The sequence below is a fragment of the Melanotaenia boesemani genome, chromosome 24, assembly GCF_017639745.1.
Source record: "Melanotaenia boesemani isolate fMelBoe1 chromosome 24, fMelBoe1.pri, whole genome shotgun sequence".
Classification (NCBI taxonomy): Eukaryota; Metazoa; Chordata; class Actinopteri; order Atheriniformes; family Melanotaeniidae; genus Melanotaenia; species Melanotaenia boesemani.
The window spans coordinates 11,689,464-11,903,512 of record NC_055705.1 but is presented as its reverse complement, the minus strand read 5'-3'; the positions used below and the strand labels follow the sequence as shown (position 1 = coordinate 11,903,512).

At 39.6% G+C, this 214,049-nt stretch overlaps 4 protein-coding genes across 7 annotated transcripts; all 4 read left to right on the top strand.

The window, feature by feature from the left end:
• The first annotated feature begins 3,977 nt into the window (after positions 1-3,977).
• On the top strand, positions 3,978-158,049 carry LOC121635657 (nck-associated protein 5-like). Of its 4 annotated transcripts, none has more exons than XM_041978927.1 (20): positions 3,978-4,102; positions 20,456-20,558; positions 59,948-60,021; positions 87,876-87,939; positions 99,780-99,913; positions 113,797-113,887; positions 116,945-117,115; positions 120,634-120,702; positions 123,473-123,511; positions 123,655-123,774; positions 131,416-131,520; positions 132,308-132,496; positions 132,767-136,320; positions 136,780-136,885; positions 140,505-140,592; positions 144,839-145,162; positions 146,268-146,389; positions 147,466-147,595; positions 147,676-147,851; positions 155,077-158,049. In XM_041978927.1, exons 1-20 carry the CDS (start codon positions 3,984-3,986, stop codon positions 155,377-155,379), a joined length of 6,081 nt encoding a protein of 2,026 aa, XP_041834861.1. In that variant the 5' UTR covers positions 3,978-3,983; the 3' UTR covers positions 155,380-158,049. The 4 variants fall into 4 exon arrangements, with proteins under 4 accessions (XP_041834861.1, XP_041834860.1, XP_041834863.1 ...); XM_041978926.1 differs by having other exon boundaries at positions 147,463-147,595; XM_041978928.1 differs by lacking the exons at positions 3,978-4,102; positions 20,456-20,558; positions 59,948-60,021 and adding an exon at positions 73,484-73,787 and having other exon boundaries at positions 147,463-147,595.
• An 803-nt stretch (positions 158,050-158,852) lies between these two features.
• Positions 158,853-170,221, top strand: LOC121635658 (ly6/PLAUR domain-containing protein 1-like). The gene is made up of 4 exons (XM_041978930.1): positions 158,853-159,096; positions 162,127-162,261; positions 166,487-166,731; positions 168,973-170,221. Exons 1-3 carry the CDS (start codon positions 159,048-159,050, stop codon positions 166,708-166,710), a joined length of 408 nt encoding a protein of 135 aa, XP_041834864.1. The 5' UTR covers positions 158,853-159,047; the 3' UTR covers positions 166,711-166,731; positions 168,973-170,221.
• Positions 170,222-177,204: 6,983 nt separating this feature from the next.
• LOC121635811 (actin-related protein 3) lies at positions 177,205-185,855 on the top strand. Its single transcript, XM_041979154.1, has 12 exons — positions 177,205-177,400; positions 177,832-177,887; positions 179,038-179,162; positions 179,245-179,355; positions 180,390-180,485; positions 182,084-182,191; positions 182,274-182,417; positions 182,621-182,794; positions 182,875-182,967; positions 184,850-184,975; positions 185,062-185,145; positions 185,229-185,855. Exons 1-12 carry the CDS (start codon positions 177,357-177,359, stop codon positions 185,322-185,324), a joined length of 1,257 nt encoding a protein of 418 aa, XP_041835088.1. The 5' UTR covers positions 177,205-177,356; the 3' UTR covers positions 185,325-185,855.
• Positions 185,856-186,318: 463 nt separating this feature from the next.
• Positions 186,319-190,978, top strand: LOC121635776 (transmembrane protein 182-like). The gene is made up of 5 exons (XM_041979101.1): positions 186,319-186,595; positions 188,274-188,370; positions 188,455-188,577; positions 188,640-188,777; positions 190,198-190,978. The coding sequence occupies exons 1-5, from the start codon at positions 186,431-186,433 to the stop codon at positions 190,464-190,466; spliced, it is 792 nt and encodes a 263-aa protein (XP_041835035.1). The 5' UTR covers positions 186,319-186,430; the 3' UTR covers positions 190,467-190,978.
• The last annotated feature ends 23,071 nt before the right edge of the window (positions 190,979-214,049 follow it).

Sequence of the window (214,049 nt, the reverse complement as noted above, 5' to 3'; positions counted from 1 at the left end):
GACAGAAGGCTTTTCTGTCTACATTTGCAGGTGCTATCTGGTTGAGAACATCATATCTTTCTATACTGTTGTAATTTCCAAACTATTAAATGCTGTTCTGTAAAGTTTGTAGCATCTTAGAGATAAAAGGGTTCTTTGGCATCTGCATTGAGGAGGTAAGAGGGCTTGTGACTTGGCTCTGACCATTTTTATTATTATTTTTGACTTATTCCTGTGTAATATGCTGTACATCTAGTTGAGTATATGTCAACAGAGACTGCATGACTGCATGGAGTTGATTAGTAGTGCACATGTATAGAGCTCCTCTTCTAATTATGGCTATCTTTATGGCATATATGGATCCTGGTTGGATATGTAGAATCAAAGCGGGTGCTATATTAAGAACATTTCCTCTAATGTGCCTGCAGTTTTCTGTGTGGGCGTCAAAATCAAGTACAATTGGGCCCTTAAAATAAAACAAAATATACTCTTTTTTTTAAAAGTTAATCCCTTGTACTGAAAAACATTGCAAAGGCCAATGGGCACTTTCAGAGTGAAGAAACTTTATTGTTGTTCATGCTGTGGAACTGAGGACCATTGTAATTCTAACATTGAGTTTATTCTTCCCATCCTTAGCCTTGCGGACAGCAGCATGAACCAAAACTGATGTCAAGATTAATTTCAGACAAAAGTACACTCCTGATTTTTGTAACCTGGCACAAGCTGTGCAAGGGATAGCTGCAAGAAAGAGTGTGTAAGCAGGACCATCCATGCATTTCTGTACGACCCATCAAGACACTACAAAGGTACAACTATCGAAGAACAACTTACAAGTAAAGCTAAGAAATTGAAACTGGGAGGTTATGTTTCAGAATACACAATGAACTTCCTTTGACTACTTCTAGGGCTGTTCCTTTATTTTTTTCAGTAGCGACACCTACCATATGGGATAAAGGCTGCAGTCTTCAAGCACTGGTGTAACTGATGGCAGCACTGTGTTGTTGTGTTGAATTTAGCACTTGGGAGCTCCAAGTGACAAGTGCCACCACAAAATACGTGTGTTTAGCTGTTGAGACAACTAATTCTGACCTTATAAAATAGAAGAGAACACAGTTAATTGAAGTATTTTTGGGTTGCAGGGAAATTTGAAACAAAACAGCTTGCCATTCCACAAAAAACATTTGCGTAAACACTGGTAAAAGTTTGATACAAAATAAATAAATATTGAGTAAATAGCCTAGAAGTTCAATGCAAATGCAGCCAAAGAAAAATTCCTTGGAGGTATGTTGTCCTTCAGGGAGCTTCTCAGTCTTCATAACCCTCAGCGAGCCCCCTCTTTTCCATGGAATGGATTAAAATGCAACACTATTCTGATTCATCTGCCTAGATCTTATCAATAGCAAATGCAAACATGAAAAGGCATTTCAAGCTATTTAATTCTCAGGGGAGCCCCCCAAGTTTCCATGTACCCTCACGGACAGCCCAGAAATGTTTGGTTCAAAAGCTCTTGGTGTTTCAAATACAAAGGGATGCCAACAAAACAGACACACTGAGCATGAGATAGGCCTCATCTGACAGCAAAAGCGTCTTTTGTGCTTTTTTTAAGGTATGGTAAAAGACCTCCATCAGAGTACATCAAGACAAAATAATTATTCAGACAGGGATAAATTTGCAACCTTTTGGACAAAAATATTCAGTCATATGTTGTGTATCATAAACCAAAATGAGTCTTAGTGTTTTAAAAACTGTTGGCCATGTTTAGACACTTTAAAAAAAAAAAAAAACTCTCTCTAGAGACAGTTTCTTCCAACAAGTGAAAGCATGGTTGCAAAGCAAAGGTCCAGCACTTCCTTAAGTCACTGCATGCATATTAAAAGCTCTGACCCATTTCCTTGCACCCTCGCATGTATATATGACTTTGTGCTTCTCCACGCCAATCGTTTCCTTAGTGCTCCTGTGGTGCTTTGACCTCTGACATGAAAGAGTTGGTACCTCTTGTCTTCAAATGGATCCGGATGTGCCCTAGGTCAAGATCCATGTTGGAGACTCATTAGCCATTACCTTCCTGCTGCACTATCAGGACACAAACACATGTGCATCAATGTATATGAGAATAGACATGATTTCTTCTCTTACTTCTACAGTAGATAAAAGTCAAGAGTGAATAAAGGAGGTAGATGACCCCCCCCCCCCCAAAAAAAAAAAAACAAAAAAAACAAAACAAAGATTAAACGAATGAAAAGGTAGTTTTAAACCATGTTCTTTGAAGAAAAGTGAACACACATGGTCATTCTCATACAGTTAAAGGTAACAAACGGAATCAGGGGATCAGATTTCATCAGCAACCTGTAAAAATTCAAAGAAAAGCAATGACATTTACAGTAAATAACTGTCTTTTGGTAGATTTTTTCCTTCAGTATATGACAAATCTACCTCATTAACAGTGCAAATAAAAGGTCAGGTATCCTTTGATTCAAGGCATGTCCTCTTTACTATTAGATTAAAAGCATAAATTACAAGCCTCCAATTACACAATCAAAGAATTCCATTAAGAAAGGCTGATCAATCCCATTGTGGTTTTACTTTTCTTCATAACATTTGATTGCAATCAGTCTAATACAATGCTGCTTTTTATCCAATTAGCTTCTGACATTTATGTATAATTTAATGCTTTTGATGGAAAGATGACCAATGTTCAAGATGCTTCATAGCTTCAAAAGGTTTTTTTTTTTTTCTTTTTTTGTTGTCTGTCAGATATTTCCATCATTTATCTTTCAGCTCGCCTCTACCCAGCATCTTTCAGGCCTAATTCAGTCTCTGTGGGCGAACAATGTTTCAGTGCTGTGAGCTTATAGGAGAAGAATGCAACGACTGAATGGAATTACGAGAAAAACGACTGCATTTGCAAACCCAGGAATGCAGCAGCCATGGGCTGATGCGAACCATTTGTTCATCGTGGTTGTAGATGACAAACAGTGGGTGCTTGATGTTGAAGCTGAAGGGCTTTTCACCCAAGCAGCATGCTTTAATCTAATGCATTCTGCAAAAAAACACAAACATGACAAATTAACTAAACAATGCATGAGTAAAATGGTTGATTTGACTGATTAGGTTGGTCCTTAAGTCTTGGATGGGTGGTGGCAAGGAATGCAGCCAAAAGAGAGTCCTGCAGAGAGGCCAATGAAAAGCAGAGTGCTGGTGGCTCCTGGCCGGCATAAAGAAGTCTTCTTGGCAGTAAAGCTGAGAGTCATGTGCCTCCATTTAAATGAGAAGGCAAGAAAGGAAAGAGAGACAGAGAAGGGGAGAGAGAGAGAAATGCAGGCTGAGCTAAGAGGCTGGGGACTCTGCCAAGCCAAGACACTTGAGGAATGTAGCAGCAGCAGCAGCTCTTTCTTTGCAGTAATACCATTACAGTCACTGCTATCTGAGTCAGGAAAACAGCTCAGTGTAGTCAGCACGTCTCATGATCAGTGTAAACAGAGGACAGGTAACTCAACACTAATAAAGGGGATATATATATAGGGAAATATATATATATATATATATATATATATATATATATACACATACCAATATGTAGCAGTATTTTTTATTTTTTTTACTTTGTTTACTAGAAGCTGCACCACATGCCTGCAAATTGTGCATATCTGTCAGCTTGGTGTTTTAGGGCAAGTAAGCATTGTCTTGTTTTGTCAGTGTTTTTAGAGCTGTGTAAGTGCAAACCATGTGGTTTGACTCCTCTGGCCCTGGCAGATAGTTAATAAACACAGGCCTGTCAACAGCTGCTGGTGATGTAATGGGGAACTTCTCCTCACTCTCCTTATCCCCCCGCCCCACCACGCCTCCCTAGCTCCCTCCTGCACACCGTTACCACCTCCCTCCCTCCTATTTACAAGTTTTACTGGGTGTTTCTGCAGACTTCCAGCAGTGGCAACGCAAATAGTGGCTTTAAGTGTGTGTGTTTGTGCGTAGCTTCCTTCCCCTCCACAACACTTTACAATAGCATGTTTTCAACTGCCATCAAAGGAGAGTCCACATCATCACGTTGTCTTCCTAACCAAAACACCAATGACTGTCTGGGAGCTGCAGAGCTGTTTAGTGGAGAGGATCTGGCCGGTACTGAGTAAGTTTCAATTCCTGCTTGTCTGTCTTCTGATATTATAAGAAATTAGTTTCTTTTCATTCATAGCCTGGGAGTAGTGAGCAGAAGGTGATTCACACCATGGTGACATAGTGTATAACAATGTGTTAAGCAAAATTTGAAATGATTAAATTAACATAATGATGATTTGCATACTTAAGCCCTAACTTCTGAATTTTGAGTGTTTCAACAAAGCATTCAACAAGGCCTCTATTTCAGCCGTAACTGTAGGAGTGATTTAGCACACATTACTTTTGGGTTATTTTAAGCTGAGATCCAAAACCTCTAATGTTTTAAATTTTGTATAAAAAAAAACAAAACAAAACAAAACAAAACAAAACAAAAAAAGAAGAAAAAAAAAGAAAAACCTGACAAGATAAATAGAATAAAGAGCCCAAACACTTTGACACCTGTGTGTTATGCAGCAACTAATGTTACTCTTATCATCAAATGATGCCTGCAGTTATATAATTCTCATTATATATGAGACCCTTTAAAGCATATGTGTACAATACATTTTAGTTTTATCTGTTAAGTAAGCTATTTTACTAACTTCCTCTTTTACAAGTTTGTGACAGGAAGTCAAGGTGCCAGGTCATGCGATCATAACATTTAGAGCACACAGCCTATCCTTTTATTTAAAAACTTGCATTAGCTGCCCAAAGCTAAAACAACAGTTTTAGAGCTCACAGAAGATAAAGAAAGTGACTGACTACTACTTGCTGGTGGGGTAAAATGGGTTAATTGCCTCTCACATTTTAAATTTGTGGTCTCTGAATTAGCTGGTTAGATACGTTCAACAGTGCAAAGTCAACAACACTGAGCAGATTTACTGTCACATCACACTTAAACATGCCTACTATTAGCTAATTGCAGTCAAACAAAACCAAGTAAATAAGACTATTTGTTTAATAATGTTCTTTCACAGAAAGTATTTTCACTTGTAACAGCATGAAAATAAAAAGTGAAATGATTGTCATAATGAATGAGTTCTTTTAGCTGCACAGAAAACCTTAATGGATCAGCATGCACAGTAGCAAAACATTCTTCCAGGTGTGATTAAACATTAAACATCATTAATTTATCTGTAAATTTACTGCCAAGATATGTCAAAGTGCCCTATACGAAAAGGTTTTAGGTTAGGAATTTCTGTGCCAAACTCCTGTTTTCACATCAAAACCTGTTGTAGCACTGCTAAGCTAGCATCAGTTAGCGCATGCCAAGAAAGAATTTAAAAAATGGGTGAAATTAATGTTTTTCAACATTCCTTATTATCTCCCTATGCCCTAAAATGTGTTGCCAATTGCTGATTAGCCATTTCAATTCCCTTCAAAGTTGAAAAAAATGGTGTGGAAAAAAGTAAACTTAAAAACAATATATGGGTTAGCTAGCTGTGCTGGCTATTCCTACAATGGATGGACCACATGGCTTGCTTAAGGTTACAAATTGCTATATTGAAAGCACAAATACGAACATTTTTAATTCACTAACATTGTTATTTAGTTAACAAGCTGGGACATTTTCTGCAGTCAATTCAGACAATAGTTTAGTTTTTGTTTAAATATGTAAATTAAGTGTCTATGATTCTGTAAGCACCAATAAAATACAGATATTGGTGGCTTAGAGTGTGAGGAAAAGAAATGTTTTTTTTTAAAGAAGTTTGAGAAAATACTAGTTTAAAATTTTAAACATCAAACAAACATTCACCTTGTCCTTGTAAAAGAGACGCAATATGTTTAGAGTGGCACTGCATGCACCAAAATCAGGATATTTGTATGGAGGAGTAAAAGTGCCACAATGAATTAATTAAATATATCATTAAACAATAACTTAAATGTGTCATTAATTAATTAAAATGATAATTAAATACATTCATGTGTTATGAAATGTATCATTATTGCATTAAAATACACATGAATGTATGTAAAAACATATATAATTATTTCACTATTTAATTAATTATTTCATGGTCCTGTGTTGCAGTGCATTATGAATTTTTTTTATCTGTCAGGGGGCGGATCCTGACTCCTGATTGGTTACCCTTTACACAAGTCCAGTCAAATGCACTCCAGATAATGGATCGATGCAGAGCTAGTAAACACATTCCAGTACACTGTGTGGCGTTATTCCTCTACGTTGGTTTAGATACTCTATTAAACAAACCCATAGAACAAGCTTTTATTAACGGCTGCAAAATATCAGGCAGTGTGCGAGGTGAAGGAGCTGCAGAGAGAAGCAATGGATTTGATTGTGGAAGCTCTAAACAGAACTCCTACTTGGTGCTCCAGAACTGCAGAACTCCAAACACGCCAGTCCCTGTGTGTGTTCTGCTTGTTGTGCCCTGGTACCAGAGAAGTGGTGGAGTACTTCTTCTAAACTGGCAGTCACTCTAAGGTCAATATTTTGGTCGAAAAGTGACGAAAAAGGTCCAGCAACTTCAATGAATTCTCTGCTTTCCTTGCTACATGCTCTGGGTAGGCAGGTCCTGCTTCCACATCATCTTCTAGCTCTAAAATGTCTCTCACCATCTCCCTGAAAAGTTCACAAAACTCATCCATCATCTCTTTCCAGCCTCTCAGTTAAGGACCAAAGTAATGGATCATACTGTATTAGCATTAGCCCTGCCCACTGACTTTGATGGACTAGTCTGACAGATAAAATAAATGAATGATGCAGTGCAACACAGGACCATGAATTAATAAATTAAATAGTGAAATGATTATATATGTTTTTACATACATTAATTGGTATTTTAATGAATTAGTGATACATTTAATAGCATATTAATGTATTTGATTATCATTTTAATTATTTAATGACACATTTAAATAGTTATTTAATGATATATTTAATTATTTCATTGTGGCACTTTTACTCCTCCATAGTTTTGCTTGTTGATTTGGATATTAAAAATCCCAAACATAAACAAAAATTCTGCTATATATAATGATGTTAGCTTATCCCAGTGAGTCGTTCACAAGTTGTACCCATATATGAGCCAATTAGTGAATCAGCATGTAACCATTTTAAGGTTTGTTTAGAGAAAAAAGGACCATCCAAGTTCATCAGTTCACTTATACAAAAACCCATCTGTAACTTTGGAACTCAATCATTTGTAAAGCCATTAAAGATTAATTTTCTCTGCAGTTCTTTTCTTGGAGAATGCACAATGGAGAACATTCACATGCACAAACACACTGTTGTTTCTCAAGCTGTCAGTAGCCTGCTGATGAAATGCATGTGTTCTGTTTTCTAGTGAGCTGCCCATCGCATGATGCTCACATACCAAACTGTGAAGGGGGTGCAGTTGTGTATTTTGATAACAGTTGGAAAATTTCTCTGCCCTCTCTTTGCTTGCAGCATCACCCTTGGGCCTTCTCAGTATATTTTTCTGACTATTTCTTTTTTTTCCAACTTGAAGTGCCATCATCAGTTCAGCAGAGAGTCATGATGCCGACTGAAGCTTACTGGGTTACAGTTGCCGGTCCCATAACAGGAAGCTCAGTTCATTCTTTTCCAGGATGTATATTAAAGCATCCTACGCATCTGTTGGAATAAGCGCAGGGAATAGCAGGGACTCCCCTTATGAGCAGGATGACGACATTGTAGTCATTGTTTTTCTTTTCTTTTTTCCACCCGACCTCCAACCCATTCCTCCTCTTTAAGTTAGCATTAAATTCCCCACTAAACACTGCTGACTAAACAAGATTTAAAGCCACTGAGACAAGTTCAGGCAGAATCTTTATCACTGAAGGCGTCAGAAAAAGGCTTTCTCATGTTAGCAGTTTAATTCTCTTCATCTTGTTTGACACAGTTTTGATTAAGACGTAATTGATGTGTTTGCTTTGTATTGCATCAAAGAACAAATCTTTTCAATCTTCTCACCTTGACTGGATGAATCATCAGTCATGTTTGACTGGCTGTCTATGGAACAATTCAGCCAAGTTAAATATTGATAGCTCACTCTTCGAGTGGCAGCTCATTTGAAAAAAAAATCCTGTAAAATTTATCACAAGATGAATAAATAAAATTAAAACTTTAAGGGCGCACTTGGGAGGACAGAACTGGAGCATTTGGAGATTAAGTGAGAATATAAAAACTGGTGATTAAAAATGCAGAACTGGGTGTCAAATGTCTTTCTGGTTATTACAAGCACGAGTCAAATCAAAAGATTTACCACTCATTGTCCTCTAGCATGTCTCACAGATTTGTGACTATAAAACCATGATGAGCAGCTCCATTTGTTCCATACTAATTTAATATGCAGGCTCATCTTTACTCCTTCCACTTTTTTGTTGCGTAAACTGAGTACTTTGGGGTAATTTTCCAGCATTAATGTAGATGTTTGACATTTGTGATTAGCCTCATAGGAACCAGTGTTGGTGAATAATCAGTTAAACAAGCTAGGCTGATTTATAGTGAAATGATTGGTTGTTTGCCATATCTATTTTTTAAGTAAGCCTCAACAGCACTACCTTTCTGATGGTGTTCAAGGGACATTCAGCAAAGGATAAACTTCTCAATTCTCTTGCATACTAAAGACATAAGCAAAGAGTCATGTATTTTGTCCCACTTTTATTTAGTCAAAGCTTCTTCTTTTGGCTGTTTGGTCAGTATTTGAAACATTGTGGATTTGAAAAGTCTCTTCAAAGCTGTTCTCATTCCCATGGTGACAAATTTGGCAGTTTTGTCTGAGAATTTGATGCCAAGAGCAATTACTGGCTTGTGAACATGCAAACACAGCTGCAAGCTCCTTGGAAACAAAGCTAGTCATGTTTTTGCTACTTTTTGATTCTTATAGTTTGTATATGTACTATTGTGTAAGATTTCAGTAAGATCTATGTGACAAATCTTTGCATATTATCTGCATATGTCTGCATGTTTACCAGTTTGTTGCGTTTCATGAAATAGATGAGTCTGTACATCGATCAGTTGTGATCCTCCTTGTGGATACTATAATTAAAATAGCTATGCACCAATGCTGCCTACACAAGTATGTCTTAGCCTTTGCCACAGAGCAATGCAAAGTGACCACACATTCTTAATATTGTGTAGGTGGAAGGTAAATTGCTAAATTTCTTAGTGGTATGGGGTAAAATAGTGAGCTTTTTGTCCCGTGACCATTAAGAATTAATGCTCATTGCTCAATGTGTCTTGATTCAAAATCCTTTCTTCCATCTCACTTCCGTCCTCCAACCCCCTCAGATCAATTTTACAAGATCATCATTGTACACTCATGAGCCATTTTATTAGGACAACCTTACTAGTACCAGGTTGGACCCCCTTTTGCTTTCAGAACTGCCTTAATTCTTTATGGCATAGATTCAACAAGATGCTGGAAACATGCCTCAAAGATTTTGCTCCATATTGACATGATGGCACAGTTACTGCAGATTTGTCAGCTGTACATCCATGATGAGAATCTCCTATTCCACCACATCCCAAAGCTGCTCTACTAGATTGAGATCTGGTGACTGTGGAGGCCGTTGGAGTCCAGAGAACTCAATGTCATGTTCAAGAAACCAGTTGGAGATGATTTGAGCTTTGCAACATGTTGCATTATCCTGTTGGAAGTAGCCATCAAATGATGCTACACTGTGGTCATTACAGGATGGACATGGTCAGCAAGAATACTCAGGTAGGCTGTGGTGGTTAAAGTATCCCCAGCTGGTACTAAAAGGCCCAAATTATGCCAAGAAAATATCCATTACATCACTACACCAGATCAGCAGCCTGATGTTTTGATACAAGAAAAGGACTGATCCATGCTTTCATATTATTTAGACCAAATTCTCACCCTACCATCTGATGATGAGTTAAAAGCAACACAGAAGAGCAGTTATTGCAATGATCCCCACCTATTGTAGACACAAAGCTGTGTGGGACTTGAGGAATTATTTAAAGATCGTAGTGAAATCTGACAAGAACTTTTCTGGGCTGTCTTCCCTTAAATTATTGCCACATGAAGGGATGAAATGCTATGTTCAGTGCACCAAAACGATCATGTGGACAGCTGTTTTGTGTCATCTGTCTGGACATGCAACTTTGTTACCTAAATAAAACTCACTAGTGGAAGGAGTTGCTTCTTCTATCTCTAGATCTGTTGGTCTCTTTCTCCACATCCATCTAACTTTCTCTGTATCTGGATCTCTATGCTCTCTTTAATGGACAGGTTAACATCATTTTAGCTGTTTACTTGAATATAGTAACAGAACACCATATTTTTGAGGGCCAGACGTCCTGTCTAATCCTTCAGACTCAAGTCTTCAGCAGATGTTTCTGTCCTCTTTGTCCCTGTCCTGTCTCAGTCTGTATACAGGTGAGAGAAGTGATATTTATTAAGACTTTTTTCTTTTCATTGATGATAACAGATAGAGAACAAACTGGTCTCTACTTTCAAAGCCAGCCCAACAACAACAGAAAACAACATCATACGAAGATTTTAACCAAACAGAGCTACATTATAGGGTGGTTCCAGACTGACTAAAATAGACCTAACAACACCCATGATGGCAGCTGAAGTTGAGACCCATCAGACCAGTAAACTTTTTTTCTTCTATTGTCCAGTTTTGGTGAGTCTGTGTGAATTGTAGCTTTTGTTTTCTGACAGGAGTTGCCTCTGGTCTGGTATTCTGCATATACTGATTGTAACCAGTGGTTATATGAGTTACTACTACATTTCTATCATTTCAAATCAGTCTGCCCATTTTCCTCTGGCCTCTGACATCAACAAAGCATTTTGGTCCAGACAACTGCTGCCCACTGGATATTTTCTCTTCTTCAGACCATTCTCTGTAAACGGTTGTGTGCGTAAATCCCAGTTCTAAAAAATTCAGAACAGCCCTTCTGGCACCAACAACCATGCCACATTCAAAGTCACTTTATTTCTGATTGTGATACTCAGTTTGAACTTCACCAATTCATCCTAACCATGTTTACATGACTAAATGCCAAATGATTAGAAAATTGTGTTACAAGCGTTTGAACAGGTGTACCTAATAAAGTGACCGGTGTGTGTGTGTAATCAGGCTTTTCTGTCTTGTATTATGTCTTCCATGCATGGACAGTTGATTGGTAGAGGTATGATACACATCCACTAAAAATCCTGTTTTTGGAGAATTTTAAGGATTTGCAACAAACAGTTGGGACACAGATGTGCTCATAGAGCCTTAAATACACCCCCTGAAAATGTCATATACATCACATGGTGTCATCACCTCTGGCTTCCTTCTTGTGCTGGCTTGAATTTCCTCTTTTAAGTTTCACATTACTGTGCTTTTTTAACTTCTCTGTGATTGTGAAATGTTAATTCCAGTGTTAATTCCAGTTAGCTTTGCTTGTTGTCTTACTTGTTTCTCACCTGGTTTTACTTTATTGCTGCCACCTGTTGTTTATCATGAGTTTGTTATACTGCTGGATTTTCTTTGTCCTGCCTGTTTTTGTTTGTAAGTGCTCCTCTGCCTGTTTTAATGCTGTTTAGTTTTTTTTCTTGTGGATATCTTGATCTGTAGGGGGAGTTTAATTCTTGAGTTGCTTGACTGCAAGATCATTGTGGGTTAAGGTAGTTTCACGTTTGGTAACTGATTTGAGTTTGTGGTTTAGTTTTGTTCTTACTGACAGCTCAGTTGCGTAGTAAAACTCCTTGGTTAGTTTTTTGAGGAAAACTTGTGGATTTGCTTAAAACACATTAACCCCACATGCTAAAAATAAAAATAACTGTGAAAAATAGGTGGCATATTGTAATTTCATGCCAAAGGGACCTGATAAATCATTTGTATATGGCATGGGGGTGAGATCAAGCTTGACTAAACCTGTTTTCTGAACTAAAACCACAAGTTCGTACTTCTCTTATTATCTTTTAATGGTTGCACATGACACACGGATTCTAGCAGCATGATCTTTGTATTGCTACAAATGCATGCATGCTGTCACAAGTACGCTGTGCCTTTCCAGAGGTGGTAAATTGACCAGGTAGCCTTGGCAACAAGTATGATAATTTGTGAAAGCTTCCAAGAGCTGACTGGTAATTATTACCAGCATAGTTTAAACACTGACACACTGTGGCAGCAACTGTGTTTGCTTGTAGTTTGCATACAATATAACAGATCAGTGTGGAATATGATTCATTGTTTGAGGCTTTCAAATGCTGTAATGCCATGTTAGGCTCAGCCCGGCTGGAGGCGGTGGTGCCAACTGTACCGGGACATATGCAGAAGCAGGATCTGACAAGCTGGCCAGCAGAGGGACTCAAAACATCCGATCAGCATAGACCATCTGTGCTGCTTGAATACAGATGGACCTCTCTGTCCACACATTAAATCCCACATCAGACACTTGCATGCTTCAATTTTCTCCTCAATGAATGGAAAGTAATAGCAGCAGCCCCCCCCCCCCCCCCCCACACACACACACACACACTTTAGTATCCCCTCCCACTTCCCTCCAAGCAGCAGATGAATTAAAAGCGAGACACAAACCTATAATCTGCCCAGTCATTCATTCTTTTTCCAGGACATGGCAACATGGATGAATCATTCAGAGGTGAAATAAAGAGAGAACTGGGTCCTGTATTGGGGGGGTCTGCGTCTGCGTTGACCTCGTTTCAGCCTCCCTCTCATTCAAGCCAGGCACAGGGCATGGAGACAAAATGAATTGGGTCCTAGGGCAAAGGGGGAGCGCCAATCAATGTTCAATCTCCCCTGCCATCCATTTTTCAGGACCTGGCACTTCCTGGCATGCTTTCTTTTTTTTAGGGGATATTGATCATTGAAACCATCATTGGCTTAGAGACTTTTGTTTCTCAGAGCACTGATTTCAAATGATTTAAGACAGAACATAAGCAGTAACTGAAAACTAATGAAAACACACACCCTTCTACGTTCTTTGACTTGCCCTCCTGCATTATTTTTCTCCAGGCAGCAATTCAAGCATTTGTTTAAATATATTTGCTGCATTATTTCTAATACAGTTTAATGTATAACCCATGACTAAATCAATTTACAATGATTAGTCATAGAAGGTCTTTCATTCCTATTTCCATTGCTCCCATTTGAGAAGGGCCAAAGTTCAAGGCACCCCCTGGATATCTCTGTTTGATCTAACCATGATAAGAATTTCTGACTTGTGCCGACTTGCATGTATGTGAGAATAACTGACTATATTAGGTACAAAGGGTGTTATTGTCATTTGTGAGCAGACCTTTACTGTAGGCTTATTTGATCCATGGCTCTTGAAAAAGTTAAAAGGGCCAGTAAATGGCCAGTGATTGCAAATAATGCCCAGCTGCTTAGATCATCCCACCTTACAAAGGAACAGTATCAAATCTGAGCCATGACGATCCATATTCATGGACAATCTGGGCTTATTATCACCGTTTATCCATGAGGCTCACAGTCTGTTTTCAGAACAGTGATCTCTCAATGGCTTTAAGTGTTATCATTAAGCTGTTATCCTCCTCACATTATCCCTGTGATAGTTTGGAGCAGTCTGGGGTTCTGTGACCTCAGCTGGGTCCTCCCTTGTTTCTGGAGCAGATGTTAAAAAAGAGAGTCCCCCCCCCCAACCTCCTTTTCCCACCTCAAACAACTCCCCACCCCCGTATTCCACACACACACCATCCTGCCTTGCCTCCTCCCTACACCCTGGCATCTAATTAGGCCTACAACACAAAGACTCCCAGATGTCAGCGTCCTCCTGGCCTCCTTTGATTATATCCTTTCCACCCTGCTGGCTGGCTCGATGACTCGATGGCTGGCTGGGGGCCGTGCAGCCTATAGGCACCGACGCGTGTCACTTTGCCGAACACCAGACTGGTTTAACATATCAGTAATTGCTTTTGGTGTAAATCACCGCGAATCAGGAGGGAGGGAGGACAGTCTGAATGGGTCTCAGTTGCAAGCATTTTATCACTCTTCATTTAAACTCAAAAGGGAGTTTTTTTTTCTTTTCTTTATAACTAAATGCAACAAAAGGTTGCATATTTAGATGTTATATCAAAAACAGTGCATTTTGTCAATGGAGAGTGTCACTGCATGTTTAAAACACCATTCACCATTGCCAGCAGCCTCTAAGTGTTTCATTTCCTTCAAAACCAAGCAACCAAGAACTATCAATGGCCTGTGAATAGTCAACAAGTTTGTCATCTGAGGAAAATTGGCCGTGGCGCTGCTTTTTACACACAGCAGCCATGGTCATAACTTTCAGCAGCCAGTCACAGTTCTGCCCAGTGAATACTTAAATGATGAGATACTGTAAAACATATTGCACAGTCTTGAATGCTGTGTACCATCAATCTTTGAAGAACTATTGCAAGTGCAGACCGGGCCAGTGTAATAGCAGCACAGCTAATTCAGAAACCACAAGCCGAGGCTGTAATCTGTTATGTTCTGTCAGAATCTAAGATCTTTATTAAAGTCCCTCTTTGCTAATATTCAAGTTTTTAATCTAGCTAATATGTCCATAATTGTTTTGTTATGTGTTTCAAGAGTTATCATGACTAAAATCAGTCATCAGTGCTATGGCTAGGAATTTCTGTTTTGAATCTAGTACCACCTACAGTCTGCCATACAGTTCATATATTTATATTTGACAAGCGTATCCTAACTGCTTAGTCACTCTAAGAAGTAAGTTACTCTGATTGGAGTTGGGACTGATGCTGCATGAGGACCAAGACTCTTGTGCTTTTGGACTGGGGAGGGGCCTGCAGCAGCACCCGCTACTCACTGAGAAAAAGCAAACTATACATTCTTTCATGCCAGTCTCTAAAAGTCTCCAATGACACCAGAAAAAGTCGCTAGATTTGTCGCTAGTCACTTAAGTTGCTAAAGAGGTCTGAAAACTTGCTAAATATAGGCAGGGCTCCAACTCCCTGGAGTGAGATTTGGTGAAACCAACCAAAAGTTTGTCACATACACGGTAGCAAGACATAAGACTGATTTTGACTAATTTTGAGCAGGTTTAATAATAAAATATAGCACTCAGAGAAACAAAATGTAAAAAAAGGTTACAATTAGGTCTTCAAAGTACCAACAGAAACAAAATAAAACACTAAGATAAGGCACAGGGAATTTCACAATAATAATAATTTCTCAAAATCTATGTGCCATGTGGCCCATGATGTTAACCTTTGCCAATACTGATGGTGCAATTTTAAAGTGGTGCTGAAAGGTTCAGTATATATGATTGTTATGCAATAACCCATTTGCTAGTGTCCAACAACGAACACACGAGTCATGTTTTGTATTTTGCCTCCTGTTGTACTGTGAACTTATTCTTCTCTGTATCTTCGGAGATGCAGGCTGGTCAGCTCTATGATTCATCCATCCATCTATTTTCTATACTGCTTAGTCCAGTTCAGGGTTGAGGGGAAGCTGGAGCTTATCCCAGCAATTAGCAGGCAAGAGGCAGGTGCATCCTGAACAGGTCCCCAGTCCATCGCAGGGCCACTTTCTGATTCATAACATGCCCTTATTTTTAATGCACTGCATGAAGTGAGTCAGTAATAATTATAAAACGGTCCTTTCAACCCTTTTTCCAGGTTAGATATTTTATAAGGTATTAAATCTGATTCAAAAGCACCAACAGTAGGTGATATAATAATTAGACTGATGTATTGATCAGTCACTGTGGCTTTAAAGTTGGAAAATTCTTTCCTGTTTGTTTTGTAAATTTAAAGAATTATGGTAGGTCATTTGTTATTAACATTACAGACTTCAGGGTCTGGTGCATTCAGTTTATCAGATAACACAATGTCAGGAGAATCTTCACAAACTTGAAATTAAAAGGAATCAGTTGATACCAAACATGTCATGATTAAACTCAAACTGATTTAGTTCAGGTGCTGCTCATCTCTCTTCTCTAAGAAATTAATAAGAAGCTGCCCCTCACTTCATTTTCTTATCCTATGTTTTTGTTCTTTCTCTCCCTTTTCTGGCATCCAGACTTCACTTTCTTTGGGAAATTGGTGACTTTCTCCTCTGGCTGTCTGGCTGCGCGCTGTGTACAACTTGGTTTTACCGACCTTTGCTGGTGTACCATTTGGCACAATTTTAGAGGGATAATTGGGCAATTGGGAAAATTCAGTCTGTCTGCACCTTCATTCAGGCAAGCTGACTTTGATTATCGGAAACAGACGTTTTAAAATGGAACACAAATAAACTTTTTTAATCCAGGATTTTCAAGGGTCCCCAACCCACAGTGGCCTGTCTCCACTGCATTTAAGAACAACACCGATTAATTACGATCAGAAATTAGGGCTGTCAAATGATTAAAATGTTTAATCAGATAAATCACAGCTTTCAAATGAATTAATCATGATTAATCACCATTCGAGTGCCTATTTGCCCATTTTTACTGTATTGTATCAAAAAGAAGAGCCGATGCTACAAATATTTACTGTTAACTGACTTTCTCTTGGCTAAACGTCTGATGTCCAATGGTCAGTAAATGCAGCATGTAATGTACTTCTACATGCTGTTCTAAAACATATCTACCATGTTCTACATCATAATTCTGAATTAAAACATTTTTTTTATTAATTAGCTGATGTGGCGACTGAAGTTAAACAGCCAACATTGATGAAGAAACTCTGATAAAAACTGATGATCTGGATAAAAACAGGTTTTTTGTTTTTATTATTGAAGTGTGAGTGTTTGTGCAGCAGTGATAAATGTCCTACAGCAGCATTACCCAAAGTAAACACCTGCTGATAGATGATCACCTTAGCTGTAATAATCTGTACAATATTTCATAAAATCTAAACCTAAAAAAAGTCTAATTTGCCTTTAATTTGCCCCAATTTGCAGATTTACTGGTTGGCCAAGCCATAGTTGCTATCCACCTATCATCTATGCTGGGCCAACCTAGCTATGGATGGTAGCAATAATCTATCAGCAATGGCAGCTAGCAGCTTACAGCTAGTATATTTCTGATATTCAGGGCTCTCAACTCATTGAGTGTAGGACCTAAGCATTTCTATGCTGCATGTAGTATTTCTCACGCTGAGAAATCATAAGACAATGGCTTAAAAGTTAAGCTCTGAAGTTACTGATATATTTTCCTGGGGAGTTTTAGTATTAGCATACAGCTACCTAACAGCTAGTGATGTGCCATGCATGAAAGAGCCGGCTCTGAGAGCCGATGCTTGATAGTGAATCAGAAGAACCGGCTCCCATCGAGTGAGAGCCGGCTTCCAGTTTTTTTTTTTTCCTTTTGCTGGGGTAGATTCGTTACACTGTGAGTGAGACAGCAGACAGCCATGAGGAGAATATGGGGGTGAGTGCATCATGTCATCAAACCCTACTCACAGAGGGGGGAAACTGGATAAGCCCATCCAAGATGAGGCATCTTATTTTTCTGAATGCCAACCTGAACTGAGGACATTAATGCTGCTTTCTTGAGTTTGATTCTTGTTCTGTTTTGGGGATTTGTTTGCTGTTTTTGTTCATTTGTGCAATATAAGATTTTTCTTGAAATAATTAAACAAAAGTAAGTGGTTTTGTATCAGAATAAATGCACAAAATGAGGCAAAAACAAAGCTTCTCATAAAAATGCTAAACACAAAAGGGTTTTCAGAACACAATTCATTATTTTTTGAGAAGTTAAGGTAAATTATGGGCTCTTCTTTGGGAGCCGAGCCAAAAGAGCCGGCTCTCTGAAAAGCACCGAACATCCCATCACTACTAAGAGCCTATCAAGAAAGAATTGTATCTGGGTGGGATGTGAGTCATTCTGCAAGGGGTTGCTAACTCCAAAAGGAGGCATGTCACCTCCACTGAGTTGGCGCACTGGTTAGCTCCACATTCACTACTAGTACAACAAATCCCACAATGCACTGCATCGGTACATAAATCAAAGGTCTGCGACGTATCCGCAGCTGTTATGTAAGTTGAGCACCCTAAAGATACAGGAGGAAAATAATGCAGGTGAGCTGACAAACTTCTCATTGAATTTTACACCTGGAATCATTGTGTGGAAAAGCCTGGAAAATGAAACATGTAATAAGCACCAGAACGAGTCAAATGTTTAAATCTAATCACCACCAGTTAAAGTTAAATTTTCAAAGCACTGTAAAAAAAAAAAAAAAAAAACTTGATACACATTGAGCACTGCTGTTAATGTCATTACAAAGTGGAGATTTTGTTTGATGTTGATAGACCAAGTAAAATGTGAGATACAGACATGGACATAATTATTGGCATCCTTCTGTTAACAAAAGAAAAAATCTGATAATAAAAAAAAAGTAAAAAAAAAAATAAATAAATAATAAAAAAAAAATATATATATATATATATATATATACATCTGTATATATATACTGAATATACATTGAAAATCAGACGTTGCTTTTGAATTGTTCAACAGAATAAGCAGAATGAAAATAGACCTGGACAAACATGATATAATTATAATGAATAATTTGACCACTGGGACATGTTAAACTAAGGTGTGTCCTATAACTAGCATTTCAGGTCTCTTCAGACTTGTAACCAGTCAGTCTGCCTATTTACAGGCTGTCACTGTGCTGTTTGGTGACATGGTGTGTACCACGCTGAACATGGACCCCATAGCAAAAGAGAGAGTTGTCTCAGGAGATTGGAAAGAAAACCATAGACAAGCATGTTAAACATAAAGGCTATAAGTCTGTCTCCAGGCAGATTGATGTTTCTGTGACTACAGTTGCACATACTGAGGAGGAAGGAACACCAGTTAGTAATTTTCTGTATTTCCATTTGGAAACAAATGTCATCGTTTTATTACAGGGGGAAAGAAAGAAATGAAGTCTTTCAACAGCTTTAACATCTTTATTATTAAAAAGGTCTCACATGTAAACTTGCTACTGACAACAAAAATACAAATCATCATTTGGTTTATTGAAATGTGAAAAGAGTGTGTTTTATCTGATTGCCCCTGACATTTGACCTACGAGGTGTTTGCCTTATCTTTATAGCTTCCAGTTGATCCACTACCTCCTACATTGTACATACCCCCAAGGAAAATGGTGTCAGAGTTTCTCCAAGCTGGGTTTCTGCAATTAGTGTCAATGCTATAATCCATTTTAATCATTTACTCTCAATTTCCTATACAGCCCCCTCCCCCTCTTTGAATTCAAGAGGATCTGAGGGTTCAACTTCCTCTCCTCATCTCAGTCGGAAAGGGACTAAACTGAAATCAATCCTTAACATAGACCAGCATTTCATCAGTTGCAGCACACTTGCTTAATTAGTCATTTCAAAACCAGAGCCAGGCAGGCAGGATTCTGATATTTCTGTCTCATTAAAGGCACTGCCTCCCACATCCTGTTCACTGATTAGGCAACTTCCTTCCATGGATTGCCCCGAGCTACCCAGAAATGGGGCAGAGAGAGGCTGTGTCATGTATGAAAACTCAGCGGCTGAACCTGCTTCCAGCTTTGTGTCAATGAGTTCGGACCCACCAGATTGGCAGTGGATTGAACATGACATTTTGACATGTGGGCATGTTTGACATGTTCAGTCATGCCGATGAACCCTCAGACAGGGCGTAATGGATACAGCCTACAGCAAGGCAAATAGGGCTGTTTGGAAGTGTGGCTGCATAAATAGGTTTGTGAGGCAAATAACTGACGTAAAGAGTCAGGCAGATATAATTGCACCTTATTTTGAGCAGAACCAATAATAACACTGAGGAGCTGCACTATTTAGCACATTAATTTAAGCTTTTTTATGTCCAGTCTAATCCAAGTTGTCAGATCTAAATTACAAGTTCTAACTTTCTGCATTCAGGATTTTTTCATGCATGTGGAAATTGAGGTTATACTGCACTGGCAGGGTCTCTAACCCTGAGGCGTCCAACACCTGACCCCTAACCTCATTCTCACCCATGAGGAAGTGTTGTGCTTACTCTGATTCTGAAAACCCTGGCTTCTTTGTAAAGGAGTAGTATGCGTGAAGTAAAGTGTTTATTTTCTGCTGCGGTTGCACTCAGGCCAGGTCGGACTGGTTCCCAGCTCTGTTTGGAGAAGGCTAGAAAAACAAAGGGCTGAAGCTCGGAGTTTGGGGTTGCGTTGGAGGGCGGGAAGCCTGGGTGACACTGAGAGAGAGCAGCAAGAGTACTGTCAGACCTGAGGAGAAGTCTGCTCCCTTACTTGTACTTTTGGAGAATAGATACTGCAGCAGAAGTCTCAGATCAAGGAAGTAGAAGGGATAATTGTGAAACTGTATCTGTGGCTACCTGTTAAGTTGGACTCTGATCTCATGTACGAGGCGAAAGCCCTGCTGACAGCGGAAATGTGACCTGCCGGACGTGATGTATTCCTTGTTGACTTTCTCTACTCCTTCCCCTTTTCCCTCCCTCCAGGGCTTCCCAGGTGTGTGGATCACTGCAAGGCAGAGGAGCCATGAACAGACACCTGGAGAGGAGAGAACAATTAAAAAGATTGTCTCTTGAAAGCAGCCTCCCGGTAAGTCAATTCTCATGTCAGTGTAAGTGGCTTTTCTTTGGGTTTGAACTTTATGCTTCAGTTACATGAAACATGCTTTTTTGTCTACATCTCAGCTTTTAAATGAATCTTTTTGTTGTGTTTTGGGATCATGCTGTCACAGCTGTGGTTTGTTTGGACTGCATTTCTCACAAAGCAACCTTTGCTAACAGTCTGCAAGTGTCTTCTCTTAGCTAGTGGCTAACATATACCCACTTTATTTGTTTTATCTTCTGTAAGTATCTGTATCTTCTATGTAAGTTCAAATATAACTTTACTAGGAAAGAGCTGCTTGTATGAACTGTTTAGGTAGAAAAAAACCTCTTATAAGAAACAGAAAGGTCACAGATACCATAAGATTCAAACACAAGGGCACTAAAATGAAACTGCACACATAAACACAGCAATGTGTGAAGCAGTAGAGAAGGGACAGCCTGCCATGCTTGCCTTGCCCGTACTATGGCCGCCTGTAATTGACAGCCTTATCTGGACGCCAGGCTGCTCTTGCAAATCACAGGAGTGGAAATTTGTTTTGGCTCAGGGTTAACCGAAGGTGAATCTGCTCGTGAGTGCCTCTTTGGAATGTCAAGTGCAGTCTTTTCACTGACTGCTGTGTTGTGTCTGTATGGGAGTTTGAAGAACACACACACAAAAAAAGACAGCTTAACCCCCTCCCCTTCAGTTCATACAGTTCGGTCACTGCACAGGAAACAATAAATCAAGAACCTTAAAATAGCATCATGATGACGTGACTGAGGATTCGCTTGAACATTAAATGGTAAATGTTCAAAAGGGCGAAAAATACTTTGAAAATGGTAAAAACATTAACCAATAGATGCTGATTAGGTCACATTTTTTCTTTTTATGGTGTACTTTGCTGCTCACGATCAGGTTTTCATAGAGCCAACACAGGTCAGCTAACTTTATTGACTTGACCTGACTGTGTGCTGACCCATATTGACCTACTGTTGACATGCAACAGTATATTTTTTTAAAGGAAAACCCTGTGCCAACTTGGTGTAAGCTTTTTCTACTTCTGTTGATTTGCAGCCATTCAATAACTGTAAATTCCTCTATCTGAAAGAAGGTCAGGCCCACGAAGTTGCAGCTTCCTTAACATGTCGATACCCCACATCTTTCTAAATATTCCAACTAGACAATGCCCACTTTCCACATCTTCTTTTGGCTAACTTGGCTAAAAATGCTTATAACAGAAAAAGTGGGCTTAACATGTAACACTGAATGCTAAAACAGTACTTTTTAACTTCCTTCTCATTCATGATTCTTTACATTTCTGCTTTATTTTCTTTACGGAGCCTGAATGTACTAAATGTTCTCATGTATTGCAATTCCCACCATGTCACATAAGCGCTGGGTTTCAGAAACCAGCCTTAGGATTTGTTAGGATCTCACACTTAACAGCCATGGCTTGTGAACAGTTTTTTGTAATTCATATTTTACACATCATCTCATTTTATACTTCAAACTAAACTAAAACAACACAAAACGGCATCTCTAATTTTCACTATCAAATATTCATTGAGTCGTACAAAAGAGTTTTGATATCATTAGTTTTTGGAGTTGGAACATAAAACCGATGAATCTGTCAGTCATTTTCTTCCTAAACTGAGACATGAGAGTGAATCTGGAAGGAGTTTGTAGTTGGTGAAACGAGGCACGTCCTGATTTATAATTCATTCTCTGCAGTGCTTCGTCTTTGTGAATGTGTAATTTCCTTTAACACATGACGGCTTGATGGTGTGGTTTACAGGAAGGCTTTCTCAGTGTTGCCACTTTGCAGCGGTTATTGGTCGGAGCTGTAGCTTTAATTGCTTTAATTGAAGACAGTGTGACCTGATTTACTGTGAGACTGAAACTGGGTCATGTTTGTGATATGGGTTTATGATTCAGCACCCTCACGTTTGTCCACTCAACTATCCATGCATGCATTTTTTTCTATTTCTTTCCTTCTTTTCATCTCATGCGCTGCTTCCTTCTCTTTTTCTTCTCCACGTTTGCTCTAGTCTGCGTCTTTGCAAATTCTATACCCATTCTTTTTCCTTTTTACCCGCAGTAGGAGCAGCAGGAGCATGGGGGTGCTGGCTTATTTTAATAGTGGGACACGGAGGAGCCTGGAGCCTTTTGGTAAAGGTCCAGCTTAGATCTGGTGGAACTGTGCAGATGGGTAAACACAGAAAGTGGAAGCTGCTTCAGTTGGTGCAGCAAATCTAAAGCTGAAAATGAATAAACTGCTTTTTAAAAGCAAAACTGAATTAACTGAGCATTCATTTATAGGTTCTATATTATTTGTGATGCTTCTATGATATAATTTCTGCCGTCAGCTGAACTTTTGTTCAACTTAAAATTGCTCAGTTTAAGGCCACAGAGTTTAATCTGGTAGCGTCAGCCATTATTCTATGGATGATGTTTCTGGTCCTGGCACAGATAAACCCTCTAAGTCCTGTAAACAGTCCTTTTCCTGAGAGGATATGAGCCCCCGATACATTTATTTTTTCAGGCATCTGAGAAAACACAAGAGGCGCTTTTTCTGAAATTCCGACAGGCGACAGACATGAGCTTTCGTGTTCTGGTTTTCCTTCAGTGTCACCTGAAAACTGGTTCAGTTCCAGATTAATTTACTTTGAACAGATGACCCAGATGAGTGATCCATTGTTGCTCGCTCAGTTTTGTCACAAGGTTGTCACTCCTTTCGTGGATGATCATGCTCATGTTCCATCTGGAAAATCAGTTTAGTTTCTTTCACACTTTTGAGGTGTTCCACGTGTTTCACGGCCTGTTAGGATGGGAGATTTTCCACCGGGGACGCCCCCTTGATAGATTTTCAGCTCAAACTAGTTCACAAAGCTTGAGACAAAATCCCATTTGTCAGCTGTGGGATGGGTAAAATATTTATGTCTGCTCTTCTCTGGATGAATTGCAGCTTCACATTAAGCCTATATCAATCATCTATGGGTAATTTGGAGAATATAATTCGGAACCAGCACCTGACACATTTATGATGCACTGAACCGACATATGCTTGCTCACTGCATTCAGGTTGGGTTTAAAATAATGTGTAAAGTGTGCTTTATTTAAAAATGAATCAACTTGAAGTCTTTGTGTCCATGTCTTTTTGTGTGTAAAGGAAGCAGATACATATCATCATCAGCATTTAGATATTTTGTTTCATTATAGATCTCTTTAAAGAGAAACTGGGCTGTCTAATCTGGATCATGGTATGTAGCTCAAAGCAGCAGCAGATACAGCAGTGCTGCTGAATAACTAGGGCACCGTTTGTATTACATAACAGCCGTGTTGCTGGGTTGATTCTGTGCCTCTATTTATTTTTATCGTTTGATGCCCGCCTGCAGATGAGACTCTCTTCGTCATGCTGGGACGCACACGGCGAGCCCAACAGCCGTAGACGAACTGTGAGCTGATGCTATATGCTGCCAGCCAGCTCTAAGTAGGTCACCTCAGTAGCTCTGTTAGGAGTCCGTACTACACCGAATAGGCTGTTGCAGGAGTGTAGTTCATCCTTAAATCTAAAGTGATAAAATTGCATACAAAAATGGAAAAATTTAGATGTAAAAAATAATATTATGTTGGAAAATAAGCTTTTTATTCGGGACAAAGTTTTAGTTCCAGATGTTTGGATGACTTTAGTATCATAATGGTTTTCTACCACACTGCCTTGTGGTAACCTTTGATGTTTTTTTTTTTGTCATGAAGATGGAAAAACAGCAATATGAAGTCATATTGGTGTCTTTCAGAAGAGGTTCAGTCTACAAAAGTAAACTGCAGAGGACAAAGACCCAGAAAAACCTGGGTTATTTTCTGTGTGGTACCATTTGTTTTACTCTTTCCCAGGTAACCAAAAAGAATTAAATGCCCAAGTTCAGAGATTCAGATAAAATGTTTCAGCTCAGGTATGAGTTGAAAAGTCTGGAAACTGATACTAAATGTTGGGAGATTCAGCCAGAACTGCATTATTTATACTTTGGGGCAGCTGTGAACACTGTATCACACGGATGTACGGTAAGACACTGGAGTTCCCAGAAGGACGATAGAGAGAAGAGAGAGCATGCAAAGCTAAAACATTGTGAAAGGAAAATATGGTAAAGAGCAAAGAAGTTCTGTTCAGTTATGTGCAAAAACTAGAACGGGAACTTTGGCTTTATTCTTCAACACAGTCTGAACCCTCTTAAACCAGCCTTCTTGTTTCATCTGATGAGGCTTCGTTGGATCAACCGAAGGTCCAGATGCATTTCTCAGGTCCTGTGTCTGTTCTTTGCTGGATTTGTTTCTGTTTCTTAATACACATCACTTTCAGATCCTGTTCAAGTGCTGTAGATAGTTTTTCAGGCATGACACTTCTTTTATCCTCCACTCATTGAGCTTCCTCAAATAGCTGAGATATGCCAAGTTTTTAGCTGATAGTGTTTTGAGAATATACTTGTTTTCTATGTAAACGCTCTCCTTGGCCTTCTGTAGATGGCAGCGTGCTCAGCTCTTCCCTACTTGTCTCCCAGAGAGACACACACAAGTGCATGCACACTCATAGCAAAAGTAAACACAGCAGCTAGCATGGAGGAGTGTTCCCAAGGAGGTACAGTGTTATCAGTTATTAGGAGCTGTTTTTTTTTTTTTTTTTTTGGTGGTCTTAGACTGGGAACAAGTAATAACATGTTGCAGAATTGGTTTAAAGGCTGTTTATACCAAAGATGGCAGAACAGCCTGTTTATTTCATCACCTCAGCAGAAATGCTGAGCAGACATATATATGCATTTTGCATGCAAAAGCATTAAGTTTGATGATGTTTTTAATAAGTTAAATATGTTTTTAAGAAAAGAAAAAAAAGGAAAACTTTGATTACAATTCTAAATCAGATGTGATTTGAAAACAGTAGAAGATTTTTATCTTTTGGCTGAATCCTCCAGCACTTTTTCAGTACTGTGCATAAACTAAACCAAGATACTGAAGATGAAGTATGTGGAGGCTGATTTTAGTTTTTCTCCATTATCACACTTTTTTCACCCAACCCACAAGTCAGATTGTAATTTATGAAAAGATTTACTCAACACTGACCATGGACATTCACTCTGAGATCAGCAGTTTCAAACATAATAACAATGCACTTATGAATAAGTATATAATAATGTTAGCATAAATTTAGCTGTTAGAATGGAAACAATTAATGTCCTTGACATACCCAGACCATGCTAAAGATACTCTTTACTTCCATAGGTGCTCTTTACTATCAGAGTCTTTAAATCCATGTCTGTCTCAAAGGCTAAGAGCCCATATTTCACATCTATCAAATAAAACAGCCCCAAATACTTTTATCTAAAGACGTGGTGTCTAATGCATTTCCTAAAGCCGTGACGTTCTACTCATCAACCCAAAGAAGCCTAAATTGGCATGAGCATGTCGCTGTTTACTCTTCCACACCCTTTTCCTTGCCAGCATTTATATGTGCAATCATGCTCAGAGATAATTGATAACAAAAGGCCAAATTGAAAACACAAGTGCTCCACATTAGTGATTAAATGCTTGCTGAACAGTTGTAAGTTCCATTGAATAAACAGCATGTGGTAGTGTTTTCCTGTTTATCTTCAAAGTATTTAGGTTCAGCTAAATCCCCCTGGTTTTTGTCAAGCTGCCTCCTTGTATAAAGTTTTTTATGTGCTGATCTGCTGCCATGCTCTTGTATCTAGCATGTTTCATTGGCTTGCTCACTAGTGGTAAGTGGAAGGCAATAAAACTGCCCCAAAACAAACAAATTAGTTTGGTTTATGCTAAATTTGAGTGCAAATGAATGAGATTGTATTCCAGCATAAAGTTTGTTTGGCAAGAGCTGATTTCCTCCTCCTCCTCTCCCCCCACATCTCATTACAACTTGATGCAGAATGGGACAATAAAAACTAAGCAAGGAAGCAAACCTTGTTGCTTGGATGGGAAAAAAAAAAAAATCTTAGTTTAATCTCATTGGCTCCTAAATTGTCAGGAAGACAAATGGAGAAGTTTGATATTATTACTGAGCTGCTCAAACTAATTGAGTGTAATAATACAGTAGAAATCCAGCAACAATGCCGCCCCCAACACAGGCCTCTTTCTCACGACATTACAGGATGCCAAGCTCAGGGGACGAATGCTGCCTCACTGCTCACTAAGTGTGTCAGGGTGATTCTTTAGTAAGTGCTGTAAAGTGTGGAACCGAGACCGACACTGATTGGACGATTTGGGTGGCAGCCAGTTACATAAAGAGATTTAAACTCCTCTTGGAGCAAGCAGCTCCTTTCTCTGAGCGCTCAGTCTCTCACACTTCATTGTGACTGCTTAAATGAAAATTCTCAGCAGGAGTGTACCAGCCTCTGGTCGGGCCTCTGACAACTCCCTCAGTATGCAGGTGACATACCACACATACCTGGACCCATTATGTGGGTAGCTACGGGGCTGCAGGGTGTGGGAACCCACCAAATTCGGAAGTCCTGGCTGACTTTGAGAAGCAGAAAAAGTTACGTTTTCCTCCTGTTGTCTCATGGGAACGTCTCATCTCTCACGAGCCTCAGTGTGAGCTATAATAACCTTGTTATTTTTCCCTAGACACCAGCCTAAAACCCGGCATCCCCCATATTCAGTCTCGCTCTGTGGGACTACACTGCCACCACTGGCTTTTAAAATGATTTAATAATCATTGAAGCTGTTTTGAAATGAGCACCAACCCTCTTTTTCCAACCTCCAAATAGCAAGTCTGTTACTGTTGATGCTTAAGTTATTTTATTTGAGCAATCGAACAACATTTTATGGATCTACTTCATGAGTTGTAATGTTAAATGCCAGTCATTTATCCATTTAGTTAAAATTGACATCTTGGAGGCAAACATATAAAATGTTTAAGAAAACACAACAAAGAGACAGTTTTTATGTTTTTCTTTTTAAATTATTCAAGGCCCAGTTAAATTTTGAGGAACATTTAAAGATTCGTATCATGAATCAAAGTAAAAAAAAAACTTCTGATAACTAGTCAAACACTTTAACTGATCTGCTTGTTCTCAGCTTGTAAGTGAACCATCTCTGTCACAGTATTGTGCACAAATGTGTACAGAAACCTCTGAACTGTAGTACAAGGTGCTTCTGTTTGCCTGCTGAACATAGGTGGAGGTCACACACACAGTTATCCTCAGTGACTAAAGGTTTATCTCTCGATCAAAAACAATTTAACAATCAGTGGGAACATAAAAGAAGAGGCTTCTGGGTTTGTTCCAAACTGTTTTCTTCTCTGTGTGTGTCCTCTCTTGCTCAGGGCTTTCTGCCAGTTTTTATAATTGGATGTCCATTTTCCCTCGTCCAACGAGGCCATCTTTTGTGTCCTTTGAGTTGATGGGCCAATTATGGACTTGGTTCTTCCAATCATGATGGAGATCAAAGTTGATACTGGAGCTGCGTGCGTTCGGAGTCACATGCATTGTTCCTCAAACATGAGCGCTCTGCACCAAACTCCATTCACCCTTTGGTTTCCCTTCAAAGTGCTCCTGCCAGGAACACAGAGACCCTTTAAGAGGCCCAAAGTCCACATGGACAAGGAGACAACAGTCCTCTTCTCTATAGCAAGTGTTATCTCCCCAAGGGATCAAACAGTTATTCATTGTGTCTTTATACTCACTCGAGGCGCAAATGGAGGTTTATCAAGACAAGAGAGTCCCACAGCTGAGAAGGAAGTCGGTTGTTTGGCTCCATTAAAAGAAAACTGATAAAAGAATAAGGCTTTGATTATTCCATTTTGGTGCTTCACACCGCATAAAAAAGTGTGATCTGATCATATGTTCGCAGTTATCCAGAAGTATTTCTTTTTGATTGCAATTTACATTTATATTCACATTCCCCCTCAGACTAATGTCCCTTAATATAGCAAATGTATATAGAGTATATGCTAAAGCCAGATTTTAAATCATCATTAATGACAGCTTTAATTTTTTTTTTAAGTTAAAAAACAATGTGTGGACACTTGAAATATCAGTACAGCAATACACTAAATACGCATGAGCATGTGGGATATGTTGGTGCATATTCAGAGAGCTTGCAGATGCATAGTTTAGTGGAATAATTGGAGCAGTACCACTGGAAACCACGGGGGCAGTGTTGCACAGTACAGCTGCCATGTGACCAATGAAAGGAACAAAGAAGAATCGGCCACACATACCACTGCTATCTACTGTGCTGCCTCTTTCTGAGACTTTTACCATGTCGTAATGTTTGCTAATGGTTTGCTAATCTTAAACTAACATGGGACCTCAGAGGTAAACTCTGCACTGCCCTCTAGTGGATGAATTTTGTAATAACCGTGCTGATGTCAAGGAAGCTAATGTTGCCAAGATTATGTTAACTATGTAGCTATAAAAATGGCCCAAAGAGGAAAACCACAGTAAATAATATGAGAAGTTTGTTTTAAGAAATATTTATATATTTTGTCTGTAAATGGCATATTAGTGAACAAAGATTGCTGGTGACTTTGCATGAAACCACTGTCTTAGGATTGGACATATCTCTGCATAGTGCTTCTCAACAAACTATTTGCTACCTGTTATAGCTTTCCACTGCTAAATGGAGGCAAAATATGGATCAGGTTTAAGCAAAGATGCTGCTTAGGTCAGTTTTTTCCTTTTTTTTTTCCTTTTTTTTTTTTTAGCTAATTTAGTTTAATAGAAAAAGTACACATTGTAAAATTTAAGTACTTAAAAGTACTGGTTGCCACTAAAATACATCAGAGGTGATGCTTTTGTACTCACGAGGATGCCATTTCTGGTGTTTTAATCCTGTTTGTAATAAAATCAGTTGTTGTTGGCCAGAACAGGGCCTTCCTGGCTCTAGGAAACTTTCAGCCCATCAACATTTTAATATGCACTAAGCATAAAAACAAAACAAAGTCTCTTTTCAATTTACTGCGTTGAAATAGAGGCTTGAATCAGCAAGAGACTTGAAACGTGATCCAGACGTGCTGTTGTTCGGCTTATCCCAGGGTGTTAACCCCGTCCACCTGGCATCAAAGCCACATCTCCAGGGATGTTTGTTTGGGGTATGCAGCTATGGTGCCATCTTTGTTTCCAACACTGGCACAGCAGGTTTAAGTTTAAATAGGGCGAAACTGGCAGCGGGCAGCTAACTGGATTGACTGTGCAGATTAACACCCCGAGGCTGAGGAGGGGCTACATCTGTCAGCAAGAGGAAGCCTACCTCCTCACCTTTCAGCTAGAGCAGGACAGGCACCCACTATGGCCCCCTGGCAGACTGGGTGTAGGTGCGGGAGGCAGAAGGTGGTGCAGGAGTGTGGGGCAGTAAGCACGAACTGCCTATTCTTCTGCACAGAGGTCGCCCTGTGATCACATCCTCCTCATCAGGCGCAGAGCCAAACCCTCAGCTGGGATTTGAGAGACCTCTTTTGTGCTCTGTTTTCTGTGACCAGAGCTATAAATGTGGGGTTTATTGATAAGGATGTTTGTCTTAAAAAAAAAAAAAACACACACAATTTACAGTATTGGGTTCAATTTGAGTGCCATGATTGTTTTCAGGGAGTTTAATTTAATTAGTGCATACGAGGGTTTTTGAACCATGTTTAAGGCTATGAAAACTATAGTGACATGTTTCACAAAACATGGCACAAAAAATAAGTTATCAACAAAAATGAGTGTGGAAAAAACTGAAAATCGTTAAACATCAGAACTTCTGTAGAAAAACCTGTGAATTTCGGTTTTAGCTGAAGCGTCGGTGTAGCTCTCTGTGTGTGTTATTACTTCCCGTGTAGTCCTCAGAAATATTTACATTTCCACATCAACTCCAGCCACTAAGTGAATACATCCAGAACCTACTTTAATCTTGATGTTCGACCCATGTAAGAGTTCAAAGCTGTGCTTGTTTGTTTTGTTATGTTAGCACCACGTGAATATACATGCATGTGCTTACATGTGTCTATGCAAATGAGCTTGGGTTTGTATGTCAGTCTTAAAAACAAGATAATTATGCTCCCATATAAGGCTGAGAACAAGTTGAGGCACATTACTGGGGCCTAAGAGATGCTTTCCAAGGTAAGTGACATACCTTTGTCAGCAGAGAGTGTACGGATCGGGCTTGTCAGACAAGTTCTTAACAGGTGTTAAGATGGAGATGTTTTTGTTATAATTGAGTTGTAGTTTGAAACTAAAATTTGAGGATAAGGACCTATGATGCTCTTTTTAGCTGACATCATTTAGTTGGCATTTCAAAGCCTCACAATTTCAGAATAGTTTTTGACTAGATGAATGATGTAAATGATTTAGTAATTCTTACCTCTCAGCTATTTCAAACCACAATATCTGCCCTTAATTTATATTATTAGATTTGTTATTTTTCCATTAATCTCGATGAAGCTTTGACAAATGGGCAGTCTCATTTGCAAAAGAAAAATTACCCAAACAGTCTGTCATTCTTGTCCAGATTCAATTTTCTGGCCACTATGGTTTGAAATCATTATATGGGCATTAGTGTCATGATCCCTCTTCATTGACAAATGAAGCATCCTTTAATTTCTAGAAGATGCATTATTAAAATCTCAGTCATTATTATCTGGACTTGGTTTCTCATTTCAGTGATAAAATGTTCACTATGTGTTTTGCATAAATTGTTTGGTTTGGGTGTTATTGTGTAATGGTTTACGCTGGCTTGCCACACCCAAGTTTTGTTTCATCAATCCAGTTACTCACCTTTAAAACAGCAAGGAAATTTGACTGTGGTTAGATTTCAGTTATTTTCTATTTAGCAAAAGTGTCATGATGAAGGCTTTGATGAAAAACAATTAGTCATAAACAGGAATGCATTTGGGAAGGGCAGCGATGTCACACTCGCATCACCTCGTCTTTCTTCACACAGTTCAGCGCTTGAGAAGCTGCTGGTTGATCTCATAAATTCCTCACTGAGGCTTGGCCAGACGCTTGCTGAATGACGAGTTTGTAATCTCTGTTTAAGCAGGAGCAACACCTGCAACTCAGCTCCCATCAATCACTCCAATAGCTGCATATTATCTGCTTGATTCTCTGCTGGAATGACCAATGAGGTTTGCTGTTGTTCCAATTGTAGACCAAAACCTGCAACTGTAATTTAAGGGATGGCTGTCAAAAAGTAGCATTTTAAATAAAAAGCAAAGGGTAAAAAGTGACCAGTACAGCTTTTTTTTTTTTTTACAGGCTAACCCAGTTACAAAATCCCTGCTGCTAATTCATATCATGAAGTTGATCTTATCTTGCAGGCTCTATTATTGGTTATTATCATCCATTACTGGCCCAAGTCTGGAAATCTCACTAGTGAATCATTTCTGTCTGGTTAGATTTCAGCAAGACTAATCAAGGAACATTTAGATGAGGAAACCAGTTACTGCAAGGACAGTGGCTATTTCAGTTTTAAAGAAAATGGTCAGGATTCATATTGAACTTCATCCACCTCTCCACCAAATGTCAGAAAATTTGACTTGACATATTTTTGTGGTCTTGTTTGCATACTGTGCCTCCACCCTGGATGTCCTTTTTGGTAGCATAACTTAATACATCCAACAACAAGAACAAAACTATATGCTGCTATATAATCTTGTCTTAACAACACTGGGAGAGTAATGGAGCTTGATGGTAAAATCTTCTTCCAGCTGATAATCAATCCAGTCCCACGTGGCTGGATGAACTCTTCCCCCAGTCATGGTTTATTATGGTGAAGATTTTAATGTATGGATTTGTTTTTGGATCATGACCTAAACTTGTCAAAGATTCAGACCTGATTCAGTTTTAGTGCCAGGCTTGAAGCTATGTAGATGACCCAGGGGCCATTCATAACAAATCTGGGACAAATTCTTTCTGCTGGCTTTTATAGAGTCTATTTTGTCCTCTTAAATCCAGTCTTTAGTTGTTGCAAGTTACCCTGAAAACGTGGTAGTTTTCAGTACATGAAAGGAGTTTGGGAAGCATCCACTGAGGAATTATTTCTGCCCCGCCACAGAGGAACTACACCAATCAAGCAGACAAAAATAAACCTTGATTGGTGGATTGTTTAGAGAGAAACATAGCAAAGTTTCCATAACAGCTTCCACATTTTCCAATCCAACTGAGAAAACTGTCATAATCTATTGTGTAGCCTTGACCAGACCACTGTGAGAAAAACAAAACCTGCAATCTGAGATTTATAGTTTATTCTTCTGGTGTCAGTCAGGAAACTGGTTAGCAGAGGTGGTTGGCATGGTTTCATCTTGGAAACAACGTTCAGGAAAACAGTCAACGGTTGATATAGGAGCTGTTGTGGATTTTTTTTTATCATATGGCAAGATCCCCTTAGCAAATACAGGTTTCCACTGCCACGTTTCTGCCCCCTTTTTAAAAGAATTTGAAATATTTTTGCATCAAGTAAATGCTGAATGTTTAGAAAGAAGATTTTAGTACAATCCTAATTACAAAAAGGGACACTGAGCAAAATGGAAATGAAATGTTCAAATCTCGTAAAACCATATTTTATTCCCAGTAGACCATAAACAATATATCAGATGTTGAAACTATGACATTTTTACTATTTCATGGAAAATATCATCTCATTTTGAATTTGATAGCAGCAACACATCTTTAAAATATTGGAATAGGGTGATGTTCATTAACTCTTCTTTTAACAACTATCTGTAAACGTCTGGGAAGTGAGGAGACCAGTTGCTGGACTTCTAGGAAAGGAATGTTGTTCCATTTTGGTCTGATGCAGGATTTTAGCTTCAATATTGGATTCTTCATGTCATGATGCAACAGATGTTTTGTACTGGTGAAAGGTCTGGACTGCAGGCAGGTCAGTTCAGCAGCCGGACTCTTCTCCTGTGAAGCCGGGTTGTTGTGATGGATGCAGGATATGGTTCAGCACTGTCTTGCTAAAATCTGCAAGGCCTTCTCTGAAAGAGACGTTGTCTGGATGGGAGCAGATGTTGCTCTTAAACCTCCATATAGTTTTCATCAGGAGCTTTATAGATGTAGAAGCTGCCCACAACATAGTACGGTGGCTGGGAAGTGCAAAACAATATTACATCCAGTGAAACCCTTTTCCATGTTTACTCAAATAGTGTACATTTCTCTGCATGTACGTCTTAGAACATAAGCAAAGTCTTGAACACTTTTATTGAAAACACATTTTTGATAGCTATAAGAATGTGTTACTTTACTGTACCTGCATTATAATGAACTCAGACTTCAATAAAAGTGTTTTCAAGACTTTGCTCATCTTCTAAGACGTATGTGCAGAGGGCTCCCTGAATATCCGATTATTTGAGGTTTGCTTGTGTTAGGTAACTGGTTCATCCTGAGTATTTTGCTTGCTCAGAACCCTTTCAAATGATGACTTTCCAGAGGCTTCAGTAGAACAAACCACTTGGCAGACAGGTTACAAGGTTTCATCAAATTAGACAGTCAATACTTGCTTGTTAGTGTAAGTCACAGCTTATTGAAGCAAATCTGTTTTACTAATACTAGAGCTTCCAACTGACCTGAACCCATCTGTCTTTAGTGAAAACTGCACAGACAAGTTGAAGATGGTTGGATCGAGATCCTGCCTTTACTGCCAGAGCTCCTGAGTCATACGTCGAACTGAGGCACTGTGCTCATGGGAAAACACATTTTATAGTGATGCTGGAAACCCATACACATTTTCTCTTGCATCTCAACAACAGTAGTAGTTCCAGTGATGCAGCAAGTGTTCATGAGGGATTGTGGACTAAAGTTAAAGTCCCATATAAAGGAAAAAACACCAACCTCGAGACTGGATCAGACTCTCCTGCTGACATATGTTAATATTTTATGTCCTAACATGCAGACAAACCTGACAGCCATTCTCAGCTCTGCACACAAACATGCAAAAAGACACACGTACACACATATTCTCATGGGCAGCAAACCACTGTTGGTCTCACCCAGGTGATTTAATCCAGCTCGACTTGGTGGTTAAATATTGACAAGAGCTGATGTGGCCTCACTGAATAGAGACAGTAGAGAATTCAGACGAGCCACTTTGCTGCCAAGGCTGCACCACTGTCTGCTGCATCATCGTTCCAACACACACACACACACACACACACACACACACACATACACACACACACACACTGCCGAATGCAAACACACACATATGCACAGTGCCAGGCAGCAGCTGAGACTCAGCAAGGCAGCTGGGGCAGAAGTGGGGAACGAAGCGGAAGAAGAGCAGAAAGGCGAGCAAAGGGGGAAAACGCAGATTCAGGATGAGCCAGTTTGTGGACCACAGTGTTGTGGCGGTCAGCAGGAGGATTCAAAACATACCGCTGCTTGAGCTGCTGGCGGTGAGTATTTGACCATTCGTGTTGCCCCTCCATCGATCCATCCTTCCATCCATCCCTCCCAGCGTTTTGTCAGCCACTGAGGTATCTGGGGCAGGAGGCAGGCAGTCTGGAACTGGAAGTAGGTCTGAGTGGGTGATAATCAGGCTATCCCTCCAGTGAGTCCAAATTCAGGACTAACTATGTTGCTCCTGGCCCAAACAGGAGGCAAGAATGGCTCTGGGATTAGTGACGGGAAAGTTGCAAATTAAAGGAGAGCCAGTCGTATTTGCTTGCATGACAATGCACGTGATGATTTGGCATGTTAATATATCTTAAGTTGAAATTGTGGAATTAATTTCATTTAAAAAAACAGTAATAAAGAAAAATATAATTTTTGACCCTTTGCTTCCTTACCATGTTCCATATGTAGGTCACTTGCAGACAAGCTGTGACTGCCACTAATTAGAAGCAAGAATTGAATGTGTTTCACGTTTCCGATACATCTCCAGAAGGTCTGAATCAAGGGACACTGGCTGCCATCTGTACATATTTACCCCATGTGGTTATGATGGATCTTGACATATGACAGTTTATTACTCGGCTCCCACGCTGTGCATTTTGCATGTGCATTGGGGAGACGAACGAGTGTAAGAAGAAAGTGTTGCTACAGCCAGATCTATAAATAAAACACCTATGTCTTAGGGGGAAGGGGAGGTTCAATGGTAAGATTCTGGTTTTGTTCTGCTTTTTTAGGCAGAATGCACATAGTGGTTTAAGTACTACAACTTTTGGATTGGTAAGAAGAAGGAAGATTACTTCAGGGAGGAGTAATCTTTTGTTTTAGTTTCTGGTTTAAATCCTCAAAATGTCTCCCCTTGTCCGTCTTTCACTCTTCCTCATACTTTTTCTGTGTAAGTAAGCCAGAGGTGTTTTCTGGATATCCAGAATATCTTAGCCTTTGCCCCTGCATGGATGCAATTATGCAGACAAATGTCTCCGCTGAGCTCCAAGACTCCATATATCCTTTATCTAATTACATTAACAGAAGCAGGATAGTGACTAATGGCTTGTAGAGGAGAAGGAGGGGCATAAAACACACGATGAGGAACTGGAGAGGGCCTGAATGCATGATTACATTTTTCCATCCTGTTTCACCCTCTCAGTCATCCTCATGCCCAGATTTCTCCCTGCGCTCCGTTTAGAAATCCCCCTCTAGCAACCCCAAACCTCCACACATTCAAACATACACTTTTTTTCCCCAAAATGAAGGACTTAGTGTCTTTCTTTTCAGCTGTAATGCAATGTGGCATGAATGTTTGCATTGTTGTTTGGCAGTACTGAAACTTCACTCAAAGCTTTGATTGAGACACAGCTTTTCATGGCCACAAAAGACTTTCCTCTTAAAATCACTTATGGTACCAAATGAATGAAAGCAGTACATACACTGAGGCCAGAAGCAAATCCTGATGTGTTTTTTTCAGTTATATTTGGTTTTTGTTTGGAGTGCAAACCACATCAAAGCTCCAAATGTGCTGCTCTATCTTTATCATCCTTTGCTGCCTGAGCCTTTGCTGCAAAATTAAATGCTTGAATAGCCTATGGCCATCATGAGATGCATATCTATGTTAAGGAAGGTTAAAACAAAGTCTTGTCATGTTGTAGTCTTTTGCATAGTTTCACCCATTAGAATGAAATCAGAACCACGTCATAATATGCTTACACTGTTGTAGTTCTTTTACTGGTTTCCATTTAGTGTGTGAATCCACTGGGATTCCCAGGATATGCTACGATCGCTCCGGAGCTCAGGAGCCTGCTACAATGGTTTTAAAGATGGAGGGTACCTCAAAGCATCACTTTTAATGTACAGGGTTTCCTAAGCTGATAATGTAACCATTATTGAATGCATATTGATGCAAAGGTGAACAATTTTGGTGAAGCTTTCTGCAATAAAAATGTATTTTTATTTTATTCAGCATTTAACCATGAAGATTTTTTAACCTTAGCTAAGAATTTTTCATCTGAGACAAATTATAGTGTCGTAGAAGATTAACAACAGGCTCTAAGTTGAACTCAAACATGATTCCTGTGCTTGGGAGTCAATGTATATCCACCCCTTCCTGATGACCTCCTTACAAACTCTGTTAATTAAGTAAACATTAAACTCGTTTTCTCCTTTGTCACACCATTTATGTAGCCAGTGGAATTGAAGGAAAACTGACAAAGTATGTGAATATTGGAATTGTCATTCAGGTCGATAATGGTTTAGAACCTACATTGAGTCAAGTCAACTGGACTGGGTTTAGTTTGAAGAGGTTTTGCTCTCAACCAGAAGAGCTTCTTCAGTTCTTATGGAGATGGTGGAAGAATCTTCCAAAGTAGTCTGTAAAACTACTAGTGTTTTAGAGTCTACTATCATTATTGAGTGATCAAGGCTGGCGGTGAGTCATGACTCTCAATGAAAGTTGTAGACTCTAAGGACACATTCCCAACAGGAAAGTTCAGTGAACTTGGTTCGGTTGGGCAGATACCATCTCCACCAGGAGTGAAGAAGCTCTTCTGGATGAGAATGAAACATCTTTAAGAAACTAAACCCTGTCCAGCTGACTCGTCTCAACTTATGTTGGATAACTAAGAATATGCAAATGTAGAGTATCCCCTGTGTATTACACTCACTCCTAGGGAGAATTTTAAAGTGACCAATTAACCTAACATGCATGTCTTTGGATGGTGGGAGGAAGCCGGGGAACCTACACATACACATGTAGAACCTGCAAACTCCACACAGAAAGGCCTCCTCCCCTGGTTTTAACCTCCCCCCAGCATAAGCTTGAACCAGCAACCTTCTTGCTGTGAGGCTGCGGTGCTAACCACCACACCACCACCCGTGTTGACGAACAGCGTTAACATAATTGTGTGGCATGGTGGAGTGACCATCATGGTTTGGGGTTATTTTTGCATTACATTATCAATAAACTGCAACAGTCTTGCTGGGAAGAGGCCTCAAAAATATCAGTTTGCCATTGAGCAGCTTAGAAGCACCAGCAGGAAGATTTCTAGTGGAGTTTTTGCCATTATTGTGACTTCGATTAAGATCAGGATAAATTTCATGTGTAATAAAAGCTTGCTCTTATATGCATGTAGATAACACAATCAAATGTGTGTTAAAAGTGAACTCCAACAGCTGGGCTCGTATATATGAATAACTCCTTTAGCATAGAGTGTGAATAGGTTCTGAACAAATCTGGCATGATCAAATGTGATGTAAATAACATAATACCAACAATGGAATGAAAAATAGAGTCTTCATGTTGTGGATGTCTACTAACAAGAACATGTGAGACGTCTAAAAAGTGCTTATGTGACAGTACACCTGTGTCCAATTACTGCTCACAATAGAACAACAGTCTGAGTGGATGAGTGAAGGAGGCTGAGTTTGGATGCAGTCATTGTGTTTTGCTCGTGCTCTGGTGCCACATTGCATTGCTCAGAAAGGAGATGAGCGACTCACAGCTGCTGAACATTAACACTAATTTTGGATGCTGGTGAGGCAATACATGGAAGAGCTTTTAAAGTGAAGAAAACTATGAAATGTTTTGAAAAATATTTGGCTTTTTGCATGTGAGGTTTAACGGCAGTGGCATCCAAAGTCACAGTTTGATTGATGGCAACATTTCTTACTTTACAAAACAAAAAGTGCATTGATTTCTTTGATATTTTCTCCAAATGTGTGGTGCTGTGACAGTTAAACTACATTAGTAATGTACTGCAGGTTAGATTCCTACATCAAAGTTTAGATATTCCTCTTTGTGCGTTCTGTTTAAAGATAAACATACATGATGGAAGTACCTCAATATCCATTGTTTGTTACAGCCACTTAAGTTGCTGTGGGCCAGTCTGTCAGTGGCTTATGAGGACAGGAATGTACTGAGGCTACAAGCTGTGGTCAGTTTGACACGTTTCATGTGGATGTTTTGTCAGATATATGCACCAAAAAATAATTGTTTTATTGTACACAGTATATTTCACAGCACTTTATGCATTTTAAATCACATTAAAATAAATTATGCAAGATGTTGCATATTTAAAGTAGGCTTGAGAATATTTGTGGACTGTTTTTTGTGCAGTTAATCACCTGAATGAGTATCAGAATGATTTTAATTGAGCTTAATCAAGTGGTACTTTGTCAGTCCTCAAAGGAATGTTATATTGCTGCAGGATAAATTATTGAAAATAGATTTTTGAAGATTTTTTATTTTTATTTTTTAATCTAACCAGCCAACACTTAAGCTAAAGACTTAAAATGTGCCATTGGCCAGTTGAAAAATTGAATGTGAAACTATGTTTTATGTAGATTAAATAATACTTTTTAATAATTAAAAAAATGTAACTAGTGGGTCATGGCTATGTTTTTCAGAAATGTTATATATATTTTAAAACAATGCATGTCCAACATTTAATAAAACAAGTTGAAAAATAATAGAAAAGATTATATGAAATGGTAAAATATTGATGACAAATGTAAAAAATGTATATACAACTTTAATCATTTAAATATTTTTACACCCAATTTTTTCATCATAGTATTTTTTTTATTTAATGATTCATTTATTTGAAAAAAAAAAATCCAATTAAAGTAATAAAAGATGTATAAATTCATTCTCTTAAATAATTAATGAACAGCTCATTTTCCCTTATTTTCTTCCATTTATAAGAAAACATTTGATATTCTTCTGTGTGTTTTGACCCACTTCTGAATATCTGAGAAAAACAAACACAAATTTAACAACAATCTGCACCAAGATATAATGTGACCTATTTAGCCAAAACTCCAATACTCTCTATGTTTTAATTTAATGAGTTTTTGCAGTTATTCTTAAAACAGATAAACAGACAAACCAACAGAGGAACCAACATAACCAGTTCGGAAAATTAAATTAAGCTAATTTAGCATCTACTGTATTTTCATTGTCTCTTTTAATTAATGTCCGGTCATTGAATAAAGCAGGTGTCAGTAGTTTCCTGTTTGTTCCTTAGAGGTTTGCAGTGAACTTACAGGAGCTCAGCAGCCTACTGGCTCATATTACAATATTCTAATAACCCCCCCAGCTGCAACCTGCACCACCCTCCTGCTCCCTTCTATTGCTTTCTCCATCTTTCACACACACAAGCACTCAGATGCAAAGAAGCACACTCCCACAAGCCCCCGGGAGAATCATGGGAGGGCTGTGAAAAGGAAGCCGAGATGATTAATTAACTCTGCCCTCATTTTGATACGGCCTTATTGGCTTTCGACACCCCAAAATCAGCTTCAGAGCTTTGCATAGATTATCTTCCTACATCCACAACAGCAAGCCTCCCAAAACTGACACACACAAACACACTTCCCAAAAAATATTGAGGTCATGTTATTACTCATGCTGCGGCAAATGTGCAGTGTTGGTTTCTGGGCCAAATATGTTGCTCAGCAAATAGTGAGGTTTTATGCTGTTTTGTGGTTAAGACCCTTTTTTTTTAAATGCAGGGATCTTAAGGAGCAGTCCAGTGTGAATATACGCCTTCCTGTATGTGGCACATGTGCACTCATGTGTACTCAAACTATCATTGCTTGCTCATGTGTAAGCAAATATGTGCTTCCACGTAGTCATCGTGTACAAGCTGTGGTTTAGTTCAGTGCATGATCGTTTGTGTGCGGACTCCAGGTGCTTCAGTCTGCAGTGGGACAGCTCTGACCAACTGTCCTCTGCTTCCTGGTGCTTTTGTGTTGGTGGCGGCTTTTGAGAACAGCTCTGCAGCTTTAAAGTGCCTGTCAGGCCTCATAAGCACAGCTAGACAATACATCCGGCAGCACTCCTGCATTCTGCCTCTTTTTTTTAATTTTAAACCCTCATTCACTTGTTCTCTTCCGTTCTGCACTGGATGTATTTGTTTCTTTGGGAGTGTGTGTGTACTTATGTTTCATCATCCTCTTCCTCCCAAACAAAAGATCACCTGCCTGGCTGTGTGATGTGTCACATGGTGGGAGCCCTGAGGGGAAAGCCTGCGGCCACATGGAAGTCTGTAACCTCTGTGTCATAATGGGCTGCCATTATCTCGCAGAATGAGCTCATGTTTAGCTTCACTCCTGGCTTGTGTTGCTCGTCATAAGCAATTCATTTGAATTCAGTGTGACATATTTTACAGGAAAATGGCCAGTTGTTATTTTTCTAGCGTAAGCTGCACCCTGCAGGGTTTCTCCACAATATCCTGCACTGGGACCAGCTCATATGCAAACAAGGCGTTGGAGCGGATGCAACAAAAGCGGACTGGTCTGTCCTGCATCAAACTGCCTCATTACAATAAGGTGTTGTTTGCAGGGAACCTATTTTTCTCCATTGTGGCTAATGTGTTCTGTCAGAAGTGGTTTTGCTTGATGCTTGCCTTGTCTCTGAGAGCGGTAAAGCTGAGCTTACCGCATTCACCTGCTAGCTACAACTCACGCGCTGGAGACAGTGACCTTCATGCCAGTAAAGTCAGGTGCTATTAGGGCTGATAGGTATCAGTCATTCCCCCTGCTTGCTGATCTACACCTTAAAGTTCTGTATTCACAATTTCAAAGCAATCTTTATTTCCACACTGTGCTTAATTGTATTTTGTCAGCCCTCATCATAACACAGCAAAATGTCAAGCATCAATATGAGGTGCAGAGCAGAGTTATTGCTGCGATTAGAAGGAAATTTATATTGGGGGGGGGCTCCATTAGACAGAGCAGGGGGATAGGAGATTAAACATTTCTGCCCAACCATTTATACACTATAAAAGGTCTCAGTGCTTGCATGTGTTCCATCCTTCCAAGAGACTACATCTATATCTTCATCCACAGAGAAGTCATTTTATTCCCAGAAAGAAATAATTATTATTAGACTTACTTTAATAGGCTGGGTCATGTGATGTAACCCCATGTAATGTTTGGAAGTCTGTTTACACATGACATAACAGCAACTCAACTCAACCTCCCAGCTGGGCAGAAGGTTTCCACTTGGATAGTTTTCATCACACTATAAAAATACTGGGTGTATCTGTCATAGAAAACTTCCTGAATCTCCCTAATTTCTGTAGTGACAGTGAATGCAACAGCTGTGGGTGCAGTACCAAACCTTTGGGGTTCTCCTGCAAGTTCTCTTTCCACCCAATTTTTTAAAGCCAAGCTAGGTGTATTTCTCTCCTATTGCTTGGTAGTGCTTCTTCTTTTTTCCTTTTTTCTTTTTCTTTTTTTACTTGTGTGTTCAGACTCACCCAGAAAGAAAACTGTGGAGTTTTAAAACCTGAGAACTTGAGATTGAGCTGTCCATCAATGAATCAGAACACCTGTTAATGCAGATGTAACAGAGAACAGAAGCAGTTTGCAATGTTTATTAAAAATCACATATATTGAATTGATTACTTTTTTTCTACCTTAATTCATTACATTTGGCATGTTTCTGTTAAGGACGTTAAGCACATCCTATACGTACATAATTGTGTTCCGGTCTTCCAAACCTGAAGGCTGTAAAATTTTGGGATTTGATGATGTAAACGTAGTGAAAATAAAAGAAAAACAAAGCTGTGTACATTGTGTTCCTTTAGCTTTGCAGCCAGTTTCACAGCCTGAACATGAACCAATTTATTGGCACTTTTGCCTTTTAGGAGCGTCCGAAGCTGCAGGCCCCGCACCACCCCGACCCCTACGCTGTACTGTGTCAAACACTTCTTTCTTTATCTTTATTTAAGAGACAATGCACATTACATGCATTGTACGAGTTTTGCAATGAACCTTTTAATCATGTGTAGTGTTTGGGTAGAGGTCAGAATAAAAGATAGCAGTCAGTTGTTGTAACACCTGCACCATTTTATTCCAAAGCATTGAAATATTCTTTATTTTGTCACAGCTGCAAATTGAGAGTGAAGTGTAACAAAGAGCTTTGTGTGTAGCTTCGGGTTATAATCAATACTGCAGAAACCTTAAGCAAGCTCGGATCTGTATGTTTTGCCACCAAGGAACAAGATTTTTTGTAATCTGTTAATGTTCATTTTCTCTTTTCATTTTCAGTCCACCTGTCTATTTTGAGTGGAAATAGTTTTTATTTGTTAAGCCACTTAACTCTGACTCTGATTCAAGCATAAAAAAGGTACCTAACTTATGAGTTGACACATAACTTGGTAAATAACCTGCTTTAAATAAGATCTTTAAGACACTTCGTTACTAGCAGCCTGTTGCTAAGACACATAATTTGTTCCCACTTGAGCTGCAGATAACACTATATGACAGGCATGAAATTATATTTCTGCACCAACAAGTTGATTCCCAAAGAGCTATTAGCTGAAAACTTGGCGTATCTCAGCATGGTGTGAAGTGTGTCATTTAAACATCTGAGGAAACTGGATAAGTTGAGGACAAAACTTGTGTGTCTCTCTGGGAGACGAGCAGGGAAGAGCTGTGCCCGCTGCCATCTACAAAAGCCCAAGGAGAGCGTTTATGTAGAAAACAAGTAGATTTTTAAAACACTATCAGCTAAAAACTTGGCATATCTCAGTTATTTGAGGAAGCTTGATGAGTGGAGGATAAAATAAGTGCCAGGCTTGAAAAACTATCTACAGCAGTTGAACAGGATCTGAAAGTGATGTCCTTTAGAAATAAGAACAAATCCCGCAAAGACCTTTCAAAATACCTGAAGGATGCATCTGGACCTTCAGTTGATCCTGTTACTGTTGGCCAAAGCCTCATTAGAAATGGTCTCCATTGAAGGGTGGCTGCATATAAGTCATTCTAAAGGAAAGGAACTGGAAAGAAAAGGTGGAGACTTGCCTAATAACACAAGAACTGGACTGAAAATCAGTGGTCTTGTGGAGACATTGAATACTCAGAGCCTGGAAATCAACATTATTGAATCTGTGTGGGATCATCCGGACAAAGAACAAAACAAAATTTGCCAACATCCATCTTTATTTAAAATAAAGATGTTCATTCTAAATTTTGACTTTCAAGCCTGTTAGAAATTTACTATTTTTTCCTTATATACTGTATTTCTATCTAATTTTGAAGCTTTGGTTTGCCAGACCCGTGATCTTTCAGTAACAACAAACACCACACATGTGGTATAAATGTTTGTGCAGGGTTCCTTTAATATCAGTCACTGATTCTTGAGAAGAAGTCATTTGCATTCTTGTGTCGTTAAAAGAGGTTCATCGCAGAGATCAATATGATCTGCATGTAGTAACAACAGTCTACATGCGAGTCATTCGGCAAGCTGGAGCCATTCACATTATTGAGTTTCAGTTGCTTTCTAAAGAGATCATATAATCTTTGTGCCTTTCATGAGTCCATAACTCAACTTTATGGTGGTGTAATTGTGGCACTCAATGATTTTCAGGGATCCTCTCGCCGTGGCCAGACACCAGATCAGTGATTGAGGTTTTATGAGGCGGACAGAGCCTCAGGTGAACTGGATTGAATGAGGGATGATCCTCGGGCCTGACTGTATGGCGTGTCAACGGTCAACGATTGCCTTTGTGCGCGGTCACTGAGGGGCTATTGTGTGAGCCTGTGGCAGCCAGAGGGCTATCGAACTACAACCCAGCATCCATCTGGCATTACAGCTGGAGGAGCCAAGAGGATCCCATTCAGGAAATTATGCAGTACAAACAAGACTCCTATAATTACTTCATTACCTTCATTTCTTTCAGATTTTCATCAGTTTGGAGGAAATGGCTCAGATGTGATAACAGCCCAACAAAGCAGTGTGTATTTACCATTTGTTTAATAATGCAAATAGGTTATATTTTGGAGGAATTTCCTGATTGGATTTTCTGTCTCCTTCTCATCTCTTCTGTCATCTTCCTGCCTGAGAATGGGGCTATGAGACTCGAGTTGAACCATCTGAATTAGTGCATGATTAAGCTTTTCTCCCCTTGACTCCCTCCCCCTACTGCTGTCCAGCATCAGGGTCTGTGTACACAGGGAACATGGAAAACACTTGAAGGTTTCAGGATATGTTTCACTGTAAAATGGACCTCTTATGTGCAAAAATGCTGAAATAGGGTGATGCTGAAAGCTTTCAGAAAGACCCTTTCAGGCCTCAATGCACACACAGTGTGATCTGTCTTCATCTTCTGATTTGCAACACAGCGATTCAGAAAGTGACAATTTCCTCCCCATAAACTGTGGTGAAAGATCAGTGATCACAGAATCATCTCTCGGCATAGCTATTTCTCACTTTAGTAGGGAAAATACACAGCACTCAGATCTTCTGCTCCTTAGCATAAATATTCTCTCCACTTACTTCTGCAAACCAGTTCCTAAACCAATAGGAGTATGTGTAAATGTAAATAAGACCCTAAAACGGTGTGTCCTATGGAGTGATGAATCATTATCTCCCATACCTTCTAGAAACTGTGCATGCTGCACCTTTTGAGCTATAGCAAACTGGGTCTGTTCTGCTTGTTGATCAGTACTCAGTTCAAAAGGCAGCATCAATAATCAGGATTGCTTCAGTGCACATGACATGGGTAAGTTTTATGTCTGTGAAGGCTGCAGTAAGGCTAAAAAATACAGATTCTGAATCAACATGCGCTGACATCTGTTGATGGAAATGTCTTGCTTATTTTAGCAAAACAACATTCTGTATGAATTATGGCAGCATGGTTGACAATTACATCAAACCTCCAAATATTACCTCTGAAGTATGATTTAATCATTTTATGACCATTTGACTTTTATACACTAAGCCAACCATTGGCTCTTGGGCAGCATCTATCTTTCTTGTGGTTTTGGAATCTGCTCTTTGTTGCTATTTTCCGACTGAACTTTATTTATTTTATTTGAGCCAATAATAAGTTAATGGCTAACTTGACTTGTCACACACAATCTCTTTTTTTATTTGCCATATTCCTAAAACAAGCAGCAGTTTATCACCATAATGATGCTAAGGTGACTGATAAATCTGAACGCCAGCGGATTATGAGATGCCTGTTCCAGAAAGGAGGTTCAACTAACTCTGAGTCTAGTCAGAAACTCTGGGTGAACTTACAAGATTTTGGCTCCAGAACAGCTGCTGTGAGTTTGTTCAATCATCTCTGAGTATCTTTAACTTGAGTTGAGAGCTACAACAATAATCCATCATCAATGGAGCACCGATACCTGGATTCACCATAGCAACAGCTGACACAAAGGACTGTGTGAGGACTTTACTTATGACTCAATATACTGCTGTCTTTCTAAAGTGTTGTGTGTTACCAACATTATAAAGTAAGGTCACATTCACAAAAGAAAATTTTAAAGGTATTGCAACTAAGGGTTAACATACTCAGAGTTTCAGCATAACTCGCTTTCTGGAACAGGCCCCAAGTCCTAAATGAGACCTCCTTTGTTTGACATGATGAGGATACACAAAGCACATGCTGCTATATTTACATTTTTATGTATTTACTTTTTAGTTTTATCACATTCTTCTTGTGGAGAAACAGATTTGTTGTCTTGTTGGTGTGTTTCAATGCTCTTTTTTTCAGACATTTGCTACTTTAGGAGATGTTGGCTTTGTGTATAACGGAGCATTCACACTAGCCCTTTGTAACTGAATCCTAGTTTGTTTGAGAATCTAGTTAATTTTGGGAGGTGTGAATGCGCAACCAGACTTGGTTCCACCTAAAAAAAAAACATAGGTCTTGGTTCGTTTCAAGTGAACCAAATACGGGAAGCAGACTTAACCTTAAGTGGCACAAATTAAAGTTGTTCTGCATCGACCAAAATATGAGCAAGTTTTCTTGTTCACCGTTTTGTCTTCTCCTTCATTATTTCTTTATGCAGCACTGCTTTGAGTAGGAAGGAAAATTTGTTGTTCAAAAGGTTAAATTCTTTTAAGTGCAGTGTGAAAGCAAACTTGGACTGGCTGAATGTTGCAACCCCGAACTTCAACCGAGTCCCAAGTCATACTGAGTTTTGCAGAGGAAGTCTGTTTCAGCACTTAATATATTGTACTTTTTTTGTAGTACTGAAAATGTTTCAACCAATTTTGAGGGAAAAAAATATATAGATTAAACTAATTAAGTTTTTCAAATGATTTTAATATTTATTTGACTTGTTTCATTTATTTATTTTGTATTTTTATTAGTATTTTTCTTTATTTCTTTCAGTTTTTCCAGAGTTTTTAGTAAACTACAATTGCTTCATCTTATTGTAAATAATAAACAAAAAGTAAAAATTAAGACCAGTACTTATTTTAATTTTGATCCAAACATAATAATAATAATGATAATAGTCATCATCATCATTAATGTGATTTATAATTATAGAAAAAAAAACACATAACATTAGAATTTACCTTTGAATTTTTAATTGAATTAGATTTCATATCTTTTCTGCTTCCTTCCATAAATGGAGCATCCAGTGGGGTCAATACAACTTCTGACCTACAAGGGGAACAAAGCAGAAAGCTCCAGCATTATCTGTATAATACTGTTCATGCTGAAGGTAATGCTTTCATGGTTAGGGGGCATCGGAGGGGTGGGCTATTGTGACCCATCTGAGTGAAGCGGCTACCAGTCAGCCCAAAGGAAGGGTTCCCATTGAGAAATGGCTTCCAGAGGGTTCAGAGAATTCAAGAGCATTGGCTAAAAGGGGGTAGGGGGGCTGCCCCAGATAAAGAGGGTTAGCTGAGATAACAAATAATAACGATAGAACAGTGTTGTTATTGTAAGAGCAAATAGCTTGCCTTAGCAAAGGAAATTCAGGCCCTTGCTTTGCCTGATTTTCCCACAGTGGCAGAACTATCACATTCTGACTTAAAACACATCTGAACCCATCTCAGGATATGAAATCCAGAAAGTGACATTAGAACACAAACAAATAGTGATCCACTGCAGGTTCCTGTTTGGAAAGCCAGTTATGGTAGCAGCGAGAGTTTAATTTATTTATCAGATAGACCTTTGACACGTATTTGACGAGTTCAACGCGTTTCCATCCCACTACAGGCAAGTGTTTAAGCTCGTTGATGTCACCTCGTCTGAGAGCCTTAATGAGAAACAGCACTGATGTCAGATTCTTCCCCAGCTCCCATCTGGATGAAATAAAACAAGTATGGCTGCTAAAAATAAGACTCCACTTGAGATGATAACAAGGATTTAGTGCCATTAACTGTGTAAATATAGAGAGTGGTTAGCCTCAAATTCATATTGAAATCCTTTCCAACCTGGATGAGCTCCCACTGTAAAAATGAATATATATATATATATATATATATATATATATAAGGCAGCAATGGTACATTTCAAAAGTCCATGATGGTTAATTTAAATATTTTGTGCCATTGGGTTATTGAAGTTTCAGATCACATGACAAAGTGGGGTGAGGTGCTGCACAGAGAGCCTGATGCTCACATTAACCCATAAAATAGATGCGTGATCTCTTCAAGCAAAATCATGCACTGACATGGAAACTGAAATACAAAAAACTGATAACTTTCTGTTAGTATCACAGACTATTTACTCTATCAGGCTCTGTTTTGCAAAAACGGTGGAGATGACAAAATCAAGTTACATAAATGAATCACTGGCAATTTGCATTCCCAATAAATTCAGCTCTTTTATACTCATGTAGTCTCCTATTAAGCTAAAAGTGCTGCACTTTGGTCAACTTTGTTTAAAGTCTGTATCAATAAAGTTGCAGTGAAACAGCTCTTAGGTCATGGAAAATGGCCAAGTTTTTAGGTTACAGTTATATGTATTAAATTTAGATTTTCTCTCCGGAACAATGGTCACACCAAACCACATGATGTAGTTTGACCTTTTAATTGTTGTTTTTATGTAAAAGGAGGCCAGAGGGGAGAAATATATTGACGTGTCTTACAATTCTGTTCCTATTGTGGCAGTTAATTAGTTTTTATTTATTTATTTATTTATTTTTTTTTATTACAGTCCTTTCTCTAAAAAGTTTATTCTCAGCAAATTTGTGTTTTAGTGGGCATTTAAAGTTAGAAAATGTAAGAAAAAAACTCACAGATTGCAATGAGTTGATCATAATCATGGAGCATCTGTCACCTAAATATCAAGATATGTTTCATTGCATTTGCAAGAGTGGAAATCTCAGAGGCTGCATAAATATTATTCAGTCCCTGTAGGTAAATTTTGATCCTGCAGTTTCAGATCCATTTCCAAACATATATTATTTAACAACCTAAGTTCACTAAGGACAGTTTTAGTTATAGAAAATTCCCAGAGGCTAGGGTTTTCCTAGATTTACACCACCCACGCCAGAACTGCTGAGGTCTTGCTGGCTACTGATCACCCCCATCGGGTCACTGTTTAGGAAAATATGTGCATTTTGCTTTTGAGTTAGCCTTCACATTCCAGTAGTCTTCCGCTTGACCGTGAGTCTTTTTCACAAACCCCGAGGCTGCGTCTACCCCCACAACCTATCTGGAAAGATGCGCTGAAGAAAAACAAGGTAATCACATCTGAGAAATAATGCATGACTAGAAGAATAATCATTACAAAGAGTCCTGCAGTGGAGGTCAAAAGTCACCACAACCCATCTCTTTCCACATTTTTTTTTATTTTTCATCAAATAAGTATACCACCCCTCCCCCATTTAAAAAAGAAAACACCACACTGTATCTTCACACTGTCTCTGTCAGGATAGATTGGAAATGTGGATCTGATAAGCATGAATGGCACAGGTGGGTTTGTGGATGACAGGATCAGCAACAAAAAGCCTGCTCTTGTCACATTACCATTTTACCAGTTATGGTTTCTCGCATGCCTCCGGGGCAATCTCAGTTCCCCGTCCCAAGACGGGGAGAAAAAAATCACAAGCTGACATTACTCCTTTCTCAAGCAGGAATGCAACATCTGCCCCGCACCTGGGTTGGCCAAGTCAGAGCAAAGACAGGGCCATGTCAATAAATCAGCCTCTGGATTAAACAGAATAGAAGCCGTGATAAAGCTGAGACCTGAAGCTAATGCACATGAACTGTCAGGGAATCTGACAAAGTGTCCCAGGCAAGAAATATCTCAACAGAAACACACGCTTGGAAGATATTTTAAGGTGTTTTTGCGGGCTTGATTTGTTACCTGAGATGTTATTTTCTCATGTCAGTTGAACTTTTATAGACTAGGTAATGTTTTCTAGGTCATAAAACAAAGTAAGCACTGGCCAACATGATGACAAAAGAAGAACTGTGACGAGAAAAGACGAGCTGTTAAGTGGAGATAATGCTGAATGGATCCTCTTGAGGACTTCTGCTCAGTCTATAATGTGCCCAATTTCCCGTGAAGGAACAATCATTGCTCCTTTTTTAAACCGTCTGTGCTCCTGTAAATGCTTGAGCTGCAGTGTTGCTCAGTTAGGTGTGGTGCCTGTCTGTTAAAACCTGCACAAACAGAAGCCTGCAGCTTCAAATCCAACATCTGTTTAGAATCAGCCTTCTGCTCCGATCCACACGTACTACTATTGCCTTCCAAAGGGTGTCTTCTGTTTGCTTTTTTTCCCCCTTACTATAACTTAAATCAGTATTTTACATGCACTATTAACACAATCAAGTTGCTTAGTTTGAGTCCTCAGAGAAAATGACTTTAAAGTCCATCTGAATGCTTCAATTTCATCATGAAAATGGAGCCTTGGCGCTGTCTTAATTCATCTTAACCCACAAATACCTGATTTTCTCATGTATATTTTTCTGTTTTTGACATCTGATTAAAACCTACAAAGATTATGTTAAAAGTGAGAAACCATATTAGTTATTTATTGATTTTTTTAGATATAAGCTCACATTGAGAACTCGTTTCCACAGCTATTGCTTGAAGATTTCAGCAGCTTAACAGTAAAGGGTCTTTTTTTTAGTATTTTATATTTAATAACACACCAAATGATTTCACTGTGACAGCTCTGGGGATGGGCAATTCAGTCTGGCACCTGAACTCTTTTTCCTATGGAGTCATGCGTGGATTCACACTATTGCAATTTATGTAAAATTTGGATTGTCTTGCTGAATTCCTCAAAACCTTCTTTCAAAATGAAGGTTTGATGTTATGTATTCCAACTTTGTATAAATACTATATCTCCAAACTATCACTTTTGGACATAAAGGGTTTACCAGGCTGATAATATGACAGTGTTTTCCTGTGTTGCCATGGCAATTTGGAAATGTTTGTTCTATTTTATATGATAAAACCTATTATGTACATTTTAGACCCTAATCATGTTGTTTAGCCTTAACCAGGCCTGTTTAATTTCACGATGCATGTGTCATATGTTCAAAGTCCAATCTTTTTTTTGGTTCCTTTGTTTCTCCTTTTGTCTTTTTTCTTTTCTTTTTTTATTTAAATAAGAACATGCTGGGCAGTAATGGCGTGTATTTGACAGTAGCTTGACAAGAGAGAGAGTAGGGAGGGTAATGCTGAAAAGGGGCTCAAACCTGAGCTGCCGTCATTGAAGAACTTCATTATTTTAACATGGGGCTCCCCTCTCAGCTTTTTTGAAAGTTGCTGCAGGTTTCAAATGAATAATTTTTATACATTTTTTTTAAATTGTTACATTTTCATAATTTAACAAATTAAAATTGGGCTTTAAATCAATCCAGTTTTCCCTCTTTAAAAAAAAAAATCAGTTGTTTTTGTCTTTCTGACTCTTACTGGCTTTCTTTCTCCGACAGCAGCCTCTCTATTTTCCCTGCGCGCCTGTGGGGCTGTCAGTTCCAGGTTTCCCTTTTCATTTCTGTCATCGCCACTCTCCCTCCTGCTCCAAGTACACCTGGCTGAATATTGGCCCCTGGATGATAATAAAACCAAGGCTTGGAAAAATTTGGGCACTGTCGCACAACATATCTCCACCCTCCTCTGTGCCGATTCCCGTTTCCTAGATTCCCATCCTGTCTGGAACCAACATGGACATGTATATTTGTTTTTATTTCTAAAAGCAACATTCCTCAATGGCTCCTCCCTGTTGGGTGATTTTGCTCCCTTGAAACGTCGGCTGAACTCTAAAGGAAATAGGTTAAAGTTGTTTTGGATTTGTGCTTACTAGTGGATGCCCACTAAATCATTTAAACAAACTGCATGTGTTGCAGATTTTATATGCTATTTTTAGCGACTAAGAGTTCACAACTTTAGTGACATTCCTGCTGTTTCCTGTCTAATGTGTAATTTCTTAGGGCTCTCATTTAAAGAAATAAGCCACTGTCAATCAAATTGGTCTGCTTTGGATGATAAAGAACACGACTTCCCTTGTTTAGAAATATTCAGTGAAAACACAAAATTTCTAAAAGTGCACACACAGGCACTTACATGTGATGCTCTAACCTGCTCTTTCACACTGGCAGCTCTGTGGAAATGATCGAATAGCAATGTCAGATACGATACATTTCATTCCTCGGCTACTTTTTCAACTCTCCCCCTGTGAGATTTGACTCGTGAACAGCTTTGCTACTGTTCCCAACAGGCATGAATGGCCCGCTCTGTCAAACTCAAAGAGCAGAGGAGGAGCCTCAACAAACAGGGAGGGTTATTTGAGTGTTAGACCTATCTTGATGTTTGGAAAGATAATCTGCAGGGATTTGGATTCCTGACGGTAGTGAGGTGTTGATGTTTGAGCTGGTCTAGGCTGTAGTTGCTGCTGGAGGAGGAACATCAGATAACCCAAACTGTTGAAACTCACCCTAAATGATGAACAGGCTCCTTTATGTATTTCAAGTAATCCATAGTCTCAGACACTCCTCCATTTGGGCCAGGTAGGGCTCATGAAGAATATCCTGCTCACTGGAAGCATTTGTTACATGAATGTCAACTCAATGAGGCCACTGTGTAAGCCTCCACTGCTTAACAGTCTCTGATTCATTAGTGGTACAGTTTTTATTATATTTCCTTGTTTGATAATAACACATTTTCTCATAGTTTAAGGGTTTGTTATACATCAACAGCCAAACAATCAAAGGTGGAGACTCTAGCTCCTGTGTACATTGACAGTCCATTCTCACTCCTAACCATCTGTATGTTTTTACATGACATTTTACATGAAAAATGTTGAAAATATTAATGTTTTAACATCATATCTTTACTGCTTAAAGTAGTAGTAAAGTAAAGGATGTCAAAATGAAGAACAAAAGTCAAAGCAGTGACACCAAAAGAACTGAAAAACCCTCCAACCTCCTTATGTGGTCCTTGTTACTTGTTCATATGGCAGAATGGTAGACATCTTGGGGCAGGGATGAGAGGTGAATAGGAAGAAAGAGAAGAGGCAGGCAGATATTGGGACAAAATTTTTTTTTTTTTAAATGAACAAAAAACGGTGCAAAGGCAAAGATGCTCTGGAAATTAAACTAATAATAATAATAATAATAATAATAATAATAAAATCTCAGCCTTTTTGTCAGTCAGGCAGGCAGACTGACTGACAAATTGGGAAAGGAATGATGAGGATCTGGTCAGGAGCAAAGGAAAAACCAAAGGAGTATTCCTTACAAATATGGAGCAGGTATGACAACCAACTGAAGACCAGGTGTGACATGAACAGGATGTAAACTAACTGATTATACAAGGTCATCCTTCTCCATACCAATTAAAACAGAAATAAGATGGACAAAGACACACAAAACTTAAAGGAAATAAACCAAAAACCCACTGACCATGACAGTAGAATGATATTTTCCTGATGCTGCATAAACTGATTTTTAAAAAAAAAAAAAGAAAAAAAGGACACTAATGGTAAAATGTTAAAGTTATGGAGCTTCTCTTTGTCAGCAAAATGTAACAGTGGAAACAACAGTTTCTGTGTAAATATTTTTCTTTTCATTGGAGAATAGCTTCACATAGGAGTTTAAATCATTACAACAGGACAGCAGTTCAGTGATTGATTCCATCCATCACCCCTTCTACCTCCTGATGCACATGACCCCTGCTGTATATGAGACTGCATTGGACAGCTTTTGCTGGATCCGTTTTCAGAAGGAATTGTTATTCAATGAATCACAAAGCACCTGCCTTTACTTTAAGTGCCATTTTGTCAAAGCTAAATCGAGCATGACGGAAACTCTTGCCCTTTATAAAAGTTTCTGTATAGTCAGGATTAGGACATTAAGACACCCTTACATTGCACAATGTAACACAAGAACACACCATTATCTGAGTTGACATTGAAGGTTTGCATTGGATGTCAACAATGAAGCGTGTTATTTAATGTGGATTTACTGTAATTCCCATGGATTTCTAGCTTGGACAAAAACCAATAGTAAGCAAAAATTAGATAAGGCACAAAGAGTTAAGTTTTACATAAAGATTTTTATTTGTTGCAGAATCAGCTACTTTCTCTGACTTAATCTTTTTCTTATGATGCTGGAACTGGTTGTTTTATAACAGCTGGAGCTTGATGAAGATGTCCAGGATCACGCCCGTCACTGACACCAAATCCTCTCGTAGATCAAACTGACAGTACGCAGATCTCAGTATCTTTCCCCAACATGAAGAATAACATGCATTAACCCGAGTGGCTGCCCTTTGCACTGATAAACACTGCGGCTATCTGTGGAGTTATCAGGGTCTGAGGATATGAGAGCCTGATGGCTTTGTTGATATTACGAGACCAGGTCATTTGGGGTGTGAGTAAAGACCTGTGAGTGAAAGATCACCAGCTTAGAGCCCCAGAACATGCAGATAAGACTAATGAATTTAACCAAGGCTGAATGATATGTATGGACCTGATATGAGCAGAGACAGGTTTCTAGACATCTGCACACAAAGACAATTAGTCATACAGATTAGTTCATGGCCTTTTTTTTAATAAGATCGCAGTCATGAATTATACTGGCACATTTGTTTTTGCTGATGCTAATTAAATTTGCAGTGTTTTCATCTTTGCCAGTGATGTCTGCATAAACCTGGGAGTATCTGATTATTGTGTTCTTGGCAAGAGACCAAGACTAACACTCATATCAGATGTGGTGTATCCATCTCCCACACCTTCAATAGTCACTGTCCTAAGTCATCCTCAAGTGGGCCATAAAAATACACCCAGAAAGAAGGGTTACAGTCTATTGGCATAACCTTTGACTTCTAGAAGTCCATGTGGGAGCTTTGCTTTCTATCAAACCTGCAGCAAAGAGTTTTCAGTTACAGTCCCAGAGGTCACGCTGGCATGTCATCAGCATGCAAAATATCTCACGGGACGAAGAGAGAGAGGCTGGTGAGGCAGGTCCGGTGCAGGGTTTGGGAGGACCAAGGTCCTGACCTTGTCTTTGGCAGGGTCTAATTCCCAAGGGCTGCAGACCTCTACAAGGTGCCTTATCAGTAACGGCAGACTGAGCTTCTGATCTGCAGGCACATCAAGGTGGTGAAGGGACTTCAAGAAGTGGATCCTGACCTCTGCAGCAGCTAGGTCAGAGTTTCATCGAGCTAAAAGTTTATTATTTTTTTCCCATTTAACCCCAAAGAAGCTTATATCTGAACCAGGCGTTTGTCACAGATGTGATTTCACCTCTAATCTTCAAAAAAATGTGTGAAAGAAAGAACGAAGCGTGCTGGTGAGAATTGCATGAATGAATAATACATGTGATGTTTTATGACTCTCTTTGCATGTTTGTTTAGCTTTGCCTGCCATAAATTTTGGTTTTAATTAAAAATGCTTCTCAGCTTTGTTGCTTTAAAGAAATGAGGGGGGGTTGGTGGTGCTTATTTTTAAAATTTCATAAAGGCGTAGAATCAGTTGGGGGGGGCCTTCGATGTGGGACTTGAACCATGACACCAGGCAGGGAGGATCTCCCCTCCTTATCAAACACACACACACATGAGTAAACATGGCTGGATAAACATTACTGAGAACCTGCGGTCATGGACAAGGAACATCAGCAAACATATTACCCGTCAGATTAACGCGAGCTTAGCCGCTGCTCTCATCATAGCAGTAAACGTCTAAACTATGTCCAGAGCTGGATTCAATCAAATACTAAAACCCACCTTTAATCTAATATTTCGTGGCCAAGAGGTCACCTCAAAACAGAAAGCACTTTAAAAAATCCCCTCCAAAAAAATGCTTTTTGGAGGAAAGGGATACACATCTCTTTGCTGTCCAGTGAAGTTAATTACTAATGCAAATTTTTCTAAAAGCATTTTTTTTTATAATTTAGTATAGGATGTTATTACATCCTTAGTTCATAACTCTTAGCTCACTTGTAAAGAATTGCTGGACTGCACTGCGGTCGTGAGACCACTGGTCCAGAGAAATATGCTTTAGATAAAGTCTCAGGTCACTGAATTCAGTTCTTTTTAGTCTACATGTGAGTACCTGGGCCTCATGGGAACGGTGCAGCTTTCACTCATGCAGTAAAACCGTCAGGAATAATGCCAAGCTGAAGATATAACATGCAGCATTACATACATGAGTCATGCTTTAAATCTCCTCTTTAAATGGCTTCCCATTTCACATGACAACAAGCACGCAGCATTCCCTGCATTCCTTCATGTGCACTGAGGATTATTTCCGTGCCCTCTCATTAGGAGAGGTCTACGTGATGACAACACAGACTAAGGCACCTTTTCTTCTCTTTGATGTGGTCTGTAAATATTTCCCCTGACGTTGGGCTTTCACGATATAGGTTGACTTTTGTTAAGCGCTCCAAGTCATCGTAGGATTGCGCCACATTTCAGTTGATAGGTGTTGGTGCCTTGGGTGTTTGTGCTTTGTAATTTTCAGACTTTCTTGTTTCTTACGAACATGCGTTATATTTTACTGCGGAACAACTTCCAGCTTTTTTCCTTCCACCCACTCTCAGGGGACCAATTGTGAGAGACCACGGTTGCGACCATTTGGCTTTGGCAATTAATGTTGGAGCCAGAAGTGACTACTTTCCTTCAACTCACCCACAGAGGACGAATTATGAGAGCACCACGGTTGCAACCATTTGGCTTCAGCTATTTATGTGGAAGCCAGAAGTGACTATAACTTTGGAAACTTAGCTAATGGTGCTTCAGCTTTCATTCAATTGGCATTTTGGCACTTCAAGACTAACAGATGGGTTTGGGGCACCGTTGTTAACTCCTAACATGGGTGATTTGTCATGCTGATTAAGTCTAAATTAATCATATTAGCGACAAGAAATGATGGACGGAATATGAGTTAACGTTATTTTCTGGTCATTTTTTAAAATCTATGGACAGAAATTGGAAAATTCCACACCATGCTGTGAGGCATCAATCTGTTGGCCAGCTTCGGTGAATTCGCCTAATGGTCACTGAAAGTGCTCTTGACTCTGCAGGAAACGCGGGCCTTTGCCTTGTTCTTCTGGCATCGGGTCGAGCTGCTGGTGATAACTGCTTTTTGAGTGGCAGTCTCAAATGTGCTGTAAGTGCTTTAGAAGCAGCAGTGGGAGTACGGCACCACAGGAGGAGACAAAACAACTGCACTTACTGTATTTAGAACAGCAGCTTGTGTGCCTGAACATCTGGCCTGTTGAGATTTTGTTGTCAAGGCCACAGGTTAAAAAAAGCCCATGCAGCGATAACAGACGTACTTTAAGTCTAGTCAGGCCTCAGAGGCAGTTCATGGCGAGGTCAGAGTCAGTCCAAATATAGCTCCAGGCAAATTATTAAGTGAGTCATGGCATGTATTTCACATTGGAAAAATAAATAAATAAATAAATAAAATTAAGTGAAAATTAATTTAATATGTAGCCCAGAGCCAGCAGATTCATGGGGTTGATTTAAATAATAAAATTAGAGAGAAATGGAAGATTTTTACAGCAAAAGCATAATTAATAGTAAAACAGTTGTATTGGATCTCTGTCTTTGGGTAGATTTCACAGTTGTCATTTATTTATAATCAATACAAAAAGGAACAGATGTCTTTCGTTTTTTAGAGTTCAGGAAAGGAAGCAAAAGTGTATTCTTTCACAGTGTTAAAATAAACAATAAATTATATGTTAACACAAGAATTACAAGCTTACCTTTATCATATGGTGATCTTGAGAAAACAAAACTGTGACTATTTACAATAGGTGGTTTGTCTTAAGAAACGAGATAACAACGTAAATATAATCACATTCATATAATTTTGTAATCTCCAAACAACAGCGTCAAGGTAAATAATCAGCCTCACTGGACTACCATTAAAAATGACTTTTTACCGTAAGTCAGAGACTTTATATCCATATTCGTTTATGATGGCATAGATTTATGTACACCTCATTTGATTTGCTGAAATTTTAGTAAGAAATCCCTTATTTTCCTCCTTTTGTCATCCATCCATCTATCCATCCATCCATCCATCGCCCACTTCTTGTGAACAACATCACAATATACTTAAAGTCTTCCGCTTGAGGCAATGACTCTTTACCGACCCGGAGGGAGCAATCAACCCTGTTCTAATTGAAAATCATGGCCTCAGACTTGGAGGGACTGACTTTCATCCTGACCTCTCCATGCTTGGCTCATTACATGCTAAAGATCTTTTGTTGAGGCTCACAACAAATACATCAGACATGTACAGCTTTTTTGTGCAGGTGTACCTTATAAAGCAGCTTTGTACTACCTTCTTATAGAATAGAACTACTACATTCAATATCACAGCAATGGGTTGAGTTATAGTGCAATTTTAAAGATGCAATCCTTAAATTTGGCTTGATAGGTTGTGTGTAATTCTGCAAACAAACATATATTTGATCAGATCTATATTAGCTTTTTATGCAGGAGCAAACACAGTCAGGTCCTTAGGGTTTGAAGCATATTCAGCTTAAATTTCAAACCAGTCTAGGTAAAAACTGATAGGAGAGGCTGCATTGAAAGAAACACACAAATGGACAAATGAAGGCAAAGAAAGCTAAAAGTAAAAAAACTGTAACTTAAAGTATGTGGAGCAGGGCTGCAGGATTTTCCACAGTCACATAAACCCAATGGATGTTTTCATGCAAGCCTTTTAAGAAAAATCCATGATTTGAACTGTGAGGCTTGGCTCCATTTTTCAAGTCAATGTAGTCAATGTGGGGTTGTAAATCGATTGGAGACTGAGGCCATTGCATAGGCTGTTGTTTTCAGCTACATTACACAGTCTGAGATTAGGTTTCACAATGTTGTTATTCAGAAATCTGTGTTATGATATAGTGTGTCACCACAATCATCCCATTTCCACTTGGACTAAAATTTATCTACCACATCGTATCACAACGGGGCTCAAAATCTGCAGTTCCAGCGTTTGTTTTTCCTTTCCCTGTTGATTCTTTTGGAAATGAATGAAGCAGACAGAGGTTTCTTATTGAGGAGATTCATTTTTTGACTAATGAGAGAGCTGACAAGAAAAGTGGAGCAGGCAAGGGAGCTTCAGTCGCAGTAAATGTAAAAATGAAAGACACAGACGTACATTATGATGGGTCACAGCACAGTTACTGCTACTTTTCATTCTTCTAGACTGATATTCCTGGCTAAAGGGAATCCCCATTATTCAATCCTGCTTCATAAGCACATGAGTAGAAATCAATGGAGAGCATCTGTTCCACTGAGATAACCATTTACCCAGGAGATCTGTCATGAGCTGTCAAGCAAACATCTAATTAATTAGTCTTAAACCTGGACCACACTGATCTGACAGCATCAAGTCACAACTGGCCCGGTGTGAGAAAACACAGATGTTTGAAGTATGGTGGCCTATTTCTTACATTAACAACCGCCCGTCTGCTATATGTAGTCAGACCACTATGAGGCAAATCATTAGAGCAAAGCCAAGAAATCCTAACATCTGTTTTCTCCATTCTATTCTCAGCCTTAGCTCATTTCTGTAACTCAGTAGTGTACATTTAGTGAGTGTGGACTATTCCCAGCTGACATTACACAGCTGGGCTCGCTTTTGGGCCGGCCGTTAGAAGTTACCCAGAGGTGCTTCTGGAGTTACACACACACAGAAAGAGACCTAACTGATTTATCTCACCTTTTGAAAAGCGCTTGACTGCAAAGTGTGGATGCACTGTCTGAAATTTGTGCATCATCTGCACATATTTGGTACAGACTATCATTTGGCTGATTTAGGTCTAAGTAAACATTTTCTTCCTTCTTGCAGGAGTACATGGATGCCAACAAATGTATCAATGAGCTTCTCAAACAGCTTGAGGAGGAGCGGCGGAACGTCAGAAGGTAGGAGGTTTCACAATATTTGTGGGCAGATGTTTTATTGCCTGAGGATATCAGCAGCTGCCTGTAATCCATTCCCAGGGAAAGGCAGCAGAACAATGTTTTTTGGCTCTGAGAGGGAGACAAGCTTTGTACACTGTTCTTGAATAATGCTTTTTGTGTTGGAAACACACTGAAAGTGGCAGACAAAGGAGAGACTCTGAGCCCAGTGTGGGGTTGACTGGGGACATTTCTCATGGAGGTCCTTTGGAGCAGATTTGCCCAGACAATGGGAATGAAGAGCTTATGGAGATGCCAATCTAATGACCTTGTCCCCTCCATGCTCCTATCATCCTACCCTTTCTAATGATGCACAGCGCCAATAGAAGAAAGAAACAATTTTTTAAACTTCACCCTCTTTTGTACAAACCTCTCTCCATGTCAATGGAGCTGTATTCCCCCAGCTCGAAGTAATTTTCCCCCTGAGTGAGCAGAGAGGGTCTGGGGGTTGGACAGAGAGGGATAAAGGTCTCCAAGTGGGTGGCAGGGGGGATGAATGACCACTGACCAAACCTTTTACTAGGCCAGGGCAGAACCTTAATAAGGGAAGCGATGTGTAAAGGAATGACCCTTATGTCATCCCCACCCTTCTTTATAAGACACCTTCTGTGACAGCCATACTGACCTAATAGCCACTTAGAGTGACCAGAATGTCCCAGTATGAGCTGACCTGTGGTTGCACCACAGGGCAAAATGCTTGAGCCATGAACTTGTACCAGCTCCATGCCGTTGTCAGTTTGGTTAGGTTTAGGCACTTAAACTTCCTTCTGTCTTTGGAAAAAAACATTATTATTTTGTTTAAAAGAGACACCTTTTAGATGTTGCCTATGCAATTTAAAAATATGATAATTTATCCATCAAACGCATCTAATCAAAGTCTTTATTCCTGGTAAAGATGAATAGTTATTTCACATAGGAAAAAAAGTCATACCTACAAAGGACTACTGTAAAAGAAAGTACAAAGTAGTTTTTAGTAAGCTATCAGCTGCATGGGTGTATGAGATGCACATCAGGAGCAAACACTGTTTTTTGGGGCACGTTTGCAAAGCGTTAAGCATTAAGAGGTAGGAGGGCTGGTGGTGGAATAAGTCACTAAAAATTCTGCTCTCTCTCCCAAATTACAATTTGGCATCAATTGAATCATATTAGGCACCAAAACTATTCCTATAGATTAGGAAGATCTCATTGCTTAGATCAAAAAGAAATTATTCCATAGCTTTTAACCCTTGCAAATAAAAAAAGACATGATAGTGCATGTCTGATGCCAGAGGAGGTCCAACAATGCACTGGTATGTGATGCATTAGAATCAAGGCTGAGCTAGTTTGTCTGAAAGGAAGTGCCATTTACAAAGATCCTTTTGTTTAGCACAAGGGTAGTGACAGATACCCTTGGAAGAAGTTCTGCACATCTGAGATGTAATCATCTCAATGTGTAAACAAACCAATTCATATTGCTTTGAAAGCTTCATATCTTTGAAGTAGAGTTTGGGAAAACAACACACCACCAAGAAGGATTTGTTCCCATTTCTTCTCTGGTGTTGTTTGATTCACAGTGGCGACAAGAATGAATGACTTCACAAAAGCTTTTGTTCAGCTAAAACACAGACCTTGAGTTTAAAAAAAAAAACACCTCCTTCCCTTTCTAGGCAGCATCTCACAACTCTGTAGATGTCTCCCTCCACCCCTAAGAATACGGGGCCCATCAATCCATCAAGAGGTGAAAGGGAAGCCCTCACATTCCTTTAGTTCTCTGCATCCTTTCTTCGTGACCTACTGACCTACTGCATTCATGTCTCTCATTGTGCCATATTATTGGGCAGTTTCACACTGCTGCAGAACACATATTAGACAATTATGGCTTGTTGTGGTTGCAGAAATGAAGACTTTCCAATACACTGCTATATGTATTGGCTACTTTTAGAGCCAACTTTCCAGTCTATAGGTGGTCAGTGCCTATAAATTAAAATTGATAGATATTTGATTATATGAATCTAATCAAAGACAATTCTCAGCTTGTTTTTGACACATCCAAAACATCTGCTGTATGCTCACCCCCATACGCACTGTCTCTTGCACTCAGTCGCAGCATCGTTGCTCGACGAAGCACAAAACCCCAGTGGGACGCTGGCTGGGCTTTCCTGCTCGCTCTATTCAATGTGACCACGTCCTTGACAGACGGAAACAAAAGCTCCACAGCACAGTGTCAACATCACATGGAGCAAATCCAAATTTGGCCACATCAGATGCAATGTACAGTTGGTAGCTGACCCAGGGTTTCCAGTTATTCATCATTTTGTTTGCAGTGCAGTCTCATTAAATATGGTGAAATGTCTTTTCAGTGAATCTTATCAGCCTTGAAATGCTGCTGACGCACAGTCATGTTTGGGTATGTTGGATGTGTTCAGGAAAATAAAGTTTATGAGAGACTTCTGCTGAGTGACAGATATGTGTGGGAGGAACATATGGATGCTCCACAACGTTAAAAGGCATGACGGGTGGGGATGAGCTTGCATGACCTCTTTCTGGCAAGCTGCTGTGTCAAGGCACCGTGACTGCGTAATCTTCCCAGTGGATTAAAACAATGCAGATTAGATATTTTTCTCTATCTCTGCTGTCCTGCTTTTGATTTGCCACTGTGCAGATCTTATCTTTGTTGTTTCTGTTCTTTGTTTTTTCCATGAATCTTCATTTTACATTTTTTTTTCTTCTTTTTAGTGGGTCAGATGCACCATAGCTGGCTGCTAACTGGTCACAGAGCCCAAAGCGGGCTTCAACTGCCATTTACTCCTTGCTGGAGCAGATGGTGCTCATCTGTGACCCCTTTCCACACCTTTAAGGACAGGCAGGGGGTTACGGGGTGGACTCAGCTGGAGGTGCACAGGGCTTAGAACAGGTTGTGTTAAAGCAGGAGGCTGCAGCTGCAGCTCAAGCTGAAGGGACATAAGCGGTGACATCTGCTGATCAATAATCTATTTGTCATGTTCGTAGTGGCTTCAAAGACAGCAGAGATAGAAAGTGGAGGTGAAATCAGCTGAGGGATTAGAGGCAACGAGACTTGCTTTGAGTAAGTAAATTTACTTGTGGGTAGAATAGAAAAATGGACGTCTTGTCCACATTGTGGCCCATTTGTCAATGGATGGAGATTTCAGATTTGAAAGCCACAATTGGATAAACTGATGGGATGTGTTACTTCTTTAGCAGTGGGATCTAAGTTTTTAAAAATGTTTTCAAATGTTAAGAGTTTTTCATTTTAATCAACAAAAACAGCAGTAGTTGAAGACTTGAAATGAATGAGTTAGTATATACCCGCAGGAGAATGAAAAGACCACAGGAGTGCAAAGCTGGGAAACAGCTTTACCAATCTGGACCTTGCTGATGTTACTACAAGGCATATCTAGCCTCAAAGACGCCTGTGTGCTGCCGGCGGTCTGAGCCAGATGAAAGGCTGTAATCCTCAGCTAAAGTATGCAGCCAGGCCTGTTCTGTCGATGAAGAGGTGGATAGGGTTCAGCCTCCCGCAAACCCTCCAACGCCCCAAGGATCTGCTGTCTCGCTTGGGCAAGAACCATGCATTTTACAACTTTAATTGGATAAGTTGACCGGTGTAATGCAATAATTTGATCACGCTAAGCTCAAAAGAGATCTAATATGCTCTCAAAGTGTATTTGTCTGGTCTCTGAAGTGAATGACTGGGTCTAATCCATCTATTAGAGGTCACTTTACGGCCCCAGAGTCCAGACTCCAAAATATCTTCAAGGAGCAGTTAGTGGGTAAATAAAGACATTGGAACCTTGAAGCACTGATGGAATTTCTTTTCCTTAACCTTTAGTTTTCTTCTAATAAAAAGCATGATTAAAGCTTGTGGGTACAAACCATGAGGCTTAAACGAGGTAATCATCTTCAGAATGCTCCTCTCTCATTGCTGCTACCTGTAATTCCCAACATCTGTGCATTTGAATGTTTGCAGGACTTGACATGGCAATGCATCTTGCTAAACTTTACCACACTCATCCAGTGAGGAGGTCAGTGCAAACCTGATAATGAACTTTCTGAAGCAATTAGAGAATGAGTGACAATGTGGGTGCACTGTGACACTACAGTAAGCACTCGCTGGCTGATCTAAGAGGCTTCACAAACTCTCTCCCGTTCCTACAGCCCTCCCCACCAGTCTTGTAAATGCCAAACGCTGCAGATCTGATTCATGTGAAGATCCCGGGCACGGTGAAAGTGCATGCGTCGGTTTTATGGAGCTTATGAGAGGAAGAGGTTAATCGAATGGTTTAATGAAGCCTTTTACTGATGCTCCCTCAAGGTCATTTTCATAGCCAAAGCAGACTGCTCCCTCCCCCAGCACACATCATTCACTATAAAACCTGATGTTTCTATTTCTTTTTCAAAATTTTACATAAAACTGCATTTACCTTTAGTAATATATGACTTATGTGCTTACCACATAACCATAAAAAGGCCCACAATCTTTACTTTAAAGCAAAAATAAAAAAAAATAACGCTTTCCATATGCTTGCAATAGTGTGTTACTCTCTAATGAGAAGCTCTATCCACTTTTAACAAACAGGAACATCAACTGCAAGACACTCACCCTCCACTTTATTATGTACACCTTGCTAGTACCAGGTTGGACCCCCTTTTACCTTCAGAACTGCCTTAATTCTTCATGGCAAAGATTCAACAAGTTGTTGGAATCGTTCATTTTGCTTCATATTTGCTTCATATTGACAGCGTCACACAGTTGCTGCAGATTTATCAGCTGCACATCCATGATGACAATCCACTGCATCCCAAAGCTGCTCAATTGGATTGAGATCTGGTGACTGTGGAGGCCATTGGAGTACAGTGAACACATTGTCATGTTCCAGAAAGCAGTTGGAGAAGATTTGAGCTCTGTGACATGGTGCATTATCCTGTTGGAAGTAGCCATCAGGAGATACTACACTGTGGTCATAAAGGGATGAACATGGTCAGCAACAATACTCAGGTGGGTGTGGGGTTTAAACCATCCCCTGCTGGTCCTAGGGATTCAAATTATGACAAAAAAATATCCGACCACACCATTACACCACCAGCACCAACCTGAACTTTTAATACCAGGAAGGATTATTCCATGTTTACATGTTGTTTCCACTAAATTTCTGAACCTAACATCAAAAAATCGCAGCTGAAATGGAGACTCATCAGACCAGGCAACATTTTTCCATCTTCTCTGTGTGAACTGTAGCCTCAGTTTCCTTTTTTTAGCTGACTGGAGAGGCAACCGGTGTGGTCTTCTGCTGCTGTAGCATCTCTGTTTGTAAGGTAGGACGTGTTGTATGATCGAATACCTTGATTGTAGTGGTTATTTTCTCTCATCTCCAACCAGTCTGCCCATTCTCCTCTCACCTCTGACATTAACAAGGCATTTTGGTTTAGACAGCTGCTGCTCACTGAATATTTTCTCTATTTCAGACCATTCTCTTTAAACCCTAGAGATGGCCATGTGTGAAAATCCCAGTAGATCAGCAGTTTCTGAAATACTCAGACCAGCCTGTCTGGCAGCAACAACCGTGCTGCGTCCAAAGTCCCTTAAATCTCCTTTCTTCCTTATTCTGATGCTCAGTTTGAACTTCAGTAAGTCGTCCTAACCATGTCTACATGTCCAAATGCAATGAGCTGCCATGTGATTGGATGATTAGATATTTGTGTTATCCTGTAATTGAACAGATGGACTTGTTGTAAGTTGGTGCACAAGAGAGTCATGAGCATGTTGTCTTGATGAGCCAAAGATGAAGCTTAGCAGCTGTCTCTTTTGTTCATTCTGGAAAAAAAATCTATGTGAATCTTGTATGGGGTTTTACAGTCAACATATTTGGGAATTTGGTGGTTTCACAACATGCATATGCTTTGTTTTATATGACTTGTAGGTTTAGGGACAGAAAAGGGCATTGTCTGCATTCCTGGAGGCAATTAGCTGTGTTTAAGAGTTGTTTTGTTTTTAGCGGGGTCTCGCTTAATGCCTCATTACAGCTGTTGCTTTTCTCAGAGTGAGTTCTAATTTGATGCCGTAGCATGGAACAAAAAGCACTTTAATCATGCATTGTTTTAGAAAATAAATCTCTTTTCCCTCTGATTTTAGAGACACTGCTATTGTCTGTGAAATGAGTAGATTTTATAATCAATATCAGCTTTGGAAGGGGTGAGGTTGTTTTAAGTCCTTCTGTTCTCATCAACGTTTGCAGTTATTTTGACTAAAGGGTTGGTGGTAAAAGAAAACTCAGTCTGAGATAAAACAGGAAGATCCAGACTGTGTGGTTTTATTGCTGATAGACGCTGTGTGGTTATGGCTGGTGGATGTCACAGTGGCTGCATCCACGCTATTCACCCCCCACTCAGCTAAGGGCTCATTGGAAAACTTCCCCTCAGCTCTTTGAAGAAACAGGAAGGGGTGATAATGTGTGAAAAGAATAACATGGTTGTCATACATGTGAGCATCATGTGAGGCTCGGAAAGGATGGTGATAAAAGGTTGTTCTGTTTTCTTTTTTTCTGAAATGCTGTTTTTCTTGAATTCATTGAAATGTTTTAGTTTTTTGTTGTTGTTTTTAACCTCTCGATCATTGTAGTGATGTTGTATAAGCCATTGCATTTAGTATTTAAATAATTTAAAAAACACTAACAGAAGATTTTTTTTTTTTTTTTTACTGTACCTGCTTTATATTATGATGAGCGATTCATGTAAAACCACTAACATTCATCTACAATCACAATTTTTGTCAACCGTAATCACTTCTGGAATTAAATTTTGCAGATTTCTGTCAGTTTAATTAAAGATTAACTCGATCAGTTCTTAATCCCACTCCTTCCATCCTTGATAACTTGAAATATTTAACAAGATCCACGCAGGGGAAGAAAAAGTCTCACTGGACCACCACCATCCTGCGCCTCGTTCCGCCCCCATCACCCTGCTTAATGAAACATGACTAAAGTGCATTATCATTTTCATTGTACTACACACTTCATCTTGCCACAAAGAAGTTAAATGACACACATTCAGACGCACACTAACACACATTCTCATGCTCTCTGGAGGGGCTCTTCCAGCCATCATGTGATCATCAGTCTGGATGTTTTTGGGCAGACTTGTGTTGGGTAAACAAACATGCTGCCTCTCCAGAGTTTGGCATTTCCTTTACATGTCTCAATGCAGAAACCCCCCAACCCCTCCTTTTCCTATGAGAGTAGCCATGTTTACAGCTAAATATCTCCTGGATGGAAGGAAACCACCCATGCTACCTCTGTTTTTCAGATGACGTTACTTTTATATCAGACTGTAGAAGAAACATGTCTGAGCTTAGGGTGCTGAGGAGGAGAAGTCCCCCCTCTTTGCTCCTGTGTGGTTAATGTCTGACTCACAACACACACCTTGATGGAGAAATTGACTGGTGTGGTAATGAGCTCAAGTGATGCATGCTGGCCTCCCCTGACCCCCTCTGGTCACTCATCTGTAATCAAGCTGCAGGAGATTAATGTCATGGAGGGGAAAGTATGGCTGAAGGCTGGAACTCCACTCATATAAACGTCCACTCATAGGATGTTTATACATTTATACAAATTTGTGAGATCTTCAGGCTGGTGTTGGAGATTTTACATGCAGGCACCTTATTAAATATGACAAATTGCAAAAAATTAAACTGCTCAGCTGCATAACATGTTTCAGTTTAACTCTATCTGGACCAGCTAGGACATGCTGACATTGATTATAACAGCCAGGAAGGAATCAGATTGCTTTCAGGATTGAAGATATCACTGTGATGAAATGTAAACAATATCCAGTTTAAAGCAGAGCTAGTTTCACATTCATTTTATGACTATTTGACTGGACAATCATAACACTTATGGATGGGAATGTTGCAGCAAAAGTGAGGATAGTTATACGTTTCAAAAACAGAAGTCTAAGAGCACTTTTCCGGGAATGTAAACAAATTGGATTCAACTCCAATTCGATGCAGTCTGATCCAGACAAATGATGATCCACTCTAGTTTATTCCAACAATCAAAAATCAGTCATATTTATGTAAGGCAATTCTGTCAGGCTAAGAAAACCAACAAGGAAAGCTTTTAAGCCTGATCTTGAATGTGGAGAGGTAGAGAGCCTGATAACTGAAGGCTTTGCCTCCCATTCTACTTTTAGAAACTCTTGGGACCACAAATAAACCTGCAGTCTGAAAGTGAAGAGCTTTGCTGGGAAAATATGAAACTGTGAGCTCTTAAAGATACTATAGGCTGGTTAAAAAGTTCATATCTGGATTGTTCAGGTAGCCAATGAACAGATGAGCCTACATTGTAACCTTCATCTACAACAAAGCAGTCTCTTCTCTTCAATCAAATTAGTAAAGAGGATCTTTCTTCACCACCTGACCGTTATTTCAGTGGTAAAAGATCTGTAGTTCAGGCAGGTCTGTCAAGTACTTCCACATCTGCATTCCTCTCAGCAACAAAAACAGTCTTAAAGTTTATGTTTCAAACCTTTTGTGCTATTTAGATAGTTACGATTCTTTAAAGATTTTTTACATGTTATATTATTTTGCATCTTTACTTCTAAGAGCCTCAGCCTCTCAGGGGTGCTCTTTCATTTTACTGAACACTTGACAGCTATTCCACAACTTTTTTCAAAACTTTTTCAAAGAAATGACTCTCATATTTCTCCAAAAAACCAAACATTCAACATCTTTTTGGAGTCCACGGTTTTGTAGATCCACATTTTATTGTCAGTATTGTGTGTTTTCTGGTTAAAGATTGTCTTTAACCAGACTTGTCAAATGCAGTTTACATAAACTAACATGGTTTGTACTCATAATCGAGCAATTCTACGTGGTTGACTTTCTATTTTTACTTTAGTGGAGTGTTTAAATGTTTCTTCTACCACTGCACACATACTACCACAACGACTTGCTTCCCTGTAACCCAGGCTGGTCTCCACTGTGGTTCGAAGGTGCTGACACTCACACGTTTCTTTTTGTGCGTGCACGAACACACTCTCCACACAGCCACAACCAACATCCCTTTACCTCAGACCACCCTGCACCCCATTACAAATCCATATCGACCCACCGGCCCTCCAGCCGCTGTCCCAGCTCCGTCCTGTCTCCTTCCCTGCAACCCCCTCCTCTCTGTGGAATGCTACCCTATGTGTGTGTGTGACAGTGGTGGAGCCAGGCTGGCTGTGTGGGCGGCTGTGTGTTTCCAAACAGTGGAATCTGTCACTGACACCCCTGGCAGAGCAATAAGCAGCGCCTTAATGAGCTCAGCAGATCACTCAGCACACACGGCGACCCACACACATACACTTTCATGTGCATGCAGCCATGAATTTTACAGATACAGACACACACATAATAGATGCTGAAGAACACGCATGGATAATCAAGTGTGCATATTGTCTGAAAGCACAAATGTTGGCTAAACATAACCATAACCTGCACACCAGTTTTAATACAGCTAATGCACAAACTTTAGCATTGCATGCATGCACAAACCCACTCATTACATACGCAATTATGGTTTTAAACACATTTTCAAGCTCCTAAACACACTCGTTATGAATTTAAAATGGCAGAAAATGTAGTTAAACAAACAAACCTTGTGTTTCTTTAATGCTAACTTACGTTGCTAAACTTGGATGCTGTTGCAGGCAAGAGCCATCGCTCAGCAAGTCACCACTTGCTCTTGATCAAATTAGAATAAAACACCAGTCTCAATATTTCTTGATTATAATGCATTTGTATGTGTTAGTGCTGACTCAGTCCTTCATTTGTCTCTCTTACCCAAACAGGACAATAGTGTCTAACTGGTGACCACCTGCTCTTAAAATCAAATCACGTTCGCCCCATATTCAGATTTTCTCGACCAAACAGCTGTGCTTATGAGAAATGTGATTACCCCTCTGTGACAGTGTGCTTATATTTGCAATAATCAGGCATCATGCATCCTTCTCAGTTAAATGATGACAAATTTGAATGCGGCTGCCAGCTTTTGAATGACATCTGATATCAGGAAGTGACAGCGCTTTTCTTTTTTTTTTTTTCTTTCCTGAAAGCAGAAGATATCATCTCAACTCATTCCTGCAAGTTTACTTCTAGCCTTTACTTCTACATCCCCCTCTACCCTTATGTGCTCTTGCAGTCTCCTGCAAACTAGTTTTCTCACATGGTTAGTGTCATTGTTCATTTAGGACATCAGTGACAGTGAATGTGGCGCAAAGTGGCAGTGACGGCCCCAGCTCTAAGTCAGCCCCGTCCTTTCTTTACCCTCTTTAACCGAGCGCTCCTGTCACCGAGACCCTTTTAATTCCCCCTTTCACCCGTCCGGTGCCCGCCCCCTCTCGCTCTGGTCCTATTGGGGAGCAGACAATAGAGGATGCCCCCCACCTCTGCTTTATTCCTTTCCTTCCCTGCCTCCTCCCTACCTCTCCATGTCCCTTGGCCCTTGTACACGTCCTGCCTGGTTGAGGCTGCAAGCTCGAGGCTGCAGTTTGTCACAGCCATTCAGCTGAGACTGATTGTGATTGCGGCAGATGGGCTGGAGCTACTCAGCCCAGGCAGACCCTAACACTTCTCTTTTTCTTTCCATTCTGTTTTCTTCTTTGGCCTTCGCTCTGATGATCTCAGTCTCTTCCTCGGTTGTCCCTCGTCAGTACCTCCTTATTGTGTTGTGTTGTTTCGGTATGCTTCAAACGAGATGCTTGTCAGATCATTTAACATCTTCAACCCCACACCTGTGTAATATATGAATCAGAAAAACTGAGTTTGATCATTTTTACAATGTTTAGAAACATCAACCAAGCATGAACACCTTGTCTAAGACAAGTAGCGTAGCTCCATGTCTGGCTTCAGAATTGGTTTTAAGTTGGTTCTTTTTCTTATGATAAATGATCAGACCAGCAAAAAGTAGTTTCGGATTGACACATACTCTCTCTTTGCATGTTTATCCAACAGAACATTTTAAATGACTCCACCCAGGATGCAGCCACTAAACTTTTAGGTTTAAAGAAAAACAAAATAGTAAACACAATGTTAAAGCAAAGCAGTCTTTGCAAAAATAGGTCAGCGTGGCACATAGGGACATTTTCACCACTGCAGACTTGTTGTTTTCCACAATATTTAACTTGTACTTACAAAAGAAAATCAATTGAACAGCCACAAATTTCTCTACCTAAACTTGAAGTTTTGGTAGGTTTATGTATTTAGCGTTTGATTGAAGTGTTGCTTGTGAACATACTGTGAAATTAACAATAAGCCTGGTACACACATAACAATTTTTTTTTATCTGGTTGAGACCTCACACGTGAAGATAAAAGAATCAGTTTTGATCGTACTGTGTGTGGTGTGCTCTGAAAATGTAATCACAAAACAACACACACATAACGATGCTGTCCCGCAACTCATGTACAATCTAGTCCTCCGAGCCAGACAAACGTCGAAACATAGAAGAACCATAGCAACAACCAGCAAAAATCGAAGAAGAAGAAACATAGCAACAACCGGAAAACACAACACACAGCATGGAAGAGGATATATAGGATGAGGGAATGATGGTGGTCTTGGGACTATTGTTAACAGAAAAAGCCAGAACTGAAAAAAAACATAACAGGCTGGAGACAGCGTGAACACAGACTTTATTTACATCCTTGTTCGCCAGCCAGCTCGCTCTCTGATTGGCTACATTCCGTACCACGTCACCATCCACACAGTCAGAATGCACGAGTCGTCGGCATTCCTCAGAAATTGGCTCTGAAATATTGAACATGTTCAATATTCCTAACTGTCAGCTCCAACCTGTTTCAGAGCGGATTGTTGAGACAAATTGGCTTGTAACACACCACAGACCAAATGATGACTGGACAGGGAAATCTCACGATGATCGGGTGTTTGCTGTCCGAGGTCGGGAAGAGGCAAAATCGGGACAAAAACAGCCCAAAAATTGTTATGTATGTACCAGGCCTTAGTTTTAGAAAGCTGCAATTTGCAAGTAACCACTAGGGGCAGTGTAGAGCCCACTTTCACCAGATAAGGCCTGAGGATTGACAGTGGTAAAAATAACGCAAAGCTTCAAAGTCAAGACATTGTTTGATTGTTTTGGGGGCCCTATATATCATCTACAATACTGCTGCTGCTGTTTTGTTTTTGTTTTTTTTTTTTTTTTGTTTTTCTGTCATGATTGCAAACAAATGAAAAACTAACCATGTCACCATGTTTATCATTTTGTTTACACCCTTCAAATTTGGCAACTCTGTCTGGTCTGAGATTCGTAATTCGCCCCCTAGTGGAATGTGAAAATGTATAGAACACAAACATTTGCGCTCACAATGGAGCCAGCTGAATGCAAAGACAAAAAGTAATTATTTTAGTTTAAGCCCATTAACAGTCTTTAAATAGAAGTTTACAAGAGAAATATGAATCTGCTAACTCCTTAAATCTACAAATTTTTATCCAAAATGGGTTTTTATGAATAAAAGACCAGCTGTGTTACTGGACTACTTTTACTGGACTCTTGCTGATGTAACAGGACCGTTTTTGTCGCACTCTCATCTGCCACTGGAGTACAATATGGCTTCAAAAATAAATTGCATTTGCTACTTGTTGGAAGTGTTTACTGAGTCTGTAGTTATGACTGTAGCCTGGAATGGTATACATTATTCAAATCTCAAAATCTTTAGCTTTCCAGTGGTGCATAACATGTAGGTACTTGGAAGGAAGACTGAGTGAAATACATATTATTTGTCATGTCCCGCCTATGGGATGTTTAGTACCAAGATGGTAATTTACTGTTTCCATTGGTTTAAAAACTGTTTACAATCAATTCTGCTATTTTTTCTGTGTAAAGCTGAGTGTAAAGTCGTAATGAAGTTCATGCAACATTTTCTAATAGTCTTCCTTTCTTGTTCTTCTAATCTCTTCAGATGTCCCTGTGTCCTTTTTCTCTCCCTTTTTTTGCTTTTCCTTCTCTAAAAAAAAACCCACTTAGTGGAACATCACAGACCGGCTGCTTCTTGCCTCCTCTCATCCCCTTGTTGGAGTGAAACCCCCCCCTTAACATTGCTGTCACTCCCCCCACCCCAAAAAAAACTCCACCTTCTCTATGAAAACCCCCACCCCAACCTCGCTTCTCCTCCCCTGAGGAAAAAGCCACCTTCAGAGGAGCAGCAGCCGTCTCCCAGAACACATGTTAAACGTCCCGTAAGCCCGAGGAGGAGGGACGCAGTCAGAGACGCTCAGAGGCAGAGACAGAATGAGAGAGAATGAGATAGAAGCAGAGGCAGAGTGAGGAGAGAGAAAAATTCTGAGGAGAGATAAAGCCAGGAGGCTGGATGGGCGGGTGGTGGTGGGGGGGACGGCACACAAACACTGCAAAGAGAAGCCTCCGAGCGTGTGTGTTAGTGAGAGAGCGCAGAAGGAGTGTGTATGTAGTGTGAGGGAAGAGGAGCGGAGAGGAAAGCAGTGTCGGCAGAGTCGATGTTGCCAGATCGAGAGAGACAATCAGGGCAGAGGACAGAAGCAACGTTAGAGAAGAGAGAAAAGGAGAGGAGAGGCAGCGTAGAGCCCGGCAGTGCTGCGTTGTGGATGTAAACTTTATCATCTGCGAGATCACTGGGTAGCAGCTGCAGAGCAGGAGGAAAACGTGCTGGTGGATTACCATGCGTGTCCTCTGAATGCACCAGGATGCTGCATCTCCATCAGGGTAAGAAGCAGACTGTCATCACTTTACATAGAGAGAGAAATACTTTCTTTTTTTGTTGTTGCTGTGCATGTTTAATATTTTTTATGCTGCAGGTAAGGGAAATGTTTCACATAACTGCATTTTGCACACGTGCAGAGGATGAGATCTATTAGCCATTTAAAAAGGGGAATCGCGTGTCCTGTTGCTAGTGGCAACAGCTTGTGGCTGGGCAAAACTACTTTGTTTCTGAATGATAACTGAATGCAAACAAATTTTTAAAGCAAATCAGCTGATCGCTGCTGAGGATTTTTATCTGTAAGGATGCATATTTCTCTTCCATCTGCTTCTTTTCTTTCCCATTCCCTCTCTCTCTCCAAGGCAGATTAAAATTTTCAATCCGTCCCCCTAATCCCAAACTAAAATGACTGGTGTTGGACTGGGTGTGGATACTGTCAAATGGTGGGGAATGTGGATTATGGGGATGTGGTCTCTCTGTTTTGGTTCAGCTTCTTACTACTGTGTTGTAAAAGGCTTCAGTGTTGCTGCCCATATGTCAAAGTCACCACAGTTCAGAGGTCTCCCCTCATAGTCAGCTGTATTTACCCTGGACTAACAGAAGATAGGAGGTATACAACTAGCACTGCACACGATGCCAAATATAAAATTAAGGACACAGGCTTGATATTTTTGGCTGGTTTTGTTAACGCTAAAAACAGAACTGCCAGGGAGTTTTAGAAATGAGAGCATGGGAGAGTATGGGAGGTATCATGACTCTAACTGGTGTTGTCAACACACCAGAGAGAAATGCCATTCTGTCTCTTTTTGTAACGATAGTAGTTTTTTTTTAACCCTGGGAACTGGCGCTTCCCATCACAAGAGCTAAATATAGTGACTGCCATGTAGTGGATACTTTATAAGTAAAAATGCCAAGTGAAGTACAAAAAATCTGCTTACTGGGGTCCTGGTTTTCACATTTTGTAGAAACCAGGGTTTCACGTCATCTTAATGTTTCACAGTTATAGATATATATAACATGGACATATCCCAACAAAAAATGGTATTTTAGGCTGTAACTATGAGTTTCCCTAAACCCTAACCAAGTAGTTTTGTTTCCTAAACTTAACCAAACAGTAGACAGTATTTCACTGATGTTTTAGAAGATATGAATAAGGAATGGTAAAAATGGGGAGGGCCTACAAAGAATGCAATAAACTTGCCGATTTGTATCTCACCTGGAAAAAATGAAGACATGTTGAAACTCACCAGCTATGAAAATAATAATCTCATCTCTTCAGATTTTAGATAAGATCCCAAACATTCCCAGAGATTATAGCAAATCTTGAAGAAGAGCTCTCTGTTTTTCTTTTGTGGATTACCATAATGTCTTTGTTTGTTTTTTGGGGGGGTTTTCGGTTAGTAACTTTTACAACTACTTCTTCTACTGAAATGCAACCACTAGTAATGTAGTCTATACTGCCACCATCTGGTGACGCCACAAAGCTTACTTTCTTACTTTAAACATGTAACTAGACACATTTCTAATGCTTGTATTTCTTTTGCGGGCATTTTAAAAGTGGTGCTTCAGATTTACTTCCTTAATGAATGTGTGAATAAGACAAAAAAAGAAATAAAACTGGAACCAGTTAAACTTGGCTGCTTCTGTTCAAAAGTTGTTGCATGGCTTTCATTGTGAAAAATACTAGGGAACCTAGTCTGTAGAAATGTAAAATGACATTTATCTTTGGTAGCAGGTATATTCCATGAATTTTTTTAGACACTTGATTAAATTTAGTGAAAAAAAGGTTTGCAATCTATTGATGAAATTGCCTGATGTGGGTTGGATAGGTTTTGGTCTAACTACTAAACGAGCCGATATATAACTTGTTTGACTGGTCGTTTGAGTCATTTTAGAAACAAAAGAAACATGGGCTGTATTAACAGACATGAAATTGATTACAACACACACAGCTGATAAAAATCATGAATAACTTGACATTTTCCTTTCTTATGTGGCCAAAGAAGCTGGTTATGTTGGTTCCCTCCATTAACAACATTTAAACCTTGTATTCTCGTTATTACAGTCATGTGTAACACCCCCAACCTTCTACCTTATAACCTAATTTATTGGCTTCAAACCAGGTAATGGAAGCTTGCCTAATGCAGGTTTTCATTTTGGGATATTTAATTATTTCATGGAGAATGGCTTTAGTTTGGTAATCTTTAACCTAAAATGTTGAAATTTGTGTGGTGTATCACAAGGCATTAAGTTACTTTGCTTTAAAACCACACAAAATACCTTCAACTTCCTCCAGATTCTGCTCTTAGATACGTAGAAGTTTGTAATCTATCTGAGCATCAGCAATCTACATTTGAGACTTTGTGACTCATGTAACAGAAGCAATCCAAGGCTACAGTTTAGCTGTTTGGTCCAGTTTCTGCTCAGACAGTGTCCAGTTAAAGCCCTTTCATAGAGCAGAGCAGTAGGGCGGTGATATCATCCGGTCACTAGGGCAGATGTGTTGGAGCGCTGGGCAGTTTGAGCCTGCTGCCGTTCGAAACCTACCTGGGGATTACTGAGTAAGAGGATTGCCAAGTGGAGGGATTTGATTTTATAGAATTAAAACTGTAATTCTCTCCAACCCAACCATGTTGCAGTGCAACTCTGTTTCCACGGTATTATTTTCTCCCTACTGCTTTGCTTTGCTTTTGTATGAACAGCATGCTCCATTACAACATCATGTGTGCTGCACAAGAGTCACAAGACTGAGATGTTTGCTGCATGTCTGGGTGGAAGTCAGCAGACGTCTATTGTAACCTCTCTGAATGATAAAACATTGTATAAATGGGCCATTTCATCTTTACTTAAAAGGTACGGTCATTGTTTTTTAATTGGACAAAACCCAAGCTGCTTGCACATTTCCTGTTTCTTGTGCAGTTCCCTTAAACTAAGAACATTTGCAACTTTCCTTGAGATGTTATCACCACTGTGCACTATATATTGGCATGGTGCTAAAGTTAGAATTTTGTCTGATTTGGATTTTAAGGGAAAAGATAGAAAAGATCCATTACTTAGATTGGTCAAATCTGGATGAGATTATCACTCAGACAGTATGGACTCATTTGAAACCCTTTATGATTTATGAATCTCATAATCGGACTGGTCTTATTGTTATGTTTTTAACTGGACCTGGACTTTCAGTGGTACACACCAGAAACAGGAAATGAAAGCTGACTGTTGCAATAGATTTGAATATTGTTTAATTATAAGAAATATATATTTTGACCCCTATATATTCTGTAAAAGTCAAATTCTTTCATGTTTTATCTGTTGTCTCATTTAGTTGTTTTGAACTTTAGGGTCACCGTACACAATCATTGCATCATACTGTCAAGACTGCTTTGAGAGAATCTGTCAGACGAGTCCTTAATGAGTCCTTAGTGAGCAATTTAAATAATTGTTCATTGTTTGGTCATCAGTGTTTGATGACCAAAGTTGAGGATGGCTGGGAAGTGTTCTGCAGCATTGGCTGCTGCGTGAGCTGGCATAACTCACGTGTTGATTGTCATCCAAAACATTTGCCTGGAGGAGAACCCAAATTACAGCTTCTCCTGCACATCATGTGTGCTATTGTATTCTCTTCCACCCCTCTAACTCTTGTCCGTCACTTTGCTTCTCACTCCTCCACATCCGATTTTCCCAACTTTTCCTCCTCCCGTTCTGTCCCCTCCCTCTATGCGGTGCTCTGTATCTGGTGACCCTCAGCCAGCATATTCAGTTCAGGTCAAACAGAATTACTGAGGAATGTTCCCTTGTTCAATGGCTGGCCCAGTGGGCCTCAGCATGGGAGCATTTCCCCTTCATTGACAGCCTGAAGACTTTCATTTTGGAAGTGGGAGGGGGGGAACTCCTTCCAGACAACTTTCCCATATAATTCCCTCTGTCTCTGCAACCTTCATCAGCACTGCGGAGCTGTAAGCTAGCATAATGATGTGTATGTGTGAGGCACATCTCAGCCTTGTTGAGATGCTCTGCTTGTGTGACTGCAGGCCATTAAGCTCAATTAAAGTTGCTTTGAATGTGTTACTCTCCTCAGCCTGCTCTGCATTTTCTTTCCTCAACAACTGCTCATGGGAACTTGAGAATCAGCCTGAATTCTGCAGATCTGCGTGGGCCTGTTTTTTGCAAATACAGCTTCTGAAGATAAAGCTTGAAAAAGAACTCTTGATATATATATTTATTTTTTTTCTAACAGTCTGAAGATGTTGTAGTCCAGATCAAGTCTCATGTTTTGTGTCTTACCAACTGTTAACAAGGTGGAAAAGCAGAAAAAAATTGGACTATCAGGTGACTTTTCTCAGTGTTTCCTGCTGGCTGAATTTAGAGTAATGTCACATAGGAAAGATATAAAGTTTAATGATCCAACACAATTTATAACCAATAAAATCCTTTTATTAGCTTGCTATCAATGGCTTACTGCATGCACTGACTGCTTTGCCTGGAGACAAAGCTTTGCCCAGACACCCTCCTGACAGTTAAATGATGTCATTAGAGTTGGAGCATTCTTGTGGTTTCTAACTAGATGAACCCGCTCCATGTGAGTTCACTAAGGTGCGACTCGTGGGCTCGCTGCACTTTAAACTGCCTGTTTTTCAGTCAGAACAGGCACATAATATTCCCTCATTTTTACAAGCCTTTGACCATCTTGGCTTGCAGACATAAACTTTTGTTTTCCCTTCATAAAAGCTTTTATTGATATGTCTCATGGTGTTTCAGCTCTTGGAAAAAAAATAATCCCCAAATTGGATTTGGTTTTTGGGTCATAGCCCTGCATGCCAAAACTTTACAGGATAATATGGTGTTGCCCTTGTTTACTACACATAGTCTACCAACTGACACACTTTACCATTTGCAGGGAAGTTTTTGGATCAAACAACCCCTCCGCCTTGTGAGACTATTTTTTTTTTTAACAGAGCGAGCCATTTATGAGGTCGAAAAAGGGGTCAGTGTCAGATTTGAGGTTGTATGGGGCAGGCAATGTCAACAAGCCTCACCTCCCCTATATCTTTGCCATAAATTTTTGGATAATAGTTAGAGAAACACGCAGGAGCACATCCAGTGGCTGGGGGTGTTGGTGCAGCTGGAAAGGAAATGGATAGAGGTCTGCTGGAGAAGCTCACCTTGAAGCTGTAAAACTCTTTTCCAAACACCTACCTTGTTGTGTTTGAGCTCTTTTTGCCTTTTGGTGTCAGTCTTTCCTGAGAATAAATTACGAGGGCAGAAACTGTTAACTGCTCAACTCCCAGCATGCCAGTGATCCAGAACTAATCTAAAAGACCACAGAAGACAGGATTACTGGAATCTGCGTATCTCTCAAATCATTCTTAATAAATGAGATGATGCAACTTAGATAATTAATCCCTAAGAAGGAGCTGTCTGCAGGAGCATTGCAGAGCAGATATGAATACATAAACGCAGGAGTGGGTAATAGTAGAAATTGTAGCCCTTTGGCTCTAGTGCTTCTGTGTACCATACCTTTGTCTGTATTTCACGTGAAGCGGTTGTTTGTCTGCCTCTGTAAAGAGCTACTGTTTGCCCCTTCTCTAAAAGTGGCTGCTTGAAAAGCCCATAGCATTTGCAGAGTCTGCATGAGTCAGCAGAACCTTCCAGCAATATGCTACAGTAGTAAATATGGGTCCCTGTTTCCCAGTTACTCTAATACAGGCCAGCCAGGTGGTCAAATGCAAAACAATTGGAAGAACATGTGACTCATACATAGTACGTAGGTGCTGCTTTGCTGCTGAACACGTGCAGGCTGCTGAACTGTTGATAAGTGAGAGCTGTTGCAGCTGTTTTGTCACTGATGCAGGATTTAGCTGATGCAGATTTTTGAGGACCTGAGGCAGTAATTTGTCCATTTGTTTGACTCTTAATCTGGTTTGTGTAACAAAACTTTAACTTTTACTCAGGTCTGAGTAGAAAAGTATAAGAATTGGAAAGGTTGAGTTTCTATGTGTAACTTGTGTGAAAACCTTTGAGTTTTGTGGTAACTTATAAGCCTTGTTTAGATTGCCAAGGATTTAAGAAGAAGTTGGAAATGCAATTTCAACTTGATTTCTGCAGCTTAATCCAAGCATTAAGTCATAATGTCAGCATAATGTGGGAACTTTATTTTGGGGTTTGGTTCATGTGGGGGTATTGATTACAAATAAAAGAACTGAAATGAATTTCCTCCAAAGGGTGGCTGGCCTCACCCAGAAATCCAGAAAGGTCTCAAAGTACAGTTGCGAGTCCTCTGAATGGAGAGGAGTCATTTGAGGTGGTTCGGGCTTCTGGCCAGTGGAGGTGTTTTTGGACATGTCTCAAAGGAGGCCCATAAGTAGGACATTGAGAATAGTCCCGGGGATCCAGTTTGGTACTGAAAAACCTAGCACCTCCCAGGAGTTTTGCTTTCACACTGTGCATTACTAAAGTGCACCAAACCACATGTCCATCATGCAGCTACAACTGCTTGCCAAGGGTGGTATTCCCTGAAAGAAAAAAAAAAGAGAATCCAGGTCATTGATTGGCCAAAAACTGCTTGTTCTCCAAAAGTTAACAATGGGGCAACAGTTTATGCAGTCTTGGGGTTTTTGTTTTTACTTTGATGTTCAAACCTAATGTGGTTTTCATAAGGATCTGTCCAGTATGAGCAGCAGGAGAGGCAGAGGGATATGCACCATGTTGCGCTATGTCACATCCTCGTTTTGATTCATTGGATGGTCTGTTTACTTTCACACTCCAAACAAAGTCGCACCAGGGTTCACTTGCAAGTGGACCAGAGCTCGCCTCCTTGATCCACACCAGCATTTTTATGAGTACTCACAGTGCTCTAAACTAACCGTACTATCCATAGAAGCGGCCCCGGGTTCGTTTAAAGGTGATCAAACAACACCAGCTTTGAGAGATGGCGGGGACCTGGGAAAATCTAGAGTTTTTGGCTAAAGATTGGTCTCAGATAAGTGTTTGAAAATAGGCAGATGGAAATCTAAAATCTGATCAATCAAATCTCAAACAGACGGGCCTTGAAGTGTATAACCACTGATTGGGCACATACTCTGAAACATCACAGGCTCCTGTTATCTCATGAAACACTAAGTCAATAAATGTTTCCCACAGGTCATTATTGTGTCATTAGCCTAATTCACTTCTTATGATCAGTGTACTGGTGGCCATTTTCAAAATGGCACCATAATTAGATACACATCAGAAGTGAAAGAGAGGCATTTTTATTCATTTAGGCTACAAACATTGCCCTCCAACCCCAGCATCTTATCCATATATGGTCTAAAACAGCTGGACAAAATATCTGAAAAATTTCATGTGTCAATTGAGATCTGCTAAGTGAGTTTTATGGTTTAAAGCCAACATCCTTCCTTTCATCACCCTTTAAATGAAAATGTACTCTTCTACATTTTTGTCATTTCTAACGCAGACCACAACGCCATGAAAGGTAGTGAATTAAGGCATTCCCACTTGCAGAATTCATTTAATCAAGTTGCTTCCTTTAAGCGCAGCGGCTTGCCCCCGGTTCAGACATTTTTGCCTTCAGACGTGGCTCACTGTCACATCTTATGAGTTACTTTGCTTTGGGCGTACAGCTGCGTTTCTACACAGATCTGCAGAGACGTGAACATCTACTGCGTGTTGGCAGAAGAATGCTGACAGGTTTTTTTGTTTCTTCCGATTGCAACACTGGAAACGCAGGTAAAGTCTTAAATCATGTGGTAATTGTAGCCCAGAACGAAGGGTGTTTTACTTAAACTCAATTATGTGTCATAGTGTGTGACAGTGACAAATGCTGCTGGAGTGTTATGTGTCTGTGGCTGAGAATAGTTCAAGTGTTTTCTTGTCTCTCTTTTGTTGGGATGAGGGTCGCAACAGCTTTTTATCACCACCAAATAATCGTTTCTTTTCATATCTGTGTTTAAGTTCCAGGACCAGTGCAGCGTTTCAGCTCAGAGACATCTCTCTTTTATAGGCATAAAAGATTCAAAGTTGTGTGACCGTGCGTGTGCATGTTTCTGTATATCTTCATTGTGTTTGTACATGTGTCCTCATCCGTGTGTTTAAAAGCACCCCTCTTTCGTGTGATCTTGTCTGGCAAGTAGACCAGCCTGTTGGCTGACAGTCAGGAGGGGGCGGGTGCTGCGGCCATTTTTAAAGCACATCTGCTCATCCGCAAAGTTTCGTTTCGGCTGGACAGGAATGCGTCTGTGGCGTGGAAACAATTGAGGTCAGGCCCTTCTCGGAGAGTAAGAAAACATTTAGGGAGACAGACAGTCAGGCAGGGGTAAACCACGCTTGGCGAGTGCATTCCTGTGAGCTCAGGAGTCGCCTCAGAGGACTCCTTGTGTTTGATTTTTGCTGTTTCAGAAATTCTGGAGCTGCATCTGTTCTGACTGTGACCCACTAAATGATGCATTTTAACTGCTGCCTTGAGAGATGATCAAATTTCACATGGATTTGTTATTGCATCCATCAATTTTTGAGCTTCTGTCACTACACATATTGAAAAACCACAACAAAAATGTGTCGCCCTTACATGTTGCAATGAAGCCATCCGGCGCCGCATTTACGGACCAAGAGCTAGATGTTATCATGGAGGCAAAGCATAAACAATTCAAAACTCTCAACATGTTGTTGACTTTGGATAAATCTTCCTAATCGCAATGATCTCAGCTTGTATAACTGCATTGTGGTGCCCACATGTCCAAACACAACTCCTTAAATCAAGAGTGATTAAGAGAGAAGTTATGTTTGACTGTTAAGATGACCCAGATTTTTTGGGTGTTTGTCAGGCATAAATGCAGGAAAACAGCCTTTTTTTTATGCAATTTATGTGCATATAAATGTGATCAGACATGCATGATAGTTTTCTACAAAAAAAAAAAAAAAAAGCATGATAAAAAATGGGTAAAATCATTATTTCTCCACATGGCAACATGCCCTTTGTGTGCTTTCAGCAGAACCTCATCACATTTCACCTCGTCAATAATTGATGCTCTGCCGTGGTGAGGTAAGGCTCATTGTGCGGGGCTGGGTGTGTTGAGGTGCTGACATGTGGCTCCTGTTTTGCAGCTAACCTTCCACTGCAGACGGGGTCTGTGGCTGGAGACGGAGGGTCAAGAACCAGCTGCGCATGAGTTGGAAGGTCAAACCGCTGCCGGCACCCACAGTGGCGCTTCTTGGTGATTAATTGTACTCGCCTAATGTGCTGGAGCCAATTGAACTCTTACAGATGTAAAAGCCCCACCCATCAGATGTGAATTAGTTGCCTTTCATTTTTCCACAGGATGACAAACTAATTTTCAGCTCGTACTGGCTTTGACCCTCTTGGCAGCTGTAACTTAGTTTTTCCTGTAAGCTAGGGTTGGATGCTCGGGCATCCATAAGCTCACTGTCCCACACTGAGGGCTGGGGTGAAATTTTGACCGGCTGCAGAGGGTTACATAACACAGATGCAGGAGGATTAAGGATAGGAATGACCAGTCCAGTCCAGAGACAAAGTGTAGCCTCTAAACACGATGCCCAATGTGAGCCATGGGGATTGCGTGCATGTCAGTGCTCTTAACCCAGCAGGAGTGCAGACGCTAATACATAAATGCATGGCAGCTCTGCTTTCATCCAAATATTTATTCATCCTTTCCGGCCATTCTGTGCAGTCGTGGCTCAGAGCGATTGAAACATTTAGCTTTACATAAGCGTCAATAACAATGCTGCAAAGATGGTTTATGTTTGTGCAGCTTTTTTACATCAGCAAGTGTGTGTTCATGCTTGTATGAGTAAATCCTGCAGTGAAAAGGCTGAAGCAGAAAGTAGTGTTTAATCTGTTAACATATATATGAGCAGAAGGGAAATTAACCACACTTGATAATAGGATGGTGCACAGAGGAAACCAAAAACACCAGACAGCACTTTTTTTTCTCTCTTTCAGTATGTGCTTAACAGAAAACAATGTATAATGGATTAAAGCACCTGTATGGAAAACCTGTGATAACTGTGATGAAAACACGGCTAAACGTCTGCCTCCCACAAAGCAGTTCAAAGGTCTGGCATGTCGGCTCAAGTTGGTAAATGCTCTCACTGTGATTGATCCTCCCTCCACCCTGACAGATCGTGTCTTTGCATGCTGCGAAGCAAATGGCTAGAACGCTGCCTTGACGTGGGCTGCGGGAAAAGGTGTGAGGAGGGTTTACACAGTGTCTAGGCAGGGATAAATGAGCAGGAAGCAAGGCTGATCTGCTGTGAATTCAACTAGGCAGGTGTTGTGTGTCTTATCTCAAAGAAAGGGATGTTTTTTTTTTACTGCAGGCACTGTCAGCCCTGTTATTCAAGAAGCTTTAGTTTTATGTTTAGACTATTTTCTTTTTACCAAACGAATACCATTAGTTATTTCACTGCCCAGACGGAACTTGACAGAGAAATATTGAACAGTAAGGACACTTCCATGACAAAAATACACCTGCTTTTGATATGCATGTAGCTGCACCAGTCTCCTTAATGTCCAACATAGTGGAATGTAACAGGATCATGATGTGAGTGTAAGCCTTGTAAGCATGTTTCCCTTTGTGCAGTAACATGGTTGGCTTGTTTTCGTGATCTGAGAAGACAAAGAAAATAAGTCAGAATAAAGTGTGATCCAGTTCCATTGTATTTTAGAGGAAAAAAATGTGTACGGCTTAGATTTACAAAGTTCTCCAGCTAATAGAGCTAATAAGCTGCCGTTACGTGTACATTTGACTTAAAATGAATGAGAATGTGTAAGGGAAACTGCCATTTTCTTTGCAGTTTTTCTTAAACTCTCAGTTCAAACCTATAAAACAAAAATAGCTTCAATATCCAGAAACCCCCCTTTTCTGTACATTTTACTTTAAAATTACTCAAATCTCTCAAAGTATGTTCCCATCATGACCTCTGGTTTAATAATTCTATTGTTACTTGTAACTTTAAACTTTAAACACCATCGTCTTGACCGGATTTTCACCTTACAACAGATGTTCTCTCTACATCTGCCTGCTGCTGCAACGTAACAGTAAACTTGACAGTTGTTGCATTTGCAGCAGGGCTTGTCAGATGCATTGGCCTGCTCCAGTGAAGCTTGGTGGGATTCCCTTCTCCGGTGAGGCCTCCTGTGCCGTCAGGTGATTCCAGGTCACTGAGAGCTGCTGGAGGTCCACGTCCAGGCTGCTCACGATTAGCTGCTGGAATTTCTTCAGTTATAATTTCTAATGGGGACTCACAGAGGTAGAAGAACTGAGAAGGATGAATATATTCATTAGTCAACTGTCAGCTTCAGGCTTTTATCACATGCTCAGATGCACGGGTCATGGGGTGTAAAACATATAGAGCATGCATGCTCATTTTTTCCAAAGATTTCCTGTTGTAATTTCCTGTTGTAGACATTGAGAAAGCATCACATTCAAGCAGATAAAGAAACAGATTAGCCACTATTATTCAGAAAAATAAGTGACCTGTTGTACTTTCTGTGCAGCTGAGGATAATACTGTATGGTTTCTTTAACATTTAGATACACTTTCTGTCTGCTACTGCATCTCAGCCATTTAATTCAGTGTCCATACCAACACAAATAAGACCCACATTATAATAAACTAGAATTATCCTTTAAAATGAGGCATTTAGTGACTCTGTGCCTGTGCTCCAACCCTTCTGGACATTTATGAGAATGTGTTTTCTTTTTTTTTTTTTTTTTCTTTTCAGGGGAAAATGAAAACATCTCATTTAATATACACCACGCTAACAGCCTTCTACATCAGAGATGGCTTGAGATAAACCTCTTGACATAACAGCCTTCAAGCTGCTACATCTGACTATTTTGCAGTCAGTTTACACAGCTGGTGAAAGTTTACAAAGTAAGTGATTGGCAAAAAAAAAAAAAGAGTCAAACATGGATTGAGATTGAAATCCATACGGCAAATTTAGACTGAAATCTGTTTCATGCATAAACACGTGTGGAAAACAGCAGATTAGAGCTTCACATGCTTGAAGATCATTCGTCACCATCAACTATAGGATGTCAGCAGTGAGCGTTTTTGCAGCAGATTACTGTTTTGACTACTTCTGGTGCCAATTACTATAATTATGTTTTACACAGAATGTCAAATTGCTCTATATTTGGCGATGATTTTCTTGGGGCGCAGTTGGCTCATGCTCCGTTGCTCCTGGAACATGCCTGTTCATAAGTGGCCTGAAACTTAACCCCTTACAGGGCTGACGCTCAGCCATAACACAGACTGGAAGAATGCCAGGCGCAGTCCTATTTAACAAAACAATATCTGCTGTGAGAAGTTCCAGACCCCCACCTCCCTCCTCCTTCTCAAGGTAGTGTAATGCTGTGTACAGTATGCTGTAATAAAAAGAGACACATTGTGTAACTTGAACAGGAGTGTGTGAGTCAGTCTCAGGTGTGGAGCGAGCTTTCAGACACTTCAACACACACAGCTTTGTGCATTTACGAACTGTTTCACACACCTAGCTGATTTGTATGAATCTGAATACTCAAACTTCTCAAATACTTTCACACCCCAAACATACACCCCCTTGTCTCATTGCCATGGTACTTTACTCTGCTTCCTCCCGGATTCGCCACCACTGCAGTGTGGTGTTTCACAAGCAGGTTTGCTTAATTCAGTCTGGTGCCATTAGTGGGAACCATCAAAAAGCAGCAGCAACAAGAGTCTTAGTCTGCGGCACAGTTTTTTAGTCCAGACACTCGACTCATCCATCAGACATGCATCCCCAGCCGTCTCAAAATCACTAGGTGGGGGGGTTCCCAACAGGTAAGCTGCTTCGAAACAATGACGTCTCCTTGTCAGAGGAGGGATGAAGACGTTAGTCATGAGCTATTTTTGGGGTTGGGGATGTCAGAGAGGGGGGTTTGGGTGTCTGCTTTTCTGAAGAAATGTGAACAATGTGCAGGTGATTACTTGTGGCTGTCTGATGAATAAAGAGCTTTATTAGGTCCTGTATTAGGTGTAGATGGGATTCTTGTGACAAGTCAGGACCATTAACTGGCAGAAACTTTACCTCCACAATTCTGACTTCTGATATAATGCATGATTCATTTCAGAAACGTTTGACAGTAGGAGATCCAGTATTTTTTTTTCTAATTTTATTATCTTATTTTACTATAAATTGGCATTTTTGTATATCCTTGAAAACAAAGAAAAGAAAAAAAATCCCTTTGTGCTGCTGTTTTAAATATTTTTTGAGTAAAAAATGTCTGTATCCATGCTAATGATAACTGGTGGATTTCAGGTCATGCAGTTCTTCTGTTCATGAAGTTTCTTTGCTGTAGAATTATATTTATGTACCACAGCATATTTGCAGTATTTGGCATAAAAATGCCAAACCTTCTGTCTCCTGCACACACTACAGCGCCAGAGGAGGTGTTTTCATCCATAAACCAGTTGTTGTTTTCCCAGAACTGTGGATAAAAGCACTTCCAGAATGACAAGCTTGTCTTGGAGCAACGTTTGTGTTGTTGTGATCCCTCTGGAGGGGCTCTAAAACAAGGCTCTTTATTATCCGTGTTAGTGTGCCAAGATTTATCCCATTAAAGTCTGGAATGCCCTCACGTGGGAAATGAATTGGACGTGCACAGTCCATTTCTTTGTTCCTCCTTGTTCATGTGTGAGTATTTGTGTGTAAGGGGGGGGGGTTGTTATGAATGTGTGTAAAGTCTGGTGCGAGGATGCCCTGCTTTTTGTTTCCTCTGAGCTATTTTTGTCTGGACAGGACTGGGAGCTCTGTTTTGTGCGTTTACTGGACAACCTCATCTCCTCTGTATGTGTGTCTGTTGATTCACTGGCAGGCTTGTGTGGTTCCTACTCATCAGAAAACAGTGAAAAATGGAAATAAAAGGTGTCTTTCTAATAGAGAAAGCTGATACAATCTTTTGTATAGAGAAGAAATTAGTAAAAAACTTGGTTTGTGTATGATATTTCTCATATTTCTTGCTAATTTGCTGCCATAAAGTTCTACAGTGATTCATTTCCTTAAGAGCTACAGAGTGATCACACACTGACTCACCCATATGTTTGTTTGTTTAGGGAAAAGCTGGCTGTGGCTCGTCTGCAGAGGGAAGTCGCACGGAGCAAGAGCGAAGGAACAATGGTAAAGTAGAGTTTCTTCTTTAAAGCCTCATCTGCAAAGCCAAAAAGAAAACCCCATAAGATTCATGCACACACACTCTCAAACTCTGTATGTTGTAAAGGAGACACGTTCCTGTAGGAGACAAATTGGAAGGAATTAAATATTACTTTCAATCTATTAAATATCTTGAAATGTTTGATTTGATTGAAGACATAAGATGTTTATATTTAAATATAAAGTCTAGCTTTTCCACAGGAAAACAGCTAGTTTGGTCAGGTTTTGTAGGATTACAAAGCTGGAGGTGGAACTCAATCTGCTCACTGCCTCTGTTTGATCCTAATCTGATAGTAAAAGTGCTGATGTTGTGCTTTCACTTCTTTCAAAGAAAGCTTGTAAAAGCAGACAATGGGGCTCAGGAGGTGAAGATAGGTGCTTATCTTCCTCTGTTTCCACATTTTTGTCAGAGCAGAGGCGGGTCAGCAAGTGCAAAGTTGAAACCCGTGACGAACTAGAGCTCAGCTGATTGCAGCCTCTGAGCTGATGCTCTAACCACAGGCACAGGTGAAGTCCCCTATTCCCTTTATGGCAGCCGGCCTACAGCAACAGCACACACGGGATGATAAAATCCCAAGATTTTCACACTGCTTTGTGGGATTCTCTATTGATTCTTGGAGTGAAATGCTTCTTTTTTTTCCCCGCTCCTCTCCCCTCAGTTGAGGTCAAATCATTGGGTTGGATACTGAAGCTGGTCCAGGGTTCCAGGGTGTTTTCTTGCAGGCACTTAAGCTAGCAGATTCTTTCCATCATTACCAGAGATGATGTATGTGTAATTGTGTATCATGCTTATCGCTCTGTTTTCTAGGAAATTTAACATGCATTTGTTTAAGCTTCATTTCATTAATGTGCACACTGAAACTGTGAATTTCATCTTGACTAACTGGGTTTAAAAGAAGATAAGTGCAGACAGACATGAGCATTGTTTTCACGCTGACCTTTACCGAGCAGCAGAGTAAGTCACAATCCTTCTGACCTCGGACTGACTTTTGTCCTCTCGGTCATGCATGTCAAACAACAAGCTTTGGTCTCAATGGGGAGAAGTTTGGAATGCTTGCATTAAAGGTCATTTAGCTCACTTTGACAACTGTAATGCAATCAATTTGCTCTAAACAAGGAAAATAAATCCAGTCATGAAGTCATCTGAACTAACAGTGTTGTAACAAACTCACAAGAACTGGACCTGACCCCAGAGCTAACCAACTTGAATTCTCCTCATTATGATGTTTTGTAGAGTTATGGAGTGCTATGAAGTACTGCAACATGTTCCCTACGGAAGCATTCCCATCTCTGCATGCATATCTGCACTGATGATACTGTAGAAGATAAAAAAGTTATTTTCACATAATGTGCTTTAGATTGGCTTGAATGACGTGATTCTCCTTATCCATGTGTAGATGAGGCTTGACAGAAAGATACTGGAACAACTTCCTTGCAAGAGTCATTTGATAAAGTCATAGAATTGACAAAGCTACTAACAGAAAGCGTATGTTGGGAAGTTACTCAGTTAAACTCTAACAATTGGTTTTAATATTGTCATTCTTTCATAAGAGCGGAAAACTTATGGAAATGTTTGCAGGAATGTTGATTTAGTTTTTTTTACTAACAAGCAATTTGGTAGACGATATATTCATAATGCATTTTGTTTCTTATGCATAGCGTAAATTGTTAGCAACAAAAAACTGCTGCCAGTTATCTTTCTCAAGCACTTATTGATGCACTGCCTGTGCCAGCTGTTAGTGCCCACAGGGAAAAGTCATACTAGGATGGCTTCTCAACAAGTAAGGGCAAGTAAAGACAATGTAAAGACAAGTTTGTCTCTCTTGTCTTTCCTGTTTGCTTTTGGGTCCGTCAGTCTAAGAGATCATTGTAATTGTCTGTTCAGGGTCGTTGGAAGAGTGTAGTTTCTCCTGATTCTTCTCCTGTCTTCCTATATTCTTCTACACCTAACAGTCTAAGAGTTGCCAAAGCCAGCTTCCTTTGCTGGGTACTATAAATAGACTACAGCTTGCTTCTGTGCTGATGATTTATGCCCTCTTACGTACCTGTAGATGGAATGTTCCAGATGGAAGTTCTCAAAACATCAGCTGATCAGCAGAACTTTTTTCTCGTGTGACGTCTGAGAAAAGTTGTGTTATTGGTTGGAAATTTGAAGTGAGTTTGGTTAATGCGCAAAAGCGTGAAGCGGAAACTGATAGGAAAGATTCAACAAGTTTGAACGGATAGTTTGGAGGAACAGCTGGTTGAAGTGGTAAGAAAGTACAAAAATCTATTCTACACTTGACATGTAAAGACATGGACACCGCTGCGTGTGCAATCCCACCATGCCACAGTATGAAATAACCAGGCCAACTGTACATTGCACATATTAGTTTAAGCCTTGGACATATATTCAAGACCACTGAGAGTTATAGTGATAACTCCCTGAAATATAGATTAACTGAATGGAAAGAAAATGTTGCTATGTATTGTACCATCACAGATGTAGAAGTCCCCCGTGAAATAAAAGCAAGAATTATGGATAAAATGTACTTGTTACCTTGTTTTTGTATTATCCTCAATTAACTACTCCCTGCTGTCTTGGTAACAGGATTATAAAGAGTCATTTAGCTTAAATGGCATTAACAGTTCTGCATCATAACAGTGAAAAGAAGATCTAGTTCTACTCTGTTCTCTCTTTCAGGGAACACAGGTTAGTTTTTTCTACTCAGCTGTATCCTTACTTCAAGGTGACACCTGTGTGTGTGTGTGTCAGCACCTCATCTTGTAACACTAACCCGACCTCAACACAGCCCAAGAAAAGTAAACCCCTTCAGCATGCCGCAAGACTCCACTGAAGACTTGCACGAGTGGATGACATGCTAATTATGACTTTAGAGGGTATGTTACTGGCTGTCTGCGCATGCACATGGTTGAGAGACGGATGAGTTATCTGTGCCAGACAGGAGGAGGGTGAGGAGGGGGAGGATCGAGAAAGAAAGGGAGGAGGGGGGATATCACTAAGCTCCATTTGAAATTGGGATTATCCCCGTTGGACTCCCCTTGCACTCTCTCTGGCATTCCTGGGAGACTTCAGAGCTCAGGCAAGACTCCTCGACACAAATGAAAAAGAGACTGCTGCATCGTGCAGATAATTGTCAAAGTGCTGCCAGTTTAAAGTAGAAACTGCAAACAAGACATATCCTGTGCCCAGCGAAGACCCCCACAAGCTCAACGCCCACTTCCATGCCCACTTTCTCTCCCAACCCCCACCCTTCCCTGCCAAAGTGAGACAGATTAAAACAGCACAGACTTCTTAAGTGGAGCTACCCCCTCCTTTGTATCTGCTAGCTCTCTGTTCCCTGCCTTCAACTTCCCTCTCTACATCCATTACCGTCTTCTGTGTAATGTGATCAGAGAAGCACCCATTGGTGTCATGTGCTGGATATTTCTGCTGAGTAGCTCCTCAGGGACGCACTCTGCAGCACTATTACCAGCTCATTGTGCTGGAAAAGAATGCAAGTGGCATTTTTACGATCGTGCAAGGCGCTTGAACACACAATCGTAAAATTCAGGCTCCCGTTGCAGGGTTCTGCTGCCGTCAGTGTAAATGAAACTGTATTAACAGCACAGTTTACTGAGGAGCGTGTGTTTTAATTAGCTCTCCTGGTGTTTAACGCAATGGCTACTGGCAGTGTAACACCACTGTTATGGATCATTTGGGAAAATCACTTGAAATCTTTTAAATAATTTGCTGGGCAATCAGTAATTAGGCTTGCAGTATTTCACCACAAATGTGGCCACACAGGAGGCATTGTTGCAAGTCTTGGAAAAACAGTGGATTTCCCTTCAGCTGTTTGAAAAGCGCATTCCCATTCCAACAAACCCTGCTCTGTCACAGCCACGTCGTCGCTGTAGGTTTCCTCTGGAATTCTTCACACCCTGACATAGAGGTGTGGTGCAGGGCAGGGCCACTCTCTGTCTCCCACTTGCCTTTTGATGCCACTTAGAAGTGCAATCTAAGTCCATCAGGGGCAGGATGCAGGGTTTCCTGACTCTGCATGCTGGCTTGTAAAGGCAGCGCCGCCTGCTCTGGCTAAAGGGGCCGGACTCCCCATTTAAAGGGCATTTAAGATTACGACCACTGGAAACGGCTGTCTAAACAACATGTGAAAATAAACATTCTGGCTTTGAGGAAAAACTGTCTTATTTTGTTTTGAGTTTTTTTTTTTTTTTTTGTGAATTCTCTGATATCACACAACAGTAGATCCACACATGGTTATTCCTCTGGATGCTTGGTGTGATTGCAGCGTTTTGTTCATTCACGGTTGAGTGAATTGTTCATGTTGAAGATTAAATTAAGTGCTTTTGCATCATCTTGCCTTAATTGTGTAACTGATTTAAAAATCAGATTTCTATGCAGGATTTTGTGTAAAGTATGAGCTACTGCTTTTGTGAATATAAAGTAAAAATAAGCACAAGATGAAGAAGCCAAGATGAAAAATGGCTGTTTCCATGCATGGAAGCAGATTTCTTATGTCCAGCAGTGTCCCGGCTCATTTGAGAATGGAGTTTGAAAAGAAGCTGGCACCACATTTGGTTATTACCTAAAGTTCAAAAGTCACGGCAGTCAGCTTTTTACTGACTTTTAAAGGTTTAAAGGTTAAAATGTGCTCTTCTCCTCAGATGGGTCAGATTTTTACAAGAAATGTTTGGGATTCCTGCAGAACTCCAAAGAGACTAATGGTTTTCCTGTGCAATCTGACCCACAGTTGGACAAGCAAAGAGGCCACACAGGAAGAGCTACTGATTAATGTCCCTTTAATGAGACCAAGGTATGACAGTTATTTATTAGTGCTGAAGAGCATGATAAAAAGCACCTTCAAAGGAGATATCTTGTCATGTAGTGTGCATTCAGCAGATAAAGAAAGAACTTGAAGGGCTCTCAGAAAGGCCTCAGGCCTCGCAGAGCTCCTACGCTGAGGGACTCTGTGTTTCTGACAGTTGTTTTTAGGATGGGTGACAGCGTGGAGATTTGGGGAACTGGAGGGAGGTGGAGGGTGGAATGACTCAGGTGTTGTCTCTGCAGATTGGCTTTATCAGCCATGGACAGGGCCGAGGGTCGAGATGGGGTCTCCCCCTCAAGCGTTCGGCACATTCACAGGAGTGACGAACGCTGACAGGCAGGCCCAAATCGCATTGGACTCTCTGCTGCAGATCTGAATGCGTGGGTGGGGTGGAGGAGCTCCCTTGGCATTGATAAATGGGCCACTCATATGATTTAGCATATTCCGGGGGTGTGTGTATTATTTGCTATAGTGCCTGTGGGTGAGTGAGAGAGAAGCGGTTCGCTCTAATGTAGTGGCTCTTCATGATAATTGAATTGATGGAGCCTTGTGGGACACAGCGCCTAGACTTTTAGTGAATAAAACACCACTCTGACTCATTTCTGCAAGTCAGTCTCATGTTTACATTTTTCCATTGTGTTCAGACATCAAGAGGCAGCAAACGGTGTTGTATACACTGTCAGCATCATTGGATTGCATTTTCTTTACCATCTTTACAACACCAGTGTCACTGTTTGCTAACCATTGTACAAACCAGTACCTCCTTTTCAGTTCCCATCATTCCTTGAAACAGAAGCTGGACGGACATCACCGCCACTGCAAAAGCCCAGGAAACACCTGAAGGCAGCTCTTAAAGATTGCAGCTGCCCAGACTGACTCCACATTCTCAAAAATACAAGCCTGTGTAGGATTGCAATGAGCCCTGCACCTAGGAACCCAAAAACTTCTAAATAGATGGATGGCTCAACACATGAGAGCCAACTCATCAGGCCTGACAGCTCTTCTTGTCATCCTAATAACAAATTACACACTTTTGAGAAATGTTAAGTTAAAAACTTGGATACAGAGGACAATTGGTTTAAATGATGTCAAAGTAAAGAGTAAAGGAGAGGGAGGACTGAGACAGGGCATCCTTTAAGGAGACTGACACCACCTTTTCACACTTTAGCCTCTAGTGAAACTATGACCAGTCACTCTTACAAGATTTAGGGTGGGCCACAACTCAAATACACCACTGGTTTCACAGGCTACTTAAGTCAAATCTCCCAATTTCTCCATCAGAAGTGAAGAAGCTCATCTGAATTAAAGCAAAAGTCTCCAAAAAAACAAACCATGTCCAGCTGACTTGACTCAATCTATGTTGGATTTCATAATCTGAAAGAATGAGAATTTTTACAAACATTCACTAAAACAACCACAAAATCAGAAGCACTACAAAAACAAAAAAACAAAAGAAAACAGAAAAGTTTATAGAACATTTTACAGCATTGCAAAGAACACAGCAAGATGCTTGTAATTTTTTCTTTTGTGAATATCTTTTTTGTGTGAAATGCTTTTGTTTACTCCTCTTTTTTTTAAGTGTTGTTTTTTTCTGTCTTCATGTTGCGTGTTATTGTTGTCCTTTTTCTAACATTGCGTTTGGCCCTGAAAAAAGCAACTTCAAACATAACGTTTCAGAAAAACAACCATAAAACGTCTCATGTAAGCCTTCAAAACTAAGGACATAAAATAGCAATACAAAGCATGACTAAAGATATTTAGCAAAGCTTATTTATTTTAGTATTTTGTTTAATTTTGCACGTCTGCCATTGTACTTTCGCCCTAATGATAATCGTTGATTTGTCTTTATCGTATCCAAGCTCATATATCACACTGTGTTCCAGCCGGGAGGCCAAATCCTCCTCATGTTACACTTTCATGTGAATTCTGTCTTGCTGATGAGTGAGACACACACACACACACATACACACACACAGAGCCTTGTGGCATGTTTTATTTATGAATGAAGAACCTGCACGCTGCATTGTGTCCCCGATGTTTGCTTTAGCAGCGGGCCCCAGATCCGCTCCCGGCCCTTTGATTAGGCAAAGAGCTCCAACTGAGGGGGGTTTCTGTGTAATGAAGAGATTATTGAGCCCCACAAACTGTACCCCAAACAGAAACACAACACATGTACAGTTACAGATGGACATCCCATGGAATCAGAGACACACTCATGGCCATGCACACTGCACACATGCACTTAACCTGATAAAGCTTGCCTTTTATAGGGGACAGCATTGCAGGCACAACAAGAAAAGGCAGAGGGCTCTAATTAATTTAGAGTCCTTGGTGGATGTTAGAGGGCACCAGGAGGCTTGGAGTCTTCTAGTAATTCAGCTTGGATGAATAACATTACCATCTAATACTGTCCAATTACAAAGGCAAACTTCATTCTGGACTCCATTGCAGCTAATATCATTTTATCCATATGACTGTTTTTTGGAAACATAGGGAAGTAGCCCTTTGTGGTGTACACGTTCAGTACAACACATTTACTGTATGCTTCTCATTTATCCCACTGCATACAGTGTATTGGAAAAATAGCATCTCACCATCCATTCAATTTAAAAGAAACCCCATGTGTTGATGGTGATAAATTCGGTTATATCTAGATGGAAACATTTTTTATCAGCCAGGAAATGAAGCCAGCCTTGACAGTGACCGAGGTCAGCTTTAATCCAGAAACACCCAATCCGGGCTTGTTTCAGATATATGGCTGAGCATACCAGTATAAAATCCTGCCTGGGCCATTTTATAGATTACTCTCTATTCCATTTGCCTTTTTTTCCCCTTTTCTAGCTGCTGTATTGTTTGACATAGCCTCAGCTCCAGCTCTATTCCAGGAGCATGTTGCCTCCTACAGGACAAAACTGGCATTACATCTTACCAACGGCGAGTCAAGAGAGAGGATTATCTTCCTCAGTGGTTGGATTAACTAAAACAAATGTTCTCACAGAGAGTTACCAAGCATGTTTTTGATTCATCCCATTTGTGTTGACTTTGAGATGTCTTCCCGTGGCATTTCTTAAGTCGTGTTGTATTCATAGCTGCAGTAGGGCTGATTACAGAATGTGCTTTTAATTAGCCACAGGAAAAAAAAAAAAAAAAGCAAAAGTTGCTGTAGACCATAAACATTTCAACCAAGAAAAACTGGCCACATAAAGATATGGTAATGTTTGATTTAATGGCCTCTACCCTTGTAAAATAGCTGAAATTATATATTGAACAAAAGCAATAGAGGGCTTTTACTACTATGTAGACCATAAATCCTGTTTTCTTATTGAGGTTGTTGGCATGAGTGTGTCAGCAGACACACAGGGGTCGGTGGTTTATGCCTTGGGCGTTCATTTGGGCTACAAACAATCAGGACTGAAGCTACTACACTTTTTGTGCAAATCCAGGCCAACCTGCAGAACAATACTCTGCACATTAATGCATACAGCAGTGCCCATAAAAGACCTCTGCTTGTTTGCACTAAAGTGAAATTCAACTAAACCTCTGGATGCTGGAGGGTGCAACTGAAATTAATGACTATTGTTTTTGTTTTCTTTTTTTGTTTGTTTTGTTTTGTTTTTCTGCTATTAAAACATGTTTCCATCTGTCCAACTTACTGGAAGTTTATTTGCTCTTAGTCATCATTGTGTGTTACTTTTTTTTTTTTTTTTTTTTTTGCAAATGTCTTACCATTTTCCTGAAAGAAAAAGCAGAAGAAGAGCCAAAGAGTCGTTGGTTTCTGCTTTTGGCAGGGGGAGGTACTTTATGCCTCAGTATAACAGGATTTACAGCAGCCATAACCCCTGACAGGAGGAGCCTCACAGTTGTGTAAAGAGCTTCTCCAAAGAGTAGCCATGAATTTATGGCCACAGCGAGGAGCAGAACTGGTTTTAATGGTGACATGGATTTAATATTCTGTCTCACTGGCCGTTAAAATCTGCTGTTGTGACAAAAGCAGCAATTCAATGAAATTTGGCTGTTTGTTGATTGCATTCAAGACGGTATGTAATTAACAGAAATGCTTTCCAGTTGTTTTGATATTTGTAGCAGTTTGGTTTTATGGTGCAGCTTTTCAGACAGCCAAACCTCATGTTGTGGATGTTTTTTCTTTGTGTGTGTGTGTCTGAATCCATTATCTAGATACCACCTTTACACCACTAGATGGCCTCATAGAGCTTGTCCGTGGAAAGCAATTCAGCCTCTTTGAAGTCATGGCACTCAGCAAATGAGTGGTGCTTAGGATGGAGAGGAAGGGCTTAAGATGGGATCTAGAGTGGGAGAGATGACTGTCAGTTGTAAGGGATCAGGTTTTCTGTAACATTTTGGTGCATTTATTCATAGACATGCAACATGATATGAAGATTCATGTGAATTGAGCACTGTTTTTCTAATCTTGGAGCCAATAATATGTGCAGTAAAAGGATGGGTCATTTTTTCCCCTCAGAGTATACCATATCAAATTTCCAAGTTTCTTATATCTCTGAATAGATGAACCAAACACCAGCTCTAGAAAGGGTCTTTAGTGTAGGTTATGGTCATCATATGTTCAAGTAATCAAGTATCAAACACCACTTTGTCTCATGCCATGATCCTCATTTAAAAAGTCCACTTTAGGGTGGGCAGTCTACCATCTACAGAGTTTAATTATCTCATCTAGGAGGCTCAAAGGAATAGCTGCTTCTCCTTCTTGGAAGGATCCAGTTGAAGTTGTATATGGGCATCTGGTCAGGATGCCTTCCAGAACACTCCCAAGAGTGTTGTTTTGGACATGACCCTGTAGGAGAAGGCCTAAGGTCAGACCTAGGGCCTGCTGGAGAGATTACATGTCTTGACTTGTTTGTGAATGACTTGGTGTGCCCCTCAGGAGAACTGGAGGAGGTGTCTGGGGAAAGGAAGGTTTAGGGATCTCTGTTTAGACTGCTGCCTTTATGACCCACTCCCAGATAATTGGTGGAAAATAGTGGGATGTATTGATGGAATGTATGGAAGTCAAGTATCAGAAGAAACTGGGATTCAACCTTTGACTATTTAATCCTAACCACTTTAAATTAATTAGTTTAAATCTTGAATTTAAGAGGCACTGGAAGTCAGTTTTACCGATTTCCTCCAGGGGTTAGGTGAGATAGCGCATGTTCTTGAATTCATTCTCCATTTGGTTGGGTAGTTGATGCAAATGTCTTAGATTAATACAATAGATGAATTCATGTTTTACTTGTTTGCTCAGTTTCACTTGATCCTTGTCAAATATTAAAAAAAGATCACAGCTTAGTTTGAAACACATGCCAATGAGTTGGAAATGCACTGAATTACTATGTTTACTCAAGATGTTGAAAACTAAAGCCAAAGGCTTCCTTTTCTAATTGTTTTGTGATGTTGCAGTGACAGTCAGAACTATGATATCAGATAAATTACTAAGTCCAACTCTGTTCAAGAATAGTTTAACTTAGAGTCAAAATATTGAACATTCAATAGGTAATCCTGTAGTATTTGAGTATTCACTTGGTTGTAATCTGGCACTTTGCCACTAGATGTCACTAAATACTTTGTACTGGGCCTTTAATACCTTTTAAAGAAAAATAACTTCTTTGTCAATCACATATTCAACCAAATAAGCAACTTTTCCCCACCATTCAGTCATTTTGCCCTCAGATCAGTTTACAATCTTGTATTCTTTAGCTGATATTCTTGATGAGATTATGACAGATAATTAATCACTTAAGTCTTTAGTTGTGCAATAGGAGCCAACTGCTTTGTCATAAGCCCTCAGTAACAGTGGATGCCAGACTTTTGCAGAAGCTGAAAGACTAAAACAATAATCCTTGCTCATTTTCTCTGTCAGCTAAAATCCTTGGCCTCTCTGGCAGCAGTTGCTCCAAGCTCCTCTGCAACTTTGTAAAAAAAAAAAAAAAACACAAAAAACTCACTTGCTGTGCCAAACATCCCTTGTTCAGGAGAGGGAGCTTTCCAGCACAGTGCCAGTCTTTGAAGTTTGGGTTTTAGGCAAAGACAGTTTGGTCCTTTGGGAGTCGGTGGCTGAAGCCATCCGAAAGAGAGAAATCCAATTAAGTGGAAAAAGGGGCTATCATTTTGGGATTGTCTGGTGGAAAAAGAGCAAATAAAGCTATGATGTGTGAGAGCTTGTGGTACAGCTCCAAAGAGGGGCAACAGGGTTATCCCACACCATTAGGGCTGCAGAAAACCCAATAGCACTTTGCTTAAAAGTCCCCAGATAATAGCACAGAAGTATGGGGTGAGTAAATATTAAGATATTGAACTTTAATTTCAAAGCTTAACTGCAGTGAAGTATAAATTGATCCTCTCAAACTGCCTCTTACTGATGGACTCTTGCTCCTCAATTTGAAGTCCATCAATAACTGAATCACATGAGATCATATTTAACCATAAATAACATTCTTTGCAAAGTTACTAAGCAACAGCACAGTAAAGATAAATGAAACATGCAGAGGATGTACGATGACAGGAAAGAACAGAAAGAAACAGCTAGGCTCAGTGATGCTGTTTGACATTTTATATGAACTTTCTCTCACACAGGTCGAGTCAAAGGATGCTTCATTCAAAGCATTCCAAGGTAACAACAAGCTACTGCAAGTAAAGCCTCTCTAGTAGCTTAAATGTCATTTGGTCCTTACACTCTCATTTTCTTTCACACCTAAGGTGTGAAACAAAGGCCAGAAACACTAGAAAGATGTCTAGTGAACCTCATCACAGATGCTTTGGTGATCATGACTCTGAAACATCCTGTTTCCACTTACACTTTTTTTTCCAAGAAGGGTCAGAGATCAGGCCTGGTCCATAGTGAGAAATCCCATCCCTGGAACGGTTGAGGGCCATAAATATGGCAGATGACTTGAGAATGATCTTTATAGCCTTTAGGCTGCACGTCGCCAAGGCTTAAACATCCTTCTTGTGTTTCTGTGTCCACAGCGAGAAAAGCTGATCCACGAACTAGAGGAAGAGCGACGCCTGCGACTGGAGAGTGAGAAGCGTCTCCGGGAAGTGACAGAGGAGTCAGAGCTGGGACGAGCGCAGATGGTTTCACTTCAGCAGCAATTTTCCAGGTAAAATGAACCTTCATACAAAAGTGACTGTTAAAAATAGTTTTTCACAGTTTGGAGATGAGATTTGGATCCCCTAAAAAAGCAAGTCACACCATAAATAGGGTTTTTTTCAGAGTAAGTTGATAATGTATTGTCCAAATTTAAACAAATTTCAAATTATTTGGGTTGCTTTTTATTATATCTAGCAGGTATAAGTCATAATAGAATATACACTGATGTAAGAAGACAATAGTGAGTCTGTAAGCCGGTGACCTCGGGTTCTTCATTCCTGCTACTAAAGTGGAAAACATCAAAGTACTCCACTAGCCATCTGCAAGAAATTGTAATCAGCAAAGAAATTAGCTTAATCACTCAGTCATAGCTTGCTTAATTTAGACTCCTACACATTACATAGCTTTTAAAAAAATTGCTGTAATGTCTCCATCATCAAGAGCAATCTATTGACTGATGCAAAAGCGGAGGAATTTAAATCGATTTTCTTTGGACTACAAAGCTTATACATGACACATAAAACCTTTCAGTTGAATGATTTTTCTCTTCTTTGAACTTGGAGACACAGAGTAACTTCAGACATGCAACATTTTCAGCTTTTAGGTAGTGACAGAGTGCAGATTATTTACATTCCAGATCCATTCAAATAATTTCAACATTTTGAAAACCAATTTAAAGACAACACTTGGCTATTGATAAGAACAAAAATCCATCAAAGTTTGATTCATTCAACATGTTTGTGGAAGTGCATCATGGCACAAACAAAAGCGACCTTTAAGAAGCTCATAAAGAGAGTTGTTGATTCTCACAAGGTTGCTAAAGGTTATAAAACCATCCCCAATGAGTTTGGACTTTGCAGTCCACAGTGAGCCAGTGTGTAGAAATGGAGAAAGTTCAAGACCATTGTTGCCCTCCCTAGGAGTGATTGAACAATAAAGATCAGTTCAACAGCAGTTGATGAAGTCACAAAGGAACTAAATTAAGGCAACAAAAGCTTTTCTTACAGTTTTCTTTTAAATGAAAATTGATTGTAGAAGCAAAACACTGCATCCCATGATAAACATCTCATCGCATCTGTGAAACACGAAGGTGGTAGTGTCATAATTTGGGTCTGTTTTTGGTGCATCTGGACGAGGACAGCATGTCATTGCTCATAGAGAAGTAAATGTTCAAATATAAAAAAAAGAAGTCCCTGGATTTTTCTTTTCAATTTTTCTAAAGGAAAAGATTAGTTGACTCATATAATGAGGCGGCAGCACAAAGCTTGCAATTTGTTCAGCCAGAAGTGATTAAAAAAGAGTCAAGGTAATGTGTTGGAAGTCTAACTCCTGACAAAAATCCAACAGAAATGTTGGGGAAAGTGCTAAAGTGAGATGTTGATATGAGGAAACTTACCTTCAATTTAAGTTTAAGCGTAAGAAGTAAACTAAAATGAATCCAAGCTGATGTTAAACGCTGACCACCAGATAACAGATACAAGCAAATTTTCCTCTACTTACATCACATGTTGGATCGACTTCTTGGATTTGTGTGAAAATATGCAGAAATTATGTCTTCCAAACAGTATGCTTACTTTTTTTCTTCATATTATTTGCTCTTGCCTTTTTCTTTTTGACTAATTCAAAGATTTTTCTCTTGATAACTCGACCTTGTCATCAACTAAAAGGATTGGTTGATTCATTAGTTTTGCTTTGAGAGCGTTTATAAGCCAGGAAATGCTCAAACAATGCTCTTGTCATAACTTTGGTGGCCTGTGCCTCACCAACATGTCCTCTGCAGTGCAGCTGCTGAAGTGTGACAGTAAATCAAAAGTTGGAGCCAAGTTGATGCTATAATTAAGCGATAGGCATGCAGCGCTTTGCTTGTGCAGGATTTCACATTGAATGCTTATCTTCTCATTAAGTTGGTGGAGAAAATCCTGTACATTTTAATGGTCCCAGTGTTACAGTGCAGATGAGGGCAGAGTCACCGCCAGAGGGAGGGAATGAAATATTTAAAAGCCGTTACAAAGATTTATTACATATTAAAAATGTTCCATTGATGCCTCTGAATGGTATTCAGCTTCCTGCAGCACATTCGGTTTAAGCTTGAGAGCGGTTAGAGACAGCTGAGCTCTTCATGCCTTGCTCAAAGGTCTTGTAGCAGCATTTTTTGAGGGGAATCATAATATTTTCAGTTAACTCTCCATTGTACGGCGTGTCAGTAGTGGGCCATACAGAATGTGACCTATGATATGATTGTTTATGCGCCGTTTCCAGCTGCTGAAGCTATTCAGTCACAGGTGTGTAAATCATAATGGAGCCATGTGTAAACCTGTCTGAACTTCTATTTTACTGCCAACATAGCTGGCTGCACCTGCATACATCCTATAGTTGGGTTGGTTGATGATCCGGCAAAAAAACTCAGTATCTGACACTGTATTTATTAATATTGTATTCCCTGCCAAGGTTGCCATGAAAATGCAGTAATATTTGTGCAGATACAGTACACTCTTTGGATTTTAAAATGAGAAAGTAATACAAAAGAAAATTATAAAACAACGGAGCAGCAATATGAGAGCTGATGTGTTGAAGCCAGAGCAACAGTCTCCACAGAGTTTGATGGATTTGTGGAGCCTAGCAGAGCTTGCCCAGATGGATGGTTTTCATTGGGAGTCCGAGAATGTGGCTTAGTGATATAGACTAAGAATTCTATTATGTCCTTAAATAAAAACAACACTTATCGGAGTAGAGGTGTTCAGCCATCCCCCCACTGTCATCATGCTGGATTGTTGTAATTTCTGTGCACTCGTCCAGTTTTCTTTGGCACTCCTGAGGGAACAACTCGAGCTGCTTTCCTTCCACAAGTTGCAAAGATACATCTCCTTCCTCTGCGCTGACAAGCTAACAGGATTTCAGCCCCACTGTCAACATCTTAATCTTTGTTTGGATGATGCTGAGCATTTATGGGGAGTGCAAGCGAGAGCTAAGGGAGTGTAGACTGTGTTTACTGCTACCTGGCCCCCAGTGGATTAACATACTTACATGGCAGCCAATAATCTGTAGCGTCAGGCTCTGCTGGCAGATGGGACGTCAGTGTGGTCACTTTAATTAGCAACTTACAAGCCAGCAAAAAGAAAAAAAGAAGGAAGAAGACGGCTCTGTCACCAGACTGCTTACTGGCAAGTGTCTTTCCTTGAACCTTTGCCCCACTTGTTCCTGCTGCTTGCTCTGCTGTTTCAGTTATTGGCTTATGCATAAACCTCCCACACATCCATGTACACTGTCCTTAAATGCTTATCAACTAGCAAGTATTTGCATCTTGCTTAGAAAAACCTATGTCCGTATCTCCTTGATTGATTTAGGCATCTTCTTTGTTGTGCATTAGGGGAATAAAAACCTCAGTTCATCAGTGTGTCTTTTTGAGATAACACCTGTAAATCATGTTACGCTGACATCTAATCTTTTAAATAGAGTGGGATCTGTTTGACCTCAGGGTACTGATTGATTTGCGTATTGCTAATTAATTGGAGCTGTGCTGTGAATCATGAGGATGGGAAAATCAGGCCAGCCCAGTTTTAACGGTAAAATCCTGCTAAATATTGCAGTGAAATATATCCAATGGATTTTTTTTTAACTTGGCAAAAAGCAGAGGCTGCTCAGATTTTTTCAAATTTCTTAATTTTAGCTTACTGCTTTGCTCCATGAAAATATGAGACAAAGACAAAAGAGACACAGATCAGAAAAGATCAGTTTTTTCCCTAAACTGGATTTTTTTTTCTACTTTCACACGACCTGCCACTTAGCTCCAGACATATAGGTGTACACACACTTCATCCAGCCTTCCTCATACATCCACCCTCCCCCAACCAGTTGGGCTCTTATCCTGTTGTGGGTCACATGCCCAACCCCTCCTGACTTTGGTCAACCCACACCCCCCACACTAAGGTTTCCCCACCACTAGCAAAGCTTGCTATCGTTAAACTCCAGCGGATTAGTTAGAGACTCAGCAGCCTCCACGGCCCACCCTGGACGTCCCACTACTCAGACGTTTAAGAGCCAGAACAGGACAGGACAAGGGAGACTGCTGGAGAGAAAAGATGGGGACACGACCACAACCTTCAGCAGATGAGAATATCAAATAAATTGTAGAGGCAGAAATACAATCAAGTCAAAGTCTCTCTAGCAAAGAGCAGTTTAAAAGCCTCATCCACATTATTTCCAACGCTCAGACAGGATGACCAGTGAGCAGACGAGAACATGGGGGCCACCGGGGGCCCTGCATCTGGGCTGAAGATGTGGGAGGCAGTTTTAAGGTAAAAAGCAGCAGAGGACACATCTTTTTTTAGCCTTTGGTGGCAGCTATTTGATTTCTCTTTGCTGCACTTTGTTTATCCTCTTAAAGACATGATTGTCATCTTTTTTTATCCTTTTGTGAAGATTAGGCTGTTTTTAGAAAGGGAAAAGTAAAAACAAAGACATATAAGAGCTCAGGCCAAATCATTGTCCTCAAAGTTAGATGGAAAATAGCTATCTTTTGACTTCATTTTACTTGCCCTTTAGTTAAGAGTCATTGTCACCCAGACCACATCGTCAGCTCATCGTCAAAACCGAGGCGTTTACAGCCGACCCGCTCCACTTGACTTTGAATCATTGCCGTCTTGAAGGGCCCTCTTCACGGCAGGATATGGGAGACTTACAGCTAGACTAACAACAACAGCAGACGATGACGGCTGCCTGCAGATTTATACCTCAGCATTCTGTCTGCACATTACTCAGTATGTGTAAGCATGTGCACATGCATCCATATTCAGTGTGTGTGTGTGTATAAGTAAGGCCCAGATGATGTAAACAGGCAGGAATGGCTTTTCAAGTCTGGACGTGTTGTTTGGATGGTCACGCTCAGGTTGATCCCTCCATGGTCCGCGGGGTAAAGTTTTAGAGCTGTGTACTGTAAGCATTCATATGCTACTCTCATTACCACTGCAGTGGACTGAACAGCTGGACCAAAACAGGCTCGCACTCCCCGAGAGGAAGCTGTTTGCAGATCAATGTCCTCTTGTCTAATCACTGAAGCATCCAGCCACCCCTGGACCCAGTGTTTTAGTTTGGCGCATTTGAAATGCCCCCTCCTCTAGATGCCTTGGCAGCTGCAGGATTTGCCCAGATGAATCAGACCCTTGTTTAAGACGGCACATCTGGGGTCATTAACAGGATGGAAGGGAGTCAGGCTTTTGAAGTTACATCCTTGTGGAAGAGAGGGCTGTTAAACAGATAATAGGTGTCTGCACTATTTTGGGAGAATTATTGGTCTATTTCAGGCTTGCCTTTTAACTTCCAAATTTGAACAGGGAACTGTACCTGATTGAACTTTAATTTGGGTTATTCTGCTCCATCACTTGCACTTATTAGCTCATTAAGAACTACACTAGGTTTGTGTGTCAAACCTGTTTTCTTGTTATTGCTTGTAATTGTGTCAGGAAATTGCAAATACTTGCGTGCCCACTCCATCCAACCAGCATTGGATTAAACATGCTGGTTATGATGTCCGTAGGCTGTTGAAAGAGGTCAGATTACAAGCTTCTGCGGAAGTAGGGCATCCATCCTTACTTCAGGGCAGCATGCCTGCTTTATCTGGCTTGTGTCGCTGGTGCTTGCAGATTGTAGCCTAAAGCCAAACAATGTGTAACTGACCTAATGGTCCCCATATAGATTTGATTCTCAAACAGCTGTTTGACTTGACACATATATTATTTTGGAGCCAAAAAAGAAGAAAAGTAAAGATCTTACAGTAGAAAATGCTAAAATAAACAATAGTGCTTTTGTTTTTTTGTAAAAACATTTTACCATATCTTTTAACCAAAGAATGAATAGATTACTTTTTTGAATATATGAGTCCTGGTACCTTTATTCAACATTACATGAGCTTGTATGAAGTCAGTGTCAATTAACTGTGACCTGAAGTCTCCAATAAACATTGAGTAAGGGTCATTCATTATAAAATAATTAATAGGTGGCTGCAGCAGCCAGGTATTTTGTCTAAATGTCACCTGGAAAATCAGCTATGAGCCTACAGGAGTTGTTTGGTATTTTGATATTGTGAGGTAATCCTTTGGGTTCTGTTGGCTGTGTGGTAGGCATCAATGATTGGCCTGGTTAGTTTACTCATTTTCTTGGCTTGTTCATGAGATTTTAGGTGGATGTCGAAATAAAATCCATGTAAAGGCCACTGTTTTCTAGCAGAGCGCTGCTTTTTAACAAGATGGTCAATGTTATTCATTAAGGTTGACTGATAAGGTTGCATTTTCGCTTAACTAATCATCTCATTGACAACCTGTTTTAGCTCTCTTCGACTCAGTTGAGTTTCACCCACCATCGTCTCCCCACTACCCACCCCCTCTAAGTTCCCAAATGACCCTGTTTGGGAGACATTGAGGCTCCTGCTGTCATCATGACTAAGGTCTCCCACTGGGATGTCTGTATGTCTGTTTCTGTCCCACATGTGGACAACACATGGCTGGAACTCATTGAGGAGATGCTTACAGACTCTGGAGGATCAATGCCTTCCTCATCGCTAACTGCTTCCTTTGGCCAGTGGTGAACACATGGGACAGCCAACATGAATTTGCACTCTAAATCCTTCCAAATGCAGGGAAACTCCTGGAGGGATGAATCAAGAACTTACAGTAAATCAGGTCTCCTCCATGTGTCCCTTTAATACGCACTCTTTGTAGACTGGTCCTCAGAAGACTTGACTGATTCTGGTGTTGCCGTTTCAAGGCATTTCTAGTATTTAAATGGTATTGCAGATAAAATAGGCAATTTCACATTAATTTGACACAAACCTCTGATATTAAAGGAGCATCCTGTGTAACAAGAAGCATTTTGTTACCACAGCTGCTCAGTAAATATTAGGAAGAAATATGATTGTCAATGCACATAAAACAATTCTACCGCTTGATCTCCTGCATGTGTGTCTTGTTAAGGTTAAAGGTCGCCAGTGAGAGTCAGTGGTCAAGAGGGCATTGACCTTTGTAATGCTACTCCGCTGCAACATGAATGACTGATGTGCTTGACTTTTACAGATCAAAAATGGACCAAACCTTCAATCAAAACTTTCCTACTCACTCCCACAGAGTTTGTTTCTATTGTTCATTTAGGTCACGTCCAAGACAGGGTCTCCTTGCATGTTTTCTGCAAAACAAGTCTAAGAGGATAAGAGTGGCTTAGCACTGGGTTAAGCTAGGCAATCGCCTGGTGGGCGTACAAAAGTGATTTGCTGGAACGGAGACTGAGAAGAAGAATGGAATATTTCTGCTCTAAAACAGACAGTTTTGCAGGGGTTTGTTGAGTTCAGATAAGGCGATTGAGGCTGTTGATGAAGCAGTCACGAGAGGTCCCTGATGGCCTCAATTAAGCTGCACAACCAGGGTGATTGTTCTACCTATCACTTCCCCAGCTTTAGCATACACAATTGTTACCAGTCAAATCTGATTAGAAGATTTCAGTCAACCTGAGCCTCTGACAGCGGTGCTAAAGTGAGAGTGTTGGAGAAATGCTAAGAGTGTTTTTCATCATTTGGCATATTAAAGCCTCGTTTGGGATTTCCTGTGGAATACTCACGATGTACTCTGGGGTTTGAACCTTTAACAAGCATGTTTTGTTAAATGAATTAAATATTCATTACTTTAAAAATTCACATGCTTGCAATTTCTAAATAAGCTGCAGCCAAGGAGCTGCTGCAATGGGAACCAGCTACTCCTGCTTGTTCTGAGCTGTGAAACATGCAAACATGCCACTAAATTTAACAAACAAGTGTTAAAAAGCTGTGTTATTGAAAATGGACACATTAAGAATGGCGAGAAATTTGAGACGGCCTGCAGAGATCCCTGATCACACAACTGGTTTCCCTGGCATGCAGCCTTAGTGTTGGCTTTCCTTGCACAGAAAGTGTTGATTTTAATGAAATCAAAGCCTCTTAATCACCAGTAAAGACCCACACAACTATGTGCACATACACACATGATCTGACAAAACAGGGGGATCCCTGTCCTTAGTTGTGCCTTATCCTCGCAAGTCCATCCCCATTTCCCGTCTGATCCAAGACTACCAGCTTGCTTGTCTCCCAACAGGGGCCCTTCTTCTTAAGAGAGGGCTTAAAATGTGACATATGGGAAAGTCTTTGCCTGCCAGATCGCTGTCTTTGCACAGGAACAGTGTCGGATAATGACACATTGGAGACTAAGCAAAATGAGAACAAGGGATGTGATGTCGGGCTGACGCGATAACCCGGTCATAGGACTGACCATGCTGTCTGTCAATTGAGCGAAAAAGCTCTCAGGCTTATATGATGACTGCATGGCCTATTTTAGCCTAGAGACCCACATTTCAGCAGTTGTGTCTAGGTCAGTTTATGGTGCTGTGAGAGCAGAGTGCTGGATGTCTCTGCACATGGAGCTCAGGGATGTCTGCGCTGTGTTTCTGGCTCTTTTTAGAAGAAATAGTGGAGTTAAAACTGGAGAAAAACTCAAGATGGGGTAAGTTGTGCTCATGTTGTCAGGTTTTCAGAGAAGTTTAGCTTACTTTGATCCTTTGCAGGTCTGTGAAGGAATTTGTCATGAAGCTGCTGCACTTTCAGCTGCTTGAAAAAAACATGACGTTGTTTGAAGTCTTGATTTCATTGTGACTTGTGACAGCTGAATTGTCAGAGGGAGAAGATGGGAAGTTTCTCATTTGTGAGCAGCAGGTTTTTCCTTTTTTTTTTTTTGAAGACTGCTCTGGTCTCACCTCTAACTACTCTGGTGTATTTCAGCGATGCATTGCTTTGTTCACTTACAAGGAACGCTGTCTCATGGCAGCAGAGGGGTGTGTTTCTCAAAGGATCATCGGAGCTCGTAGCTAAGAATTGATTGGACCCTTAATTGTATTTCCTGGACTGCTGACGAACGTTTGAAATGCAGCTTGTGTGGCTCAAGGGTCAGAAGAGTCAAAATTGGCTTTTGCCGCCCCCCCCTTTTAAAAACACACAGTCATTTGTCCTTTCTTTGCTCTCTCCTTCCCTGAGTGATACATTCAGTAGGTTGTTGGCAAGCACTTTCAGATTAATCACATTATCACACTGAGCAAGTCTGTCTTTCTTATGTTAAGTAATGTGCCGTCACCTGAGAATTATATTCTATCAATCATAAGCATTTAGGACGCTGCCCCTTACATGTAAATAGCTTTGAGCTTGCTAGTTAGCGTTAGTAATGACAAATTACTGTTTCTTGAAAGGATGTTTTCCTGGGAGCTTGTCCAGCTGTGCACTTAGATATGGATTTGTTGCTTTTGAAACAAAACAGAAAGAATTATGATAAATTGACAACTTAATGCACATTGAAGTTCATACCTGGCATCTCCATCAAGCCAAATTCAAATGGCTTTTACATAATGCATTTTGTACTATACAAAAGAGACATGTTTTTGGCTAACAGCTGCAAAATATGCTGGTATTGTAGGTTTTCTACAATTGTTTCTGACTCATTTGTACTTAATTTTACATCCAGTGCTATGTTTTCTATCTTGAATGTAGGCAGAGCTAGCATCCTGCCATGTCCTTTACAAGAACCTGAATGTAGCTGGTTTGTCAAGAGCAATAAACATCTGTAATTTGTTTGTACCATATATCACTACAACTTTTCCACTGTGGGCATGTTCAGGAATTTCAGGCTTTATGAATCAAATTTATGAACATAAACTAAAATATTTAGCATTTTTTGTGACAGTGGTTGGGTTTTGGACAGGTTAGCCAATTAGCCCTTTGATTTGAATCAAATCGTTCCAATGAGCTCAATCTACATGTAACAACTATACACATTTTCACTTTTCTCTTACTACAACTTTTCCTGTACACACATCTAAAACAGCAGGTTTGTTCCCTTATGTTTCCTGTTCAGTTTTAAAGTTCATTTTTATTTACAATCCTGTTAAATCAACAAAAAAAACCTCAGAAGCAGTAGGTTGTTGGACTGATGGTCTGGAGGAAAAACCTGCAGATTTTTATGACCATGGTTAAATTTAAAATACAGTAAGTCCCTTTACGTGTTATTTCTAAGGCTAGTTTTGCGTTTCAGAATTTGTTACTCTATATTTAAATTTAATGCACAATTTGCACATTTAAAATATGCCTTTATATACAATTGGTAACACTAGTTAATAATAATATATATATATATATATATATATATATATATATATATATATATATATATAATACATAGTTATCTGGTGTTTGCAGTACTACACTTTTACTGTGTTACTTTATATAAATTTATGCGTATATTAACTCATTTATATGCACTTTGGGTACTTTTTAAATCCTGATTGCTTCACAATAAGTTCTCTAATTAGAAATTAGAAACTTTTGCTTATCTATATTTCTGCAGTGAATTTGTGTCCATGCAGTTATTTGAGGAAACAGAGTGAAAATAATTCAGAGTTTATGGTTTTTTTATATTGTTTTTTTGCCAGAAACTATAAACATTTCCTCAAGATTTATACAGTATTTCCGCCCACAATACACAGTATATTTTAAATTGCTCACAACCACCTTTAAACTTATAAGTCACTCAATGTTCCCTACCCTCCCGTTGAATGGACCAGAATCTGTCCGGTGAGATGCCTTCAGCAACAGAATGAAAAATTAGGCAGGTCTGTTCAGAAACACAAAGGAGCTTTTCAGGTGTGCAGGAATGCTGCAAATCCCTAAAATAGGACCACAATATAAAAGGAAGCCGACAGGCTGAGGTATTAAAGTGTTTCTTCCTACTGTGCCACTTAATAATTTGACCTACTCTGGATGGTTTGTCTACAAGTGTGACTGTGTGGAGCCACACCTGCAAGAAAAAGCAATGCTGATTTCAGTTTTACATTCATTGCTTTTTCGACTTATTAGGTGCACAATAAGACTTGTTTTGAATCTCTGTTGGTTGGCTAATAGATATATAATATTTCCAATTTATCTTATCATAGTTTAATTTTAAAAGCTCCTCTTCCACACATTTATTTCACATTGCTCCTGGTAATTTTTTCTTTAATTTTAATTAATCAAATTATGAAGAAATTAAGTGTCCTTGGAAATGAGCTCAGAGATGCAACACATTACTTTAGGTTATGTAAATTTCTAGGAAAAGCCACAGAGTTGTGTGTTAGGACCTTTAACAACCAACCTTGTGGGTGTCTTTTATCTGTGTGACTTGTGTCGTGCTGCTTCACATAAAGGAACAAACTGTGGCTATATTTGTAGGTCATCCCCTGCCCAAATCCCCACAGTCCAGTTTGCATCCTGCTTTCAATATTGATCATACCTGTCCAAGTAGTCCTTGACCTGGGGTCAGCTTCTCCAGGCTTAAAAGCTACGTACAAGTATGTCCTCTTGCTCTATAGGTTGTGCTGATTAAGGCCAGCATTTAAAGCAGGAAATAGAGCAATTTACAACCATCGCTGCATGCCTGCCCCTTTGACAGTTAAGTCAGCAGCTAGCATCCTGATTACAGCTGGTTTTATAGCTCAGCCTGAACAGATGGTCTGCACATAGCATTGTTCTTCCCTGTACTGCCTCTCCACCTGCACATATTTTCACCCACTTCTGTAAAGCAGTCATAACAAAACATGTAAAACACAGACAGATCAGTTTGGTAAATATATATATATATATATATATTTTACATTCAAAATCTTGCTTTGAAAATGCTAAAATATATGCTAACCTCAGCAGAACTTGCGGCATTGCTAACATTTTACTCTCTTCCTGCAGCAAGTAAAATTACATGTTAAATAGTTTATTTTGGATTAAAGACTATGTTGGAACTAAAATAGCAAGATTCATGTTAATGGAGATGCTTTAATGTAATTTAGTTTGTAAATTCTTTGCTACATTCATGAAGTAGTTTCCATCTGTTGCCAAGCACTAAGCTAGGCTAGGTTTGGTTTAGCCAAGCCTAATTGGCTACTTGTGGGTCATTGATGTGACAGTGTGTGTTTTTTTTTTTTTTTTTTATTTATTTTAAACAATCATATGGAAATTTATATTGTTAATTGAACCTTTAAATGCCACATGGCACTGATCAAAATATAGCTTAATATTTCAAGTGCAGCTCTCTGGATTATAACATGCCTTAGTTTAAAAATGATAAAATCTCTTATAAACTCTTCCTGATACAGACCTGGTCGTCCACACTAACATTTTCTGTATATTATATGTTCTTTTATGTACCAGAAAATGCTTCCTTGCTCTGATGACAGTGACTGTGCATGTGTGAATGAGTTTGTGAAACTTTTTGCATGATTCATGAACATTTTTCTTGGCCTGACAACAGTACAAGGTCTTCTGTCGCACTCACAAACACATGAGTCATGGTAACAGATGGACAAGGCGGTGATATTCTTTGCAAATGCAAATGATGTGCAACTGCTTCACATGGATGTCTACTTTTTCTTTAATTTTAGTTTTGTCTTGCAAGTCTTTTTAGTTAACAAATCAAACCACAGAGGTCAAAGAACAGCAGGGCAGTGTCATTAAAGTCAGATCATTTCCACCTGACAATGCTGAAGCTCTTCCTTTTGTCAAGATGCATCTTCAGTAAAGAGGCTGCTTAATCCGCTGTAGCTCTTTAATGTCAGTTTTCTCTTCAGCTGGGTTCAGTGTTATCACTCATAGCAAGTCTGGTGCGGTAGATGGTTCGTGACCCTTATTCAGATGGAAATCAGTAGCTGAAACATTTTCACAAGCACCCTTTTTCTTCTGCTTTGTATGCATTGTAAGCAGCAGAACACAGACACACAAATTGTTTTGAACAGAGTGGTCCTTGATGCTGAAGGTTTCTCAGGTGCTGTGTATTACTGCATTTAATTCAGTTCATTATCAAGCTTGCATGCAGTGGACACACGTATGAAATGTTGTACAATAAGCAAGACAATAATGTGTTTGCACATTTTGTACTAGGAAGTATTCCCTACAGACAGAAGAGAGCAAATATTGGGATGCATCCAAAAACATTACAACTCTTCCACCTTGCATTCCTGGCACAGACTCAGCCTTTTTCGCTTTCCATTCATACCGTAGGACAATTTGTGTTTTTTTTTTTGTGTGGGCACACTTATGAAATTTATTAAAAGCAATCCCAATTGAGGGATGCATTGATTCATATCAAAAAATTAATTTCTTATAAGGTTTGAAGATCCCATTTCAAATGATATCACCAGGACCGCAGAGTCTAATCATCACTTAGAAGCTGCTTATGTCTCTGGCATTGCATCATTTCAAGCATTTTAACTGAATATAACTTCAATTTGGAGTTTGGCAACTTTTTGCCAAACTTTTTAATTGTCTTTCGATCCTAAACTTGCTCGTTAGGTTAATTAAATATCATCTTTATTTAAAATAAGTACTCTAAAGTCAAAAACTATAGTTTGGATTGATGATTTGTCGGACATAAAGTACAGACCTAACAGGCCCATTTTCTCAAAACATTTGGTCTCTATTTCAAAATAGACAAGCAAATGAACACAACTAGACAAAAATAATTAAAGACAGTTGGTTAATGAGGATAAAAAGATGTAGACTCCAAATGAGATACATAAGAGCCAATCACAAACTTAATATTGTTTGTAGTCCATCAGTACCACTGTCACTCTTGGTGTCTTAGGTAGGGTACTGGAAAGATCCCAGTGCTGTCTTCATCTTTTGCGCCCATCTCAAAAATCAGTTGCTATGGGAAATGGTTTTTGAAAGATCTCATAGGTGGTGCACACCTCACACAAAATAATATAAATGAGCCGTGATGCAGAATAAATAATCTCAAGTATGTCAATATTTCACTCACATGAAAGTAGTACTTGTCAGGTTATTCCTGATGATGGTTTGTCTGTGTGCAGGATGGAAGAGACGGTGCGGTCGCTGCTGCAGAATCAGGGTGTCCTGGAGCAGACTGCTGTGGACACAGTGGACATCATGAAGGCCTATAAGGTAAACAAAGAGTCAGTAGTAGTACAGCAGTGATCATTTTGTAAAAAGAGGCATCTTTGTGTACCTCTTACTCCCCAGTTTTTTCAGCTCAGAGATTCACAATTTTGAACAAAAACTAGATCAAACATGTTACATAAACAAAACTGCTGTAGGGATTGACCAGGGCAGCAGAAAGAATCTGAGCATGTCTATTTGCTTAAAGCTATGTGTGATGTATTTATTTGACTTGAAAAACCTGGGACCATCTTAAACTATATCTTTATGAAGCTACTATAAACCAGAAAGTGATTATATCTCCTGTGATGACTGTGATTAAAAGTGAGATTAAATGTCTGCTGCTTAATAACTTATAAATTGCATTGAGTGGGATTAGCAGCCCTGAGGATATAAAGATGTCTATGAGATTTCCATAAGTGCAGCAAGTATCATATTTTAATTAAATATCAAAATCTCTTTGCAAAAAATGATCATATTGAGAAACAGTCTGAAAATAGTTATTGGAAGTGCAATTTAAAGTGCTACGTGGGTGCATGTACCTGGGATTTATAATTGAGCACCTCCGAATCAGGTTTCTCTCAACTGTTGAACATTTATTAAGAGGATAAACTCTTGATATCTGCACTGATGTGCAGAATAAACTACATGTAGATATTCTTTAATCCTGTGATCTGACTGTCAAAGAAAATAAACATGGATTTATCATTAGATTCCAAGCCACTATATGACTGAGCCCCTTTACACACACTCCTGCTGCAGCTGCATGCTGTGTATTCAACAGCCAAACTCAATTACTTGAAAGGGCAGTGTGAAGAACAAGGTTCCCTCCCGCTCTCCCAACAACACACTCGCTCTCTGCGGAGATTATTACAGAGCCCTTTCACGATGTCTGATGGGCTGTCTCTCTAACCAAACCAGACTTCACAAGCAAACAATAAGAAAATAAACAGCCACTATAATTTATTGCTTTAAACAAAAATTGTGTGATAGAATCAAACAAGATTGAAAACCTAATATAGGAAACAAAGTGATCTGAAGGATTCACATTAGGTAGGAGAAGCAGCTTCTCCTGAGCTGCATTTGGAGACTAAAACCTGAGCTGCAGACATCCATCAAAGCAGCAAACCTGAAGTTTCTCCAGCACATTATTTATCTTCAGCTTTGACAGTCATCTGTTAGAGCCCAGCTAGGGATAAAGAATTAAATGCATGTGCACAGTGATATATGGCACTCAGGTAGAGGGGTATGAAAACACTGAAAAAAGGCAGCATTTAATGAGTTTACATGAGAGGATGAGACATGCAAGCACAAATGTTTTGTTTTAGTCACACTTTTAATTAAGGTTTGCAGCTAAGTTGCAGCTTTGTTTCATTTACTCATGTAGTTCCTAATTTGAAGGCTCATTTAATACTTAAAGGCATTGCTTCACATAATGAATTCAAATGCTGTTAAAGTTAGAGCTAAATTACCTCATTTTGAGTCACAGATCTCCAGCAACGGACATGTTGTAGTAACTAGCTAACCACAATCCCTTTTAATACAAACTCTGCTTTATCAACACTGTGTGCTAATATTTATATATTAAAAACAGCCCCAAAGTATTAAAAGTGAAATAAAAGAGTGGAAATATATTAACCCCTTAAACCAAAGGGTACATCCTAAAATTTAGTGAGTAACAGCCCCACAACTGTGAAGCCAAGCTGGACCACCCTGGGCTATAATAGACACATATTCAGTAAAACAATACATTTCAGTATTTCTATCTTCAGGCCAGAGTTAGAGTTGAAAAATTCAAAGAAAATCCAATATTACTACTTCCTCCTAACCATACAAACAACATGGTCATAATTCAGTTTTATTTTATTGAAAAAAGTAAATAAATAAAAAGAAATCTGCAGATTTCCCAAATTAGTTTTTTTAAAAAAAAATATAGTACAACAAACGCTTACATCTGTTTTAGACAGTAATTTTCTTCAATGTGCCAAGCTTACACACAAGATTCTGCCCAGAAAGCTTTTTAAAAAGAAATTTTGAGGTTATTTGTAAATTTAAATCTGAGCTGTCATACAATGCTTTTTGCAAAATTTTGTAACCTGCAAATGATGCAAAAAGTACAATTCACCATCCCTCTCTGCTGTGCTTCAGCCCTCCCAGACCCTGACTGGTTGTTCTCACTCAAGTTAATTAGGCATTTCTCAAGACACATTGCTATTTTGAAGGGTCATTCCTGGGCAAATGTCATACAAGGAAAGTATCCATCAAAATACAAGTACCTGAAGCGACACCAGGCTGATCTCCACTTGAAAGTCCAACAAACTAATCTGAATATGTCTAATCTAAAACACATTTTACTGTTCTTGGGTTTTAAAAATGTAGAAAACTGCTGAAGCAGAAAAGAAAATGTGTCTATATGTAGTTTGAAATGATTCCAAATGACTTGTTTTATGGTGAATCAATAAGCACAAGAGATTCGTTAGAAAAACAGAATAATCTGTTGAGTCGCACTGTGTCCTCCTAGCTGATTTCTTTCTACAGTTTGGTGCTCACCAATCATTCATTGCTTAATTAGCAGCTAATTACCACCAGTAATTAAGATCACAGATGCAAGGAAGCTGAACAAACAAACATATGAGACAGAGGGGGAAAATAGGAAGGAAAAGCGAGGTTGTTGGATCCCTCGATTATAGACAAAAAGAGCCCTGAAGGTCACTGCCTCCCTTTAGAAAACTCGTGAAACATGATTAAGGATGAGGGGATGTTTCAGAGTTCTGTTGTGGAGGCTGTTGTTCCATCTGCCCATCTGATCCTCTCCACTTTCTTTTTCTCACTTCCCTCCAATTCCTGCCTTTTACAGCTCCTTCCCTGCTTTTCATCTTTTCATGAAACATTCACTTCTACTTTGGATACTCTCCTTCCATCTGCTTTGGTTTCTTCTTGCCAAATTCCTCTTCTTTCTTTTTTTAATTTTTTATTGTCTCCCCCCCCCCCCCCCCCCCCCCCCCCCCCCCCCCTATGTCCCCACTATACATTTCTAACCTCAAATTGTTTACTCTGCCTCAGGACAAACTGTCCGAGGAAGTGCAGAAACAGTGTGATGGCCCAGAGGAGAATGGCTCCCAGGCGGGAACCGAGGCAGACCCGAAGCTGATGCAAGATGCTGAGAACAATACCGGCCTAGCAGAAGACGACAAAGACAAAACCGGACTCCTGGGCCGTCTGAAGACTCTAGAGGTAGCAACCTTGCCACCTTCTCTTTTTTCTACATAAATATGTCTCTTCACTTCCCTACCTTCTTCCTTTATTGCTATCACTCTTGCCTCTTTTCATTGACACTCTCAGCCAACCCTGACTATCCTATGTGGCCAGACAGTCTGCCAGTTGTCAGGCTCCTTGCTAAGTTGTGTCTAAAAGCGTGACAGCTCATCAAATCCTCCAGTTCTCTCCGTTCGGAGAGCAAAGTCATCCTGTGGGAGTCACTGCTGGGGCCGCGAGCTGCACTCCAGCTTTGGTTTGTTTATCTCTGCGTTCGGGGATTTGCGTTGCACTCTGCCTTGAGCTCTGAAGAGGGAGTGCAAGCCACAGCAATCCAAGTTGATTGTTTGTGCTAAAGCCACTGGACACACTTCCTCGAAAATCTCCCCAGCAATTAAAGGACTCAGACTTAATTAAATTAGGCCTCCAGTCATACTTGTCGAATAATTTATTCCTATGTGGCTCCACGTTGCATCCTCTGACATTAAAAAGTATTAATTAAGGTCAGAAATAAAGGTGTCTTAGTAAAGAATGATTATGAAAGACCACTATAAAAAAGGTTTGCCAGTGCAGCACTGAGGAATCCCAGATAAAAAATAGACCCTAATTACTGTAAAGTGGATGATAATTTACCTGACATGGTAAGACGTTTGGTCAATTTATCCTGGTGATCCATTTGCACAGCACATTCCTTAAACTTTACATCTTAAATGGCTTTATTAAAACTCGTCTGCCATCTTTATTCCATGCGCCTGTGCAGGTGATGGATGCACCTCCATTAAAGCAGGAAGGAAAAAAAAACATGCAATGCATCACTGCTCCACATTGTGCATAAACTCCACTGACACTAAGTAAGTAGTGACTGGCTTCTATTCCTGCAGCACAACTGATACCGTTCATTAGCTTGGCAGAAACGCACTGCAGACTACAAATGGAGCTAAAATAAAGACGCCCAGATTTGGGGAGAAATGATTGTCCGCCACGTGTGACGTGAAAAGGACAGGAATGCTCAAATTACTTATGAGATCATGAAAAGTGGTTTACAAATGTACTCCATTTAAACCTGTTAAAGGAGCTAAATCTGCTACTGAGCTACTGAGAGAGCTAGACCCAGGAGTAGGCTGACGTGCCTTTTCACCATTACACGCCCTATAATGATCGAATGTCCACTCTATTTCTTCATGATGTAGGTTCAGCAATATTTATTCCTTGATTGTGGATAAAGTAACTGTACCAACAACAAACAAACAAACAAGCAAGTGTAGCCTCACACCAGTGCGGTGAAAAACCCTTTGTCCTTCCAGGCCAAACATCTAATGACCCCAGTCATGTCTTCCCCTTATATACACGCTTAACCTTCTCAGGTAACAATACAGTGCCCTCCTAATAGGTGTAAGGTGAACTACAATCGCATGCATTTGACTCCTATAAAATCTTTTGTATATTGTCAGTTTTTAAGATCTTGCAACAAAGTTCAAAATTATGTACTCGGGATTATCTTTTTAAGGTACCTCAAGGGTTCATGTTGGGCCTATTGCTGTTTTCTACATGTAAATTGTTAAGAAAAAGAAACTTTTTGTTGTTATGCAGATGATGTCCGCCTATATATGTGTATTAATACTAGAAGGTCTGATTCACTGTGGCCCTTGATAAAGTGGCTGGTTGGACCTAAACTTTCTGAATCTAAATAAATAATTACAGAGGTTGCTAGATTTCTGTTTCACTACTTTTATTATATTTTATTAATTTTAATTGTTTTATGTTGTTTTTTTTTTGGGGGGGGGGGGTGTTATGCTTTTATTTAATCTAACTTAGATGTATAGCACTTTGCTCAGCTGTGGCTGGTGTTTAAACGCTTTATAAATAAATTAATAATGATGATTATGATTCAAATTTGACAAACAGATTAGTTCTGGTATCAAAATTAGCTTTTTCCAGTTACAAATGTTGGCTAAAGTGAAGCCATTCATTTCCTATAATGACTTCAAAACAGTTGTACATGCTTGTATAACCACATGACTGGATTATTGTAATTCCTTATATGTTGGTTTGCATCAGTCGTCTTTCACTGATTTTAGTTATGGAAAAGTGCTAAACCTGTTGCTACATTTACAAGTAGCTGGCTTGAAGTTCAGGATGCCATTTTGTCATTATATATTACATTTTTTTGTTGAATGTGTTTATTCTGTTGTAAAAAGATTTACTCATGTTTTCAATTTTTGTAAAATTAGATTGAAAGATTTCCCAATTAGCAGTTTAATATCATTACCTTGTCCATTGTGATCATTTTTTTTGTCATCTTACCTTTTTGTTTTCCACCGCAGACTCACCTGTTTCAGTTTTCAGTACAGTTTGTTTTATGTTCTGATCTCAGGACTGAGACAATTGCCGTTTGGACCAGTTGCCAAGGATTCGCCTCTGCTCATATATACCTTGAGGCTGTCAGATCACTACCTCTCATTCTTTAACAACCTACTCCTTCCACAAGCCCGTTAGAAGGACTAAATGCCTCTCAGTAAACATGTGAACAGAAAAAATACCACTTTTATGCCATTTATTTCATATTAAAATATATTTTTTTGTGTGTACCAAAAATGTAATGTAATACTGTAACAAGTTGAAGAAGCCATGGTGAAAGACAATAAAAGAAGGTCCAAATGAGCCTTTTGTGCAGTTAGCAAAAAAGATTTACAACATTTAAAGGTTAAATTTGTGTTGCATTTAACAATAAAACAGTCAGAGCTGAAGAGAGAAGTTTGACACATCAGTTATGTGTCAAACTTCTCTTTACGTTGATGCTTGCATAAGAAAAAATCACTCTTGTGTAGGCGCACGTCTGACTAATTCATCACACATTAAAAGGTCTTTTTTTTTGCCTTCTGTTGTGTAAGAAAATGTTTATTTAATGCAGGTTATGGCCCAAATGATAAGATGTCAAGAGAGTTCCCTCCTACAGGTACCTCCTAAAAATAGACCTAAGTTCTGTAATTACTGAAATCATTTGGACCCATAACAATTCCCCATGGCTTTGAAGCTTTAATTAGTCAATGTTTCATCAAATATGGAATCACTGGAATGTTTTAGGTTGTAATTATGTTTCCCATGTTTTCATCAAGGGTTTGTTAGTTTCTACTAAAGGGCAGAGGGTGAGAGAAGCGAAGAGGCTGACAGCTTCTAATACGCAGCGCATTGCTGACAAATTGGAATCTCCCAAAGATCAATAGAGCACCGCCTCAACGCTTGGCAAGTGGAGGATATATTCTTATTAGGTCCAAACTCCTGCTGCCCAAAAGTTCAGCATCATAACTTCCATCCCCTTGACCTTTTTTTTCCGTTACACTTGGTAATTTTTTATTGGCCATCCTGGTTTAAGTTGACATATGACCTTTTGTGGGGGAAGCCTCCTCTTTGCTACCGCTCCACTTGTTTGTTTTTTCCTGTCTCCTTCTCTATTGCTGTGTTGCTTCACATGTAACCAAAGCTTGTGCTCTTTGCAGGAGGAGAACTCTGCATTGGCCTTGGAGAATGAGAGCCAGAGGGAGCAGTATGAACGATGTTTAGATGAGGTGAGTGCAGAATGCGTCATGCCTCATTTCATGTCACATTCAAAAGCAGCATAAGACTCCACAATTTTTTTGTGTACCTTGAAAAGTCCATTTGTTCATCGGATTTGACACAATAGCATTAACTTTACTGTGGAGGTAAAGTTTAGAAGTCGAGTAAAGCTCATTCTATATCCCACAGTTTGGCCTCATAATGTAGCCACAGCCTGAAAAAGGAGGAGCGAATACTAACCATTATTTTAGGGAAAGGGACAGTCTCCCTTTTTCAAACTAACTCTTATTTATATAAAACACTAAAGATGCTGAGCTAAGAATGAAGCACATGGAAACCATTTAAACCCTATACTCAATACAAAAATGATGCAAAGAGAAAATCTGAACTGTTGAAACAGAATAATTTTCTTCAAGAATCTAGACCAGTTCCTGTTATTTTCAAACTGAAATGTTCCATTAAAAAGACACCTGGATGGCTGTATATATAGCACCATTTGGAGCTTTAGGACCACAGGAACCTTTCCTTTTGATGTATGTGATTACAAGCTAGATGGCTCTTCACATTTGGACAAAAGAAGCAGCATTCATGATTGGAAAAAAAAGCTCATGAGAAAATTTACCACTTGAGGACATAAGGTGTGCACAATATAGTAAAGTCTGCAGGGGAGTTCCTACTGAATGGTGTACCATCTCCATTTATTGTTTTGTCACAAACGATTACGTTAGATGAACCAAATAAAGCTTGGTGACAGCAGTGGGATCTTCACACAGTGAGTTTGGCTTATTTGTGGAAGTTTAAACGCTTTGTTTTTCCCCTTTAGCCATTTCAGTTAGTTATTGGCTACTGCTTGGCTAGCACTTTAAAGTTTGTGATAACTGCATTATTGACATGTGGTGTGGAGATAAGACACCATATACACCAATGAGTGATGACTTAACGGTTTTATTAAATTCCCAGAACTAAAAATTCCACAAACATGGGGAACAGTATTGCTACTATATGGTAATCCTTGGGTAACCTGGGAGTGGCAACCCTATGAAAATAAGATAATCTGTTACAGTCAACCAACATGTTATAAGGGGAGATAAGAGGGTTATTATTTTAAGACAACACACAAATCTTTACTTCTATGCCATGCTTAACAATATATATATATATATATTCCTTTTGCCAATAGATAGCCCTAAAAGTTAGACACAGAACCTTAATTAAGCTTTGTGTTACAAAAACAGCAGGGGTTCCAAAACTCATGCAGTGATTTCCACTACAGAGTTGTGTCTCTTTATATTGCAATGGCAGTAGTGTTATCAGATGTTGTCCTTTTTCTTAAATGGATTTTTTGCTAATATAAATCATAATCATTGGAGAAGTACGATGCATTTTCCTGTTCAGGCTTCAAAACTTTGGATTGCTAACAGAATTGAGCTGTTAACAAAAGCTCAAAACTTCTTGCAGCGATTATTCACATGTATATTTATTTTGTAATAAACAGATGAAAGTGCAAGCATTTAAATCGCTGCAACCTGATGTGAGCTGGTATTACTGAAGTAATAATTTACATTAGAATGGCACTTATGTGCCCTCAGGTTATTTGTGAGAGCTTGAGAAGGGCTGTTTAGTGATTTGCATGAAGAGGATGAAGCTAACTAGCTCTCAGCAGTGCATCTGAGTCACTTCAGGATGAAGGCAGACAGGAAGGGGAGCACTGTCACAGGGAAGCATGTCCAGAAGGGACAAGTTTCCCCAATTTGTCCCTGAATTGAGGAGCTCTGCTGATTGAGCAGATTTCCTGCAGGATGGAAAAGACTAGGGACTGAAAAGAAGAAAGAATGATAACTGAAAGTGTGTTTATTTTGATGCAGAGATGCATCCTCTATGGACTGTGTTTATGACAAACTTGGCCCCAGTGTCTGTTCTGCATCCTTGCCCTCACTAAAATGGCTCTGCTCAGCTTTGTTGTGTTTGTTTGCCAACAGTTTTTCTTTGTGGTTGACTTTTGTGGGGGAAAGGTTTGGTAATGACCCTGCTTGAATGATGGAGAGATTGTGTGTGCAGCCTTCTAACTACTGCACTAAACAACAGTGGGAAACATTGAGCTTGCCCTCTAACAAGGATGGGTTTTTTTTTCTATGCAGGACAGCCCGCCTGTCTAAATTTTTGTGTGTGGCCAAGCTTATTTGTCATTAAACTGCTTGCATCCAAATCATACAGTGTCTGTCGTTGAGTTCAAAGCCTGTTAACTCAAATTTGTTTGATCACCTGGCGATTTTACAGGAGGCAAATCTGTAGCTAGGAGCAGAGCTCATTTCACAATGTTTACCCTCATTCAATAACCCGGAGTGGGAGCACTCAAAAGAGCCGTTGTGGCTTCACACACTATTAATGAGCAATCAATGCGCAGTAATCGGAGCTGCTTCTTCATCTGCCTTGTGGTCTGGAGTGCAGGAGGGTGTGAGCCGCAGTGAGACCAAAGCTAAGGCACAACAGCACTTAAGCCAGACATACTTCTGCTCCTACATCAACCTGCTGATGTCAATACAACCATTAGGAAATGAGAGTTGTAGAAGACATATATTGTACAAGTCTATAAGAGACGCAAATATAAGAAACCAGAAGAAAACCACTCAAGTATATTGTACCACTGTCTTTGTTTTATGGTTATAGTAACTCACCTTAAGTACAAATTGGCAGTGCAAACTCTTATATGTACTATGAGGATCATCAGATGTCAAAGCTTCATGAAATGAAACATGATTTCTTTTTCTATCTTTTTTAAAGGTTGCCAATCAAGTTGTGCAGGCACTTCTCACCCAGAAGGTTTGTTTCCCTTTTATTTCTGAGGATTTTGTTCTTGATGATCAGTTTAACACATGTGGATGTCACATTTGTGATATTTCCACCTGAATACTTAAACTAAATCATGCAGCATTTTTATTGATTCTGTGTTGCTTATGTATCAGGATCTGAGAGAGGAGTGTCTGAAGCTTCGAACAAGAGTTTTTGACCTGGAGCAGCAGAATCGAGCGCTGAGCATTTTGTTCCAGCAGAGGATCAAACCTGCTTCAGACTTACTGCTACAGGTAAACATTTCATATTATAACTTGTATATAAAATATGTATGTAGTCCTATTTCCTTGGTCATCATTCTGGAGGATAGAGTTGGGTCCAAGATTCTGGAGATGTGGGATCACCCCTGCCTCCAGAATCTTATTTTTGATTTGTCAGTTAGATGTCAGTCAGGGTCCAGTCATACACCTGTGACTGACACACACATTGCAGCACTTTAACCTCAAACATACTGAATACCAACAGGATTTATTGACCAACAGTATATCATGATTTTGGCAGGCTTTTGGGGGGGGCACTACCCACACATTTAGCTGTGTTGTTCATTCCACAGTAGCATTACCCTAATAAGATATACCTCACTGTAAGGTCATCTAATCAGACTTTCCAGCAATGTATAATATGGCACCAACTGATTTTTATTTTTTTTTATTAATATTCAAGTAGAAAGTAAATCAGATAGCATAATTATACATTTTCTATTTATTGGGAAAGCTTCATTTTATAAATGTGTACATTTATTACTTAAAAAATGTTCACTTGTGTAACAGCTTAAGTGAACACTTGTTCCATTTCCCCAAAAACTTCCTTATATTCTTCATTTTACTACCAAAGCAGTCGCCCCCTGCTGCCTATTTAAGAGAATGCAGTTTAGGATGCCTTTGCATTTGCTTCATTTCTCAGACTCAGAGCCTTTTTCCATCTTCTATACACTGTTTAAGGAGAAATTATGAATAATTTACCTCTGACTTATATTATTATCAACTAAAAACGTATTTTAAGCAATACAAAATATAGTATCTGCATCTGTTCCCTACAAAAGTATATTTGAGCTGAACAGCAGCAAACTGCCTGAACCATGGATAGCCACCCACAATCTCTGTTTTCATTTAGTTTACTATTTTAAAAGCTATTTTTGCTGTTTTTCACTTTTGAATGAAAAAAATAAAAGAAAATATCCTGTTTTCATTTAATTATCATTCTTAATGGTCCCCTACAAGGTAGCAAAGTCCAGTTCAGTCTTATTGTGCTTTTGAGGAATCACATGTGCATTGTAAGGACTCTGGTGTGCAGGGATCCAATTTAAATAGCAAAACCATCTAAAAAGGTTTGGATTTTACTGTACCCTGGCAGCACAACAACTACGAATAACAATATGCTACTTTTGTGGCCATCAAACATTCATCCTTATGCTTTTTTTCCACACTAACTGTAGATTCTTCAGCTGAAAATTGCCTTGGTCATCCTTTTGGTCCCTTGGAAAGCACTAATTTACTGAAAAGTGTCCATCTGAGCCTTCCAGCTGGTTCTTTAAGGTGTAATTGTGAGCAAGACGGACCTGCCGCTGTTAGCTGTACCCATCTCATGTACAATGTGCTATAGTATCGCAGTATGAAGTTTGAAAAGGAGGATTTCACATAATTGAGCAAAATACCGCAGGGTTCTTTGCTGCCAAGCTAGCAAGATGTCAAAGGAAAAAAGCAAGGGACAATGAGCTTGTCAGTCTACCCAGACAAGAACAGTAAGCCAAAAGAGATGAGCAAGAAGAGAAGAAGAGTAGGTAAGAGATGAAGGACAGGAAGGTGAAAATGGAAATAGAGGAAAAAAAAGAGCAGAAAAGCGGGGATGCCAAGAAGATAAGTAGGTAGAGGTGAGAAACTGAGGGCAATATAAGAAGAGGCAAAAAAAAAACAGAGAAAAGAAAGTAGGAAAAGACAATATAGCTATGAATGCATTGAAAACCAGTCACTTTCTAGCTGCCACTTATTGTCCCCCCCCCCCCCCCCCCCCCCCCCAATCTTAACGGGATTCAGCTGAAAATATACTAATAGAAGGCTGAGAAGGGCATCAATTGTTTAATGTGTGCAGATGAGTGTGAGAGCAACAAGTTAATTTAGTGTCGGCGCAATTTTTATGACAGATGCAAAATTAGCTGCAGCCTTTGACTGTGTACTGTAAGCAGATTCACCCATCCGGTCATTATTTTTGACAGCTTTTTCTCTACTAAATGGGTGATTCAATGTAAGAATTAATCATAATGTGATCACTCCGGATGTTTGGTGCATTTATGATGAGTTCTGCAGTCATGTGTGGGAGAGCTGTTAAAAACAGCTATATTTATTAACGTCACGGAGAATGGGGACATCCCACTGAAAATCTATTTATGGTATCTACTTTAAAAGTATTTGCTTTCTCAGAAAGTTAGATGAGAAGATCAATATTACTTTCTTTATTCGTCTTTTGAGGCTACAACCATCAGACATTATGGCTAGCCATTGAGTATGCCTTACAAAATGGATCCATACATACCCAAAAGAAACATTTAACTCTTAATGCCTTATAATTTATGGTGTGTGCCACAAAAACAAAGTGCATTTACATGAATATGATTATTTTACCAGATTTCCTGATTATTTCAGAATATACTTTGAAAGTAGGCTTCAGTTAAACAAATTTTCTTGTGCACTCTGGAAACAGCCTAAAAGGATAGATAGATAGATAGATAGATAGATAGATAGATAGATAGATAGATAGATAGATAGATAGATAGATAGATAGATAGATAGATAATACTAAATTTATAGTCTTTTGAAGCAGTTTTGTTTTATTGGAGAGTTTATTAAAAATAATGGCTGTGTGGTGAGTTGATGAGGAGATTGTCACCACTCTTGTCTTAAAGCAAGTAGCTTCAGGAAATTTTTGCACAATATGCTGCTGCATTTTTGTAGCATTCTTTACGTACGTCTTTGCAAAATATTTACACACATACAAAGACTTTCTTTCAACATGAGTTTGTGTGAAATGCCTCTACATCGGATGGTAAACGTGTCATTTTTCTGTAAACACTAATACAACAGCATGAACAGATATATAGTTAACAGCATGAGTAGGCCTGTCGCGATAAGCAATAAGTCAATTAATTGAACGATAAGAAAATAAGAGCACGATAAGTTTGCCGGCCGCGATAATTTTTTTTCGTCCCCCCTTTACCATAGACTGTGTATGACAATAGGTTTCACTATGGAGTATTTCGACTAAACGCTCTGGTTTCTTGCGGAGTGATCTCTCTAGTGTCACACTTGACTGCAGCATGTTGCAGCACGAGCCGGTAAGCCGCATTTGTTTTGCACGGCTGCCAACACGCAATGGCCGTGAGACTTGCGTATTTAAGTGGCTTCTCACGCTCTCGCGCTAAACCTCCGATTCTCATGCTGAAATATGTAAATAATAGATGCAAGCATCTCCTCTTTTATTGTTTCGCTGCTTCCCACATGTAAGCAGAACACACACATTCTAGCTTACGACGTCAGTACAAAGCCCCCACTTCCTGGTCTACCGTAATAACCCCGGTAATCCGCAGGCACATTACGCAAATAGAATCAGCCTATATACTACCGTATATGACAAAATACACATTAAGAGCAATGCCGGCTAATCGAGAGGTTTGGGAGGATTCCCAGTGGGCCGCATAACTTTTGGGCCGGTGTCCCGGCGTATGTGAATGTGGTATCCCAGCTAACTGCTGGGTTGTAGTTACTTATAAGGCCAACAGAGGGCAGAATGACTTTGTTTCACAAGCAGTAGATTTTGAAGAGCAGAAGAAGAACACGGGTTTTTGTTCGATGTAAAGTGCTGAAGTTTGGTTCGTCATTAAAACCGGCATGCTTGTCTACTTGTCTGGAGTTTATTTGAAGATGCAACAGTGAAAAAGGCGCTTTTATTTATTTAGTTTATTGACCTTTGAAAATGTGTACTTGCATTATTACGGCATATGTCACTATATTAGTTGAGAATGGTCTCAAAATGACACATTAGCGCTCTGCGCAATATTATCGTTTATCGCGATAATTTCTGAGAAAATTTATCGTACAGCTAAATTTGTTATCGTGACAGGCCTAAGCATGAGTTTTCTTCTATTTTACAGCCGATGTATAAAATAAATTTACCCCATAATATTATGAAAAACTTACTTGACTTCATGTAGTTGCAAGCTCGAGTGTGGTCTCAGTACTCCAGGGTTGAAGAAATTGCCAGTTCGTGTAAAGGAGGAATGCCAGTGCTTGTAGGGGGTGTGGCCTCAAAAACCCTGCAGTAAGCAGTGTACTGTGTGCACGTGATTAAATGGCAGACATATTAAACTGTGCTTACATTAAATCTGGTTGTTTTAGATTTAAGTACCCTGTCAAGTGAATCAATTAGTAATTTTCTGGTTAATTTCCAGATATTCCCGGTAACTCCCATGGAAAGTTTCCAACTTTGAAAATTCACGGAATTTTGCAACCCTACTAATAATGTATCATATGTTTGTATCTGTGTGAATTAAAACATTTAAATCTTGTTAACTTCTGAAAAGCTAATAGGATTATTATTGTTTTTCATTTCGATTGAATGAAAGCTGTATTTTTCTTTAAAGTTTTGATGCTAAGCGAAGTTAACTAAGGCGAAGTAACTAAGCTAGGCTAACTATATAGAGAGAGACTTCTTGTTGTAGGAAAACTCGCAGGAGGTATCAAATTTATTGTCACTGTGTGTTTGTATTTCTGTGGATAAAAATATTTTATCTTTGTTGTGAACTTTTGATTTTCTATGAGGATATTCTTCCCTCTCTGTTGGATAAAAGCTATATTTCCCCTTATTTAAAGTCTTGATGCTAGGCTAACTAGCCACAGCCATAAATAGCCATGTTTATTTAAGGAATTTTTTCTTGTTTTCTGTGAGAAAATAGCTTAGAGAAGTTTTTTAGTACTGTAATCATTTGTCATTTTGAAAAGACTTTCTTTTTAAATGGCTAAACCATTGCAACAGAGTTTTTAATGAGGATATGAAATAATCAGGGGGATTTTCATTTCTCTCCCTTTTTTTTATTTATTTTTCTCAAGCCTTAAGCAGAGGGAGACTTAATCAACCTTATGAGTGTTCAGTTTCCCATCCAGCTCTGGACCTTTTAGCTTATCAGTAATTAAATGTTCCCTAGTTCCCTTTGGGCTTCTCGAGTTCCTCTGATAAAGAACCATAATGCTTTCAATAGGAACTGTACCAGATGTGCACCTCGACTGGCTGCAGCTGAATTAGTTTCTTTAAAATACCAAACATTTATTCTGGAAAATTCTAAAATCAAGGAAAAAAAAAAAAGGGCTGTTATTCAAACCATGCACTATGCCAGGTAAGGTGTACACTATCAGCCAGTAATGCTGCTCATTAAATATGACAGGCAAGTGCACGAGTCACCCATTATGGGGACAAATGCTTGTTTTTTTTGTATTTTTTCTTTTTTTTCTTACTAACTCACAGCCACAGAACACACTGTGAATGCCATGACTTCATTACTGCTCATTCAATTTCACAGGTTGTAGGCACACATTGTTGACATTGTTGAAAAAAATGTAAAGAAAATTAAGAATTTTACAGAAATAAAAACATTTCTTGCAACAGTAAAATATTTGTAGTTATTGTAGCAAAGCAGTTTATTCCAACCTAACACAACTAAACAATCGAGTACAATACAGAGAATATATAATTTGTGATGATTACCAATTGCATGAGCTCTGTGAAAATAACTATCTAGAAAACTGTTCATCATGTCACAAAAAATCCTGCTATTTAATTTAACATACTGAAAAAAAGCAGGCAGGAACAGAAAACTGAGTAACGAAAATCCAAAAACCTGAGCACAAAAAACTAAAGATCCATATCAAACAAAAAAAAGAAACCTACAACGATGACAAAAAAAAGCTGCAAAAGCTGAACGAAGTTGAAATGTAGATCGTATGATGCAGGTGAGCATTGTGCACAGAAAGAGGTTTCTGTCTTTTCTCTTTTCTGTGGCTGCTGTTATGTGTGGGTGTATTGCTGGATGGCTCCACCAATGTGTTTTTGACAGCTGGTGCCAATACTGAATGATTTGCTTGGAAGCTCCCTATTGCTGCTATTCTAGGCTGCCATCATTATCTTGAAATATGACCGTTGTCAAAACAAAAGCAAAAAAAAAAGAAAGAACAAAAGAAAGAAGACCTTGTTTTCTTCCTCAATATTGCTCACAAAAGTTTCCTATTGGCTTCCAGACTAATGTAATTATTAAAAAGGTTAAAAGTCCAGTATTTGCATGATATATTACAGTATCCCCCACATTAACAGAAGCTTCACAATTAACATATTTGACTTTGATCTCGGCCTTCAACCTCAAAAAACTGGTCTTGTCATCTACCGTTTCCTTCGACTATCTTCCCCCGTGACCCTGTGTCATTATCGACTGAATCCTTGATGAGGATGCTGAGGAGGTGAAATCCTGCACCCCACGATAAGATCAGAGGCTCCTGCTACACCGCAGCCACTCCCCATCCTGCGTGGACAGCAGGGAGACCTACTGATGCGGCATGAGCGCTTAACAAATTATAACTGGGATAAAAGACTTTCAGGTTCACTGAATGTGAAATAATAATCTTAAATCAACATATATTTATAATATTCCATAAAAGACATTTTCTTATTATACATCAAACATAGATTTTTTTAAAATCAAATTCTTAAAGAACAGAAAAATGTCTTTTTCTTTCTTATGTCTGAGTTTGCAAGTGTGCATCGATCTGTTTGCTGACTGAAAAGCTTCTTTGTGAGCTTATTCGCCGTCTTGCACTAATACAAAAAGAAGCTTTTCTTTTGGGTCTTTGGCAAAAAGTTGGAGAGGACAAAAAAATAAAAAAAAAATGCAATGGTTGTGTTTTGGCTGCAGGCAAAGTAATGCAGGTTGTTTGTTCTTAAGAGACCAAAGAAGCAGTAAAGGTTTTGATGTCATTGGGAGCTGCTTTGTTTTGGAATTTATTTTCCCCTCAAAAGTATTCACAACATGCTTTTTACAAAACATAAAAAGTCAATAAACTGTAAGAACAGTTGACTTTTTTTATATTTATGGGATTAAAAGGGAAGGTGACTTGTATTTTATAACACATTATTTACATGATATTGATATTTTTTCCTCTACAAATGTACGATATGAACTTTTAGTTTAATAAAAAATACTGAAGATTGAAGTAAATACTATGAAACAATCCCTAAGTGAGCATTAGTGTTACTGTGGTGGGAAATGCTGCCTTAGATCAAGTGTTCTTCTCTTCTATATTTCCATTTTAAGTTCATTTGAGTCATCTGAGCAGAGGGAATCCAGTGTAATTAAGTTCTAAGATTAATATGTGGAAATGTATTTGGTTTCGTATCTTTCCCTTCTTAGGCATGAGAGTTAGCTAACAAAAGAGGCTTGCGCACAAATGAAGGGAAAAAAAAAAAAAAAAAAAAGAAAATCAAAGGAATCCCATACTCCCCAATGCAATTATTTCCTATTCACGTTATTTTTTTTCTTTTTTCTAGCTGAGGACATTAATGACTTTGAGGGAGAGTAGTATAAATCAGTTTACGATGGGAGGGAATCTGATGGGTAAATTACTGCTCGGCTGACTGTGTAGATGGTTGGAAATTTAGGAAAAAGAAAATACAAATGATCATTTTATTTTCTATTCATGATTTAAGTTCATAGCAAGTGTTGATAAAAACCTTTATAGGAATCTCCTGCATCTTGGATCTTATAATGAGGCCCATTTCTATCTCTTGATCTCCCCAAAGTCAGATTTCACTGTTGCATGTCCTCCCTTTTTGACTTTCAGAAACTCCACTCTCGGATAATGGATCTGTCTGCGGCAGATTTGCTCCTAGAGCCAGAGAGAAGCAAGGCTTTCCTTCTTTCCAGGAATACAGACTCTCCTTCCAATGTAAGCATAATGGGAAAAATATGCAGAAGGCAGTGTATCTTTTTCCTCATTTCATATTGCTCTGTGCCATAATCACTCCCTTCAAGAAATCATTGCGAGATATTAAAATACAGGCCTGACAATATGAAGCTGTGACCCCTCCTGTGCTCTCAGCAGGAAGAGCTAGCAGTATCACTTGGCATTAAGAGGAATAAATCCTTGTCATATTACCAGAAAACCATCGATTGAGACTCGTAGTCAGTAAAAATGACTCTATAGGACACTGTGATACATTAGTCATCTTATGTATTATGCATTAAAGCCTGAAAATGAGTTTGGTCTACTCTTACCCCTCTGAGAATGCCACCTGATAAACTGTAATGTGTGTTATCAGAGCAGAGGAAGGCCAAGTGAATAAAGTAATAATGCCCACAGAGTGAATTATGAATCACCCAAATATGTACATATCCTTAAATAGGCTGTTAGGTGATACACACAAGTGACACTTCTATGAGATCAGTGAAATCTCATTTCCTATCTTTCTATCTCTGCAATGAGATTGTAATTAGATAAACATCTGCCATGCTGTGGTGAATGCACATGCAAATATTATTTTTTTCCCCCAAGTTTGCAAGCAAGAGTAATTGACTGGTCAAAGCTTTGTTAAGTATTGTTCATCACAAAATTAACAGCAAGATGGCAATTAGACATGCAGCAGTCATTGTCAGAAAAACTGCACGTTACCGTTCCTTATCTCAACACTGCCTGCACAAGTTATTCCTTTACGATTCTTTCTTCTTTCTCACAGGAGATTCAGCTGAATGGAAAGGCAAGTCTCCCCGTGGCCAAGTGTCTGAGCCAGCTGAGTCTGACAGTACCTGCTCCCCTCTACCCACGCAGCAGCTGCAGCAGTAGTGAATTATCCCTGTCAAGCGCTTGTAGTGAATTCTCTAGCGGCTCCTACACCTGGAATGATGGCCGCTCCTGTGGGAAAATGGTAAACCTTCTCACTCCAAAAAAACCCAGACATCAGTTCCGCAAAACGATCATATGTGGCAGCTCATCAAGAGACACCTCTTTTCAGACCCTAATTAATCCCTTATCTTCTTGTTAGAGCTTGATGATGTGAGGTTTAAAAAAAAAAACAAAAAGAAAATACCAAAACAACTCAAAATCATCATCATCTTATACTGAAAAAAGTCTCATGAAATGTAAATTGTTCAACCTTTAACAAAAACATAAAGCTTTTTCCTTTTTTGTCTTATAGTCATCTTTGACATGGGAGAAGAGGCTGAGTTTGGGCTCATCAGCCCCGAGTAATATCTGTGCCCCTCCAGAGGAGCAGCCGCCCACAAGGCGCAAGGAGAGTCACATACTGGAGGGACTAAGAAAGCTCCAGAGGAGGAGACACAGGAGCTCCTCCTGTTCATCCAAGGTCTCCAAATCTGGTTACAAAGACTGTATGAACTCCAACGAGGGCATCTACTCGCTGGGAATCAAGAGCAGCAGTAAGGGAGTGACCAAGCCAACTCATGTTGGCAGAGCTTTAGCTGCTCGGGGCAAGCAATTCTCCTATGATTCTGACGATGCTGATGATGAATTAGCACATTCCGGTTGCAGAGATAACATCCCCACCAAGGACAGCTGGTTTCATTGTAAGAAGCTCTCCCATAGCATCTCAGACAGTTTATGTAGCTGGGAGGGGACACAGGAAAGTGGAGCTGCAGAAGATGATACCTCAGGTCCTATGGAGGCAAAACCCTGCCCTGGCTATGACTCAAAAGAGCGTCCAGAGAAGCTTATGAGTTTTATTAACAGTTTTCTCCCAGAAGGACGGAAATCAGCTTTTACTAAACCATCCCGGCTGCAATTCAATCCTCCAGACTCAGAGGGTCCTAATCGCATCTCTGACGTGGATGATCCACGGGAACGTAATTCAGAGTCCAGTGATGTCCGGACATCCTGTAGCCAGACATCAGAGCAAGTAGAGAGGGACTTCAAGAGGCTGTCAAGAGATGCTGCCAAGATCCTCAAACAGCAATACTTAAGAAGAGAGCAGGGACGCACGCAGTCTGCAGATGGGAGGCCCAGGCCTTTCAGCCTAATGAAGGAGCCCAAAGGAGGAAAATGCACCCAATCTGAGGAGAGCATATTGGCAATATTTGATGCTGAAGGAGAGCCTATTGAGCTCTGTGCTGAAAGGCTTGAAGCAGGTACAGGTGGCATGCAAAGTAGGAAAATTGTTGCTAATTACACAGAGCTAGTACCCCAACAAAGACCAACCAGGCAAATGTCGGCAGTTTCAAGAAATTACACTGTTCTTGAATCTCCAGAAAAGCCTTCAGAATATCAGACCAGAGCCAGCAAAGCAAGCAACAGTAGAGAGGGAAGTGCAGAGAGAACGTCAATGCAGTTGACTCCACAGAGAAAACTTATCAAACCACCAAGCAGCCGAGGAAATAAAGGTCATTCTGTCCCTCCTGTGAATGATGCAGCTGGTTCCAAGTCCAGTGGTTCAAAGATTCCTGGTCGTAACAAACCTTCTGCATCCCCACTGAGACCATCTAAAGGCTCAACCGCTGAACCAAGTAACAGCGGAAACTCAGGACTTACCATTCAGGAGAAATCCCCATCTTCTCCTACAGTTAAAATGTCCAAATTCATCAAGACACAAGGAACTTCTTCACAGAGTCCAAAGGTTGTTAACTCCAAGCTTCCCAGCAGGGCCGAATGGAGCAAGGGCTCCTTATCCAGTTCTCCCCAACTCTCAAGGAGGCACCTGGAGTATGCTGACAATACTGAGCAACCAACCAGAGACAAATACTGTGACACCAGCAAAAATAAACTCAGGTCTCCTTCTCCTCCTCCTCCCCCTGGCCGAACCACCTCCTTACTGATCAGACCAAATTACGAAGGGTCGCCTCAAGCACATAAACCAGGGGTGGCTCAGCCATCCATACCAACTACTGTGAGGGGCCCTCCCCCAAGTTATCACACCTCACTTGCACCAAATATGCAATCCACGCTGCCCATCAAGGACAAAGACTGTTTAGATTTGGATGCAGGCTATGGAACTGCACTTGCACCTCAAAGGCTGGCAGACAAAGCCAGTCAGCACCTTCAGAAGTCCTCTGCCATGACTCAGACTCCTACTAAAGGCACTTCCAAACGGACGAAAGACTACCTCCCTTCTGCAATCTCAGGGTGTGCTCGAGAACCTGAAAATGCACACAGAAGCTCAAAGAATGTCCCTCCTCCCTATAGTGCCCTCAGGGGGTCCTCATTTCAGAACTCATTTGCAAATAAGAAAGGACCTGCTTATGAAAATCTCCACCCATCAGTGCAGAAGACCTCAGTTAGTTTACCCTTGTCTCTTGAGGACACCCCTCAGTGTCAGACAGAGCCACACAATGGTAAAGCTGTCAACAGCCCTCCCAGCTCAGCTGTTATGTCACCTAATCCAGTGGAGAAAACCTCAAAAACTCGCATCCCAATGGGGTTTAAAGCCTTTTTAAAATCTCCTCCGAGCCATAAAAGTAGCCCCAGTGTACCTGGCAAACAGGAGAAAGACCATATCAACTCTGTCTCTAAGGAGACTGTGACTTCAAATGTTTCCACCCAGTGTGATGGCTTGCAAGCAGCGTACAACACTGATGCATCACCCAAAATGTCTGTTACAGATGGGAAAGGTGAAGTGCAGAGTAGGCAGCAGGAAGAGGATGTGCATGGCCCTGATCTGTTGGAGGAGGCGGATGTTTGCGAAAAGGGGAAAAGGAACAGTCAACTTTTTGGTAGATCCATATCTGTTACTACTAAACCTCATCTAAAGCCAGCTTTGGGGATGAACGGGGCGAAAGCTCGCAGCCAGAGTTTTAGCACCAGCTACATTGAGAAGCCAAGTGTCAATGTGTTAGAAGGACCGGGAAGAATAAGAACTCAGATCATCACTAACTCAGGTGAAAGGGGGAACTCCCTGTCAAGGCAGAGCTCTTCAGAGGCACCCAGTGTTATGTTAGCTGAGAGCCCTGTCCATTCCCCTAGGATGAGGCTTAGCCATTATGGAGGCATGACAGGATCAAATGGTCACAGTGGCCTGAAAACTTCTAAATCAGACTCCAAAGAAGAGGGAGGGAAAGAGGAGGGAGTCAGCTCACCTTCTCAAAAAGAAGTACGTAGCTTGTCCGTTACTGAAAGGACTGGTTTAAACAACATACGTAAACCAGCAAAAGTAGCCTCTCATCCACAGTTCAAGCCTCCGACCTCTTGTGGCTATAACTCGGAAAATGTTGTAAGAGAGACAGAAAGTGTAGCAACCACCCTTAATGAGCCAGTCAAAACACAGATGGACTCGCCAATCAAACCCCCAGACATAGAGGAGAAAAAACTCAGCCCGACAGTGTGCACCATCGAAGAGAAAGTCATGATGGGAATTGAAGAAAATTTACAAAAATGTCAAGAACAGGAGAAAGTAGCTGCCAGCGAGGCCAAACAGAGGACAGGCCCCTCTTTGGCAAACTGGTTCGGCCTACGTAAGAGCAAACTTCCAGCTCTAAGCGGCAAAAAGGGGGACTCTCCTAAGGGGAAAGAGGAGAAGAAAGAACTGAGGATTGGATCTGTCCTTGGAGGCAAACAGATGAAGTCCGACAAGAAGAAGGATAAGAAGAAAGAGAGTCAGGAGGTGCAGAATCTGTCAGAAATGAACAACAAACTGAGCTCCATCATGGACCACTGCAACAATCAGATGGGCCAGATTGCCAATCAGATCCAGTGTACCACAGCGTTTATTGGCAAAGATCAGTTTGTTAAAGAGCTTCTTGGCAGGTGGGTAAAGCAGCGTCTTTGTCACTAAAAATATTAAGCATGAATTATCTTCAGCTGGTTGGATTACTTCCTGTCACTTCTCAGACATCTGTCTATCAAGACAAATGACAATTGAAAATAAATCTATTAAATAAAACATGAGCAATCCACAGTGTTTGCAAAGATGCTGATAAATAGCACAAATGACAGCTGTCTGTTTGAGATGTGACTCTGCTCTAGCGAGCATGAACAGTTCTTGGACAAGCAGTCAAGGTAAAATATGTTTAAGCTAAGAAAAGCTCTGTATGTCATGATTCTCACTTCATTGATTTTCCATTTCAAATCCCAGCTGACAGATTGTTCTCCATCAAAGGAGGCTGTTAAGCATTCGGTGACATTTCTGTGTGTGATATGTTTCTTTTTTTTTTTTTGCCAATCATGAAGTAAAAGAGTTGGTTGCTTATATCTTGTTCATTGCAGGACCGCCGTGAAGGGCAACTCTGTGGCCGCATCACCACCTGCAACCTCCACCCCCAAGAAGCAAAGCGAAATAAAGGGGGATGTGCAGATCTGTGCCGATACAGCTGTAAGCAAAGAACTCCTCTGACTTCATTACAGCAGTGTGTTTGTTTTTGGACAGGCAAATTCCCACAGGTTTTCACACTTGCACAGAATGTACATGTTCACAAACACATCCACAACCCTGCCGCCTCTTCAGCATTATATCCCCGCAAGGCTCGCTATTGATTCACATTGTGTTCTGACTCAGCCTACAGTACAAGTCATCTCCTGCTTTTAGTTATTAGCAACTCGGGATGATGTTTCCACGAGGATAAAGGCTTTCAAGCTTTATCTGATCCCTCATGCATGTAATACAAACTTAAATTAGTCTCCTCTTGCAGTTGGATTGCCCTTAGTAAGCAAAATGCTAAAATCATAACCCTATATTTTATAATCTGTCCATCAGAAAACAGTAGAATGATGGAGAAGCTGAGAGAAAAAAAGCCAGACAGCAGGAATAAAACAAAATTAAAGCTGCAAGCAGCGATGAAGGCCCTCGCACCTACGGCACAGCTCCGGCATATTGCACCACCCCATCATCAGCCGGCAACCTCCCTCCTGCAGCACGGCCGCTCTCGCTCGCAGCCGTATGCCCATTCTTCCAGAGCTTTTCTGCATTAAGGGGTGATTTCCCTCATAAGAGGATCAACTTGCAATTCAATCTGACCACTGATGATATCTATCTAACTATTCATGACCTTGTTTCTTACAAACTGTGTTGAATTGTTACAAATCGGAGCATGATTTCATCAAGAGGAAAATTCCACGTGGTCACTGGGTGGCACTGTAGTAGTTTTTCATGTAGAAATATGTTCAGGTTGGAACTCTAATGAGAACAGGTAAATATCACCTCCTTTGGTCAACTGACGGCAGGGTTAGAGCCACTTCCTGTTTCATGGTGAATGATATAACCATCACAGGAAGCCATTTTAATCATGATGCTGCAAGAAGTCAGTCCTATTTTCAACCATTAGTTCATGAAGGATGATATTAATGAGTTTGAATTGGTTTTACAGGTATTAAAGGGTTCAAATGGTGGGACTTCCTGTTCCCAGGGGGCGGGGCTATGACATTGACAACATCAGGACATGAAAAGGCATTTTTGAATTTCCTGGCATGTTATATAATATGCCACATTTCATCAATGTCAGTCAAAGCAGTAGTTGGAGCTGATAGATTAAATAGTTATAGGGGGCGCTATAGAGCCATATTACCAGCATATGTCTTTTTGAATCAGTTCCAGCCTGACCACTGTCCTCCCTGCCGAGTTTGGTGGAGATCAGGAGTACATTGGGTCAGTTACAAGTGCTTCCTGTTTCATGGCGGTGGACCCCATTTGCCATGGTTATGCTTGACGAAGGAACTTGAGATTTTTTTTCTGTAGTATCATGAAAGAGTTTGACCTGATCTGAAGCACTTTTGTGTATGTGAGTTTCATTCCTGAGAAGGGGGACCCCGGTGTCTGAAAAAGTCACTTCCTGTTTCAAGTGGGCGGAGCTTAGGCCAAGACCAGAAGTAGTTATATGTATCTGTTCAGAAGCAGACCCTGATTAATCACTGTAAGTGTGATGGTGAGATGGACACCGGTGTCTGAAAAAAAAGCACTTCCTGTTGAAAGTGGGCAGGGCTTAGGCCTAGACTGGTACGATGAAATCTCTAGGAGGAGATAGACTTTGAACGTCAGTAAAACGCCAAAATGGCGACTTTGACGCAAAATGGCCGACTTCCTGTTGGTTTTAGACCCATACTCCAAGAGGATTTTTTGTTCGCCTGAGCATTTAGAATATGTGTACCGAATTTCATAAAGATTGATGACGTGCAGTGGCGGGGCATCATAAATAGGTAGCACTCTAGCTCAATTTTTCCCGAACAGTCATGAGAACCCCAAAATACGTAAATTTTCGCATTCCTTTGGGGGGGGGGGGTAGGCAAAATTTGGTGACTTTTCGAGCATGTTCAGGTCCCCTAAAATGCAATTTACTTTTGAGAAGAAAAATAAGAATACGGAAAAAACGCTACAATTACGATAGGCCTTCGCACCGCCTTTAGCGCTCGGGCCTAATAAAAGGAGCCTTCTAAACTGAGGAGAGTGACAGTCTTACTGCATAATGTCTGAAATTTAATACAGATGATGTGGGATTTTGATAACATAGAGGAGCCTCTTATCACAAGCACTCTATTTGACAAAAGGGCTATTTAATACCATCCTCCAAGCTCTCCGTCTAGCTTTTCCCAGCAGAAAAGCAACAATAGAGCCACACTTCATGACGTACAAGCTTCTCTTGAACCACTCTCCCCACCAAAATAAAGCTAATTGGAATGATTCAAACAAGTACAATTAGTTTCAACATAAAGCCAAATGATGTTATATTTTTCAGAAGTCTTATAAAATACATGAATCTATGTGGATATCTGTCATTCTAAGCTTTTAAAATCTTTGGTTATTATGTTTTAGGAATAAGAAAAACTAAACCAAAACCCAATACCTCTATAAAAAGCATGTGTTTTGGCAGTTTACTTATCTGTGGGATTCAGGTGTGTGTTTACACGATGAAGGAAAGAAGCAAAGATGTCATCATTGTCATTGTATTAGTAAAAATGACTCCACACTCCTTCGTCAGTGACAAAGACTATTTACAAGGAGAAAACATTCAAGACACTTGTCAATCTTCCAAGGAGTGAATGTCCCAACAAATTCAGCCAAAGATCAGGCCGAAAAATATTTAGAGAAACTGCAGAAAGAAAGTTAGCATAATAAATGTTAGCAGTACAATTAGAAAAAGAATGAACAAGTATAGTCTGTTTGGAAGGGTTGTATAAGAAAGCCTGTGATCTCTGAAAAGAACATGGCAGCACAGCTGCAGTCTAGACCAAAATAGAGATACCTGGTCATAATACACAGCACCACATATGGAGAAAAACAAACACAACATATCAGCAACAACATCTTATAACTGTCAAGCACAGTGGTGGAGGGCTAATGATTTAGGCTTGTTTTGCAGACACAGGACCTGGACACCTTGCATTGAGTGAACTCTGTATACCAAAGCATTCTGGGTTGAAATGTCAGTTGCAGTGTGATTAAAACTGGCTCATGCAACAGGACAATGATCCTAAACACAACAGATAATCTGTAACCAAATGACCAAAGGAAAAAAAAAAAGAATATCAATATGTTGCAATGGTCCAGTTGAAGTCCAGACCTCAACCCAAATTAAATACTGTAGTGGGACCTTTAGAGAGCTTCCACAATGCCACGAGAGTCTGATGTCATACAAAAACAATTACTGCAAGTTATTGCTACAAGAAAGGATGGGGTGGACATAGTTTTTAACACTGCTTCTGCATTTTGGATCAGATGTTCTTAAATAAATAATGACATAAGGTAATATATTTTATTGTTGTTTTTCTGAAGTTGTATTTACCTCATTTTAAGATCACATAAGGACCAAATTATTGTTCTTTTGTTCTTTGTTGTAAAGGAACAGTTTGTTGACGAAGCTACATTTGGACTGTAGACAACATTTTCTTTCTTTCCATTGCAGTTTTCTATTTTATGAATTGGATTAAGAAGCTATCAAAAATAAATGCCTGATTTTATGAATTTTTGTTTATAAAAAATTCAAAATATGTTCAAATTGTAGACCCTTATAGTGACGCAGAAGATCAACCTGAAGGCTGAAAATGAGGACGGACACATCGCAGACACATCTTGTCAAGAACATATGATAGGTAAGCTAACATGTTACCTTAAAGGATAATAAAAAAAAAAATAAAAAAAAACTGAAAATGACTACCTACAAGTTTCTACCTAACTCTGTGCAGATTTTACGTGCAGAATAATTTCTGTGAAGGGTCAACATATTTTACTGCTGTGATTTCCCTGCATGATTGACAGTTCCTTCAGCATTACTGTAGAAAAACAATAGCATGTCGGTACTCGACTCAGGTGACTGAGTGACTGAATGCCTGAGTGGCTACATGAGTGAAAAATAGATACATTAAAATACATGAGATTGGATGATGACTGTATTTAGATTGTAGGTTGTAATTTAGTGTAAAGAAAGGAGGATACAACTCATCTTAAAAGTTGTTCGGGCAGATTTCCTGTGATAAAGGTCCATCAATAAAAATATCTTTATTTATTATTTGTTTTTTGATCAAATAAATTACATTTTGTTTTATATTATGATGTCCGTTTGCCTAATTTATAGAATTTTTTCAACCAAAATGATATACTTTAAGAAACAGCTTTAAACCACTGATGTACTTAAAAGATGTGGATAGGTCATATACATAGTGGCCCTTAAGAGGTGGCTATACTGTTCATTTCCTGTCCAGAAAAGGATGAATAATTAAAGAAATGCCATAAAAAATTGCATGTATGGAGTGCTTTCTCAGATCTAGCTGGTCTAAAAATTGGCCCGTTTCATTTGCTTATTGTTATGTTGTCTGTTTCTTAACATTAAAGAGCATCAATATGAAAGTGTTTCAGTAAATCTTCCACTTTAACCAATGAGAGGCAGAGACGGGGCCTGTCAAGCTTTGCCTTCCTAGAAAATAAATGAGGAGGAACTCTAGAAGTGGATAAACAATGTTGCCACTTACACCATAGGAATTGTCACAATTTAATGTTATAAGTCATGCAGCCACTAAACATTCATTTAACCAAATAATCCAAGACAGGTACACAGATTAGATTTGAATCTTAAATGGGAGGGACAGAGCAGAAGAGTGAAAGGACTTTAGAAAAGGTGCAGGATAGAAATTCAAACTAACAATCTTTTGCATGGAAGTCCAGATCAAACCCATCCTACCTCCTTAAATGCATTTTTGTGAACAGGTGTTGAGAATTGCAAATAAGAAATTCTGTTTTCTGCATTTTTGTGGGTTATTTTTTTTCTTTTTTTGAAAGATATAAAATTAACTAGAAAAAAAAATATCAAAAATACATCACATATCTAATATTCCTGCAATCAGTGACTTAGTGCAGGGAAGAATCCAGTTGTCCAAAGTATTTAAATTTGTATAAATAAAGCACCAATTAGCTGTGAGTTGGACATGCATAATGATTTATGCGAGGTAATGTTGCAGCCAAGCTTCATACTGATGTACCTCCTTGCTGACCAGTGGAGGGGTGACTCTGGTGTACCAACCTTGCAATGTGAAGCAGCAGGATTGCTCTCTAAACAGCCACCCATCCCATGCAGATCTTAGTTAACTGGATGTAAAAGTTGTTATTTGAAATGTGGGGTTTGAATAAATTTCTTAACTCTAAAATAAGTTCTTTGACAAAATTATGGAGTGTTGATGGCAGTAATCTCTGCAGAGCAACAGATGGAACGAAAGGTCGAATTCAGTTTGTAATCACATTTTCTCCAAGCCTTCATGTAAAAACCTGTTGTTTCTGTATCCCAGCTTCTTTATATTCTGCCAGCTAAGCACTTCCAAACAGTACGAGTTAAAATTTAAAATAAAGTTGCAGCTGTGGCTCCTCATCTCTGCTTACAGGATTAATGCCAAGTAAACAGATCAATCACATAAAGAATTTACATCAGATAGTTTGTGATGCAAGCAGCTTGAGCAGAGTCCAAGCTCAGTTTATGAATGTGGGCCTTGAAGTTCAATCCATGTTGGTCTATTATTGTATATTAGAGGAGTTTCCCTCTGAGCTGGAACAGTAAATAACATTTTGACCAACCCAGAGGACAAAAGGACCCTAATACATCTTCATGGCTTTCATGACATTGTAGATCAATACCTCTACTACCTCTACTGGTTTTCCAAACTTCCTTTATACCGCTAATGGCAATATTTGGGTGTTTAGGACGACTTAAAGCAAGCAGCAACAAAATAAGAAGCAGAGTGTGCTGCTGGACTTATATAATGACTCAGAATACTTGTCTCTTTTGTAGAAATGTGACTTCACCGTTTGTGTCAATTTGCAGCTGCATTTTCATCTGATTGCTGTGTCCAAGATTATAATTATGGTAGTTTGTGATGACTCTGTTTTCCCTCTCACGCCTGTCCATTGCATAAAGCCAATTTCACACAGTGAAGAAATCAACTAACCAGCTTTCTCCCCTCAAGCCCTGTAGGTTGTATACAGAAGTGATAGGGAGCTCATGAAAAACTAGATTATGTCCAGGCGTTGCTGCCGCTGGGTGGAATTACTGTGGACCTTGTTATAGTTTGGATATAGAGGGCATTTTGAACTGCCAGGCTTGGCATTCAATTACACAGCTGTGTAATCTATGGCTCCCTCCGCCTTCCTCTTTTGTACACACACAAGTTCATGTGTGTTTATTATTTCTGTGAACACATGCACATAGATGCATTTTTTTGTTTTTATTCTAGTATGCAAAATTGTTCCCAAGTGGTCCGACAGTCCATCTGCTTGATGATGAACATGCTGTAGCTGTATATCTCATCTTCACAGATTCTGTATGTACAGATCGCTACTAAGTGTCAGAAGAAAACCTACAACCATTTGAAACTCAGAAAGCTGCAAACCAGTAATGATAAGCAGATGTAATTGATGCTTGCTATGGTTCACAGTTACAAAGACCTGGGCCAAGCTGAGTGGCTGTCCATCTGTTCCAGTCTGAATCCAGGCTCTGTGTTTTTGAAACCATCTGTTCCTACTGGCAGCCATGTTTCCTAAATGCAGCCCAACATGCAGTTAAACCAGTCTTAGCTCAGCTAGTTTAGTTAAGGAGCTCTATCTCCATCTTCAGTAATTCCTACTTGTCGAATACAATTCATGGCTGTACAACTCAATTAAAACTAAATTTAGGCTGCTGTGTAAAATGTTAATAAAATCAGAATTCTCATAAACCCATATTTCATTTACAATAAAATACAGAAAACACAAATTGTTGAAAGTGAGACAATTTATTACTCTTGAAGATATTAGCTAATTTTGAATTTGCCAAAACCTGCACCTAAATAGTGGACCTCAAATGATCTCCAGGCCCTCAGGTATCACTGTGTTAAATACAGACGCGATTCTGCCTTGGAAATCTGTGCATAAGCTCAGGAACACTTCCAGAAACCATCATCTGTGAACACAGTTCACCAAATTAGCCACAAATGTAGGTTATAACTATCATACAAAGAAGTAAAGAGGTCATATGTGAGCGTGATTCAGAAAAACTCCCATCTTCTCTGGGCCACAGCTTCTTTAAAATGGTTTGAGGCAAAGTTGAAAACTTCTGGGGTCAGGCAAATCAAAATTTTAAAACTATTTATGGAAATCATGGACACTGCTTCCTCTGGACTAAAGAGGAAAGAGACCACTCAGCTAGTTGGTAGCACTCAGTTTAAAAGCCTGCATCATTAATGATACGGGCATGCACCGGTGCCTGTGGAAATGCAATCTTGTAGATCTGGAAAAGCACCATCAACTCTGAAAGGTCCATACAGCTGTTCCAGCATCATATACTCCCATCTAGATAACATCTTTTTCAGTGAAAGCTTTGCATATTGCAGCAAGGCAATACTAAACCACATACTTTGTACTGAGTTGGCTGGCTTGCAGTCCTGAACTTTTACGAGATAAAAGCACACCCATCACGAAAGTTGCACCAAAGAAAATACTGCACCAACTTTAGAGATTTTGCTGCCATATACATTTTAACTCCCAACCGTAACCATTAGCAAGTGACTGTTGAGAACATGCAGAACAAGTCTTGAACCGTTATATTTTGCATTAAATGCATTGTGTTTTTCCCATCATCCTTGAGAATTGCTGGCTGCAGGTGCTTTCTTCTCTGGTATTTCTTGGGTACTTTTATATGTATAACAGAGTTTCCATCAGTTGTTTACAAATGTTTTTTTCTCTCTTTTCCAACTGAACCTGCTACAGATTCCCTGTTTACTCACAACCCCTTCCGCTGCATGTAAATCCAAGCCCTCCTTTCTTTTCTTTCCCTTTGTTGTATCCCAGATGTTACACTCCTTTCCCCTTTCACTCTAGGCTCTGGATGTCAGATGAGAACCCTGGACAGTGGCATCGGCACCTTCCCCCTTCCCGATTCTGTTACCCGGGCCAGCGGTCGCCACATCCCTAAATCTGAATCCAGCCCTGGTGCGATGACCGTCGGCTCCTCTGAGCTTGATCGGGAGCCTCCCTCTGCTCACCCAAACCCCTTACAATCCAATGTGAAAGTGCCTTCCCTTCCAAAAACCTGCTTGCACGCCCCTAACAGCAGCATGGGTCACTCCCTGTCTGAGCCTGCTGTGACCTGCAGCAGAAACGCCCAGGACACCCAGAGCCGACTGCCCAAATTGGCATCCTCAGGTCAGTTATCTTTCTCTTAGAAGATGGATGCTTTAGTCTTTTAATTGGTTCTACCATTCAAGGACAAAGAAGAGGATAAATTGTTGTGTCTGTAAAATTTACTATTAACATGTTAAATGGCTAAAAGCTGAGCCTTGAAAGCCCAGACAGCTTGTTTACCTTTCAGGAGTTAAATGAAATATTGAATGTCACTGTATTTTACGCATTCTCCTCCAGAGTGCTCCAGACACGCAGACAAGAGGAAGTAGTTTGCTTTATTAAACTCTGATTAAATGAAGAACCTTGTTTGTTCAGCTAATTCAGAGGCTAATGCATCAACACTGACATCTGATACTCAGAAAAGAACGTAGAAACTCGTACGCCCGTGTGCCCGGAGGAAAACCAACAAATGCAATTAGATAAGCGTGTCAGCACAGCCATAGATCATAAAAGTACTCTGTGCCTCGGCCTCGAAAGAGGGTGGGTAGAATGCAATCTGATGGCTGATTAAAGCTACAATAACACATGGGAATGAGCGATCACAGCCAGAGATTTATGCTTACAGGACATTAAGCTGCATCTATTTCACATCGGTGGCAGTGCAGAGGCAGAAGTTTGACTCACTGCTCTGGAAAAAGCTAATTAAGGGAGCCTGTAAATCTTTATCATATGTTTATACCTCCATCCTTTCTATCATATTAAAATAGAAGGGTGCCTTTAAAAACACTGTATTGAAATTTTGAGACAAAAGGTGAAAGATTTTTCAGATGAGAACAAGAGCAGTCTTATTTTAATGCAGCTGGATTAAAGTGTGGCTTCTGAATGTGAGACAATTAAACTGGTGCCTGTTTGAGCCTTGGGTAGAACAGTCGTGGGCCAGACACTATTACGTTAAAAGAGTCAGGATCTTTTTAGGCTCCTTATATAAATGGAGAGAAAAGGACTTGTAACCAGTTGGATGGTTCTGGGTTGAATGAATGTGCTCATCAGCCTGTCAGCTGAATGAAACATGGTAGCAAGAATTCATCTTTCTGCTGCCTGTTCGCTTTACAACGAGCGGAAGGTATTTCTTGTAATTACCGTCCACCTTGCAATTCATTTCCCTTCAATCTCTTTGGACTTACAGATGCAATCAGGACAAAAAGGTTGAGTCTTTGTGGCCAACGCAGCAACTTCTCAAGCTCCACTGAGGACAAAGAGAAAGAAATGGAGAGAAAAATGAAAAACAAGGACCACGATTTGCCTACTGTAAGTCACATTTACATAGAGATGCAAAAATCTGTAATAAATTATTCAAAATTAGCATATTGGTGATTGTTAATTAAATATTCATGGTTTCTGACCAGGGTGTCCATCTGTTTCCTGCATCTACATTCTCTTATTCAATCTTGTGCTGGGGTTGGATTCTTTCCATCACAGGGCCATTGACTAGCAAGACAAACAACCATGCATGCTACGACTTTGAGGGTCTGTTTGGCATCCAGATATGCACATTTTTGGACTTTGGGGAAGGAAAGAGGGCTCAAGAAGCACTAGAAGTCTATGTTAGGGATACCTGCTGAAAGGACGTCCCCAAAAAGCTTTGCCCCATAGCAGCAACAAACAGGCTAATTTATCATCACCTGAACCTTCCCATTTTAGGTTCTTTTCTGAAGCCATAATTGAAGAAATATGATCACTTCTGATAGCTCTTATGTTTACTTCTATGTTTTGGATCAACTGGAAGCTTTTCAAAGAATTTTTGAGGCAGACAATAATATGAAATTACATTACTTGCATCGTAAAGAAATGCTTGGATTAGATTTTCTGCAGAGACAGCTGTAAAGACAGTCATCTGGTGGGAATCATAAGCATTGTTAAGAATAGAGATGAACTTCAATGTTGGAGACTGAACACAAGGTTAGGTTCTGTAAGCATATTTGAGGAGGAGTCCCTTGGCGACTGGAACATATGATGAAATTTAGCCCACTGACTCATCCATGCAACTTGAAATCATGAACTGAGCACTGCATTATTGTAATAGATCAGCTGTATTTGAGTGTATTGACTACATTTGACTTTCACAGCAAGTGCTGGTGATAAAGCAAGTTCAGATTCAGTCTGTCACAATAAGCGTTGATCCTCAAAATCAAAAAGATTTCCCTCCATGAATCAAATGCCTGAATTCCTGTTTTTAAATGCCAGGCCTCGCTAGTTAAAACATTCTGTTATTTTTGTGACCATAAGACAGAAATCAGACCACATACTGCTTATTTTTCTTCTTTTATTTAATGGTTCCCTGGCTGCATTCCTTACTTCTATTGCTGATGCTTCTTTGTTAGCAGGAGAAAGCTTTGCGAGCGTGCACATACTCTGGCAGCAGCAGTGACACCGAGATCGAACTCGAGGGAACCGGAAGCACTTTGACCTCGCCACAACGAACCCTTATCAACAGAACCAAGAGGGCTGACTCTGGTTGGTTTAACTACCAAATGATTTCTAAAATTCCATCAGTTTCTATACTTTCTGGTTCAAACTTCTTCCTCTGTTTACAGTGGAGCAGAACGAAGACACCCTGAAGAGACGGAGCGTAGAGAAATCCTTGTCAATCATGGACTACTACCAGCACGATATGTTCTCGCACCTGGAGAAGGAGAGCAGGCGGATTTCCCAGTACAACTTGTTGCACAGAGAGTCATCCCTCGATGTCAAAGCAGGAGACAGGCTCAGCGTGAGTATTAAAATGCCTCATTATTCACAGTTAATTGGCTTGGCTCATTAAGGGTGGCTTTGCAGGCATGCTGTAATATCTGTAAAGCTCTTTATTGGTCATTATTTCCTCCTTTGACACCCATAATGATGCTGCACTTAAACATTTTTTGGGGGAATTTGTAAGGTTTAAGTCTGATTTTACAACAAGAAATCAGTTTCCATTGATTGCAGCTCAAAGGAGGCCCTTTAAAGTGATGAAAAGCAATGCAGCTCTACACAGTATGAAGAGAATCAGTGCTGTCAAAGAGAAAAAAAAGCTCTTGCCCTCAGTGAAACTTTCTGCATTATTTTCCTTTGCTTGCAGCAGAGACATGAAGAAATTGAATTTTCACCATTCTTTTATGTCATGGAATTTGGCAAGGAGACTTTCCACATGGTCAGAGCAAGTCCTGTTGAGTTTCAAAGTCGACTTTACCTCTGAAATAGTTCCTGAAGCGTGAACAAATTCACTAAGGTTTTCTTTTCTGCTGCTGACATTGTTTACACTCCAAGGTTTTCTCCTGTTTTTTTTTTGCTGGTGAAATTGCTTGCAGATTTTCATAGAGAAAGCCGACTAATTGCTTTCGATCGCCTCGGCCTCTCTTGTCAGTGGCTATTTGCCTACAAGTATTTAACGCAGCTGAATGACAAATGAGGATCAGGGACCATGAAATGGCCTCCAGACTATGTAGACACTGCTGCTGCCCCAACACCTGCAGCCGAACATAAAAATCCATAATCTGGATGAAAAAGCTCTGACTCAGCAAAACTTTAAAACATGATCATTTGTGATTCTTAACCTCTGGTGTCCTTTGGAATTTAACACAAGATTAGACTGAAACGCATCTACATCCACATGTTAGCGGCTTTAGGTAAGCTTTTTAATTTGGTGCTGCAACGGCAGATTTTCTACATGACTGAGTATTTAGACCACTGTTAGATTGAAGAAATAAAAATGAATAAAGTTGGGTTGAAGCATAATAATCGAAGTAAAATATTAAGTTTGTACATGAATTCTTCTATTTTTTTGTCAGTACAATTATTTGAGATTCTACTAATAAACGTCTAGGAGGAAAATGTGATGCAAAGCATTACTTAAAATGTATTTAAGTCCCATATCTTTGGGAAAACTTTGATTTTTCTTACTTTTTTTTGTGATATTTACTAAATCTTGTAGTAGCTTTCTTTTTTCAAGGTCCCTTCCATTCTGTACAAATCTCCAGTTTTACTACCTCCAAATCACTCCCAGACCATCATACTGCCTCCACCGTGTTTGGCTGAAGGAATTAAGCACTGTTCTTGTATCTTTTCATTTGTTCTGCATTTCATAAATGTTCTTCTGTTTGATCCAAACACCTGAAACGTAGACTCATCTATCTACAACACCTTCTTCCAGTCTTCCAGTGTTTGTCTGTGCTCTTTTGCCCACCTCAATACTTGCACTGCTGTTTGATGGGTACTGTTTAGTGCAGCTGCCAGTTGAGGACCTGTAAGGCATCTTTGTCTTAAACTACACATTCACAGATATTTGTTTTCTTGCACAGTTGTGCATCAGGGCCTCCCACTCCTTTTTCTTTCCTTGTTAGAGCAAGTTTGTGCCACTCTCTGAAGGGAGTAACTGCATGGTAAGAGATTTTCAGTTTCATTGCAATATCTCGCAATGAATAGCCTTCCTTTCTAAGCACAACAATAGACTGGCAGGCAGGTAAGAAAGTTCATTCTTCTGTTGATAAAATACAGTAAAAACGGGCAAATTTTAGGCATATAAAAACTCACAGATTTTGGTGATTAATCATTTTGAAATGATTTGAAATTTGTGATTAATTTAAAATCTGCGATTAATCGTGATTAATTCATTTGAAAGCTGTGATTAATCTGATTTAATTTAGAAAGTTTTTTATTCTCATAAATTTGTAAAACTCTTCTTGTATATTTAAAAAGTTGTATTGTAAATTTACAACTTCTTATACAGAGAAAGTTTCTGAATTTGAAGTTCCCAACTATGTCAGAGAAAACTTTTTTTTCACTTTTTTTCCAGCATATATTGACTTTTAACAAGTCGACAAAAACATTGTTATTGTAGGAGGAAAGCCTCCTCTTCTGTTTTAATCAACAACATATATTGCATGTTTGTAACAAAATAAAGTCTATAAATGGAAATCAAGCTGCTAACCACTTATTGACTGAATGATCAGTTTCTCAGAAAAGCATGATAAATTTAATTAGACCTGTCAGCACACAAACATCTTGCAAGATTCTGACCATTACTCATGAGGATCTTTCTACAGTAAACAACTCTAAGCTTCTGAATCTGTTTCCAGCCTCTGCAATTTGAAAAAAAAGAGAGAGAATTTCATCAAACTAAAAGCGCATGAAGCTGAGTCTTTATTTAACAAAGCAAAGTTCAGAGTTGGTACTTAAACTCTTGGAAACTGAAAGAGGAGTTTCTTTTGATTTTGATCCCAGCAGAGAGAGACGGGATGCCACACTGTGCAGCCAAGCTGCAAACACAACTCCATTAACTGACATGCAAGAGACAAATTCCCAACAAACAAAGCTGCTGTTTGTCTCCTCCTCAAACCTGTCTGCAACTTAATTGGACGCGGTAGGATTCATTTTGGAGGTTATCGTACACCAAACTTTCTGCATTTGAGCATTTTGTTCTCAAGCCTGTAAATCAAGATTTGTAACCTGCATGCAGCTGAAATAAACTTCCACCTGCACAGGGCAGGCTTGTCTCCAGTAGTTAGAAAACATTTCCAGTTATTTTTACTTGGTAATTAAATGCAGCAAGTACAGGAAGAGTTTTAAGTTCCCTGCTTGCCTGAAGTTGGTATTCAGACAATAACCCCTCTCCAAAGCTGTTAACCAACTATAATGATGGATGACTGCTTCTGAACCCATTTACCCTACATTATTCTTCAGAGAAAGACAATCCATCTGAGTGTCATCACCTCCTCACCCCTTGCTGCGCACATCCATACCTGTGCGGCGGACTTCCCTTTGTTGTGGCTGGAGACGCTGTCATTGGCTGTAGTTTGGGGAAGTTTGGTGGCTGCTAGCAGGCCTGTGTCGGAGCACTGTGATTTAAGCAGCTTTAATAACCTTTCACAAACACTCAGGAGAGTGATGTAAAGCTCAGCGGCTCCCATCAGAGCCCTCACAGCCCGCGCTGGCCTCCCATTCATCATCCTGACAGCACCTGACAGCGCCGCTAACGGTAGCCCCTGCCCCCTTCTTCTTCTTCTGTCCACCCCTTCCTCATAGTCTCGCTTTCTTCCATCTGTCTTACTTTTAGTTTTGCTTCTCCATTTTGTCTTCCATACTTTGTCTTTCTTTTCATTGGAAGTAGATTTTATATCTACTTCCATTTTTTTTTCCAAAGCTAACTTTTCTAATTTTTTTTTTCCTGCTTCCTACTTTTGTTTCCATCTTTCCTTCCTTTGTTTGCAGGATGGAGAAAGATATTGCTGCAGGGAAGTAAAATAAGAGGTGAAGCTGTGGTGATAGCTCGGTGTGGAACAGCTTGTTACCTTGAGCTATGATTCTGAGGGAAAGGAAACATTTCAGCTGACATGCAATTTGATGCAATTTGAAGTTGGGTTATTGGATAACCAAAACCATATCTGTGCACAAATAAATATCAGCAGTGGGAATATCTGACCTCTTTTGTTGCTCCTATACCCCATAATACCCCCATAATAATGGAAAGCAGCAGAAACAGTTGTCAGACTTCCTCATGTTTGACAAACGGTTACCTCAGTGAAGACATACATGTGACACAACTCTTCCTTTTTTGTCCTCCCACTATCCCTAATATATATTGGTGACTCAGGCTGTACTGTGCCTTGCAATGGTGATTCAGAAAACCAATCTTGCTAACAGAAAGTGAGTTTTCAAGTTTTTGTCTCCTCCAAAAAACAAAAGTGGCCAAACCATTTATTTTTTATGCAAGTCATTTAAAACAAACACAGTTGTTGGATGTTTCTTTCTGCAACTTTTAACATTTTTTGAAAGAAAACAAAGACTTTCTAAAGTTTTTATTTTAGGTTTGACAAAAAAATATGACGTAACTGATTAAGATGAGATCCCCCAGTTTCTGTCTTCTGTATGAGCTTTAGTGTATTTTTCTTTGTTTTATGCATTTTAGTTTTAACATTGGCCTTAATGCCACCATAAACATTTATTAATATAGACTTTTCCTTGGAAAAACTGCACAAATAACCACTTAACTGAGTTATTTAATTGGTTATTGAGAATATTAAAGTGCTAATCTCAATATATAAATGTGCATTCAGTGTACTCTAAGAACTAAATAAACGTCTCTTTTCAATAACAAGACAGCCTGCATATCACACCAAAAGCCTTCCTGTAGATACCAGTGCAACGTTCTTATTCATGATGATGGATTCTCTTGTGAGTTTGAGCTCATGGAACTTGTCGGAATCCTGCAGTCTTGCAAGATTAAACATGTTGAGCTGGTTTTATAAGAAAAGGTAGCAGAAGAGGTTTATCTGCGTACAGTGCAACCAACCAAATCCTGTACATCATAACACAATTGAAAGCCTCAAGATTCCCCAGAAAACAACTTGTTTTTCTTCAGGTAGGCCTAAATGTCTACGAAAAATTCACTTTTACACCAAATTTCACTGTTTTTAGCTTAATAGATAACTTTTATCCAATAAATAGCCAGATTTAGAAAAGTTTTGGTTGAGCAAGCTTAATATAACTAACCATCTTACCTCATAAAAACCAGGCTGTGCTTTTCCTAGAAATCACTGTTGAATAATTAGCTATAATTGCTAAATTTACAAGGGTATGAGGAGTAAAATATATATACTAAAAAAAATGATTTCATCAGAGGCTTTAAGAATTATAACTTGCGAGCAAACCAGGAGGAGAATACGTGAGAACAGAGAAAAGTTACTCATTTTACAATAAAAAATTGTTCTTTCCCTGAACTTTTGTCCTGTACAAGTCTGCCGAATTCAAGTTAGAGATCCCATTACTGGTATCTAATGCAGAACCAATTGTGGATTTGGCTGCTCATGTTTTCAGCTGGAAGCTCTCGCCGCCTGCAGCCTCGGTTAGCATGTGTCCAGCCATCATCCTGACTGTACCTGCAGGTGGTACACAAACCCGTGGCTGGAAGCTTCAATCTGCTGGCAAATTGTGCTTCTCCACAGTCAAATTAGTGAATGTACAGCTATTACCTTTTGTTTCTTTGCTCTTGTCTTTGACCCCAAAAAAACAAAAAAAAAAACAAAGAGCAGCTCTTTACTGTGACACAGATCCTCTGAAAATCACTGATTCCAATCACGTCACACACTTTCTCCTCTCCATAGGCTGTATCATTTTCACAGCTACACTGATCTGACATAAAAGTAGAAATGCCACGAGGAGCAATGTGTGGGTGTTGAATTAAAACCCAGAAAGGCTAATCTGCTTTCAACACCTATGTTTAAATTGGGCTCACCCTCCACACCTTCTAGTGATTAAAAGGTCAACATAAGGCACATTTTCCTCTGACATTTTCTTTTAATTTACCTCTTGGCAAATTTATGATTTTTTTCTGTTGACAATAACATATGGAAAGTAAACTTCCTCTATTCTTACTGTACAGCTCAGTCAGAGGTTTCATTCGAGCCCCCTTAATTACATGGTAGTTCACACCTGGGTTGGCAGATGAATGCACTTCCTAGGCTGGCAGGGGAGGAAACCAACAAGATTTCAGGACTGCTACAACTCTATTGTTTTCGCTCTCTACACCTACAATCAGACAGCTGCAAAGATTTAATGTCAGCTGAGCTGTGTTTCTGTTTTCTTTCTTTCTCAGTTTTCACAGGTTCAGAGAGGCTAGCAATGTTTTTTTAGTGCCTTAACCCCAACACAAAAAATACACGATTAAACCCCAATTTAAACAGTGGTTTTACACAGTTCTTCAATAAGGCGTGCAGTTGTGAACGTGGCTGAAGCATTTGCTGAGAAACATTAAGAAAACTATTTTTAGAAATGTCTAAAGAGCATCGTACTCTAGCCTCAGGGTTTATAAGTGTCAATATACCTCTGGAACAATCTCTCAGGCCTCACATCAAACCTTAGATGAGGCTTCTTGTAAATATTTTTGGCGACATAAGAGCCTTGGTGAAATCAAAGAACACCTCAAGCCTCTATTACCAGCACAAGGAAGTTTTTTTTTTTGTTTTGTTTTGTTTTTTTTTTTAAATAACCCTCATGGTTCTCTGAGCTGCATTACAGATGCAGACATGTTTGTGTGTTGATGCTATCACCCCTGCAGCAAAATGCTAAATGGTCCAAAGTTGCACCATCCCCAGAGGACCCTCCTACCCTGTGGCAGCTCATCCTCTGTATACCTACCCCCTGCAAAAACACCTGTGTTGGTAGCTGCTGTGATATCTCCCGGGCTTAATTTTACTGAAGAAAACAAGCAGTTGTGAATTTTGTTTATTGCCTTCTGTAAGGGGTGAAGCTGAGAGACACAGTGACTAGCTTGTTAAAGTGCCACTTGAGAAATACATTAGGACACTCATAGTTGCCACATTGTGGAAAAAAAAACAAAAAAAAAAAACAACTATTTTTAGGTTTATGTGCTGTTTTGTTTTCCTCTGATGTGTTGGACTTGCAGCAGCTGCTTAATGCAAGGCTTTTACACTTTTGTTGCTAAGTTTAATCACCAGTGAGCTGCTGGAAAGGACCAATGGTCTTAGCTGTGATGACACAATCCACAATCCTGGTGGTAACACTTTATGTTCAAATGTGCATAGTTTCTAATAATTACCACCCTCAAGATAAAGCTGTCATTTCCCAAAGGTTTCATATTCCTATATGTGACTCTATAGAGCTGTTAAATAAAAGAAATAATAGATTACACAACAGAGTTGTTGTAGCAGGGAGAGTTGGGGAGCCCACATTAACATTGATGGATGTCTTCCAGCACCCAAGACATACATTTGGTTGTTGAGTGTGATAAAAATCTCAGTATAGATCGCTGTCAAGCTCTCAAGCTTATTAGTCTTATTGCTTTGAAGGACAATTCTGCAACTTTAGATTTATCTCACTGCTTGCTATTTGCATTTTGCATCTCGTTCTTACGTATGATAAATTGAAATACTTTGAACTCTCTGTTGATATATATATATATATATATAATTTATTTTATTTATTTATATTTTTTTTTTTTGCAGAAGGAGATTCCCATGGAGAAGATGCCTGTAAGTCCCAGCCAACCAGCATCTTTCGACATCTCTTTGGAGTCTTTAAACAAGTTGAATCACAGCGGCTCCAGCAGCTTGTATCCGGACACCGGCTTGACCGGGCTCAGAGGTGAAGAAGCAGGGAAGAGTGGGAGCTATTGCTGTAAGGTGGACGAGCCTACCTCCTCCTCCAGCTTCGTAAGCAGGCCCGGGACGGATCCCGCGGGCTCTCTCAGTGACTCACTCTATGACAGTTTCTCCTCCTGCACCAGTCAGGGCTCCAATGACGTCTGAGGGGGCAAGGCTGTAGCGACAATGTCTCGCTGAATATGAGTTTTTGAGGCCACTTCCTGTGTTATTGACCATTATTGCCTTTTTTTTTTAACTGATGCATTAATGGTTTGAATGTTGAGGGGTATAGTTAGCCTGTGAGGTGGATTTTTTGGTAGATTTCCATCTCTCATGGCCCTAAGACACCATCTTTTCTGGTTATTTTTGTGGAGAAACATAATTTTTTCATACCAGTTCTGTCAGCCCACTCATCAAGGTTGTTTCTTGCATCTGGTTATACTAATGAGCTCAATATTTCTCAACTAAAAGAGCCCAATTTAACAGATATATTGGGAGAAACCTTTAGGGTTTTAAAGACTGTTTTTTTGCCAAACCATTTAACTCTAGCCAAGATTTTTGGTACTTAAACATAAACAGTTTTAAACCAAAAGTGTGTAGGAGTCAAAGTGATGAAGTGACTGTGGTGACCAATTCCACCACCGCCTCTCCAACCTCCCAATGTGTAGCAACATTATTTTAGGCTAAATCTCTTGGGACAATTTGCTAACGCATTTAGAGAAACATTTACTTGTATGTATCGGTGCTTTCTAAAAACAGGAAATGATGTTTAAATTAGGCAACTGGGTTGGCTCTGAACTTGTTTTTTGGTCTCAATCCCCTGTTTGGGTCATCTCTTGACTTAGCTTGGCTAGTCCTGGAAAATACTAACAGCCCTTAGTACAACACCCGGAACCCTTTACTTGCTACATACAACACAGAGCACTTATTAAAGCTGGAGATGCGAGGATGAAACTTAAATCCAAACCAGGACTTTTAATAGTATGGCTCTGGGTGTAATGGACCGATCAGTAATACATTTGTTTCCTTGCAATTCTTTGCTTATCCTGCCCCTTCATGCTGGGGTTCTTCTTATCATTGCACTGTAAAAAGAAATACTGTACAAAGTTTGTAAGGAGTGTAAAGTGAATGATTATTCAAACAGTGATTAGCAGAGGTGACACTGATGGGCAAAAACAGTAGACCGTTCGGAAACCTCAATTTAAACCCAAAGTGTCAGCTCCTAAATTGCTGCTAGGTATAATGCCTGTTGAAGGTGCCCAAAAGCTGCCCATATGGAATCACATTTATTAACACCTGGTTCATGTTTTTATACTTACTTACTGAAGCAATATTGAAAGAAATGTCTTTAATTCTGGTTTATTTTCCATTATTTTTAAGTTTGGTAATGTGTGTTGAGCAGTTCATGGTGAATAAAAAAGAAAATTAAGGAAATCTTAGAACAATATGAAAATGGTCAAGCTTCAGCTACACACGGGGACATAATGATAATTAATTTTGCTGTGTGGTATATTATCTAAAAGTTTGATTTTTCTGAAAGTTATACATCACTTTGTGAAATATTATTAAATGATAAATTATATTTATCTATTTGTGTTGTTGGACACAACCACTTTTTTTATTTTTGTGGACATGGAAATAATAAAAAAAAGAAAAACTACAGGTGTTTCAAGTTTTAACAACTGGCACATTTGTATTAGGAAGCTGGAGGGGCGGTGGTGGAATAACTTGGCGAGAGTTTTTCACCTTTTTCTTTCTTTTTTGTTTTCTTTTTTTTTTACAACTTGTTAGAAAATTCAGTTTAATTTTAAAGTTTTTCCAAGTCCCAAGAAAAAGTTGACAAGTTGTGTCCAACTACATGAATAAAATCTTTTGTTTGTAACTATTTCATGAGATCGGGTTGGGTTTTTTAGTGGTACAACAAACGACCTACTCTTTGTCTTGAATGCTCTTGTTGTTGGTAGCTCAGGGAACATACTGGACTCATGAAGATTGTAAGAATTAAAGCGCATCCATCAGGACACATTCATTTTCACACTTAATCTTTTTTTTTTTTTTTTTTTTTTTTTTTTTAGTTCCTGTTAAAAAGCCCCAGAATCCAAACAGTCTTTTCAGTGTCATGTAGCATCGCAGCAAACCTGACCTCTCCAAACCTCACTTTTCCTCACATTACTGTGTATTATGTTGTATATAAAAATTCCTATAAGTTAATATCAGAATGGGCATTGCTGATCGATATATGCAAATAAGGAGAAAAAGAAATAAAGAAAAGCTGGAAATTGTTTGCCAATCATTCAACCAAGGTTTTAAGTCTACTGTTTATAAATAGCATGTATCTTATGTAATTCTGTAGGGGTTCATTGTTTGAATTTGAAAAAAATAAAACTTTATTTTGATCAGTAAGAGCTTAAATACTTTATCACTTTATTTTAAAGACATATTTGAACTTTAGGTGAATTATGCCAAATTTCTATCTGGAATTTGACCAGCTGGTGCTAATCAACAGAGCCGACTGTGTGTTTCAATTTTTCTATGAAACTGTTAATATTGTATGGAAAAAGTGTGAAAAGGACTTGTGTATTTTTTTAGATGTCCAGTATTTATACCCACATTTTGTACTGTCAGACTGTAGTGTGATTGCCATGCTCACCTCTTTCCTTAAATGTTCCTTTGTAAAGAGAAACGGTTACCAGCAGTGTTACTTTGGTAATTAATATTATTGTTATTATTATCATTATTATTATTACTGTGTGCAATGTTGTCTGTTACACTAGACTTTAATGCTATATTTTATGTAACTATTTCCTAAATAAATATGAGAAATTATTTCCTACTTCAAACTAAGCCACAGACTGTCCGTGTTCCATACACCAGGGTGCCCGCGTGCATTTATCCTTTTCTTCGTTCTGTGTGTGTGCGTGCGTGTGTGTGTAAATCCAGATTTGGAAGAAGAAAAAAAAACAACTTTTCCACATTCTAAAGGCGCGCGTAATCACCGAGTCCCACTCACCAATCTGTCTACCGGGGGGCGCCGCAGCGGGATATGTAACTATTATTAGTCCCTTGATGGGCAATTATGCGCGCGTTTAAATGAACGCAGTTAAGTTTCCGCACTCTTTCCTCATTATGAGCTGGATTTGTTGCAGACTATTGATCATAAATGCGCGTGCACAGAAGCTGATTGAGTTGAAAGAGGTTAAGTACAGTTCGTAGTGGTTTTAAAAGTGTCTTTTGATACGTGAAAAATTAATGTGCACGTTGATTAACTGTAAGAGGTAAATCAAACAGCAGCTCAATGGAGGCAAGAACAGAGAGGACAAAATTAGAAGACATAAATTGTTGTGAAAATAAAAATTTAATGCACCAAGTGCTGATGCATTGTGGTGAAGCCTGCATGGAACTATTAACCTTTGGAGAATTACAGGGTTTTTCTAGCTATGTGTGAATGTGCAGTGGAGTCCTGGAACTTGGTGTTAAAAGTGAAATATTCGCCTGCTACATGGGAGAAATAAAAACAACCCATCATCGATGACTAATTCGGTTTATTATCAGTCTATGAGGGTAGTATGAGATATGAACATGCCAGCTGCCGTCACGTGGTGCGCTTTTATGATTTCTGCGCTCGTGGTTTGCTCGTCCTCCAGTCGCGTCGGAGCGCAGGCTCCTGGCACTTTGCGGAGCTTTCATCTCAGCGCAGCCGAGAAGATGAACGGATCCATGTCTGGGTTTCTTCAGCGGCGGGTCCTACTCCACCTCCTCCGAGCAGCCTCCTTCTGAATTTTCCTTTTTACTTTTGGTCTGATGTTTCTCCTCCGAGCATCATCTGGGAGAGGATGCTTCTGCTCGTTTTTGTGACTTTATTTGGAGTCTTGCTCGACACAGGTACGTGCAACTTGTGGAGACTGCAGCCCTGCAAATACACTTTTAATTCTAGATGGATATGTAGAAAGAACACGATTATTTCATCTGTCCATTGCACAATAAACACACCTTTAACTCTTGTGCGCTATTCCAAAATAGATTAAACTTAATTTCCATGCCGTTAAATCTGAAAGCATCAGAATTTCCCTTCGGCATGTCGTTCTTTCTTCGTACCCTTAGAGTATCCTTTCAGAAAAAGCAGACTCTGTTAAGGATTACAAGAAGCAAAAAAATAAATAAAAAAAAGGGGTGGGGGGGACAAATGTTATGTTTCGGGTTTAGCGCTAGTTTTGCGCGCTGCTCACTTGTCCTGATTTTGGAGCGCAGACACCAATTTATGTCTAGCTGAAAAGTTCTTGCTCGTATATCTCTGCTATCAGCTAATATTTTCTTTGCCTGTAATTGTTAGGGAAAGAGGACGAAGATACCTAATATCCGGGTATTTTTTGTTCTTGAAGCATACGTTAATAGGATCCTCTTTAGAAAAACTGATTACTTAGATGATGTACAAACTAATTACAGGATTGTGGAATGGTTTTGATTTGAAGATATATACCTGGATGGGGGATGTGAAAGATTTGTGTTATTTCTCCCAGTTATTCCTTTTTGAATTCAATGATTTAGAGCAATTTTCTAAAACTGAGTCTATAAGCTTGAGGTTACTCCAACCAAAACAAGACTTTGTGATTCCCTTGCGCCTCCTCTCAGATGATGAATGGAGGTTTCAGACATAGCTTGGTTTAAATTAATTATGCGGAAAGTGTGGTATTATGTAGACCTTTATCAGTTGCATTTGATGGTGCTGTCTTCGTTTAGATTCATGAGTCTTGCCATTTCAACACTTGCGCCAGTAATATTGGTCAGGAGGCTGATAGCTTGAGTGGATATTTGGGTATGAAAAAGGTCGGTTTTGCAAGATAATGTTAAATCTAATTTTCATCGATTTAGTCATGAGTTAGAAAAACCTGCACCACCTTTTTGGTATTTGTGAAAACATGGTTTTCTTTGGTGCAGATTTGACTTTGCTTTCTGTGTGGAAGCATTAAAATAAATAGATTAAAACACTTTTTAAATGTTATATGTAAAGATGCAGATGCAGGCAGGACACATTTTTACTCCTTTGAGTATGAGCATGCACATGAGTCATTTAGTTATTTGTAGTGTAAATGGAGTTTTATCACCGATAAAAATCCATGGGTTAAAAACTAATTTAAAGTAACTGCTCTGTGCTTTGCTGATATGTGTTTTAATGGCTTATCTTTAATTCAGTTAGTGAATTTATGACCTCGTTGTTGATACTCAAGTGTAAGCCAAGCTGAAAATCTGCAAAGACTATGTGCTCTGTAAAAATCAGGAAGCCTTGGCTTTGTCCCCCTGCTTGCAGGCGTAATGTCACAACACTGCAGAAGATAAAAGATGACATTGCACTCTTGTGGAGAGCGCCATCAGTCATATGTGGAGCTTATGTACCATTAGGGGAGCTCCCAACCAAAAGCTAAATAAAAATATCCATTGCCAAGCTCAGAAAACAAAGAAAAAATCACACAAAAGCAGAACAGAGGATACTCAATGTTTTTGTGCAGAAAAGAAAAGACTTGGCTTCCCCCTAAAATCCGGATTAAACATCATCAGTCTTCTGTTGGTATTTTTCAGCCGACATGAACTGCCTATTAATTTCATTTTTGCTCAAGCTAAGATAAAATAAACTCACATACAAACTTCCAATTAGGTAAAATTAGGTTTCTCAAATATGGTTACTATTCATTAAAAACATTATGTAAAAAGGTGGGCTTGAAAATATGAATAAGTACAACTTGCAGCTTTCTCCCTCTCTGCTGTGCTTCAGCTCTACCGCCAAATGCCCTCATAAAAGAAAAGACCGTCCTCCACAAAACGTTATGTGTGATCACGGACAAATGTGGCCTGTAATTGAACTCAAAGAATATGCGACCTCTAGTGGTCATGAGAGTAACTGCAAGAGAAGCGTGAAAATGGTGTCCATTAAAGTGATGGTTACAATTTAAAAATAATGTATTTTAGCCCTAACCAAATTATGTTAAGAGTCTAAAACAAATCAGGAAATGACATAGCTTCATCATTTTGTTGTGTTGGCGTATAACTATGGCAACCTTTAAAATGGCGTCTGTGACGGTGATGGTAACATAGCAAAAAGAAAGTATTTTAGTCTTAAGCAAATGATGGAGTCTAAAGAGAGCAAAGGTCAATCCTAAATAGTTCAATTTACATACAATCATGTTTTTATGGTTAATTCTACTAAAATAATTTTTTTGTCTAAACCCAAACAAAAACAGAGAAAAGCTTTTGGTAACATGCTGCCACGTTGTTGATCAAAGTATGTTTATCTCCATTTTACTTTATTCAAATGCTCATGTTTGGAGCATTTAGGTGTTCTTTCTAAGTCTCCATCCTTCCTCCTATGTGGATGCTATGGCTTGACAGACTCTATGTTTATTTGAATGGGAAAAAGGGGAAATGCCTCAAGTAACTATGCTGTTGTTATTCAAATTAGCAAGTTTTTTTTTCTTAGATGTTTTAGGTTTGTGCAGATAAAAATAATGTCTGATATCATGTTTAGGGTTTAAAAAATTTGAGAATTCTAACTTTTTAACGTTTTGAATAGGGAAGTGCAGTCTAAGATGACATATTTTTGTTTGAGAAAAACTTAGATATCCATGATACTTAATAAACTGTTGTATAAATATTTTATTCTTCTTGGACTGATGTTTGATGGCAGTTTGTATCTAATAGGAAAATATATCTATTTCAGCATAGATTTAAATAGCAACAATCAAAATATTTTAAGCAACTGAAACCTTAATAAACTTTATAGCTTAAATATAAAAGAATTTCTTTATCTTTCAACTAATAAACTTTGAACTAATGTGTCTTCACAGCTTGCACGAAGCTCAACATCATGCAGAAAGTATGACCGTGTATGTTTAATAGCTTTTTTTTTTCTCTGTGGGACAGGGGATGCCCTTCAGATCCAGTGTTACCAGTGTGAGGAGATGAATCAAAATGATTGCTCCACGCCGGAGTATATCGTCAACTGCACGGTCAACGTACAGGACATGTGCCAGAAGGAAGTCCTGGTCAAACCTGACGGTCAGACACTGATTTTTCTGTTAGCGTCATGGAGACTGTTAGCTTAAAAAAACATTATTCTTTCCTTTGGAGCATTTTGATTGTGAAAATTATAGTTTTTGTTTTAGCGTAGCAGTTTTTGAGACATGCTTGACTGGTGGAGGTATGGGCGTTATGTGTGTGGATGCAGGATATTTCAAACTGAAAAATGCATAAGCCAGCCAAAAGTATTTGGTCAGACTCTTTATTTACCTATAGAGGACAAGTAACCATCTGCAACTCTTTATTTGAACTTCAGGCATTAGTAGGCAACAAAATCAAGCCATTTTAAGCATGTTTCATTTATATATTAAAAACAACTAACATTCACAATTGGTTTCAGGGATGAGCGGAGATGAGATTTTTTGCTGTAATGGTGCAATTATTTCATGCAAATTAATTAATTAAGTCATGCAAGCAAATCCACATATACAGCTCACTAAATCACTCGTTATGCTCGCACCTTTGACAGTTTCTCTTTAAAAGGTGAAATGACAAATAACGCCCTCCCACCCTCCTCACGAATAAAAAATTAATCTAGTCATCACTTATTTTCCCCCTTCATGTTTAACGACCCAACAAAAGAAAGAAGCAAAATAAACATTTAGTGAAACAGACATTTTTATCTGTTGTTTTGATCATTTGCTGGGCTCCATAGAATGATAATATATTATGTAGACTTTTTGTTTTACAGCAATCACAATCTCCCAGGGAAAATACCACCAACATGGCATGGTAAAGAGATATTTCTGAACCACCTCATTCAACTCATTTGACAAATTTAAGAGGATTCAGCTGACATCAACTGTTTACTTGCAGAAATGAAAATGTTCCTGTAGAGTGCACAATTTAGTGCAGAGGATGGGCTGTTGGGTCTTTTTTTTTTTTTTTTTTTTTTTGCCTTAAATCTAAAAACTAAAGAGTCGCCATGTGGTTATGTGGTGCAAAACACATATTTAAATGATAATTTCTTGGGACAGATCAATAAATATTGTATATACATGAAAAAAAAAAAAATTCTTAACACTTAAAACAATGATTAGTGAAAAATGGTAAAGGTTTAAAGTAGGCTGCATAAACTACAGCAAAAGTTTATTGTCTTAATGTGGTCAACTTTTTTTACTACCATATCCTTTGTCTTTGCTTTACACTGTGTATGTGCCTACTCATGGCAAGTTTAGCTCTGCTACAGCTATACTCTTTGTGCTCTTTATTCGTGGTTTTTCAAGGAAAAAGAGAAATCTGTTGATTTATCTGATGTATTAGCATCTTTGGCTAGCTAACCTGTTAGCTAAAGATTGTTAGCATGATATTACTTTCATTGTCACGGCATTAACTATGAAATAAATTTGTGGTCTAACCTAAAAATTTCACAGCCTATCTAGTTTTGAGTTTTTTGAGCTTTAAAAAGAAAAAGGAAGTCAATACATGTCTATAACATGTATTTTAAAGTATGCACAGAGGTTGTTCTAAATGCTATTAGCAAGTATGGCATATTTTTACAAAAGCATCAGATTTTAGCCTCACTGGTTACATGACCTGAAATATGCTGCATATCTCAAACAAATGCCCCCTTTTTCCATGAAAAACACGTGAAAATCGCATATATATATCCATCCATCTATCCATTTTCTGCCGCTTATCTGGAGTTGGGTTGCGGGGGCAGCTGCCTAAGCATGGAAACCCAGACTTCCCTCTCCCCGGCCACATTCACATCAAATCATCCCTATCATGAGGAGAAAGCAAGGACCAAGGTTTCCCTTGCCCGGACGTGGGTCACTGGGGCCCCCCTCTGGAGCCAGGCCTGGAGGTGGGGCACGGAGGCGAGCGCTTGGTGGCCGGGCCTTTGCCCATGGGGCCCGGTTGGGCTCAGCCCGAAAGGGTGACATGGGCCTCCCCTCCCATGGGCTCACCACCTGCAGGAGGGGCCATACATATATATATATATGTATAACAATTATTGTTCCCTTAGATGATCAAATTTGGTTTCTCAATTAGTTTAAGGAACAATTTTCTGTTTCTTTATTAAATATTCACAATTTGACTTTATTTCTTTGAGAAAAATTACCAGAAAGTGTGACTAGCCCATCACCTAACCCACTGAGCTAAGCAGCTGATTCACAAAATAACCTTTTGAAATGATTACAAGGTCATTTTGTTGACACACGAAAGGACAGAGGTGATCCTCTAACATACCTCATGCTAAACAAATATTTAGGAGCATTAAAGCAAAGGCAGAATATCTTTTTTGACATTGATATCATTTCCATTAAGATTGAAATTTTTGTTGGCAGCACATCGTATATTTTGCACATCTAAATGTTTGCTTCAATCAATAACCTTTGATCCTTCTGTCAAACTACAAGGTAATCACAAAATGATTAAATGTGTTTAAAACAGTTAAAAAATCTTTTAGTTGTCTGAAATTAGATAAATAAAACCCTTTTGGACCATATAATTTATAGAGCTTTAATACAGCATCAAATTTATAATGTCCATGTGCATATTCCTCTTTTAAAACTTTGCCACCCACCACAATTCCCAAATAATTATTTTTTAGTAGAACGTGTGATTTGTTTCTCTAACATGTTTTATGTATTTAGCAGATGGGTTTGAGTCTGCAGCCAGTAATCAAGAAAAAAAAAGATATTTTGACACCATGTTTTCAGTGTCCATTTTAATGGATGTTTTCCATGTTTAACCAAGTATTAGATAGGTGGAGATATAACATTTAGGAGACCGAGGTGGTGAAACATCTCATTCTCCTGTATCATTTGTTAGATATGGCACAAGAGTGTTTGTGGTCAAAATGTGTTCCTCTGTGGATTTATTTTTGCTACCATTAGCATAAGACAAACAGCAAAAATTGTGTCTATAACAAAAAAATATATATATATATTGTTTAAGACAAAATTTTGCCACAAAACATTTAATTAGGCTGAAGTTTTCATGACTTGGGTCTTTATGACAGTTAACTTGGGTTTGTCTTGGACTTCTTTTCAGAAATTATTGACTTATTATTGAGGAGGATTCTTTTATGCTTTTATTGGTTTGTTTTCTGTCACTCATTTATTTAGTTTTAGGTAACAATTCTACTTCGTTAGATTAAGATTTAAAGTATGCCCTCCTCACCATAAGAGCAATAGGAGTAATTGCTTATAGCAATTTTATGAATGAAGCCCATAAATCTCAGATCTTTTCAGACATATTGGAATGGTTGCCTGGGTAACCATTACTATAGAAGAGAAGCCTGTTCCTTTCCATGTCCATTTAACAAATGATGCAGCATTGAGAGTTTGCGGTCTCTTCATGTCAGAAAATGCTGTTTAAATGTTGCTCTAAAATCTGCCCCAAGAACAGTATACATTTAAATTTAAGCTATTTAGACATCTTGGTGCAGTTAAGGTTTTCAGCATGGCGAGGTGACCCTGTTAAATAATGTGTTGTGATGTATATCTGACAACACATAGCTTGATGGTTAGTCACTCTGTTTTAATTGAAATCTTGCAGGTTTTGTTCCTGGAACAGCTTTGTGTGGTGTCCTTGAGAAAGGCGCTGATTCAGCGCATCCATGCTTTGACATGACAAATAGAGAAGCAAAGTACTTTTTTTTTTTTCTCTGTAGACATCCTTATACATAACAGATACTATCAAAAAGGACAATGCTTCAGCTGTATGTATTTCTCTCTCTCAAACTTGGACAGATCACTGAAGGTTCAGCTAAAAAGATTAAGTTTATTTGAATGTGAATTCATCAGAACTTTTTCTTTTTGTCTGGAGAGGGGATATTTAATTTGTAGATAAAAGAAATCACAAGACACAAAACACAATAAGGATGTCACATAAAAGATAAAGAGCCTGCTATATTGTAGGAACCCTGAGCAAATAATGTAAAAAAAACCACTTGAAAACATTGCAAGTGACTCTAAAGTGCAATACGATGCTAGTTTTTCATACAAATTGTATACAGTATCTCACTGACAAATATTAGTTAATAAGAGCAGACTGGAAGTCAATAACTCTATAACTCAAAGACTGCTAAAAAATGCTGCCGCAAGGCAAAACAAAGGACTCTTAAAAGTTACATGTTCAATCTTAACAATCTAATTACAGCAGGGAAAATGAATCAGCAGTTCTGTGGGGCTTTTGTTAAGCTGTGCAACTGCTCAGAAGTCACTTTAGTCTCTGCATTCTGTCTTTCCTGCAGGGATACATTATCGGAAGTCCTGCGCGTCCTCTGGGGCCTGCCTCATTGCCTCCTCTGGCTACCAGCAGTTCTGCACAGGCAAGCTAAACTCAGTCTGCATCACCTGCTGCAGCACCCCGCTCTGCAACGGCCCCAAGAGGAAGCGTCCTGTACCCTCAGCGGCAACATGGAACCGGCCTCCTCTTCTTTTCCTGGTGGCGCTGAAGCTCCTTCTGCTGGTGTAGATGTTCCAACCACAAACCCCAGTTTGTTGCTTCTTTTTTGAATCATTTTAAGTTAGCAGCCAGAAAAATGAGCTTTTTCTCCAAGTTTCCAGTGTTTCTGTCAGACTGCAGATATGTGAGTGATATCAAAGCAAATTAATGAATGAATGATATTAAATTAAACATACTTTATTAATCCCAGAGGGAAGTTACAATGTTGTTGCATGTGTTGTCAAAGAACATGATCATCATAGTGCTGTCTGATTGGTCCAGATGAGAGTGGAATCTCTAAATCAGGTAGATGTTAGGGCAACTGGTCTGTAGTTCAGATGGTTGGGATTTTTTAGGCAGGGTGTTTTCCACAGCACTGGAACTCCACCATCTGTACATGCAGCTTTGTTCCTGTATAGTTTCTCTAGATGCTACTTCACCTGACTGCAGGAGACATACAGGCTAGAGGTAGAGGCCGAGGAGGTCTCAGTATGTTAATATGTGGCGGGAGATGAGGCTGTGTTTAGGACCATGACTGAGCTGCAGGGTGACAGAGTGGAGGTGTGACAGGAAAGCGGTGGGCTTGTGGTGGGTGTGTGGTCTGTTGGGCTGGAAGCACAGAGGGATATTGCTGAACGTTGTTCTGAACTGAACCTATTGAAGAGCATGTTCAGCTCATTAGCTCTGCGCAGACTTCCATGTAATACACTGCCTGGCCAAAATAAAAGTCACCACCAAAATAAAAAAAAAAACAGGCCTGACTGATATTTTGGTGGACCGCCTTTAGCTTTAAATCTGACAACATTTACTTTTCACTGTGGCATTTTTTCGATAAACTTCTGCAATGTCACAAGATTTATTTCCACCCAGTGTTGCATCTATTTTTCACAAAGATCTTGTGGTGATGATGGGAGAGCCCGAACACTGAACACTGTGTAAAGCCTTCTCCGGTTCAGGTCTGGACTCTGTGGAGGTCAATCCATGTGTGAAAATGATGTCTCCTGTTTGCTGAACCACACTTTCACAATTTAAGCTCCATGAATCCCAGCATTGTCATCTCGGAATATACACATGCTGTCAGGGAAAAAAAAAAATTATTGAAGGAATAATCTGGTCATTCATTATGTCCAGGTAGTCAGCTGACCTCATTCTTTAAGAACATCATGTTGCTGAACCTAAACCTGACTGCAGAAACCCCAGATCATAGACTGCCTGCATAGGCTTGTACAGTAGACACTAGACATGATGGCTGCATCACTTCATCCTCCTCTCTTCTTACCCTGATGCTCCCATCACTCTGGAACAGGATAAATCTGGACTCATCAGACCACATGACCTTCTTTCATTGCTTCAGAGTCCGATCTTTTTGCTCCCTAGGAAATTAAACCCTTTTCCTCTGGTTAGCCTCACTGATTGCTGGTTTTCTTAAGGCTACACAGCTGTTTAGTCCCAATCTTTCCACATCCCTTCACACTGTGCATGTGGAAATGCTCTTACTTTTATTATTAAACATAACCCTGAATTCTACTGGTGTTTTTCACGAACTTTGATTTCAGTGATTGATTATTCAGGATGTTTTCCAACCACATTTATTTCTGGAAAACAAGGGTTCCCTACTATCCTTCCAGTTTTTAATAATGTGTGAGACAGTTCTTAGTAGTTCTAGTAGTTTCTGCGACCTCCTTAGATGTTTTCTCTGCTTGATGACAATGATTTGATCATTCTTCTTAAATAGACTAACATCTTTTCCACACCCACGGGATGCGTTTCCACATTTGTTTAAGAAACAAGAACCTACTCATTGCATCATTTGGGGTTATATAACTTGTTGCCAGCGGAAAGATAATCATCCATCCAGTAATTATCAAATAGGCAGCTCAAACCTATTTGCTTAGTTAAATCCATGTGATATTTTTTTTTTTTTTTTGGCCAGGCAGTGTATTTATTTATTGTAATCTAATGTGACTAATATAAAATAATCATATTGGAAGACCACACTGATGCTACACTGAGGCTTCAGGCAATGAAGCATTATTGTTGGACCTCATGAATGCCCTAACAGCTTTATCAATGCTCACCTTTGCACCAGGCTCCAAAATCTGATAGAAAGCCTGAAACCATATGAGTGGAAGATGTCAGTGCAAAAAAATATATGATGGGTTTTATATGTTTAACACTCATACAAGGGTCTCCAGTGAAACTACATTTCTTTATAAACAGATCAAATAATCAGAAATATGCTCCACACGCACGTCATTATACTTAAACTTAAATGTTCCCATTTTGCTGCAGGTCCATCCTGGAGCTCGGAGCTGTGATCACACCTGTGAGGAATGGGCGGATTTAAACACCATGTCAGAAAAAACTGTTCATCAAACTGACACAACTGCACAGCTAGTTAGAAGGAAGCTGGAAGCATACAGACCTGTCTGAACCATTTTCTGCTCTTTTTATGCTGAAGCATCTTATTTCTTTACATTTTTGTGGCGTGTTTTGGGGGTAACCTGCTCTGAAGTTCATTGTCATGCTGTAAAAGGTGCTGGTAGAAGTTCCGCTATTTTAAAGCTTTCATTTGTGGTCTTTTAATAGATTTTTGGTCTGAAACAGCACTGATGGTTTTATTTCTTGTTCAATGTGAAGCTTTCTTTTCTTATTTTAATTACAGGCATTTTAAAGCAAAGCTCTTTGTAAGTTAAATTGGCATCACTTGGATTTAAGCAAAATATTGGGTTGCTTACAACACATTATTCCATTACTTTTATGATTATTATCCACTGCCATAATGTATTAGTTGACATTTTACAGGGAATATAAAAGATGCTGAAATAGTTTAAGAAGGCCCATTTCATTTATTGCTTATTCATCCTTGTACATAAAAACCAAGCCAGTTCTGTTATATGAAAAGCTTATTATTGTCATTACATTCTTATGTTACTTATATTTCCTTTGTGAAATGAGAAACTAAGCAGTCTCAGAGCTAAATAGCAGTAATTGATAATAATTATATTACATAGCAGGGTATAAGAACAAGCTAGAAACAAAGATAAAGTTGCACTAGAAAGCTTCATCAAGAGATCAGACATGTTTCCCTTTAAGTTAAATTGCTGATAAGAGAATTAAACATTCTAAATCACAGCTAAACCTGCGTGTAGCTCCTCCTTCTGTCCAAATACACTGTTTGGACATAAAAATCTGAGTTCAACGTGATTTTGCAATGTTCAGAAGAACATTTTGGGATTCATTTGCACCCTAAGGTTTGATTTCATTGCTTTTCATTTGATTTATTTTCAGTGTTGAATGTATAATCTTGTAAATATTTTGTGCAAAGCAATGCAGATGTTCATGCGCTGTATTTTAACCCTGCGCGGGAACAGTTTAGAGCAAAGCAAAAAACAAGACGGTTTTCAGATGCAGATGGACTGTCCGATCAACGTTAATGGCAATTTAATTGTTTTGTTTGTTTTGTTTTAATGGTCTTCTGTGAAGAGTAATGCTGTATTCTGCTGATATGTAATGTAAATAAATGTTACATAAAAACTGAGCTCATCATGCATCGTGCAGCAGAACAGCAACCAGTTTCTAACTTATATTTGCTGAGGAGTTTAATTTAGTGCCGATTACAGAAGTGTGGTGTGAACTTTTACATTAAAAGCAATGGATGTGTGTTTGTGTGTATATGATCACTGCCAGAGCTGAAAGATTGATCACAGAAGGGCCTGTCCGGCTCAGGTTCAGGGAATTGGTGGTCCCCAATCTCATTCAAGAAATATAAGACACAGAGGAAATATAAAACGAGTCCAAAAAATAGTCATGGTTGATGTACTTTTGTTGTATTTTTTGTTTCCTTGTTTTAGTATTGACCTTTCCATGTTCTATATTTGAGTTAACTCTGACTTTGTTCTTGGTTTTCTTCTACTTTAATTATTTCTGTGAACGTTGTGTTTTATGTGTAGTTAGTATTCGTGTCACTTTTGTTTTTTCTATCCCTTTGTTTGGCTTCCTGCTAATGTTCACACACCTGACGTACACTCAGTCACTTTTTAAGTTCTACCTTTACTTCCACTGGGTTTGGACCCCCTTTTATCTTCAGAACTGCCTTAATTATGTATGTTATGGATTCAACAAGATGTTGGAAACATTATTCAGATATTTTGCTTCATATTGACATGATAGCATCACATAGTTGCTGCAGATTTATTGGCTGCATCCATGATGAGAATCTCCTGTTCCACCACACACCAAAGCTGCTCTATTGGATAGAGATTTGGTGTCTGTGGAGGCCACAGGAGTCCAGTGAACTCATTGTCATGTTCTAGAAAGCAGGTGGAGATAATCTGAGCTTTGTGACATGGTGCATTATCCTGCTCGAAGTAGCCATCATAAGATGCTACACCGTGGTCATAAAGGGATGGACATGGTCAGCAACATTACTCAGGTAGGCTGTGGTATTTAAATGATGCTAAATTGGTAATAAGGAACTAAAAATGTGCCAAGAAAATATCCTCCATACCATGACATCACTACCACTAGCCTTAACTGTTAATAAAGGTAAAGGTGGATCAATGCTTTCATTCTGTTTACACTAATTTCTGACCCTACCATCTGAATGCTGCAGGTGTGATGGAGACTCATCAGAGCAGGTAACATTTCTCCATCTTATATTGCCCCATTTTGGTGATTCTGTGTAAACTGTAACTTCAGTTTCCTGTTCCCAACTGACAGGAGTGACACCAGATGTGGATTTCTGCTGCTGTAGTCAATATGGTTCAAGGTTGAATATTTTGTACATTCTGATGCTCATTTTAAACTTTGGCAAGCTGTCTTGGCCACGTCTATATAAGTAAATACATGGAGTTGCTGCCATGTGATTGGCTGATGAGCTTTGTGTTAACAAACAATTAAATAGGCTAATAAATTGGCCAGTGAAAGTATATTACTTACTTCAGCATAAAGATATTCTTTGTTTGCCATAGTTCATTGAAAATATTTTGTTATCCACCCCTTTCTGTTAAAGCTCTGCACTTACTGTATTTCTGGATCAGCCTTCGGGGTCTATGTCTCAGATTTTGATTTTTTTCCATCAGTGGTGTATTTTCTGTTTATAAGTTTTATAACTTTTTATTTAATCCATCCTGTGTTCTGCATGTGACATAAAATATAATGACTCAAAGGAGAAATAAATGTTTTTTTTTTTCTTTATATTTTTTAAGAGTCAGAAAATAACCAAAACTGTACCAGTTGTGAGACACAACATGATCAAAGTAGGGCAAAGTATGAGAGACAAACTTGTTAGTTTGAGGCACAAACCAAAGTCTGACAGGGGAAAGATAAATTGGCTAAAGATACAAAATGACCCACGTTTAACCTCAAATAGACAGGACAAAGAGAGACAGCAAAAGGGAAAATTTAGAGATGTAAAACAATCTAAATAACAAACAAAAGGACCCAAAAGTGACAAAAACTGGCCTAGAATATGCCATGAAGAAATAGTGAATTAAAATGAAAAGGATAAATAAATGACCACAAAGTGAAATGAACTAATGCAAAACATCACAATGTGGATTGTGTTCAATCTGACTTTGACTCTTATGGCAAGAAGTCAGATTTTAACATATGCAATATGAGAAAAGTACTGCAAAGTCAGGCTTGTTTTGTGGGATTAAACTTTTTTCTGTCACTATATGCTGCAGCTCTTTCTAAGAATTTTACAAAATGAGGCAGAAATACAGTCCAGCAGTGACTGATGAGTGTCACTAGTAATGAATGGTTGATTTGTAAGTGCAGAGCATCATTGAAGATACAACACAGAGGAGTTCTTACTGAGTAAATCTTGATAAGAAAAAAATAAATTAACAAAGTTGTTGCTGTTGTGACATGATCATGTTAACAGTAGTCAACTCTGTGTTGCAGATTAAACGCTGAAGCAGGAAGAGCATCCTGCAGCGTAAGGCCGTGCCTGTATGACCGAGCCTCATTAAGTCTGAAGGCTGAGGAGGAGGTGGAGGTGGAGCGGAGTCAGGACTGGCGATCACAGTTGGGGAAGTGCCGACTGCAGATCTCCTGGGGTTAAGAAGCAGCAAAAACAGGAGATTATTAAAAATAATAAGGCCCTCCTCTGCCTTGCTCTAATGATGTGTGTACAAACAGTCAAACAGGGGCTCTGGCAGTGGTAATACTTAAGCGGATGAGGGACCTCAGCTCATCCACTTTGTTTACTGAAGAATAAGTGTATTGGAAATGAGGGGGAATGATCCATTTGTGTGTAGGTGGGAAGTTTTTCAGGTACAAATCACAGTACTAAAAGGGGAAGATCAGAAACCCCCAAAGAGTCAATTACCCTCAGTCCAGCTGTACAGACATGTATAGCAATTTAGCATAGCTTGCCAACTTAGGGCCTCTGAAGTCATTTATTTCTATTAGCTGTTACTCATGAATCAAATCCCAATTCTATACATTCTAGACTGCATTTTCCAGCAGTGAAATCAAGCCTCACACATCACAATCCACTTTAGTCCAGGCATCTTCATTCCACTGAGGAGGTCTTATAAAGACAAGTAAAAATAACTGAACGTGCAGCAGCATGAAAGGGAAACTTGTGCCAAATACTCTGCACCTCAGCAAGAACAGCCACAGCAAAATATCAAAGCGTAGTTGTAAAAATCCATTGCTTTGATTGTTTCATCTCAACAAATATGTTTTACAGATGTGATTAAAAGACACACACACAAAGAGGTGGGCTTATGTTGTTTCTTACAGTGAGTGCAGGATCATGATGATGCTGAGCTGCTTCTCGGAAATGAGGGTTTTGGTGCCCTCTAGTGTTCAAAGCAGTGGCATGCAGAAATATGCAGCATTGTTGCATCTGAATCAAAGTTCAATTATCCATCCATATTCCTAATAGCATGGGGAGAGGCAGAGTACAACCTGGACAGGTCACCAATCTATCGTGAGGCCAGCAAAAATCAAATAAAGTAATTTTATCTGAGAGGGGGTGCATTTTTTTCCAAAAGCTGTGAACATTGTCTCAAAGGTAGATAACTAAAAATGACATCTAAGAGGGATAAATACTTGCTAGAACAATCAGTATTTTTTTTATTTAATTTGAATATATACCAAAACATACTTTTAATTTCTGAGTTTAAAAGTGACAAACTTTGTCCAAGTTTAAGTCACTGCATGCCTGTTCTTCCTCCACCGGTGCACTCAGCATTGCCAGCCTACTGATTACCGATTTCTCCCAGGATTCCTCTGCTCACGCCATCATGGACTGCAGCTGTGTCCTGACATTACCCTCATGTGTTACACCTGTTTATCCCTCTATTCATACTCTGTGTTAGTACAACGTTGTTGTGTAGTTCACACTGAGTCTTGAGTTTCTGAGTGCATCTCTATGCGCTGTATACCTTTGGTGATCTTTAGATGACATTTACCTGCATTTGTCTCTGCCTTCTCGCTGGTTCAGTCTGACGTAAGACTATAGCACCATGGACACAGCAGGAAACCCTCCTGATGATGAGGGTTCTTCTTCTACCTCGCAGTCAGTCCCTGAGCAGTCATCGCTCAGCTCGCTGCAGTTGTCACCGCCTTAGAGCAACAAGTAGGATGACAGGAGTCTACAATGTTGGAGCTGAAAATTAATATCATCCACAATCTTCTTCTCTAACAGCAGCTGGCGATCTTCCTACCCCCTCCACAATGGCTCGTCTTGTAGCCATCAATCGATTCGACTTTTCTCTTGTAAGGCTCCCTGAAGTTTTCTATGGAGATTCATCTCGTTCCTCATTTACCACCTGGAACTGCAGGATGGAGAGAAACTAGTCATCTCTCTCCTTGGAGGATGAGTGCAGGAATGGACTACAGCGGTCTGTTCAGTTTATGAGCATCCCCCAGAAGGCAGCGTGGGAGGAGAGTGGCTCCTCCATCCATCTCAATCAGAAACTGACTACGCTTTGGACTTCTGCACTGTGGCGGCTGCGAGAGGTTGGAATGAACCAGCGTTAATCTCCATCTTACAGCAGGGGCTGAGGTTGGAGGTTAAGACTAAGCTAGCCTATCAGGATGATACTCTTTCTCTCTCCATGCTGTTATTTCTTTTGTAATACATCTTGACAACCTCCACCGTTAGAGACATAGAACCACCAGCCAACTGTCAGCGAGACATGAACCCGATGGGGAGCCTATGCAGTTGGAACATGCTAGGCTTTCTGCAATGGAGCCACGGCACTAGAAGGAAAAGGGCTTGTGCATGTACCGTGGAGAGGGGACCTCTCCAGAAACCTCATCTCTCCGAAACTGGCCTGTCGATTCAACATGCCTTTTCATTGGCCACCCCAACTGCTGTCCAGGCCACTAATGGGAGACCTATCAGTGTGGGTTCTGTTACCCACTTCATCTGCCCCATCCTTCACCCCTCACACCGCCGCCATACTCGTTCACAGTCTTGTCACCTCCCGTCTTGACTACTGTAACTCCCTTCTGTTCGGTCTTCCCCAAAAAACACTTCATAGACTTCAACTGGTTCAGAATGCAGCACCCCGGGTCATCACAAGAACCGCCTCCACCCATCACATTACCCCTGTTCTGCAGCAGCTCCACTGGCTCCCCATCACCTATCGCATCCACTACAAAATCCTGCTGTTCACCTACAAGGCCATCCATCACCTCGCTCCTCCCTACCTTTCTGATCTCCTCCATGTCTCCATACCAGTCCGTTCCCTCAGATCCTCCTCCTCCATCCACCTCATCGTCCCCCCAGCCCGCCTTGTTACCATGGGGAGCAGAGCTTTCAGCTGCTCTGCTCCTCATCTCTGGAACTCCCTCCCCCCAGACCTCCATAACTCTGATTCAATACAAATGTTCAAATCCAAACTCAAAACACATCTGTTTAAACTGGCATACTCACTGTGATATTTCACACTGCTTTTATTATTGTTTTATATATCCGTTAATTTATGAATGTATTTATTGATTTGTTTTACTCTTGTGTTTTATCCTGTAAGGTGACCTTGAGTGTCAAGAAAGGCGGCAACAAATAAAATGTATTATTATTATTATTATTAATGGAGAATCATTATAAGCATCTCTCCTAGGGATTATCAAGACCTGGTGGCAGGGTTCAGCAAGGTCCAAGCTACTTGCTTGCCACCTCGCCATCCATGGGATTGTGCCATCCATCTCCTGGCGGGTACCTCACCCCCCTGGAGTCAAAACTATCCTATCAACCAGGTGGGACATTAAGCAATGGAGGCTTACATCGAGGAAGCTCTCAAACAGGGATTCATCTGTCTATCCCCCTTTCCTGCAGCCACGGGCATCTTCTTCGTGGCTAAGAAGGGTGGGGACCTTTGACAATGCATTGACTACTGGGGACTTAATAACATCATTGTGAAGGATCACTACCCTCTTCCTCTGGTACCTAGTGCCCCAGACCAGCTACATGGGGTTACCATATTTACTTAGTTGGATCTCCGTAGTGCCTATAACCTAATGTGCATCTGGGAAGGAGATGAGTGGAAGACCACATTCAGCACCCACACTGGCCACTTCGAGTACTGCGTCCTGCCATATGGCTTGGCTAATGCTCCTTCAGTTTTTGTTTTTGTTTTTTTTATCACCGGCTGGCATTTTTAAACATTGTTTCAAACAGCAGTCAGCAAATGCCAGTTATTCTCGGTTACTATTTTTTATTTTAGCTTTATTTCTTAGAGGAAACACATAAAGGAAATTAAAGATGCCAACATGGTGGTGGAAAGTTTTAATGTAAAGCACTGAAGAGTCAAAAGAGGAGAAAAAAAAAACTGTTTACATTCAGGCGAGCATCATCAAGAAATGCTGTTTTATTGCTTTTTTTTTTAAGGTCATTATCCTCTCAGCAAAGGGGAACAGGCTACACCCAGATGCATAAAGCTTTCAGGAGACTTCAGCAGTGTCTTTCTAACCAGGGTCCACATTCATAAAACTGACTAATTTCATGATTTAAGGGTAGAAATGCATGTACACATTCTCTTGTCAAAGTTACTGAAGTCGCTTCTCTTTCGTAAGTCTAAGTTGTTATAAGATAAACTCCCATGCCTTAACCTGATTTTCTACTTCACTGATATATGAAGGAAACAGAGAAAGTTCATTTGTTTTATGTGGTGATTTTATTTTGGTGTCACAAATAGAACAAAAACTGATGTTTTGTTGTTTTTTTTTTGTTTGTTTTTTTTATGAAAAAAGTAATCAGTTCTGTAAATTCAGTACAAAAAGTTGATGAGATTTAACAGAAGTAGTTGGATTACTAACTAAGGCCATAAATAAGAACTGTCTCGCACATCACGTGTATGCCTATAAAATGTACTTTGCTGTGGAGTGTACCTTGATAAGGTCCGATTTTTTTTATTTGGGTGACAGCTCCACGCTTTCGTACTTCCGTACCTTTCTTCTTCAACCTTTAACTTTTTTTTTTTTTTTTTTGTATCGCAATTACAGACTTTGTCCACTCGTGGGCGCTGTTTCTTGTTCAAACCTGCTGACTGCTTGAAAATGAATGCCACGGAACCCGGAAGCGTTCTCGAAGCAGCAGGGATTTTTGTTCATTCAGGCTTCAGCGGTGTAACTCAGTTCCTGATAACACACCCCTCTGGATATCGGACGCCTGATATTTCCTCTTTTACGTTGAATCAAAGAGCGCAAAAATGGCTGGTCGACTACCGGCTTGTGTTGTTGACTGTGGAACAGGGTAAGTACCCCCAATTAGATGCTAGTTAGCGTTAGCCTGTCTTTCATTGACCACATAAGCCGCTGTCAAACTTCCAGCTAACGCCCTACAGTGTTGCTCTTTAGCTTGTAAGCTAGCATTACAGACAACAGTTGTTTACATTTTTAGTATTACACAACCTGTTAATGCCACGGTTGATTGTGCAGATGAGTCTACTACGGTGTTACATGAATTGTTTTAATTTTTTAAAATTCTGTATATATTAGTTCAATGAAGCTTCTAGGTACTAGCGCTAATGTTACTTCCTGGAGACTTCGCAGCACCGAACATACTACATGGTTTATTTTACTGATTTAAAATGACTGTGGGTCGTTGACAGCAAACATTTCAATTATATAAAAGAAAATAAACAAATTTATGTTAATTTATGTTGATATTTTTCTCGTGTTTAGGTACACAAAGCTTGGCTATGCAGGAAACACAGAGCCCCAGTTCATCATGCCTTCATGTGAGTGCACAGAAAAAATACATAAATTAAGTTGTACTGGACTTGTCTCGGCACAAACTACATTTCAATACAGAGACACAAGTAAAGGTCATCATACTAGAAATAAATATTTTAGATAATAGTTATTTTCTCTATAAACTTGCACAATGATGATGTATTCCATGACAATTCTTCCCTTTTTAGGCATCAGACTGACAATTTTAGTTCTTTTTATAGCACAACCTGGAAAAATATACACAAGCAAAGTGACTAAAAAGGCTTGCAACATATTATTAACACATCTTCCCTCAGGGGAAGGAAAAGTAGAGCAGCAGTGGATGTCAAGGAAGCTTTTAATTAAAGACCTCCACTTGCACACTTACATTAGCAAAGATAAAAGGGTCATTTTATGCTAATTTATTTAACCATCAGAGTTCATGACTTAAGTAGGTCTGATTAACTTATATATAGTGTATGCCTACTAATAACATTAGCATAATACTAAATGAAAGAAGCTAATTTGACATGAGTACAGGAACATAAATGAAATATAACATCTCGGTTTGCCTTTTAGTCTCATGTTGTACAAGGCAGATATGAAAAATGCAGTCAGATGATGCTGATTAAAAAACTTTTTCAGTTCTGTGAGATGGTGGTTAATAATGTGGAAGTATATATTTTTCAGTTTAATCCAGCTACTTTCATAGAGATGAATGTAAAAGATTTTGCTGTTAAGATCACTACTATAGATAATCATGATTTATGAGTAATTCTGAATCGTGAAAAGCCAAGCCATGAATTTATAAAATTTTATTTAGCTGAGCTGAAATTAAGTAGCTTTTTCTTTCTTTCTTTTGTCGCTAGAATCAGCTAAAATTTCTGCTAATTAGTTCAGTTTTGAAGATAATTTGTAACTTTTTTTCTTTCTTTTTACTGTTATACAGATTATCATATATTAAATTATTTCTACCTGAATGCAGAACTTGTAGCCATTTAAAGAAAATTATATATCTCTATGAGGTTTCAGTTGAAAATATCAGCTATCTGTAATACCAAAAGCAGTCAAAAGGAAGATTATCTTATTTGTGCACAAAAGGAATCTAGATTTGTCCATGATAAAGCAGTATTAGTTTCCAACTTAACACTCGTCCCTGCTGCTGGTCATCTCCAGGCATTGCAATCAAAGAGTCAGCGAAAGTTGGAGACCAGGCGCAGCGCAGGATGATGAAGGGAGTTGATGATCTGGACTTTTACATTGGAGATGAAGCCATTGACAAACCATCATATGCAACCAAGGTGAATGCACAGGGCACAGACAAGAGCCTGTTCTCTGTTTGACAAGAAGCTGAGTGTTAACACCTTTTGTTTTTCCTCCCAGTGGCCGATCCGTCATGGGATAGTGGAGGACTGGGATCTGATGGAAAGATTTATGGAGCAGATCATCTTCAAGTATCTGCGGGCAGAACCTGAAGATCATTATTTCCTGCTGGTAAGACCTGATGTATACGCAGGGATCCAACTCCAAATTAGGCATATTTGATTTCTTTAATTCAGTAGATGCCTTTTGTTAAAGGTGAATATTACTGCGTAAAAAAACACCTACTCCAATTTATTGATATAATCTCATATTTCCACTGTTTGCTTTATTTGCTTTATTATTGGACTACATTTTTTGGTAAAAAATCTCATGGCTGCAGGAACATATCCCAGACTCTCATTTTTATGCTCTGCTTTAAAAACCATACAAACAGAGACATCAAAGTGAGCAGGAAAAGTAAAAGTGGAGGTATTGCAGTGCTTGTCAACAGATGGATCCATCATGCACATGCCAATGTATAGGAGAGGCTCTGCATCTAGGTTAGCTTTTAGTTTTTGTTTTAATACCTACTCATAAAGTGTTTCCGAGTGATTCTGGTAGCGGTTTATTTCATACGCAATACCTCTGTGGATGCATCCTGTGATGTAACAAGCTGAGTCGTTGCTAAGCTGCTAACACATTCAGGGAAGCAGATTTTAATGTCTCCGTCTCTGCTACACTTCCAACGTTTTTGACAATTTGTCAGCTGCTCCACCGGAGAAGATAAGATGGATTTATTTTATGCTTCTCTGCTCTGCCTCCTGTAGGAAGAGCAGAGCATTATATGAGTCTAACCTCCAACTACAAGCCCATTAAGCTCATTCAGCAGCAACTATTAAAACTTGGTCTAATGATGTTGAAGATTTTCTGTAAGGGTGCTTTGAGGGCCCAAACTGGAATGTCCTCTTTAACAGGTTCAGTTCAGAACAATTTTCAGTGTTAGGCCCTCTTTAAATAGACCACACACCCTTCATGAACCCGCATATTTCCTGCCAAACTTTCACCTTTTCAATATAGGCTTGAGTCAGGAAAAAGTCCCTGTGCTGTGGAAAACATCCTGCCTACAGAGTGTGTTCAGTCAGAGGCTTCTTCAGGTCTGGTGTACCACAAAGGAGCATGAGCTCATTGCTTCCTTTCAGCTTTTGTCTTTTTTTTTTTGTCTTCAGACAGAGCCTCCCCTTAACACACCTGAGAACAGAGAGTACACCGCAGAGATCATGTTCGAGTCCTTCAATGTCCCAGGCCTCTACATTGCTGTTCAGGTGAGTTTACACATCCAGTCAGTCATGCAGTCAATATTTCCTGATCTGACTGGTAGGCTGTGGGTAAAATTAGGTTTAGCTCTTAGACCCAGATTGTAAAGCAGTAAAGGGGAAGTTTCTTATTTTCACTTCTTCTTTTTAGGTTTCACAGCTTCTTTAATTCTTCAGACTTTATTTATATGTGTTCAGTGTCGTCATCAAGCACTAATCCTTTCTAAATATGACCACAAAGTTTATAAGTCATTCGAATTTAGTGCTCGACAGTAAAGCTTTCTCACTTTGCCTGTGGCTGCGATTATTTATTTTAAATAAATAACAACCTCTTCTTAAAGTAAACCAATTTCCCCACATGCTTCAAACAGATCACCATAGTTCATGTCCCCGAAACATTCCCCATCGTCTGCCTAAATGACTACTGCCACATCGCATTGACATCCACCATCAGGAAGTGCTTTGAGCGGCTGGTCAAGACCCACATATGTTCCCTCCTCCCCCAGCCACCGGACCCCTCCCATTTGCTTACCAGCCAAGCAGATCCCCTGATGACCCATCTCGCTGCTGCTGCACTCTGCCCTCTCCCACTATGAGAACACCTATGTGAGAATGCTGTTTGTTGACTACAGCACAGCATTCGATACAATAGTTCCCATTAAGGACATCATGAAGCTCGGGATCCTGGAACTAACGGCCCCAGTTTGTAACTGGATCTTGAAGTTCCTGACAGATAGACCTCAGGTGGTAAAGATAGGCAACGTCTCCTCCTCCACCCTGACTCTGAGCACAGGAGCTCCACAGGGCTGCATTCTCTGCCCCCTCCTCTATGCCCTGATGACCTTTGACTGCGTGGCTACACATAGCTCTTAACGCCATTCTGAAGTTTGACATCACCATCATGAGCCTCATCTCCAATAATGATGAGAATGCTTACAGGGAAGGGTTCTGTGCCCTGGAAACGTGTTGCCAGGACAATAAACTCTCCCTTAACGTCTGCAAAACCAAAGAAATAGTCATAGACTTCAGGAAATGCAGAGTGAGAAGTTCCCGCCCATTATACATCAGGGGATTAGAAGTGGAGATGGCTGCTTGGTGTGCACATCAGTGAGGACCTCACATGGACCACCCACATCACTACAGCTGTCAAAGCTGCCCATAAAAAACTGTTTTCCTGAGGAGACTTAAGATGTTTGGCCTGTCCACCACCACTCTCTGCACCTTCTACAGAAGCACTATTGAGAGTGCCCTGACTGGCTTCATCATCTCCTGGTTCAGCTGCTGCTCTTCTGCTGAAAGAAAGTCCCTCCAGTGGGTGGCAAAGAATGCTGAGCATATCACTGGCTGTAAGCTGCCATCTCTGCAGAGCATCTTTGAGTCCAGGTGCTGCAAAAAAAAGCAGAGAAAATTCTGAGACTCCTTCCTATCCTACACATTTATATCTATTCATGCTCTTTTCTTTTTTTATTGTTTGGAGTTTAGTTTTAGTTTACTCTGAACGCCTGCATTGTCAAAAAATTTTTCATTGTTCAGTACAAACCCTGTTTTGCTGCTGAGCACATGACAATAAACTTCTTGAACTTGAACTTTAAACCCATCTGTGTCAGGCTGTCCTGGCGCTGGCTGCCTCCTGGACATCCAGACAGGTTGGAGAGCGGACGCTGACAGGAACCGTGATTGACAGTGGAGACGGGGTCACGCATGTCATCCCGGTGGTGAGTGTCACTTTCACCTGATTAAAAATTCTTGGCTGCATCCTCGACCGCCACGTTAAACACTGACATGTTCGTCCTCCAGGCTGAAGGCTACGTCATCGGCAGCTGCATTAAGCACATCCCCATCGCTGGGAGAGACATCACTTACTTCACCCAGCAGCTGCTGAGGGAGCGAGAGGTGGGGATACCTCCTGAGCAGTCGCTGGAGACGGCTAAAGCTGTAAAGGTGAGTGTGTCTGAGGGCGGTTTAGAGACAATGCATTTTTCATATTTCACATTTTTCTGTTGTGGAATCTGCAAAAAGATGCCATGAAAGGAAGGGCTTCTGTCATGTATTCATTTAGCCACTAGAGGTCAGTGCAGCGGCATTTGATCATCAGTGGTCGACACACTTGGATTTTAACCACATCGGCTGTGTTTTGTTTTCAGGAGCGGTTCAGTTACGTTTGCCCCGACCTGGTCAAGGAGTTCAACAAGTACGACACAGATGGCTCCAAGTGGCTCAAACAATACACGGGCATCAATGCCATCAGCAAGAAGGAGTTCACCATTGATGTTGGATACGAGCGCTTCCTCGGGCCTGAGATCTTTTTCCACCCAGAGGTACAGAAGCTGCTGCTTGTGTTTTTACTGCTGAGCTTTTCACTGTATCACAAACCCTCAAAGAATTTTCCCTCATCCAGTTTGCCAACCCAGACTTCACCCAGCCGATCTCAGAGGTGGTGGATGAAGTGATCCAGAACTGCCCCATTGATGTCAGGCGTCCACTTTATAAGGTAAAAAAAATACACTTGCCTTCCTCCACTGATGATGGCTCCAGTGCAGTGGAATCTAATATCTGGAGCATGCAGAGTTTAACTTTGGTTATTGCTGTTAAAACCTGACCCATCCAGGGATAGTAGGAAGTAGCATTAGAGGCAAAACCTCTCAAGACTCAACCACACAAAACAAGTACAGTCCAGCGGTGTGAAATGAGGAAGTTGCAATCTAAAAGCAGACTTGATAAACCTAAAGTCCACACCCAGGCATCTGGTATAGTTCAGAAAATGCAGAATCTATTACTAGTAAAACATCATGGCCTGCACAGACAGGTCTCCAAACAGTACAAGGTACCCAGGTATCTGTGTTGGAGGACTGGTGAGACAGAAGACTACACCAAACAAAGTTTAATCGCAATATGACAAAGCCATGGTGGCAAGCCCCTCTAATTAAATGACAGCTGCTCAGATCAGCACATTTATTGCACTATTATAGCAGCAGGGTGCTGGTTATTGGTGTGGTTTCAGCAGGCCTTATCAATCATCAGGTCTGCTGTAGGTGGGAGAGACAAGCAGGAAAAGAAGGCTTTTTGAAGGACAGAGTTGGATATTGCTGATGAAAATTTCAACTCCCTTCATAGGATTGCTAACTGAAACTTTTAGCAATATTTATCAAACTCTACTGTAGAAGCACACGACTGTGTAGCAGCATCTGCACCGGCATTTATGGAATCATAAAAAGAAAACATGTATTTGAAGCTCATCAATTATCATTTAAAGAAGCCTGAGACATTCAAGAACCAACTTCTGTAGACTGAAGTTAAACCAACTTAATCAGTGCAGTGAGCAAAAATATACGTGTTAAGAAAAAGACCTAATATTTCATGAAAAGAACACTGCTCCAGTTATTTACCACAGAAGTGGTAACCATAGTTCATGTCCCCGAAACAGCAAGTCATTTAAGATTTTAAGGTTTCTACCAATAAGAAATCTGTCTGATACAACTAATCACTTGAAGTTATGATGTAGATTTTTGCAGAAGCACAGCATCCACATCATCACAACCACAGTTGAAGGATCTGCTCTTTTTTTAACCTGACTTCTGGCACTTTTCAGGTATCACTCATTGACAATTTTGGCATTTTCACACAGTTCAGAATCTTCATAATAGCTACTTTACAGAATTAAAGAAGTAGGAGTGATAAAGAGTTCTGATGCTGTGGTCCTGAAGTAGCAGCCTGCAACACTGCACACACCCCCTTCTCATCATTGTGGACATCCTTGCACATAATTACAGAGCTTGGAAGTGAAAAAAATCAGAAGAAACAAAAAAAAGTGAATGCAGCATGCTCCCATAGAAACACACTTCTACAACAAAAAAATAATAATATAATAATAATAATAAATTTTATTTCTTGGTGCCTTTCTACACCCAAGGTCACCGTACACAAAAGGAAAAATAAATAAAAGTAAATTAGATAAGAGTTTAAAATAGATTAAAAGACATTGATATAAAAATTACATACCATTCAGTTACATGATTTATAGGGAGCTGGCCAGTTTAAACAGGTGGGTTTAGAATGCAGATGTGAATGATGGAAGAGATTTGATGTTCCGAATCTCGGATGGGAGTGAATGAGATGGTAGAGAGACGGGCCAGGGGAACAGTAAGGTGAACGGACCCCAACCAACTTGAAATTGAAACTTTTTTAAGAGCTGCGAACTAAAAGTTTTGCCATGACTGTCGCACACCTCTGACATAAACATGGAAAATCGAAGTCGGCACAATTCTCTGAGAACTCTACTCGCATTTCTATTTACAGTATTTTCAGTGATAATAAGTTTTACTCCAGCCTACAACATTGTTTGTTGTCTCCATTTTTTTTTTGACATTCTGCAGAATGTTGTGCTCTCCGGCGGCTCCACCATGTTCAGGGACTTTGGCAGACGCCTGCAGAGGGACCTCAAGAGGACTGTGGACGCACGACTGAAAATAAGCGAGGAGCTGAGCGGCGGCAAGTTGAAGGTAAAGCGTAAGGAAAGTAGAACTGGAGTTGGCACGTCTTTTCCTGTATGTCCTCATTGTTGAGTGCACTTGCTCTTTAATTGCAGCCAAAGCCCATTGATGTGCAAGTCATCACTCATCACATGCAGAGGTACGCCGTGTGGTTCGGAGGATCAATGCTGGCATCTACTGTGAGTATTTAAATAATTATTTTTGCTTCGTTTTTCTTCTACGCTTTTCTGATATCACACAATCAAACCCAATGTCTCTGCAGCCGGAGTTCTACCAGGTGTGCCACACCAAGAAGGACTACGAGGAGATCGGGCCGAGCATCTGCCGCCACAACCCCGTGTTCGGAGTCATGTCTTAGGCGTCACCTGATTGCATTCAGCATAGGCCCGAGGGAAGAAAAAAAAACAAAAAAACGAAAAAAGTAAGATGAAAGAACCGCAAGACCTCACATTGCTGCGGAAGTCCCATGAGCCTTTGCAAGGATGCTCCAACAGGCCTGAACAAAGCAACAATGGACCAAACCAGAAGATGGAAGAGCAGCTGTGTCCTCACATATTAGAGGAAATTATTAGAGGTGACTCATCCCAAAGGATCCTCAGATAAAATGTTTACTGCAAGTAGGTTAATAATAGGTGATGAATCTTTTCATTTCTGCGTGCCTCATATATGAACTTGTATATCCTCACAGGGTTGTAATTAATCAACATGAGTCCTGTATAAATGCATCTCTGTGTAAATGGGGTGGGTTCTTTCTATGTGTTATGTAGGAGTTACATTAAATCATGTGTTTGATCATTAAGCCATCAAACAGGTGCAAACATAAAGACATCAGAAATGCTGAAATTCACTCTAATCTTTAAACGATATCACCCTCATTACCTGGAGGAAATAAATGAATAAAGAGTGCTCAGATAACGTTCCCCACGTTGTCTTCTCCTGCAACGTTGTGACTAACTGCTTTCCTTTTTTTTTCTTTTTATTTGTATTAATCGTCTTCTGAACAACCCATCTTGGGAAGAAAATGTGGTTTTAATATATGAACAAGCAATTTGAGTGACTGTTTTTGGACCATCACTGTTGTTGCCTAGATCTCAGTAATACTGGAAAGCCTTGTACTGTACCAAATCTGGATTTCAATGCTGGCATTCCAATAAATGCCAAGGATGTATTTCTACAGTTGTGATGTCTGTTTTTCTTGCTGATTTTTTTGTCAGTATTAAACTCAGGCTGGAAGAAATGCCTTTGCATCTATTCTTACTGCTGCACGGCTATTTTCGTGTGACCGAACCCCCCTTCTTGTAACTGTATCCCTGCAAACATGATGCAAACGTTTATTTTCACTCAACCCTTCATCCACCTGACTGCTCGGCACCTGGAAACATGCAGATTTGAAGCAGTTTATAATTTTTCTACAGCAAATCTAAAAACTGAGAATTGTCTGGTTAAAAGGAGCAGCAGGGTGAGATGTCTCCTCTTGAGAGGCTTAAAGTGCTCCTCTTCTTGGCTTTGTTCTTTGGAGCAACAGGATTTCTGTTTATGCTGCTGTCCTGCGGGACGGAATACTGGCTGCTGGCTGCAGAGTCCTGCGATGAAGGAAGTGGGCTGAGCAAGACAAGAGGCAACTTAAAGGTATTTGAACTGTGCATTTCACTTCCTGGAAACCCATGCAACTTGACTAAAAAATTATATTTAAAAACCTATAGTCAGTTGAACAAATCACACCTTTTTATGCTGTATTTAATAGTTATGCTTCATGGACATGTAGCTAAATAGTTTCAATGTTTACAAAGTAGTTTAGAACACGTGTATTACCACAAAATATGCTATACTTTGTGGAGTATATTTTCTGGCTATATGCTGGAAGCAACCATCTGGGTTTTCCTAAATACTTACAAGTTTTTCCTGCCTTCTTTTCCGTTGATTGAAATGTAATTCTATAGACTTTATTAGGTATGTTCAATGGTTTGCTAACACATAGCTAATCGCTTATCACATGGCAGCAACTCGGTGCATGTAGGCATGTTCAAGATGATCCCATTCTGATGCATCAAACCAGGCAGTGCCTTGGCACACTTTACACCCCCACTTATAGTTTGTGTGGTTTAAACACTACTGTCTACCTGAGAATTAGTGTAAAGCTTTTAAACGTTTTCAAATTTGATCAAATGTGACAAGTTGCTCTATATATTTCATTAAACACCTCAGCCATTAGTCAATAAACAGATTAGAATGGAAAGATAACACAAATGGCATCAGTTTATTTAATTTTAGTCTTTTTTTAAAAATCTCTACATGAAAATCATAATATTCACAGAAAATAATTTAATTTAACTTCCATTTCTTTATTTTAACACATTTCTATTATTTCTCTTCAAATATTAATGAATCATTTTTAATTTTTTTTTTAACTTGCACATTTATGATTTTTCCCTATTTATTTTTTATCAAAAGGTGAGAAAGTTTAAAGACTTTAGTAAAAAAATTCCATAAAAAAAAGTTTTTTTTAAATGGAGCCATTTGCTGGGGAAGTTTCATGATGACAGCAGGGATGCTGCTCATTGTTTTTCCTGGTGATGTAAAGTCCGTCTGGTGGATGCAGCGAGCCATCGTCGTGTCTTAGAATCCGTCACTGCTCTTGTCGATGAGCTTTCCATCTTTGAAGACTCTCCCAGGTTTTTCATGTCTCCACACTTGCTGCTCACTGATGGAGAAACAGTCTTACTGACTTTCCTTCCCAGTCGTCTCTGCCAGCATGCTGTGATATGGAAACCTGAACTCCCCCCTCCTGAGGCTGGAGTTGGATCACAGTGGATCTCTTTAAGGATTTCATCATCTTCTGCAGATGACTCCTGATTTGATGACTGGTCTTCAGAGACTGGCTCAAATTCTGATCTGAGGAAGCACACCTGACATCCATCGGGTGTGCTTTTTTTCTTTTTTTCAGTGTGACATCCAACCTCAACGGCATCCAGAAACGCAGCCACCTTTAAGTCTAAGTTTAATCCAGGGGTGAATAAAAGCACAGTCTTTGGAAAACATTGACTTTATCATCTGAGTTTCAGAGAGGAGGGACCCTACAGCTTGTTATCAGCACTAAAGGACTGCATGTGCCCATCTTTATTAATGCGGAGGCATTTAAAGGTTGTAATGCAAATATATGGCCATCCAGACAATGCCTTTTTTCAGGGAAGGCCTCACTTACATCAGCAAGACAAACTACATTCTTCTAAATCTTAATACGATTAGTTAATGTTGTTGCTAAATTTTCTCACACAAATTTTTCACTTTTTTTTTGTGGATCCTGCAGACTGTGGATAATGTGAGGATGTTCCATGAGGGTCTGTTCTGGCGCTGCTCCTTCCAAGCCGTTTCTAGCGACTTCTCCATCTGGGACCTTTGGATCTGTGAGATCATTCATTATGTGGTTGCTGCAACATAAATGACGCAAAACATTAAAACCTCATAACAACTGCTTTTGTCCCTGTTAGCAAATCAGCCCCTCTCGAAGGTCTGCCAAGCTGCTTTTCTCTTCCCGTTTCCTGTTAATGAGCCAGTGCAGGTGGATCTGCAAGGTTTCCCCTCAGAGCCCTATGAACATCCATCTGCCATTGGTTGGTATTATGTGATGTATTGTAGTGTTATATAAATATAATACTAATCGGGAGTCTCTCAGTTTTTAGGACCTTCTGGAGCATCTTCTTCATCACAGGTGTGATGGCTATCATTATTGGTGGATTCCTTGGCATCTGTGCTGCTCCACTGACCAAACACAAACTCTACAAAGTGGGTGGAGCTCTTCAGCTTTGTGGAGGTAATGACTCAGCATATATACACTCACCAGCCACTTGATTCGTTACCAGATCTGCCTTATTTCTTGGTGGCATTGATCCAACAAGGTTATGGAAACATTCCTGAGATTTTGCTCTGTTTAAACCATGCTCAGTTAGTACTAAGGTGTACCATGAAAATATCCTTCACATCATTACCACCTCACCAGCCTGAGCCATTGATACGAAGCAGGATGGATTCACACCTGTGTGTAAGCCTGTGTGAATTGTGGCCTAGGTTTTTTTGTCCTTAGCTCACAATTTTAAACAATATTTCTCCATTTAACCATTAGATATTCAATATTAAAGTGGCATCATGCCTTTTCTAATATCTAATATTATAATCAGCTTAAATAGCAACAAAGGCAGTAAAATTGTATTTTTCTGGTGATGCTACATTTAAAAAATGTTGTACATCTCTGGTGAAGCATCCGTCAGCTTGGGTGAAGGTTTTAAAAGGATTCTAGTTGCATCAGTTTGCAAAAATTTCTCTGGTTGCACAAAAGTGTTGCTAGTTGATTGAAGCACTTGGCTGAACTATCATCTCTTACACCCCAAAAAACCTTCCTTTCCAGTCAAGAATGCCATTTGGAAAGGTCTTCCAGTACTTCCACGAGATCCAGCTGACCTCAAACATTGCCAACCCCGTCACCCATCATCAGTATGCTGAGACTTAAAACATCCACTCCTCTGCTGTGCCAAACCCTCTGCATAAATATCCAAAACAGAGGAAACTTTGTTTGTGAGCCAACATTTCCTTCTGTGTTTTTTTAGATGTAGGGGATATTGCAAAAATAACAAGGTCCAGATGTGAGTTTTGAAGGCACGCCTTTGTAAAAACTGACAAATCTTTGACAAAAAAAATGGTTAAAATGCAAATACAATCCAGAAATGAAAAGGTAATGTCAGCCATTTTTGGAGCTTTGCAATCGCTGCACAAAGTTCCTTTTTCTTATTTAATACAAACAAAACAGCTTTGAACATCAATAGCTGCTTCATTCTAACTAATAATAGTCTCAATTTATTCTTTCTTCTTTGAGCAGTTAGGATAGGACAGAAAAGATTACCCGCGGAGCCACAATAAAGTCCTGCAGGTTTCCAGCTGTCCCACAGAGCTAGGACAAAAGACTTAATGTGGCATCCTGACAGAACAAGACAAACAGATAAGGCTAAATTAAAGAAGGGAATGGCAGATGTTGTTTATAACGTGTCTGAAAAGAGAGTCTATTCATGACAAAAGAAAAAAAAAAACCTTTTGAGTTCTTTGATTTTCTGATAAAAATCAAGTTTAACTTTTCTGTTACTGTTGGTTCCCATTCTGGTGAGAGTTTTATGAAAAACGGATGCAGATCAGCTTTTTTTTTGTTTGTTTTTCTTTCCTTCTTATGTCTGTGTGCCGATCAGGATTGTGTCTGCTGGCTGTGGTGGTGATGTATCTGATCTGGGTCCAGGTCTTGGATACTCTAGAGCAGTTTGCCCTCTACAAAAGGGTCTCCAGCTGCCCTTCTTTCCAGATCAGCATCCAGCATGGTCCCTCATTCCTCCTGGCTCCAGTGGCCATATTTTTCCACCTGCTGGCCGGCCTTCTGTTTGTCCTTCTGAGTCGAAGTCTAGAGAGGATGAAGTCGGACAGGATGGACAGATTACACGATTCCTCGGCAACTGAGCTGTGAGTTGAGGATCCATCAAGTATCTGGAGAATCTCTCCCTGCTGCTGCAGTCCTGCTAATGTTAGCGCCTACAAACTTTGTGATCAGCAGCTTTGCTTTTTCTGCACCTGGTGCTGTATTGTTCCAAAAAGGCATAAAATTGTCTTTATTAAGTTAAAGTTTCGTTTATAGCCATCGAAGTGACAAAAAAGCCAAGGTTTAGGCACTGCATTAAGCAAGAATCAAAACCCATTTGCTTTTGCTTTGCTCAGTGCAGCCAAAACGTTTGAATTGAAAATCTTTACACCACAGAATTTGTTTCCAAAATCCAAAAGATGTTGATTTGACTTCCAAAAATCTTGCTGTGATTTTCAACTAACAACTAAGGATATTTTTGTGGGATCATTTTAATGTTCTAACAGCTGCTTGAAGGAGCCCATGATGGCTGGATATAGAGACAAGGAGTTAAAGACGACAATAATCTGATGAAGGTCTGAGACCTGAGGATGTTCTTCTTATTTATTTATTAAGTTCTGAAAAGGGGACACACACACACACACACACACACACACACACACACACACACACACACACACACACACACACACACACACACACACACACACACACAGAAATGTATTTCAGTTTAAAATAAATTTTTTTGGGGAGATTACTTAATGAACAACAATAAGTTTACTTAAATAACATCTTATTAAATGTGTGCTTTTGATTCTTTTCTTCTTTGCTGCCTATTAGACAATAATTTCTATTTCAAATCAAATGTGTTTAGACTTTTTGTGTTGTGGTTAGCAGGTCTATTCTTGCACAAATCTCCATCCAGCTTCTCTGTTGCTGTTTGGGGATTTTTTGAGTGGTTTGAGACATTGATTTATTCAAGGCATGCAGAATCAGAGGAGCTGCATCTGATTAGCAGACCGTTTGCTTCCTGATCAGTTTTCATTGAAGTGAAATCTCCCATAAGACTGGGACATGCATATTAGTTAGTTTTCAATGTATTTGAAAGTATTTAAAGACAATTCTGCATGGCCAACAGTCTTTGATGTGGGTATTTTGGATAATATCCCTGGATTTATGTTTAAAAAATAAAAAAACAGATGTTAACATTAAATTCATAATGGATCCTGGTGATTTCTTTGCAAGCAGGCCATACCAATATGTAGACTTTACTTAAAACATGTTTACTTAAAGCATGTTTAGAGGAAAATAGAGGAAAATAGACTTGAGATGAGCACATTATTTTGTGGCTCTGTGATCTAGGAGAAAATGCTGGACATGGAATTGTATGGAAACTATTTTGTACTTCATAATTGAACATAATATAGATGCATATGCACTCAATGTTTCAACTAGAAACCCTTAAAATAAAAAAAAATCTTACAAAAAAAAAAAAAAAGTTTTTCCCCCCAAAAAGACCATCCACATAAAAAAAGAAATATCACTATGCTTGATAAGTTGTGAATCAAAGATCAAAATCAAAACAAAAGAAAGAAAGAAAGAAGAAGAAGAAGAAGAAGAAAACCAATCCAGTAGATATGATAATTGGAGATTTTCTTTCAAATATGGCCTTTACAAATTATATTTTTTTATCTATTTAACAGATCCCATTTTGATTAATACCAGAACTCTCTCACTCTGTCTTTATCATACTGGATGAATTAGTTTTGACAAAAGGGGAGAGAAGGAGCTGGTGTGGACACTGCTGCTGAGTCTGGTTGTAGGATTGAGTAGATTGAGTGTGACCGTGGTTGCGTGTCATTAGGACATCAGGATGAAGCTCTCATATACTGGGTCAAAGGAACGGAGATAATAATAAATTAGACTGTCATAATCCATTTTCTGACAGGATTGACACTTTTATGTATGTGCAAGAAACCAACAGCCACTAGAGGGCAGTGCTGGCTCAGTTTGGATTGTTCGAATTGCAAAACTATTAATTCTCAACGACGTCTGATGACTTTACTTCAGGGTAAAATTTGTAAGTGATAATTAAGTCAAATTTCATCATTTTCTGACAAACAAAACAAAATGATTAATCCTCCTTAAACTTAAATGCAGTTATGATTTTATTAAAAAGAGGGGGGTGTGGAAGCCCAGAATCACACCTTTATAATTGGAAAAGGCAAACAGAAGTGAGACTCTGAAATGATACAGTGATTAAAAAATGGAGGGGAGACATTGCAGAGCAACGAGTATTTCTATACTCTTTCATGTCTTGTGCTCCTTTCCTTATCCATTTCTTTGGCTTTTAATCTCCCCTGCGAACTAGGTGAGTATAATTACACTTGAGCAAGTCACATTTATTTCTCTCGGCCCTTTCTGTGTTTAAAACGTCTCTGTCACCTCCTCTTTCTCACCACCAACAGTCAATATCGCTGAGTTAGTCTTTACTTTCTAATGAACTCGAGGAAATCCAGTCATATCGAGGTGTTTCAGTCTCTGAGGTTGTGGCAGATTCATTACTTGGCCCTGGAGTGTGTCTCTGAGTGTGTGTGTCACACTGGTGGAGCTGTCATCCATGCAACACTTTATTCAGCACCATCAGTACCTCTGTACGCCACATCATCATGGTGGGCTTTTGTCCTCAGTAGATAGAGCTGTCTGCAGCAATTACCACAAGAAATTTAGAGAGGACTATTTTTCTTTTGTTGCTTTTCTAGATAACAGTTTATTTCATAGCCTAATTCCCAACAAAAAATGGTTTAAACAATGTAGGGCTATTTAATTAATCCCAAAAGTGAAAGTCTACATTTGATATTTTATAATTTAATGTAAAAAGTCGGTTATAAAGTCATGAAAACTTTAAGGTTTCATTTTTATTCTGATGCCAAAAGCTACATTTCTCCTGTTTTAGCATTTTGTAAGTTTGAAACGTCCTGTTAGAATTGTGCCATCCTCTTTGGATATTAACTAAAATACCATGACTTCCATTATGAAAATTAGTGGTGCAATTCACTTAATTCCGAATACATGGGATTACGTTGCAATCCAGCTGTCCTCAAAACTCGGAAATCTGAGGGATTTTTGCCAGAAATGACAAAGGGATCTTGTTTTTCTGAACAGCAAACTTATAACTTTCAAAAGACCCCGAGATTCCGGATTTAAAGATGGCTGCACCAGTACTACTTGTACTCCATTGTTGTTTTTATTAAAATTCTTATATTTTGTGTCCGTTATGTTTCTAGTGTAAACAGAAGTAGGTTGTTGTTATTGATTATTACGTTGTTACAGCAGGCTTGTTCGTGAAAAATTGCGTCTTTCTTCTTTACAGTGGTTGCCTACCTGTTGCTGCTAGCACAACATCGCTTGAAGATCATTGCTGCTACTGTGGTCAGAAAACTTCTTTCTGAGTCCTGACAGCCTAGATTCTACTTGTCTCTGCCTCTGTAAAGTGCACCAGGGGAACTTTGTTGCATCCATTGTCATCGCTGCTGCAAAGTTGGAACTCTGTTTAGCATCTTGGCTAGCAGCCATCCGGCTAAAAACAACCTGCAGTGTATTTTATACGTTGCCATTGGTTCCACTATGCTGAGTTTCTCCATCAACCAGCTGAGGAATTTCAACAGTTTTTTCACTCCACCGTACGTTGGAGTGATTAAACAACTTGGACTTCTCTGCCGTTACACTACATCCATTGAAGTTCCAGAAGAAAGTTCCTCTACTTACGGGCAAACACCACCATTCTGGGTCTCTGGTCAGCCACGCAAGCTGTCACTCCTCACACACATCAACATCTCCTACTGGATAGGTAGCTTGGGCGTCTCTATGGCAACACTTCTACAGGAACCAGATGGAAAGTGCGGAGTGGATTTAAGTCTGCTACGTCCTCTGTGAAGACCGTTACTCCATCCCACAGCAAAATTGAACTTTTAAATGCACATTCAATTACATACAAGTCCTGCCTCCTACAGAATAAATGTCTGGATTTTATGTGCCTTGCTGAGACCAGGCACCATCCAGACACCCTTTTCTTTTTGAATGAGAGCTTTCCCCAGGATATAGAAAGACCAAAGTACAGGTCGCGGTGGCGGTCTGTCAGTCATTTACAGCAGCAAGCTAGAGCTATCTCTGCAGCCACTACCTAAACTCTCATCTTTTGAATGTCTTGCATTTAAAAAATAACCAGTCATAATTCCACAAATTTTCTGTTTTCAGAAGAAATTCTATAATGTATAAAAAAAATAAGTAAATAAATAAATTACAGACAAGCAACACAACAAAAACATTCACCTGAAGCTGGTTTTCTCATGTCTTTTAGACCAATCAAAGTTCATCTTCGTCAAGTGTAGCAGTAGTGACAGTACAAGCATAGCCTGCTAAAGCTTGCTAAATGAGTAGTTATTCTCTGCTTAAATGTGAAAATACACCAGAAGAACAAAGCACATGTGGACATAAAGATGGAGAAGTCTTTTCACTATTCTTCTGGAGACAGTTTTAATAAAGGAGTAAAGGAAAAGAAAGGCACATGGACCTCTTTGGTGAGTCAAAAAGGTTGTCCTGCATTATGCTCGCAATGGGTTTTTTCCTTCTAATGCATTTATTTACTTATTTATTTCCACATGTTCAGACTGAAATGGTAGCTTCAGTAACTTGTTTTGGGGTTTTTATTGTTTGGATTTTGATGTAGGTTAGGTTTGACTTTCATCAGGAGTATTTTGGTGGGAGAACAGACTGAGTTATGATACTTAACTCCTGACTTTTCCTGGCTGTCGATTTGTGGATTCGGATTTTGACTGCTATTGTCATAACTTGGCTTTGACCCCTGGATTTGAGCTCATTCTTTGAGTACTCTGTTATTTGGATCTGTCTTTTTTTTTTTTTTTTAACCTCTCCTGTCCAGCATCATAGCAAGCAAAATGATAATCTGGTTGCTGTATCGTGCTAAACAAATTTGCTCTTCCAAGGGGAGACTTATGGGTCTAAGGCTCCTCTTGATAATCTGATTTATTTATTTATTTTTTTACTTTGAATCATTGATTCTATGTAATCTTGCTGGACCTAGAGGGGACAGAAAAAGAAGGAAAATAGCAAAAAGAAGCAAAAGGAAAAGAAGGAAGGAGACAAAAATACCACCGACAGAATGCAACAACCCCTCAGTCCACACTATCACCAGAGAACAAACTGTTACACCTGTACATAAACACACCAGACAATTTCCTCCAACTTTTACAGAAAAAACAGTGCTGCTAGTCATTAAGAGTTCTTAAATAATAACCAAATCAAAAAGACTTATCACAAAAGTAGGGCAATGACAAGATACTAACTCACAGGGGAAAAAAAAAAGAAAAATTACCTTTTTTCTTTTTTTTTTTTTGTTACTTAGATCTAGATCATCTGTTTCTATCTGCTCTGGCTTCTGGACCTGGCTAGGTTTTAAGGATTAAAGATCTGGATCTTCTCTTGGATTTTGACCTCTGTTCTAACTACTTGGATACTGTTGACTTTAAACTCTTTGCCTATCAGTCACCTTGTCTAACCTTTGCTAGCTTATTTCCCTCAGTTCTCCTTGCCATCTGACTAAACTTTACCCATCATTTCATGTGCCTGCTCGCCTCCGGACTCTGGCTCATAATTTCCTGCTTTACCTGCTCTGGCTACAAATACCATTGCCCCCATTGCTACAGCATCCTCTAACATATACCTAGTCCTTTACAACACATCTCTACATGTGAGTCCCTACAGAATTTTGATGGAAATAAAAAAAAAAACCTGAAGACGTCACCAATTTGCCTCTCTGTTTTTAGACTCTTTCAAGTATCATCTTCCAGCTTATACTGCCTGCATTCTCAATTCCTGATTGTCAGCCCTGCGCATCTGTTAAACCAATTAAAACCTTATTATTTTATTCTGTCACTGGCCCTTTGAGTACATCAGACACAAGTTTTTACAGTTTTGGAGTAGAATTTCTTACTGAAACTGATTTGCTCAATGTTGTTTTTTTAATAAAAATGAAAAGGGCATCATGAATGTTATAAGAGGTGTTCCCATAAGTTGATCTGCATCGTTTTAGTTTTTTAATCTGCAAGCAAAATAAATTCTAATATGTTAATTTTTGTTTACTGTGCTGTCCCCATGGATGAAAATAAAAAATAATTGCAGCTTGGCATCTGGATTAGCCTGCTACTGATGCTGCTTGAACGTAGTCCTAATAAACAGAAACACATGCTTAGATTACTGAATGTACATGTCACCAAAGCAAGTGTTCTCTGCAGTGTAAAGTCCAAATAATGATTAAGGAGGTTGCTGCTTTCATAGCAAACACATTTAATGAGAATCTGTTAAAAGCTGTACACTGGCTTTTCTGTGATCTTGTTGCCTTTCCAAAACCTCCCCCATTTGCTCCCCACACTGGTAGACTCTGCTCTACCTTCACTTTACCCAGAGGCCAGCCCAAGGGGTGCAATTATTCAGGCCTTTGCTCAGCCAAGTAGAAGAAATTAGCCTCTTCTCTCGAACCAAGACCTTCCAACCTGCACCAGGACCTCAGGCTGCCTCTCTGACTACCATGACCCCCTGTGACTACCCTTTCCAGACCTTGTGTTTTCCATACATATGAGCCCGAGCTGGCCGGAGCCATGCTTGACTGCCATATGGGCTCTTCTCTTCCCTATAGCTGGGGAGCTGCAGGTTATAAAACCGAACACCCCCACACCTCGACTATCACTGCACACACCTCCTGGGACAATGCCAGTGTCCTCAGGCCAATGATGCTCCTGAACAATTGAACAGAATGTCTAATATCTGAACAGCTGGGGCTGAGATGTGTCATTCACTGTTCTCACTGCAAAAAAAGCTATATAAGGCAATAAAACTTGAAGCTGTGTAATCTATAGTCATAGAGTTGTAAAAAGTACTGCAGGTCAATATCTAAAAGGGTAGTTAAGGAGAAAAAAAATGATTACATGAACTCTATGATTCTCCAGCCTCACATTTTTTATTACTTTTCTGTACTTTTTCTTTTCATTAAAATCATTTTGAGTCACAGGTGATTCCTTTCCTTACACCTGTGCTGCCAGATTCCCTCTCTTACCTTTCCTTTTCCCTCGTCTCCTCCTGTCTGTCTTCCATTTCATTTATTCCGGTCAGTCTGCAGTGGATAATGAGGACTGTGGCCTGGCACCATGCTGCATGGCTCTCCAGGCACGCGAAGAAGCTTTTGCAGTTAAGTCACAAGATATTTCAGCAACCTTGCCGCTGTTATAGGGTGTCCACTGAAGAAAAGAGAGGGCCAGTAATGGAGAACAACCAGGGTAGAATTAGTGTGGTCCACAGTAAAGATACAACTGTCACGATCATGGGCTGTGTGGGGGTCATGTTCGGCATTTTAGTTTGGGATTTTGGTTTTTGTTAGTTTTTTCCTTGTGTGCTCTGTGGTTTCTGTTCCTGCCTCGTTAGAACACCTGGTCTAATTACTCATCCACTTCACCTATTCCCCATTACTCCCTCCGTCTATATATGTCCTTGGTTTTCAGTCACTCCTTGTCAGATCCTCTTATGTGGTCATATGCGGTACATGTTGTATGCCTTATCCCTGTCTTGTGTGGTTCCCTGTCTTGAGTTTTGGGAAATAAACCTTTCACCTGCACCGATTCTGCCTCCTGCCCTGACTGCCTGCAATTGGGTCCTCTCAGTCCGTGACAATAACACATAGTATTTCTGAAGCACACACAGACAAATGGACTAAATCAGCCTAAGTGTGCCAAGAGAATGTAATCAACACAATTATACCATCACCAACAACTGGAACTGCTGACACAAAGCATCATCAGCCTAGGCAACAGTTTTTCCATCTTCTTTCGTCCAGTTTCGGTGAGTCTGTATGAATTTCAGTCTCTCTTTCCTGTTCTCAACTGACAGGAGTGGCACCCAGTGTGGTCGTCTTCTGCTGTAGCCCATCTGCTCTAAAGTTAGATGTGTTGTGTGTTCAGAGATACTAGTCTGCATATACTGGTTGGAACCAGTGGTTACAAGACTTACTGTTGCCTTTCTATCATCTCTAACAACTAAGCCACGTTCAAAGTTGCTTAAATCCCCTTTCTTCCCCATTGGGATGTTCGGTTTGAACTTAGGCAAGTCTTTATGTCCATGTCTAAATGTACTGATTTGCTGACATATGATTGGCTGATTTTATAGTTATGTTAACAAGCAATTGAACTGGTGGACCTAATAAAGTGGCTGCTGAGAGTATGTGATGGCAAACTTCTGGTTCAGCCCCATTTCTTGTTGGACTAAATAGATTTTGATCTTTGGCCTTTCCTTTTCTCACTGATGTCTGGCAGACATCAGAATACTTAATTAATATACTTTGTTCTTTTCCCTATAACAACCTGTATTGACTCTTCTTCTCTGTCAAAGCTCTTCATATGCCTCGCTATTCCTTATGACAGGCCTCTTACCTTGTGCCTACAGATACCCGAGTCTTATCACAGCAAAGTCCAAATGAAACACAGGATGAAAAGATGACTGTTTTTTATCTGCAACCTCTCTTCTTCTTCAGTCCACTCTTTCATTAGACCAGTGTGTACTTTGTGGAGGGTAAACTGAATCTTCTGAACTGGCCCACAACCTTTCCTCGCCTCCTCTGGGCCTCTCCGGTCCTCTCTGGTCCTATTAGGTTTACCTATTTGTTTATATTTTCTCTGTTCATTCACTTCTATTTATTCCTCCCAGTTCCATTTCCTCCTTTCCTCACTCTTTTACCAATAAAGCGTTCAATAACCTTCATGGCAAGAGGAAGTAAAAGACTGTGAGAAAGATTTAATCCAAGTTTCTCTCATCCATGAACACTTTCATCTTGGCTTTTTTTTTTGTCTTTAGCAAACAGAGGGAATTATCAACACCACTACTGACAGTCTTTGTCAAGGGTGAAGGGTTGGGGGCAGATTGAAGAAAGAGCGAGGTGGGAAGTTAGACAGTTGCCAATCAGAAAGGGAATCCACTTCCCATGTAACCCTAGTTTTTTTCAGTTTTCTGTCTTTATTTTTAGCAAGCCTGGGGAGCAGCTCTGTTTTTTTTTTCCAATTTCTTACCTTAAGAGCATTTTGAAGTGATATCAAGGTCTACGGAGTCTTCCGTATCTCAATTCAACTTTTAGCTTGCGTGCAAAAAACACGCTAGAAAGAAGTAGGCTAAGAGACCTCGGTAGAAAAATTAGCACTAAAGCAGCAGGGCGAATCCATCTTTCCAAATATGTAACCAAAGCTAAACTGATGTTTTATTTTTCTTCCCTCAGTCTATCCTGTCTAATTTCCACTGTTCTGAGTGTTTTTTCATTAAATTTGTGTCAAGACTAATTTTGAGGAGAATGAATGCAGATGTCAGAGCGCCATCGAATCCCATCGCGAGGCCTTTAATGAGATAACAGGCTTTAGTCAAAGAATTAGCACTATTGAGAAGAGAGAGGGGGAGAATGAGATTAGTTCAGTGTGATGTGGATGCAGAGTGGAACGAGGACTCTGGCTGTGATAGAGGAGAGGGGAGACCAGGCTCATATCAGACCTGCCCTGCCAAATCACAAATCTATTTCCGACACTGGTATTAATTATCAAACTAAAGCTGCTGTTGCATATTGATTCATCAGGGTGCGAACTTGTATTATCTCCTATTAAACAGGAAAAAAGGAGAGATTATATGAAGCCTTCGGGGGCGTTTTTATAGATCCTGTGAGACTATTAAAGCATGTCACGGACTCCAGAGCAACAAGACAGTCTTGCTGTGTTTGTGTCTCTGTGCTCCAATGTGGTCTTAAGCTTTAAATTTGATTATTTTAGGGGAACATTTTTCAATTAACCCTACAATTATAGCGACAAATATATTACAGTCTACAGAAATGCTTCTGTGTGCAGACTCAGAGGAAAGCATTGAGCCTGGCAAGGGCTATTTGTGATTCAGACAAGAAGGATTGGGTTGATGTAACCTTTGTCATTTTTTTTTTATAGCCGTTTAGTTGTTACACAATCTTTAAATTCAGTGATGCTGCAGCTCTGTGAATAAACAAATCACGTGGCTGCAAAGTGATGCTGAAGATTGGGTGGTCAGACAGGATTTCCCATCTTGGTCTTTTGACTTGTTATAAGTAGACTCTATCAGGATCTGTTACAGTGGCCTTAATGTTCAGTGTATGGGGATAACTTGATTAAATGTGTCATTTAAATATAATTGTGATATTTTTCTAACCCAAGGGCCTCAGGCGTAGAGTTGTGCTGGGTGCTAGGGCTGGGCGGATCAATCCAAATATCGATACCAAAGCTTGTATCAGTACTGTTCAGTACCGGTGTGATGAGATGGGGAAAAAAGCCAAAGGTTTTACTTTTGTTTAGCTAATTTGCACTGTTCACTTTATTTGTCTCAAACCACTGGTCTAAACTAACTTTCACCTCAAAAAACTGCCCCTAGAATAAGACAATAGCCTAAACTAACTCTGAAACTTAACCTTGGCTTTGCTGCTTAACATTGCACCAACATGAAGTTAAATCTATATGAAAATGATCAAAATGTAAATTAGGCCGCTGGATTAATTTAGTCTCTAATGACCAATGCCTTTCTCATGGAAAGAGGGCTCAGTTTCACACCTTACATCTCATAAGGATTGCTAGAAACACAATCCGAGATACAGTATGCCAAAGGTCTGCTTGCAAATATTAAAGCAAGCATATAACATCATTACTATGACCAGTGTGGGTGGTCACACTCACACTTCACAATAATGAGACCTCCAATAGTGTGACACCCATTTCACACATGGATGACATCTGTGATTCGGAAAACATATGTTTGCATTGATGTATAATTATGGGCATCGAGTTCCTCTACTTCCTCATAGTTGGTGAAAATGGCTCAGTGGTGTGTATGATTGAATGCGTGTGATGGAAAGACAAAGAGCAAGGAAGAGAAAGTGTGATGGAGAAAGAGCATCAACACCCCGCTGACTGCACTCCATCACTTTCTTAATTATACAGCGTGAACACAAGTCGCTGTCTGTCCTGAACCAAAGTCACAAATTCCTTGAGATATCATCTTCTTCTGTATCACCTCGTCTGTTTCCACCGTCTACCGTTCAGGTGTTACACAGGTAGTGAAGCTGGAAACGCACTGATTATTCAAGAGGTGTGAAAGTCAATGTTCACCCTGCGGTTGTGATTGGATGTGTGTGACACAGAGACTGTGGGTGTCCCTCTTTTGCCGGCAGGAGATGATGCAAGAGAAACAAAAAAAAAAAAGGAGGAGCAGAGCAGGAAACCTCAGAGATTAACAAATTTAAGGTTAAAGTGGGATGGAAATGGGATGAGAGACAGGCAGATTGGAAAGGGGGAAGGGTAGAGGCTGTTATAGGGGAACGCAGTGAGGTAACGGAGCAGTGGGGGGAGGCGTTGGGGACGGCGAAATGAGACCAAATTTTCTTTGGCAATCTCCGTGTTCCTGCTGCAGGTGCTGGGGCCATTTCACTAAAGCAGGGCCAGACGCGAATGTCATTAGTTCCCGAGCCCCAGGTGAATTTGCCACAGTTCCACATGATTAACCCAGATAATTGTGTGTTGATAGCGAGCATGGTCGATGGAATACAATTTTCAGGCCCAGATTCCTAAACAAACAGCTCAGCAGCAGCAGCCGCTGCAGTGAGCCAGAGAGACGGGATAACGGCAGGTTACCCGCACGTACTGAGGTTTACAAAAAGACAGAAAAGGATGGAGGGAAGAGGGGCACAGAGGGAGGAGGATTCTTCTAGAGGTGATGGAAATAAAGCCAGATCAGCCATGGATGTCCAAGAGGAAGTGACTAGAAACTACATAATTTCTTTCAGTTTTAGTCATTTTAGACATCAAAAGTGACTCTTCAGAATCCTGGTTGGTCCTGCAGAATGAGATTAATTAGTATTTAATTCTTCAAAATGAGGATTATGTACAAAAAAAATCCAAAAGGGGCAAGTGAAAATATTGGGACTGTAAAAACAAGACTTTTTGATCAGTATGTGAAGGAAGAGCAGCTGTCTGACAACCGGAAAGTCAGTGGGTTGGTTCCAGACTTTCCCTGACTACATGCCGACACCGAATCCATGAATTAATGGTGAAAATAACATACAGTGCTTTGAGTGGTCAACATGACTAGAAAAGTGCTATATAATTACAGTTTATTTACTGTTTTGGGGATATGTCAATGTTTTGAAATCTCTAAAACACTTATTAAACCTTGAATTCAACATGATCACACTTAAAAACACACAAGTGGGATTTAAGTAAACTTTGTTAAAAGGGAAAATCATAATGTAGTTAAGTTTAGCAAACTTTAATTTTAAACCAGGAATCTGTACTCATAAACTTTCAACAAAAAAAACAATGTTTGCCCTACCATTATTTTTGAAGGGTGCCCTGACGCCTAATAGCACCCCTTGAAAATCAAGTTAATTTTTATTTAGTCATTTTTCTATTATTTTATTTTATTTTATTTTATTTTATTATTCTAGCTTTTTTAAAATTTTGTGCCAGATCACAAAAGATGCAATTTCAGGTTGCATTTACTTTAGAAGAGGTTTATGTGTTCTTTTATGTTATTTATCCTATTTACTCAATCACATGTCATTTTGTCACGTCAAGTCTTTTAAAGTTGTGCCACACACACACACACACACGCACACACACACACACACACACACACACACACACACACACACACACACACACACACACACACACACAAGTGAGCTACACTACACTAGTGGACAGAGTAAATGTCAGAAACTGTTATCTGAAAAACAGATAATATCTACATTTTAAAACCAGTTTAAAATGAAAACCAGTTCAGACTGTTTAAATTTTTGCCCATTATATACTGTATTTTTTTTTTTTGTTGTTGTTTTTTTTTGACAATCTGTTGGTAACTTGATCTTTGCGATATTTCCATTTTATGTATCTTGCGTCAAACAACTCATCGAGTTGATTCAACACGTTGAGTCGAGTATATTTGATATATTGCCCAACTCTAATTTCAGGTGCTTTTGCAAGGAAAAAAAGACACTAATCCGAATCCCTAACCCTAAACCTCACAACTCTCATTGCAACTGTTTAACAAAGTTACTGCAAACCATTTTATTTCATCAACAACAATCACAAAACAAGAAAAAAACACTACAAAATGTTGGAGGGACAGTTGTGACATTCAGATGGTCAGAATTAATAGCCAACTGCTCTTCTACTAAGTACTGTGGGGAAAGACAGATTTAGATCAATGACCAAGACACTGTGGACATTAAAATGCTTATTTGTTTTTGTTCATGGTGAAAGTTTTATGACAGTAGAGCAGACTTATCTTATCTTAACCTTCTGCAGTAATGGAAACAATATGGATAACACATAGTCATGGATGGAGCAAAAATACCATCAAATACAGTAAAACCTGTGCAATTTTGATATATAATTTTAGTCCAGCACTATAGTTGATACATTGTTATTATTGATAATATTTATGGTGTGAACCTAACATTTCACTCCATATTTGATCTTCAGCAAAACTCTCGTCAACCGACTTCCAACTCTAAATCGATGCATCATTGTGGTGCTTTTAGGGGTCGGTGTACTATTGTAATTGCATTAAAATTGAAACTGTAACAGTTACTTTGTACTTGAACAAATAAAAATTCCCAGATGCAGTTAGAAGCTTATTAAATATGTATATAATATATGTTTTGCCTAATCTGTAACAAATCTGTAAACTAAACTTGCTGAGCGACCAAAAGCCTCCCTGTATTTATTCTCTGGCTAATGTGATTTATGGCCTCCTGTGCAGCACTGTGGAATTCATCAGCAGGGTGTGAGAATTAGCCAGAGGTGAGAGACTAGTTTGATGTGCTGAGTGCACGCATAAAAGATGCATACATCTGGAAAATGGAGAAAAGACAAAACCTCAGTCATAAAGACATAAGGTATCATGTAATTCCAAACCTCAATGTACCAATACTCTACCTGAGCTAGTATTAAGCTGACATCAGCTCTTTATGGATTTCTCCATGATAACAAAGTTATACCACGTTTGTCTTGAAAAAAAAAAAAATCATCAGGAACATTTATTTATTCTTTTATTAAAATAGGGACAATAATAAACACCTTTGTGTAAATTTGTTAGCTTTTAGCCATTGGCTAATTTTGATCTGTTGTCCTTGGGCAGGTTAATGCAATTTAAAACAGTAGTCTTAAATAATACAACATAAATATGTGGAGGAACTCAGTAAAAGTTCTGAAATATGGTCAACCCAAAACCACAAGGATCTGATGCATCTCCATGTTTTGCATTCTCTGATTCTTATGTTGTCCTGTGTTAACCAACAGATGGCAAGTTTTCTTCTTCGTTGTGTGTCTCATCTTCTCCTCCAGTAATTCTTGAAGCCGCGAGGAGTGGAATATGTTATTTAAAAGATCTGATTTGTTTGAGTAGTGCAGTGTGAATGCAAACCTGGTCCAGAAAAATATTGTAGTCGGGCTGGAGCAGCCCCCAGCTGAGTCTAGCAGAGTATTGTGGTTTGAATGCACTCTATGTCTGTCTAGTGAGGAGACCAGTTGCTGTAGTTTTATGAGAGGTAAGTTCTCCCATTCCTGTCTGTTGCAGGATTTTAACTACTCAACAATTCTGGACCTTTGTTGCAGACTGTCTATTGCGTGCACATAACAGACACGATGGCCATGTGTGAAATCTCAGCATTAACAGCAAGCACTTCATCTTCTATCAGCTTTCTTTTGGAAAGTCTGGTTTGTTTTGTGCAAACAAGCTCTGATGTGGATCAACGAACTGAACTCTGGAGTATAAACGTAACTCTTGGCTTGCTTCAAGTGAACCAAATACATAAAGTGGACTACAATTTAAAGGGCATTGTGGGTTCAAAGCAAGGCATTGTGGGTAAACACAACCAATACAGGATGTTAGCTGGGAAGCAGTATGTGTTTAGCATTGTCTTGCTGAAACCTGGGTCTTTCCTGAAAGAGATGTTGTCTGGATGGGAGCAGATGTTGCTCTAAAACCTTGTTGTAGTTTTCGGTATTGATGAAGCTTCACAGTTGTGGTAGCTGCCCGAGCCATAGGCACTGATGCAACTCCATACCATCAGAGATGCAGGCTTTTGAACAGTCTGCTAATAACAAGCTACAGAATCTCAAATTTGGATTAATCTGAGCACAGAACAGTTTTCCACATTGCCTCAGACCATTTTAATGAGCTTTGGTCTAGCACTGATTTCTGGAAGTGTTCCTGAGCCCACACTGTGATTTCCAGTAGAGAATCATGACTGGTTTTAATGCAGTGCTACCTGAGGCCCCAAAGATCATGAGCATCTAGTTTAGACTTTTGGCCTGGTCCCCCGCGCACAGAGATTTCTGAATCTAATATTATACACTGTCACTGGTGGTATCTTTAAAGTCTTTACTGAAATAACTTAGAACTACTGCAAATAAGTGTAATGAAGTAAATAACTGAAAAGTTTATATATTTCAAAGTTGCAAGTGTGATACTCTAAAGTCACTTAACATGCTTGCTTCTGCAAGTGTGCTGTAACCAATAAAATAAGGTAAATTTCCATGTTTCTGCTTCCTTCAATAGCAGCAAAAGTTCAGCAGGTAAGTTTAAAAACTCAGACCTCAGCATCTGACACAGGCTTATAAAAATATTAGACATTTTCTTGTCCTGAATAAAGCCAAATGTCTCTGTGAACAAAGCTCACTGCTCAATCTCATCAGTGCTGAATTCAAGAACGTGCTCTTGCATCAGGTGAGAAAAAAAGAAATCTGAACCTGTTAGATGCTGACAACACAGCCTGTTTTATGAGACGTAAGTACCTTAATCTTGTTTTTGGCACATGTGTGAAGACTCGATCCCCAGGAATATGGTACCGTAGCTTCCGTGTGATTGGTTAAACATCATCAAAGAAGACGATGAGGAAAAAGAAACACAGGGGTTTGTGTTCCCAAAAGTAGAGAGATAAAAACAAGTCAGGGAGCCAGGTGTGGAGGGGAGGAGGAGACGTAGAAACATGAGCGAGGGCGAGGAGAAAGAAAGAAGAGGCAGAGGCAGCCAATCTCCCTGCTGCATTCTGGGAGCTGAACCTAGCAGGAGAAATTAGTGGCGTTCGCACTAAGTGAAAGAGATAATCCCTCTCTGATGGAGGGGAGGGGTTCACAGCACTGCGCTGCAATGATCCCTCCTGTGTTCTTCTGATTTTTAGGTTCCAGCCAGGTTTATTTATTAAGAGGATAAGCCCTTCTTCTGTATGCAAACCTCAGAGGCAAGAGGGTCGCTGTCACTCTGATGCCAAGACAGTACTGACTTTTAGGTCTACTGTGATGCTGGCTGAAAGCCCAGACTACAAATTAACATGATCTGAGTGTGGTTACAGGTTGGTTAGATCTAAAAGAAGAAAAAAAGACTTAATGGAAATAGAACAGAGATAGCTACTACATACTGTGATATAGTGGTGATCTGAATCTGTTGTGAACCTCAACCCCATCCAACACCTTTTGATTCATTCTAATATGCTCCAAAGTCCCTGTCTGCATGCTTTTGTTCCTTACCTACAGAAATGTTAAAAAATAAAAAAATACAGCAGTTGATTTTTATTTCTTTAACTAAAATGATCCTTCTTAATCCACCAAAATCTTTCTGAATGCAATCATAGTGGGAGTACGGATCTTAAATCTCCTCCACCCCTATGTAATCTGCTTTATTTTCTACTGAAATAAGAAGTCATAACACAAAGCGTTGTATCAAGATGAGTATCGGTAAGATGCATGGGGCCACCAGCTGTTCTGTACCCAAACAAATGTCAGATTTGGACAGACTTTAAAGATAAGACACCCTCTCCCCCTTTTTTCTTGTTTTTTTTTTCTTATAAATGTGCAACCCACTTCTTAGGTTATGACTGAATGATATCAAAGACTAAATACTCCTACACGCACTTGATAAACAGATTTTGCTCTCAAAGTGTTGTTTTTTTTTATAAATATTTTAATAAATGAAACATTGGAAGCCACTGTATGTGACAAAAAAAATGTAGTAATGAAAAATGATAAATTGCTGGGCAAATACAATCTGCTGAAATCAAAGGAATCCAATCTATGCTATGAAAATATAAAGAAATCAACAAAGAAATGAATGGATGGCGGAGTGTTTGTGATTTAGTGGTTACAGTGAATCGGCAGTCTTGAACAGGTGGGTTTTGAGTATTTTTTTGAAGATGGGAAGACTGTCAGAGCTCCGGATGTCATGGTGCTGAAGCAGGCAGGGGACACAGTGAGGTGTATGGAGATGGAGGATCTTATGGGATGGGGTGGTGATGTGGAGGAGGTCAGACAGATATGGAGGGACGAGGTTAGGGATGGCCTTGAATGAGTTTGAACTGAATTTGATAGAACACCAGGAGCCAGTGGAGTTGCTGTAGGATGGGGGTAATAAGGTGATAGGAGGGGTTTTAGCAGCTGAATTCTGAACCAGTTGGAGCTTATGGAGGGAATTTTGAGGAATGCTAAAGAGGAGAGGGTTGGAATAATCAATACAGGAGGTGACGAGACTGTGGACATATAGCGGCAGAATGGGGGTGATGGAAGGCCAGAGGCGATTAAGGTGGAAATATGCAAACCAGTTAATGTTATTGATGTGACACTAGAATGACAAATTGTTCTGTTGAGGATGACACCCAGATTAACCTGAGGTGACGGGGGAGACTGAGAAACTGTCAGTCAGGAAAAAAAACCTTTGGTAATATATTGCTTTTGTTCCAACCAGAAGAATTTCCATTTTATCACTGTTTAATTTCAAGAAGTTTGAGGTGAACCAAGTTGTTTTTTTTTTAGATAAACATGAGGTTTTGGAGGAGGGTGTTAGAGGTAGAGCCTGATTTCATTTGCAAAACAATAAAAATGAATGTTAAATTTGTGGAAGATATGGCCAAGGGGGAGGAGGAAAGTGATAAAGATAAGAGGCCCAGGACAGAGCCCTGGTGAACTAAGAACATCCTGAGAGATTAGAGTGAAACCAGTTGAGGGGAGTGTGAGTGATGCCAAAGGAGAAGAGTCTACTGAGGAGGATAAAGTGAAAGATGGGATCAGAAGGCAGGACTCAGATCAAGGAAAATGAGCATGAAGAGTAAACCAAACATTAGCCGGTGGCCAAATCTGGTACAATGCATCTTTTCTCATCTGGGTTTTATGATTTTTGTGCATGAACACAACAAATAAAAATAAATAGAAACACACAAAGTTCCTGCTGCAAATCAGGATAAAGAAAAATGTAAAGAAATCAACTCATCTAAGGAAGGCGAATTTTGAAATCATCATATGTATTATAAATTTTGTGAAGCATAACCTCTATTTTACACAAATTTTACCCATCAAGTTTCTTGTGCAACCTCATGTACTTACATTTGTCAAGTTATTTTTAGTTTTAAAAACTAAATTGTTCAAGTTTACTCAAGTTTTAAAATCTTTTTTTTTATTTTTGAGGTAACGAGTTTCCAAGCCTTTTCACTAAAGCCAACTTATTAGTGTTGTTGCAGATGCTTTGAGTAATAAAGGGTTTGCATTATTTCAGCCCATGATTACTATATTATACATTATCATGAATTATCCAGACTTAAAAGAGAAATTGTCATAAATTTGGATCAGCCAACAAGGAGTAATGTTTGGATGAGGTCAGGTTGCACCTCCTGATGAAATATCCTTTGGTGCATATCCTTTTTTGTTGATGTTTAGCTTTTTACACCTTCTCTAGACTCAGTATTTGTATTTAATATTTTCAGCTACAAATGTTGTAAATATATAGCTGCACTATAGCTGCTTTTTTTTAAAACAAGCACTCTCCGCTGAACATCGTTGTGCTACCGAGCACCTTATTGATTGTTCAGGACAAAGGGAAAAGAGAACAGAGAGTTTGAGAGGCGATAGCTGGGGAGAGGAAGAGAGAAGAACAGTAGGAAACAGGAGCTGGGAGAATCTACACCTTTATGAAGCTGTTTAAAAGGTCCTCGATTCGCTGCACCCTAAAAACACCTCCGCAGGAGATCTGAATGAAACACCTTATATGTTAAATGTCAGGGCTGGATTATTAACGGGTTGCTCACTTGTTTAACTTAACAGAGATTCACTCGGCTGGAACCGTTCCCGGTGACACCAAAATGTGTTGTTCATGTCACATTACCTCTATACCTGTGAGGAGCATTCATGCTGCTGATAAGTTCTCAACGATATCATCTCTCTTTTCTTCTGCAGGGGAGCTTCTTGTTAACTGTGTGCTAAAACACTATCTGACTAAGTGACAAACCTTTTCAGACTGTGAGCACTTTGTCACATGGTTTGTCGAAGTGAAATACAATAGAAGGCAGGCTGAACTTTAGATTTTTCTGCATTTAGGATTTCCATGAGCTTCAGCTAACAGAAAATTGGTCAAAAAGTGAACATAGACGGATCAAAGTCAATATTTCTCATTATTTTAATAATTTATGTGCTCTAAAAATGTTCTTTTACCTCCACCTGCAGAATTTAATATGTATGATTTGCTTAAAACGAACTATAAAGAAAAACTCTGGCTTTTAACACCTAGCATGCTAGTATTTTACATGATCTCTCTTTCCCAACTGGAATTTAAAATCTGTATTTCACTAGGAATTTTCACACATATTCTATTGGATGAATCAAGCTGAAATGGTTAAGATAATAGAAGTATATATACCTGCTGCACCTCCATCCTCTTACTAATTATCCTCTTGATGGTTTTAATGCATTTTCATGCTAATTTGCCCATAAAAAATATATCCCTGTTAACTTTTGGCTGCAGATTTGTGCATGTACTTTGTAAGAGGGAAAAAAAAAAACATCACAGACATTTGCTTATCATGATCTCTGGGTAAATATAAACAGTTTTATATCATAACCGGCTGATTACTACTCATTTAAATAATCTACAATGTTATTGTTTCAACAGCCAGTTAGAACTTTTTAACCTTTTCTTGTGACAGTGAAAGTAAATACAGAGTTAATTCATGTATGTACTATAAAATGAAGCCCTTTGCAGCCACTGATGTAGTGCATTGGATTATGCACAATCATATTATGAGGTTATACAATCATTTAATTATGGTTATGCCGAGTTTGACAGATGCAATCATTTAAAGAGACTGGATGCAAAGAATCACAACAGAAAAGAAACAAGAGAATTTGAATTGTGGATCTTTATGAATTACCTTAAGTAGAACAGGTGTATGACCCAGTTTTTTCCCCCCACCTTTTTACCTGTATTTCTTACATTTAACATCCAGCAGCAGAACACATTTTCAACAGTCTTAATATGATGGATAATTTGATGGCTGTTGCAGCTAATAACTGTCTTCTCTGTGTTAGACGTACATTTGACTCGTACAACTACAGAATGCCTACCTGCACGAGTTAAACATGGAGGGAGGCATTCTGCCTTATACAGGTGACAGTAGCAGCAATGAACTGATCAGAACAAATGACAGGGAACCGACGGTTTGATATCTTAATCCATCACTCACAGCACAACAAAACGGCTCAATTTCTTTGCCCTCAATTTCCAAGTTTCTACACTTACTATATTCAGTAGAGTCAGTGTGAGAGCATCTTTTAACTAATATGGATAGTTTCCTAATACAAGCCAACCTTAGTGCATAGTTATCTTCTGTCTTACAGCTTTTTTAGGTATGTAAAACCACAATTGGTTCTGCAGTCCTTTCCCTACGTGCAAGATTTCTTTTTTACCTGAAAACATTGGAAACACTGAGGTGTTTCCATAGCTGTGGTTGCTCGCTCTTCATTTATGGTAAAATGCTTTGCTTCTGGTGCACCAGAATTTTGAAGAGGCATACAACCTAGTACCAAGAAAGCTTTAAAGATGTTTTGGCCTAAACGTTTTGCCTTTAAACTTTTAGCAGGTCACAATCTGCTTCCTGTTGGAACACTGTTATTGGCATGTAATCATTGTTTGTGGCTAAACTCAATTAAATCTAAAGTTAGGCAACAAAATGGTTCAAACTAAAAGTCCTCTGTGGATTTATGTTGGTCCTTTTTCCCCCCAATTTTTTGTAGATGGAAAATTAAAATTTTATTCATCTAGTTTTGAGCATGTAAAACACAATCCTTCCACGATGCCACCCACACCCACACAAGGGAATTAAACCCTTTGTAAATATCAAGCTAAGACCTCCCAGTCACAACAAGGACTCTCCTTGATGGCTGTCTCACAAGCACAAGCTATCGAATGAGGTGGGTTGCTTGTTTGGGGAGGGGTTGGTGAAAGGAATGACTAGGATGAGAGCCAATTTTTCTTAGTGTCAGCGATAAAAATCCATCTGATTGAAATTGCAGGCCATTATGATATGAGAAGTAGAGTGCTAGAGCGATGGGGAGAGATGAGGAGAAGGAGAGAGTGGCAGCACAATTGCTGAGCTGCTCCTTTCTTTTCATTTTCAGATGAAAGCTAATTACGCGGTATGGCGAGAAGACAGAGCGGCGTGCACGTTGCAGGAAACGGAGAGCCGAGGTGGTTAATTGGGGTGTGTGATTACACAGAGCTGTAGTTAGAGGGAATTAGGCAACAACACACTCGGCAGCACAGCTCATCACGGAGAGAGTGAAAGGAGCAGGCGATAACTGGCTGATATCCTCTGCACTCAGCCGACCTTACCCTCACCAGATACTCTGAGGCTCCGAGGCTTATAGGCTCAGATTGGGCTGAATTTGAAGTAAAATGACAAGCCTTCAAGTGTGGGGTTGGCCTGTTTTGGAAACTGCATTGTTGTTATTAGAGGTAACTTAATTTGAAAAGGTTTGGATACTTTTAGATCAGGTTTCTGTAAATGATTGACTTTTATATATGCTAATTTTTATCCATCATTCAATCAGTTCTGATCAGTTTCCTCATTCTTGCTGATGAAAAACATCCCTCAGCATGATGCTGCTACCGCCATGCTTCACTGTAGGGATGGTGGTGAGTTGTTTACAGTATCACTGGGTGGTGTAGCCAAAGTCATAGTATCAAAAGTATACTGATTTTACTGCATTTGATGATTTAGTTTTTTTTTTTTTTTTTCCTCCATGCATGCTTTGGTGTTAACCACATTTTTCCCTGACTGGGAGAAGAATTACTGTACTACTATAATAGCATAGAATAGCCCATTTTATTGTCATAACTGTACATTATGCAGACAAAGAAGATTTGTTGGGAACCATATATTTGGTTGAAGTACATATGGATTATATTATTTTTGATTATCTTAACCAACCTTTTTTTAAAATATATTTTTTTATACCATAGGCATTATCTCTCACAAATCGATCTCAAGTGACATCTGACTCGAATGTTCTCCAGGTTTTTAGTGATGGTAAAGTGGTGAAGCAAATTGCATGGGTTTCCCCCCTACTTCTACTGTCCCTAGTAAATAGTTGTTTGGTCCATCCCAGACCTTTGAAAACTTAAAGCCAGATTTATGCTCGTGTGACGTCTGAGTGCGGTCGTTTATGGCGTAGCTGATGCTGGTGAGTTTGCTTTTGCGCTCGAGCATAGGAGGTACAAGGAGTTTTGGCGTTGTGTGTTGCAGTTTCTCCTCCTAATCTGAAGGTGGCAGCAGGGGTGGAATCGGCCAGTAAACTCACCAGGTCGGAGTTCTTTTGATGGTTCACTTCAGTTCGGTAGGTATTTTCTGTTTTAAAACAACAATGGTGTCCAGTATGGTTCAGTGTCTTTATTAGCTTGTGGAAGATAATGAAGAAATAATTTGATCAGCCTCTCATCAACACTGGTTATTGTTTTTAAAAACAGTGGTTACCGCACAAATTCAGTGAGAAGATCCAGGTATCCGGCAGTACGTGATCCCAAACTGACCAATCACAAGGGAGTATCTCCGCGTAACCGTCTGCGAAGCAGTGGCGCACGTCAGGTCTGGAAGAGGTGTGCGTCGAGCCTCTGCGGGGCTTCGTCAAGCCTACGGTGGTTATGCAGACAAAAACGCCGCACAACCACTTTAATTTAACAATTATGGTACCTTTTTTTGACAAAAAATATTTTGTGTTATCATAACTTTAATGTTTACTTCCTGAACTTCAGTATCTCCACTAACACATGTGCTCTGCTGTATGTGTCCTCAAACAGTTTCCACAGTAAATGTTTTTAAGGCTATTTATCTCAGTGTTTGTGGTATTAGATAAATTCCCGTCATAACAAAAATAAGAACTGTTTTTATTCATCCCACCCAACAATAGATGAGAGCTCCTGGGTTTGTGTCATACATAGCATTTTCACTGATGGCCAAATAATTCAGTTTTGGCCTTCTCCACTAATTTGGTGAGTCTCATCATGCCCTTTTTCTGGTGAGCAATGGCCAGTCTTCCAGAAAACTACCATCTCGACAGAGTTTACAGCTGAGAATGGTCCAGTGGACTGGTATATCAGTCTCTGCTGTGGAGTTTTCTACCTCCTCAGGGTTACCGTTGGTGTCTCGCTGATTAATGCTCTTCTTTTATAGTTTGTAAGTTTAGGTGGACAACCATCTCTTGTCAGGTTTGCTATGGTGTTATAATCTTTGCATCAATTGATAATGGATTTAAT

Bases quoted from the DNA above. Each gene is read 5' to 3' on its own strand.
- LOC121635657 (XM_041978926.1), top strand. From the start codon at position 3,984: ATGTTTTCAACTGCCATCAAAGGAGAGTCCACATCATCACGTTGTCTT. The intron at 99,914-113,796 runs GTAAAATGAACC...GTCTGTGTGCAG, and splicing joins CTTCAGCAGCAATTTTCCAG to GATGGAAGAGACGGTGCGGT. The intron at 132,497-132,766 runs GTAAACCTTCTC...TTTGTCTTATAG, and splicing joins GCCGCTCCTGTGGGAAAATG to TCATCTTTGACATGGGAGAA.
- LOC121635658 (XM_041978930.1), top strand. From the start codon at position 159,048: ATGCTTCTGCTCGTTTTTGTGACTTTATTTGGAGTCTTGCTCGACACA. The intron at 159,097-162,126 runs GTACGTGCAACT...TCTGTGGGACAG, and splicing joins TGGAGTCTTGCTCGACACAG to GGGATGCCCTTCAGATCCAG. The intron at 162,262-166,486 runs GTCAGACACTGA...TCTTTCCTGCAG, and splicing joins AGTCCTGGTCAAACCTGACG to GGATACATTATCGGAAGTCC.
- LOC121635811 (XM_041979154.1), top strand. From the start codon at position 177,357: ATGGCTGGTCGACTACCGGCTTGTGTTGTTGACTGTGGAACAGG. The intron at 182,192-182,273 runs GTGAGTGTCACT...TTCGTCCTCCAG, and splicing joins TCACGCATGTCATCCCGGTG to GCTGAAGGCTACGTCATCGG. The intron at 184,976-185,061 runs GTAAAGCGTAAG...CTTTAATTGCAG, and splicing joins TGAGCGGCGGCAAGTTGAAG to CCAAAGCCCATTGATGTGCA.
- LOC121635776 (XM_041979101.1), top strand. From the start codon at position 186,431: ATGTCTCCTCTTGAGAGGCTTAAAGTGCTCCTCTTCTTGGCTTTGTTC. The intron at 188,578-188,639 runs GTTGGTATTATG...GGAGTCTCTCAG, and splicing joins TGAACATCCATCTGCCATTG to TTTTTAGGACCTTCTGGAGC. The intron at 188,778-190,197 runs GTAATGACTCAG...TGTGCCGATCAG, and splicing joins AGCTCTTCAGCTTTGTGGAG to GATTGTGTCTGCTGGCTGTG.